Genomic DNA, 288,358 nt, shown 5'->3' with positions numbered 1-288,358 from the left:
AACACCCATAAGCAAATGCAAATGATGGAAGGCAAGGCAGGAACCTGAAGGCAGGAACTGAAGCAGAGACCTCAGAGGATGCTGCTCACTGCCTTTCTTCCTTCCACCTACTCAGCCACCCTTCCTATGTAGCCCAGACCCACCTGCCCAGGATAACACAGTCCACAGTTAGCAATCGAGGGCCAATCTGATGGAGGTACTTCCTCCATCGAGGTCCTCTATGTTCCGGTGTGTTGCTGACAGCTAGAGCTAACTGTAACAACAATACAGAGAAAGGTTTGGGGGAGAATCAGGACAAGTTGTATACATGAATGTATTTTATCTTTATTTGATAATTAAATATTGAAGATAGATAAAAGGAAAGTCTTAGTGGGGAAAAAGGCAGAAGCTAAATAAAAATTAGGTAGACTTTCCTTTATATAAAAAAGGATCATTTTCCCCTAAATCTACCTAGTCACATTGATAGTGACCAGTGAATCTAACCCTTTCTGGGAACGAGAACCATTAGAAAATCTAACGGAAAAAGATGAGATCTCTGGGGAAAGATCTTACCCAACAAATGGCCCCAGCCCTTCCTGGTCCCCATACCCAGGCTAGAAAATCCTGACTCCAGGGCAGGTGACTCCACACAGGTAGCAAGCTTTACCATCTAGTTTGATCCCCCCAAACCCACATTAAAAAGCCAGAGCAAGTGATGTAACAACTGTATTCCCAACAACCCTATAAGGAAATGAAAGGCAAGGACAGGAGAATTGGCCAAAGCTCACAGGCCAGCTAGCTGGAGTGGCCAGTCCATTCACAGGAGGAGTGAGAGAAACCCTACCCAGATACAAAGTAAAAGGAGAGAATGGACTCCTTCAAGCTGTTATCCACATGTGCACCAGGGCAACACATGCATACACACACACACATACACACACACACACACACACACACACACACGCACACGCACACGCACATGCACACACACAGGTGCGAGGGAGAGGAAAAGAGAGAGGGGAATTATTTAATTAATTGATTAATTAAAAAATAGAAATTCTCCTTACAGGTGGTGCCCTGTTTGGCAGTAAAAGGTACAAATAGGAACACAGCATGGTTCTGAGAGATTTTCAGGCCCCCAATCAAAGAAAATACAATGTGAGATAGGCCTGAGCTAGCTCCTTCAATTACATCTGCACACACAAATTCCATTCTCATTTGAGAATGTTTTAAATTCACAGTTACTCTTAAAAATACTTTCACTGATATAGCATCATACAATTCTGGGTTGATAGTTTTCTCATTTATCACTTTAAGGATATTTTTCTCTTGTTTCCATGGTTTCTGATGAGAAGTCCACAGTTATTCAAATCATCCTCTTAGTATGTGATGTCATTTTCGCAGCTGTCTCAAACTATTTTCATTATTCTTAACTTATAATGACATTTAAGTACAGTTTTCTAAGAGTTTATCCTACTTGATAATCTCTCAGATTCTTGATTCAACTTTGAAAAGTTCTTGCTCATTTTTTTCAACATTTCTTTTTTGTGATATACATGTTGACCAATATTAATAGATTATAGAGACTGAATGATCATCCATCAAATAAATTTAGTTTATAGTTTAAGCGTGTCTTTGAAAAAAATCAGGTTCATGTGACTTGAGTAAATTCTATTAAGTATTTGAGAAATAAATAAGAATAACCTCACACAAACTATTCCAGAATGCAGAAGAAGAAGGTAAACCAATTTCCTGGCACTAAAATAAAAAATGTTACAAGAAATTAAAGCTATAGACCAAGATCTTTCATGAGACCAAACTATAAACATGTTAAATCCAGAAAAACATAGCACAGCCATTGTAACATGATCAAGCTTCAACCAAGAATGCAAAGTCAACTTCAAACTAAAAAATAATCATCATCATCAGGGATAGATTGCTGTGGGATGATCCTTCTGCATGCTGTGAATACGTATTGCTCCCATTGGTTAATCACAAAGCTGTTTGACCCATAGCCAGGCAGGATGAGTTTAGACAGAACAATCAAACTGAGGGCGCAAATGAAGAAGGGTGGAATCAAGGAGATGTGAGCCAGCCACCCAAGAAGCAAGATGCCACAGGACTGGTAAAGCCGTGGACCACACGGTAATATATAGATTAATAGAAATGGGTTAATTTAAATATAACAGCTGGTTATTAATAAGCCTGAGCAATCAGCCAAATGTTTATAATGAATGTAAGCCTCTGTGTGGTGATTTGGGAAGCAGCTGCTGGGTATTTGGGGACAGGTGGGCAAGAGAAAGGCTCACTTTACAGATAGAGAAATAGTATAGTGGGTAAGAGCTCTTGCTGTGAAGGCAAGAGGACCTGAGTTCAAATCCCACGCTTTCACATGAAAGTTGGATGCAGCCAATACCAAACATTTCAGTTTATTCCAGGAATGCAAAGTTGGTATTTTATTTGACAGCCAATGTGGTTCACCATAGGGACACAAAGAAACATAATCATATGATTTCTATTCTCAATAGCTGCAGAAATTTTTCATTTTTATAAGGCTCTTACAAAAATACAAAAAGGAATTTCCCTAATATGAGCAAGGATTGTTAAAAATAGATAAATAATAACCTACAGGAAAACATTCATGATTTTAAATTCAATTCAAATACATTAAATTTCAACACACAATTTTGAAATCTTTCCCTCTGTTGTTGGAAGGAGAAAAGACTGTCTGCTATCAACACTTTTTTCAAAAACTGTATTAGAAATCATGGCCAGTCAATGAGAAGAAGGAGGAGAAGGAGAAAGAGGAGGAGGAGAGGAGAGTGAAAGGAGAGGCTGGGGACTGGGTGGATAGACACAAGGATTGGGAAAGAAAAAATATGCAAAAGTCATAGATGAGTAGTCTAGAAACTCTGAAGGAATATATAGTCAATATTTCATTATTTTTTATTTTGTGCTTTGGGGGATGGAAGCCAGGGCTGCACACACAGTCTGCATATATCCTGCCGGTAAGCTGCACTCTGGGATTCAAAGGGTTGGAGGTGTTCGTTGTTGTTGTATATTTGCAATGCTGGGAACTGAACCCCGAGCCTCTTACATCCTAAGCAAGCACTCCATCACCATTTGCATTTGTGTTTTCTCCTGCTTATTTCTTTTTTGATTATTTTTCTGTCCTGATTGTTTCAAAGACACTGTGTGTTCTGGGTGTGGATCCTTGGTTTGTTGTAGAAACCTGTGGCTTTGGGTCTTTGTGCTCTACTTTTCATGTGTAGAGCATCTAAGAAGCACAGAGATTTGATTGCAGCTGTACAGTCTGTCCTGGGCTTTGCCTCTCATAAGGAATGTGCATGTTATATTCCACATCTGTCATAGCTTGATTTAGACCCATACTCTTGCTGCAATTGATCTCTGATTGTGGTATGACATAAAATAAAGGCAAAGATTATTTTTGCTCCACTGCAAAAAAAACCAAAATGTTGACCAACCAAGTAAATGGAGACTGTTCTTTCCTTTCACAGCTCTGTACTCCATATGCTGTCAATGAAGGATTGTATGTATGTCTAACTCTGTCTCACAGTGCTTTGTACATCTGGCCCAACTGTCTGTTTTCTCCAACAAAACACAAGCATTGTTACTGTAGTATGGGTTTTTAACAACTCTTTTTTCAAGATTCTTCCAGTTCCCTTCCACAGAACTACCTCAGGTTTTCTCAGTGGCTAGTAATTTAAATACATTTTGTAATTTAAATACATTTTGAAGCAATTTGTGAGTTTCCTTACCAAACACTAGCAAAGACTGAATAGGATTGGATTTCATCTAGGGAGCAATTTGGAGGACAGATAATAACCTCATAATTTGTCTTTCCAACCTCTGAAGATCTATCACTCCTTATTAAACCTTCCTTAATTTATGATTGTAGAACCACTTGCCCAACTCATAAACTTTCTTTCTTTTGCTGCCATTCTCTTAACTCACTGGGACATTTTTATTTGCTGTTTAATATCATCCTAAGAAAAAATGAAATTTAATACCTTAGCATGAATTTTCTGGCACATCTTAAGCAATGGCAGAAAATGTGAATGAGAAAACAGGGAAGAAGAAAAAGGAGAAGGGAAGAGATAAAGGAGGTGAGGAAAGAAATATAGACAGAGGGAAGAAGAGGGGACCCACTGGCAACCATGGGCAGCAGCAATTATTCTAACTTCTAAAATTAGTTGTTAAAAGGAAAGTGTAAAGCATTTTCCCTGATTCTTAAAGTGAACCATAATTTACTGCCGGGTGGTTATTGAAACTTTTTTAGCAGAAGAATGTATAAAATGTATAGACAAAATGATGGTCCTGTAGTGTAGTTTTTAAAACAACTTCAGGCAAGGGTCATCAGGGGATTCGAACCCTACCTGATGAAAGGCTAGAAGCAGCTGTCCACATGATGCTTTTCCCACCTTCATTTCTTCAGCCAACCGCACAGAGGAACACCGAACGTTTCAATGGAGTGATCCCATCATTACCTCTCTATGTGAGTGAGTAATGTGTGGATGAGGATGGTGCTTTATCCCCTGGAGAGAAGTAGCAGCTTGTAAAATGGTTGGCAGAAATGACTACTTGAGTCTAACTGGGCCTTTAGACCTAACTACAGTTTACAGGAAATGTAGGGGATAATAAAAAAAAAATTAAAGGATGTCCCACTAAGCAAACAGATAAACTCAAGATGCAGACACCAGGCATGGCCATCAGTCTGATCTCTCTAGTAATTCAATGTCGTAAACAATAAGACGGTATGAGAACTAGTATAGATCAAGGAGATATAACCTCATATTGCTACTCAAAATATATGCAAGTATCAACAGATACTGAGAACTGTGCATGTTATATGTGTGACAGTAGTATATTGCCTAAGAGAGATAATGCCCTTTTATTTGTTTATTTGTATATTTTATTTATTTATTTATTTATTTATTTATTTATTTATTTATTTATTTGCAGATATATACCAAACTGTTTAGGGCTTTGATTTTCCCTGAAATGATTCTGAAAATTGGCTAAAATATTAACCACTATTCTTCTCATTAGAAGGTGTATGGACTGTAACTCTACAATTCTTTCAACTTACAGATCTGTTGGAAAGTGTTTATACCAAAGGTCAAAGTCTTATACTTAAAACAGTTTATGATTTCAACCCCTACTTTCTCTGTAGAGGTTAAAATCTTTCTTCAACCATCTGATCACCAGAGTAGGCCAGTTCAGGTACCCACTCGACTATTGCCAGTAGTCTATGTTGGGGTCATCCTTGCTGACTACTCTAACTGTTATCATAGAGCCTTCATCCAGTGACTGATGGAAGGAGATGCAGAGATCCATGACTGGGTGCCAGGCTGAGCTCCAGGAGTCCAATCGATGAAAGAGAGGAAGGATTCTAGGAGCAAGGGACATCAAGACCATGATGGGGAAAAGTACAGAGACGACTAGCCAAACTAGTGGAAACGCATGAACTGTGAACCAATAGCTGAGGAGCCCCCATGGTACTGGACTAGGCCCTCTGGATAGGTGAGACAGTTGTTTAGCTTGAACTGTTTAGAGGGTCCCTAGGTAGTGGGATCAGGACCCGTCCCTAGTGCACGAGCCAGCTTTTTGGAGCCTAGTGCCTATGGTGAGACACTTTGTGCAGCCTTGGTGCAGGGACTTGCCTCAACTGAATGTACCAGGCTCTGCTGACTCTCCGTGGGAGACCTTGCCTTGGAAGAGGTGGGGATGGTGGGTGGGTTGGGGGAGGAAGGCTGGGGGCGGGAGGAGGGAAGACAGAGGAATCTGTGGTTGATATGTAAAATGAATAGAAAATCTCTTAATAATAATAAAAATTTTTTTAAATCTTTCTTCAAACAAAGCCTTCTGAGGGAGCACAGGAAATCAGACAGCAGCTCATCTGTTGTGGCTGAAGCAATGGTGAGCCAGAGCAGCGTCCCTTACAGCAAACGCCCCCTCCCCACAGTGGAGGAGCCCTGGAGCCTTCAGAGATGCTCAGCTGAACACCAGTCCCCTCCCGGGGCATTCTGGGACACCCGAGCAAATGTTCACCACGTGCCGAAAGAAGCCCAGGCTTAGCTAGGAGGCCTGCAGGCGCCAGGTGGCATCGTTAAGCCAGTGACATTAACCTTCTAGCAATGAGCCAAAGTGCTGTCCACTGTAAGCATGCCATAACCAGGTGTAGAGGGGAGTGTAAGCGCTTCCAGGTGACTTTACAGAAAAACGCTGCGGCTTTGAAATCCTGGTGACCTGCATATTACAAAAAAAGCTCAGGCTCGGTGAAGTTTCTTGGGGAAAACAATGCAAATTAGACAAGTTTTTCTTTTATTTACTTACCATTTGAAACACATTACACTGTAAAAAAAAATAGCCTACTAAATGTATGCATGTTTTAATTATGTACTGTTTACTGCATAATTAGATAGTATGCGTTTTAATTAGGTACTGTGCTTTTATTTTCTTTCTTTTGTATACTGTTGGGTATGTGCGGGTGTTTATGATTTGAAAGACCCGACTTTTCCTTAATTAGTTTCCACCCATTCCGATCTTTCTCTGAAATAATAAGCTGCACCATGTATTGTGTTCATGGAAGTATGTGCTATTTTCCAAGAGACAGATTTTTCTAAGGAAATCATTTTGTAAACTTAATGAAATAGTGGTTTTCCTCAATGTTTTTACCTGTGGGATAAACACTTGGGCGAAGGTTTCATCAGTCTTTGCCATCTTTATAAGTGGCAAAATATTATTTGAATTTTCAAAAAGAGCCAGTGGAGATCCTTGAGAGCATAACAAAGAATTCAGTCTTCTTGATGTTTAATAATAAACATTTCTTAAAGAATTGCATTTTCAGGGCCGGAAAGATGACAGCTCAGTGAGAAGGAACACTGAGGACCCAATTGAGGTTCCCAGAACCCATGAAAGGCCTCTCACAACTACCTGTAACTCCACGGGATTGGATGCCCTCCTCTCCATGGACACATGCACTGAATGCGAGCGCACGCACACACACATTCCCAGGACTGAGGATGTAGCTCAGAGGTAGAGAACATGCCTAGCATGCACAAAGCCTTGGGTTGGATTCCCAGCACCACAATAAAACAAAAATAAGAATGATGATAATTACATTAAATTGAACTATGGGTTTTAGTGCAAATTAGTGAGGGTCTCATTTCTGTAGAGAGTAGAAGGTGTTCTCTCCTCTGACAGAGCCAATCTAAGAGTGTTCCCCTTCCGTCTTTGGGGAAGTGTAGGCGAGGAAACTAGCTATCGAGTCCTTAATGACAAAGTGGGAGTGGTGTGCAGGGTTCTTTTACATCTCTGGTCTCCCTTCATTCTTCTGACAGCCCTACCAGGTAGAAATTATTAGCCATGCTATACAAAGCCTGGAATGAAAATATGCATGAGACTTACCAGGCTGTGATGGCACATGCCTTTAATCCCAGCACTCAAGAAGCAACAGCAGGTGGATTTCTTAAATTCGAGGCCAGCCTAGTCTACAGATCAAGTTCCAGGACAGCCAGGGCTACACAGAAAAACTTTGTCTCAAAAAACAAACAAAAAAAAAGTGTGTGTGTGTGTGTGTGTGTGTGTGTGTGTGTGTGTGTGTGTGTTAGACCTGCCTCATTCAAAACCTTGTGTTCTTGCCAAAATACCAATCATCATTAAAAGCCGGGAAATAAAGAATGTACCACATCTAAAAGGAACTGCTCGCTTGGGTGCATATAATGTGAAGCAAACAGTTATTATTGGTGGGTAAGAAACTAATGAGACAAACTGAAGCATCAGAACAGATGTTTTTCAGTCCGGCTTAAGTTTTGAAGAGACCAGACACTGGGAAGCCACAGGAATGTCATCTCGTTCTCTCGAAATGTAAGGGAGACATCAATGGTGATTATCTTGTTTCATGGCTCTTTCAGAAACAGAAATAATCACGTATCTAAAAAAAACATACTCCTATCTGCCAATCAAAAGTGGAATGCCTGGACTACATCAACAGCTGAAGGACAATTAATTGTGTTATTACCTCCAACACAACTCTTGTTTCCATAGCCCACCCCCCAAAATAACACCCAGTGTAGGTCAGCATCGAGCTCGTCAAGTTGGGTGGGCAAGGGAGAATGGCTCTGAGAGAAGTTAGGGGAGCAGAGGTAAATATGTTCAGAATATAGTGTATGAAATTCTTAAATAAAAAATATTCTCTAAATAAAATTAAAAATCAGGAGTCTATATCTTGAAATCTGTGAAATCTAGATATTATGAGTTCAGCACTAGGGTTTGTCACGGATTTCTTTAACAGAGCTGCTCTGTTTGTGTCTAATGTAAGTGGTTTGAAACCCAGGCATACCACATGGCTTTGGGTCTAAAGCTTGCCTTCCCTTTGTGTTTGGTCATCTGTGGTAAGGAGCTTGTAACATCCTCATCCGGCTCAGGACCACAAAATAGAGAGAAAAAAAAAAACAATAATGATGACAAAGATCAGCATTAAAGACCTATAAGTGAGTGTTTCCATCCACACATTTTTTTCTTTAAAATTAGCCACTCTACAATTGGTGCCAGAATAAATCCCATAGACTTTCTAATGGTTTACTTGTTTTTAAAGTTTTTTTTATTATAAATACTTAAGATCTACAATGTGATATTATTAGATACGTGGGGACAGTGAAACAGTTTATCTAGTGAGACAAATGAACTCTCCCATGATCTTAAACATGCAGTCTGCCAGGCACATCCTCTCTGCCTCCTAACCTCTCATTCCCCCACTCCTCCTGAGTTCCCATCCACCAGGTGCACGTCCTGCTGCCTCTGGACCCCTCACTGGCCCCATGAGCACCTCTTGACTCTCTCGTATCTGGGAGTCATAAACAGCTTCTGTCATTTCATGAGTTCTGTTGTGCTAATGCCTCTGGGTCTCAAACACCTGAGCCTATTGCTCCTCCAATCAGAGTTCTCCTCCAGAGTGACTATATTCTTAGAAATGAACTGGACTTAGGTCAGACAAAACCCCTAAGTCATCTCCTAGTGTAAATACGTTTCCTTGAGAGGTACACCTGGTCTTAGACCTCACACTTAGATAGTAACCCATCTGCTAGATAAGGAAGTCTCCCATGAAGGACGAGGAGCAAAAGTCCACACCCATCCCCCATAGAGTAGGATGGAAGCAAGGTTAGACTCTGGCTGCCATCCAGAGACCTTGATGCTGAATTAGAGGAAAAGTCACAACAAAGCAAGCTTGTAGACAAATGTGTGAAGGCTGTTTTGATTCCTGATACACTGTAGGGTCATGTTATGAGCAGCCCAAAAGATACTTTACGTATTCTGGGGATTTATAAAGTTACCTTATGTGGAAGAGAAAAAAGTTCTTTGCAGATTTAAGTTAAAGATCTTGAGGCAAAGACACACCATCATGAATGATCTGGTTGGGCCCTAAATCCAGTGTCAACTGTCTTCATAGGAACTACTGATAGAAAGAGATGGAATAGAGACAAGTCTTCTAAATGGGGAAAAAAAAAAAAAAACAATAACCAGCTAATATTGGAATCCACTGCCAAACTGATTGCCAGCAACTCTCTCCATGAGATTTTATGTGATATCTAAAACAGAAAGCATGTCAAATTGTCTCTACCTAATGTAGTGTCTAATATATAGTAGTGTGTTTGTTAAATAAACAAATGAGTTTCTGGACTGGAAGATAATTCAACTAGTAAAGTGCTTGCAATTTATCCTAAGGACCTGCGGGGCGGTGGTGGCACATGCCTTTAATTCCAGCACTCGGGAGGCAGAGGCAGGTGGATCTCTGTGAGGTCAAAGCCAGCCTTGTCTACAGAGTGAGTGAGTTCCAGGAAAGGTGCTACACAGAGAATCCTTGTCTCGAGAAAAAAAAAAAAAGCAAGCATGAGGACCTAGAATCCATGTCTAAAGATAAGCAGGATGGAACTTGCTTGAAATCCCAGCACTGAAGAAGCAGAGACAAGCAGATCCCCAGGGCCCACTGGCTATCCCACTGTGCTGAAATGCTGAGCCCCAGGTTCAGTGAGAGTACCTATATCAAAACAAACAGAAGGAAACCTTATACGGTGGAGCCATCCTGAGGAAAAGTATCTAACATGCGTACATACCCATGTCTCATATACCCACATGTTGTTTAACAAGACTTTTCCTGGGGAGATGCAATACACACACACACACACACACACACACACACACACACACATCTACTCACCCCAGATAGGTACCCAACAACAGACCAAAATACACATACCTCCAAAGTCCAACTTGGTGAGCCAATGAGTTTTATTGGGGTTATTTACAGGAATATTGGTGAGGGGTTGCAGGAGCAGAAATGACTCAAAGACAGCTGCACCACCAATGCCTACCCCAGCATGGGTGACACCTCACAAAGCTGGGAAACATGGAGCACACTGCACAGCCTGTGGGCAAGTTCCACAGGTTGGGAAGTGTCCTTTCTAAGTAGCTCTGTTGGTCTCTTCCAGGCAGCTCAGCTGGTTTCTGCTTCTTCCAGACATCAGATCTGACCTCACAGTCTTCTTTGCAGCTTAGCTCATCAGGGAGTCTTCTTTGCAGCGTGGTTTGTCTGAGAGCAGCTCTCAGCAGTACTTATTTTTTACTCTTGAGAGGGAGGGGCCTAGAATCTGGTGGGTTTCAGGGACTTCCTGAAGCCATTTTGAGTTGTTTGCCTACTGTCTCAGGGATCTCCCTTCTAAGATTATCATTTCAATGTGGAGAAGACTGCTACACAATACCACATGTGTGCACACACACATACATATGAGTATAAAATGAATGAGGGGCTAATCTTCTAGCATAGGTTTAGTCAGATATAAATCACAAAGGTAACACAGCACCTTCCCTAAGTAACTCACAACCAAAGTAAGAAGAGGAGGGTAGGTATCGGTGGAAAGGGGGACCTGCAGTTATATCAACTAGAATGACTGAATGATAGAGCTCATGACCCCCAAATACATAACAGTTTCTTGCACACAAAAATAAATACAAGTGGAATTGTATAGTAAACTGGAATTGGTCAATTAATTCTAAAGTAATCAGGGACCTGACATTTCTTCTTTAGGAATGTTTGTACACAGAGTACAAACACAATTTATGTCACATTCCAAAGAGAACAGGCCACGTGTCATCCATCAAGCAAAGATGAAAAGAAACAACCATTCTCCTATAAGTATACTTTTAATGCATATGAAATTTCCACTTGTGTCCCAGTGACCAGAATTTAGTCCTATGATATTCCTATTTGCAAGAAAGACTATTGATGCTGTTTGTGTGAGGACAAAACTGAGAGCTCTATATATTATCCAAGAAAGGAAAGAAGATGTATTTTGAATGGTATAAATTACTAGGTCTTCCATGGTATTACATGTAATCCTACAACAAAAAAGCCATTTGATTTGAGAGTGCCAGGAAAGAAATCACCATTCCAGCTGAAAGCATCAGGGAAGGGTTGAGGAATAGGTACCACTTGGGCAGACCATGAAAGAAAAGCAGAGCACTAAGAGAGGATAAATATATCTAGACAGAGGGGGAAGGCTGTGAACAAGAACAGAGATTGTAATGTACGCAATGTATATTTTTAAAAAGGGGCATCAGATATAGTAAGGGGAGGTGGAGAGGAGAGAGGGGAAGACCATTTTGTTGTGGAAAAAACAAGAGCATTGAACCACAGAGACCAAGTTCGATCATCAGCCTCACAACTCAGTATGTAAGTAATGGGACTGGGAAGCAGAGTTTACAGATAAACAAGTTAAAACATTAACTAAAGATAAAGCAGAACCCTAGTCTCAGGAATGGCAGATGTAGTTTTCATAGCGAGAATTTTGAATTTAGTCTATTAGTAATAGCAAGAAAAGAGGTATAATAAAAATTATATTGTTCTTTTGTTATGGAAAGTCCCTTTGGTAACTTTAATAATCAGAAGAAACTCTTTGGTGCAAAGAGAAAATCCATGTACTTTCCTGAAATTCTTTCACACCACTGGATTCCTCCTTACAGCTTTCAAACCATCTAGCAGATACATGAAGGGGAAAAAATCTATTTGAAAATGACAAGTAAAAGATGTTTTATAAACTCCAGATGGAATTTGGTCTACACTCAGATCAAATATGTAAAGACATACAGACACCAGGGTGGGCATCTAGCAAGGCAATTCTGAATTTGTGGATTGAGACTGACGGCATTTCGCTCACTGAGTTGCACTGGGAAAGTACAGAGGGAAGAAGGGAGGTTAGCATTATTTATGAAGAACAAGGCAGTAGTGCTAGAGGACTCATCCCGGGAATCTTGCTATGAATTCCACTTAGCGCTACAGGTCTTGTGATCATTGTCAAGGTGTTCAGACAAGACACACAGAAAGCAGCAGAGAAAACAGGTGGAGTTTATGACAAAATAATACAAGGCATCCTCCACAGTGAGCATGAGCAATGACCACAGGGACCTGACTTGGTAACTTTTCTATTGCTGTGATAAAATACCCTGACCAAAGCAACTCAAGTAGTGAAAGGTTTACTTCGGTTCACAGTCCCAGGGAAAAGTCCATCATGGCAGCAGGAGCTTGAAGCAGCCAGGCACATTGAATCCAGTCAGGAAGCAAAAGGACATGAGTGTCTGTGGTCAGCTTGCTCTCACTTTTATACAAGTCAGGATCCCAGACTAAGGAATCATACCACCCACATTGGACAGATCTTCTTATCTTAATTAACTCGATCAAGAAAATTTCCCCCAAGCAGGTCCAGAGGGCCATCTGCCAGGTGAGTCTAGCTTTTGCCAAGATGACAACTGCCACAGATTTTCACAGGACCAAGGCAGAGGGAAATCAATGAACAATGGTCAAAAGGACTATTACACCAACCTAAATATTTACATAGGCTTCATGCTATTTCTCAACATTTCTAGACTAGACAACTTTACTGTGTTTATCTGTTCAGGTCACTGACAAGCCCATTTTAATTATCTGTCAAAGAAAGACCGATGGTATGTATTTCTTTAACATGGAAAGCCTCCTGAGATAGCCATCTTATAATCTCTCTAGAAGTTCAGAAAATCATGTATCTGTGGTGGTATTGTGTTCCCCAAAATATTGTGTACCCTAATAAACTTATCTGGGGTCAGAGACAGAACAGCCACTAGATACAAAGGCTAGAAAATGGTGGCACTCACACCTTTAATCCTAGCATTCCAGAGACAGAAATCCCTCTGGATCTCTGTGAGTTCAAGGCCACTTTGGAAACAGCCAGACATGGTGATACATGCCTTTAATTCCAAGAAGTGAGCCTTTAATTCCAGGGAGTGATGGCAGAAAACAGAAAGGTATATAAGGTGTGAGGACCAGAAACTAGAAGCATTTGGCTGGTTAAGCTTCAGGCTTTCAAGCAGTAGTTCAGCTGAGACCCATTGGGATGAGGACACAGAAGCTTCCAGTCTGAGGAAACAAGACCAGCTGAGGATCCGGCAAGGTGAGGTTAGCTGTGGCTTGTTCTGGTTCTCTGATCTTCCAGTTCACCCCAATACCTGGCTCAGGTTTGATTTTATTAATAAGACTCTTTAAGATTACTGCTACATGTATCCACCCAGGACCAAAGATATAACTCAAATCCCATTCTCTTCATGAGTAATCAGAGAACTAGATTATGAAAGCAATGTCTGTCCCCATTGATCTTCAAGCCTGCTGATATCAAACTACCTAACATAATTCATATTCAATATCTCACTTTAACCCAACAATGCATAGAACTGAGGTAAGAGCCTAATCCAAGTTAGAGAAAGACCAGGATTCTAAATCTGAAGCCCATCTAACTCAAACATCGTTCAGGGGCTGGAGAGACGGCCCCTTGGTTGGGTGTGAGTGCTGCCCCTGAAGATGACTTGAGTTGGTTCCCAGAACCCATGTTGGTTGGCTCACAAATGCCTGCTAAGCCCTCAGCACTAGGTGGTCCGGAGCTCTGGCCTCCTTCGGGTGGCACTTGCACTCACATGCATATACAAGTGCACATAATTGAAAAGAGTAATAAAAATCCATCTTTAAATCGGTGCTTCCACACAGGCGATGCACTTTCTTCCTCAACCAATAACAAACTCCTATTTCACTCCATTCTTTAACTTATCCCATCCAACTTTCAACCAAATCTTATCTTCTGTTCACCCAGATGTTTTACATTTCAATATTCACTAATTTTTTCTCCACTCAATTTATCTCATTTTCTGACTTAAAATGCAACCTACAAGCATTTTACACTTCAAGAAAACAATGTGCATGGGCCGCTTAATCGCCCCCTGGAAGTTTCCCCTTCTTTACTGACCCTTACATTAAAAGCTGCTGGTGGAATTTAAATTTCTTTCTCCTTGTTTTTGTACCAGTGACAGATCAAAATGTGTGACAAATCTTTTTGTCCAAGGGGAAATTCATATCAATCTAGGCACTAAGCCAATTGCCTAGCATCTAGTACAGTGTGCATTTGTCCAAAATCATTTATAAAATTATTGAAATCAAGAACATACAGTACCTGTCCCGCATTGTCACTTACATTCTCATGATCCTGGTCCATCCCCTCCCCACCAAAAACAATTGCAATTAATCATAATTGCCCGATTGCCTTTCTCTAAGCATACGCCAGATTGGCCTGCTTATGGACTATTATTTATTCCTTTCTCCTTGCCCAGAAGAATGTCTCATATCTCACTTTACAATAAGCATTGAAGACTGAGAAGATGGCTCAGTGACTAAAATGTTTGCTGTGCAAGCTTGAGGATCAGAGTTCGGATCCCCGGCACCCAGTGGGCAGTCGACTGTAATCCCAGAGATCAAAAAGCAGAGATAGAAGATTCTCGGGGCAAGCTGGACAGCTAGACTGGCTGAATCAGTGAGTTTGGGGTTCAAGTGAGAAACCCTGACTAGATATAGAAGGTGAGGAACTCCTAAGAAAGATACCCAAAGTCAATCTTTGACATCTACATACACAGGTACTCAAATAAAAACAATCATAAACTTGATTGCACCTCCAGGGTAGCCTCCTTCAGATCATATTGATGATCTTATTCAAAGGAGATAGCTTCTTCCTTCTGATTGTTGTGACACTGAATTGCCCAGATACTTTTCATAATATTTACATTGTGCAATTACACACAGATTCAGAAATATCAAATAAATATCTGTCCTCATGGATTATATTAACGTGAACAGTGCTTGGGTTTCAAGGACACCTCTTCCAGTTTTCCTATGCCCACATCGTTTCTCCTACCGAGAGTTAACTTTATTCTGCCTGGATCACTTTCCCCGCCCTCTTTCACATTGCTGCTTTGAATACGTGTGTATATCTCCCTTACTAAGAGCAAAAGGATTACAAAGTCTTCCTCCCTAATGTTCTGTCTGGTTCTACAGCTCTAAGACATTTTAATATTCTGCAAGGTGCTATTAAAGAAATAAATAATGTGATATGACAGAGAGTAGCTACATGGGAGGCATGTGCGGAATAACTGAGTTACTTTAAGAGAGTATTCCAGCAAGATTTCCTAAGGATATTATATTTTGTCTAAATCATGAAAGAACAAAAGAAGGAAGAGGAGGAGGAAAGGCTAGAGGAAAAATGTCACAAGCCACACAAAAAGAGGGGGCTCTGAGGTAGGAAAGAGTATGTCATGTTCAGGTAAGACAAGGGAGGTTACTACTGCCATATTGCAGAACTCAAAAGTCCAATGCTATCTTAGAAGAGGAATGTATTATAAGGGGGAGTTTTCTAGGCATTTAAGTCCTAGTATTCATATGATTTAAGACATACTGTTAAAAACTCTTCATGGAAGTGCTGACCACACTTCTGTAATACCAGCAGCCCAGTCTCCACCAGGCACTGGCTCAACAGCTCCGCCTGCCACGCAGATGTTTCTTCTCAAAGTTCAATCCTTACCTCTGACTGATGAACCAAGAACAAAGTGTCTTTTTCTCAGTGACTGACTCAGCTTCCTCACTTCCATCATCTCCCTGGCTGACCACCTTAGGCATTCTGACACATCCTTTTGTACCCACCAAGTCCAAGCTTGGCTCTGACTCGGGCTTCCTCCCTGTCCCCACTGATGCCAGCCAAGAGCAGTACATTTCACCAAAGTCAGTCCTCAACTATCAAAAGACTAAAAGAGGTCTGTCCCTTTCAGACTTCCCAGCCATCTCCCTCATGCCCCTTAGAATGATTGCATGATGTCATCCCCACTTAATACTCTGAGTGCTCCCAATGTGTTCACATTGTCCAGGCAGCACTAAGAGTCACCTTAATCTTAGGCCTTATTTTTGAATACTCTTCTGGCCAAATCCTCCTCTCAATTAATTTTTTTTTGTAATTTTTCCACCATTAAAAATGTATTCCTCCTTTCATTCTGTTCAACAAAAATCTAGATCAAAACTCTGGTTATATGACAATCCTGTGAAGGTATAACTGACCATCCCAAACCACAATTGGTTCCCCTTCTCTCCATTTACCTCACGGTGATTTTTATCCTCATCAATCAACTGTCACTCATCAGTTCCATCATGCACCATCACTCTGATTCTATGCACATAGATTTTTTTTTCTTCCCAAATAAGAGGAACGAGGGACTCAAGCTTCACTGCCTCTGCTAGTAAGCATAGAAAGACACCCCATATATGGAGAGATGCAATTGATTGTTCATGGAATAAAATTATGGATAAAATACTATTAGTTCACACCTGACAAGATGCAATTTTTAAGATAATAAAGTAATGCACAAATCCAACATGTTTACATCAATTCCTGCAAATGTTTCAGTTAGCATATTTAAGCAATGGTTTCTTCCTTTGCAAAATTTTCCATTTTGTTTACTGAAGGGCTCTTGGTATCAACTGTTCACACTGCCTTTAAAGCTTTATGGAGCCTACATTTTTAATCAAGAGTAATTACTAATCTCCACTCCAGTCTTCAGTGCCCGTCTAAATTCATGAACCAAGATCTGAATTAGCAAATATGTGGCTATCTCAAGCACTCTGTGAAATCAACTCTCAAGAAAAGTGCAAACAAAGGAGACTTGATAAGCAGACCTTGTCCATGCTTCTCCAAAACAAAGTAGGTATAAGGAATCAGGTTCTGGAATGCCTTTCCACTGGAACTGAAAGGGTTCCAAAGTAGAGACTCCAAACACTTGTGGAATGAATGCCATCCGTAGTCCATCTTAACAACAACAACAAAAACTCTCCAAGATTTGGCAATGCACATTTTCCCAGCCCAGACATTGTCTCTAGCATGCACACTCATCCAGCTCCTTTCATTTTTCTGTAGAAGTCCTGCCTGCTTTGGTTGTGACTGAAACTGTCAAGTGTAGTAGGAAGGAAAGAGGAGGGAGATGTCCTCCAAGCCCATCTCTACATAGCACCCGTTATACTAGGCGGGTCATTTTACCCTGAGCTTTTCACAGTCACATTTGAGGTTCTCATCTCCCTGAAGAATCCAGGTTAGATCAAAATCAGTTCTGAAGAAGAAAAGGCCAAATGTTGGCTGCTCTACTGAATAGATGCTGTGGTACTCTATATCATTAGATGCATTAGAAGAGCAACCAGTTTTTGACCATCATTTGAGGAGTGGTTTGCTTTGTAGGATCTTTTATTTCTGATCTCATCTGTGTTGTACATCAACAGCATTTTTTTAAACTTTCTTTATATTTATTCTTTGTGTTTTCCACATCATGCATCCCAATCCCACCCATTTTGTGTTCCCTCGCATCCACCCCTTTCCCTCTGCAACCTCCCTCCTCCTCAAAATAAAAAAAAAAAAAAGTAAAATTTAAGAGGAAAAAAAGGCAGGAAAGGAAGAAAGGAAAAATCTCCTCATGGAAGCTGCAGTGTGACACAGTGAGTCACCCCCTTTCTCCACATATCTTTACATGCACACGTTCATCACAAAGAATAGCTGGTTTGGTTCAAGGCCCCCTGTCTCTGCTACACCATCTACACTGGGCCTTCACTGGGACTCTTCCTGGACAGCCCATTTTGCTGCCCTGTGTCATGGAGATCCTGCAGCCTTGGGTCCGCAGGACTCCACTCTACCCCCATGCCCCCGCAGATCACAGATGGGATGGGTGTTGGGATGAGCCAATGCTTAACCCTGGTACTGGGCCTAGGTAGTTACAGGGTTGGTCAGCCTGCCAGCTCTCCCCTGTTTTCACTACCAGGGTGAGCTCTCCAGCATTGCCCCAACTAGCTCACCTATTATATAATCATGAGCAAGGGGTGAGGCTAGTTCTCCAGCTTTCACATCCTCAGGGTCAGTTCTTTCATACCTACACCTTCAGGGCCAGCTCTACTGTGTTGTCCAGGCAAGGTGCCAGGGCCTGCTCTCCCAACATCAATAGCATTTTTAAAAAAGAAAATCAATCTTGTTTCCTGGTATTCTATTTCTCTTCGTAACATTCATTTTTATTGACCTTTATTGTCTTCAAGTATTTTCTTGTATATGTGCATGTGTACATGCATGCCTACATGCATATGCATGTTGCTGAGGCTTGAACCTATGGTATCACACATAGTAGGCAAATATTCTACCAATGATCTGTCTCCCCTGCCTCTTTTTACTTTGAGACACAGTTTCACTAAGTTACCAAGAGTGACCTTGAGCTCACTCTGTAGTCCAGGCAGGCACTGGATTCGTGATCCTCCTGCCTCAGCTGCCTGAGGCCCATACCACCAGGCCGTTCAGTTTTCAAGGGTTTTTATATTATTGTCAAAAAAACTTCCCAAAAATAAAAGAAATTCAATAGAAAACAATGCAATGGAAAAGTATAATTAAAAATACTTAGATTTAACACAATTTTCAATATTTTTTAGAATTTCATATATGAGTTCACTATATTTACATCATTTCTACTTCTCTCTCTTCTTCTTACAGTTCCTCCCTCCCCAAGTCACATCTTTTTGGATTAATGACCTCTTCTTCTATAATTATTATTGTTCTATATAATATTTATGATATTGTATATAGTAATGCATTTTTATATACATATACTATTTATACATATATGTATAAAACCTACTGGTGGGCCGGGCGGTGGTGGCGCACGCCTTTGATCCCAGCACTCGGGAGGCAGAGCCAGGCGGATCTCTGTGAGTCCGAGGCCAGCCTGGGCTACCAAGTGAGTTCCAGGAAAGGCGCAAAGCTACACAGAGAAACCCTGTCTCGAAAAAACCAAAAAAAAAAAAAAAAAAAAAAAAAAAAAAAAAAAAAAAAAAAAAAACCTACTGGTGTTGTTCATAAATACATTTGATCCATTTGGTGTTCCTCATATGTACACTTGCTTATGGCTGCCCATTAGTGATTAGATAACTTATCAGAAATCTCATCCCTGAAGAAAACTGATTCTCCCTCCTCCAGCAGCCACTGACTGTAGTTCTCTGTTCTCTGTTATTTGTGGAGCCAATTCCTAATCTTCATATTTTTGCATATAACCTGAAGCATATATAAAAGCCAGAAAGGGAACAAGAAGCTTAGCATCATTCTTTAGTGAACAAATAGAAATTAATAAAAAAAATTCTAAAAAGAAAAAATATGATTGGGAAGCAGATTAAAATGAAAACAAATACATGCAGTTTTCAGTTAGTTTATGGAGACTAGACTCTGGAGACAATTTGTACAGACCTTTGGTTTAGTGGACACTAAGTCAATACGTGTGCATCTCCTTCAATAATCAAGCAGATAGCTTTATTACCAGGTGTATGTGGTTCATGCTCAAAAAGAGTCATCTCCCCCAAGAACTCCAAACCAACTCCTGTGTTCCCTTGTCCTTCCAAAATGCAAAATAAGGACATAGTGCCCATGACAAATTCTTGATGGATTTAAAATATTAAAATTTCGTGCAAAACAAATTAAACCATATTATGAGGAACACTGAAAGAGGATTACTAATAAAGAAAAAAATGACAAAAAAAATTGGAAGTAGTTCTGTGCATGAATACAGGAGTCATTTTCATGAGCGGTATTGACTAGGGGCATCCCTGTCTCTTTTCAGCACTTCTATCAAAACTATTGGAACTTGAAGTCAAACTTTATTGTCCATAACTTCATGTAAGCAGCTTTATTGGGTGATATATCTGCATAATCACAACATTCACTCACTCTGAGTTTAAAATCCCATGGATCACAACAATCAACTGAGTTAAAAATGCAATGAATCTTGATAAAAAGCACAACCACAGGTCATTTGTAGATATTTTCACCCCTCTAATCAGATCTCACTGCTTGTTTGGAGTTACAGTCTATCCTCTCCTATCTCAGGCAATCCTTAAGCTACTTTCTGTTCCTATAAATGGAATCATATAATAAATATGGAGTCTTACATCTGGGTGCCTTCACTTTGTTTGCTGTGTGCATGTGTGCATATGTGTGTGTGTGTGTGTGTGTGTGTGTGTGTGTTCCTGTGAGATATATGTCTAATATATGCTCACATGTGTGCACATGTGCTCACAGCTACACATGCAGGCACAAAGGCCAGAAGATGATGTTAGGCCCTGCTCTATAATTTTCTGCCTTATTCTCAAGACAAGATCTCTCTCTGAATTTGGAGGTAGACTGGTCAATGCTCATGATTCTCTTATCCCCACCTCTCACATCACTGGGCTCTAAGCACACTCAAGTAAACCAGGTACTTCTGAGAGTGCCAAGAACCAAACTCCATTTCTTATGCTTGTACAGCAGGTGGTCTTACCAACTGAGGCAGCGCTTCAGTCCCTCATGTTGTTTGTTTTTGAAGCTCAGACATGAGGTGGCCTGTGGGCAATTCATTCCTTTTTGTTGCTGTATATTATTCCACTGTGTGAATACCCTTATTTTGTCTACCGATTTACAAATTGATGGCTACTTAGGTTGTTTAGTTTCTGACTTTGGGACTATTGCTGCTGTGAACATTCACTCACAAGACTGTAGGTCACATGTTCTTATTCTTCTCAAGCCAATACATAAAGTCAAGTGTGGGGTTATGTGCTTTTTATGTTTTACTTTTTGGGAAACTGCCAAACCCTATTCCAAAGAGGCTGCACCATTTTTTCTTCCCACAGTACATTTTCCACCTCTCACAAAACACTCGTTATTCTCTGTCTCGTTTGTCAGGAACATTCCAATGAGTGTGAAATGAGAGCTCATTATGGTTTGCATTTGTGTCTCCCTGACAACTAATGATGTCAGGCAACGCTCACTGTTGTGGAGTTTCAGCTCCTTCCTTTACAACGGAAGGAAGAGAAACAACTAAAGAGTGATTTGAACATTCTCAACATCTAAGGAGACAGCAAAAAAATTGGTCTATAGCAATTCAGAAATTTAATCACAAACATAGAATACATCCGTTGGGTTCTTAGTCAATGCTTCTATTTCTGTAAGAAGCAAAAAAAGTTTAAGGTTACATACCCCTTCCCAGTACATTAAGCCTCCTGTAAGTGGAAATCAACATGTGTATCTGTCACCACACTCTGAATAATTTTCATTTACAATTCTTATTGGATATTGTGAATAATTGGAGGATTAAATAAAACACGGATGAATAAATTAATGTTGAGAGATGTTAAAAACATGACATGTATCTAAGGAAATGATAACAGTGCTGTGAAGACCTTACATAAAATAGCTTGCAGAATTCTACCAAATCTCCTGCATCAATGGGGGAAATGAGTCATTTCCTCTTGTTCTGGGACTGAATGAATGCCCACTCCTGTTTCCCAGGTGACATCTCCTGTCATGCATCTTTCTGTCTCATCCACACTGCCTCCCCTGCCCATTTCCTCTCCCTGCCATCATCCCGTCCTTTACCACCTCCTCTGCCCAGCCTATATTCTTAAGACACATTCTGAGTTGCTTTGCCGGCCTTGGGCTCTGTCACGTACTAAGTGGGTCTTATGGGGCAGGTAAGAATGTACAGAACGATAGCGTGTCCAGCCCCAGAGGAAGGCTTTCTTCTGGGTTCGAATCAATGACTTGTCCAGTTAAATTGCTTCAAACTTCATACATGTGATCCTGGCCTTGCAAGGCCTCTGTCAGTCAAGGGGGAGGTACAGAAAGTAGGTCAGGAGCGACCACATATGAAATTAATTGCCCCTTGCTTGAGTAGCACCCCACAATCAAGTCTCCTCCCTCAGAATCACTCATGCTACTGGGTGTGTCCCAAATCCTCCCCTTTTTTATTTTTATTTTTCCTTTAGAGCCACTACTTGGATGAAAAATACTAAAAACCCTTGACAATGACAGATGTCCAGTCTTTTCTGAGGTTGGTAAACTGAGGTTCCAATGAGAAAGGAATCCAGCCAATCCCTGGAGATAATTCTGTTCTTGAACAAGGCAATCCAGACTCAAGGATGACTCACTCTCCCTGTTCACAGGCACTTTCACAAATATTCACACGGATTAATGCATCACCTCCCACTTGGCATGAGTTTACAGTTTGTTAAGAGCAATTGCAAATTAGATTATGACAGCAGATCTGTCTGTGTGGAATACCATGCACTCTCCAGCTTCTGGAAAGTGTAATGCTTCAGACAGGCCAATGTAAATACTGCACAGAGTCACATTATGCTTCTGGCTTACTCTAACTTGAAGGGCATATTGTAAGTAGTTTAAGAACGACCTCCAAGTCCTTTTGACAGCTCATCTGATAGGTTTTGAATGCCATCAGGTATAATTTCATGCTTGCTATAATCAGTGACCTTTTTTCATTTTAAAATGACCTATGAATTCCGGGAAATAGCAGGAGACGTAAACTTGGTGGGAATTCCATTACCTCCTGTTATGCGGTGCCTCTAGTCATGCCATTATATATGTAGGTATATTTAAGTTCCATGTAAACTTAAGGCACAGTTCTATATTTTTGTAGACATTCCAGATGGCAAAACACCTAAAAAAAAATCTTTAAATAATCTTTTAACCATGGCATAAACAGTTTTTGCCAGTATTCCAGAAACCCACGCATTTTATTAGCATATGCCTCCCTGTCATATTTTAACAGCCCCTAATAATAACCAAAACACATAGCACATAAATAGCATTGATAAACTGAGCCAAAGAATAAAGTGGAGAGAAATTGCGGTGTGGGTGTGTCAACAGGAGCAGTGAAAACACACTTTCCGTGTGAGCCTGACCAATCCCCTCGTCTTCCCAGGCCACTCTTCCCAATCTTTCAAGAGAGGTGTCACGAGAAGGGTTTCCTGACTGCAAATCTGGGGTAAAGGGCCTGTATGCAAAAGGTTTATTTAGAAAATGGTCTCAGCAGGATAGTGGTGGTGCACGCATTTAATCCCAGCATGTGGGAAGCAGAGGCTGGTGGATCTCTGAGTTCAAGGCTAGCCTGGTCTACAGAGCAAATTCCAGGACAGCCAGAGATACACAGAGAAACCCTGTCTTGAGAAAGAAAAAGAAAAAAGACAACAGTCCCAGAGAACAGAAGTGAATGGCCAGGGGAACCATACAGTGGAGAAGAAGCTGCTAGAAGGATATGGATGTCAATGACTTTGCTTTGGATACCCGAGCCTCAGCATCTCCTAAGAGGCCCCACAAGATGTCTCAGAGCAAAGCCACCCAGTGGAGAAGAGAAGGGAGCACTGATGGCCTTCACAGTCAAGCATAGTTCGAGGGGTGCTGAAGCTCCCACACTTAGGTTTGCAATATAATGCGGGTCCACCAGCATCCTTCCTAATATGTCAGTGGAGCCCCAGATCAAGAAGGATGGAGGGAGATCTGAGGCACAGTGCTCCTGGTCATCCTGAAGGGATCTACACAGAACTGTAGTGGTGAATAGAACTAAAGGAAAACCCAGGGAATCTGAATGGGTTCCCAGCAGGATCAGTATACAAGACAGTTGACCAGCATGTTCCCATAACTTGCCCGCTTTAATACTGTTCAGTAATACCCCTGACTGCCATGCAATTACTTTCTTTTGCATGGGTCCACTGCTCAATAATCATGCTAAACTATACCCTTCTGAGTAAATTGTTAACTCTATTCCAGAGATGGAGAAATTAAGGATAGAAAGGTTAAGCAATTTGCCTGAAGTATGGTTGCTTAGCCTTCACAGGTTTGATACTGAGAGGTGGGGATCAGGGTGGGAATGTTTAACTCTGGTCAGAAATGTGGAAAGCTGTCTATGTTTCCTGGGCCTCTTCCCACTATATGCCAACAGCACCAATCCAATTCTAAAAGCCAAATCTATCAGTCAAATGTCCCCTAAGATAGAAAACCACCCTCCAACTAAGAATCACTAACCTAGCTGGGTGGTGGTGTCGCACATCTTTAATCCCAGCACTTGGGAGGCAGGTGGATCTCTGTGAGTTTGAGGCCAGCCTGGTCTACAGAGACCAGAGAGAGTTCCAGAATAGCAGGGGCTACACAGAGAAACCCTGTCTCAAAAAAGCCAAAAATAAATAAATAATAAATAATCACTATTAACCTAAAGCCATGATTGTAACAATTAGGCTGATGCAATCTGAATAAGAGACAAGTGACTGCAAAACTCATCTGAAGTATGTAGGAGTCTTCCTATCTCAGATCAAGCCAGTCATCTGTTTTCTAGGAATCTCAGCTCTATAGAGATCAAACAATGCTCTAAAAAGTCAGTTCCCAAAGAGTAGGCTTGAGTGAATACAGAGGGTTGATCACGGGGAACCAAAGTAAGGCACAGACGTTCCAGCACAGTTGAGAACATAGGGAATATATGAAGTCTGACAGCACATACAGTGCTCAGAGTAGTTCAAAACACTCACAAGAAACCTTAACAACTGACTGTTGTCACCACCCTCGGTGACAGAAAAGGGAAATGGACACAGGTCAGTCTACATGTGCATGTGTGCAGAAAGTTAACTACTATACAGTAAATGTTTGTATTGCGATCTGCTTACTCCATCCTCCACAAGGAAAGCCTTACGCTCTGAAGCATACAGTTCCTAGTCCCTCACCTCTAGCAGAAAGTACAAATCTTGGTTTTATATATATGCAGGTAAGTGTGACTATTTTTGTCTGCTACTTACAGGGCACAAAACTTGTCCTGCTAACTTACTGCTTTTTAGTTGGGTTCTCCATCTCTTCCCACCTTGACTGGTTTTAGTCCCTTTTAGAGAATATACTACCGAATCCAAAAGAAAAAGAGAGGGGTGGGGGAGGTTGACAAGTAGTTTTAGGAGGAAGAAAAAAAGCCAGATCAAGGAGATGAAGGAAAGAAACCGGACCAGCTGATTTTTCCAAATTGAATGCTCACCTCCTCAGAAGAAACCTCATAGCTGAAGGGCTGCATTGAGATGCTTTCAGACTCTGAGCAAAGCAAAGGCCAGAGTCTCTGAATGAGCTTGCAGTCAAAACTGCAGAGATAGCATTCCATGGCAATCAAGGTGAGAAGAGATGGAGAACATAGGTCTGAGATACTTTTAACCCAATTAAAAAGTAGGAAGTTACCATGACAAGTTTTGTACCCTGTAATTAGTAGAGAAAAATTGTCACACTTAACTGCATATATAAAATGTGTTAACATCACATATTTCTAAATAATTACTTGATTATTGTTATAAAGTCTTGATTTAAATATTTTTTTTCAGTCATTGTCAAATCTCTGAATTAGTGGCCTGTCGGGTCTTTCTTACCATGCTAAAAACAAGACTTTGTGACCACAAGAGGTCAAGTGTGGGGTGCAATCCTTTATCTGCTACTATAGCCATGCCAAGTTATTGTTTTCAATCACAGCTGTCAAAACAATCTTGAGCTTCATTTAATTAGCTAATTCAGAAAGCATCAGCATTCATTCATATGCAAAGAGGACCTACTGTGTACCAAGCATAGTGTAGAAGCTAGTCCTTGTGAATAGGAACTGCTGTTCTTGTGAACAAAAACTGACTGATGGACTGGTGCATACCAAGAGGTAATCTCGTAAATATGAAGCTGAGGTATTACAAAGCCAGGACACAGAGTGAGTGAGACTGGAGATAGAGCTATTTTACGTGTTCTCATGCCAGTGAAGTGATATCTGCTTAAAAGCCCCGCGAAGCGATGGGATGGGAAGGAAGAAATTAAAGCAGGAGGCCAGAATGAAGAAGTGAAGCAGTCTCACCAGGGAAGAGGAGGTGTCTATCTCGGAGGGATGAAGAGGGCAACAGAGTAGCAAAAGGCTGAAAGAGTAAGGAAAGAAGGGAGGGCACGGGTTTAAAATCTTGTGATGCCATAGTAAGTCTTAAAACACAAGAAGCCCCTGAAGTGGAGATGGGCAGTGACTTGGTCAAATTCACAACCCAGAAACTGTAGCATACCATGTGGTGCAATGTGTGTGTGTGTGTGTGCGTGTGTGTGTGTGTGTGTGTGTGTGTGTGTGTGTGTGTGTGTACACATGGGACCGGAGTAGGGGAGGCACTTGTGTGCAAGTGTGTTTGCAGGCCAGAGGACAACATCAGGTGTCATTTCTCTGGTACTGTCTTCTTCTTTTTCTTCCTTTCTTTTCTTTTCTTCTTTTGGACAAGGTCTTTCAATGGTCTGGAATTGATAAGCTAGACTGAAATGCCGTCAGCCAGGGGAATCCACCCATGCTTCCATTACAAGCATATGCTGTCATGTGTGTGTGCATGTGTGAGTGTTGCACTGTGTGCAGTTGCATATGAGTGTGCATTCCTATAGCATCAGAAGTCTTCTTCTATCATTATTCATCTTTTATTTTTGAGGCAAAGACCCTCCGTGAACCTCTGGCTAGCTAGCATACTCCAGGGTCCTCCTTCTGATGCCAGCCTTCACATAGGAGATTCACATTGCTGCCTGCACTTGGCTTTATACACAGGCACTAAGGATCACACTCAGGTCCTCGTGTTTACAAGGTAAACACTTTCCAACTGGGCCATCTTCCCACCCCAAACTGCGGTCTTTCCAAGACCAGTGTCATAACTACTAGATTTTTGTTAAATACGCACACACAAACAAATCACTAGAGTCTCCACTAACCTTTATTACTAGAGTCTCTAACTGTGTTTTCAACACTCTTCAATGATTCTTATATGTGCACCTGAGCTTAAAAATGGCTTCTCTCTGGCTGGGCAGTGGTGGCACTCACCTTTAATCCCAGCACTTGGGAGGCAGAGACAGGCGGATCTCTGTAAATTTGAGGCCAGGCTAGGCTACAGAGTGAGTTCCAGGAAAGGCGCAAAGCTACACAGAGAAACCCTGTCTCAAAAAAAAAAGAAAAAGAAAGAAAAAAAATGGCTTCTCTGATGATTTCCAAGGGGTCTGGTACTGTTCAGGCTTAGTAAAAGCTATAACTACTCACAGAATACTGACTCCTTCCATCCATCCAAAAAAAGTTCTTTTTCTCACTAAATAAAAGAAACAATTTAGATGCAAATGTCCTGGTCTCTTTCTCCACTGTTGCCTTCTAAAAATCCAAAGAATAATGTAATAATTTCACTGACAGCTGGAAACTCTCCAGGTAAGCAGTATATTACAAATGAATTCGACTACAAAGCACCGTGGAATATGATTTAACTTCTCTTAAAAATTCCAGCTTTCCTTGTTACTATAATATTGTTTAAACTAAAACAGGACTCACTAGACTTCCTGTGCTCATGTTTCCACCAGCATTGGCTAGGAGGCAGGTTAAAACCATCTATAGCAGCAAAGCGGTTAGGGAAAATTGAAGAAGCGAAAAGCCAGGGTCACATTCGGGGGTGGGGGGGGGCTTTACACATAATAGAGAATGGGTTCTGAGTTAGTGTGACAGAATAAGACCAAATACAAAAAGGATAAAAACTGACTCAACGCGGGCAGCTTGAGGGATGGCTTGGCAGGTAAGATGCTTGCTGCTGAAGCGTGAGGAACTGAGTTTGAATCCCAGCACCCACATAAAAAGCTGGAGACGGCAGCCCATACCTGTAACTCAAGTGCTGGAGAGACAGTGACAGACAGACCCCCGAGCTCAGTGGCCAGCCAGGGTCGTGGAATCGCTAAGCCCTGGTTCAGTGAGACGTGCTTACTGTCTCAAAAAATAAGATAGAGAGCAATTGAGAAAGATAGAACATCAACCCTCGGTCTACACACACACACACACACACACACACACACACACACACACAAACACACACACATGAACATACACATAAAAGAACATCTCAGCTGTTTTTTTTAAGCAGGCACAACTGAAATTTATAAATAAGAGATTTAAGAATTATGAAATAATCTTTCTACTACATTCAGCAATAACCAGGCACTCAAGCATTGGATCAAATTTGAAGTCATAAAATTTAAAACATATGTGACAAACTTAAAAGGATTTAGAAAGCAGAGCCTGAATGTCTACATCAACAACATTTGCTTTTAAATCATCATAATGAGTAAAAAGGAGGCCGATTCTATTTTATAAATCATCATATAGAAGTATACATAGAAAAATTTGTTAGGCATGATATTAATATGTGTTGTCCTCTAAGGACCATATCTGGATTACTATTACTATAAATTCAACAATAATTTGTAGAATGTTTGCTTCACTCAGATATTTACAAAAACTCAAAGTAAGGGTTTAGAGTAAGTTCACATAATGTAATAAAAATTATATGTGATTTATTTGCTGCTTAACATTGGCACAAGACTATTTATGATGTAGAACCAGGGTTAGACAGACCAAAGAAAACTACAATCCAGGAGTATGTGCCATAGTGCTGGGGGAGGGATGGTACCAGCATTCCAAAGCCCACCCCACACCATATTAAGCTACATAGGTCTAGTTCAATCATTCTACTCTGGAGTCCCCAGTGTCAGAGCAGGCAGAATGGTTTCCTCCTAAAAAGTGTCAAGCCCATATTGTTAATTATATAAGTTAGCATGTAAATTAATATAAAAGTATCATGTGTCATGGATATCCAAGGCCTGAATTTCCAAAGCATTCATCAGCAAATACTTGCTTACATGTTAATATTTCTTAGACTTCATGCTATAAGAGTTGACAATAGACACAAATCCCTGCCCCCTAGCGTGCACATTCAAATGAGAAAAGTTAGGTACCCAAGATGATCAGCAAATGAAATACTGTGAATAAAGTAAGTCCTTGGAAAAGCACAAAGAAGGGTCATAAGGTGCCTAGCCTCGTGTGCTTTCCAGTGCTGTGATGAACACCACGACCAAAGGCAACTTGGGAAGAAGGCTTTATTTGGCTTACAGGTTACAGTCCATCATAGAGGGAAGCCAAGGCGGGAACTGAAACAGAGACCATGGAGGAGTGCACCTTCCTGGCTTGCTTCCCTTTGCTTGCTCATACATCTTTCTTATACAGCCAAGGTCCATCTGTCCAGGGATGGCCCCGCCCACAGTGGACATCAATCATTAACCAAGAAAATGACCCCATAGACACCCCCAGAGCAGTCTGAGGGAGGAAGCTTCTCCACCGAAATTCTCTTTCCAGGTCTGTCTAGGTTTGTGTCAAGGTGATAAAAACTGTGGCTGGTGCCACTGCACACCTCCAGGGAGAAGACACTGGCAGTGCAGAGGGTGGGGCTTGGATGGGTGTGTTTGGAAGGCAGGTTTGTTCAGGGCTTTCTAAATGTGGAAGAAGAGCATAAACTAAGACAACGATGATTCCTAGGACTCAGTGTAGGGAAAAGGGGCCAGCTAAAGAAACCCGCCAGAGCTGGTGAAAGAAACACACTCTGGATCTGAGACCCCAGTCAGTGAAAGAGACATTTTAGTCCTGAATCTAGAACCTAAGAAATATGCCCTTCCCTGATCCTGAACCAGTGCCAAAGAAACACACTTTGTCCCTAGAATCGGAGCCAGTGACAGAAATACACCCTGGCCCTAAAATTAGAGCCAAACGGCTAAAACGGAACAGTGAAAGAAACACAGTTCGGCCCTGAAATCAGAGCCATCCCTGCCTCTGATCAAAGAAACTAACCAATCCCTGAGCAGGAAAACTAACCAATCCCTGAGCAGAAAAACACTCTTCTCCCTGGAGAAGCTCCGCCCCTAAGAAGCCTTGTATAAGGCCCTCTATCAGTTCTGCTGGTGGCTATGCTTTCCCACCCTGGCAGAGGCAGCCACTCTCCTGGACTCCTCCTTCCCAAGTAAGTTTCTTTCTCGAAGGAGTCTTGGGTGAAGATCTTCATTCGCTGGCATAGAACCTTGCTGAGATGTCCCTTAAAGGGGACTGAGCAGAAAAAAACCTTCCTGAGGAGACGCTCCCTTAGGTGGGCTTAGCAAGGAGGAACAGAAAAAAAAGTAACAACTTTTCCGAAGGAAAAGGAAGAGACTGTTACATTTCTGCAAGGGTTTCCCCTTTAACAGAGTGAAGCGGAAGAAGCAATATCTTGGGCCAGAGAGGAAAAAGCAGGGTTCTGCAGGGGTGGGGGTGGGGGCCAGAGCAAACCTCAGCTGTAACTACTCTCTCTAGGAGAGGAGCAAGATTGCTATATCCTGCAGGGAAACCATTCCCCACAACACCCCAGCTTCAAGGATCACCTGACTTCCGGACAAGTCAGGATACCTTTCCCTCCAGGGCTGAGCTATATTATTGCAGCTCCAGTCTCCAGAGCTGTCCTATTGAGGCTCTAGGTATAGCCTGGCCTCCCGATAAGTCAGGAAACCTTTCCCTCCAGAGCTGTAACACTCTACTCAGTGTGGGTATCCTCAGGAAGAATCTCACTGGACGAGGATGAGTCCTGTTTCCAGGGCTTGACATCCTGTGTTGGGGTGTCGGAGTGTCAATGCCACCTTGCCAAGAGCCATGTTCAGAAGAGTGCATATTCCCTCCTAACTCAAAATTCATTTCCTTTCATTTTGAGTAGCTCTCCATTGGCCTGGTTTTATACATTGGAATTGATTTTCTGATCACTGGCTTAGCATGTGTCACCCAGAGAGTAGCTAACTTGCTTCAGTTTTGTTAAAGGCTGAGTTAGGCCAAACCACCCTGGACTGAGGTCATTTAAGTGATGAAGAGGCTGAGAAGGTGGACATTGTTCCAGGTTGCCTTCAGGAGGGCCAGCTGCCAGACAGCAGAGGAGAGGGTCAAAGAACTGGCAGGAAGGAGGCCTCCCTGTGAGTTCACACTGATCACAGTCCAAAACCACACTGTCATTGGGGTTTTGTTTGTTTTACTCTTTGGGGGCCCACCACCCAGCTCCCAGATAAATACATAGAGACTTACTCTTACTTATGAATGCCCGGCATTAGCTTGGCTTGTTTCTAGCTAGCTTTTCTAACTTAAATTATCCTGTTTCCTTTTAACTATGTTTTGCCTCTGTGCTTTTTACCTCTCTTTATTCTATGTATCTTTCTTTCCTTTTTACTCTGTGACTGCTGTGGGGCTGGTCCCTGGCATCCTCCTCTCCTCCTTTTCTTGCCCCTCCCTCTTCTTGTTCTTCCTAGATTTCTCCCTCAATTTATTCTTTCTTCCTGGCAGCCCCACCTGTCCTTTCTCCTGCCTAGCTACTGGCCAATCAGCTCTTTATTAGACCATCGGGTGCTTTAGACAGGCACAGTAACACAGCTTCACAGAGTTAAACAAGTGCACCATAAAAGAATGCAACACATCTTTGCATCATGAAAGAAATGTTCCACAGCAGAAACAAAAGTAACACTTCTTAAACTATTTTTCAAAAACACCACACAAGGCTTAGAGTGAGATTTAAAGAGAGAAGAAAGTAAAAAACCAGGAACTTCTTTGTCATGATCTTCAGAAAAGACATTACCAGCATCCAAAGTGCACCCTTGACTGTGTAATCAATCCCTGAAGTATTCTGGGTCTACACTTTTACATTGTAGTCATGGAACAGTTTTAAATCTAGATGGATAGCCTCCTCCTAATTGGCCACTAAAGTGAGTAGGGCCCATGTTGTTATTCACCTCAATTAGTATGTGATTAGTATAAATAAAATTACTTTTAATAATTTTTTATAATTGTATATTATAAAATTATAAATTATATAATGTATAATAACTTCATAATTTACATGTTACTAGAAATCAAATAAATAAAATGGTCAGTGAATTTATTTAACATCATATTTTGAGAGTCTATTTCTGGAAAATAGAGGCAAACCTAATTTTAGGGATAGAAAAACCTCTAGTTTTTAAAAGAAAGAACCTTGGTCAAATTGTAGGCTGTCACTTTGGAAATTAGTATGGTGGTTTCTCAGAAAATTGGGAATCAGTCTACCTTAAGACCCAATGATACCACTCTTGGGCATATACCCAAGGATGCTCAGTCATACCACAAGGACAGTTGCTCAACTATGTTCATAGCAGCATTATTCATAATAGCCAGAACCTAGAAACAACCTAGTTGCCCCTCAACCAAAGAATGGATTAAAAAAAAATGTAGTACATTTACACAATGGTGTACTACTCAACAGTAAAAAACAATGACATCATGAAATTTGCAAGCAAATGGATGGAACTAGAAAAAAAAATCATCTTGAGTGAGGTAACCTAGACCTAGACAAAGACAAAGACAGTATGTACTCACTCATAAGTGGATATTAGATGTAAGCAATTCCAGATAATCCACAGCCCCAGAGAAGCTTGGTAACAAGGAGGACCCTAAAGGGGATGCATGGATCACCCTGGGAAGGGGAAATAGATGATATCTGCTGGATAAACTGGGGGTGAGGGTAGAGGGGAAGGGATGGGGGATGGGAACTGAGGGATCAGGATGGTCAAGTTGAGGGAGGGATGGAGAGGGAGAGCAATGAAAGAGATATCTTGATAGAGGGAGCTATTATGGGGTTAGGAAGAAACCTGATGCCAGGGAAATGCTGGAATCCTAATTTGTCTTATAATAAAAACCTGGAGCCAGATATTGGGGTAAATGCTGAAAGATCAGAGGAAACAAGCCACAGCCACTTCTCAACTCAACAACTCCTCAGCCAAAAGGGGATGATCCTGTCTCCATGAATCCCCAGACTGAATGGCCCTGAGTCTTCAGCCAAAGGGGACCAAACTCCTGTCTCCTCCTGCCTTATTATTCCTTCCTCCACCCAGCCATATCACTTCCTGTCTCAACCTTCCTAGTGTTGGCATTAAAGGCATGTGAATCCCAAGTACTGGGATTAAAGGTGTGAGCCATCACTGCCTGGCTCTGTTTCTCTTTTAGACTGAATTAATATCATGTAATCCAGGGTGGCCTTGAACTCACAGAGCCTCCCAAGTGCTAGGATTAAAGGTGTATGTCACCACTGCCTGGCCTCTATGGCTAACTCTGTGGCTGGCTCTGCCTTCTGATCTTCAGACAAGCTTTATTTGTTAGAGCATATTCAAAATATCACCACAGGGAAACTCCCAGGAATCCACAGAGGTGACCCCAGCTAAGACCCCTAGCAATAGTGGACAGAGGTGACCCCAGCTAAGACCCCTAGCAATAGTGGAGAGGGTGTCTGAACTGGCCTTCCATTGTAATCAGATTGATGACTACCCTAATTGTCATCATAGAACCTCATCTAGAACTGATGGAAGAAGATTCAGAGATCCACAGACAAGCACTGGGCCAAGCTCAGAGAGTCCAGTTGAAGAGAAGGAGAAGGGATTATATAAGTAACGGGGCTCAAGATTATAATGGGGAAACCCACGGAGACAGCTGACCCAAGCTCGTGGGAACTCACAGACTCTAGACCAACAGCTAGGGAGGCTGCATGGGACCGACCTAGGCCCTCCACATGTGGGTGACAGTTGTGTAGCTTGGTCTGCTTGTGGGGCCCCTAGCAGTGGAACCAGATCTGTCGCTGTCACATGAGCTGGCTTTTTGGAACCTATTCCTTACGGTGGGATGCCTCACTCAGCCTTGATACAGAGGGAAGAGGCTTGGTCCTGCCTCAACTTGTTATGCCCTGTGTTGTTGACTCCCATGGGAGGCCCTACCCTTTCTGAGGAGTGGATGGGGGGCAGGTAGAAAGGTTGTGGGGGAGGGAACAGGAGGAGAGGAGGGAGGCGAAACTGTGGTTGGTATGTAAAATAAATTTTAAAATGTAATTAAAAAAGAAAAGAAAAGAATTGTAGGATGTATGTATATGTATGTGTATGTGTATATGTAAATATATGTGTATGTATATCCTACAATTGTATATATATAATTATATACATATATATTAGAACAATTTTAACATAAGAACTCTATGGATGAATTAAAAGTAAAACTGCTTTACACTTCATGTGTAAGCCCACTGGATCACCTTGCTCACTAGCATCTGCCCTGACCCACTTATGATGGCTAATGAAATTTCCAGTTATGTACACACTACACATGGTACTGAAGACAGAGGAACACCAAAAGTGTCTTCCAGACTCCACCAAGACGATAATTTTTAACCACCAAATGAATCAATTATGTATTAAGACTCTTATAATAGGTCAGGAACCCTGTGAGTAAAGTTAATTTATCCTCTATGACAAACTCTCTTTCTATTTCTGGTTTACACACAGGGAACCAGGCCACAGCAAGTCTAATTAACAGAAAACGGGCGCTCAACTGGAGTCCCAATCCAAATGCAGACTAATGGTTTGAGAGACTGTGCTTTTTAAATTTTTTCTTTCTTATTGGGAATTTCATATATACGTACAATTAAATGTGATCATATTTACACCATCCATCTTCTCCCTACAATATAATCATTACACTCTGAGGATGTCCTTTGAGCTCCTATCAATCCAAATTTCTCACAGGAAGTGATATTTAAAAAAAAAAACTATGCAAAAGAGAAGCATACAATCCTAGACTAAAGGAGACAAGGGCTATGTTATCAGGGCAAACTAACTCATTTATTATTGCCTTATAAATGCAGGATATGTCTCAGAATCTGAGAATTGATCAGCCCTCATACTCATATATCAAACTATGTCCATTAGGGTAATTCATAAAAATAAGAGTAGCAGCAATTCTGTATTCAACCACAACAATCACCCTCCACTCCATCATAGCTGTTATGTATAGGTCCTTACATCATTCCTCTCAGTCAGCACACTAGCCCTCAGTTACTTGAATTTATTTGCTATAGTAATAAAATCCCCCACACCAGCCCAGACCCTCCTCCCTGCTGTCAAATTGTAGTAATGGAAAGATCACCATAATTCCAATTTTGTGTATCTCACTGGCTCACCATAATCTCTTATCTTGCCATCTCACTTTGTAAAATCTACTGGACAACTCTAAATGTTACATATAATTCTGACTTTAAAAAAAAACCTGCAAGATAGATCTTACGATCAACAGTTTGCAGATGAAGTCACAGAGAACCTGTGTGACTATTATAGATTGGAGCCAGATCTCACTACCTTCAAAGACCCACATTCTTTCCCTTCCAATACTTGCTCAGCGTCCTTTTTTGGAAATACAGAGTATGATGCAACCAAAAGCCATGGTACATTTATTTTCATCTCTTGTCTCTCTTCTACCACAAAGTCATAAAGCAGTCTGTTGAATTTGCTCCTGTGATGGCTATTCTTAGTTGTCAACTTGACTACTTCTGAAATTAATTCAAACCTGAGTGGTTGGGTACACCTGTGAGGGATTTTTCCAAATTAAAACATTTGAAGTGCGAAGACCCCTTAATCTGGCCCACCCACACCTTCTGCTGACAGCCTACATAAAGGACATGGAAGAAGGAAGCTTACTCTCTTTACAGCTTGCCCTTGCTCTCGCTGGCAAATTCATTCTTTCACTGGCATTAAAGCCCACATCTTTGGGATTCAGGCATCTACTGAAGACCAGCTGAGACGTCCAGCCTCGTGGACTGAACAGCTAGATTCTTGGACTTCCCAAGATAGACAGTCAGTGTCAGACTAGTTGGACCACAGTCTGTAAGCCATCCTAATAACACTCCTCTCTTCATATATAGTCATTCTATCAGTTCTGCTCCTCTAGAGAACTATGACTAATACAGTACCCATATGTCAAAGAAAGAAAAATACACTAGTTAACATTTTACACAGCACTCAAGTCAAAGCAAATAGTTTAAAAACTATTAAGTCAGAAAGATGCACGCTTAACATTCTCCATCATCATGGAAGTTTAGAAGTAACACATCTTTATAAGTGGACGTTTTCCTCCAGATGAGACAGGTATATAATTAAATGAGACAGAAATATTTTGTCACATTCCATAATGCCCAGAATTAAAAGTTCTTTCATGGATGAGGGTCTAGCAATATCAAAAAAATTAAAGACAGCAAATATTGCTAGTCTGTGAAGGTAACTTAGTTGGGAAAGTGGTTACCATACAAAACAGGAGGACCTGAATTTGACATTCAGACTCATGTAAAAACTGCCAGATTGGTGATGCATGCTTGTGATTTTTCCGCTGAAGTGATGGAGACAGCCCCCCTCCGCCCCCACCTCTGGGCCCAAGGCTCACTGGCCGAGTAGCCTAGTATACTTAGTAAGCTTCAAACCAATGAAAGGTCCTACCTCCCAAAGAAAAGCAGACAGGATCTGAGAAATGACTCCTGAGGTTGACTTCTGGCCTCCAAATGATTAAGCACATAGATCCATACACATATCCACATGCACAAACATGCACATAATACACACACAAATATTAGATCTGTATATTAAGCAATCCTGTAAAGGTGTTTAATTCATATCACTAAATACATTTACCATTTATAATCTATATTATAACAACTAAATCATGATAAGCTCCTCTTTAATGATTGCTAATGTTACACAAAATCCTTTCTTTCTTATTTATGAACACTGGCAAGTCTTAATTTATTGTTCTTTTATGTTTAGTAATAATTTGTGAAGGTTATATTTATTAAGTTTGTAATACATTCTATATAAAAAATATATGAACCTTTCACTAGTGTGGCAAACTGGGCTTTTAACTTTTAAACATTAATTACATTATGCACTATTTTTTAAATTTTCTTCCTTTGTCCTTGTTAACTATAAGAGTATGGAAAATGGTCATTACTTTTATATCTAGGAGTAACTTCTCTCTTGTCTACTTTTTACTCATAACCTTAACTCTGAAATCCAGCTAGATACAGAGGATAATAAGGACATGTGGAAACCAAGGAACTGTGGTGAGAATGCAGAGATTATGGGATGTTTAGAGCAGACAGGGTGAAGGATGCTCTCCTGAACTACTGAAGGCACGATCTGGTGGTTAAGATACGCCCTGATCTTATTGCCAGTCCCAAAGTGCTCTGTGGATTGCACTGATGCTCATGCATTCTTTCACCTCCCCAGTGTCTTAGAATTGCTGACAAAAACCTAGGAAGCTTTTGTGTTTTGTCCAGCATTTCCCATGGATATAATACCAGGACCTAGGCTTCAGGATAAAGGTCTCAACATCAAATTTTTTCCATATACAAACTTGCCATTTGTGCACTTATAAAGTACCATTATGGTGTATGAAAACAGCAACTTAGCACATGAATTCTGGAATAACTCAGTGATGGAAAGGAACTCTTATAATTGAATCATTTTGCTCTGGTGCTCAGAACATGGAGCTTCTCTGAACTTTGTCTGCAAATAGCTCAAAAGAAACACAATCCAAAGACTCACCATTGACGATGATGTGCAAAAGCATATGGGGTTGGCCATGGCTGGCAGCAAGCACCTACAGAGAATGGCTGTATTTGCAAAGCCTATACCTAAGTTTTTGATGTATAGCTTTCATGTACATCCACCCAGGATCCCAGGCTCATGAGAGCTGAGAATATATTTTATATTCATTTTATATCCAGGTGTTAACTTGGTGTGATGCACATATCAATGCTCATTATAAAAGGAAGGTAGAAAGGAAAGAAGAAAAGTATGAAGTAGGTAGTGGGTACAAAGCTTAGAGCAGAGTTCTTCATCTCCATTCAACAAATATTTACTCCATGCCAGTTGGTGGGTTAGGATCTAAAGTAATAAAAATTACTTACTTGAGAAACTCACATAACATGAAAACTATTTTCATTATCTGAAAGTAGTAGTAATAATAGATTGATGGAAGAGTTTAATGAAAAAATATAGAATATGTTATAAAACTTTTAAGAAAACTATAGAAGTGTACAGTAGATTGGATAATAAATTAGCAGTAAGTTTGAAAGCAAACGTAATGACATTAGAAATAACTTAAGAAACAAAGTTAGGGCTGGCCAGGTTCTCAGCAGGTAAAGGTATTTTCCATTAAGCCTGAAGATCTGAGTTTGATCCCCAGAGAAGCAACTTGTCCTCTGACCTCTGCATGCACACAATGGCATGCACATACACAGTAAACAAATGTGTAATTTTAAAATATTCTTAAAGTAATATGATTAAATTCTCCTAGTTCTCTAGTTCTTGTAGGGCAGGAAGGTAGAAAATAATAACTTAAAAAGAAATTATTGAAATGAGCATTCATCTTGCATTTGCTAAATAATTATTCAGTGCTGAAAAAGGGAGATAATTCTGAGCCAAAAATCTGAAATGCTTTTCATCTAAGACCTCACAGTTGGCAAAATGGAACAGTACAATGTCCAATGGAGTTGAGAGTAATAAATCTCATGGTACTGTGAAAATATATATCACAACATCTCAGTACTAAGAATTTACATTTCCATGCATAAACACCTTCCATCAGGAACATTATAAAAACTCAGTAAGGAAACATATAATAACTGTATAAAAAGAGTTGTGTTTGGGAAAGGGAGAAGGAGACTGAAAAGCAAAGATAAAACTTGTTAAGGACATGAATGAAGATGGAAAGAAGAGAAGAGATACATGCAAAGAACAAGGAATTTAGAAAAGTGGGGGAGAAAAAGAGGGGCTGGTATGCTAAGCAAAAGGAATTTGTATTCATGCTCCACCAAGTTCCCAACCAGATTGCTAAGATATATAGGAATGTGTTGGCCATAGCTAAGAAATCCACCATAAAACAAGCTTGAAACAAGGAAGGAAAGAGAGTATCGTGCCTTATTTTTTAATATAAACTCTTTTTTGGCTCCTATTTTGATCATATCACCCTCCCATTTCCTCTCCAGCCCTTCTCAGACCCCACTCCCACCTCCCTCTCCAATCCCCTAGCCTCTTTCAATAGCCAACTAAGTCCAATCAGCACTCTCCTTATGTTCATGGGTGCAGGGCAATCCACTAGAACACGAGCCATTTCTCTGAAGAAAACTGGCTCTCCTTACCCCAGCAGCTGTCAGCTGTCACACTCCTCGGGTAGAGGTGGCACTTCATGAGCACCTCCCCCATCTGAATCTCAACTGACTTCATCGTGTCCAGATCTTGTTCATATCTTGCGCAGGCAAGCATGGCCATTGTGCATCTATGAATGCAATGGCCCTGACTTGTCATTACAGATTACAGTTTCACAGCACTCCTCCCCTGTCTCTGGCTCTTACAATCCTGACCCTCTTCTGTGTGAGCCACACAAGGAGAGAGTGTAATACCGATGTCTCCTTTAGGGCCGAGCACTCCACAGTTACTCATCCTCTGCACTCCAACCAGATGTGGGCCTCTGCAAAAAATTGCTATCCACTGCACAAAGAAGCGACCCTGATAAGGGTTGAGAGCTGCACTACTCTGTGAATATACAATATTTAGAAGGTAGTTTGAAAGTATGTCCATTTAGTACAATAATAGTAGCAGTTTTTCCTCTATGCTCTATGACCCACCCACCAAATACTCCTGGTCAGGTTTATAGCAGGTGTGAGCTCCCTTCTGTGGAATAGGCCTTAAAGTCCAATCAAAGGGATAGGTCAATCCCATAATTTGTGTGTCTCTCTTCCATCAATGAGCGTATCTCATCAGAACAGCTGTTGTCGCCGCTCACAATGTTCACAGGTGGAGAAGAACTGATGACTTTTCTCCTTCCACAGCCTAGATAACACCTCCCGGCACTGTGAGAGCTGAGCAAAAGATAGGATGTTTCCAAATCAGCTCTGGATTATCTATGCCCTCCGACTCTTGTGTTCTGTTTTCAAAACTAAGTCCTTGGCATCTAGTTCTGGTGGGTACGCAAGAGCAATGCCTTGCTTTTGTTGTATGCATCAGAATAGGAGGCTCTCGAAAAACCCATGACTGTGAAATGAAAGTGTCCATCATTCTTCACGAGCTCTGTCATGTGTGGAGTACTAAAAACTAACTTGCTCTCTGAGTCCTGACATTTCAGTATACATCGCCCTTCCCAGAAACTTCTTTAAATGTTCTGGCTTACTGAAACAAATTAAGTTCTCAAAATTAAATAGGACATCAAAAGGTTAATTAAGGAATTTTTGCCATGGGAGAAAGTTCATCAATAAATTATGACCTAGAATTCTTCATCATTTTGTTTTAAAAAATGAATATTTGTCCCATTAACAATTTTATAAACTTCCAGTTAAACTGAATTACATATTATTGTGCTACTCTAAGTAGAATTTTCTGCTAGTTTCCTCTGTTCCACAAGCTTAGACCGCCTTTTCAGATGTAACCATATATTTTATATAAATTGCCCCTCTCAATCAGAGTAAATCCTCGCCCCTCCACAGCACCCTGCTTGCTACATTACATGGTAATGTGGTCTACTCTTCGGTTAGATTAAAACTCCACATCTTACCTGCCTTTTTAACCCTCATCATACCTTGTACATACCAAATCTGAAAGAAGCATTGAGGCAGCCTCTCGCTGAATCTGACAGCCACCATTTCACCCAGCTGACTGCTCAGACATCCACCTGTTTCTGTCCCTGGTCCTGCAGCACTGGGGTTACAGAGCTGTGCCACCACCCTCTGCTCTGATATGGGTATTAGGATCTGAACTCGAGTCCTCATGATTGAGCCGGCACTTTATCCACCGAGCAATACCCCAGTCTCTTGCTGGGTGTTTTTTATTCTACCAATAGTCCGCGCTTTCAAATTTGTCAATCTGCAATTTATTTACATGCCTAAATATTTTTTGAAAATTTAATTGCACTCCAAACACAATGTTGATTATTTTCATTTTTTCAATTCCCATTTAAAATTGTTCCTTAATCTACTCTTTGTGAGAGAAAAAAAACTATTAGGCAACAGAACTTTGAATCGAAGTTCTAACACATCACTCAGCAGTTCTCATAGACACACGGAATTGGTTAGCTATAGCTAAGAAGTCCTCCACAGAATCAGGTTTAATAAAAAAAAAATGCAAAATTGAGAATTTTTACCCTTCTGTGTAAGTTATGTTTTCACTCATGATAAAAAAAAAAAAAAAAAAAAAAAAAAAAAAAAAAAGATGTAAAAAGAAAAACTGATACCCGGGCGGTGGTGGCGCACGCCTTTGATCCCAGCACTCGGGAGGCAGAGGCAGGCGGATCTCTGTGAGTTCGAGGCCAGCCTGGGTTACCAAGTGAGTTTCCAGGAAAGGCGCAAAGCTACACAGAGAAACCCTGTCTCAAAAAACCAAAAAAAAGAAAAAAAAGAAAAACTGTATAAGACTTTTTAAATACAGAAGACATCAAAAATTCTATACATAACAATGTGACTATTATTAATGTCTTGCTGTAAGCAGCACTTTAAGTACTTCAAATGGTAAAGCTTGCATATTTCACCATTATGAAAAATGAAATATCATTTTAATAATTAATTTGCTTGTAGTTAAAGGTCTTCCATGAAACTGGACACAGTCCATGACACTTGTCAAAATAAATTGACCCAAACATGTATATGCTTGAAGCCTACATTAATAAAGTAGGTATTCTGAGAAATAAATATTTAAACCATGTGATGGATATTTCTGAGATAAAGGTAAATATTTTCATTCCCACACTTCAGAGATGGGATTTTTAAGTCAGGAGACCTAATGCAAATCTTTTCCATTTATAAACATGCAAGAGATAGGAAAACCTATTTTCTGAAATGTTGACAATGCTAATTACTGGGAAACGATGTACCAGGAATTGTGTTGGACACATCATGTATATAATCTCTTAGTATTAATCCCATGAAATTAACCAGGTAATTTCCTCCTTCACACCACATGTCTCTAATCATCACAAATATCAGAAACATTTTTTGGAAATCCTTTTTTGCCAAATGGAAAAGTGGGTCATTTTTTTCCATTTTTCAAATGGAAAAGATGATTTTCTTCCCAAGATACTTGAAAAAGTGCAGCAGCTATTTATTACAGTGTGTCTTATGCTACCAATATAGACTAGAAATCAGGTTAAGAACAAGGTTCTTATCAGTTCAATAGATCTGAACAATTGGGTGGATAGAGTCCTTTATATGTTATTTTATGGAAGTTTGATCAATATACTATTTGAGTTTTATACATGAGAGAATTTAGAAATAAAGTCTTTTATTCAGTTCCAAATTAACACTACATTCTCAATAAATGTTTATCGAAGCCATAAATAAATGAATTAAGAAAGAGAAGATATTTCCTGTTTAAAACACATGAAAGACAAGTTATAAGGGCTCCCCTAATCTCTCTCTATTCTTTATTTTTAACATCCTTTAGTGGCATTATAAACTTGCTGAAATAACTAACAATATCGTATGTTCTTTATTGTTTATACTTCAAGTTTTTGTTTATATTGTTCCTTTTATTTCCCCTGGAAAACCTCCGTGGGATTTGATCTGCTCAGTAGATAGGCAGAGGTTGTTCTAGTGATTACAGTAACTGGCCAAATGAGGGAACATCTGAAAGCCAGTGAGTCTACAAGACATAGCCAAGGTCATGAAGAGAGTCAGAATGGATGCTGAAGTCTCTTGACTATTCTTTTAGTTTTTAATTAAGGCAGTTTATGTCTTAAATTGTTGTCAACTATAGTTGCTCACATATGCTCTAAAATCAAGAGATGTGCAAATTCGACATGGTACTCGGAAAACTGTGAGGCACATTGGGGTTAAGTTTTTGATGGTCAATATTAGCATCCCTGTGGTCACAGATTTCAAGGACAGTGTGCCAGGTCATATAGCACATCATGGTATTTGTGACACAAGACATCACAAGAGTGACCAACTACAATATCCCTTTACACTGCTTAGCACTTTGGGTTTTTAGTTACTAGAATTTTTTTCAAGCCTAGTATAGATGTTTATTTCAACATCTTAAAGCTGACCATTTTAGTGTGTGTCACATTTCAGCTCCTAAGCACAATTCCTGCTAACAAAATAAAGAGAAAACCCTCTTCTGGGGTCATTTTAAAGGTTTAATGTGTTTTTGAAACATCTCTGTTCACTGGGAAGCTTTTGTCAATGTTGACAGTGTAATTTCCTTAAAACTCAGAATCACGATATGGAAAATCCATAAGGAAGCCATTGAGGGGACACAGCCACAATTTAAAGTGTACGATTGTTTTTCTTTAAAAGATAAAGTCTAAAATGGTCTCCGTGTATGTCTATATTAAGAAAAGATCCGTTGCTAGAAATCCACCATTGTGGGAGCCCAAAGTGCCTATTGGTAAGTGAAAGGAAGCAAGGAAGCAATCTTGGAAAGCTACAAAATACAGTATGCTTCCAGCTCTCTGATGTTCTGGGAAGGCAAGAACCCAGTGGCAATAAAGAGACCAACGGTTGCCAGGGGTTTCAGAGTGTTGCGTAGGGAGAAATAAACAAACGGAATAGAGGAACACTCCAAGCAAGTAAAACTATTTTGTTTGATACTATAATGGTAGATGTATGGAAGCGTGTGCTCAGAAACTCCTATGGAAATATGCAAAACAAGAGGCAAAGCCTACTATAAATAAATAAAAGACTTCAGTTAGCAATAATATATGAACATTTGTTCACCATGTAGCTTCAGTAGACCAGTGCAGGATGTTAATAATAAAGAAACAGGATGCCATATGCAGGAAATGTTTACTTTCTGTTTTATTTTTCTGTAAATCTAAAACTACCCTAATAAATAAAACCCATTAACTTCTTAAAAGTTACAATTATAAAAATGTTAATGGCCTATAAAAACTGTGCTCTCATTTCTTAACAAGAGTTTTGATCTACCAAGCATTTATAGCTCTTAGGCAAATACATCTGTGGTCTATACAACTTTACTGTCCTGTCTATTTAAGAATTACTGGTGTTGTTACATTTTATTTCTTTGTAATCACTTTCAAAATTCTTTGTATGCAGTACCCAAAGTATTCTGTATTCAATTTCACTCTATGATTTTTTTTATTAAATTCAATAAACTTTCATGTTAAAAATAATTTTTAATATTAAAGTTTGAGCTAGGGAGATGGCTTAATGGTTAAGAGCATGTAGTGCTTCTCCAGAGAACCTGAGTTTAATTCCCACCACTGCCTATAACTCTAGCTCCAGGCCAGAGCCTCCGTGGGTACCTATATTTGTGTGCACAAACTTACACATAAGAGGAGAAATATGAAATGGGCAAAGATATTTATTTTGAGAATGCATATTAAAATGTTGGTATAACTTGCTACCAAGATGATTAAAAAATAGTAAGTACCAACTGGAAAACTGACCTAACTAGCTAACTATAAAAGTATCAATTGATTCTACACTTGGTACTTACAAATAAGCAGAATCAAAATGTTAATTATTGATGCCAGTTCTATGAAGCATTTTGCAACTTCTCCTCGTGAGAGCAGGTAGTGGCTGATGGTGAATGACAGGAACAATGAGGGAGTCATTCTATGCATCAAGACCAAGGGCTGTACATGTGTGAAATCGCGTTTTGTAACATACACTCTAAACGATATGGAGAGAAATAACTTTTCCAAAGTATTCATTTTTTCCTAGTGATGAAAATATACAAATATTTTCAAAAAGTTCACTGAAAAGCAATAAAAAAAAGTACCTAACAATTTAAGTATGTTTCAGTCATATGAAAATATAGTTTTACAACACACTGGAGAAAAGGAGAGTTTTGCTTTGAAGCTGGCCAAAATAGTAAAAGAATACAGAGTCAGAAAGAAGAGATAAGATGGTATAGAGGTCCATGCCCATAATCTGAGCATTTGGAAGGCAGAGGTAGGAGGATCAGGAGTTAAAAGTCAGCCTGGGCAACATGAGACTCTTTCTTGGAAAGAAGGCGGGGGAGGAAGAGAGGGAGGGAAGGAGGGAGTGAGGGAGGGTGGGAGGGAGAGAGGGAGGGAGGGAGGGAGAGTAGAAAGGAAAAGAAAAGGGAAGGGAAAGGAAAGGAGAGAAAAGAATAACAACCAGCATGTCCACCAATGACATCATTTGTATTTACTTAGATTTTCTTCTGAAGAGAAATGTTGTAAACTCTTAGACTTATCAATATAAATATAAACCCAAACATAGGAAATCATGAATTAAATGTTAAGTAACACTGGGTACATAATCAGTAAACGTTGTCATTACAATGCACTAGTTGAATGCTTTGGAGACTACCAAGAAGTTTCTAAGACAGTACCCATGCACAAGCTCAGGTAAACAAAGAGGCAGCAGAAGCAAAGTAAATGCCGGGTGAAGGAAATGTGGTAGTAAGTGTGTTCGTCATTCAGTGGACACAGCAGGAAATGTTCAGGAACTTGGAGACAGTGTTATAGAGGTGGATGGATTGAGAACAGGACAAGATTTAAACAGGTAAGAAAGAACAGTTCCCAGGAGAGGAAAAACTGGGCAAATGAGGAAACACTAGTTGGGAGAAAGTAAAACATTCGTAGGCTAGTTTAGCTGTAGGGAAATGTGGTGTGATCAATCTCAAAAGCTACATTAGGTAAGGCCCTATTATAAAAGTCCTGAATGTGAAAGAATGCATGTATTAGAAAATTTATTAGAAGGAAAAGTTCATCAACTTCACAGTGTACAGCACATGTCAAGAATTAGACTGCATGAAGAATGATGATTTTAGGCATACTGAATTCAATCAAGTCAATGATCTATAGCCACAGAACCCATGTAAAAGTAAGAGTCACCAATGCATGTCTGTAATCCCAGAACTCTTATAAAGAGATGGAATGCTGAGATTCTCCCCATTCTTCAGGACTCCCCTGAATCCTCAGAAGCTCACAACTGAGCTAGCCTGGCATGTGCAGCACCAAGAGACCTTGTCTCAAACAAAGTAGAAGATGAGAACTATGCCTAAGATTGTCCTCTGGCCCCTATACATGTCCACATGCCCTCATACACAAACATGTATGCTTGTGCAAACACACACAGATACACACACACACACACACACACACACACACACACACGCAAGCAGCATGCACACAGAATCACTCATGAAGAACTTTTAAAAGGGATACATATGAACCATATATGGTCATATTCACTGAAACATAGATACTTGTTAAAATTAATAATGAAGAATGCTCTTTTTTTGAAGATTTTATGTATTTATTTATTTATTTATTTATTTATTACATATACAGTATTCTGTCTGCATGTATGCTTGCATGTCAGAAGAGGGCACCAAATCACATGGTAGATGGTTGTGAGCCACCATGGGTTGATGGGAATTGAACTCAGGACCTCTGGAAGAGCAGCCAGTGCTCTTAACCTCTGAGCCATCTCTCCAGCCTAAAGAATGCTTTTCTTTTTTTTTTTCTTTTTTTAAAAGATTTATTTATTTATTATGCATACAATGTTCTACCTGCATGTGTCCCTGCAGGCCAGAAGAGGGCACCAGATCTCATTACAGATGGTTGTGAGCCACCATGTGGTTGCTGGGAATTGAACTCAGGACCTCTGGAAGAACAGTCTGTGTTCTTAACCTCTGAGCCATCTCTCCAGCCCCTGGAATGCTTTTCTAAACTCTGTATATATAGAGACTGGATCATTTAATCTTTATGATCCTCATTATGAGATGCAATTACTATCTCCATTTCAGATTATGAGTTAAATGCCTTAAGGCCATAATAAGTTTTTGAAAAAGTAAAATGTTGTTGGAGGGCTTCTCTCCAGGTTCCACCAAACCCCACAGTCCCACAATCCACGTATAAAATAATCACTCAGACGCTTATAATACTTATAAACTGTATAGCCATGGCAGTCTTCTTGCTAACTGTTCTTATATCTTAAATTAACCCATTTCTATAAATCTATACCTTGCTACGTGGCTGGTGGCTTACTGGCGTCTTTACATGCTGCTTGTCCTGGCGGTGGCTGCAGTGTCTCTCCCCCTTCTTCCTGTTTCCCCAATTCTCCTCTCTCCTTGTCCCGCCTATACTTCCTGTCTGGTCACTGGCCATCAGTGTTTTATTTATATAGAATGATATCCACAGCAGTAAAAACTCAGAATTGTTGCTTTAAAAATTAATACAATTTGGACTTGGAACATAGCTTAGTGGTCCAGAGCTTTGTCTAGCACGTGTGAGGCCCTGGGTTCAGTTCCTAGCATCGCAAAAGCAGATTAATTAAATAAATAAAGATGAATGTAATTTTAGTTAAAATGTCAGACTCACTAAATTTTTTTTAACCTTTCAAATTTGTTTCTTTAACAGTGAAAAATAGATAACACTGCTAAAGTGGCCAAGAACTGGGAGTAGATAAATCATGGGCCTAGGGGAAAACTACTACTATCATTCTGTTACAGAAGATAGCAGCAAAATGACTCCTAGTATTGCTATGCTGATGGCCCAAAGTATCACTCAGCCATCATCAGAGAAGCTGCTTCTTGCAGTAGATGGTAATTAACAAAAAGATCCACACCTGGATAGTATGCAGAGAGGGAGAGACTGTGGATCACTTAGTCTTAAGTGAAATGTCTTTCTCAAACCCCTCTCCTCAAGGCTCAGGTGTCTCCACAGGAGAAAAGGGAGAAAGAGTCTGATAGCCAGCAGTGGTGGATGACTTCAAGGAAAACCAGTTAGCCAATGCAGAATAGACTCCTTGGGAGTTTGTGCATGCGTGCTTTTTGTTTTGTTTTGTATGGGTATCTTTTGTCTTATTGGTTTTTTTTTTTTTCTTTTCAGGCTTTTTTCTTTTTTGTTTTTTTTTATTTGTATATTTTGATTTTGATTTTTTTATTTTTTGTGTTTTGTTTTCCTGGTTTGGGAGAAAAAGAAAAAGAACATGAAGTTGAGAGAGGAGAGAGATGGGAGGTTAAAGTTGGAGGAAGGGAAAGAATACAAACAAAATATATTTGTATGAAATGAAGTTTTTTATGCTAAAGGATTTTCTTTCTAGTCTTAAATATTTAAAATACTTAAATGCATGAATTATTGAATCAAGTATACCATAAATAACCAAATCTACTATAGAAAAATATGTATTGAAGGAAAAGGTAAGAACAAGTAAGATGCAACAACAAATATGTGTAGTTTAAGCATCGTATTCCTAAAACTACACTATGTACTTTATAACAATACTACCATTCATAGAAATATGTAGAGGCAGGAAGCTGTTAACCATTTACAGAAAAGGAGCATTTGATTACATTCGCAGGAAAGGGCAGGAAAAGCTATGGTACTAGCTTAACAAGCATCCTAGAAAAACAAGGTAAGTGCAAAGAACCTGAGGCAGCAGCACGCCTACTATTTCAAGAGACAGCAAGGCCAGTTTGTCTTCAGTGGAACATACAAGGCAATAATAGCGAGGCGGTGCTTCGGAATGGGGGGGGGGCCACTTAGGCACCAAAGTAAGAGTTTGGCTCTTAATCATAAGAAGATAAAGGCTAGAAGATTACATTGTGCTGAGTTGAGCTCTCACATGCTGACTTATATTCCAAAGATTCTTTCTGGATACTATGTTCAGAAAAGATAGACATGAGGACTGAGGCAAGAAACTCCATAAATAGGAACTCAATTCTATTGCAGTTAGTCAGGCAAGGGAAGCCACACTGCTAGGTCACTGGGGCTTAGGGGTGGGGAGATGTCAATGATAACTCCCAGTTTTCTGTCCTGAGCGACTTAATGGAGTTCCTCCTTCCTGAAATGAGAAGTATATGAAGGGGGGCCTTTTAGGGAAAACAGCAGGTGCTTCTCCTGGATTGTGACATGTTTGGGGTTCCTGATAGACACCAGAGTAACAAAGAAGGAAGCCTGGAATTCAGGAATACATAGAATTTTGTTTAGATTATCCCCAAATTATAAAGAGCTAATAGCAGGGAGCATAGGCTGTGAGCTTATTCTTTTACCCTGAGACTACGCAGGTGAAAGAGCTCAGTGAGTATTTCTTCCAAATGCTCTTCTACAGCACATGCTGTGCCTTGAAAAAGAACTGGAGTCTGTCTAGCAAAAATAGCTTCAAATGATGGTGTTTCCTAACACAGTGGGTATAGTATAACTTAGTGTCCACCATGTATATGTGTGTATATGTATATTATATATGTATGTATATATATATATACACCACATTATATATGTGTGTGATATATATATAGATATATATATTTCCTCTAATCCAAAACAGGCATTTTAGTAGTGCAAACTGCCTTGAAGTAGTATATGTCTATGTAAATGAAAATATATAATGTCTGCATAATTAGAGAAATTTCTCAGAAGTTGGTCACAGTGGCACACACTGTAATCCCAAAATTTGAGAGACAAAAGCAAATTTGAGGCCAGTCTGGGCTACACAGTAAGATTGTGTCTCAAACACTAAGTAAATAGAGACGAGGCATGAAGGAGGAGCAAGAGAAAAGAGAAACAGGAGGCAAGTATTCTAAACATCCGTTATTGAGTAGTTGTTACTATGTATCAACAAATATTTATGGTTAAGCACTAACTCTGTATCCGAGCTATTCCAAGTCCATAAGCATTAGCAAGCACAATTCTTACAATCATCCAATGGGATATTATTATTCCCTTTTAAGATAGGAGGATTTGCCCAAGGTCAAAACCTTTTAAGAATGCTTAGAGTGAATGTCAATTGTTTTCTCCAGAAAAATAACTGTGTAGTAAAGCATATGCTAATTTAGCTAGATTTAACTCTCCTACAATGTATATATAGTGCTTCAAAGATCACGTCATAGCACCTAAAAATACCAACAACATAACAACATAAAATGCAATCTTCAGTTAACAAAAGAAAAAGAATGTTAAATGACATATATTTTACACAACAAGAGAAGAATTTCATTCATTTACACTCAAATAATAGGAATGTTTACTGGACACAGATACAGTTTTAAGCCCCTTTGATATATTTCAGGGGGTAGGCAATCTTGCTTTCAAATGCTTGCATTCTGGGACTAGTGAGATGACTTGCCAGTTAACAGCACTGGCTGCTTTTCTAGAGGACCCAAGTTAAATTCCTAGCACCTACATGGCAGTTCACAATGGTCTGGAACTCCAGTTCCAGGGGATTTGACTCCCTCTTCTAGTCTTCAAAGGCACTGTATGTACTTGGTGCACAGACAAGACATTCAGACAAAACATAATCCTTTAAAAGACAAAGCTTTTATTTTAGCAAGGCCTAACTCAGGGCGTTAGCTGCTAAATTCTCCAGCAGAGAGGGAGAGGAGGGATTACAGCAGGATGTTGGAGTTGGAAAGTGTTTGGTGGAGGATGGAACTTAATGAGTAGAGCCAAAGTTGAGGCTGGAATTTAGTGGGTCTAAAAAACACTTACTGGTGATCATTTAATGCAGCCATATTTGTATTGTGAATTGGTGCATTTAGGCTTACTTTTGGATGTAATTGCAAAATATACTGAGTGAGGTAACCCTGACCTTCTTTGCTGTTCTTACATTTTCTTGATACTTCTTTCTTTCCTTAATTTTTTCCTAAGTATGTCAATATTATTTATTTGTCTAGTATTTTTAATTATGCTTTATTCTATTGATAATTAGTTTAAAATATGTATATTCTGTATTTCTCTACAAATCTCAAGGACAAAAAGGAAGCTACAGCACAAGGCAAGAGAGTCAACAGTTCAAGGTCAGCAGCAGCAGCTTCATAGGGAATTTGATAACAGCCTGAGCTATAAGATATCCTATCTGAAGGAAGGAAGAAGGGAGGGAGAGAGGGAGGGAGAGAGGGAGGGAGGGAGGAAGGGAGGGAGGGAGGGAGGGAGGGAGGGAGGAAGAGAAGGAGGAAGGCTCTTTAAGGCAAGATCCTATATACCTGACAAAGTGTAGAGCAGTTTAAACCAGTGGCTCATTACCTTTTTATAAGCCACAGAGCTTTTCAAAAAATAGTAGAAGTTATAGATTTTTCTCTATAAAAGTATTGCACACATGTCATGAAAACTAAGAAGTTGAAATGGTTTATAAGATCATGAAAATACTTTAATGTGTATATTGATCATATGACATGAAAACATCAGTGAAAAGTTTTCTTTTAATGGTAATAAAATAATCTATACACAAAAGAACCTCTCTACACTCTATAAAGAAAGCACAAAATCTCCAAGATGAAAGAAAATACTTATACAAAGCAAGAAATAAAGCATTCCTAGACATGCTGAACCATTAAAGTCCAGAAGCTTCTTCTAAGTCCTCACCACCCATTCATTTCAGATAAGGATGGAGTTGTTTCAGCCTAGCTCTTCTGGACAAGCCGACTCTAATTGGGCGGCTGCACGTCTTAAGAGGCTGCACTCTGGAAATGCCATGTGAGAAATGGCTGCCTGCAAAGATGACAATATAATTTACAGAAAGAAGCAAAAATTACCAATATGCTTAAAAGTCCATATTCTAATCATGACACTAACCACATTCGCTAGAGATGTACACACCAACCACTCTAAGTGCATTATAGTACTTAGTCCTATTATATTCAGTTCTAAAGTCTGGAAAGGTAAGTACAGGAAGAGTAGGAAACCTGTCACCTAAGATCAGTATTCCAGTCAGGGACTCTGACATAAGAACAATAAACCAAAAAAAACTAATTAAAAATTAAGCCAACTTGATACTGTACTTTATGCATGTCATTTTTCAACTAGAAGCTAAGCAAGTCTGCCATGTTGTTAATGGTTATATTTGTTTTCTAATAGAGATTATTGTTTAATAGAATACAAGTATAAGCTGGGCAGTGGTGGTACACGCCTTTAATCCCAGCACTCGGGAGGCAGAGGCAGGCGGATCTCTGTGAGTTCGAGGCCAGCCTGGGCTACAAAGTGAGTTCCAGGAAAGGTGCAAAGCTACACAGAGAAACCCTGTCTTGAAAAACCAAAAAAAAAAAAAAAAAAAAAAAAAAAAGAATGCAAGTATAATTACAGCTATGGATTACTCTGACTTTTAGTTTTATTTAACTTCACACTACATCACTTTCCAAGAAATTCGAATATTTCACAGAGCTGTATTTCTCCTTAGATCAGTTAACTTAGACAGGTAGATATGTTGCATTACCCTTAAGATTTTTTTCCCCATAAAAACTATAAAGTACATTTGTAAGACTCAAATATAAATTGGGCTTTAGTGAATTAGTATGACTTTAATACTATAGTATACTAAAAACACTGTCATCAACCCATTGATGACATTTTGTTAAACCCATTTTGTTAAATCTATCAAAAACTAAACACCATGATTTCAAAGTTGAGCAAATCGAATATATCTATGGTAACACTGATGAAACAGATTCCAAATTTAACTACATATCAATAACATTAACCCTCCAAAAGCTGTAAATCCACTTTGATACTTACCATTAAAATTATAAATTTAATGATGATCAAAAATATTATTAGTTTTTTATAAAGCTTTTAAATTTAAGGGAATGCCCAAATCAGACAAAATTATTGGATCATGCTGATATGTTACATTTAGTTATATATTAGACAGTTTTTGGAATTTTTTATAAAATGAAGTTTTTCATTAAAAGATTATTTCAGAACAAAGACAAAATTAGTCATATATTTCTTTTTTAGAATACGCCTTTCCTTTTTTACACTTAATATAACAGTGCCTTATGGTAATTTTACAATGGATAGGAAATTGCTACACTAATTTCTATCAGTAGTAGGTCTTTTGTAAAATAATGACCAATTCATTAAGCTATATTGTTGATAATATATTCCTTTAAAGAAAAAAATGATTTTTTTCTTATTGTTATATGCTTGATTAATTTATTGTTCACATTTTTAAATGAATATAAACATTCCAGCAAACTGTGAGAAATTGTCCTTAAAAGTCAGTATCTAAAAACATGTCATAAAGCTGGGTGGTGGTAGTGCATGCCTTTAATCCCAGCACTCAAGAGGCAGAGGCAGGTGGATCTATGTGTTTCAAGGCTAGCCTGGTCTACAGAGTGAGTTCCAGGGTAGCCAGGGCGACAGAGATAAATCATGTCTTGAACACACACCTCCCCCCCCCCAAAAAAAAAAACATGTCAGGATTAGGGCATGGTGGCACACCCCTTTAATTCCAACACTCAGGAGTCAGAGACTGATGAAACTCTCTCTGAGTTCCAGGACAGCATGGTCTACAGAGTGAGTTCCAGGACAGCCAAGGCTACACAGGGTGTGGTCAGCAGCCTAACAACACCTGCATCTGCGTCTTCTAGGAGACTGTTCAAAATGCAGAATCTCAGAGCTTGACTCCAGTGGAAACAGAATACTATACCAGGATTTCAGAAGATTCATACGCACATTAAGGTCAGAGCAACACTGGCCTAAACAACATATAAAATATCTGCCACATAACGTGCTGACAATGTGGATCTGTGTTCCTCAACTCCTTCTAGTCTACATCAAATTAGATTCCTAAATCCAATTGTTCCCTGTATTTCAAGGAATAAGGAGACTCCATCTGGTCCAGCCTAACTCTTTAGATTCATGGATTATCAGTCCCCCAGTGATCACGTGATTCCAGGGGAGAAGAGACTGCTTTTTACTCCTGATCTTCCAAAGGCATCAGTTAATTTCTAAAGTTAATTCATCAGAGATTGAGGTAAAAGGAAAGACAAAATGAAGGTGCTGGATAGCATCCTTATGGTGATGAAAAGCCATGTAAATATATATGAGAAATGGTGGCTCACTGAAGACACTTGAATAAATATATTTTCCTTGCAATATAGCCTTTTTGGATTTGATATTGTTACACAAATATATCACAAGACTAACTTCACCTTGTTCCCTAATTTCAATCCTATCCTTATCTCTACCCACTGGTACAAGTTAGAAAAAATACTAGACTTATTTTTGCTTTGTTCTGATACTGAAAATTTCTTATGGAAGGGTTATTGGCAATTGTTTAATTTTTCTTTGGTTGTTTTCTTTAAAAGCAATTAAAAATAAATGTATAATAGTCCTACTCAAAAATCATGTTATCACCTAAAAGTAATAAGTAATTGCTAGTGTATTTGGGTTCTGGCCTCAAACCTGTACCAGAGTCTCCTGTCAATGTCTCTCTAGTGCTCAGATCAAGGTATGATCCACCACACCCAGATCAGTATTAGTAAACTGTTTATATTTATAAAATATCCACATTAGAATATCCATAAAGGAATAAAATATGGAGGAGTGGTCCTCAACCTTCCTAATGCTGTAACCCCTCAATACAGTTCCTCATGTTGTGGAGACCTCCAACCACAAAATTATTTTCATTGCTACTTCATAACTGTAATTTTGTTACTGCTATGAATCATAATGTAAATATCTTATATGCAGGATATCTTATATGGAACCCCTGTAAAAGGGTCCATTCAAACCCCAAAGGAGTCGCAACCCACAGGATGGGAATGAATGGTATAAAGCATAAATGGGAGTGACATTTCAAGAATGGGGATCCAACTGGGATGGATTCTCTTTAGTTTGGTATTTTGCCAATTAATAGTACATACATGATAAATCACACATTTAAAACACATGCCTTATCACTTAGATTATTGTCATACCTTACTGAAAATACTTGAGCATATTATGCAGAAGGCATTTCCAGCATTATTCTAATATTTAGCCAGTTTCCACCTATTGAAATTAGTAACATTGGCCGGGCGGTGGTGGCGCACGCCTTTAATCCCAGCACTCGGGAGGCAGAGCCAGGCGGATCCCTGTGAGTTCGAGGCCAGCCTGGGCTACCAAGTTAGCTCCAGGAAAGGTGCAAAACTACACAGAGAAACCCTGTCTCGAAAAAACCAAAAAAAAAAAAAAAAAAAAGAAATTAGTAACATTGGTATTTTTCAAGGTATAAAATTTTGTATTTGTTTTCTACCAACCAAAGTATTTTCATCATGCTAAAACAATGTCAGCCATCTTAAAACTCTAGAAAATAACAGAAGATCTTACCTCCCTTCAATAAATAATTGCACTTTTCTATTTTACATTCATCAGGAAAAAACGCAGGACTTCTAGGGAAGGGTTTCTTATAATCTGAAAATAAACATTAACATATTTGTATAGCCCAAGCTAACTTTTATGTCATTCCAATGACTAGCTGGTTAAAACCCTTCCTAGAGAAAGTAACTTTGGTCTACAAATGTTAACAATATTGACAAAGTGTGTTTTCATAAATACTACCTTTGATTGGCTACTAATATTTAGAAAAATTAAATAAGACTCTGGAGCTTCTCTTAAAATTTAAATAACTTGTTTTCTTCAACTTCAGATTATTATCTAACATTTTAATAGATCTCTGTGGGAAATAGTATACACTCATGAACAGTCTCTTCTATGTTACTTGTTGCCAAAAATTATATATTTTCCTTACACAGGAAAAAAAACACTAATTTTTTATCATGAGTAAGAAATTTAAAAATACATGGCATACCTTCCTCAGAAGTAGAATGGAGGAGTTCTTCCTCTGATCTTGGACAATACGCATTGGGAACTACCTGTCCTCCATGAGTAGGTATTGTTTTCCAATTAAATAAACCTTGGTGCCTTTTATGTTTGTTGGGGTCTGCTTTCAAATCGAGTGGCAAAGAAGATGCATTTCTTTTATTGGTTTCAACCATTTCCAAATCTTTTTCTATCTCCATTCTTGCCTCCTTAATATCATTACTTTCTCCAAAGTAATTTTCTTTCCTAATGTTTGTTTCCGCTGTACTTGGAATTTCATTTTCCTTACTAATTTCATGAAACATACGAAGCTCTTCAAGTACTAAATCAAATTTACTCTTCATCTCGAAATCTTCTGCTGTTGGCAGAGTTTCTGTTGATAAACATTGAGCAGTTAAGCCCTGAAAACATTCATTGTTCTCTCTACTTGAATCACTTTCAAACTGATGATCAGCATATAATGTAGAGTCATTCTCTGGATGAAAATGCTTTGAATTAGCTAACTCGCTTTCTTGCAAAATACCTCCATCCTCTTTTGTTTTAGTTCCATTATTTTGATTAGCAGATTCAGTTTCTTCCACATTTACATTCTTACTCACTCGTGAAGCTAACTGCACTAAAGACACTCTGTCAATTGGAGGAGAGCTATCCTCTTCCTTCTCTATGTCGATAGCTTTATGAGCTTGGCAACTCCTTGAACTTTCTGTGGCCTTTACATCCTTCTTCAGAATAAAACCATATATTTTCCATTCTATTTCACCTAACAAGTTCTCCAAGCTGAGCTCCTGAGTTATCGCCATAGCATTCATCTGGTCACTGTGCATTGTATTTTGGCTTAACAATGTGCCCAATTGCCTAACATTAAAGACATCTTCAAATACGAACTTAAAAATGAAGTGAGGGGTCTGATGGCAGGTTAAAGTATTATTGTCTTTATTTTTGGAAATGTATTTTTGTATAGTATAGTACCTCAGCTGTAGTATATTGGCATTTTTGCCTTCACCATTAAACCAAACAACCTCTATAAAATTGGGGGAATTACCCACAGTTCCTACCATCAGCGTCTTTGAGTGTTGTTCATGTACATCCCTGACTTTTGCATTGTGATAATCTCCCTTGTTTAAAAGGTCAGTCTCTAGCAACTTTGCCAAACTCAAAATTTCTCCAACTTTTTTCATAGTTTCACAGATAATCCTAAAATTGTTCAATATCCAATCATTTCCTCTCTTCCTTTTCAAAACAGATCTGTTATAGTCCCAGCTTTGAAATCCTTCTTGTCTGGTAGGTATGTAAGAGTCTAGAGTCCTTTCTGTTCCCTCCCTATTCACATCTACTGTTAGAGTGAAATTCTTTTCAGAGTCTCTTACATCACACTCAATACTACTGTGGTGATAGTAGTTTAAATCGATCGAGTCTATTTTCCCTTCAACAGTGAGTGACTGGTGGTGACTTTCATAATACTCAGAAAAACAGTTTTCCACACATACATTTTTTTTATCATCCTGTAACTTTTGTTTCTTAGCATCAGGTCTATTTTGGGACCAGCAAATGGTTGTGAAATCCCTAACATATGCCTCAGTTTTGTCATTCTTTTTCTTTGCTATTTCCTTTAAATAGACAAAGGACATGTTGCTATTTAAATCCCTTGGAAACTCGGGGTAAATTATTGTGATGTTATCTCTAAAAGAGCTAGGTTTGGCGCTTTCCAAGCAGGCCTGGTTTTGAAATTTTGGTATTTTTAGCGTAGATGATGAAACGCTGTTTTCTTTTTTCTCTGGGGTTACGACACTGTCCACTTTACGTCTGCCCTTAGTGTCATGTAATGTTGACTTAGTTTCCTCAGAAACTGTAACATCTGGAAGTGGGTTTCCTGGCTGTCTCACAGAATTCTTTTCTTTCAGAAGAGTGTCCTCCCCTCGGACAGGGAGTTCTTCGGGCTCGTGTTTGACACTTTGGACCCGGGGCATGGAGGAGGTGTCGGTCGGAAAGTGACTCGCTTCGGCTCGGCCACCACGAAGCACCCCCAGAGCCTCCCTGCCCTGCAGCCCTGGTCCAGGAGACCTTCCTGGAGCCCTCGAACAAGCTACTCTTCCTGAGCTTCCAGACCGCCAACCGCTCTGCGTCTGGAACGTTCCGTCCTGCCACCCCAGGCCACACCGCCGCCTCCCCCTGGCCGAGCTCCCCGGAGGGTTCTTTGGAACGAGGAACGCCGCGAAGGGTCTGGGCGACCACTCCCAGGCCTTTTCTACCTCAGACAAGCGAGGCACCACCAGCAGCGGCCATCCCGCCTCAGAGACGCCGCCGCCGCCGGCAGCCTCCTCCGGACCGGGCCGCTGGCTGCTGGGGGACGCCGCAGCGGGGTCCTCAGGAGGCCGTTCTGAGGTGACAGGCCGGGCAGGCCCCGCAGGCCACTCGGGGCGCGAGAGAGACATGACGGCCGCCGGCCACCGCGAGCCCCTCTCTGCGGTGGACCCCGCCACGCTCCAGCCCTTTTAAAGGACGGGAGCCGGCTCCGCCCCGCCCCCTGGACCCGCCCCGACCACGCCCCCACCACGCCCCGCCAGGCCAGATTTCGGCCGTCTACCCAGGTCTCGCCCCACCCTGACCCCGCCCCTGACCCGCCCCCTCATAGCTCCGCCCTCACCTGTGTGTCAAAGCCCTGGACCGTTACACCTTCTATTTTTAGCGCATTTTACAAGCCGTTCTACCTGTTCTCCGGCAGAATTGGGGGGCTGAGGGGAGGGGCGATCAGAATCTGTCTGTGTTTTGTGAGAGCAGCCTTACTTTTTTTTTTTTAAGTTCTAAAATCGGTGTTTTCCTCTGAAGCAGTTTCTCCTCAGTTTTTTCTCAGGTGGATTGTCTCCTGAAATCCAGCGACCCCCTCTCTGTATCTGGGATTGAAATCTTTTCTTTTTTTTTTTTATTCTAAACATCCCAGTTATAGTTAAAATCGGCTTTCCCGCTTTATTAAAATAAAAATAAATGTTTGTGGAGAAGGCGCTGGTACTTAGCCATCTGAATATTTAGGGGAAATGGACAGAACTTAGAAGCTAGAAAATTATTTTCTCTTTAGTTAAGGCCAAGACTATATATACTTTTCATGAGTGTTGTAGAGTTTGCTTCCCAAATATTGTGGAAAATTTTACTAAGAAATACAAATTACGTGTTTGAACTTCACTTAGTGTAAATGCAATAATCCGGTAAGCGGCTCATATTTAATAATGAATTTTTAATGCTATTTCATTTTTCCCTTTGCATTAAGAGACATCTTTATGATTTATAGTCAGTGCCAATTTTTGTAAATACTGTAATCATGAAGAATAAAAATGATCTTCAAAACATTTATTTATATACATGTTTATTAAGAAAATGTAATTACTGTTAAGTGAGCATAAACCTCAATCCTCTTGATGATTGTTTCTATGTTAGTATACTGTATTTTCCTTTAAAAAATGTATAAGCACTACAGAAATGTACCACAGGAAACTAATTTCAGAACTCTCAAGGTACATATGGGAATATGTTATCAGTGCAATGTTTTCAGCAATAAGATATTCATCTACCTCAAGTCTTACAAATGCTTGCAGAGATATTATCTTTTTCCCATTCTAGATGTCTGACTTTAATGTATAAATTCTTTCAGAGACATGTTTACTTAAGGTTGTAAAAAGACCTTAAACAGAACCACCTCATCAACACGCTAAGAATGTGACAGTGGTTCAAATCACACGCCAGTGTGTTCTCAATGTACAACTTCTGTATGTCTTATGTTGCCTTTTTATCCCAGATTTCCAAGAATCTGAATTCCAACCTAGTGCAATGTATTCTGTGCTTGTAATCAACCCATAGGGGTGGCTGGCATAGCTAACGCAAAGAGAATGGGTACACAGCTATGCTACTAAGAGCAAGATTTTTTTTACCTGTAAATGCCATATTTTTTGTGATTTCTAAAAGCTGAACTCGGTGTTTTATATTTTTCTTCATCCTGATAAATTTTACAAGAACACACTCTTTTCTAAGCCCTCCATTGCACCATTATTTAACAACTATGCATTTTTAAGGACCAGGAGGCAAAATATAAGTGTGACAAAACCTCACTCAATAAATTGCTTTAGAACTACATTCAAGTCATTATTAAATGTAGAGAAATGTGTAATGCTTTAGCTCCATTTCTTTCCATATACATATATAAATGTATACATATATAACACACATATATATACATATATATTCTGCAGAAATATACAGTAATTGAGACCAAACTAGATGTATTTTGTTGCATTCCCTATTTAAAATTACACTAATGACCACTGTCATTTATAAATAATGCCCAAAGAAGTTACTTACTATTTATATATTTTTTCCTTTAAGTTTAAATGCTAACTCAAAAGGAAACAGGTCATAAGAAGTACAGAAGGCTGTATCTTCAACTCATAGCTGAGGCTTGTTTTAAAGCTCTTCTCAAATGGCACACCTCTGTGTATCATTTTACCTGCCTGTCCTTTGAAAGCATTTGTCTCTTTTAATAACAGTAAACTGAGATTTTCAGGGCAGCCACAGCCTACTTCCTTTCAGCCAGGTGTATTATTGCAGTTCAGATCTAAATTGAACAAGTGAAAGAATGATTGAATTCATGAGATAAGCCCCAAAATGGAGCTTTACCACTGGGTACCTGTCAGAACTGTTAAGAGTTCATTCCACGTGTTGGGATCCCAATGTTTAATGTCAATGTCCCCAGCATGGCTTGTGACATCTACAATGAAGACTTATGTTATCTTCTTCTCCATGATTGTGTGTGTGTGTGTGTGTGTGTGTGTGTGTGTGTGTGTGTGTGTTTATCCACCTGCCCCAGAATACCTGTTTTCTTGTTACTGTGCTAGTTCACGCATGTCCTCAATGACCTTCTCTTTCTCTACTGGGCAAATCCCTAGCATCCTTAAAGGGTCATCCTACTCAAAAGTTACAGGAAAGAATCTCTACATCATCCCAGCTGTTTTCAGTCCCTGGCCAGATGACCTGTATCCCTAGTTCTCTTTTGACAGTGGATGAAGAGCATTAGGTGGGGGAGGGGAAGAGAGGGTGAAGTCTAATACTGTGTATATCTTCACACCCAGGGGCCTTTCAGCTGAGTAATAGTGGTACATCACATATCATTCAAGATGAAACAACGTCCCTGCAAATGATTTAAACCAGAAGCCATCTCCTCCCCTCCCATTTTTAGGACAGTCTATTGCCTATCCACTCTCAAACTAGAAACTCTTAGTGTTACTCCTCTGCCTTTTTACTGTCATGTCCTACCACCCAACAACTTGACTCTACGCAAAATGTGACCCTAAAATTAATCCCCCTGATTTATTCATAATATTTACCTTTATTTCAATCACTCATCACCCCTTTATAAGCCCCTACAGTAAGCTGCCTTTCATTTCTTAGTCTCTCCTCAATTGCTTAACACTACTACAAGCATTTTCTTAATAAAATGTGAATCGTTAGTTATTTCTTTACTTCCGAACTTCACTGGATTCTTGGATGCTTTGAAATAATCCACAAATTGTAATTTGTCATCTATAGAGTTAATCCATTGTAGATGTAATTCTAAACAGTCTTATTAAATAAGAAACACAGAGCCGAATGCAGAGTTAAAAGCCCAAAAAAATCAGAGCACTAGGGAAGCCTTTAGCTTACCAGTCACTGCCGGTCCTTCCCCTCAGAGAGAGAGACCTTCTTCCTGTGTCCTGTCTTTTTATTGCCTATTTGTTCTGCCTTCTTATTGGCTCATAAACCCAACCACATGACTTCCTCATCACTGCCTGTCTATACAGACCTCCAGGTCTCTATGGTTGGTACTGGGATTAAAGGCTTGTGTCACCATTCTGGCTGTGTCCTTGAACACACAGAGACTCTGCCTGCCATGTGATCAGATTGGGCATGTGTCACCACCACCTGACTCCCACTTATGGCTGCTGTGACTTCTGATCTTCAGGCAACTTTATTAACATACAAATAAAATCACATTTCAGCACAAATAAAGTATCACCATAATCCATCATTTAGCTCTATTTTACTTACATTTTTTTGTCAACTTGATACAAAACTGGACATATGTGGGAAGAGGGACTCCCAGTTGAGGAACTGCCTCCATTAGACTGTTCTGTAGGGGGCCAATTTCTGGATGATTAATGTAGGCAGGCTCTGACCACCATGGGTGATGGGCCTGGGTTGTATAAGAAAATAAACTGAAGCCAGGAGGATCAAGCCAGTAAACCAAGGTCCTCCTCAGCCTCTGCTTCAGTTCCTGTCTCCAGGTTCCTGCCTTGGTTTCCCCTGATGATATGCCAAATAAGCCTTTCTTCCCCAAGTTGCTTTTGGTCCTAATGCTTAATCACAGCAATAGAAACTTGACTAAAACAAATTATGTGGTAGTTGATTAAGAATGGCCCCCATAGGCCCATGTATCTGAATGCTTAGTCATCAGGGGGTGGCCCTACTTGAAAGGGATAAGGAGGTGTGGCCTTGCTGGAGTGGGTGTGGCCTTGTGGGAGGAAGTGTGTCACTGTGGGTGGGCTTTGGTGTTTCAGAAGCCTAAGCCAGGCCCATTGGTTCTCTCTCTTCCTGCTGCTTGTAGATCTGGATATAGAACTCTCTGTTTTTTCTCTAGCTCCATATGTGCTTGCATGCCAACACGCTCTCCACCATAAATAATGGCAATGGACTAAACCTTTGAAACTGTAAGCAAGCACCAATTAAACGCTTTCCTTTATAAGAGTTGCCATGGTCATGGTATCTCTTCGCAGCTAACACAACACTGACTGAGACAAATTCCAAAATGATTTTTACCTTCCAAGTCTTCTTATACATTATTCGGGGGAGCTCTAAAGAAACAAAACCCGTAGAATAAATATGTGCTAAAAGGGGTGTATTGGATTGGCCTACAGGATGTGTTCCGGGTTGTCCAGCAATGGCTGACTCAAAGGAGAGGCCACGAGTCTAGTGGTTGCTTGGCTCACAAAGGCTGGATGTCTTAGCCATTCCAATCTGATGCTGGAGGCCTGAAAAATTCTTGGAGATTGGCTAGTCTTCACGTTGGAAGCTGAAGAAGCTTGTTCTGATGCTGCCAAAAGAATGCAGCAGTACAGAGGCAGCAACAGGGTAGATGCACTTGCCCTCAAGCATCAAGGAAAGCAAAACAAGCGAAGATTCACTTCCTGCATGTACCACCCACATTTAGAGTGGGTCTGCTTACTTCAAACAATCCTATCAAGAAAGTTCCTCAAAGATGTGGCACCAGCCTGCCTTTTATTGATTCCAGATCGACTCAAGTTGAGAGCCGAAAGTTGCCATCACACAACATTGCTTGTCTGTGTGCAGGACTGTATGTCTTAGCATTCTTTGAATACACAAGGCAGAGAGTTTCAGCCTTGGACAGAAGGTGGATTATTGGCCTGGAGTGGTGGATTTCATTTACATTTGCAAAGTGATTTCAAATTCTACAACTGTCTTGCATCTTCACACACCCACAGATCTATCTGCTGGCCATCTTTTCCGTCTCTAAATCATACCTAATTTACATACCCTGTATACTTAGCTAGTTACAAATACCCTTTCCCTGAGCCCAACACATTAGAGAATCAGTTGAGAATGTTCAGTATTTACAACATCCATCTGATATCCTAATAAGTTTCAGTATCAATTGAGAGATTATTTGACCACCCACAGTCAACTAAGGGATGGTGAGAAAAGGAAATGTAGTTTTCCTCCACTGAGGAACTCCCTAATTAGTTATTCAACACTAAGTGACCAGCTTTGAAATTATGTACACCCAACACTGAATGGACTCAGCAGGCTGTACTCTATACTTATACATATATGTGTGTAACAATAATGAAGAAGGGTTGCTAGAGGTTTGAGAGGGGATGGGTGTGGGACATGGATGGAGTTGGAGGAAAAGAATGGAATGGAGGGAAATAATGTCGTTGTATTTTAATAAAATGTTAATAAAAAAGAAAATATATCCATCAATGAAATAAAAGGAAGAGTTTGTATTTTATTAGAATTCTTGCAGTTATAAGTAACTTCTCTTTTAGAAAAGAATACTGACCTCTTTTTAGTTAACCTTTTAGAAGAGACTTTTCAAATTTTTAGATGGCAGCATGTCTATCACTTTTTTAATTATCCAAATTTATGCTTTCTCTTTTTGCACAGCTTTGGGTTGTTTTCTTGCTGAGATTAGTCACTTTATGTTGCTTGGTTACATAACAAACATTTAAAAAGACAATGAAAAGTCAAATAACTATCACTCACTTTGTATTTTTATGGAAATATACATATCACATTAAATATAAAATATATATCACATAAAAACAATAGGGAAGGTTTTAATTCAGTAAAGAGTTATATGACTAAGATCTGGAGTCAGCCTAAGCTTGGTTCTACAGTCCACATTTTGGGGATGTAAGAAAATAATTAACCCTTTCTGTTTTACATGTATTTACTTATTATATATATGGTTAAGAGGTGTATTACCACAACATACATGTGGCCGTCAGAGGACAGCTTGCAGGAGTTGGTTCTCTCGTCCCCCACGTAGAATCTGGGTATGGGACTCAGATGGTCAGGATTAGCATGAAGCATCTTTACCTGTTGAGACATCTTACTTGTCCTTATTAAGCCTTTTTATACCAAAGGATTCCTATAGGAAGAAGCTACTGAACACACTGAGCCATCTCCCCAGACCCCATTTGATACTTATTTCTAAGTGGAGGGCCTATATACAAAGAAGTATGTGCATATTTTTGGTTTGCTTGTGGTTCTGCAATTTCGAGATGGAAATAGGTTCAGATGGAGGAAGTCAATGGGCTTAAATAATGGTTCCAATTCTGTTATCTAGGGCACAATATAGCCATGTCTATCAATTAATAACCATTAAATCATACTCTCACCTGATCTGATGTTCTGATCTAACTCTCCTTTGATTTGTTGGGCGGTTATTTTGTGCAAGAGGTGTGTATGGTGTTGAAGTAAACAGTGCAACATATAAATACATATGCATTTATATATGTACGGGTGGAGAGAAAGAAAGAGGGAGGAAGGGATGGAGGGAGGGAGGGAAGGGGGAGGGGGAGATAGAGAGACTGGGGCTGGGGCTGGGGCTGGGGCTGGAAAGGTGGTTTGAGTGTCAATAAGCTTGCTGCACAAGCATGAGAACCTGAGTTCAAATCTCCAGCAAGGACACAAAAAGCAAGGGGTGGTAGCACACGCTGCCGGTAATACCAATTATTGGAGGGGAAGACAAAAAGATAGCTGGGGGCTTCCTAGCCTGGCAGGGTTGCCAATTCAGTGAGTGACTAAGAGACTGTCACTGAATAGGTAGGTAGATAGATTACATACATACATACATACATACATACATGCATACATGCATACATAGATACATAGATAGATAGATAATAGATTGACATACAGACAGATGATAGATAGATACATAGATACATAGATAGATAGGTAGATAGATAGATAGATAGATAGATAGATAGATAGATAGATAGATGGATAGATGGATAGATGGATAGATGCATAGATGGATAGATGCATAGATGCATAGATGGATAGATGCATAGATGCATAGATGGATAGATGGATAGATGGATAGATGGATTGATTAGATAGATAGATAGATAGATAGATAGATAGATAGATAGATAGATAGATGATAGATAGATAGATAGATAGATAGATAGATAGATAGATGATAGATAGATAGATAGATAGATAGATAGATAGATAGATAGATAGATGTAAATAAAAATAAAGTTTCAAAAAATAGGCCAGCAAGTAATAAGTAATAGCACAATCTTCGCTATGGGAAAGACCAAAGTGAAACATCCAGAGAAAGAAACCAAAAGCAAGCTCTCCTAGAGCTTCAAGTGCCATCACTGTGTCTAGATTCTCTGAACATCCCTGAATAAAGCTTTCCCCATTAAAATGACCCTTGAAGTTACCATAGTGGCTGCTAGACATACACTTACCTCTGCGACGAGAACTGGAAGTCCATGGGACAGAGGCAGAGTACGGGCACTGTGTTCTTTCGTCTAGACTAAGGTGACAAACGCTCACACAGCTTTTATGAACAAGTGAATACAAGCAGAAGTCATATCATTAATGACTCATTCTCCTAGACTGATATATTCATTACCTTAAACAACAGGAAAAAAGAGCATCGATCCATTTAGACATCATTAGAAGGGTCTATTTTTAAATATTCATATTGGATGCTTGCAGACCAAGGAATAAACTTAAGCTTTTCTGAATTGTCCTTGATCTATCAGATTCCAATTGCTTTCAGAGTGAACACATGCTCAAGTTCCAATTACTTATTTTTCAAACAGAACAAGATGTGTGAAAATTTTCATGATGTTCCCAGGTATCAAGATTTTAGGAGAATGTGGCTATTATAAATTTGTTCTTAGGCTGTACCTCTTTGTGAATGACCCTAAAGGTTATCATGGTAGATAATAATATGTCATTTTGGTAAAACTCAAATGTGAATGTTCTACAGCCATAAAGTTACCACTTGTAAATGAGTCTCTAAATTTTTAAGTCTAATCAACTGACCATGGTGTGCTTGTGGTCACGATTTGATTGTTTCTGTTGTGTTTTGCTTAGTAGTCTGTTAATGCAGGGCAGTTGTGGCACATGCCTGTAAATGCCAGAATTTGGGAGAGATAGGTGGATCTCTGTGAGTTGAAGGCCAGCCCTGGTCTACAAAGTGAGTACCAAGACAACCAAAGCTACACAGAGAAACCCTGTCTCAAAAAACAAAACAAAAACAACAACAGAAAAAAATTCTGTTAACAGGAAGAAGGTAGCTATTTTTACTGCAAGATGACTTCATCTCGGGGTAGTACTCGTATATTGGAGTCTTGGGAGGTCTTAATAAATATTCTTTGTGTATAACAAAGACATGCAACATGTTCAAGAATTCCTATAATTTAATCTGTTACCTTAGCTTATTTTTTAAATAATTTTAAAAATCCACAATCAGTGAATTTTTGTTAATATGACTATATTTTACACAACCAAATTTCTTTTTGGCAAACTTCAATGATTCTTAAAGTTTCACCCTTCCCCCTCTGCCCCACCCCCACCTCCTCCCCTCTACACTCCTGTGCCACCGACATCCATTCTCATGGCCTCAGCTCTTCATTCACCTCTGGGTAACCATCAATTTTGTGTTCCCGACACAGACCTCTCACCGAAGTCCCATGTCTACTTGATGTCCATTGACTTCTCCATGCAGATGTGACACAGCCTTTTAGATGAGAAACACACATCCAGAAGTGGAGTGCCTTCTTGCTGTGGGATGGTCTATATGTCAAATTGCTCTGATTGGTCAATAAATAAAACACTGGTTGGCCAGTGGCCAGGCAGGAAGTAGGTGGGACAAGGAGAGAGGAGAATTCTGGGAAGCAGAAGGCTGAGGCAGAGAGACACTGCAGTCGCCACCATGACCAGCAGCATGTGAAGATGCCGGTAAGCCACCAGCCACGTGGCAAGGTATAGATTTATGGAAATGGATTAATGTAAGCTATAAGAACAGTTAGCAAGAAGCCTACCATGGCCATACAGTTTGTATGCAATATAAGTCTCTGTGTTTACTTGGTTGGGTCTGAGTGGCTGTGGGACTGGCGGGTGACAAAGATTTGTCCTGACTGTGGGCAAGGCCGGAAAACTCTAGCAACAAATGGCGCCCAAAGAGAGGGCAAGAGTTTCCACCTAAAACCTGAGAAAAGATTCTAAAACGGAGCTAAAAACAGCTTCCTAATTGTCTCTCTCAAATGAGCAGCAGCTGCCGGTTTGAGTTACTGGTGGGTTCCTGGCGTGTATGCTTGACCTGCAGTATGGCGGGAATGAGTCTTCTGCAAGTGGCACATTAAGCTGCATGGTGGATTTAGTCTTTGCTAGTACAAAACAAAAAGAGGTTTCTGGGCTACACACTGCTTGGATAAAAGCATAGACCCAGGATGGCTCCCAGAGCTGGCGGAAAAGGTACCACCGCCATGTTGGGAAGCTGAAGTGTGCTGAGTCAGCAGCCACAGCGCCGTTTCAGGCTTAAAAGGCTGCAGTTTAAAGCAATAGGCTCAAGGTAATATAAAAAATAAGCCACATAGAGATGGCTACTACACAGAGAATCTGGATTATGTTCTCTTTGATATTTGTAACTGAAGAAAAACATTTGATTGCAAAAGCTGTTGAGTTATGCCAAAATGTATATTTTAAAGGTACCTTGACTTCAAAATTTGAATTTAAGGATATGTTGCTTTGGAAAAGAGGCTCTGCTTTTGTTTCTACAGAAAGCCAGAGGCTATGGATTTGTTCCAGATTAAGATACATCAGGTTTGACCAGCCAAGACCCCCTGAAAGGTCTCCGATGACACCATGGCCCAGATGATCCAACATCCAGAATTGTTTCAAGGCAACTGGCTCAGACGATACGGTCTCACGGACTACTCCATGATCCTAAAATTTTCTTTGTGTCCCCATAAGATACAGCGCCCCCCTCCAGCAGGAAGTAGTTAAGAGAAGCTACGCCCAAATTCCCAAATATACCAAGCTGACTTTGGAGATGTGTAAAAGTTAAAACCTTCCTTTTAAAAAAAAGAAAGGGCAAGTGCTGTGGGATGGTCTATATGTCAAATTGCTCTGATTGGTCAATAAATAAAACACTGGTTGGCCAGTGGCCAGGCAGGAAGTAGGTGGGACAAGGAGAGAGGAGAATTCTGGGAAGCAGAAGGCTGAGGCAGAGAGACACTGCAGTCGCCACCATGACCAGCAGCATGTGAAGATGCCGGTAAGCCACCAGCCACGTGGCAAGGTATAGATTTATGGAAATGGATTAATGTAAGCTATAAGAACAGTTAGCAAGAAGCCTACCACGGCCATACAGTTTGTATGCAATATAAGTCTCTGTGTTTACTTGGTTGGGTCTGAGTGGCTGTGGGACTGGCGGGTGACAAAGATTTGTCCTGACTGTGGGCAAGGCCGGAAAACTCTAGCAACACCTTCTCCTGCTCCTTTGTTTATTTATGGTGTGTGTTCGATCTTGAATTTCTATGTGTAAATGTAGCCATGCATGTCCAAGGCAAAGGATGACCTCAGGTATCCTAGCTGTTTTTCTACTGCATATGCCAGGGTAGCTAGTGCAGGAGCCTCTGGGGACTCTTCTGTCTGTCTCCCAGCAAGGGTTCCGGAATACAAACTAATGCCAGGCATCTGGATTCTATGTAAGTTCTAGGATTTGAACTCAGTTCCTCACTCTTGCCTGACAAAATTTTTTACCTACCTGTCCATCTTCCAGTCTCTCTTTTTATTTGAAAAAGTGTTTCTTTTGTTTTCTAAAATCAATATCATGGGATGGGGGAGCCCAATTCCAATTGGATGGTGGCATCTAACTCTACCTTCTCCTTTGCGTATAAACAAGCATCAAATTCTATGGACAGCATCTCAATACTATGTCCACGTACTTTGCAACTTTTCTTTAATATGACTATAATCTGATGTAATTATAAAAATTTTCCTTAACAATTCCCTTCACCTCCAATTAGACCTGCTTTATTACCCTGGCAGTTGAAAAACAAACAACAAAAACAAAGAACAAAAGAAAAATGAAACACAGAAGCATAACTATGCCTTCCAATAAAAATCATACACAATTTTATTTATGTAGGATATACAAATTAGCCATTTTTCTGTTGCTATAAAAAGACACCATGACCAGGGCAATACCTGATAGAAGAAAGAGTGTATTGGAGATTTACAGTTCCAAAGAGTGAGCCCATGATCACCATGGTGGGAGGCATGGCAGCAGGCGGGCATGGCACTAGAACAGTTTTGGAGAGGTTACATCTGACCCACAAGCAGGAGGTAAAAAGTGAGATTTCACGAGGAATGAAATAAGTTTTTGAAACCATCAAAGTCCATCCCCGTGACACACCTTCTCCAACAAGATCAGACCTCCTATTTCTTTCCCAACAGTTCTACCAACTGAGGAACAAGCACTAAAATATAGGAGCCTATGGGGGCCATTCTCCTTCAAACCACCACATCTTAAAAATCTGTCCTTGTTTTAAATGACATATTGTACCAAATTTATTTTAATCTTCTTTCATTAAGATGTAAAATATAACAAGGCAGGCTGAAACGACAGTGTAAATGGCATGATAGACTTCCTCAGAAGTTGTACTTTGAAGAAATTATAGGTGAAATACTTTCCTTTTTTCTATATTTTAAGTGACTTGTATAAAACAATATTCCTACATTCTTCAGAATTCTGAAGCAAAGTGTATAAGTTTTTAAAATCTCTTCAGTAAGTGACTTGCATTTACAGTTCCAAATTTTCCATGGATTTGACAACAAATGCTTAGTGAAATGTTCATCACCTTTTGCCTGTGTATTTTCAGTGTGTTCTTGTAACCTAAAGAAAAAAAATTGAGTGAAATAAATTTTATTTTTTCTTCTGGGAGTGTAGGTTATAGTAATTTGCCTTCTTCCTAAATTTTAATCCATAACTGCATATTCTTACGATTCCAATCAAGAACTCAGACCTGGAAAAGACAGAAACTAGAGGAAGATTCTACAGCCTTAGAAGAGTAACAGAAACTATGACTAGATTACTCAGTTTCATCTACTTCTGTGGTGATATTGTGTCCCTCAATATACTGTGTCTCTCAATAAAATTTGCCTAGAGATCAGAGGGAAAAGCCAGCCACTAGATAGAAGTCAGGCAATGGTAGTACATGCCTTTAATCCCAGCATCAGCCATAGAGGTCTGGAGGTCTGTACAGACAAACAGGAAATGACAAAGCTGGGCAGGAAGAGGAAGTGATGTAGCTGGGCTGAGAGAGCAAATGAGAGGGCAGAATAGAAAGGCATATAGGCGTGGATATATAGGAAAAGGTTGCTTTGGAAGCTGCAGAGTTGGTAAGGTGAGGTTAGCTGTGGATTGCCCTATTTCCCTGATCTCTCAGGTTTTCACCCCTATATCTGTCTTCATGGTTTTTATTTAATAAGATTGTTTAGAAATTCGTCTGCATACTTCAACAAGAGTATAGGTGTACAACCTTTAGAAAGTATTATTGCATGGCCCATCCTTAAAATTATAAAAATGAAGGCACTGATATCTGTTTGGCAATCAAATAGAGGATTGTGAGGTCATGTAAAAGTTATAAAACACAAGATTTTTCTCTTATTGCTTTTAAAATTATTTATCTGTTTTATTTTATATAACTTTAAAATGTAGTATCTGCATAAACAAGATCTGAACAATGGCATTATCAACAGACATGCTAATATGGAGGAGAGGGATCTTGTAGCTTTTTTTCTCTGTTTAAAAAAATAATATAATATTTGTGTTCATTCTTTGAAAATTTCATACAATGTATTTTGATTATATTCACCTTTTTTCTACTCATGAACTCATAGCAACTGCAGCTGCCTGCATAAGACCTGAACAAGATCAAACCAGTCAGCATTTTTCATGGAGCAGGGAGGGGCTCAGCTCAACTGAGGAGCTATTGGTAGTTACGGCTTCTAGGGAGGAACAGTCTATGTTCTTCAAGGGTGTGGACTCTGATAGGTCAACCATGCTCTGGTGGATGACCCTGCACCTATGAGTACATGGCCATCATAATCTGGACTCAGTGGGTTATTAATAAAAAAAAAGAAGAAGACATGAGGTTGGGGGGTTAGGGAGGGCAACTTCTCTATTTTTAAAATTTATTTTGTGGCAATTTCATACACGTATACAATGTGTTTTTGACAACTGAATACACATATGCAATGTACTTTGGACACATTCACCCCCATTATTCTCTTTTCCCCATTCTTCTCTTGTTGAACCCCTTATTATTTCCAATAATTTCCCATCCTACTTTTGTGTCTTACTTTTAAATGCTATCCAGTGAGTTTATGAGGAGAGTGTGAGAGTGGGGGAATATTTACGAGCATTTGGGAAACTTATCATTGGTTACACCATGAAGGAAAATGACTTTCATTCCCTACAGTGACCCATTAGTCCATAGCTGCCCAAGGAAGAGTGGAATTTCTTGAATTCTTTTTCCATCCATGATGGAATGTTGACAGGTCCCATCTTATGTAGGTTTCATGCACATACCTACAGCTTCTGTGTGTATATGATTGCATTATTCATGTCACTTCCAGAACACATCATTTCACAGTGCTTCTCCACAATCTCAGGCCCTTACATTCTTCCTTTCCTGTCTTCCATGGTGTTTCTTGGACCTTGAAGAGTGTGATATATGTTTCCTCTAGGGGTGAGCACTCAATAGTTATTCATTCTTAGCACTTGGCCACTTGTAATTCTGCATTAACTACTACCCACTGCAAAACAAGCTTCTCTAACCAAGGCCGAGAGGAGAACTACCTGTGACTATAAACATGAATATTTAGAAAGCATCTCGACAACATGTCCATTTAGCAAAACAACTGTGGTAGATTCTCTCATAAGTCCTGTAGCCTCCTCAGCCATGTGTTTTTGACCAGGCATACAATACCAGGCATGAGTTCCCTTCTATGAAGTAGACCTCATAAGCAAGCAAAAAGTGGTTGGTTGCAGCCAGATACCAGTCGTACCACTATCACACCAGTAGGCCTATCTTGCCTGTCAGGTTGGTATTGTAGTGCACAGTGTCCACAGCTGAATAAGACCATGGATGACTTTTCTTCCTCAGCAGCTTGACTATCATCCCCTGCACCGTGAGTACTAGCCATATGGAAAAGAGCTTCCATCTCAATCCCAGTTTGATTTTTCTGTGCCTAACAACCAAACTATGTGGTGTCAGCAAGAGTCTTACAACCGTAACACTGGTAACTTATTCTTAATGTTTACAAAACAATAATAAAAAAATCAAGAATCTATCTGTCAGTGGATGCTTTTAAATATTTTGAATGTGGATTCTCCACAGGATCCACAGTCAGCTCAAATGAGAGTAATTAAGCCAAGACACTCATGCAATGGCTATAAAGTTTCTTCACATCAGAGTTAAAGATTTTTAAAAATAGTTGAAAGGACAGGTTTATAACAATGCAGCACATTCATTTTACTCTCTGAAGTGAACCGTGGACAACCTAAGCTTTTCCATAACAATTACTAAATGGGTTGTCATTACATGGTAGCCTATCTTTAATCAGAGCTGTACAATTCTGTATTTTCTATATATATTTGGTTGACCTTCAGAGAAGCTTTGTGAAGTGTCTGCTATGTGCTATGAGGAGAAAGATTTTTCTGTTAAGGGATGCTATCTCAGCTGAACTTGAAAGATTAATAGACTGCTTGAAGATCACTCAAAGTAAAAGAGTTTCCCAGAAGAAAGAGCTCTTGCCAAAGGAGATAGAGGTAGCACATTATCATGGGCTTAGAAATCTGTAAGAGCCACATTGTAGCAGGGTACAGGGAACTAAGAAGACACAGCAAGAAGGAGTTTGTATGGGTCAAAGGTCACCTAAAAATGTTCTTGCATCCTGTGTGGAGAAAGCTTTTTTTGTTTTTGTTTTATTTATTTTGTTTTGATTTGATTAAAAGGAGACACTACCTAATGGTTTTAGTCAAGAGTGATGAGTTTTTTGTGTTTGTAATAATCGTGAGAATGAAAACGTCTTTTGACCCAAATGCATGAGTTTGATTCCCCAGCACCCACATCAAAATAGCCAAGTGTGGTGAACTACCTGTCTGTACCCTCAAGGGCTAAAGGACTGGGGACAGAAAGATCCTGGATGCTCACTAGCCAGCCAGTCCAGTCAATTAGTGAATTCCGGTTTCAGTGAGTAACCCCATCTCAAAATAAAGTAAGGTGGAATGAATGAATGAATGAACAAATGAATGAGGTCAATACTGACTAAGAAAGATATCCAAAGCAGACTTCTGACTATATGCACACACACACACACACACACACACACACACACACACACACACACATGTGGATGTGCACACACATGCACACACCCACAAATGTGTATACATACAACTACATACCAAAAGGGGATGGAAAAAACTAATCTAAGATGATAGGAGGCTGAATAACACAGGGATGTGAAGGATGGACGTGAGTCAGAAGATGGAATTCATAGGATTTAAGTAATAATGTGATGAGGAAAGGTGTAGGCATGCTGATTTAAAGGACTGGCTTGGTGTTGGGCACCATCAAAGACCTTCAGAGTAGAACAGGAAGAGCAGGTCCATGGAGCTGGATGAGAGAGACAGAATTATTTGGAGATGTTTGAAGAATCTGTAAGAAATTCCCATGGAGATGTTTTGTAGGAAGTTGTAAAGGAAAAAACTGGAGAGTAAGAGAAAGGCCTGGCTGTAAGGACATCAGTGGTCATTCTTTCTTTTCTTGAACATCTCCTCTGTAGGAATGGCAAAATAACCTGGCAAAAAAAAACACTGCTGAGAACATAAAGGTCAGACTCAAATGTGGAAGCAAAAATAGAATATAGATTTTTTTTTGCTTCTTTTTCAAATATTTTAGACAATATCTCACTATGTAACCTCTCTTGCTCCTTCAGGCATACTTTCTCATGTGCTATGATTACAGACTTGCATTCCCCTCCCACCTGGCTTGCTATATCCATTTCTGAGACTCTTAAGAAATGTCCAAGATTCAGGCACTTTGTGGGGTGTCCAAAGGTCAAGGAGACTGGTTTCCATGCTCTGGAATTGTATTTCAAACAGTTTACATATGGCTACAGCTTGTGGAACTCAATAAGGGTGGACAGGGAGAGGATCAACAAGATCCTTCTTAAGATGAGAATTTCAGGGCTAGAGAGATGGCTCCGTGGTCGAAAGCAAAGGCTACTCTTGCAGAGGACCAGAGTTTGATTCCTAGCATCAGTGTCTGGCAGTGCACAATCCTCTATAACTCCAGCTGCAGGGGATCATGTGCTCTCTCTGACCTGTACATGCATGGGACAAACATACACACATTAATCTTAAAAAATATTAACACTTCAGGGGGATGAGGCTCAGGACCTCCTTCTAACCTCATGGGATTCCATGTATCTACAGTTTCTCATACACTTTACAAAAACACATAGAATACAAATACAGTGTATCAGAAAAACTACTGCATGGTCTTATTTGATGATTAACTTCCTACCTGACTTTAGGAATGTTATTTTGTTGGTTTATTTGTGTATTTTTAAATACACAACTATTTTTGTTTGTTTGTTTTTGTTTTGTTTGTTTGTTTTAGTCTAGAAAGAAATGAGATAGAAGTTCGAGAATCTTCTGTATAGAATATTATTTGTCAAGATGTGGTAGTTCATCCTTCCATCTTCATATTTGGGTTGCTTAAGCAGGAGAATTGCTGCAAGCTCAAGGCAAGCCTGGGCTACATAATCTGTTCCAAGCCCCCCTGGTCTACACAGTAAAATTAAAAGGAAAAAAAAAAAAGAAAAAAATCCTACATATAAATGTCATTGAGAAGTTATGTTTTAGTTAAACAGTAGAAATAAATAGTATGGAGTGATGAAAATGCTAATTAGCTTGAGTCAGTTGTTTTACATTGTGTGTATATACACACATGTAATAGCATCATTTTGTACCTCATAAATACATATTTTTATAATTTGTCACTATGTGGTACAATTTTTAAGACTATAATTTACAGCCAGGAGGTGGTGGCCCATGCCTTTAATCCCAGTACTCGGGAGGCAGAGGCAGGTGGATCTCTGTGAGTTTGAGGCCAGCTTGGTCTACAAAGCAAGTTCCAGGATAGGATCCAAAGCTACACAGAGAAACCCCATCTCAGAAAAACAAAAACAAAAACAGACTATAATTTACAAGGAGAAAAAGAAAAATGACTCCTCGGTTGTTTCTGATCAGTTGAGGGCTCTGGTATCAATGAAGAACAACCTCTTCCTCCCCAAACATCTTCCAGATTAGCCTCCCTTACACTCACCCAGCCCAACACGCCTCCCAAATGCTCAATGTGTAAAAGCTGCCAATTAGTTTTTCGATATTAAGGTGTGTTCTTATGGAAATGGCGTTCCTCTGTCAACGTGACGCTGTATTCAGTCCGATATCCCTATACACATAGCATCTCCAGACTGCATCTCTCTGTTCTGGTTCATGGTCACTAGGCACACCTGTGTTTGCATGAGAAAGAAGAGCAGCTGCGGACTCCCTCACATTGTAGAATACCTGGACATCCCTATCTCAAACATTCTGCGATCTCGAAGAGGGCACGTCTTTCCAACTATTCAGCCTGGTTTTCCAGCCGTAACTCAATAAAAATTATTTAATTTTTAAAGCAACACAACATTTTAGAAGTCTAAGTGAATATACCATTGTAAGTGAAGACTAAATTAAGATGCCGTACTCGGGACGCCACACAACGCTGTGGAATAAATGGAAATGTTTCTGGAAAAATAAAACCAGCTGCCTGCCTTCTTGGAACAAGCTACTGAAGTCGAATCTACCGAGTAACAGCTCCGTTTAAAGTACACCTGTGCATTCTTTTCCCCCTAAACACAGGAGCAAAGTGAGTTATCTAAAACTGAATATTGTCACCAGTGGGTCCTCAATAAGCAGGTTGGTTGGGTTGAAGCAGAGAAATAGCATCGTGAAGCCTTCGGTTAATACACACTGCAGTGCATTGGCTGTGCTCCAGGGAGACACCAGACGGCCTCAGTGGGGAAAACCGACAAAAGATGGGGGATTACTTTGAATACCCTCAGGGGCGATCTCTCCGGCTACCAAAAGCAACTTATCCAGACCTGGACTTTTAGCCCCTGGTTCATCCCGAGAAACTGAAAGAAATCCGCCTAGCCCGTGGGGATGCCCTGCAGCGCAGTGCGCACTGCGGCCTGGGAGCGCGGGGAGGGCGCCCGGCAGCCCGGCTTAGTGCTCGGCTGCCGCAGAGCGCCTGGTCCACGTGGCTTCGGGATCCGGGTTTCCACTGTCACCCACACCTGGAGGGGGGGCTGGGGGGAGAAAGAGCTGCCAGCGTTGTCCTGGGAGTCCCGAAGGTGCGATGTCTTCCTGTGGAGCCTTTCTGGGGAGTCTGGCGTGGAAAGAGCATTCGTGAACTCTGAATCGGCGAGGTTAGCTTTGAACCTGCATAGTGTTGTGGCCTGAGACCCTCACCCGGCATGATCCATCACTGGCCGGATTGTCTCCGTTCCGCTTTAGTTGCTTCAAATGCGTTCCAAGTCCGTCTCCCAATTTGGAGCCAGCTGCCTCCTGGCAACCAGTTTAGAGCCAGTTGGCCACCAGGGGCGCTCTAGGTATCGCAGTTTCCTCAAACGTACCAAGGTATGGAAAGACCCTGGGCAAAATGCACAGCTCCCGGATAAAGGGGAACACTGAGTTCCATCAGGCTCCCGGGACTTCTTTCCCTTGAAAATGAAGTTCCCGCCGAAATGAAACTCCAGAGGGATTTTTGTAAACGCCATCAACCCCAGAAACACAGGGCAGTGCCTGCTAGTGGGTGCTTCAAAGGAAAATCAGAGAGGGCGTGAAACAGGAAATGGGAAAAGCCATCCGTTGGGAGCATTTGAGAATTCTTCCTTGCTTTCCAGGTCGGGAAGCCACCAGCACTAAAAGAGCGCTACTCTTTGCCAAGTTTTCTAGGCTTTGGCAGACCAATGGGCAGCGGGGCAGAGCTGGCAAACGTAAGCCATTCAGGGAGGGCCTTATGGAGGAGGAAGGTGAAAACCCCGAACCTTCAACCTGGATCTGAAGGATCATCATTGGCTACTTTCCCTCCACCTAACCCTTGCCCGATGCAAAGAATATTCAATACATGTTTACTTTGTGTATACAGATGGCACTTTTCAGCATTCGCTGATAGTCAACCAAGGTTCAGAAAGAAGCCTTTTAACACAACATTGCTCCTACAAGGCCCGGCCACCAGGCACTCTGGTCCCCTTCTCCTAGCACTAGACCCTCCGGGAAAAAACGCCCACAGGACAAAATGAAAACTGCAGCCATTCTCTCCGTGGTGCAGGGACAGGGGCTGAGGGTCCAGCTGGAACCCTTCTCCTGGAGGTTTCTGCAGTTTTCTTCACAAGGGCTGGACTAAAACTGAGAGCGGCGGGAAAACCCATGCCCACGTGTTCTTGTCTCCTCTGACAAAGCTTTCAGGCACTTGGCCCGGGCAATCTCAGGGCGTGGTGAATGAATCCCTTCTCATGCCAGTCCAGGTACAGAGGCTGGGGTTAGCTGGGCTCCTTCTCCCAATCTCTGCTAAAATCCGGAGTGTCTGCTAGAATCCGGAGCCTCGGAATCCACCCGCAAAAAACTCCGAGCCCTGCATCTGAGCATGCGCTGTCGCCAAGCGGCTTTTGGTCACAACTCTCCAGGCTGGGCTGCGGAGCGGCGGGAGGAGGGAGGAGAGAGAAAGGAGGGGGCGGGGCAGAGAGCAGCGAGGTGGAGGCTCGCGCGCTTGCGCACGCAGCTCCAGGGTCCCTAGGTTTTTCTATGGGATTCCCAATCTGCAGCAGAGATTCACCCGAGCTTGTTGCAGCGACCGCTGGCTTTGCAAGGCGCGATCCGAGAGGGATATAAGCAGCCCGGAGCTCCTAGAAAAGGAGCGAGAGAGAACCACTCACAGAGACGGCTTAGCCGTTAGCCCGAATTAAACACATATATATTTTTTGAAAGAACTGTTGAGTTTTATCATTTTCGTTAAGTGACGGTGCACAGCGCTATAAACTGTAAGTGGAAAATACAATCTTCGTTGCATTTTTATTTTTGCATGTGTAGCGCAGCCAATTGTCAGGCGATGCTTTGGCTATTGTCACGTATTTTGCTTTGCATAGATACGTCTAAATGCATGGTGACAATTGCCTTGGTTAGCGTTAGCGGTCGGAATGTGCTGCTGGTTCATGGGGGGACCTTTTGGGATAATGCGGTGGAGGAAGGAGGAGTGTTTATATGCGGCGCGTTTGGGGGACTTAGGCTAGATTTAAGACAGGTGAGACTGGGTGCTTTTTTAGTGCAGGACTGGTGGGTTTCCTTAGTCATATTTAAGTAGCTTATTAAACGATTGTGAAGTTTTCCCAGTTGCTGATAAAACTATTGAGCGGTTGCAGTTAAGTACCAACCTGTCATATGTGGGATTGGTGCCCCATTTTTTTTTTTTCCACCGTGGAGGAACACAAAAAGGTGTTTGCTAAGTAAAACTGAGTGGACGAGGCTAGTGTGGGCATCACCGTTGGTTGCTATGCAGGATGCTAGTGTTTAAAATCCCGAGGAGTTGGGCGCACAAGTATATTGCTTAGTACTTAGGAAATGCTATTTTCTTTTGGTTTGTGGTTTTGGTTTGGTTTGTTTTTTTTCCCGTCGCAATGATGAATTGTTCAGAAAAGGAAAGGTATTCTACAGTATCTTTGATTTTGAGCAGAGTCAAGAGTGTCTGTATGGGGACTTTCAAACCCTAACTAGCTACCTGACTCTGCATTCCGCATTCGGCTTCCGGAATGCAGGGCTGAGAACTGCACCCCCTGGCACCTTGCATTTGGTAACATTGCCTTAAAGGAGAAAAGGTCGTTCTGTGTTTTGACTTAAATTGGGTTGTTCCCAGCCAGGAAAGTGGGAGAGGGGTCTTCACAAGGTCAAAGCCTGTTTGGGGAAAACAGATTACCTAAGAATACCCTCCAGGGTGTGAGAATGTGTATGGGGTGGGGGTAGAGAGGCAGGGGATGCTTTTCACAGGCGAGGAGCGGGAGAGAGCTCATCTCGGCACGGATTGGTGCCCAGCGAGGTGCCAGAGTGGGAATCCATTTTTCCAGAGTTGCCCTCCTGTCCATATTTTGGAGACTAAAATGAGATGGAATTGCTGGTGGGTGTGGAAAACACAAAGTATACACTGTCCGTGTGCCACCTCCCACTTGAAGGCACGAGAAGGCAGGGAGTTTTATTTCTATGTATTTCCTTCTTAATTGAAAGGAATTTTAGGCTGAGACAAATTTAAAATGAAACTTGTGCAAACTCATTTTTTTCCCTCATCGTCCTTTAAACTGTCTCCGGTTGTGTGTGGCATGGGGGTGGGGTCTGCATCACGGCAGACCTTACTCAACAGTGCACTCCCACCTAGACACAGAGCTAAACAACCCCCAGGAAATGCTGCATTGAAGCGGTTTGGCAGAGTGGTACAAGGCAGACAAGCCAAGAGGGGCTGGCGTGTACTGGATCCCCACAGAAAAGTCAATCCGATCTCTGGGATGAAAAGAAATAAAATCCCCCCTAAAAAACGGGAGGGAGGATCATTTTAGGCGTCTTTTTGATGGTTTGATCAAGTCCAGCTATTTTCAACCCCTCAAAGGAATATGTAATTTACTTCAGTGCATAAATTTTGGGATAGAATATTCTAGAATAGATTCCCCTTGGAAATTCAAAGTAGAGATCATACGGCTTGGCTTCTTCTCTTCCTTCCTTCCTTCAAGGCAGAAAGACCAATCAGCCTCACATTTGAGCCATCATACCCCTTGCCATCATTGAGAGTTGGCGTCAGCTCAGTGACCTGTGCGTGTGCTGTTCTGCATTGATAACTAGGTGGCAGAGGAAATGGGGGAGTCACATATGAAAGATCATTGATGTTGGGTCTCAGATCCCCTGGCTCCCAGGTTGACAGGCATGGAGGCTCACATCAGGCTTTCAACAGTGTCTCTATCAAACCCCTGGTTTTACAGAAGAGGAAATGAGGCCCAGAGCCACGCAACTAGATAAAGCCAATTAACTCCCAGTCTGTGGGACAATTAGAAAGTCAAGTTGAGTGCAAATATCTCTTCTCCTCTGCGGTGTACAGCATCCTCAGTGACACCTCTGCAGTCCTCTGGTATATGTGCCTTGTTCTTCTCCTAAGGTGTGAGGTGGTCTTGCAGGGTGAAGAGGGGGTGTTTACACTCTTTCTCCTCTGCATCTTTCCCATTGCCTCTCACCTCATTGGGTTTTCTTTTTTTTATCATTTTATATTTTCATCTGCTCTCTCTAGTGTCCTGTGCCTCTTGGTCAGTTTATTTAAGACCTTTGGTGTTTTGGGGGAAGCATCAGCAAACAGAGGCAGGGGCAGCTCCTGTATGAGACCTGCCTGGGGTGGATCCATTTCTCCTGGCTCCGCTCCCAGAATCCTCAGGGGCTCCAGACTTCAGAGATACTGCAGGTGCCATCCCCACCCCTCTGCCAGTCTAGCCTCATCCCAAACTGCTGCAGCTGCGGGGATGGGGATGGCGTGGAGCATAGAAACTGCAGGATAAACACACAATGGACTCTGCCAACTCCCCCGGCTCCTAGAAGGCAGAAGCCAAATCAGAGAGGTGCATCTCCAGACTATATGGAGATCCTCCTCTAGAGGAAGTCATCTGCGGGGGTGGGGGGCGGGAGGTAGGAGGGTTGCTGTTGGGAGAATGCTCAGGGCTTTAGAGAAGAGGGTAGTAAGGCTTCTTAACCCCTTTGGAGCTTTTCAAGAATGCACACATACAGCTTTTTTTTGGGGGGGGGGCGGGTGAGGGTTGGTACTTTCTTCCTTCCTCTTGGGCAGCTTTCTGGGCTTATTAGCTGAACTACAGCTACAAAGCACATTTACAGCCACAGCACTGCTTCGCCTTCCCCCCTCCCCCCTTTTCTCTTCTTTTCCCTATCCCTCGCTTTCTCCATTTTTCTCCCCATTTTTCCCATTTTCTCCTTTTCTTCCATAAAAAAAAATTTTCCTGAGTGCCTACCCACAGCTCCATGCCTTTTAAAGATAATCTTGGCCCTCCTGTTCTTTCTCCAAAAATATAATCTTCCAGACACTTGGGAAGACAGCTACAACCAGCACAAATGTCCCCAGGAGGCAATGCCAGCTTTTCCTAGGCCCCGAGAATGATGAAGCTTGCAGGCAGGGATGTGACAGGTGGAGGCAGGCCTCGTTGGTGGTGCTTTTCCATTCACAAAAGGAGCTAAAGAGTCTTAGATGTTGTTAAACCTGAGGTAGGAAGGGTTTCCAACATATGAACCAATTAACAACGTAATGTCACTCCCTCCCTTCCCGGTAAATGTTTTCTAAAAAGGGGTGAGCTCTGTCTTAGATATGTTTTGTTCATTTAAAAAAAAAAAAGTTCTTGATTGATTAGATGTTAGGTTGGAATTCTGTCCCAGGCTGTTCTGAATACCAGGTAGCCTTTGTGGAGGCCCAGAGGCTTGCGGCTGCTAAGGGTCTTGCTTTGGTTGACTATATATGAAGTATGTTCTGTAATTGAAAAACATGTCTGGGAATGCTAATTGCCTTTCCATTTCAGGAGCTTCTGTATAGAATAGCATGGTCAGGAGGGTTGTGTTTAGTTGAATTGCATACAGATATGGATTCTGAACATTTCAGAGGGACTCCCAAAGGAGTTCTGCAGAATGGCACATAGCATCAATATCAGTAACAAATGTGTGATTTCTTATTACTAAACCCACTATATTAATGTCATTCCAAAAGGTCATCTTCATTGTACTGAGTGGTTTCTGTGCACATCAAATTTGTGATTATCCGGGAATGCAAGACAATTGCTTTTATAGAAGGAATCAGGTTTATGGGGGCTTGGGAGATGGTTCAGTTGGTGAGATAATTGCATACCAACATGAGGACCTCCATTCAAATCCCCAGCACCCACATGAAAAGCTGAGTATAATGGTGCATGCTTTTAACCCCAGCACTGGACTGGCAGAAAGAGGCCGATCTTTAGGGCTCACTGACTAGGCCTCCTGGCCTAATCAGGAAGCTCCAGGTCCCAGTAAGAGACTGTCTCAAAAACAACAACAAAAAAAAAAAAGAAAGAAAGAAAAAAAATCACCAACAACAACAAGGAAAAACTAAGGTGGACTGAGCTTGATTATTGACTTCCCTACACGTGAGCACAGACATGTACACTCACACATACACATGCATGCACACAAGGAAGGGAATATATTCAACAAATATGAGGTTGAAATAGACACTGTCTATCTCAGTTATATGTGATAGGTATAAACATTAATTCTCCTAAAGAACCAAAAATGTGTAGCAATAAAGAATGCTATCTCTATCTCCCATATAGCTATCTAGCCCATTCCTTCAACATAAATAATGCAGATGGTAGTTAAGGAAAATTATAACTGTGAAGACTTTATGAGTAGCATGAAGTCACAGATCTTTAGTATTTCCTAGTACAGTATCTACATCTATTTCCAAGCAAAAACTAATGTTTATCTGTTAAATATTTGCATGTAACATTCAACTACAGCAAGTAAATCATTTCTGTGATGACCCCGTGCACAATTAACTTCGTTTCAAATATCTTTTGGGAAACTGAGGAAATGACTCGGTTGGTAAAGTGCCTGCTGCAGATGCATCGGACCCGAGCTGAGTCCCTAGCGCCCCTATAAAAGCTAGGTTCGGTGGTGCACAGCTGAACCACTAACACTGATGAGGGCAGACAGAGGCAGATCTCTGGAGCTGACTGAACAGCAAGCTTAGTCAGGCAGCTCTGGAATCAGTGAAAGATCTTGTCTCAAAAAGCAAGATGGAGAGCAACAGAGGAAGACTGTCAGCCCCTGACAGCCATACAAGTACACACAAACAGTGCACACACACACACACACACACACACACAAACATGTGCACACATGCAAACAATGTGCACACACACACAGACACAAGCATCACACACACATACTCACTCACCAAATTTAACATTTTTTTTACTAAAATTAAATGCTATATACTAAAGAATATTTTACAATTACTTCTAGTAAATATATAAAAGCATTACATCAGTTATTTTAATAGTAGAATGCTGGATTACAGTGATTGCTCAGCCATTAAAAGCTAGGCTATCACAACCTGAAAGACAAGAATGTCATTTTTAATCCACTCTTTTATTTCATTTTGTTTCCCTTTTATTGAAAATGAATTTTTTCCCTCACACATCATATCCTGATTACTGTTTCCCATCCCTCTGCCCCTCCAATTCCCCTCCCCTGTTCTTCCCATCTAGATCCATCCCCTTTCTGTCTATCATTAGAAAGCAAACAGATTTCTAAGGGATAATAATAAAACATAATAGATAAAATAAAACTGATTATTTGTTAGTAAGCAGAAAAATGAATTATATTGTCTACATACAAGAGTTGATATTGACAAAGTCACAAAAGAAATCTAAATCTAGTCTATGACACCTATGCACTATATTTATTTAGATCATGGTCTTTGCAGTTATGGAATTATGTTATTGTGTTCCCATTGTGAAGGGACCATCACATTGCATTTCCCATTTATGGTTTGCTCCTAACAATGGCTTTCCTAAGTGAATCAAAATCTGAGCTGCTCCTGGCATGACTCATTAAGGAGCTTTACTAGGTGAAGGATCTTGGGGATGCATTGGGAACTACTTAATGAATGAAATAAAAAATGGAACAGCGAATTACTGAAGAATCCTCAAGGAGATTGGATGCTTATAATAAGGTGCCTGTGAGTACGTTACGCAGATGCTTTATACGCACGGGCTACCTTAGAGCCCACAAGCCAAGCCAGGTAAGTTTCTTTTCCTGGATGTCTTTGTCACCCTTGCTGCAGTGCTGGCCTCTCGTAGATGACCTGATACGTAAGCACCAATTGTTTACTTTCGATGAAAAATACAATCCTGGCCATTATTTCCAATGACTTGTTGAGTAATGTCTGGGTGAACATTTCCTACCCTTTTGTACCAATTCCAATTAAGATCTGGAGTGCTCTCACCCACCAAGTGGCTCTCGATCTCTCAAGATGGATAATAACAATAATCGCTGGTAGGTTTGTGTGTGTGTGTGTTTGTTTTTTTTTTAAGAAATTGGGTCTCTTTTAATTAAAACTATTTCATTTTTAAATATTACCCATAAAATACAGCGCTAACTGATCAATTGACTGTATTACCAATTATTATAGACCCAGAGATAGAATCTTATTTTTCTCCCCTATTGCTCATAGAGGTACCTTTCTAAAAATAGAAACTATATATTCTTCTTTCCTATCTTTTTTGTATTAACTTACTATCTCTTAGGACCTGGAAGACCCAAAACTTTTGAAAAAACTGTGGATAAATAGATTTTTATTTTAAATTGTTAACATGCTGAATATATTTCAAAGTGTAGTTAAACTTTCATTAAGGTAAATAAGAAGACCCTAATGTTTTATTGCTTTGTATTTTAGAATGATTGTTGAAGTTGATGGTTTCTTGAACAGTAGACTCTGAACTACAGGATTCTCTGGTGTTTTATATGTTTGCATTGGTTGTATTAGTTTGTTGCATTCACATGTTTGCTGCTGATTTCTTGAGAGCCAGTATTTAAATTTTAAGTCAAACGTCTCACTGGAGACTCATCAAGCATTATCAATCATGTTGAAATGGTTATTAATGTAATATTTTATTTTCAAGTGTCAGCTGCTGTTGTTCCCATTTGACTCTCATGTAGGAACTCCTGCTTGTTCAAAACCTTTGATTAGGTTTTTTGAGTTGATGAAAAACTCTTAATCATGTTCGTTCCAAAATTTCAAATGTTCTTGTAATTTTTACATAAAGTGTTTGGTGTTTTTTTTTCTCACATAGGAAGTTTTATAAAATGTAAAAATGTGAAATAAATTTTATTTGCAGATACCAAATTGTTAGTTTTCCTTTAAATGATTGTAAAAGTATTCATTTCTCCAAGCGAGAGGAAAAACATCCTTTACATCATCTGTCAGTTTAGGTAATGTTGGGGAAACTCATCACTAAGATTTCACTTGGCTTAAAGAAAATGACAGGAAATAGAATCAAGAGTATTCAGATGGGCACAGTAGCCCAGGGTGTAATTTCAACAACTTGAGAAAATAAGGAAGAGAGGTTGCAACTTCACGGTCTGGAGCTGGCTCAGGAAAGTGCTTGTTGATAAGCGTGAGGACCTGGACTCTATTCCCAGCACCCTGAAAAAAAAGCTGGGCCTGGTGAGGGGAGGATCCCTGGCGCTTGCTAGCCGGTCAGTCCAGCTGCACAGGTGACCTCTAAGGTCAGTGAACTGGAAAAAAAAATAAGACAGAGGACGATACCAACATCAACCTCTGAATTACACATACACACACACACACACACACACACACACACACACGGTCACAGAGACACAAGTAGATACACATATCAACATACATACATCAACACACTCAAATATCTAAATACACAAACATACACAAAGGATCACAGGGACCTACATAAAGATACATGTTTTAACATACATACATCAACACATTCAAATACATAAATGCACATACACACACAGGATCACAGAGACACACATGTAGATACATGTATCAGCACACATGCATCAATGTATTCAATGCATTAAATACACACACAATCACACAGATACACATGTAGATACATGTATCAGCACACATACATCAACACCCAAATACATAAACACACACACACACACACACACACACACACACACACACACACACGCCTGATATGGCTACAGAGTGCAATCAGAGCCAGCCTAAGCAATTTAATAAGATTTTGCCTCAAAATAAAATAAAGAAGGGGAGGTTCAGGTAGAGCATAAGCTCCCAGATTCAATGCTCAGAACTGGGGGGAAATGAAAACCTTCAAGCCAGGCTCAATCAGATTAAATGTTAATATTTTATTGGTTCTATGACCTTCTATAAATTAGTTCATCCCTCACACTCATTTTCTGTAGTAATTCACAGCCCTCTTGAATACAAAAAATAAACTATATATATATATATATATATATACATATATATATATATATATATATATATATATATATATATATATATCCGTAATGAGCCTCATTACTGAAAATATGTAATGAATGATAGATATCCTTGCCATCATCCTTTTCCTCAGGAATCAATACCATTTTGGTCAGTGAGTTGTTGCATCATTTAGTCACTGTAGAGCAACCTCAAGTCAGATATTGTGACAACCCTCAAGAAACTACGCTTAACAGAGAAGACCAAGACAATTCCGTAAGTCAAGTGAAAGACCAAGATGACATTTCATGGCCCAGGAATAGCAGAATATACCTGTAACCCCAACACGTGAAAGATGGAGGCAAGAGACTCAGCAACTCAAGGCCTGCCTGGGTTATATGACATCCTGTATTTAAAAGAACTCTTTATTGTCTCCTCCTCACACTCCACTGTGTGATACCGACATTTAATTGAGAACTGCAAAGGCTGCCTCAAGTCTGCTTCCTAACTGAACACATTTGAAGCTTACCTATGGATTATTGTTTGGTGTAGGCAAATAATATGGTCCTTGTCCTCCATCACCGCCCTACAGCTGAGCACTGAACAGTAAAAACAGCTCAAGAGCCCCGCCTTTGTTCATGGGCTAAATGTTATACTTTGACACTGCTCTCCTGCACTCCCTTCCAAAACACACCCTCCTCCTAGCTCTTCTATTACTCTAGCTCACCCCATGACTAATCTTTGAGCCTGTGTCTGGGGGAGGAGTCTCGTAAAATCTACTCTTTCATTCTTTTCTCTCAGGGCTTTTACAGTTAAAAAAAAAAATTCCAACAGCTTTTTCCTACTAAGCCAAAAACTTGTCTGCATTTTTTTCTATACACACACACACACACACACACACACACACACACACACACACACACACACGATTGTACTGTTTTTAACAGTTCTAAGGGCCATTTTCCCCTTCTTCCCATTCTTTCTCCACTCTTTAAGGACCTCTCTAGTCTTCAGGTATAAAGAACATCTTTTTGTCCCTTTGAAGTTAACAAATTTGGTTGGTCCTACACTTTGGGGCTTCCATACATAATAAGAGGAGTCCCAGGTCAGTCCCAGGATAGAGTAGGAATTTTGGTTCCAATCTTCCGTGCTGATTTTCTTAGTTGCAAAAAGGGGATGATACCTTACCTTATAGAAGTGCTGAGGCCATCATACATGTACATGTAGCAACTGGAATGGTGTGGCACTCAGTAAAGAATCCCTTCCCATGCAGACTTCCTCCTTTTCTGGTGCCCATCCCTCACCCCCTGCCTGTCTTCTCAGTCTGCATTTCACTCTTTCTCCCTCGCCAGCATAGATGTGTTCTGCTGCATTTTTTCAAGTATGTTTGTCCCGGTGAACCAGGCTTGTAGGGAAATTATAGTTCATTCCCATGTATGCCAGGGAGTGTTGTGAGTGCAACCTTAGGAAAACTGTGCCAACTGTATTAGTGCCCTAGCTTAGAGCTTTATTTCTGCATCTATTTGAAAAAAAAAAAAAAAAAAAAAAAAAAGATCTCTTTCGGGGCTGGAGGGATGGCTCAGCAGTGAAGAGCACTGACTATTCTTCCAGAGGACCTAGGTTCAATTCCATGTGGCAGTTCCTAACTGTCTGCAGCTCCAGTTTGAGGACTTCTGACACCCTCACACAGACATACATGCAGATAAAACACCAGTGAACACAAAGTAAGAATAAATGAATTTTTTTAATCTCTTTCATTAAGATATACTTCCTACTAAAGAATTCCCAGTGTCCAGTGGCTAATGTCCAACTGATGGCCAGCCCTCTTCCATTCCAGGGACTCGATGGTGTGTTTCACAGTGTCAAGGGACATCTCCTAAAACTTAGTCACCCTTTCCCTTTTTTCTTTTTTTTCCCTTCACGTTTTCTTCCAGGGAGTCTCTCCCATCTGTAACGCACTCCAGGAAGTACCACACTTGACCTCTGTACCAGCATTGTGGCTTGCACGTGCTCTGTCCATCAAGGAAATGTCTATCAAAGAACACCAAGAAAATGGCAGAAATGGAGGCTGTAAATGCGGCATTGCAGAATGTGTGTACAACAGGGTTAGACTCCAATGCCTTCTGTTATTGTGGGTTTTAGAAGTGTGTTCAATTGCAAATAGGCCACGAGCAAAGGGGAGTCCTCCAACAGAGGTGAAGGAGAAACATTCGTACATACATACAACCTACACACACATGCATGATACAGTCTCCATTTCTTCAGTGTACTGTAATAGATTATTTATTAAATTTTTAAGCAAAATGTTTTAGAGAATGGATTGTAGAGATGACTCAGCCATTAAGACAACTTACTGCCCTTGCAGAAGACTCAGGTTTAGTTCACAGGGTGGCTCATCATTGTCCACAGCAACTCCATCTCCGAGGGAACTGATGCCCTCTTCTGACCCCAGTGGGTACTAGGCATGTCCATGGTGCACATACATACATGCTAGGCCAATACTTACACACATAAAATTTAAAAAAAACAATAAATATTACTGACTATTATAGAGAAGCTTGTTTATAACCAATCAGTGCCCACGGCACTAGCATTAAGATAGCATCTACTGAAAGTTTCCTTTTAGCATAGTTGGAAGAAGTGATAAAAAATTGGTAGTGGGGACATGATAGACTTTATTTCTTCAAGATACTTTCCCAAAACTCAATAGTTTTCCCCAAAGACATCTGTAGAAACGTTTCTGGAGGGGAAATGATCTGCTGCATCCCATCCTCACCCACAGTTCAAATTTTCATATTAATAATAAGTATATCTGGTCCTGGGGCCAAGGCTACTGTGACTATTTAAGCTGGAGTTGGCTATATTTCTAAGGCTGTTTGCAAAGGGACCTTGTGTGAGCATGTGCTCATTAGCATTTTGTTTTGTTTCTGAAGAACTCAGTCAGGAAACATGCTTTAACGAGACCAGAAGGTGAACTATGGGGTGAGGATTGCATGGAGGTCGGGACTAATTACAGGACTAATTAGATATGTGTTTCAGATGTCAGAGCTATACTCCCGGCACTCGTGGAGTGCAGCCTTGGAGAAGGAACTTCACTCCTCGGAGGTATAATATTCTCCATTGAAGCTCTGACCTGGTCTGTTTCATTAGGGGTTAGGGGGCGACTGACGCCTTTGTGAGCAGACTGTATGTGAGGGGAAGGAAGGAGATCGTTATTATTACTTAGCTTTAGAATTTTAGTTTAACTTCAGTTTTTAAAAAGGTAACTCAAGAATCAAGTCACTGATCCCGTGGAAAATTTTACATGAAGACTGCTTCTTAAAGTCTGTCCTTCTGTCCTTTCCCACCCCAACTGCAGGCCCATAGGTAGAATGACAAATGTCACATTGCTTCAGTTAGGCCTTCCTGTTTTTTGTTTGTTTGTTTGTTTTTTTAATGCCTTTGAATAAAACAATCTGGAGAACAGGCCTGGTGGTGCACACCTTTAATCCTAGCACTCAGAAGCAGAGGCAAGTGGATCTCTGAGTTCAAGGCCAGCCAGGCCCACAGAGGGAGTTCCAGGACAGCCAGGGCTATGAAGAGAAACCTTGTCTTAAGAAAGAAAGAGAGGTGAGGGGAAGGGAGGGAGGAAAGAAGGAAGGAAGGAAGGAAGAAAGAAAGAAAGGAGTAAATAAATAAAAAAGAAAGAAATCTGCTCCGAGAATCTGATGCCCTCTTCTGACCTCCACGGGGACCAGGTACCCACATGACAAACAGACATGCATGAAGACAAAATGTTCATACAATTAGAAAAAAAGATATAAATTTTAAAAATAATAATAATTTGAAGAGGAAAGAGGAACTCACTGAAAGTTGACAGGAAAGCCTAACTCATCCAACGTTTGAGAAACATCTACACCATCTCTGTGAAAATTCCTATATGGTTAAAGAACCTGAGCCCACAATCATTTTCCAGTAGAACGAGTCTCTACTTACAGAGAAGTCTTCATGGGAAGAAAGGCCCATAGGCTGGTTCTAGCAGGGACCATATGGAAATAGGATTTTCAGCCCATCAGGGTATATAAAGGCTTATAAACGTAACTGGTCTTCATAACTGGTCTTTCGTCTCTTGAATTCAACCTGTGTATATAAACCTAAACCAAACGTGAACAGCACAGCTTGTAAGAGAAGCAAAAGCCCCATAGATGCCCTGCCCACAGAGACTCTGCCTTAGTCCGGCTCTGAGCCTCCTCATACAGACAAGTCAGGACAAGTTTCCTGTGGGGACAACGGAAATGGCTGCTCCTGAGCTGCCTACAGCACCGATACTCAAATTCTGATCCTTTCTTAGGAACCCTAATCTAGGCTTCCTAACCAAAAACATCCCTGTCCACTCTTGGTGGATCTGGGAACACATTATAATCCCTGTGTTCACAGCTAATCTCCTGAAAAATTGGAAACACTAGAGAAAAGAAGCCATGTCTGACAAGCACCTGGCTTGTTTAGGTGGCGTGTCAGAAGAGACCTGTAGAATAGGAATAATTAGTGAGTTGATTGTGCATCGCCCATCATTCAGGTGTGTGTCATTCCTCAAACATCTCAGAACAGTGAGAAAGAGCCTGGATCTGACTCACAGGATACTGCTGTCCAGGATGCTATGGCTCTGCTCACAGAAGATCTTGCCTATTTCTTGTGTCATCCTCTCCCCTCACCGTCTGACCAGAGCAGATGAAAGAAGAAAGCAAGACCCATCACTATTTCTTCGTTATGACTACATCAAAATAGGCTGAGAAGCAGGACATGGTGGTGCAGGCTTATAAAGTCAGCAATCAGAATTCAGAGTCAGGAAGACTGTTGAAAGCCAACCTCATCCACATAGTGAGTCCCAGGCCACCTGAGACTACAGAATGAGACCTTGACTCAGAAAACCAAAAACAAATAAAAATGTGCTAAGGAAAAAAAAAAAGGAGAAAGAAAGAAAGAAACGAAAAGAAAAGAAAATGAAAGAAACCAAACTGGATACAAAGTAAAGTACAAATTTTTGTGTAAAGGATGCTAAGGCTTTTAATTTCTAAAACAATCATTTTTTTTGATAATGAAAAGTAACCTGAAAATATGTAGGAGATGGCTAGTGGATAAAAACATTCAGTGCCTAGCCTGGCAACCTGAGTTCGATCCTCAGGACCTCACCCCCACCCCCCACCAACGCATATATCAAAATTAATTATAATAAAAATATTTTAATATAAATATAGACCAGTTCAAGATACGACTCCAGGATAGGAAAGGGAAACATGATAGGACATGTTTGAAACAATAATGAGAGAATAAAACTATGTAGCAAACCCATTCAGTAAAACTGGTTTTTGGCATTGAAGAACAAGACAAAATGGTATGATTCTTAAAACAAGAGGACATGGCCAGAAGTGCTATGTGGATATTAGAAAAACTGTGATGTGAACTGAGAGAAGGAAATCACTTGGGGGAAAGAGACCTGGACTGAGGTCACCCAGAATGTAGGGGAAACTGGGAAAATTGACTGACTCTCTTCCAAAGAGGTGTTGGTAGAAAACAGTGTGCATAGACAGTATCTATCATTCATGTTGGCTGCGGGCCACAACAGGATTCATGTGACTATTGGTAGCTTTCCTTGGGCCATATTTGGAGAGAAATGAAATCAGAAGTCATTGGTGCCTTGTGATAATAACAGTCAGCTATTCTGTAAAGATCTTAGAGTATGCAAGGAACTGTGCTGGCTATTTCTGCCCATGGCTTCCTTGATCTCACATCATGGGTCTATTGGGTAAGCCCTTTAAGTAAGTCAGTCTATGGCTGAGAAAGTGGGTCTCAGAGAGGAAAAAAGTTGCCCAAGTTCACAAAACTACTCAGTGGGAAGTCTTATTCAAACCCAAGCCTCTCCCCCTGTCAATCCCCAACCACACTACAGGGATGTTTATTTTTTAATTATGTGGAAAGTCTACATAGTAGAGAGAATATTAGCAATTTCCATGTGCCCATCAACTGGCTTTAAGGGCCATTATCAAAGACTCTTGGTTTAACTTCTAGTACTAACCATCCTCTCCAATGGATTAGTTTTAATACATTAAGACATGCTATCATTTCACATGTGGATATTTAAATGTATATCTTTATGGTCTCTTTAAAACGTATCAAAAGCACTATTAACACAGCAAAAAAAAAAATACCTAATATTTCAAATATCCATTCACTGCTTGAATCTTGTGATGATGAGTCTTCATAATCAAGTTGACCCTGTGTGAAATCATGTAGGAGACACACCTCTGGGCATGTCTGTGAAGGCGCTCCAGAGAAATTAACCTAAGAAGAGAAGACCCACAAAGAATGTAGACAGTACCATCCCAAGAAAGCAGGCCTCACACTCAACACAAAGAGAATAGGGACAAGAAATCTTGATGAGCACCAGCCTTATCTCTCCCCATTTCCCAGCTGTGGCCCAGTGTGGCCAACTACCTCACAATTCTACCACCGGGTCTTCCCTGCCATGATGCGCTGCATGTACATTCATGAAATTGTTTTCATGATGTACTTTGTCACTGAGAGAGAGAAAGAGAGAGAGAGAGAGAGAGAGAGAGAGAGAGAGAGAGAGAGAGAGAGAGAAAGCGACTAATACAAACCTCAAAACTACCCAAATGGTTTATTTGAATCAGAATCCAGAATCCAAATAAAGACTCCACATGCCAGGTAGTGAACCATCAGCAGCCTATTTTATCCAAAGCAGAATTGCTTCTCCACAGACAAAAATGCAGCGTAGGTGAGAGAGTTGTGCCTGTATATAAGGCCCGGTCACTCTAAACAAGCTCTGTAAACTTTGGATTACAAAGATTACACACTGAAATTAATATCAAGGACTCCTGCCATGTATTTGGAAGTACTTAGAACAAACTCTGGCGTGTGAAAGGTTTTCATTGAATTCTGATTTCCTTTCTGAAAAGGAAAAGGGAAAAAAATGTAAGAGTAGTCCAAGAAGCTTGAAGAAACTTCTTGGAGAGCTTTGGCTACTGATCCTTGGAGAGCATTCCGATTTTGTTTCTGGACCACAGTTGTGCCAAAGTGGCTAATGACTAATGGCTTTCAGTCTTCCCCACCATTGTGTTTCAATCTCTACATCATTCCTTACACACACACAAAAAGAAGCCTGTGGCTTTAAAATGATCTCAAATTCAGAAAGATTGCAATATTTCAAACACACTTAACTTTGTACCAGTTAAATAACTAAAATTAGCATGTGCTATTATACATTGTGATCAGAGGCCACAATTATGTCTAGAGGTAAATAGAAAATAAACTAATAGAGCTGTATTAGTTCCTTTCATGTTGTAATAGAACACTGTGACCAAAGGCAACTTTAAGAAGAGAGAGTTTATTTGGTCTTACGGTTACAGAGGTAGAGTTCATAACAGCAAAGAGGAGGGTTGTTATCAGAAGCAGGAAGCTGAGGGGTCACAACTTTAACCACGAGCACCAAGCAGAGAGGGAACAGAAAATGGGAGAAGGCTTTAAACTCTCAGTTTAAAGTGACATACTTCCTCCAGCAAGGCTGCACCTCCCCATAACCTCTCCAGACAGTGCCACCAACTGGGGACCAATAATTCAAATGCCTAAGCCTATAGTGAGCACTTCTCATTCAAATGACAAGAGCCAATCTGATTCACGTCTGAGTTGGCTTTTTATTTTACAAATGTGGGCCAAGCCCTTTATTCCTCAATGGTTCAGTTTAAGGTATAAACTAGAAGTTCTGAGTAAGGAAATCTTGATCATCAGATATCAGGACATTGAGGGAAGAAAATTTAAGTATATGTTAGAATCAAGTTTAAGTTGACTCTATCACTTAGTGTGTATGTGGCCTTGTGCAAAATAATTTAGTCTTTCTTCACATTCGGTAAATGCAACTTATCTCACAAGATTGTTATCAAGATAGAAATAATAGAAACAATATTCATTCTGTGGAGAGGCCTAATCTTTCATGACTACTTAATAATGGTTATTCTATCATTGGTTGTTTTTAGTAAAATTAGTATTGGGTACTTGCAATTTTTAAGACATTTTTACTTATTCTTTGAGAATTTTATGCAACACATTTTGGTTATATTCTTTCCCCTCTCCCTCCCAGGTCCTCCCCTAATTCCCTATGTGCCCAGCTTTGTGTCCTTTCTCTCTTAAAAAAACAAAGCACAGCAAACACAAACAACAACAGATATACCGAAACAATACAATTACAATCATGGGGTCCAATTAGTGTTGGCCAGAGACTCCTGGGGCCTGCACTGGAGCACAGTTGATATAATAGTGTCACTCCTCTGTAGAAAATGGAGTTTCCTCTTCTAGGAGCTACCACTTTCAAATAGCTTCTTCTTTCCTCCAGGCTGAAATTGTCTTACTGAAGCGTAGGCAGGTCTTGCGCATGCTGTCACAGTCTCTGTGAGCTTGTAGATTGTCTGACATGTTGGGTCTGGAAAACACTGTTTCCTTGAAGTCCTTGACTCTGAAAATCTTCCCACTCCCTCTTCTGCATAGATCCCGGAGGCCTAAGGAGAAGGGTGAGATAGAGACATCTCCTTTAGAGTGGGTCACTCCCCAGGTCTCTTCTTTGGTACACTTTGCCCAGTGTGGGGCTCTGTGATAATTACCATCTACTACAAGAAGAAAGTTCTCTGATGAGGGCTGAGCTTCACGAGCAGTCTTTGTGTTAGAGTAGACCCAGGCTTCCTTTAACCTCTGGCTCTCTCAGGGATTTGTATCTATACAGTCATCGGGGGGATTGCCCATTTGATTTAAGACAGATTCCTCTCCTATATGGTTTGATTTAAATAAATTTCTGGCATGTTTCCTTAGAAATAAGCTTTGTTACAAATAAACCACCAACAACAGAAACCAAAGTGGAAATCTTGCCCAATACAGTGGGTAACAAATGTCATTGCATCTCACGCCAGCCCCACTCAGCTTTGGTAACCCCAAGAGGCTGTTCCCGGATGGGAACTTTTCACACTCATACAGTAAATGTCTTGAGCTTTTACTGTGTGCCAGGAATTGAGTTGAGCCCCAGACATACAAATATACTCAGGGTAAATCTATGAGTCCAACATGATGGCACATACATGCCCATAACCTTGTGAGATGAGGGCAAAAGGATAAGCAGTTCAAGGCCAGTCTTGGCTACATGAGACCCTTTCTTAATAATAAGTAAAGTGACAAACGTCTATTTTCAAGGAGCCAAATGAAGTAGATCTAATATTACATTAGCCTTAAAGTGGTGGTGTTCTTACCGAACAGAAAACTTTTCTAGTTTCTTTCCATTTGAAAACATACATCAACCAGGTATAATAGCACATACCCATAATCCCCAAACAGGACAGGCTGGGGCAGAAGGATGACCATGAGTTCTAGGGTAGCCTGGACTACACAGAGAGTTCCAGTGTTACATAGCAAGACCCTATATATAAATAAGTAAACAAACAAACAAGCAATGCATCTTGATTTTTAAGTGGCTCCAGGTCAAGGAGCTTAATACCCTGAAGAAAAACTCCTGGACATTGACTTAGTTTCCATTTTAATATATTTTGGTTATTTCATTTTTATTTACTTACTTATACAAAAATGTATTTATTTGAGACAGGATCCTAGTCTACTGCCTAAATTGGCCTCCATTGCACAGTTCTGTCCCAATGTCCCCAGTGTTGGCATTATAGGTTTTTGTCAACATAACTTGCTTTCAATTGCAGTTTCAGATCATCTTTTTTCTTTTCAGTATTTTTATTAATTTTGAGAATTTTATACCGGATATTTTTAAAATATATTCATATCCCATCCACGGTGATGGGGGGGGGCTGAGTCAGTAAAAATCCAGCTTTTATGATCTCCTATTTTTACCATGTCTATAATTTATAGGTATGATATAATAAAAGAAAACAAATTATAAAATGTCAGTGAACCACTCCAGAAATCAATTCAACCTTTAGAAGTGGTTGACTTCCAGACTTCACAGGAGAAAGCAAATTCTGGCTGTGAAGGATAAGACGGAACTTCAGACTCCAGCGTCACCATCCCTCGGTTGCTCAGCATCTGCTTCTTCACCTGTAAAATAGGAATAACTAAGTCTACCTTTTAACATCCCTGTAAATATCAAGTGAGGTTCTGCCTGTGGTGAACCTACCACAGAGCTATCATTGTGATTGTTTACAGGGATGTGTGAATAAATAATCCCCCTAGGTCCTTCTAGGACTGATATATGTGAACAAAGTTCTGAGACTTAACACTTACCTAATTCAGTGTGGTATGCTCACTCAGGACCTTATTCAGTGTCTAACCGACTGTGGATGCTTAATAAATACACATTGAATGAATCATAGATGCCAGATGGTCTCAAACCCTTGTCTAGAGGATGGAATAGGATGGTGGGCATTTCTGGCCATACGCAGAAGATATTTCAGGACAAGGAAAAAAGTATGCACCTACGGTGTTTGTCAGCCGAGGTCATCGTGCTTCTCACAAATGCTTTCACCTTTGAGCCTTCAGGTGTTCAAAACACCCACAGCTAATGCCTCAGAGGAGGAAACGGATGGTGTCATGAAGCATGCCGAGTCCGTAAACACTCTCGGTACATGTTGTCTTTTTTGCCGGCAACCCCAGCAAGTGCATTAAAGACATCACTCATGCTGCACGGCAATCCCACGAAATATCTGTCGTTCCTCCCCTGGGTGAAGAAATTGATAGAGACACCAAGCAATTTTTGCCTAAAGATCCTGAATCTTGCAAGGGATAGCTCTAAATTCAAATCAAATGGGATCTCTTTCAACTCACTCCCCTTTGCTTTTATTCTTATATTCACCGTGTGGCTTTTGTATGAAGAGCTGGTTCTACGCTCCAGTTCTGTCAACGTTTATTGAGCATTCCTCATCTGCATGAGACTATCCCTCATAGAAAGCAGTCTAATAAGTAGACAGTAACAAAAAAGGGCATCCAATTACAAATAAGATTAAGTGCCATGGAGGAAAATATGTGACGTTATAAGGAAATACAGCAAAGAGACCTATTTGTGAGCAGCTGAAGTAAGAGATTCCAGATTCCTGGGAAATCCGCTGAGATTTGGGTTTCCAACTCTACCCGCCTGGGATTGTCTAAGGCTTGTTTACAGTCTCCGGGCCTTAGGAGGAGGATTCATGCAGCCTTCTCTCATTTCTCTCCGGGGACTCTGGGTTTCCTTTGCAGGATTTAGTATCTCCCACATTATTCCTCTCTCTGGAGGCCCCAGTGACAGAGGACCGCAGAGTCTTTGATGTTGGTCCAGCTACCAAATAAGAAAATCTACAAGCACCTTTGTGAGGTGTGCACCTCCTAATAGGCCCCTCCCCTTTTTTGTTTGATGTGGCCCTCTGGACTGTTAAATATGGCTAAACACTTCTGTAATTTTGTTTTTGTTTTTGTTTTTTGTTTTTTGAGACAGGGTTTCTCTGTGTAGCTTTGTGCCTTTCCTGGAACTCGCTTTGGAGACCAGGCTGGCCTCGAACTCACAGAGAACTGCCTGGCTCTGCCTCCTGAGTGCTGGGATTAAAGGCATGTGCCACCACTGCCTGGCTAATATTCTGTGAGAAACATAGAGTGGTGAAGGAGCAAAGAATGTAAGGGCACATAGAACTAAACTCCTAAATATAAACACACACACACACACACACACACACACACACACACACACATACACACACACACGAGAGAGAGAGAGAGAGAGAGAGAGAGAGAGAGAGAGAGAGAGAGAGAGAGAGAGAGAGAGCTCTAACCCTAGCATGAGAATTAAAGATGGGATAATTTTCCATTTTTAGTGATGTCAAGGACCAGGCATTAGCTTCACAACAAAGAGAGCAGGGATACCATTATCCAAAGAGGGAGCTGAAGCAAACCATGTACAATAGCAGTAGGAAAAATCCTTCAGACCCATGGACTCCTACATAATGTTTTAAAACGCTAGATAGCTTCTTGAGCCAATACCGTGAGCAGGGTGCCACAGAAAGACACAAGAACTCTGCAGCCAGACCCGTGTTCAAATCCAGCGTTGCTGCAAAATATCCTGAATTATATGAGTCGCTTTACCTGTGAAATTCAGTGATCCTTATATGACAGTATGGTTGTTATTAATATAACTATTGGCACACAGGGATCATCCGGTTCCTTAGCTTTAGAGATGGTAGTAACGATGGCTTTAATGGTAAGATCAATAATACCGGAAAAGGCTAATTGATACTATCCTGGTTGCAGGTGATGGCAGCTTGGTCTTGGGCAGCTCTCAGAGCTGTTTAGGAGGTCAATGCTGGTGGAATACTTGTGGGGAGAAAAAAGAAAGAGGAAGGTTATGTTCATGGCCATGGTGGCGGTGTGGCTTTAGGTAGAGTCCTTGTCAGGTATCCGCCTTTCTGGTGACTCTCAAAACTACACGCCAGAAGTTAATCCAGAAGATTAACACTTTTACACTGCCCTAAAGGGTTTTCTTTGGAACACACAATGTGACTCACATAGAACTTTCTCACCCAGTTGGCAGGGTCAGTGATACCCCAGCCTACTCAATTGCTGTTCAGTTCTGCTGGGCTTCGATTCCAACCTCCCAAGGTTCTTCTCCAGCCTGCCATTCACGGCTGGTGTCCGCAGTTTCTCCAGCTTTAGTTATACTTCCCGGGCTTCTCTGTGATGTCAACTTTGACAGATTCTCCATGTTGATGGCTGATCGGGAGGATACATAGTGACAAGCAGCAGGCATAAAACCAGTGACATGCAAAATTAACTCCTGTTTCGGCCAAGCATGGTGGTCACACCTGTAATTCCAACACTCAGGAGGCTGGGGCAGGAAAATAATGTGAATCCAGCACTAACCTGAACAACAGAGTGAGACGCTGTCTCAGGAAAAAAAAAAAAAAAAACACATACACACATTTAATAATCTCAATGGTATTTATATGTGTTTGGAAAACTATGCCACATGAAAGCTATACTACTCTATTTTCCAAAGCCCAGGACTTTCACACATTCACAAATCCTTGGGAATAATTCAATAGATTTCCCCACCCCACCCCCAGACTTCACCCCAAAACTAAATTGTATCTTTCAGATGACCATCAACACTTTTGTTTGAAAAAAAGAACAGAGTTAATGTTAAGGCTGCATCACTCTTTAGAAATCAAAGCTATGAATGTTGGCTTCCTGGTGATGGCCTTTAAGATAATAAGCTTATAATAAGCAGGTGTCCTTTTTAACCTCCTCCATATAAGTATAGAACCAAATCCTATCCCAAGAAAGTGAGCGCATTGCAGTAATGTGGTTACATCTGCCTCTCGGCATTACTCTGCGAAAAGGACCAGCAAAGACGCTGGAAACACATGGAATGCTGGGTATTTTTTGTGTGTGGGATCCAAGAAGGGTCTTTATCTGAGCATTCCATTTCAACTTTTCTCCTCAAGAATTGGGCTCTGCGTCCACTTATATTTTTTTTAAAGGGCATGCTCTCATGAGGCTGGCCTCAAGCTCGTTATGTAGGTGAGGATGACCTTGAACTTCTGATCCTTCTATCTTTATCTTCCCAACGCTGGGATTAGAAGCCTGCACCATGTATGATTTGTGTGGTGTGGGAGAATGGAGCTGGGGCTTCACGCAGGCTACTCCATCATTTGACCAACTGAGCCCATGTATCCACTGTTGATGAATGATTCCATTTCATCTGATGTTCGTTCCAAATCCTTAAAAGAGCACATCTATTTTTATCTCTCTTTGGAGAGTCCTTCCTACTCTCTAAGCTCTCCCGTCTCATCAGTTGGCCTGTGATGGGCCATACAGGTCAGGGACCCAACCTTGATCAAATTTAAGGACATCTCGGTGTAAAAACCATTCACCACTGCTTCCCCTGGACATGAAATATTGATAGGGCCATTTTCGTGAAAGAAGAGATGAGACATATTAATAACTGATATGTTTGGGGAGAGGAACAGTCGGGAAGGTGAGATGAAGGAGGAAGAGAAGTAACTGCTTCCTGGCCAAGAATAGCTGAGACATCACAGCCTTGTATTGCACGATGGGGAACCTAGAGTTAAGCCCAGCAGATTGGCACTGTCATCTCCATCTAAGGCAGTGGTTCTCAACCTTCCTAATGCTTCAACCCCTCAATACAGTTCCTCATGTTGGGATGATCTCCCCTAACCATAAAATTACTTCCTAACTGTAATTTTGCTATGATTGTGAATCATACTATAAATATCTAATATGCAGAATATCCAATATGCAACCCCTGTGAGAAGGTTGTTCAAGTCTCAAAGGGGTCATGACCCATAGGTTGTTAGTGGCTGGTAGATTGTAACAGAAGAAGCCAGTGAGGCTTTGAGGGTTCTTCTAATGTGCTTGGTCATCCAGCAGCAGAGGAAGAGCTTGAACTGTTTTGCAAGTTCATTGAAACTGAGTAGGAAGCTATGCCCAGCAGCACTCAATACTAAATGCCTAATGGTGGGAGGAGAGATCATTGGTCAATCAATCAATCACCTTTAAGACTAGGGCAACCAAGACAGCTCTTAAAATCTGAAGGAAATAAGCAATTGCCGAACACTTGAGAATTGCCTGTTTGCAGTCTGAGTTTGCAGTCTTAAGAAGCAACAGTTTCATTATAAAAGTATTATCTGACAATAAAAGAGAATGTGCAAAAAAAGCATTATAAGGAAAAGAGTAAAAATCATAATCCTAATATTCAAGCTTACTGTAATTATTTGACCTGTTTCTATCTGGTCCCTAATCCATGTACCTAATTTTTCACTAGCATAGTAGTGATAAACCTGTGCATAGTGGCTCACTTCTGTAATTCAAGTTCTCAGGAGACTGAGGCTGGAGGATCTCCCTAAGTTAAGGCCGGCCTGGGCTACAGCGTGAGACCATCTCAAAAAACAAAAACAAAATCCATAGTGGTGTTATAGATAAAATGTATATTCCTTGTTTAAAACTGGTTTTGCTGGGCACGGTGTTATATAACAGCTGTCATATCAGCACTTGGAAGGCTGAGACAGAAAGGTCATGATTCAAGGTCAAAGGTCAGCCTGAGCTACACAGAATGAACTTGTCAAAATAGGAAGCTCTAGAGGTACAACTTTTAGTAGAGGACTTTACAACATGTATAAGACCCTGAGTTTGATCCTTAACTCTGCTAATATATAAATAAATATAGTGTGTTTTCCTGGATCACTTTTATCTACCTTTTATTTACCAAGTGTGCTTAATTCAGGAAGAATCTCAGGTTTAGAAAGCTTATTTAGGTAATGTAAAATAAAATTTAAAAAGACAAAATGAATTTTGTAGTTGCAAATGCTTGTAATCCAGAACTTGGTGGGTGGAGGCAAGGGGACTCCAGAAATCAAAGTCATCCTTAACTACACAGCAAGTTCAAGGCCAACCTGAGCTACAAGAGACACTGTCTCAAAACAAAACAGACCAGAATAAAAGAAATTTTCAATAACAACAAAAAAAAAGACAGCAAAGCTTTCTTCTGCTTTGCTCTAGCCTAAGTTTCTGATTGCTAAATTGAAGTTTCCCTTTATGGCCCAGCAACCTCCTGGGTTGTGTGTTTTCTCTCAGTCTTTCCAATCTAAAAGGCACTTTCAGAGTTACAAGGCATGAAGAAAAAAAAAATCAGTGACTAGACAGCTGGCTAAAGATTGTGAGCCCTTTGGCAACAAAATGAATATTTGCCAGTAAGAAGGTCTTTATCACACCATCCTATGAGATTATTCAGAGCACCCTCTAAGAAATTATTCCATCACTTATGGGTAGAATGTTTTAAGAACAACTACAGATGATCACATGCCCATTTTATGTGTTCAAGTCAAAGGAAGGAAGCCAGGAGGCTGAAGGGGGTACACACTCCTCAACTTTATTACTTCTATCTCAGAGCTTCAAGACACCCACATTTCTGACTTGGTCATTTCCTTAAGCCAGGCAGAATGTCCACATAGTGTAAAGTACGGATGCAGACAAGAGTCTCCATCTTGAAGTGCTCCAATAGTCTACTCAAGTCGAGCAAGCGAGCAATTATTACAATGAACGAAGACTAGCTTGAGAATACTAACTCCAGATGCAGTTGTGATACCAAGGAGGCAGCTCTAACAGTGTGAAAAATTAATTTGAATTTCCATCTTGATTTGCTAGATCAAATTTAAATATCACAAGAATGAAACGAGGAAGAAGGGACCGTGAGAGTGGTGGGGAGGGTGTAGAGATGGGCAAGAAGTAGGGATGGTGGATTAAAAACAAAAGAATGAAATGTGTTTCAGAAGTGCAACAGCGAAATCCATGTCTTTGTATGCTAACTTAGAAATTAATCCAAAATTACATAAAGCGGCAGGGAGACTGATTAGTCACAGGGCACAAGTGTTAGGACCTGAGTTCAGATTCTCAGCAACCAAATTTTCAACCTGACATCTCTAATCCCAGTGCAGGAGAAATGAAGACAGGAGAATTCTTGAGGCTTATGGGTCAGACAGTCTAGCCAATCAGGTCTCTTGAGAGATCTTGTCTCAAAAAAAACAGAGCTCAACTGAGGAATGCATTCAGCGTTGACCTTCGGCCCCCACAAGCACATGTACTGATGTGTATAGATGCACACACATTATATGCAATATACACAAAAAACATAAAATAAAGTGAATAAAATCACCCTAGAATTCCCAATAGAATGCGAGGGGTGGGAACGTCTTCTAAATTTAAAATTAGCATGCTTTTAGTTAGTAAAATCTCAGGCTTAGGGCATAGTGTTTCTTTAGTAATCTGCTCCTTCAAAATGAGTAATTGCTTTCTATGACAAGAGCGGGAAGATGATTATCCAGAATCAAAGATGGCCTTTTGATTCATGAATTTTCAACACTATGAAGCAACCAGAAAAGTCAGTCTGGATTTTAAAGAAGTCTACATTACAAACATGTGACAAAATACTTACACTTCAATTGTGAAGTCATTAACAAATATCCATTGATCTACTCACCAGAAATTAAAGTTATTGCCTTTAAATTAATGTTAGTGCCTCCTCATGTTTAGGGGTTATTTTCCTTTTTCCTCTCCACCCTACCCACTAGCCCTCATGAAGAAACAATCATTGCTTTGAACCGGTTTACATTTCTTCATGACATTTCTGCTTTTTACTAAAGGTGTATATCTGTGTAGAATCATTTGATTTTTTTTGTCTTTGTATTTATTTATTTTATTCTGTGTATGAGTGTTTTGCCTACATGTATGTAAGTGTACAGCATGTGTGCCTTCTACCCAAGGAGATCAGAAAAAGGTTTAGATCTCTAGAACTGGGGTGAAGGGGTGTTGTGATCCACCATGTGGGTGATGGACATCAAACACAAGCTCTCTACAAGAGCAGCAGGTGCCCTTAACCACTGAGCTATTTCTCCTGCCTTTTATGTTTATATTAAAGTGATTAGAACATCACTTTAATATAAGAGGGTGATAGGCATCATTTTCCAACTTGCTTCTCTCAAAATAATTCTAGATCCATCTTTTTATTCCTATAACATTAGTCATTCACGGTAACTCCTAAACGCTCTGTTGTTTGGTTCCAGGTCAGAATGAGTGTAAATCTTGCTCACATAATCCCATTGTGTATACGTGAGGTATTTATGATGAAGTAGAGTGTCCTATGGGTATCTCTTCCTAAGTTAGATGCAGGAGCTCCTCAATTTATGATGGGGCTAAATCCCAATGAAACCTATCATAAGATGAAAATATCATAAGTCAAATTGGAATTCCATACCCCTAGCCTAACTTCATCTCACCTACTATAAATATTCAGAATCCTTATATTAGCCTATATAGTAGGACAAAGTCAAACTTATATGAAGCCTACTTCATAATAAATACGAATATAATGTCTATCTAAAACCTGTAGTAGCCCAGTCGACTGCAAAATAATTCTTTATCCCTGTCACCCCAGGTCTTACTGGGAGCTGTGGCCCTCCACCACTGGCTAGGATCTACAGACAGTATCTGGAGTATTTTGCTAGCCCAGAAAAAGCTCAGAATTGAAATTTTCAGTTGTGTGGCTTGTGTTCCACTTTCTCACCAGTATAGAAGCGAAAACTTGGCAAACCACACCACTGAGAGCCGGGGACAGTCCTATTGCCAAACTGTTCTATAAAAAAAAAAGATACAGCAGTTTTTATTTCCCCTAGTAGCACATTAGACAAATAAAACATTTTTTTCTGCATTTTTGCAAACACTTGGTGTCTATGTGTTTGAAATAAGTTTGCCAAACTGATACATACATATATATGTGTATATAATGTATGTGTGTGTGTGTGTGTGTGTGTGTGTGTGTGTGTGTGTGTGTATAAACTCTCTTGTGCTTTGTCCTTTTTTTACTTTCTATTGGCCATTTAAGCTTTCTCCTGTGCAAATGGTCAACTCATAGGACTTATCTATTTTTCATTAGGACTCTGTATTTTCTCATCCACTGTTTGGAATATTTAACACGTTCTGAACACAACCCTTGTGTGGAAATCACGGCAGAAACATTTTCTTTGCCTTTGCATCTGTTCACCCTCCTTCGTGCCTGCTTTTGTCTTAGGGACAAAGCTTTTAACTTTTAACAGTCTCTTATTACAATGTGTGCATGTTATATGAGTGCTCATACGTGTTTTGTGATCGTTGTGAAATAAAAACCCAATTTTGGTTCTCTGGACAATCAGATATCAAACACAATTTGATGGAATACGTTTTCCTTCTAGGCACCCCCGTCCCACAGACTCTGGAAACCATCAGTTCCTTTTGCGTTGTTTCATTCCTCTACTTTTTAAAGGTAGAGACTTATTAGAATAGATGAAATTTTAAATGTGGAAACCATTAATACCAAGGATTGACTGTGCCTGGCATCAGAATTTCTATGAGAATGAGTGCCTATTGTTTCATAGACTCTTAGAGCTGTCTTACAGGTGCAAATGAAACACACAGATATACGGTCTACTGAGAGGAGACAGGAAAGGTCATGAGCATCTTCTATATCAACCACTATGCTTTGCTTTGTTACTTATGTTACCTCTAATTTTACGAAATTCCTCTGAGGCAATATGAACACAACTTCACGGATGATCAAAACTAAGTCTCAGAAAGACTAATTAATTGTCCAAAATGGTAAAACTAAATTACTCAAAATGAGCCAGTGATTTTTCCATTATTCAAAATTGGATGATTAAAAATTCTATCCCAAACCAGTCTGATGTAATTGAGAAAGAATTGATTCATAATCTAAAAATATCCAGAGCACCAAGAGCCTTTGTTTTAGCAATGGATTGGGTCAAAATAGCCACTCCATTTTGTTATCTGAGCCAGTGTTTTCTCTAGTCTTAAGACAATAAATAATAATTATCTAAACACCACCTTAGCTTCTAAAGCTTGGCTAAGACTTTGTATTTCAGTTCTCCTTGAATTTGGTAGTAACAGAGACACCAAATGCACACCCCTCTTGAGTCATGAGCAAGCAAAGCATCTATGAGGACTTGAAGCTGATCTGTCAACCAGTATGAAACAACCTACTTGTTTTGATACACGAAATGAGCACATGCTATAGCAGCTACCAAACGCTGCTATCAAGATAAGGAGCTTGTATTTTTAAATTACTGAAAGATAAGCCATTCATTTAATCTGTTTGGTAGCAAGAACTGATCTAGATACAAACAGAAGTGACCAAAGCAGACTAGGGCCTCAACCTCCTGGAGTTTACAGTCTAGCAAAAACAAAGTAAGGATAGTCACATAAACGAATAAACATATTAGGTAAGCTGAGATAGTTTTGTATACTATAAATAATATAAGCCAGGCGGAGTGGTGAATCCCAGCACTCAGGAGGCAGACACAGGCAGATCCCTGAGTTCGAGGCCAGCCTGGTCTACAGAGTGAGTTCCAGGACAGCTAGGGCTACACAGAGAAACCCTGTCTCGAAAAACCATTAAAAAAAAAAAAAAGATTATAAAAAAATGTAATTCAATGGTACCTTGAGTGTGAGAGGATTCGAGTGGTCAGAGAGACCCAAGAAGTGACAAACAAGTGTGGCCCTGAATGGTGAGAAGCCACCCACATGTGCTGACAGAAAAAGCAAAGGCCCATGGGAGAATGATGTCTCTATGCCAGAGACTGTCACAGGTCAGCACGGCTAAGGCATCGTCATCAAGGGACAGTATGACTATCCCTTGAGGGAAGGGTAAGGCGAGTGAATGAACACTCACAGATTTTCCTTAGAACAGTCCTGAGAAAATCCCACTATACTGGTGTAAGTGGTTTCACTTCTTGCACACTCTCAAAATGTGCTTTTGGAATAATGTTATAAGATGCCACTATGGAAATGAAGGGGCCGGCTCACTTGGATATAGATGTAAATGAGTAAAAACTTTAGATGGTAAGCAAATTGATAAAAACCATAGAGGGTGTGCGGGCTAGTCTTATGTCAAGTTGACACACAAACTAGAGTCATTGGAGAGCAGGGAACCTCAGTTGAGAAAACACTTCCATAATACACGGTGGTAGGCAAACATTATGGCATTTTCTTTATTAGCAATGAATGAGGGAGGTCCCAGCCCATGGTGAGTGGTGCCATCTTGGGCTGGTGGTCCTGGGTTCTATAAGAAAGCAGGCTGAGGAAGCCAGTAAGCAGCAGCCATCCCTGGCCTCTGCATCAGCTCCTGCCTCCAGGTTCCTGCCCTGTTTGAGTTCCTGTCCAGACTTCCTTTGGTGATGAACAGTGATGCAGAAGTGTCAGCCACACTTTCCTCCCCAACTTGCTTTTTGTCCACGGTGTTTCATCACAGTGATAGAAACCCTAACTAAGACGGAGAGTAAGTAGCAAGTCGGTTCCTCTCACTCCATAGCCAATTCCCATTTTAGTCTGAACTGGAACCAATTTGCTCCTGGCACACGCTACAGGATAGATGAGATACGTGGATAAGAGCTTAGAGTCTGTGGAGAACATTCGGGAGAAGGGTCTGGGCATTTATCTAGTTGTTGGAACAGCTCAGGATACTTGCACTAACTAAAACAATGGACACTAAGGCAGAGAGCAAAGGAGGTACTCTAGTTGTGAGAGGATGCTTGTCCTATGCCATTCGTTATTCGGGATTCATCTGCCTTACTGTGTGTTTCTTCTTCACAGTTCCTCTTAGCCAGAGGAAGTGAAAGCTAAGAATGACTCCCCAGATTAATTGAAGTCACACAGATGGTGGACCTTAATGCTATTTTAACTCTAATTAACCCTTCCATTAGGTTATTGTGCCCACCTGAAGATTTCCAGTTGCATGTAGATGAATTGCTAAATGGTCTTATTAAATAAAAAACATGGAGCCAGAAATTGGAGTTAAAGCCAGAGAGATCAGAGGAATAGGAGAAGCCACAGCTGGCCTCACCTCACTGACACCTCAGTCTCCAAAGCAAGCTACTTCCTGTCTACCCATGCCTATATGCCTTTCTGTTATATCCTCTCATTGGTCCCTCAGCCCAGCTACATCACTTCCTCTTCCTACCCAGCTCTATCACTTCCTGTCTGTCTGTACACACCTCCAGATCTCTATGGTTAGTGCTGGGATTAAAGGCATGTGTCACCATGCTTGGCTCTGTTCCCCAGTGTGGCCTTGAACTCACAAAGATCCAGACAGATTCCTGCCTCCCAAGTGATAGGAATAAAGGTGTGTATTGCCATTGTCTGACTTCTATATAGTGACTGGCTTTTTCCTCCGATCCTCAGATAAATTTTATTGGGGGACACAGTATATTGGGGGACACAATACTTCACCACAGTTGTATTTTCTTTCTCTCTGATCGTACTTCAGCATGCCACAATATACTTCACTGTAGTGGTACTCTCCACCCGATAGCCCCTATTCATCCATCACAAAGATGTTTCTTGTGTGAAGCCTTTGTGAATTCCCACAAATTTGGTTGGTGGATTTCTCTGCCTGGCTGTAGCGAATACATATCTCTGTTGCAATGGTCTATCTACCCATCAGTATATCTACTCAGCTGTTAAAAGCTGCTCATACAGAACTGAACAAGATAGACATAATGCTCGTCCTGGGGGTGAGCAGAGGTAGAGAGGAACTAGTGAAATATCTAGAAAATGAAGAAAAGTTGACTCCAGGCAGGGAAGCAGATCAGTGCCTTGCTCGGCCATCATCCAAGAGGCTTCCTTCTGCAGAAGATGCGAACAAATACAGAGACCCATAGCCAGGCATTATGCAAAAAAAGAGAGACTTTGGAATACTCAGCCCCCCCCCCCAAAAAAAAGTGCCACCATCAAATCTCTCACCTCAGAGCTCAGGGAACCCTGTGGAAGAGGAGGCAGAAAGAGTCTAAGAACCAGAGGGGATGGAGGACGCCAAGGAAACAAGGCCTTCTAAACACAGCAGGACCAACACACGTATGAACTCTCAGAGACTGAGGCAGCAGGCACAGGCTTGCCCAGGGCTGTACCAAATGGGGTCCTAGAGCTGAGAGGAAAAAGAAACACATGCCCCCATCCCTAACCTGGACGCAATCTCCAGCTGATAACCACTTGTAAATGAAAATTTAGTGTACTCCCAGGGAACCTCACTGGGGAAGCAAACCGTTCTTAAGGGTGGCCGCACGCACAGCAGTAGATGGAAACAGGAAAATAAATCAATGGCATCTCCAGTTCCTTGTCTCACAATGTCATGTCAGGGACTTTTATTTTGTTTCATTTTCTCTCTCTTTTTACCCAATGGGTCCTTGGCATATATTACAGCTTCCAGTTTAGCACTTCTGTGGGATTCCTGAGTGTGCAAAGAACTGGGTCTCTGAATCTATATCTGCTTTTAGTGCCTTCTCTGAGGCTCTTTTCCTTTTGTTTGTTTGTTTGTTCTATTCTGTATTGGGCTTTGTTTTGTCATATTATCTTATATATTATTATATTATCTCTTAGAAGCCAAGAAGCGTATTCATTTTCTTTTCTTTCTTTCTTTCTTTTTTTTTTTTTGTTTTGTTTTGTTTTGTTTTGTTTTGTTTTGTTTTGTTTTGTTTTGTTTTGTTTTGTTTTTCGAGACAGGGTTTCTCTGTGTAGCCCTGCCTGTTCTGGATCTTGCTCTGTAGACCAGGCTGGCCTCGAACTCACAGAGATCTGCCTGCCTCTGCCTCCCAAGTGCTGGGATTATAGGCGTGCGCCACCGCCGCCATCACCCAGGTGCCTGTTTATTTTCTAATGAAAAACAGAAAGGGAATAGGTCCAGATGGAAGTGGGTGGGGAGGAGTAGAGGAAGGGAAACTATAATCGGTATGTATTATATGAGGGGAAAAATCTATATTCAATAAAAGGAAAAAATAAAATTAGCTGCAGATTAAAAAAAAAAGAAATGTCTTTATCCTTATTTTGACCTATTTGTCTATTCAACAAGTACCTACTATGCTAATAGGGGCCTAATCAAAAATTAATATAATTTACAAAATGCCAAGACAAGTGTGACCAGGAGTCTGGGCGTAGGACTTTGGGGTAGTAAGAGATGAAGCTAGAAGAAAATACATGGGCATCATAGCAGCTCCTGTGGCTCTCCCAAAGGAGCCATCAAATGCCTGAAATGGTTGAATGTTCATTCTAGCAAGGTCTCCATGGTGGCAAGGTCAAGACCAACTCTGAGGAAGAAAGAAGACTAATTAGGTAGCAGTCACAAAAGAAAGTATCTGAAATGAGGTAGATAGAGTCGAAGGGAGAGAGGGTGGCTTCATTTCCAACTAATTAGGGCATGAAGGATGAGTGACTCTTGAATTCCCAACTAAGGTTGCAAACTCATGACTCTCCCCCGTTTTTAGGACATACTGTGTCCTGTCTACTACACCTTCCTTGCCTGATATGACTCTGCAAGATATGACTCTCTTCTGGTGCCTACATGTTTGGTTGATGGGCTGAAATAAAAAGCTGCATGTGACTGGACCCCGAGATTGGGAGCCAAGATTTGCCACAGATATTTTCTGGATGCTTAAAAAGCCCTTGCTTCCTCTCTAGCCTGTTTTCTCTTGTGGAAAAGGAAAGAACTGACCTCCAGCAGGATCTCTAGATCTCCTCTCAGCTCAGCACTCCTAAGATTCTGCTTTGAACTGCTAGGTGTCCGAACATAGTTCTCAAAAGGCAAGCATGCCATCTTGAACCGCAGCTGAGCATAAACACCAATGAACCTGCCTCCTCGGGTTTGACTTGGTGTTTATTTTGTCTTCTTATTCCTCACATACCAGATAGTTCTACCTGACTTTTGGAATTCGTCCTGCCCCATAGTCCATTCCCACAGAGAGTTAGTTAACCCTACCCTATTCCTCTTCTTGTTCAGTAGACAATGAGTAGATGATGGATAGATAGATGATAGATAGGTAGATAGGTAGTAGTAGATAGAAAGATAGATATGATAGATAGATAGATAGATAGATGATAGATAGATGATTGAGAGATGATAGATGATAGAAGATAGATGATAGATAGATAGATGATAGATAGATAATTGAGAGATGATAGATAAAGACAGATCAATAGGTATAAATGATAGATACATGATCCATAGATTTCTGTGGAAAAGTCAGCAGAATTCAGTTAACAAAATTTCCCTCCGCCCCAATGAAGAATTGTACAAAACCCAGAACTTTCGGGCCTTCCAGCCATGTGAAGACCTCTTTTGAACCACCACGTTCTTCCATGAAGCACAGCGTCCTGAACCAGGGCTTCAGAGGAGACTGCCACCTCATTCTTAACGCTCTGCTTTCTTACACGAATCACACATTTTATTCTTGTCTTCATTTCCCTTGTTCAAATTTAAACCAATTTTCTCTCTGAAAACTTCTTTGGACACATTAACATTAGTCCTTTCAAAAGAGCAACCAAATATAGACCATAAAATTTTATGAGCATAATCATCCGTCATTTATCGACAGGAATACAACCTGAGAAATGCATCCCTAGGCAATTTCATCTTTGGGCAAGGATCCTAGAGTGAAGTTACACAAGCAGACATGATGCAGGTCAATGACTCAACTTGACCTCCTGGTACAATTAAGAAATACAGTAAATATGAGCTAGATGAGGCTGTAGCACCCTACTATGACACGCTTATTACTGTCATAACTATTATGTCACATTTTCATGCATGAATTTAGTGTATTTGGCTCATTCTCAAACCATTACCCTCTCTCATCCCTCTGCCAATCCTACTGATCTTTTTATTCTTTCCAACATACTCCCTCCAAACTTCATGCTTTCTTTTTTTACACTCACTCAGTCCAGTTAGTACAGCCCATATGTTCATGGAGGAGATGGGAGGTTGGGTATCCACCAGAGCACAAGAAAACTATCATTGAAGAAAAATGGTTCTCCCTTTCCCAACCCCTAACCATTGCCTATAAGGGGTAGGGGCTGGAGATCATCTATCCCATCTATGCCAAAACAAAACTGTGGCTGGTTTGATCTTGACAGACAGTCACAGCAGCTGTGAGTTTATGAATGAGATAGCTATGTCATATTCAGACGACAGCACAGCACACATCCTTTGGCTCTTATATTATTTTTGTCATCTTCTGTGATGTCCCCTGATCCTTAGTGATGGTGAGGTTAATATATATATATCCTTTAGGGCTGAGCATCAGTCTATTATTATCAGACTTTGACTACTCACGCACCTCTCCACTGACTGCAGAAAGAAACATCGCTGTCCAAGACCAAGAGCACCCAAGTCTATGAGTATGAGCATACTATTTAGAAGACAATTTGACAGCATGACCATTTAGCCAAAGTGGTTTTATTCTTTCAGTTTGTTGAGACAGGATTTCATGTAACCAAGGTGATCTCAAACTTGCCTTGTAGCAGAGGATACCTTTGTACTCCTAGTCCTCCTTCATCTACCTCCCAAGTTGCCAGGACTGCAAATGTACACCACCACGCCTGGTATGTGCATGATGTTTGAGCTACACTGTGACAGTAGATGGCTGTAATGTCACTGGACCACTGGAAAAGTTCAACTCCATTATAATCATATGAGACCATCATTACTGTCCAAAAATATGGTTATATCATACACAACTGTCTTTTCCTAAAGGTATTCGCTAGGCAGAACAAGGCGATGCTGGGCCCAGGGTCCCTTGTCAGTCACCAGTCCCAGGAGAGCGTCCAGGTGTCCCCCTTTCATTTCTTTCCTCACATCCATTCATTTCTCCTGTTGCAACAGTTGATCCTTGTGCTGAATGTGGAAAAGAAGGTTCTTAACCCTCTACTATTTCATTCAATGAAGCTATCAGCTTTTTGGGGAAAAAAACGGGGAGGGGGCATGCTAAAAGCAAAGAAGCTCAATTTGGTCAATGAAAGGCTGAGAAGGATGAAAAAGAACTCACAGTCCTGAAACCTTGAGGAAACAAACAATAACTAAGTGGGACCCCCTATGTCTGGTCCTCTCAAGATTCAGTCACTATAGGCATTCTAGAAAGTTCTGGAAAGAATCTGGGATGAAAACAGCTGGCTGAGTTCTATGTGCAGCTCTGTTTCTAATTTGAAAATTTGCTTACTCCTTCTACAGCCCGAGCCTCTCAGTTTTCTAACAGAGACCATCCATTCGATTTTACAGAGAGCCTTTCAGGTTCTCTTGTTCAAATGTAAGTTAATAAGGCAGCCTATAGCAGGCTTTACAAGATGTAGCACTCCTCTGGTAGCCCAGAGCCTTCTGGGTTATGAGAATGCATTTGTCTCTCCTTGTTCCTTCTTGGAACTTGCAATGAATTGCCTTGCATATGACATCTCTCTCCCTTGTTGAGTCATTGGCTTGCACTGGAAATAAGCCCTTTATTCTCCTTCTCACACATAGCATGGTTTCTGCACATCACTTCTTACCCATCAAGAGAAAGGAAAAGAGGAAAACAATTGACTTTGCTTTGTAGTAAACGTGGTAATTATGGAGCACTTTAATCTCGTGTTTATCTTTTCCCACTTAGCATATCGTGAGCAATTTGCTGTGTTTCGACATTGCATTCATATTTCTGCTCCGTGGAGATAACATTCTATAATTTACTACCCATTTCCCTAATGGGGAACACTTAAAGTTCTAGCACTCTTACTATTATCAAATGAAGTTGAAATAAATATACCCCTGTCTATAACTTTTTCTCCCTGGATTGTTTTCTTAAGATAACCTCCTCTAGAGCCTGAAGAGATGGCCCCATAGATAAAGTGCTTATGTAAAGATGAGAATCTGAGTTCAGATCCCTGGCACTCACATCAAAGCATCACATACCTATTACCCGGTGCACAGAAAGGGTGGGGTGGACAGAAACAGGCAGATGCCTAGCCAAAGTGTCTAGCTCTAGGTTCAGTGAGAGATCCCCATCTCAAGAAACAAGAAAGAGAGTGATATAGGAAGATACTCAGAGTCAACCTCTGGCCTCCATCTGCACATGTAAGAGCAAACATACCTACACAGATGTGTATACATATACATGCATATACAACTCTCTCTCTCTCTCTCTCTCTCTCTCTCTCTCTCTCTCTCTCTCTCTCTCTCTCTCTCACACACACACACACACACACACACACACACACACACACACACACCTGGGATCAAAAGAACTTGATGTTTTATGACTTCTAGTATTTTCTAGGGAGCTGGAACATATATTTTTAACTACATTTCTTTATCTGTAGGAGAAAATTTTGCCATTGATATTTCATCTTTTATTTACCTTCTGCTCACGTGCTTCACCCAGGTTGTCCACTTTTTGTTTCTTTTTAAACTTCTTTGGTCCTTAGAAGACATTTGTATGGCATGTATTTCTCTACACTGCTATTTACACTCCCCCTTCTCAGACTCATGAAACTTAGAGGTTTTATGTACTTATGTCTATTGGTCTTAGCCTTGGTAGGTGCTACCATTGCATTTACATTGAGAAAATAAGACTTTATTTTCTTGACCTTAAGAAATAAGTCAAGCATGCTTCTCACAGTTTGTTTACTATTTGAGTGTACTCTTCTGATTTATCCATACACATTTACTCATTCATTTTTTTCAGACTTTGGTGGTTCCCTTAATAATTTGTGTGTAATAATAATCTACAAGTGTGTAAATACAAAACTGTGGGTATTTTCTTAATATTTTCAGTTTCTAATAGTTTCTCTTGACTTACCCTCATATTAAAATTTAATACTCTAACTTGTAAGATTTTTAATGCCAAATGTTAATGATTTTTAAATATAGAACATATAATGTGGTTCACTTACTTTTTTCATCAAATTTGCTCTCAAGGGATGATGAGGTCACTTAGAAAAATCTGTTTCCTTTCCCCCTCATTCTGAGAAGCTTCCTTGATCTTATATTAAGTGATTATGCATAGCTGCATCTATTTCTAGTCTCCATCCTGTTATGCTGATCTATATGGCTATTTTTGTGCCAGTAAGTCCTGCCTTTATTCGAGGGGAGCTCATATTCCCTCGGCAGAGTCTTTGCTTCTGTAGGCTGAACACTCCTTGCCCTTTGAATTGCTGTTTTCGTATTTAGCAGCCAAACCCCTCCCCTGCCTATTAAAGACTAGAGCCAGGCAAGGAGAGATAAGGGTCTGAGTCTCTCTGGGTGCCTTTGAAGCCATGTTACATGGAGAAAAATGTCCATAGAAAGGGTAGCACCTGGGGGGAAAGAACTGTGAGGTATTCTATTCTAGAATGTGCTGTCTTGTTTCTTGCCTCCTTTAAACAGGCAACATATCTAACAGTGTCTGCTGTTACCTGTCAGGTTCAAATTCCAGGCTATGTGACCTTGGACAGGTGAACTTTCTCAGCTATTTTTTTTTAAAATGTTAACTGTGAAAGAAAGACACAGTGGTATCTATGTCATCAAACTATTGGAAGGGGGGACCAAAGAGGCAGCTCAATTGATAGAGTGCTTGGCAGACAAGTGCGAGGATCTTCAGCATCCATACAAAAAGCCAAGCATGGTTCATCTGCCTGTAGTCCCAGAGCTGAGGCAGCAGAAACAGATGGATCCGCGGGGCCCACAGGCCAGCCAGCCTGGCAGCAGTGGTGAGCTCCAGGCTAAATGAGAGAGCCCTTCTCCCACAGTAAGGCAGGGAGTGATTAAAGAAGACAGCCATCTTCATCCTCAGCCACTACATGCACATGCACACATATACCTATATACCTGCTGTCTCAGTTAGAGTTACTACAGCTGTGATAAAACACCAGGACCAAAGAAGCTGAAAGACAAGCATATCACTGTTCCATATCACTGTTGATCATTGAAGCAAGTCAGGACAGGAACTCAAACAGAGCAGGAACCTGGAGGCAGGAGCTGATGCAGAGGCCATGAAAGGGTGCTGCTTACTGGCTTGCTCCCCATGGCTTGCTCAGCCTGCTTTCTTATAGAACCCAGGACCACCAGCTCAGGGATGGCACCACTCACAGTGGGCTGGGCCCTCCCGCATCAATCACCAACTAAGAAAATGCTCTACAGGCCTGCCTATAGCTGGATCTTATGGAGGCATTTTCTTATTTGGAGTTCCTGCCTCTCAAATGATTCTAGCCTGTGTCAACTTCACATAAAACTAGCCAGGACACCTGCCCACACATATGTGCACACACAAACATACAAATACACTTAAACCACATACACATGTTATCGACAAGCAATCCATGAACACACAGGAAGAACCCTGTAAACTGCTGACATTACTGCTGACAACCGCATCAGGCATATAGATCTAGTGTTTCATTCTGTAGCTCAAGGTGGTTATTCATATACTTAACGTTGAATAAATACCATGAGAAAGACTTGGGAGCTTTTTCCTGAAGCACCAGCTGACAACTGTGCCTTCTCGGTGTGACATGAGCCCCGGCTCCTCTCTGAAAAATACACCACAGCACAGCATGATGTAAGGTCGAGATAACGGAGTCCCTGGATTCTGCAGAGGTTACACGTTCTCCGATAAACACCTGCGAGGTTCAAAGATACTCCGTGGTTGTCTTGAGGCTCCCTTGTGGGTTCAGCATGGAAGGACATTAGATTGACGAGACAAAACAATAGAGTTTGTTTTTTTTTATCTTAATCTGTAAATTACCTTTGGGGGGAAAATAACAAAACCTAAATATTGCTCAACATTCTGATCCAAGCGACAGCGACATGGGCCCAGAAGCATTTGTCATCCCCACAGGGTACCAAAGGAAACAGCACTTCATCCTCTTCCACACCTGTTACCTGTGCTCTTGGGAGGCCGAAGGCTGGGAGGGAGGGTGCCATATTCGCAGCCTGCACCGAAGACTGCCAAGTCCAACACCACCGGAAGGTCTAATTTTAACCCTCCCAGCCTTGGCCTTGTCCCTTCCAGCCAAGACACTTTTGATGTGCCATAATCTAGTGCTTTGTTCCAGCCTGGCTGGATACTTCACAAAGACCCATCAAGGACAAGGTGGGCCTGATTCAGAGCTGGCCACACATCAAAGAGGATCAGCACCCCTCGGACAACCTTTGGGAAACTGGCCTGTGTGTCCATCTCCTGAAGCTCCAAGAGGGGGCATTTGGGCCTGTCGTTTCTACCATGTGACATCCTTCTTTGGGGTTCCCTCACTGAACCCTCGATTGACTACTCAGCAACAGATATCTTACTCCATCATGCTAAGGATCTGAAATTCACTCCCGTTCTTTGTCCCTGCCTAAAAACGCTCATATTTTTCTATATATCTCACACATCGTGGAAAATATACCCAGTTAGGAGCTAGAAACAGTTGTCCCATTTATAAACGGCATCCACAGATGGTTTCTTACAATGACCTGGCTCATTAGGGAAGGCAGAAGTTTTTTTTTTATATAACTATGTACACGAGGAGCCTGAAGTTCAGTGAGGACTCAGGCTTTTGTAAAAGTTGCTCAAGAAAACAAACAGAAAACTGTCAAGGTTAGGACTAAGCGCTGGTTAGAGGGTTTTGTCAAGTTGACATAAGCTAGGGTCATCTGGGAAGAAGGAACCTCAACTGAGGAAATACCTCCACCAGACTGGCCTGTGGGAAAGTCAGTAAGAGCATTTTCTTTACTAATGCTTGATGTGGGAGGACCCAGCCCATTGTGAACAGTGCCACATCTGCTGGTCCTGGGTTCCGTAAGAAAGCAGGCTGAGCAAGCCATGGGGAGCAAGCCAGTAAAGCAACACCCCTCCATGGCCTCTCCCTCAGTTTCTGTCTCCAGGTTCCTTCTTGAGTTCCTGCCCTGATTACCTTCATGATGGACTGTAACACAGAATTGTCAGCCAGATAAACCATCATCAGCTCTTTCCTCCCAGGGTTAGGTTCAGTCTTTGTGACGTCATGGTAATAGAGAAGCAAACTAAGAGAGTAAAACTTGGCTCTGATGCCTCTGAGGAGGATGAGCCCCACAATGCTATCAGATCACAAAGGATCCATGTACACAGTTAGATGGGGCTCTAGAAAAACACGCATCCTTAGAGCGGTGGTTCTCAACCTTGCTAATGCTGCAGCCCTTTAATACAGTTCCTCATGTTGTGGAAGTCTGTCTCCAACCATAAAATTATTTTCATTGCTACTTTATAACTAATTTTGCTACTGTTGTGAATTGTAATGTAAATATCTGATATGCAGGATATCCAATTCAAGACACCCCCCCCCAAAGGGGTTGAGAACCACTGCTTTATAGTATTTACAGGTTTTGTAGCTAACAGTTGCAGGTCAAGTTCCCCAAATGCTGGGCTTCACTTTCAGGCAAATCATCACTCCTTCTTTCCTGGAACAAGAGCAGATAATATTGCCCCTGAGAAGTTACAGTGTCCAGGGCCTTTTTGGTTCTTCCACTTGTCCTGCAAACAGATGCTTTTCAGTCTTGAACAGGCAACCATAGATCTAGCCTTAGGCACCCAGATGCAGTCTGTCCCTGCCTTTGGATTTTCTATCTTAGAATTCCAATTGCTATGAACAGCATCCGACGGTACATTAGCCTTTACTGTGGCGTTTGCCAACTCTTCTTTCCTCACTTATTTCTTGCAAATGTGTAAAACGTTAAACCTGGGGCTAATATACCAGCCTGATAGCACTATCAGTCAGAGATGACAAAGTAAAGTCTCAGAGGTTACTCACCTGGAAGTCCCTGACCCAGTCAGGCAAGACCCTGACTCCAACATGGTTCCTCTGTATTACGTCTATCTAGACTGTTGAGAAGCTTGCTCGGGTTCTCCTAAGCATCACCATGCGTATTCATTTCACTCAACTAACCAAGGGTGTCAGAACTGAAGATCTGTGGCTACCAGTGAAACCTGAAGTAATGTCGTGAATTGTTTAAAAATGGCAAGTACTGAGGAAAATCCACTGAGTGGCTCTTACCTCAAGGTTGCCCAAACTGCTGTTTGTTTGGTGAAGTAGAAGTTGTATATTTTTCTTTTCTAAATATTAATGTTATAGGCACCCAGAGAGATACAGGAGAGAGTGATATACCAGCATTTTATGGTCATCAGTCACAGAACCACTGTTAAGATTATAATGTAAATTAGAAAGTGCCCAAACTTCCTGTGCATGCAAGTGTGTATACAAAGTAAAGCCAGGTGGTCCTCCACAGGCTGCTGCTTGGTGACCTGCTTTCCCAGTGTGCTGGGTTGTTGTGATGTCTTCTCGCCTTTGATCTCCTGTTGGGGACATCGGACATGCACATAATGTCAATCTTGATCGTGTGACTCATGATGCATTCTCATGAGCCTGGGTTCCATCCTCAGCGCCGCATAAACGAGACAAGGTGGTACATGCCTGAAATCCTAGCACTTAGGAAATGGATGCAGGAGGATTCAAGTAGTTCAAGGTTATCCTCAGTGAGGTAGCAAGTTCAAAGCCAGCTTGGGCTACCTAACACCCTGCCTCAAAAACAAATGAAGAAAAGAAAGAGAGAAAAAGAAAGAAAGAAGCAGAGATAGATTGGTTTACTTCAGAATCCAATTTCTTCCCACTATAACATTTTACTTACAAAAAGTCTTCTTTATATGAGAATTTGAAAATTCTCTGTATTTAAGATCCAGACAGCCAGATGTGCTGGCTTATGCCTCCAATGCCAGCACTTAGGGACTAGAGACTGAAGGATCACCCAGAAGTTCAAGGGCAGCCTAGCCTACAGAGTGTAGTGTTTCATAGCCAAACAGATGACTCAGAGGTAAAGGTGCTTGTCACCAAGCTTGACAACTCAAGTTTGATCCCAAGAACCCACATAGTAGAAAAAAAAAAGACCCAACTTCCTTGAGAGCACACACACACACACACACACACACACACACACACACACACACACACACACTAATAAATGTAAAGGAAAACTAAAACAAATGACTGGGCTATATGATTTAATGTACAATTTTAGAACTACTATAGAGATAACATCTCAAAAGCATGGTGAGCACAGACCTCTCTCAGAAGAGCATATACGGAGGCTTCAGATTTGGACTGTGAGGGGGATTGAGACGCGCGGCTACTGTCAAGGCATATGAATATGTCACTGGCCCCTCCCATAGGACCAGGCTCATTCGGAAAGCAATGGGAGGGCAGCCACTTCTTCAGTGCTCAAGGCCCAACACCATGACGAGGATGTGCTGGTGTCAGGGGACAGTCTAGTGGTCTACTTACTCCTCTCTCTCAGCGGCTCCCTGCTGCTCTGAGATAAGGGCCATGGTCCCTTCCCACTGGGTCTTGGCAGCACAGCCCAGAACACAATCTGTTGGGCAGAAGGCTGTGATTATTAATGAAAGCATTTCCTCTGCTACCTCCCAGAACCAAGCGAGGCTCTGGCCATGCCAAGGAAGGCCCCATTTCCTTTCACAGAAGCCGTGCCTCAGGAATACATAGAATGGTTGGATGCACAGGGAAATGAAAACAAGGTGCAGGCTGCAGAAAAGTGGGTGGCTGCTTGAATCGGTCCCAGAGGAAAGGTCACCAGCTATTAATCAACGCACACGTCTGTTCAGTGGCTGAGCCAAAAACTGGGTGGAAATCTCCTTCGCTCAACAGTTGACGCTTCGCCTGGGCTGTGGGATCCTCAAGTGACTTTCTTCTGCCCAGTCATATATTAAATACTTTTATTTGAAGGATGTAAACATTATTTACATCTATGTCCCTGTCTTGGTTTCATTTATATTGTTACCAACACCCTAACAAAAAAGCAGCTTAGGGAAGAGGGGGTTTGTTTGACTTAAGTCCAGGTTACAGTCCATTATTTCAGGGAAGTCAGGGTACAACGTAAAGTGTCACACTCACAGGCAAGAGCAGATTGAGAATAAACATGTGTATCCTTGCTTACTTGTTTACGTTCAGCTAACTTTCTCCTCTCATACTGTTCGAAAGCCCAGGCCTAGGGAATGGTACCACACACAATAGGCTGGATCTTCTCATATCACTTAACAATCAAAATGGTACACACACACACACACACACACACACACACACACACACACACACACACACCACCCTGAGCTAGAAAATTCCTCATTGAGATTTTCTTCCCAGGTGATTATAAGTTTTGGCAAGATGGCAATGAAAACTAACCAGAACATTACATTCACTGGGACAGAAACCCTGACAGAAGCCACGTAAGGGAGGAAGGTTATACTTTGGCTCACAGCTCAGAGAGTGTGGCTAGTCCATCATGGTAAGGAAGGCATGATGGCAGGAGTCCCCGGAATGGCTTGTCACCTATGAGCAGATCAGGAAGCAGCTTGGGCCTGAACCATATCACCTTCAACACTTGTTCCCAGCAACCCGTTTCTGCTGACTAGGCCGTAGTTGCTAAGATTCCGCCACCTCACAAAACAGTGCGGCAGAGTACGTGCTCAAAGGCATCGGCCTGTGGGGGATGTTTTGTATTTGAACCATGGTGCAGAGTCAACAGAGGCACCTTAGAATTCCCCTGCCCCCTGAGATTTGTGTACTTCTTCTCATGCCAACCAGGAGAGGCCATCTAGAGGGATTCCCAGATGTCGCTTCTCTTCTACAAAGCTTTGAAGCATCCAAGTCTCCATATTCCAGATCAGCCTGGTTGCTGGGCCTGTGGTGGGGTTGATACCAGGTATTGTGGCTGAACACCTGCTTCTCCTTAAAAGGTGCTGTTGGAAGGAACTGAATGTGCCATTTCATTGACCCTGTAACAGCCCCATGAGGAGATACCATCATTTCCGCTTGAGGAAGGAGGGCTCTCAGGCTCCGTGGACTGAATTAACTCTTCAAAATACACCTGTTTATGTTTATCAGAAGCTAACCCGAGCCTGACTCTAGCACATCCTCCTTCCCCCAGACTCAGTCCAGCTGACTGTGAGGGACACTTTGAGCCCTGGTAGGAAGGAAGAGAAACCCGCAGAAAGGTGGTAAAAATGGAGAAGAAACATTTCCACATTTGATCTTAGCTGAAAGGCCGAGAAGTGATGAGAAGAAACATTTCCAAAGTTATGGACAAACACTGAGGTACCAAGTACGGCTTCGGACTAAGGTATGCTTTTCTCAGCTCATTGAGAAGCATTCGTGGAAGAAGATGATACGGAAGTGGCTGATCTGTAATTCAGGCCCTTTGAAGAGACATTAGGAGTTCTTTTGAGAACCAGGAAGTCTACTGGCCGCTCCCAGCTTGGAGTCAGGGGCAGGCCATCCTTCCAAAGTCCCAGAGCCCCTGCGGGTTCTCAGGCTGTATCCTATGCAGGGACAGCTCAGTCAGGAAGTTGGTAGAGAATGGGTAAGGCAGTCCTCATGGGGAAGGCTTCTCTTCATACCCTGAGCTCTTGCAGACTCTTTGCAATTCTGTAGGGGCCTGCCGTCTACCTCTGTGCCCCCCCCTCCCCGGATCATAGGCATGGGCACAGCAGCCATGTACAAGCCTCTTGCTGAGGGCACCACTGGGCTCTGTTACTAACTCCCTACGTCCTCTAGCATAAGTGCCCTGACCTCCCCAGGTCTCCTGCTGGAAAACAAAGCAGTTGGATGATTGATCCCCGGGGCCCATGTCTGCTTTCACCTTCATGTATTCATTACAGTTTCCTGAACACACAGACCTCTTGTCGCTTGCCCTAACAGCACCACGGCCACTGCCATCAAAGTATTTTTTTTTCCTCATTTATTATAGATCAAATAATGTACTTTTGCTTTTTATCTTGAATCCCCGAGGATGGAGCCTGAGCCCCACTGCCTATTTCAAGCTTGTGGGCCAGAACCTCAGCTGTACTCCCACGGGGTTCAGGCTTGAGGCGATGGCATCAGAGAATACTGTGAGGAAGGACTTCTCTTCCCTGGAGCTGCTTTGGTTCCCAGACAGCACTGAGATGCCAGCCTGCCGTCAACACCCCGACTGTCCCCTGAGACATACTCCTGGGGCCTTGTGAGTACTTGGCTCTTGGAAGAAAGGGGGAAAAATGGAGCAGAAATTATCCAGCTCTCAAGTCACTGTCTTTATTCAAAAGGGAACCACTATTCAATGTCCTGGGCAACTATGATCCTTAGTTTTCGAGGTTAACAGGCTTCAGAAACTAGCAATCCAGAATGGTTTGTTTACAGGATCCTAGGGGGATGGGGAAGGGGGGTGGGAGGGAGTGCATTTGAACCTCCTTGTACAGAGATAAACATGCTTGCCTACTACAGCCTTTGAGCCTTTGGCTTAGGGACAGCACACTGTAAGGGCCAGGGGTGGGTCACCAGCTGGCTCAGTCTCCCAGGCCTCTCAGCACACAGTTCAGCCACCAGCTGCCTCTGTGATCTTAGAGTCCTGTCACTTTCCTGAGTGTCAAATCCTCTAGCCGAAAAACCAGAAGACTTGGACTGGAAGAGCCCAGAGGCAGCTCTCCCAGGCTCCAGTCTCCCCCACACATATGGTTTCTGAATTCTTCAAGCCAGTCTCCACTGCAAGAATCTAGAACCATGTCAGAGATACCAGGAAGGAGAGTGAGGATTCAGGGGGAACCTCTATGCTGCCCTGGGATGCTCTCATCCCTTCATGGCAGGCAGTGGCACACCACAGTTAACTAATCATTGTACTCATCTGGCTCGTAGGTTACAAGCTTCCCTCTAAGGAGAAAGAGTCCCCCAAAGGTAGCCAGGGGTGATTCATGTGTTCCAGCAGGTTTAGAGGAGTTTTCACCTGGGAATTAGTCACAGATAAAGTTGACTGACTTACGGGATTTCATCTCTTTGTCTGTCCCCTGGCACTACAGTTTTCTGCTATGAACATCATTTCATCGTTCTTTGTATTTAAGATGGATGGATGTCTTGTGAGCCCTTCAAGGCTGGAACTGAGTTTTCCACTTATATCCCACCATACCTAAGGCAGCCTCTTTCCCCCACAGAATGTGCTTAGGAATCCCTGCCAAACTGAGTTGCTCTGGAGGTCCCTGTCTGCTCCTGCTTATAATGCCTCTCATCATCATAGCCAGGAAACTGATATTAAACACCAGACTGGAGGACCGAAAGCCACACGTGGTGTGTCACGGCAGAGGCAGGAATGAACAGAACCCTGCAGGAGCGGGGTAAGGTTTAGTCAGGTGACAAAGGAGCCAAAGGCCACGCCAGCATGCAACTGATGCGTGAACAAGACCAGCTTCTTCCGGTTATCTCCGTGTACAGACAAGAAGCCAAGGGCTGGAGCTAAGAGCTAATTTGTCGGGCGCTGACCCGGTAATTCCACACTAGAACCCGCCTGGCTCCCATCCAAGCCGGCTTCCCCCCTAGTGAGTGTTGCGTGCATTCCGGAGGTTTGAAGCCTGTGCCCCGAAGTCCTTTCTTCTGCTGGGCTGGGCTTCTGTCCAAGCCTGCTTCCCATTGTACTTATGCCGCTGTGTGTCGGCGCATGTGGCTTGACTCCTCCATCTCAGCCACCCCGTCTATAGATGAATCCTGTTAAGAGTCAACCAGGCCAATGGCCAGATTACCTGGGAGGAGCTGCCTGTGCAGTTCTGTATGACTATTGGAACTCAGCGGGCCCTGGAATGTACTGGGAAGCATGTCAAACACACACACACACACACACACACACACACACACACACACACACACACACACACACACACACACGAAATTACCCTGAAGGGACTGTGGAGAAAAGATGTACATAGGGGCTTCCTGGGTATGGGGAAAAGGCTTTCTTTCCTATAGGAGCTCCCTAGCTGTCCCCAATGACCTATGACCTATTCTGTTTATTCTGCTCTGGAACCTGCTACTGGATAGGTAGGCTGTGGACAGGAAATAAACAACCCTTGTGGCAGGACCACCAATGATAGGTGAAGCCTCCAGGCAGGAGAAGATGGTGGCCTGTATCACTAAGCAAAGGGGTATGAGATGTCTATGATCAGACCTTACCAAACTTTTCCTTGCTAGCTAGTGGCGCTGGGGCAAATCATTTACTCTCTCTGATGTGCAAAGTACTAGCAAGAAAAAGGAAGTTAAGGTGATCTCCTTCTGATAACATTGTTACATGGTGAATGCTGTTACACAAAAGCCTTCTGTACAGCATGATAGTATACCAGTCCTCCATCTTGGAGTACCGTTTGCAATGAAGTGATCCGGGCTTTCTGTTCAAGGGCTCCATCCTCTCTGAGATCTTGTGCCCACTGAGGACCTCCACGTGATCCTTTTGCACTTGGTCCTGAGTTTCCCTCTTCTGCATCGCAGGCGCCAACGAGTTCATGTGGTCATGGGCGGGTCTGGGTTTTCCCTTATTGCCTGGAACACCAGCTTAAAAATAAAACACGGTTTCTGTCCCCTCCCTTCTTGGGTAACAAAAATGCTCAAGCGCTGACGGAGTCTCAGGTAAAAATACAGAATGGACGTGTGCCGACACAAGCCGGTCTGAAGCCTGTGATTCATGCTTTCAGAGGTAGAAAAATGTGCGCAGCCAATCAGACAGCGGTGAAGCTAGGGGAACCTCAAAGATCACTTGACCCAACTTGTTCTCTTTCTAAGTGGAAAGAGTGAGGGAGAGGGGAGGTGAACGCTCCCGAGATCACAGAGTAAGCTGGAGACACTGTATGTCATGGGAACTCTGCTAGGGAATAGTGTAAGTCTCGTCTTTTTTTTTCTTTTTCTGCCATTCTGGTTCCATAACAAGAAAGATTACTTGGCTCATATCACTATATATTACTTGGCTATTTCATTCTCATAGCCCAGAATGAAAAGTCCACGAGTTGGAAGCATTAAGTCATGCACACCCATTCGTTTGAAAAACCTTGCTACTCACCATCTTTCTATCGGCCCCCAGGGATGCTGAGGTAAAAGATGTAGACTCTGCCTTTAAGGTATTCAGAAGTAGCAGATGAGAACAGACAGGGAACCCATCTTGAGCAAGGCAGGCTAATTTCCACGGAGTTAAGCAAAACATTTCTGCCACCTGTGGGCTGTATCTCAGACTTATGAGTCCATCAACTCTCTTCAAATCGAGATGAGACTCGCTTCTCTGGGAAAATGCAGATCAGATATGTGAGTCTGCCTTACTACTGATTCCCTCAAAATCTGTTTGTGGAACATCTAATAGGAATTACCAAGGATGCAAAGACAGTCATCCTTCACCTCTGCATCTCTGTCTGTGTGTTTCTCTCTCTCTCTCTCTCTCTCTCTCTCTCTCTCTCTCTCTCTCTCTCTCTCTCTCTCTCAAAACAAAAAACAAAAAAAAGAAAAGAAAATCCAGTAGGAAAATAAGGATCATGGAAGCTATACCAAGAGAAGAGAGAGACCTGGGATAGAGGGCCACTGCACCATGAAGGTCTTACGGAAGAGGTGAGATGTGAGCTGAAGTTCCTTAAAGGAAAAGGAAGAAATTGGCTAAGATGACAAAGGGGGATGTCATTCTAGGGAACCTGGAAGTCTGCAATGTACGAGCTCTGAAACCTGTAACTGCTCATTATTGTTACCCTACGGGCGTGAAACAACAGACCAGAAGAAAGTGAGGCTACTTGGCAAGCGGCGGCAGAGCATGTGCCGTGCTCAGGAGATGGGGCTGTGGGCTGGGGACACGGGGGCGTGCTGAGGTTTGAGGTCAGTGACTCAAAACTTTACTCAAGCAGCTATGCACTGTGGGAGGTTAGGATAGAACCTGGGGAGGGAGGAGGGAGGAGAACCTGATGAGGCCCGGGTTGGGGGTTGGGGGGACAGGGCCAGTAAGTAGCACAGTGACTGGAGCAGGCCGTAACAGGACTTTGTGCATGATCCACCCACTCTGGGCACACCTGGGCAATAACATTGACCGTGACTGTAACCAAAAGGCATGAAGTTATGCACTTGGTTCTCCAGAATTATGACTCACGGCCCTGACAATGCCCCTTGTATGTGAAAGAGATAGTCATCCCCTCCCAGCCAGTGGGAACAGCTTAAGGCATCGCAAATGATCCATGGAGAATCCATTTTCTCTTAACCTGATACACTGCTGAGTTTCTACAGGTATTTGGAGTGTGGTTTCTCATAACTTTTAACCTATTTCTCATAATTAATTAATACATATCTACCAAGTGTGATTTCGGTAAATCTTTCTCTAACAGGCCAGCCAATCCAGCAACACGACCTATCTCTCTTTTTTCCCTTCTTTAAAGTGATTCAGATCTCTCTGACCCTACTACTTCTGCTCCTCCTCTTCCATTCCAGAGACACTTCCATCCCCTTGTGTATCTCTGCTGATGCCCTCTAGTCTCGTAAATCCAGATTCATACCCCAGCTCTGCATTTCCTTGGTTGTGTGATCTTGTAGAAGTTACCACAGTGTTCTGAGTCTTGGGGAGATGTCCTGGTCCTTGTTGAAGTATGTGAAGTGCTCCATAGGCCAGTGATTCTCAGCCTTCCTAATGCTGTGACCCTTTAATACAGTTCCTCATGTTGTGGTGACCCCCCCATCATAAAATTATTTTCATTGCTATTTTATAACTGTAATTTTGCTACTGTTATGAATCATAATGTAAATATCTGTGTTTTCTGATGGTCCTAGGCAACTCCTGTGAAAGGGTCATTCAGCCCCCAAGGGGGTCGTGACCCACAAGTTGATTTAGGGCCTTCTCCAAGCCGACATTATATATTCAGTAGTTATTATTGTGAGGTTGGATTCTAATCAATAATGAAAGTTGATATCTTTCAAAAAAAAAAAAAAGAACAAAGTAACAGTCTGAGAGTTTTGGCAGTCCATCTTTTGATTCTGAGGCTAACGGTAAATTACAGTTTTCTTACCCAGATTAATTAAATCTCACACCTGAGTACCCACTTGATTTCCACATCCAGCTGTGGAATGCCACAGCAACTTATAATTAAGAGACAGTTGCTAATAAAAGACTTAGAAGTGAAATTCAAAGCAACACTAAATAGAAAGGCTCCCTGATAAGGGGCAGGGTTGCTGATCCCAGAGCCCCTCTGTCAAACAGAGGAGATTGGAAAATAACTGGCCCTCCAAAAGTGTCCTCTGAGTGGCTCTGTTCTGCTGGGATGATGCCAAGGTGGAAACTTTCCTGGAAGTAAGGCAGCCTGGTTTGGTTTCATTACAGTGGAAGACCTGTTCAATGTCAGGGCGGGTTACTGATGAAGGGTGCAGGATCTGCTTTTGGAGCAGCTTAAAATAATTACAATAGTAAAGTATGAGATGACATTTTTCCCTCAGGGCTGTTACAAGTACAAACCTGCTTAGAGCACATGGAATAACTGGTCCACCTGAATACATTCTTTCAAACTTAAATCACCCTGCTGCTGGATCTTAAACATCTTCTGGTACTTGCCTCTTTCTGATGTGTCCTCAGATTTTCATGAATTTTTCTTTAGCCACTCTGTGGCCAATTGGCCACAGTTTAGTTATCTTATTATAATAAAACAACAACATTAAAGATATTGAGAGCTGTTGGTTTCAAAAGACTGTTGGAGTATACAGCAGGTGACAACTAGTGTTCAGAAGGTCAACCTATCAGAACCAAGGGTTCTGTTAGAGAAAACCATCATCCAAGGCATTATGGAATTGCTGCCTTTTGAACAAATGGGGTATTTCTTGTTGTATACTCAAATGGTCTTTGGCTACCAGCAGCTCTCAATATAAAAGGATTTAAAATATTAATTATCCAGCAACAATACAACTCTTTTAGTTTCAAGTTATTCTTTTTAATATTTGCCTATTTGCTTCTTAATTAGCCATCACAGTAAAGCTGGATTCTGCTGCATCTGCTAATTTATTTTATGAAGAAATTGAAAGAGGATGGTAATTAATATTTCTGTTAACTACAAATCAAGGTGACAATCTGAAGATTCTGAACCTGACATGTCCTCCTACTTTCCGCTCTGTTGTTGACCATGCAAACTTGCAGTTCATGTAGGGGACATGGCTTCAGGCACTGGCATTTGAACTTCGAAAGATTCAAAACGACAGGATGAAATCTAGTTGATAAAAATTCACTAACCAATTTGTAGAAAAAGTCAACACCAAAGATGGTTTTGTAGGGAATATCTAACATTGAGAAGAATAAGAATTACTGTAATAGTCAAAATGGGCTGCTTTCATTAGAAAAAGAAAAAAGAAAAAGAAAAAAACAGGACTTGGGAACTAGACGAACCAAGAAGACACTACTATAGATGATCAGGTTTTCCAAATCGATTTTTAAACTTTTGGTTATAAAGTCCTTCCACGGTTCTTGTCCATCTCTCTCCCAATACCTCTGCAAGTTAAATGTAGAATTAGATGCTTAGCTATTAAGCACTAGTGAACTGTAACTCACGGCAGTAACCCGCAAGCTTCCATATACCTGACATCATGGACGACGGCTGTCTGGTTTCCACTGGGGAGTCAATGCCTTGTGACAGGTGACATGATGATGGGAAGGATGAGCTGCCCAGACCTCAGGCTTGTCCAAAGGGGTTTTCCTGTCCCTGTCTATGCTCGAACACCAAGTGGAAGGAGGCAGACCCGGGGAGTCTGTGATCCAACGGGCAGAAGTGAGTTCTGGCCACTGCGGCAACCTGCATTGATGTGGTTTGTGGTTCTCCGCAGGCACAATGGGGAAACAGAATAGCAAACTGGCCCCCGAAGTCATGGAGGACCTGGTGAAGAGCACCGAGTTCAACGAGCATGAGCTCAAGCAGTGGTACAAGGGGTTCCTGAAGGACTGTCCGAGCGGGAGGCTGAACCTGGAGGAGTTCCAGCAGCTGTACGTGAAGGTACGCAGTTCCAATGGCTTCTCCTTCCACAGGAGATCTAGCTGGTTAACTTCAACTCTGGAGGCTTTCCATTCTAACCTTTACTCCGCTGTTTTGATGCAGAGGTGTGTGTGTGGGGGGGGGGTTTCTACAGATAAGTGAGGCAAGTTCTGAACAAGAAAACAGTAGTTGTTAAAACACTGAATATGGTTTTAGATGGTGACAGCCCCTGCTGAAAGTGCCATAAAAACCCCCGAGACAGCGTCTGCTCATGATCATACATACATAGACAGATATGTAGATGGACACATATTTTTTTCCTTAAAGAGAATGTACCTGTGAGCAATTTTTCACCATGAAAGGTTCTGTCTGCAGGTAAGGATTCAAAGTCCCAACACAGCTCATTGAGAAGAAGGTAGTACATGTATTGAATCATCAATGTTTACCCAGGGACTAAGTACTTTCTACTGCTTAGACGCTAATCTTTCCATGGATAGCGGCTATCTTCAAAGTACAGTCTCTGCTGCAGGGGTGTTGTTTGGGTTTGCTTGAGTTTGTGAATCACAGTGCCCGTGGCATAATCTAGGGCATTCCATCTTGTGGACAGACACTTACATAATGTTACACTGGCGGGAGAGATGCCGGGTTTTTTTTGTTTTAACCTTTTCTGGCTGAAATACCAAGTAGAAAAATGTCGCTTTTTATTATTTTATTATAACAAATGTCAGTGTGAGCTATGTGAACTATCCAGGTGTGTATCCATGCGTGGGAGGTTTATGTAGCGCTTCGAGCACCTTTATCTCCAGGGCTGAGCATTTATCACCCCACCGCCTCTGAGCCAGCACCTCCACTCATACACGTGCTCAAGAAGGGGCATGTTCATAGCTGCTCTGCTCACAATGATGAAACTGGGAAGCAACCCAAAGGTCCATCCATCCTCGGGAACATGGAAGACAGAGCTACGACATGTTTACCATTGAGACGGTCGAACTCCAGCAATGCTAAAAACATGCGTACAAAAGTAAGTTCAGAGATCCTAAATTAGACAGGAATAAGATTTCTTTGTAGGACAACACGTTGAGTACAATGAGGGGATAGGAAAAAGGGAAATGAAGGAGTGGGGAAGGAAGAGAGGAAGAAGCGAGAAAGGAGGTAGGGCTATGGCGGTGTGGTGAGGTACAGATTGTATTAAAGTCTCAGCATGCTTCAGGACGGTGAGTTTGTGGCTGCATATTGAATTAAAAGCTGACCAGCTAGCTAACTAAACTAATAGTCAGATATTGCATGGGCTACTGGTGATTGCCAGGCACCCCAAGTGGTGACTGATCAGTTCTGTTCATGTAAAAACCGTAAGGGTATATGAAACATCATATCATCAAGTGTATGTAGAAAGGAACATATGTTGTGCAATGCACATAGACATGGTAGATCACAATGGGAGGTCTCTGAGATGACTCGGATGGCGAAGGCACTTGCCACCAAGCTCAGCTACCTGGGTGTGATCCCCAAACACCACGTGATAGAATGTCAGAAAGAGAAGCAAGTCCCACAAACTATCCTCTTATCTCTACACATGTGCTATGGTGTACACGTGCTATGGTGTACACACACACACACACACAGAGAGAGAGAGAGAGAGAGAGAGAGAGAGAGAGAGAGAGAGAGAGAGAGAGAGAAAGTTATGGTTGCTCTTTCCATTGCTATGATAAAAGCCCTGAGTAAAGAGTTTATTTGGTTTACACGTCCAAGTCACCACGTATCACTGAGGGGAGCCAGGGCAGGAGCTGAAACAGAAACCACAGAGGAACACTGTTCCAGGCTTGCTCCTTCTGGCTCCTGCTCGCCCAGCTTTCTAGAACCTAGAACTACTGGTCAGGAGTGGGACCACCCACAGTGAGCTGGGCCTCCCTATATCAGTGAACGATCAAGATAGGTCCCCACAGATATTGCCACAGGCCAGTCTGACCTGGGAAATCCCTCCATTGGGACTCCCTCTCCCCGGGTGACTCTTGGTTGTCTCAAGTTGACAATAAAAACCAGGACATAAAAACACACATATGTATATAGACATATATATGTATATGTATGTATATATACATGCATGTGTGTATATGAGTATGTATATTATATATAATGCATACATTTTATGTATGTGTATATATATATACACACACACGTACAAATTTAAGATCACTCTGGCATTCTTAAGAAGATCTGAGTAACTAATTGTTAGCATTTTGTGTAGGAATTATGAGCAGAAGTAGAACAGATATGCTTCTACCCCCACCCCACCTGAGCTTGTTTTTTCCAAGCTCAGGACCTCTTACCGGCTACACTGTAACCCCTCTAAATTGGTATGTTGACATCTTATCCCTTAGTATATATGAATGTGGCTGTGTTCCGGTGTAGGGTCCTTAAAGAGCATCTTGAAGCAAAGTCAACACAGTGGGTGCCCACCCACTGTGAATTCTATCCTTATAGAAATAAAAAAAAAACCCTCTGGACACAGGACATATGGAAAGAAGACCATTAAAAAAACATCTGGAAGTCACAGAGACCTCCCTCAGGAGAAATCAACCTTGTCAATGCCTTGTCTAGGATTTGCAGCCTCCAGAACCATATACCATAGCATCTCACTCTTACGTAATCCATCAGTATCTGGTACTTCATCTTGGCAGCCCTAGAAAATTAGTAGAGTGCGGGTTCCTTTGCCACCAGCACATGTAAACTCTGAGCCTTCTCCAACTGATAGAAGGGCCCCCCTGTCAGGAGTGCCTGGCTTCCTGTGTGCCCAGGAATTTCTGTGTCTCTGGTCAGATGTCCTAGCAGAGGCTGCATTATTCTCCCTGCCCCCCCCCCCAGCACTGCTGTGGCTAGGCTGACAAGAACTGCATTTTACCAACAGGAACCACTCACCTGATCTTCTAACCATAAGCGCTTCCACTTTCCAGCAATCATTTTGATTGCCAAACCAAGATCACAAGATTAAGACTGTTTGCCATTTTAATCCATTTTCAGAGAAGCCGTGGCAATCTTCAAAAATAATCCAACTCTGGAGATGAACAAGCAACCCCACCTGAGGGAGGAAGTGCCCTCTCCTGGGGTCTTCCTCCTGGGTGGATTAAGGTATTCCTAGCTTGCTTTGCCAGTGTGATATCAAAACCAAGCACAAGCCTAGCAGAGTATGGAGAGCGGATGAAGTCCTGAGTGAGTACGCGATGTTGGCATGAGCAGTCATGTCAAAGATCCTACTGACTCAGCCATGGGAATGGCAAAGCCTTACCCTGGTCTGAATGCAAATATTAACAATATTTAAGAGTATCAATCACAGCTTCCTCTTCCTGGATGACTGTGGCCTGAGAGTGTCCCCCTACAGAGACGAGATCCACTACTAAGATTATCCTACCAGCCTCCTCCTTCAGCTGTCTATAACATCTGTATATAATAAATTTTCTAAGTTTCCACACTGCGGCTGGTGCATCTCCATCAGAGCACATGGCCCACCTGACCCCAGCTTTTCTACATGTGCCTATCATTTCTGCATTCACCCATCTCCCCAGTCAGGTCAATCCCAAAACCACAATGACCACTGCAGCAGCATCCTGCAAAGAGCCCTAAATAGATGTTAATACATATTGGAAATTTGACTTTCAAGATTATTATTCTCAGGAGTTGTTTGGGTTGCCTCTGGGTGAGTTACACAAGTCGTCACAGGGTTAGTTAAAATATTCTTGGCATTTAGAGACTAACAGATGTGCAATTCAATCTCAGCTGGGCTACATTTGCCGATTCCCCACCTCTCCGGATCTGTTTCCTTATTTATAGGTGAAAATAATAAGTCTTGTCTTGCCACCTCACTTGGTGGAGTCCCAAAGAAAAGGGAAATGAAATTGATTTACAGCCCATAATAGGCTATGTTTGCATCATGAGTGATCTACTCCTCTTCTCAGAGAACCGAGACTAGAGTGGGTTTTATTTCATGTGCCAAGTTTGATGGCAGAACAGGAAGATACACAAGAGGCAGACCCAGGGCTCTATGAAGGTTCAGCAGACAATCAAGCTTTAGTCATATCATGACACCCACTATACGTTCCAGAATTGGGGAGCAGGCTCTCAGGACACAGACTAAGACTGTGCCATCTCCACTTCCATCATGGATTCTCACACACTGAGCACTGGGTCCCCCCAAGAACAAAGCCTCCCCCGATGCCAAAGGCTAAAGGGAATGGGGATTGACCTTCAAGGCATTTTTAGTGTGTGTGTGTGTGTGTGTGTGTGTGTGTGTATGTGTATGTATGTGTGTGTGTGTGTGTGATGTTCACGTATGGATGTTCACCCCTTTATGTGGGTTCAGGGGATCAAACTCACGTCTTCAGACTTGCATGGCAAGCGCCTTTACTTACCAAGCCATCTCTGAGGCCACAGGACATTTTTTAAACCTGTTACCCACCAACCACTCAGTATCCCGATTCTTATACCGCCCTCTCCAGAAAGGAGATGCTCATTTCCCAGAGATGCCCACAAAGCTAGCTAGATGTTGTTTGGCTAGACTCCAGCCCAAGTGACCCGAGCCTCAGCTTAGTTCGCTGTCCCAAGTTTTCTTCTCAAAAGAGTGGTAGATGTCGGTGAGGCAAAGGATGGCAGCACCTGGAGTCCAGTTTGATCATCGCCTACCTGTTTGATGGTTTGAATTTTAAATAAAAATTATTCACATGCAACAGAAGAGTTCCTGCCAAATCATCCCATGCCCCTCCAAGTGGCCATTTCTTGAAGAGCATCTGTAATTTGGTGTTAGAAAACATCCTGGCTGCTCTTCCATCTATGAGCAGTTAGTTTCACTGCCTGGCTCATTTACTCATTCGTGGACTGTTTTCTGTGTGCTTTCTGTGGAGTAGATACCATGTAGGCATGCATTATCTGCAGGAAGCTCCAAGCCTGGGAGAGCTGGAAAGTTGACTTATTTTCACTTTGCAAAACCATCTTAATTTGGAGGAAAAGATATCCGTAAAACTTCTCTAGACCAGGCATATCCAACCTGTAGCCCATGGGCTGCATGAATCCTGGGATAGCTATGAATGAATTTGGCTCAATATGTTTGTAGTTGACGACATCAAATTCCAGTGTCAAATGTTTAAACAACCCTCTGGGCTAAACACATTGGAAAATAAAGTCTACTCCTGAAAATCCTATTGGCAGAATTGCCCAGGGTCATATAGGCAAACAAAAGTCAATGTTACAGGGCCTGGGAAGATGCCTCAGTGGGTATAAGCATGTGCTGCACAGGTATGCGGGCCTGATACTAAAACTACAAAATCACCTGAAAAGCAAGGAGCATTTGATCATGTGCCTGGAACCCTAGCACTATAGAGCTTCCTGGCTGTCAGCCTGGATCCAGATTCAGTGAAAGACCCTGTCTCAAGGGAATAAAGTAGAGAGGAATAGGGTAGGATATCTAACATCCTCCTTTGGTCTCCAAGTATGTACCATTTTAGAAAAAGACACACCCACCCACCCATATACATCCACCACCCATCCATACACTACATGCCCATACACATATATAAATAATTAAAATTATTAAATTCAGAGTACCTGAATATTTGGTAATAAATATATTTAATAAAACAACAAATTATATTTGATAATGTATTCAGAATTCTTTCAGTCTTTGCTCATGCTTTTAAAGCCTACTATCTGGAATGCAAGGCATTCTTTCTGAAAGTTATACATAATATATAGTAAGTATAGGATTGTAGGTATAAACCTTTGTTTTATAGAATTGGTCTTGTTTAATTGCTGCATAACTTTGGACAAGTGCCTTCAGTTTTGGACAAGTGTCACAGCATCGGAACAAACCTAAAAGTTGATCTATATCAATAGCTCTTAAATGTCCGCACTGGTCACTTGGGCTGACTGTCCTGTTGACAGGTGGATGGGTGTGCTCCTCAGGGTTGCTAGCCGCCAGGTAGATACAGTGGAGAAAATACACAGGTAACAAATTGAGAACATTTCTAGATATTAACCAGGGGTTATCCTTCTGTAGACTGCAGGACTTCTATTACCACTAATGAACAGTATATGTATGTGGGCGTGTGTGTGTGTGTGTGTGTGTGTGTGTGTGTGTGTGTGTGTGTACTGCATTCATTAGATTTACAGAAATGTGAGTAGACCCAAGAAATGACAAGAGTTGCAAAAGATGCTTCTACCCATTGACTGACAGGATGTTCTAGGTCCCATTGACACTAGTTACTGACTATCAGTAAGACAGAAAAGAAAACTCCTTTTCTAAACTTGACTTTCAAATTAACTTCAATGGCATACAAATAAAAATAGAAGTTTCTGGGTGGAGGATGTGGCTCAGCAAGTGATAGCACTTGTGAGAAAGCTTGAAGACTTCAATTCAAATCTCCAAAACTTGTGTTTAAAAGCCAGTTATGATTGTATGTGTGCCTGTAACCCCAGGAGAGAGTTAGAAGGAGCAGACATGAGACCCTTCCGAAGGCTTGTCCACTAGTCTAATTCCAGGTTTAATGAAAGAGAATAGGGCTGAGAGTAATAAAGCTGAACACATTCATCACCCTCTTCTAGTCTGCTTGGGCACTGCATATGGGTGTATACAACAGAGAGAGAGAGAGAGAGAGAGAGAGAGAGAGTAAATAAACTGTCCCCAGTTTATTCAAGACCTAGACTGAGCTGTTTCCTTAAGATCTAGCTCTATGCTGATACAAATTGGGAAGCAATCAAGACCTTGCTTCTCCAGAAGACATTTTATTAAAAGAAGTAAAAGATGACATTGGGGCGGGGTTTGTATGTGTGTGTGTATGTATGTGTGGGTGGTGTTTGAATGTGTTCATGTGGGTGTGTGCACGTGTGCGTGCCACACAAACACATGCATGTGGAACCTAAAAGTCAATGTCAGACATCTTCCTCTGATGCTCCCCACCTTATTTTGTCGAGGCAGGGTCTCTCACTGAACCTGGAGCATTTGAATTCAGAGAGGCTAACTGGAAAATGAGCTTCAGGGGTCTACCTGTCTCTACCCCTGCCAGCACTGGAGTTATGTACATACACTACCATGTCCAGCTTTTATGTATGTGCTGAGGATTCAAACTCAGACCTTCATGCTTGCCCAACAGACATGTTCCTGTTTCCAACTGATCCAGCCTTCCAGTCTGAACCACTGTCTTTCAAATCAATTTTGAAAATAGAATTGTGAGCTCAAAAAAAAAAAAAAATAGGGGGATGGTCAGTTTTCAAGGAGTGAGATTCCACTTGTTAATCCAAGATAACTGAGAATAGTGCTTATTTTAAAAAGTTGTTGGTCAAACGTACACAGAGATGCATTTTATTCCCTTGGGGAAACCGTTGTTACATAAGACGTAATGTCATTTCAACTGGGCTGGTAAGGATACTGTAAGTCTCAGTGAGAAGCTTGGGATTTTTTTACCTGTGGGATGTCTGCCAACGTGACTGAGGCTGCATTTCAACTTGAATTAGTGTGGAAAGCAAGAATGATTCAATCTCATAAAGAAAAGACAATAAGGACAGAGCCTGGGAAAAACAAGGATTTATGTGGGGTTCCAATCGCATTTCAGAGAGTAATGAGCTGCCAGTGTGGCTTGAGTTAAGAGATAGCTCTTGCCCCCAGAGAGGTCCATGTGATAACCTTCTCCTGTCTCAGAGGTGTGAAATCACTTTCGATGGCTTTCCCACCTTGGGATTTGGCTTTCCCACGATAAGGTTGGTGTATTTAGAGGGCCATCGATAGTCTTCCCACCATCACATCCTAAAGGAATGCTTTTACATGATGCCTCAACTTCTCTGTCTTCAGCATGACTGGGAAGAGCATCTGCAAATCCCCAAGTTCACCCTTTCCTCCATTTTGCAAATAGGGAGCCAGATGTGTGTGAATGGCACAGGGATATCCAGGGTAGATCCACTACACTAGTTAATATCCAAAAGGATATATCAGATAGTGAAAGTGTGAAGCCAGATAGAGCTGCTCCCTGTTTAGTTACCTGCAGCCCATTGGCCAAGGGCAGCTTATTTTTAGTTGAAAATAGAGCTGGAGAAGGAGAAACAGGCTGATTCTCGTAAGGGATTGTATTTGAACATGCAAACTCATATATCAATCTCTCAGTGTAAGGCAGCTTTGCTTTACTAGATTTTCTGACCCTTTGAAGTTATGGTATTGGTATCCACGGGCATCAGAGACACAGTGGGCCTTTGAATCAATGGATTCACCCACATGAGAACCTGTACCCACCCACTGAGCTCCTGATAGAAGAAAGTACTTGATATCACTGGTGATTCTCTCTCTCTCTCTCTCTCTCTCTCTCTCTCTCTCTCTCTCTCTCTCTCTCTCTCTCTCTCCCTCTCTCTCCTCTCTCTCTCTCCCTTGTCTCCACTTGAAATGGTTCTTGGCCTTTGACCTTTTTTCTCTGAGGGTCACTGTAGAATTCGTGGGAGTCATCTTTTGCCCATGTTGATGTTACTATGACTTGGACCCTGCCCTGGGTGCACACAGATCAAACTCGGGCCTAATATCAATGGGGACTGAAGGGGGAGAAGTCAGCTCTAAAATAAGCCTAAATTGTTCATTAGCTCTAACGTATGGGAAATCCTCTTGAGGTCAGTAACACAGAGATGCATCAACTGTCATTCATCTTCAGAAAGCCGTCACCAGTGATAGCGATAGCAAACCCGTAACTTCTGGAGAGCACTGGGGCAGGAAAGACATTGGGTCAGGCATCCATAGTTCTCGAAGTTTCTGAGCCTAGAGACACATACTGCAAGCAATCTGTATAACAAGCTAAAACAGAGGTAGGAACCATATTTACACAAGGGAAGCACCAACTGTCTAGTCTAAGAAGTTTCTAGATAAAGAGTTGGATCCCATTTGATTATAGCTTGAAATCTAAGTAGAGTTTGCTGTTTCATTCCTCACAGGCAGGTACAACCTAAAAAGTCCACAAGGCAGCTTCTTGGTCCATGGGAACTGCTCTAACAAAATACTACTAGCTGAGTAGCCTATGAACAATAAAAGTTGATTTTCATGGTTCTTGAGGCTGGAAAACTGAGAGACTGAGGATTTTCTGATTCATAAAATGGTGCTTCCATTCTTTGTCTTTATAAGGTAGGAGAAACCAAGGTGCTCTTGTGTGTGTGTGTGTGTGTGTGTGTGTGTGTGTGTGTGTGTGTGTGTGTGTGTGTGATGTGATGTGAACATGCACATGCCACAGCGCATGTGTAGAGGTCAGAGGTCAACTTCAATCTCAGTCCTTGTCCTTTCCTGTATTTGAGATGTGGTTTCCTACTGCTTACCACTACATATACCAGATTGGTTGGGCCTACAAACTTCTGGGGATTCTCCTGTATCCATCTCCCATCTCCCATTATGGTCTGGGATTTTAGAGACATGCTATCACATCCAACTTTATGCGGGTTCTGGGGATTCAAACTCAAGTACTCATATTTGTATGATACTTTACCTACTGAGCTCTTTCCCTAAACCCTCTCTTGGGCATCTTGTGTAAGAGTATAAAGCCCATTTATGAGAACCTCATTCCCATGACCTAATCATCCCCTATTACCATCACCTGGAAGTTCAGGACTTCAACATAAGACTTGGGGAACATAAACACTAAGCGCATATCAAATATGAAGACATGGGATTAATGAGGGAAGAAACAAGATGGTGTTTTAATGGTTGGCTGAAGTGCCAGATAACCAAAGAGGTCTTGGGGCAAAAGTAGGGTGGGAAATATGATAACTGTGACTGGGTGGAAGGAGTTTTCAGTCTCCTGCTTTGTTCTAGAGAGGTGGAAAGGAATACAACTCCTAGAAGCACAGGTATGAACGAAGCTAATGCTGAAAGTTCAGAGAGAGAAGCTGAGCACAGCTGAAGAGAGTGGATGGGGAGAGTGGTGGGAGGTGAGAAGAGGGAGGTGATCCTTTGTTTCTTCCCGTGTGAATGTCCCTTCCATGTCAGGATTCTAGAACTGCTTAGATCTCTGCTAGACAAACAATTCCCGCAGCACGGATCACTTGATATTATGGCTCTTTCCCTGTCCAATTACCCAGGAGGGCAGAGTCCGCATTTTACTCATCTCTGATTCTCTAGTGTCCGATAAAAAAGTTAATTAGCTGAGAGGATGAATTGATAAATGAGTAAATGACAGCTTGTAACTTAACTAAAATTCAATTCAAAGACTAAACAGAGGGAAAGAAAACATCTCAAAGCATGCAGTTCAGAGCAGTGAGCTTCGGAGGCTCAAAGTGGTCTTTTCCATATCGAATGCCGGGCAAGAAGACAGGAAAATGTAATGTCCCATTCTCTCAGGCAAGTGGCGAGCTAATTTTCTTATGAATACATTAGGCAATTTCACATCCAGGAGCGTTCTTAAATACTATTTTCATTTTCCCAAGATGGAAATGAAAGGATGAAATGTCACACTAAAGATCCTCGATATGAAATGGATGGCTGATGAAAAGGAGACTGCTTATATTTGAGTTGGTAATGAGATTTTCAGGGAAAAATGCAAAAATTGAAAGGATTTTTTTCTTGTAGAAGAAAGGCAAAGGAAACCATAGAAGACATAGACGGACTCCCAAAATAGATAGCTTTGCCTGCTTTCTGAGTAAATTCCACCACATAGTCAGGGCAGGGCTTATTTTTATCCGTGTTCTTTTAAACAATGTGACATGTCTACCAGGAGCCCAATCAATGATGACATCGTGTTGTAGTTAATATGTTGTGGCTTTCACGACTCAGGCCCAGTCAAGTCTCCAGCAGATTCAGAAGCCAGTGCCTGGAGACATCTTTCAAGATGACACAGCTGGGTTGCCAGGGCAACTGGCTGGATGAAGCTTTAGCTGGCTTTGGGAGAGATTACATAAGACCAGACCAACTGGGAAGAGTTAAGTCATGTCCTGGGGGTGAAGCACACTGGGGCTATTGTCTGTTCAGCTTCCGAGATAAGGACATAGTAGTGACATTGAAAAGGGGATGTCATGGGACACCCACATCCATCTTCTCCATCCAGAAGTCATCAGAGCCAGGTTGACACAGTCTCTCTGTCACAAGACTCTGGTTACCAGAATTGTCACGGTGTATTGGGCAAGCATGACCACTTTCCTAAGCATTGTTCTCATCATTCATTTTTGAGATTTCAAAGATGTTATACATCCCCTATTATTCTATATTATGAATACATATTGACATGTGTTTATTATCAAATGGGTTAATAAGTCTTAGGAAGAACCCAATCATAACTGAATTTATGGAGGAGATACAAATAATTTGCTGACAGTGTGTAAAGGATTTTATAGGTGTGCATTACACACATGCATATATATGCACATTTACATACATATAAATTCAGTTCCTTTATGTGGGTGCCTAACTTAGGACCAACAGAGATTCCTGTGGCTTCGACATGACTAGAGATTTGGGTTTTTTCTCTCATGGAGAAGCCTAAACTGGTTAGGCAGCTCTGGTCTCCAGTCATTGGGGCCTCCAGCTCCCGTTCCCCACTCTTCTGCTCCCACACATACACACACTCCAACTTGCTCTGGTTCATCGGACCTCAGTGGCTTACTAGTGTCACAGTGTAAATAGGTAGAAGGAAAACCACTGACGTGGGAAGAGAAGGAAGCTATTTAGTTATTTGAGCTCCCTGGTAGATGGGGTAGAGTTCCCGATAGACAGGAATAGACCTCGTGTGTGTGTGTGTGTGTGTGTGTGTGTGTGTGTGTGTGTGTGTGTGTTTTGTGTGTGTGTGTTGTGTGTGTGTGTGTGAGTGTGTGTGTGTGTGTGTGTGTGTGTGTGTGTGTGTCTCGGATTCACCTTGCTCTGTTGTGCAGGCAGGACATGATATCTTCCTTGGCTTTGCTGCGGACTGAGGGGAGAGGCAGGCACATAAAGTATAGCACAACACATGGCCAGAAGCTCCCATTTACTGTCCACTCTGCATGCTGCAGGAAGTACAGTCTACTCTACAAACAGGAGAAACTACTATTCTCTAATATGACCAGGACGGTGTCCTATCACCTGTGTCCTTTCCTGTCACCTGCTCCTAACGTTGTTCTCTCTTTGGGAGTCCTACATGGTGTGCTGCCTAGACTGCTGTCTCCTCAATTTGGTGTCTAGGGAATTTGTGTATCTGTACGACTTGAATATCACATATATGGAAGGGTGGCACAGCACTGGACGAGTGAAGCATGGGATAAGACGCAAATGCCAGTCCATGGGTGAGAGGAGCTGAGACACGGGTGCTTGGACATGTACTCTCGCTGGTAGTAAGATTTACTGATAGGCCGGGAGGTGGTAGCTCACGCATTTAATCCGGGAGGCAGAGACAGGTAGATCTCTGTGAATTCAAGGCCAGCCTGGTTTACAGAGAGAGTTCCAGGACAGGTTTCAAAACTATACAGAAACCCTGCCTCAAAAAAAAAATTACTGATACAAAGTAACTACTGATACAGAGTAAGTACTGATTCAGAGTAACTACTGATACAGAGTAACTATTGATACAAAGTAACAGTTTGGTTTTTTTATTCCCTATATGCATTTATCCCTTCAACCACTTTTGTATCCATTCCATCATTAGACATTGTTGAGCATCTGCTCAAGAAAAGCCCCAAATTAAAAACTGGGGATCCTGAAAATAGTCAGCAATTATGACCTCAAAAGCTCATTTAATTTGAAAGAAGCCAAGAACAGAGAAGATAGCTCAACTGTTAACATGCTTGACACTCAAGCATGAGGACCTAAGTTCAACCCCCAGAATCCACATAACAAAGCTGAGCATTACCATCTGTCCTAATTAGAGTTTCTACTGCTGTGAAGAAAAACCATGACCAAAAAGCAAGCTGGGCAGAAAAGGGTTTATTTGGCTTACACTTCCACATTGCTGTTCATCACTGAAGAAAGTCAGGACAGGAACTCAAACAGGGCAGGAGCCTGGAGACAGACAGAGGCCATGGAGGGGTGCTGCTTACTGGCTTGTTTCCCATGGCTTGCTCAGTCTGCTTTCTTCCAGAACCCAGGACCACCAGGACAGGGATGGCCCCACCCACCATGGGCTGGGCCCTCCCCCAATGAACACTAATTGAGAAAATGCCTTACAGCTGGATCTCATGGAGGTATTTCTTCAACTGAGATGTCTTCCTCTCTGATGACTCTAGCTTGTGTCAAATTGACACAAAATAAACCAGCCAGTGCATCATCCATGCATCAATAAATAGCCCTACACATGTGTATACAGACAACACTAAGTAGACTCAATGAATTATTAAATTTAAAAAGAAGACATAAATTTATGAAGTTTTAGAGAGCGAATTCTGGAAAATATAGGATGGTATAAAGGTGAAGATGATCAAGACATACAGGACATTCTCAAAGAATAAATAAAATTTTTTAGAGTGGGCATGGTGACATAAGCTTTTAATCTCAGCGCCATAGAGGCAGAAACAGAAGGGTCCCTGGGATACACTGACCAGCCAGCCTACTCTACTTGGTGAGCTCCAGGCCCATGAAAGACCCCATCTTAAAAAAATAAAGGGGGTACCTCCTGAGGAAGGACATACAAGTTGACATCTAGACTCCACCTGCTCAAGCATGCATATGTACACTCATAGGAACAGAGAGAGGGGGAGAGAGAGAGAGACAGAGAGACAGACAGACAGACAGACAGACAGACCATGGAGCAAATTGCCATGCGTTAGCAATAGTGTGGTGGGTGCAGCTCATGGTGCTGTAAAAATGGATAATGCTTGGACAAGGTCCTGGGAAGGCTCTTAAGGGGAAAAATATTTAGCAGCAGGTATCAATTAAAAAAAAAAAAGATTTTGGACTGCAAGGAGAATTTGTGCTCTTTGTTGTTGTTTTTTGTTTGTTTGTTTGTTTGTTTGTTGTTTTACTTAAGATTTCTTTCTTCCTAGGCCCAGCACACAAAATCATCTTGCAAGGCGAGATCCTAGCTATTTCTCAGGCCCTCTAAAAATACAACTGTAATCTAATGGAAACAAGCACATTGGCAAGCCATCCCCTTCCTGCCCATTAGTCAGCCCTTTATCATAACAGCCCTGTGGAGGACAGAGAAGGTGATGCTGGATGGGGATGTGTGAGTGACATGGGGTTGGAAGCATGTAGTGCTGCATCCCACTGCATGTTTCCAAGGAACCACCTCTGAACTCTAGCCAGGCAGAGGCCATGCTTGGTGGCCCTGAACTCTGCTGGCTTTGATCCTGGGGTGCCAGAGTTGGTTTGTCTTCTCAAGGCTGCTGAAAGTTTTGCTCCATAAAGCACTGTAAAATTATTTCAGGACGGCAAAAGATGCAAAAAAAAAAAAAAGATGCTTCATTTGTCACCAAACTGGGCAGCCTGACTGTCTATAGCCCCTTTACCCAGCTTCGCTGTTCACCCTCTTGCCCATAAACCAAGTATACACCCCCTCCAATCCCCGGTGACTCATTTATTCATTCAACAAAAATGAGTGACTTCTGCAATGTAAATGGTTATGGGCAGGTCAATTGAGAATTAGACACTAAAGCTAGGGGGTACATCTGAGAGGCAGAGGCAGGAGGATAAGGAATTTGAGGTAAGCTCCAGTTATATAAATTCAGGAGCAGCTTGGAGTAAATAAAATCCCATCAAAAAGATGGAAAAAGGTGGGAGGAGGTTGAGGAAGGAAGGGGGAGGGAAAGGAGGAGGGAAAAGAAGAAGGGATGGGAGTAGAGATGAGGGAAGAGGAGGGAAGGGGAAGGGAGGGATAGGGGAGGGGAAAGGAGGGGGAGGGGAGGGGAAGAGAAGGGAAGGGAAGGGGAGGGGAGGGGAGGGAAGGGAAGGGAAGGGAAGGGAAGGGAAGGGAAGGGAAGGGAAGGGAAGGGAAGGGAAGGGAAGGGAAGGGAAGGGAAGGGAAGGGGGAAGAAAAAATAGACATCAATATTCAAGCCTGGGGAGGGAGAGAGCAGAGAAGAGGAGAGGAGGGGAGGGGAAGGGAGGGGAGGGGAGAAAAGACAAGAGAAGAGAAAACTAAATATTAATCTCCAAGCCTTCACCACCACTATCCCCAAAAGAAACCACTCCTGAGTTCAGGGGAAGAGGTATAAACACTCAACTCTGAGGGAATGTATTCAGATCACTTGAAAAGAAAAGTCCTACAAAGTTGGTGCGTGGGGTGGGGGCTGGAAATGTTCTTGGAAAGTAGCTGGTTAGAATGTTATACTCCATCTGGGCTTTGGCCTGGAGTGGAATTCCATAGAGAAACCCCATGTGACTGTCATTGAGGGCATGAGATGAGCTGGTAGCCTCTCCCACCGCCATCCCCTAATGATGTCAACGCAGTCCTGGCACCTCTTAGGCGAGGCATTGACAGAAGTCACGCTGTCCTGTTGTCAGACTTCCTGGTTGTGGAAAACATTGGCTTAGCCATGTTCAGCAAATTGCATATTTAAGATGAATCCTGTTGGCAGATCCCCCTGGTCCTTAGCACCAGGAAGTGCCTATGATGGTATAATTATGACTCCATGTGAGCTTGGCCAGTTATCATTTTTCCAAAAGCTTTGGAGGCGTTCTTGCCATTGCCTAGCAGGTGGCAGAAAAGCCAGCCCAAGGAGCTCCACGTGACCATGATGGGCCATTATCTCTGATTCTGTGCCTCTCTTTTCCTTCAAACTCAGGCCAGTTCATCCCTGCCTCAGCACTCCACTTTGACCAGCCCCAGAGGGACCATTTATTCCCCCAGGATCACAGCCAGGGCATGATTCCCCTTAGCAGGGCACCAGGAAACAGCTGGAGGCTCTCATTTTGCAGAGTGTCTTGCCCAAGGGGATTCAGATATTTGCACTTAACAGCATGGAGGGAAAAAAAAAGATGGTGATGACTGAGCAGCCATGCAAAATGCAAACCCCGTTTGGGTGAAACAGACTAGACCTTTCGATCAGATCAAACATAGTCCTCATTTTGAGTGAGTCTCTATCCCTGTTTGTAAAATGAAAATAATATCATGGAGGGTTTGGAACTGAATTAGAGAGATGGCAAAGTACCTGTACTAAAGAAATCACCAATAACTCTATTTCCTCTGTTATTTTTCAATGCAAAGAGAAGTTTTGGTTAGCTCATCATCTGCTTATAGATCTGTGAATAAATGGCAGCCTGATCATCCTTAAATACAACTCCCATGATATGATCTTACACCCCCGCCACACCCCACCCCTGTTTCCTGTTGGGCTCTCATATTTAAGAAATGAGTCTCAGCTAGTGACTCTGTGAGGGGCATGTTGTGGCCCCATGCCATCACCCCCACCACCTCCCGGGCCCTCTCTCTATCAAGGTACTTTTCCAAATACCCTGCTGTGGACTGGCAGTCAATAGCAATGTGAGCTGATTGGGTGGAGGGAATGTGAACCCAGTTTCTATACAGACAAACATGGTCACCACAGTTCAGTGTAGATCCCATACTACAGTGACTTGTGTGTGTGTGTGTGTGTGTGTGTGTGTGTGTGTGTGTGTGTGTGTGTGTGTGTGGTGTATGTGTGGTGTGTGTGTGTGTGTGTGTCAACTCCCATTTCCCATAGCTCCTGAAAGAGGGCTAACTGAGCACTCTTAGGAAAGTTAACCTGTTCATAGATAGCTTGAGGAATTCCTTCTGCTTTGTGCTAATGGAGCTCCAGAGTCCCTGCTAGCCAGTGGTAGAGTTTCAGAGCTGTGGCGTGGCCCCTGAAGGCCCTGGGAGTGGAACAACCTTGAGACCTCCATTGGACAGGCGTCTGGAGTGGGCTCATCACCCATTCTAACAACTCATTCTCCTCGGTATGGACGTGCTTCTGCCAAAGACAGGGCCCTCCTTTGACACCAGCTGTCCCTTGGGACTTGATCTGGAGTGAAAAGAACATAAAAAGGAGATACCAAACTCCTGCCCTTTTGCTGAGTGTATTTCCTGGGTTTTGCCATCCATGCAGTTCATTTAGAAAGAACTTAAATAGCAAGATTCATCATCCTTTAGTGTACTGGACCCTGCCATGCTGTGCTGCCAAATGCTGGGTGATGAGTGCATGGCATGCACAGCAGTGAGCTGCACAGAGCAGGTAGCAAACAGGATCAGAGATGCTGTTGCTACGGCAACCACCATTTATCCTGAGCTTGGCAGGTTGGGCATTCTGGAGTTGAGCATGGCTGAATTATTGCCCCCATTTGTGGCATTTTTTTTTTTTACATCAGATGCCTTTATCTACATATACACATGCAAGCACACACACACACACACACACACACACACTTTTAGCATCTCTTTGCCCAAGCAGAGGTAAGCAAGGTTCACAGCAACACATTTCAGGCATGTGTTCAACGCCTTTCCAGATTCAGAGAGTAACTCTGACCCACACAAGGAATATGGGGGTACCGATGAGGAAAGTGTAAGGGGACCAGCTGTCCTCATGGTACCCAGTGACCAGAAAAGGAGTTCGGTAGTCATTCCTGCCTTGACCAAGGATGTGATCACCTGAGTGTCACTGTCGTCCTGATGCTGTAACAAGTGATTACACTCTGAGTGACGTAAGACCGCACAATGTTATTTTAATTCTGGGGGGCCAGAAGTCCGAACTGATTTCCCTGAGCTAAACTAAGGCTGGCAACAGGGGTGTGGCCATTCTGATCATCCAGACCTTGGTCCACTTCTGTGTCTTTTCTACTTTCCTGACTTCACAGCCCCACCTCACCTCACCCCATGCACCCTGAAAATCTAGCAGCGTGGCTTCATCAGATCTCTGTGTGGTTTTGCTTCCTGGACTCAGCTAATGACCCCTGATAGTATCTTGGCTCCATCTGGACCATCCAGAAATCAGTTTCCCATGTCTGACTGCCTTGTTTACTGTCTCTTGAGTGCCCCTTTCGCAGCATATAAAGTAGCCGCATCACTGATTGCAGGGATTAAGACATTTACACCTTCATGGGGAGAGCCTTATTCTGCATATTACACCCAGGTTCTGTGAATGGGATCCCTGGACAACCTGCTATTGTAAGAGGAACTACAGTCTTTCCTACTCACTGAATACCTAGTAGGAAATAAGCACTCTACAAGGTCTCTGTGTCTATTGTTGATCTGATGTAATCCTTTCTCAAGCGCTATTAGGATGGTATAATTTGCATATGAAGGCGTTGACCACAACACCGTCAAGTGAATTGGTCCGGTGAGCTTAGTTAAGGAAGGTGGAGGCAGGAGTAACTTTGTATATATGTAAATGTTTTTTAACTGTGTCACCCCAAATGCTCCCAGCACTTTAAAGCAACAACAGACCATGAAGAAAAAAAAAAGAAAAAAGAAAAAAGGTAGGTGTGAGTCCAGTAGGTCAGAAACGTCAGAGAATTCATCTGCACCCAGCCAAATTTACTGGGTAATGAATCTGCAAGTTACATCAGTTTTGGTTGGCTGCAAAAGTTCCCAAGCCATCTGCATCTCACTTCCCAGGGTGGCTATTGGCAGCTGCAAATTGCTACATTCCAATCTTAGGAACTACCGTGAGCTCTCGGATCGTCCAGTACACTTCGCACGGGTATGAGGGATGACTGGAGAGGGAGTCCCAGCTGGCTGCGGAGTTCAAGAAAGCAGAGGCTGATAGCAGATCCAGAGAGAAGCCAAGAGAGTTACCGTAGATGTTTAGATAATAATAATAATAATAATAATAATAATAATAAACGGCCAGATAACTGCTGGAGGCAAGCAGAGTCCTCTGGTTCAAGCCAGAGTCACTTGAGGCCAAACTGATGGCAATCCAGTGGGCCATGCTGGGGGCCAACTGTGCTGACAATCGGGAGCACCTCATCTGTCAATCCTGTGACACATGTGCCTGATTGGATCAGGTCAGTGGGTGTCATGCGGATCCAACATTAGGTGCTCAGTCTTTCATGTGATCAAGGTTAGCGCTGTCGGCCTACTGTACTCAGTCAATCACAGGCCTGGTTCTTCTGAACTGCTTCTGATTTGTTCATGGCCCATGTCTTCCAAACCCACTTCAGGAACATCGTGAGTGTTGCTGCTGGCTTGCATGGATAAGTCCTTCATCATTCTGTGCCTCATATTGATGCCGGTGGTTGTCCACTTCCACAAGCAGAATGAAAGGTCATTATGCATCCTCATTGGCACCCAACGTGGGACAAACTGTCGCTCCATAAAAATGCCATCACCTAGAGCAGGACATGGCCTGAATGAACAGGATTTTCCCATGCAGTGTGGTGTAACTTAGAACAGGGCACAGCCAGATCTACACAAATAGTGCTGAATATCTACCATAAACACACTCACTATTGTCTTTCAACCTAATGACCCATGTCCTGGTTAGGGTTTCTATGATGAAACACCATGACCAAAAAGCAACTTGGGAAGGAAAGGGTTTATGTGGCTTACACTTTCGAAGCACTGTTCATCACTGAAGGAAGCCAGGACAGGAACTCAAACAGGGCAGGAACCTGGAGACAGGAGCTGTTGCAGAGGCCATGGAGGCGTGCTGCTTACTGGCTTGTTCCCCATGGCTTGCTCAGCCTGCTTTCTTACAGAACCCAAGACCACCAGCTCAGGGATGGCCCCACCCACAATGGGCTGGGCCCTCCCCATTGATCAATCACGAATTAAGAAAATGCCTTACATTTTTATGGATCATATAAAAGTATTTTGTCAATTGAGGTTCCCTCCTTTCAGACAACTCTAGCTAGTGTTGAGTTGACATAAAGCTAGCCAGGATAACTTACAAATAGATTTGTAGCCTCAGAAATGAAATATAAATATATATTAATCTATATATAATAAATGCCCATCTGTTTGTATTCAAAAATAATACAGAGGAACTACTAACAAATTCAAGGGAAAAGTAGAAAGAAACCTCTGGATTAAACTCACCAGGGAAAGATAATTTAAATGGTGCATTGTTTTTGAAGGAGAGCAATTTCAAACCTACCATATTTAAGCGTGATAAAACCTTAAGAGAATATCTGTGTAATCAAGTACTAATGAGTAGAATAAGCTAGTAGGAAAATTGTAATAGACTTGTGTTATATAATGATGGGCCAGAAGCAATTTGGTCATTGTTTTGGACAAAGTGAAGAATAACATCTTAAAACAATATCCACGTGTATGCACACACCATACACACACCACACACACACACACACACACACACACACACACACACACACACACAAGTCAGCATCTCTCATCTAACCAGGCAGTAAAGACAGCAGTGTCTAGGGAAGCTCCTGGTTCCATTTCAATTCTTCTGGGCAGCTGAGAAGACCCTAAAACACCATGACAGGAAATGCTTCTGAACAGTGAACTTCCCCGAGGCCTTGTACCCCACCCCACTTAGTTCTTCTGCATCCTGTTGCTTGGCTCCCTCCTCCTGTCATAGATATCAATCCTAGAGACATCCCAAAGCAGTCAGCCTTCTCCAGGCCTTCTGTCGAGTCTCCACTCTAACACATAGAGATAAAAATTAATTAATCAGGCCCATAAATGTTTCATGTGGATTAAAATAATCACTCACCACAATCAAGTGAGCTATATTGTCAGGAATCCAAAGACAGAGTTAGCACTAGAAAAATTATACTTTCTAATATAAATTGTATCGATATATTAAAATAAACAGTTATTTGAATAGGTTCATATAAAAAGCACAGTTATCATCTTAAAAAGAAAAATTAATAACCAAAGGGAAGTCTGTAATTTCAGGAAGGCTTGCTGCCTCAGACCTCCATGGCGATCATTTTCCTTAGACCTAAGCCTCTATTAAACCCAGTCTGAAGAAGGGACACTCACAGCCTTTGATTACTTTCATTTAATTTTGTCATGGAAATTTTCCTGGGGCATTATGATAGGAAAACAACACTGGTAATAGAAATTAAGAAGTACGTTTTCATGCTCAAGAGAACATTCATGAGAAAATTCATGAGAAATAACAGGAAAAACAGAGATTGGCCATGCTTCATTTTACATGTCTAGAGTTAGTCACTGAGAATATCTAAGACCTTTGTCTCTCCTATATACTATAAATAATCAGAAAACACTAGAGACTGTAATACCTAAAACAGGAATAAAATGTCAGGATGAAAGCCTTGAGAAATAAGAGTGGGGTTATATGGAGAAAGCGTTATTGAAGACATAAAGAGGAGTTGAGTACATGGAGAGAAAAGATGTTCCTAGAAATCAAGGGTAGATCTTCTAAAGATGTCAACTGTGTTCTAGTTTGAAAGTCAAGTGTCAAGAAAGAACTGTGCCCACCACTTCTGGCTTTCAAGATGGAAGGGGAAAAGCCATGAGGCACGGAATGGTAGCAAGCCTCCAGAATAAGAAAAAGCAGCAAAATGGATTCTCTTAGAGCCACCAGGAATGTGACGTTGCCACACTATGACGGACACCCAAGAGAACATGTCACTCCTCTGACCCTGAGGAGCATAAGACTGAAAGGATGTTGGTTTAAGTCAAATCTGAGATTGTCGCAGCAGCAGAGAAGTAATACACTCAACATTCCTCCAACGTATCATGGTTAAATGAGATCGCCTGAGTGAAATGCCCGCTAAGGGGTCCGAGTGACTGTTCTTCCTTATAACTCCACACAGCAACCATATGACAGTGAACTTCTCCACCCTGAATCTTAACCTCCCTGGCAGCAGCTTGATAAGACTCCCCACACCCACAGCTACTCTTAGTTATTGGTTATTAGTCCTACTCATTCAAAAAAGATCCCGCTATACCATGATTCAGAGTATGTCTTCTCTCCCCAGCACAGTTTGATCGTCTGCTGGGAGGAGGCAGGGAGTGGGCGTGGGACCCATCACTGATCCACTTTGCTCCCAGCTCCTTCCTTTACTACTACCAAGCTCTTTCACACACTGGGACCGAACAGATTAAAAGGGCAACCCAAGGAGCTCATCACAGGAAGGAAACACGTCTCTTCCATGGCTCTTCTTCCAGTTCTCTCAGCTCCTATGGGCTGGCTACATCTCCCATGGGCTCCACCAGTGAAAGGCAGGCTTATGCTGGGACGGTACCTCAAAATCATGGATGCTTCTTGGGAGCTCTGGGCTCACTAATATATCCCCTACCCCTTAGCTACCGTATAGGCCACCTTGCAGATCAGCGTGTACAAACAGAATTTACCAACCGGTCCTTTAGGGCCTAGAAACATGAGAGGATGGCTGAAATGGGGAGCTGCCTCCTCAGCACCCTTCATTGTTCCAGGTCTCTGTATCTCTTCACCTATTCAGAAGCCCAGCAGCCACTAAGCATCCTCCAATTAGGAAGCAAAAGAGCCCATTCTCCTTTTGAGTAGGGGGCTACCATTCTCACGCAGCCACACTTGGGCCCACCGGGGGAATACTCACCCCATCCCCACTCAACACACCTTGCCTGCTAGAAAATAGAGAGAAGACTTCCTCTACGGACCAGGAAAAGGATGGCTGGATACAGAACTGAGCGTACAAGCGGAGCTAGCATTTTTCCATGGATTCCGTCAGCACATGGTTGACCCCAATTGCTAGTGACTCTTTGCAGCTAAAAATGCAAGGACTTAGCATTTTATCAACTTTCAGCCTTGACCAAAGCTTCAGGACAGAGGAGGTGTCTCCCTGTCGTCACTGGGCTAGAACCCTCACTAGGAGAATCAGAAGAGTCACTGAGATTCCTGTGTTCATCCACAAGATGAAGAATCGTGACAGTTAATGTCAGTTTTACCTCCAACTTGGTCTGACCATTGGCCAGAGCCTCCTGCAGAGACCCCAGAAAGAGTCGGGCCTGAGAAGATTTTTAGTAGCAATAAAAACTATTTTATCCAAGACCCCACTGTTCCTGGATCATCCCGGCAGCCTAGATTCGTTTCAACATTGCATCTCAATGGCTTTAGGGCCACAGCACAAATCCAGGCCCTGAGAGTCCAAATGCTCACAAGTGCCACCTGTTTCCACATCACTGATGGGAGTGAGGAGACACTGGACAGGAGTACCTCAAATCGTCATGATACATTTAGATGAAGAGAAGCCTCAAGCTTACTCTCAGTCCATCTGTCAATCAAGCACACATCCTCTGTCCTGTTCTGAGCTTTGAGGTATAGTTTCTTTTCCTTAATTATTTTATCCCAATATAACAAGGCTGACATGGACATTTAACCTTAAAATAAGAAAGGACAGGGTAAGTGTTACAGGAAGAATGCAAATAGAAGGCTAAGAAAGCCCCAGTGCTAGAGAGAGTTCACCTGTGTGAACAAAAGCATAATGGTGAGTTATTAAGGGCGGTGGCTGTATCTTGCACTCTTTTTTTTTTTTTTTTTTTGGTTTTTCGAGACAGGGTTTCTCTGTGTAGCTTTGTGTCTTTCCTGGATTGCACTCTATAGACCAGGCTAGCCTCGAACTCACAGAGATCCACCTGCCTCTGCCTCCCAAGTGCTGGGATTAAAGGCGTGCGCCGCCACCGCCAGCCGGCTGTATCTTGCACTCTTTAGATTCATCCAGCACATACTGGTTCACCAACATGCCCTAAGTTGACCTAGTATGAAAGGCATGAGAATATAGAGAATTATATGAAAGCAAATCATCAGTAAGGCTGTGTACAGCACTTGGAAGAGGGCACATAATAGATTGGTACCCTATGTTGAAAGCCCATCGGTGTCATTCTAAAGCACTGTCTTCCAATCTATGTTGTTTTGTCTAGGTAAGAAAGGGCAAGGGAGTTAGCTATCAAAGGCAAAGAGTAGCACAGTGATGTAGCTGGCTCTTTTGCTCTTTTGGGGGGGTCTGCCATCCAGCTCCTAAATAAATCACACATTCTTAATTATAAATGCCCTGCCTTAGCTTGGCTTGTTTCTACCCAGATTTTCTTAACTATAAATTATCCCTGTCCACCTTTTGCCTCTGGACTTTTAACTTTCTCTTACTTCTGTATATCTTATTTTCACTCTTACTCCATGGCTTGATGTGTAGCTGGGTGGCTGGCCCCTAGCATCCTCCTCTCCTTGTTCTCTTATTCTTTCTTCTTTCTCTCCCAGATTTCTCCTTCTATTTATTCTCTGACTGCCAGCCCCATCTATCCTTTCTCCTGCTTCCCTATTGGCCATTCAGACTTTATTAGACCATCAGGTGTTCTGGACAGGCACAATAACACAGCTTCACAGAGTTAAACAAATGCAACATAAACAAATGCAACACATCTTTGCATCATCAAACAAATGTTCCACAGCATAAACAAGTGTAACACACCTTAAAATAATATTCTACAACCCAGCGAGAGCTATGTTTCTGGGAAGTCTGGGCCCTGAGTGACATTAAATAAGGCAGGGCTGTGTAGCTCTATCTTAGGAAGAAGGGATCTCCGTGAGAACTGTGGTAGTCTGGGTGCTCCTACTTAGATTGTAATGTGCTGGCATGTCTACCTCCTCCATCTAAAATGGCAGTAGAAGAGTTTGAAGTCCCCCCTTCCTCTGGCCGGCAGCTGCTTCCAAGCTGTCAGAGGTCTAACTGCTCATCTACCATCATGGCGTTTAGAGGCAAACACTTAGACAGGCAAGAAAATCAATCAAGACAAATCTTAATAAGTAAAGTATATAACACGCATGCACAGCGATATTAGGCACCAGAAAGAAAATCGCATATTGGGAACCCGTGACACGAAGACTTAACATGTCAGGCAACGAGACAATGTAATCATGAATTGTAAATGTGCATGTGGGCAGGTTGCTGTGAACTGGGAGAGGCACGCACGTCCACACACAAATGATGACTGGAATAAGCGTATGGCTTTATTTTCTTTTTTCTTGGTGTGCTTCACGGCTCAGTCCCTGGGACCTGAAACTTTATCAGTGTTCAATAAATACTGATCAAGTCAATGGACGAGCATCTAGGAAAATGCACACCGTGAATGGTGGTTCTCGGTAAGCAGTAGAAGTTTGGATGATTATTCCTCCGTTGCTGTGTTTCAAATTTTGTTTCCATTAACGCGTTTTGTCCTTATAGTCAGGAGGGAAATACTAGCGGCATTGAAGGAAGCTGTGTTTTTAAAAGCATACGCCACACATGTCCTTCAGCAATGCATCAAATAAACCATCCTTTGAAAAGAGCTATGAAAGAAGGAAATGCTGAAACTGTCCTTAAAAATACCTCTTGGTTTAATTTAATAGTGGAACTAAGAAAAGAACTGTGTGTGCCAGAGCTGGGGAAAGGCCACCTTCAGCTATTGAACCAGTCAGGAAATGGTAATTCAGGACTCTCTGCTCTTAAAGCCCTGATGATACATAAGTAAATCGGGTCTGAGTGCTCTCTGAAGGGCATCACAGCAGAGCTGAGGGGGAGGGGCCCATGACTGAGGTGGACACCGGGTGCTGTCCTCACTCAAAGGGGACACCACAGGTACAGCACAGGGTGAGACTGAAAGGAAAAGGTCTGGGAGGGGGATAAAAAGCTCAGAAGTGCCGGGCGGTGGTGGCGCACGCCTTTAATCCCAGCACTCGGGAGGCAGAGCCAGGCGGATCTCTGTGAGTTCGAGGCCAGCCTGGGCTACCAAGTGAGTCCCAGGAAAGGCACAAAGCTACACAGAGAAACCCTGTCTTGAAAAAAAAAAAAAAAAAAAAAAAAAAAAAAAGCTCAGAAGTTCCCATGGAGGAGAGATACAAAGGGCTAGGGAGAACCATCAAGGGGTGGGGGTAGCGAGACACCCAGCGGGATCAATGTGGACGGACCCCAGAAGGACTCCTTGCAATTGTAAATAGTATAGGATTAGAGTGCCGAGCCTGGGTACAAGCTGAAACAGGAAAGGTTCTCAAGGCCCAAGCTCCGAAGGCCTTGTGGAGTTGGAATTGCAGAGTGGCTTTCCTTCTATATGGTATGGGTAATGAGGGCACCCAAGGGCTAGCAGGAAATGAGTTCAAATTTGCATGCATTCTAGCTCATGCTGAGGACACAGGTCTGATGCAGGCAAGACTCTGGGATGGCTTCCCAGGCCTGTGCAAGAGACCAGGAGTCTAGGCAGCCGCTACTCAGGACTCCGCGCTCCAAACTCCACGCGACTTCCATTTGGACTAGAATTCTGCTATTACCATCTTGACATTCTTCAGAATGTTTGCACAGAAGAGGCTCCCCATTTTCATTTTGTGCGGAGCCCCACAAATCAGGTGTAGGGGTCTTGGTCAGAGCAGAGGCAGACTACAGACTACAGACTACACTGCAGTCCTCAGAGAGAGAAATAGGGATGTGTCTCCTCCCTCTCCAGCCTGTTCATTTAGAGGTCCTCTCAACACATCATTCAGAAGTAAGGCAGCAAAGCAAACACTGCATGCACATGGGTCTCATCAGTGAGGATGTCAGGTCATGCGTCATAGGCGTAAGCAGAGCTAAGGCAAAGACTCACTGTGTTCACCTCCTGACACCACCTGTTCTCTGGGTCAACAAAGCCAGAACATTCTCAGGTAGGAGCAGAGAAAGGTGTAAGATGACTATGGAGACTGGCTACCTCAAGGGCATGGCCTACAGCTCAACCTCATGTCCTCTATACCCAGGGCTGTCCATCACCTTTCCTTGTAGACTTGCTCCAACCTGCATTAGCCTCCTGCCCTCTCCTTAAGGGTCCTGCTTCAAGAATTTCTTATGACTTCTTCTTGATGCTGCCCCCTAGTGGTTAGCTCTGACAGCTGGGCTGGGTCTAAGTGGGAGGAAGCTCAGAATCCAGCCCAGCTCCACACCACACACACACACACACACACACACACACACACACACACACACACCACATACATATCATATACACAACACACACACAATCAGACACACGCACACACACACCCCACACACAAAACCATACATACTTGGCTCTGGTCCCAGGAGGTACTTGGGCTGCAGGATAGGAATGTATGGCCCTCAAAAAAAAAAAAACATTCAAACATAGTAGAGTCTGAGCTCTGGTGCTGTGCCAGAAATGTCAGAAGCATGCTGGGAATGTCGTGCCAGAATGTAGCATTCCCACCAGAAGAAAGCTCTGGGCAGCAAAGGCAGCCAAAATCAGGACCGATAACAGGTAGTGGGGGACATGGAAAGCTGTAAATATCCACGATGGGATTCTGCTTGGCGAGATCTGGGTTTGGGTCACCGTCTAGTGGCCCTCTAGCCCATCTTGGTTTTCAGGGCAGGATCTCAGAGATTGAGGTCAGAGTTCCCCTTGTCTGCACCATCAGGGTCTCTCCATCTGGTCTTCTCACACTTGCCTCTCAGCCCTGCCATTTGCTGTGTGACCTTAAGAAGTAACTTTGCCTCTCTGTGCTGTGTCCTCATCTACAAGCTCTACCTTTTAGGTCTGTTGTGGGAACTAAATTAAAGCAGACAAAAGGATTTAAAATGTCGGGTGTCAGTCAGCAGGAAGTCAATTGTGTCCTTTTCTAGGCTAAGCACATCCCGTCTTCAGAGACATCACGAATTATGAGGTAGACTTTACAACCAGTGTTCACATGCTAAAGGCAGACAGACTAGGAATGGGTGGCTTTTTTTAGCCTCTTCTTTGTGTTTGGCATCTTACAAACGCTTTACATAAGCTATTGCATCAACTCTCCCAGCCACCCTAGGGAAGAGACTTCTTCACACACCCCGAAACCGAGGCTCGGAAGCACAGAGCCCTGCTCAGATAAAGGCACCCAGAGTTTGGCATGACCCCTAGAGCTCAGCCATTGCCCTAAAGCCATTGGCCTTGATGCTCCTTGGAGCAAGAAAAAAAGCACTGCTGCATCTCGGGGGAGCAGGAGTCAGGCTTTACTAGAGTAATATTTCAGGAAAGTTACATAAAACCCGGGTAATTTCTGCGCTCTCCCTGATACACAGTAACCGGGGATGAGGAAACAGGAAGCAACGTTTTCAGGAAATGAAAAGGTGTTACTCTGGGACAAAGGCACCACGTGGCATAGCTTTTAGAGTGGGACCATGGATCCCACCGAGCCCCACACAAGCAGAAAATCCTGACTACCTCTTCCTCTTTGACCTAGGAGTTCTAGGCACTCCTGCCATGGAAGGCAGGGGGCCTCAGCCTGCTTCCCATGAAAAGCCCAAATGCCTGTGCTGTGACAGGTACATGTTCCTGTTCGTGTATGTTATCATAGCCTGTGTTCCTGGGCATTGTTAGTGTTGGTGGGAAGCTAAATAGTAGCTGATAGCCATAAGTTTCATGAGGCTATTGAGCACTTGGAATGTCCAAAGACACCCTCTCCCCAACCCCCCCAAAAAATCTCATTAATAGTTATTATGTTGATTCGGTGTTGAAATGGTACTGGTATGATGGCTTTTGAATATAATGGGTTAAATCAAATACATTTTTTCAAAATAATTCACTTGTACTTTTCCAGAGATGTTCGTGGTCTACCTTGCATTTGGAGAGTGTTTTCAGAGTTAGAAAAAAAAATGTCCCTTCCTTTCTGGATGAATCACTGAAAGGCTACACCTGGGAGGGGGCCCCCTCAGGCATTCTGTTCCAGCTTCTGGTTTGTAGGCAGAGAAACTGAGGCATCGAGTGAAGAAATGATTCTGGCGTCATTCCCACTACCCCCCTAACACCAGGCTCATCCCTTCACCACCCTTGGGCTTGCCTGAGTCTTGCTCTCAAGTACCACTGGCCCTGCCCTCCCCTGGGGGAAGGCCTGGAGATCTCTCCTAGGAGAGGCATCTTTATTCATGAGCCTGCTGGAGGGAGCCCTGGGAGGCTGTGGGAGGCTGCTCTTTGCTTTCCCTGCAGACTCGGAGATAAATATGGAACTGTGAGAGGAGAGCTTCCCCACCGGGAGTCAGGAGAGCCAACAATAAACAAGGATGGGTGGCAGGGAGACTCCTCAGGTCTAGCCCAGCCCCCAGCCCTCAGTCTCCAGCCTGTTCCCCTTCAAGCAGGCTCAGCTGAGTCGCTGGGCAGCTCTAGGCTGGGTTTCAGGTCCAACGCTGCCTGCTTTGTATACCCCGTTAGGCACCTGCCAGCCTCAGCCGCCTCCACCACCTGCCCCTGCCAGGATGCCTCCCTGACTGTCCGGTGTGTCTAAGTTTCCCGCTTCAGATCCTGAAGAGCCCGGAGAAATCCTCAGACCTCCCGTGGGATCAGAGGCTGCAGCTACTGTGACGTCTTCAATATGCAGAACCCAGATCCTTGAGACTTTGCATTGTCCCGAGACTCCAAGAGATGAACCTGTCCAGGGTAGTTTTAAAAGTCCAGTTCTGCTCAGGCCAGTTAGAGCCAGTCATGGTGCGGGGTTTAGACTGTGCCCATTGCAATAGGTGTCCGGCATAGTGTGTGGTCCACACTCTAAACCACAGGCAGAGACCTTTGTGGCTTCCTTAGATTGATGCAGCTCTTTCCTAGGTGTGCATACGTATGCACACACACATATGCACACATTCAATATAGGTACACACATACACACATGCACACACACATTCTCACCCAGTAAATACATACATATACACACATTCTCAACGGATAAACACATACATATACACACACGTACATACATGCACACACATTCACAATAAACACATGCACTCACACATACGCACGCACATTCAGGCACATATGCACACACATACACAAATATACATACAAACAAGCACATGCACACACATGTATACACATATACATACATATATACATAAGCATGTACACACACACACACGCACACACACACCTGGATCTTCTTGAACAAGTAAGCCAAGAGCCTGGTTTTTTGCACTAAGCAATGTCTGGGCATTTTGAGTCATCTGAGATTTCTCAACACTGCTGGGTCCCTGGCTCTCTAGGTCTCACTATAACGGATGCAGACGGCCCCTCATGACAGAATGGAGGAGAATCTTCACTTGTTCACATCTGTGTTTCCATTTTAGTTTGATGAGAAATGTGGAATGTCTAACCCTAGGTCTAAATTGCCCCAGTTCAGATCCTGCCACTAACTAGGTATGTGACCACTGGCAAGGTACTTAACAGCCTATTGCCTCTACTTATCCATGTAATAGGATGGCGGTGGGCCCTAGCTCACATCACCAGGTCGAAAGAGGATCATATGCATAAGGAAATATTGGGAATGTGCTTCAACAATGCCTGGCACGTAGTGCTATGAAGTACAATGAAATCAGTGCTTTTTTGTCAAATACAGTATCAAAATTTATCATTGACAATTATCATTTCTTATAAGGATACAGATTTATCATTCAGGGGCTGGTGGGAGCACTAAGACTCACAGAGAGTAAACTCCCTTTTCTATGTAAGAAACACAGACAGACAGACAGCTGAGCTCTTTGCTCAACATCATTCAGTCAATACATGACTCAGTGGGAACCAGGACTCTGCCTCCTGTCCACTGGGCCTGTTTCTCATCACCACACTCTGCAGGATGTTTGAAAGTGGAGAAAGTTCCCGATCTGGCACCAGAATCCACCTGCCCACCAGAATGAACACCTGCCAGGGGTGTGAGCCTTGTCATGATACCCTTGGCACAGACTCCAGAGAATCCCCATGCACCAATAGCTAACCCCTGGCTTGGTACCCCTGTACCACTGAGTTGAGAATTGATAGGATGCTTCTAACATTATTCCCCAGGAAGAGATGGGGCAAAGATCAAGGTGTTATATTGGGAAGAAAAGTGCTACGCAAGGAAGGCCCTTCCTACAACATAGCCTGTGGGAACTCAGATCTCTGTTAGATTTGTCTACGTCATGACAAGCAGGTAGCAAGGTCTCCAAAGTCCTGATATGGCCACCCTATTTGCTAGCCTCAACTTCCTTGTGTTTGTGCACATAAATTCTAAAGGTTGTATGCATTATTTTTTTGGCTTTTCCAGAAGCTGTTGTCCCATCCCCCACCTTCCCTTAATTCCACTAAAGATCTGATTGTTTTAAACTGACTTCCCCCTAAACCTAGCCTCTGGATCTAGCATCACATAAAAAGAAAGCTGGGAGGTTCCCCAGTAATCCCCCAGGAGTATCTGGACCTGCCAGCCTCCTAGAGACCAGTAGTAAGAAGAAGTATGTTGTTCAAGCCATCCTAAAGAAGAGAACTTGAACTCCTCAGAATTTTTCCTGTTGCCATATCCCTTGTCTCAGCTGGATCACTGATGTTGACCAGATCTGGCTGACCTGGGTCTGCATGGGTTTGACTGTACTAGATTTAGACACAGATGGCCCAACATACATCCTCCACATGCTGCCAGGGAATACCTGTAGTCCTGGTACTGGCCAGCTGAGTTCACCTTTGCCCTTCCTTGTGATACTAAGTAAGTTTGTGATTCTACATGTACCTTCCCAGCCACATGACACCTGGACCTGGACTTTTTGTTGTGTTTTATTTTGTTTTGTTTTTCTGCATATATTTAGTACCTAGCCAAAACCTAATCCAGGGGATTCTTCACCTTCCTAATACTATGACCCTTTAATACTGTTCCTCATGTTATGGTGACCCCCCGCAAGCATAAAACTATTTTCTTTTTTTGTTTGTTTGTTTAAAGATTTATTTATTTATTATGTATACAGCATATATGCCTGCAGGCCAGAAGAGGGCACCAGATCTCATTACAGATGGTTGTGAGCCACCATGTGGTTGCTAGGAATTGAACTCAGGACCTCTGAAAGGGCAGTCAGTGCTCTTAACCGCTGAGCCATGTCTCTAGCCCATAAAACTATTTTCATTTCTATTTCATGACAGTAATCTTGCTACTGCTATGAATCATAATGTAAATACCTGATATGCAGATAATCTTAGGCGACCCCTGTGAAAGGGTCATTTGACCCCAAAGGAGTCAAAACCCACAGGTTGAGAACCACTGACCTAGTATCTAGTGGGCATCCATGGGATGATGATCACTGGTTCTTCACTCATATCTTTTCTCCATAAAAGAATGAAACAGGGCTGGGGTGTGGCTAAGTTCATTATCCAGTACCACATAAATGGGACTTGGAAGCCCACATCTATAATCAGGACTGGGGAACTAAAGGTAAAAAGATTGGAAGTTCAAGGTCATCTTCAGCTCCATGTCACATTGGAAGCCAGCATGGGACACATGGGATCCAGTCTTTAAAAAAAAAAGAAAGAAAGAAAGACAGCCAGGCAGCAGTAGCACACATCTTTAATCCCAGCGCTTGGGAGGCAGAGTCAGGCAGATCTCTGAGTTTGAGGCCAGCCTGGTCTACAGAACAAGTTCCAGGACAGGCTCCAAAGCTATAAAGAGAAACTCTGTCTTGAAAAAAAAGAAAAAGAAATGAAAGAACAAAGGAGGGGGAGGGAGAAAGGAAGGAAGGAAGGAAGGAAGGAAGGAAGGAAGGAAGGAAGGAAGGAAGGAAGGAAGGAAGGAAGGAAGGAAGGAAATTGAATGAATGAAACATCACTATCTTCTTCATATTCTTGGCACATATATGAAGTACAGGCTACCACAGACATAAAGTAATAATAGTAATAATAATAACTATCTTTCATTTGCTGACTTTTCATCAAATAAACACTATGCAGGACTCAGCACATCATCATCTGATCAATCCACCAGCTCTTCACAAACTGGAGGACTGATACCAATCCCAGGCATTCTGACTCATTAGTGTATCCCTGCATCAACGTAGACTTACAGTCAGCTCACCCTCAACCCACCCCCTTGTTCCTATGAAGAAACTAAGGCTTTGAAAGAGATTCCAAGCCTTTTGATCAAAGTCCTACATTTAATAAACTGCATAAGTGAGATCCAATCTCAAATCCCTGGTCCCCAAAGCTTGTACCAGCTACCGCAACATCCCACCCTGTGTGTACATGTGTGTCTGTGCCTTTGTCTGTGTGTATGTATGTGTGTATGTGTGTGAGTATGTATGCATCTCTCTGTGTGTGTATATCTGTGTCTATGTGTATGCGTGTACATGTGCATCTGTGTGTCTGTGTGTGTCTGTGTCTGTGTGTGTACGTGTGTATCTGTGTGTATGCATATGTACATGTGTGGAAATGCATGTATATGCAGAGTTCCTGTGAATACACACATGGAGAGACCAGAGATCAACCTCCAGTGTCATCCCTCAGGTCTTTTCCTCGATTTGTTTGTTTGTTTATTTGGTTGGTTGGGGATCTGTAGAGTGTTTGTTTTCTGAGACAAATTCTCTAACTTAGCCTGGAACTCACCAACTAGTCTAAGCTCGCCAGCCAGTGAGCCCCAGGGATCCAGCTGCCTTCACATACACAGGGCTTTGAGTAACACATGACACAAGGCCTGGCTTTTGTTTACATCAGCCCTGAAGTTCAAACTCAGGTCCTCACATTTGCGTGGCAATCACTGGAACTGTCTCCCCAGCCATTCTGTACATGATGGGGTCTCTTTATCTCTCATTCTGTTATCAAACCTCATCCCACATCTGTATTAGCAGAGATGAGACTATGTAGAACTTATATAAACTCAAAGTTGAAGACAGGGTAATAATAATGGTGGGCAGACTCTAGAGGGGTGTGCTAGAGTGGGTAAGATGATTCCTTCCCCCCAGAAAACAGAGGGCATATGTATGTTCTTGCAACAGGACTGAACACAATCATTCAAATTTTATGACTGGAACTTTCTTACCATGGGCTGTCATCACTATCATCCTGTAGAACAGCTCTGTCCTGCTTGGATCACGAAGTTGGTGACCTCGTGTGTAGGGTTCTGAGAGGAGCGCAGGCTGGGCAGTCTCCTCAGTGTCCCTGTGATGCTGTGAAATGAGTTGAGTATGGGATAAAATGAGAATCGATCTTAAGCAGAACGCTTTGTTCGGGAGAGGTCAGGGAGAAAACAAATAATCAGGTGAAATCTACCATGTCACCCACTTGAGAACAATGAAAGAGAAAACCAGGCGAGTAGTCTCATTCCAGCTTTCCCTGTGACAGCCACACTTCCACTGGTACCTTCAAGGATGCTCACCTACTGCCTAGTTCCAAAAATCAATTAGCTTTAAGAGCAACAAAAAAGACTCCTTTCGAATACACCAGATTGGCTCTAAATGGAAATGCATGACAATTCCAGGCTGTGATTTACTATTGACCTCCTATTTTGGTTTCAAATGAGAACAAGTTGGTGGCTCACGATTATCAGCGAGCGAAGTACTGGAGGAATCCCCTGTCCCTAATCAAGATGCCATTGACCCAATTTACACTGATAATTGTCTATTGGATAGGAGGAAAGAGAACTGATTTGGTCCAGATAGCCAAGAGTACACTTCAGGATCCCTAACACTTCCAAAAGGGACACAGACAGAGATAAGATAGCAACAGAAAGAGATAGAGATACAGAGACAGAGATTTACATTGGAATATAGGGATATGATATAGATTTATGGATACATAGACTTAGATATGAGCACTGGGATAGATAGATGGATGGATAGATAGACAGATAGACAGATAGACAGATAGACAGATAGACAGATAGACAGATAGACAGATAGACAGATAGACAGATAGACAGATAGATAGATAGATAGATAGATAGATAGATAGATAGATAGATAGATAGATATTCATTTTCAAAGTTTGATCATTGGGTATTAAGTGCTATTTATTTATTTATTTATTTATTTATTTATTTATTTATGGGCTTGTTCAGAAGGGACTGTTGTCTGTTTAAGACACTATCTCACAGCTCAGGTTGGCCTTAGATTTTCAACCATCCTGCCTCAGTTTCTAGAGTTCTGCCATTACAGGCCCACACCACTACATGTACTACCTGTCCATCTGTCTGTTTCGCTATCTACCTATTTATTTTATATTTAACTCAGAATCAGAAAAATAAATAAAACATCACAACTCAAAGGAATCCTGGAGCTTCTTTGATGTAGCCTTCACTTTCCAGCCAAGGTAACGGAAGTCTTAGAGAGGGGAGAGCCCCACCCTGATACTCCGTCACTTCAATTCTGCATCCTTTCTTCCACGACGGGTTACAGCCTTCACCCCCTCCTAGTACGACAGGCATTGTATACGGCACCCACACAATGTCCCAGATCCTTTTCTGAGAGGAAGCGAAGACACAATGAAGAATAAAATACCAGATTTTCCTTACTGTTAAGGTGATTTTGCCTTTCCCAATGTAGGGATTCTAAAGGTGGGGGATGGGGACCTGGAAATGAACCTGTCTGGGTTTCTAGACCATCAGCCTCCCTGGAGCTCCTAACCATCCCGTTTAGGCCATGAAATATTGTGTACTCTAACCCAAGAGCCAAAGGCCTCCTCTCTAGAAACTTAGTTCAACGTTGGTTTTTTTTTTTTTCTCAAAGCTCAATGCCATTTGCAAGAGCCATAACAAGCATTAATACTTTGCAATAACACCACAATGCCGATTATGAAAAATGGGTGTTGTTACAGAGAGGAAAGAGGTGCGGCAGCTCTGAGTCCTGAGTGACCTGTTAGGGTGGAGAGGAAGGGTGAGTGTCCCCCCCCCCCCCAGTCACCCTCCTGAAAGTTCAGGTGTTTGGGATGTGCCTGTGACTACATGTACCCCCCTACCTCCCACCCCCCCTACCCTACCCCCCACCCCCGCACTGAGTTGCCTCGGCAGGAAGGCAGACAGCAGATCTCTCCTTCCGGCCCCTGCAGGGCTCCTCATTGAACCTGGCACCAACAGGCTCCTGCGAGTATCTATTCAATGAACACTTAACAGGAAACTGGTTTGGCATTTGCCATCTCTAATTAAAGAGAACTGCCACTCTCTCCTCTTCCCGGCCACGTGATAAGGGTGCTCCGTGCTGTGCTGAGATGATTCATTCCCCCATGAATCATCAACTCCAGGAGTAACGACAGTGAGGTCTGAGGCCAAATGGTGAGCCTTCCTCAGCGCACTGGACTGCGGGAGCCTTCAGAAGGCACTTCTCCCCTTGTATTGACCACTGGGTGGAGTTGCGAGAGCCGCCAACTGTCAGAACAGACTTGCTATGATGCTGTCTCCGCATTCAACGGACGTTTATTGAACACCTACTGTGTGCCCGGCCTGGTAAAACCAAGCCCCAGAGATTAAAGTGGTGGCAAAATCAGGTCATTCACTGTTCTGTTTAGCTCACAGATGACATAAGCCAGCAGTCCTGTGGGCCCTTCATGGCTGTCAGAACTGTCGTCAAAGACTAGACTGGGTGATGTGAATGCAGCAGGTTGACCTGACCCAAGAGCCGGAAAAATGAACATGGGGTGGGTGGACAGAGGGTAAAAGGGGAGCTTTTCAAACAATGGCAACAGCAGGACAACGCTCCACACACACAGTAGGGCTGCAGCCAGAGGGCGCAGCAAGAGCCTGGAGGAGCTAACAGAAGCGCCCAGGAACAGAGGCCCTGAAACTGGACACAGAGGTGCAGACAGCAGATGGAGGCCTGGGAGAACCCTTGCTTCCTCTGGAGTTATGGGGGGAATGGACTGGAGCCTGGGAGTAGATGGACAGGAGGGAGTTGAGAGCGAGCAACGTACCATGTCAGTGGAATTAACAGGGCAGCCAAGGCATTGCGGTCACGTCCTGGGTTAGACCTCAGGGGGTTGAAAAGCCGGTGGGCAAAACCAAGTGCCAGGTTTACCTGAAGGGCACTTGTCATTCAGAAGCCTAGCACACATACACTGCAGTCTGTTATGACATGGCTTCTCCCTCCAGGTATCACGTGATCATCCTATTGTTTTCTTCAGGTAAAGATGCCCTGGGCCTGGCAGTCATGGAAGGAACCAGAATAGTACATGATGGCTAGATCTCTGGTAGTGGTAATGAAGTTGCATAAAGTCCACAGTAGAAGACAGGGAGAGGGTCACATGACCCTCAGCTGGGCGTCCAGCCATCCAGCCATCGCTCATCCATGTCCTCTATCCCTAAGCTGCAAGGGGTCTTGGAACATATTAGGATATATACAGGAAATAAAAAGTTAGCTGCAAGTGAGACTCCACACTGTAGCCTCTCTGAGGTCATCATCCACGGTGGGGTGGGACTTTTTGGTGATGCTGTTGTTTAGGGGCGGTCCATACACTGTGAGTAACTCCTTTCCTTTGCTTTGTAAGTAAGCTGGATAGACGCATAGGTTTGGCAAGTCCAGCTTTGGTTTGTTATGGGTTCCCTATCTGGGATATATATACATATATACATATAAACATATGTACATATACATATATATGTTTGTTTACATCTCCTCAGGAAATGTTGCTCACCTAGCAAGAGGGTTGCCGAATACTCCAGCGCTAGCCACTGCTTATACAGTTACAGGAACAATACTAGAGAGCCTATCATTGACACCCCCTCACAAGGGCCACAGGAGAAGCTGGCCAGCCGGACACAAGAGCCACAGCTCCCCGGGCAGGCATTAGTGCTGAGCACAGCTTCAAAGCCGCTAACCTCTGGGGGCTCCCATAGGAGGTGGGCAACACCCCAACAGGCTAAGTGAGAAACAGACCAGCTGAGCGCAAGAGCCCATGAGGACACCTTGGATGTGCAACACAGTCAAGGAGATAAAGATCCCTAAAGAGAGAGTCCAGGTCCTGTCTGTGGGGCTGGTAAAGGAGAGAGAGGCTCCAGTTGGTAGGTTTTGAAGCTGGGAAGAACCAGAGCTTTGAGGAAGACAGTAATATGTCCTGTCACACCTCCTCACACACCTTAGCAGTGTTATCTTATGCTAATCACTCAACCTCTTAAATTGTATTCTGTTGGGGGCAGAGGTTGCAAGGGCAGAGGGCAAATACAAAGGGACAGGAAAATGAATAGGATCCAGATGCATCATGGGAAAGACACAAAGAATAAATAAAAAGAAAATTAAAAGGAAAAAAACCATAAATAGTTTTAAAAGTACCACAGTCTTTAAAAAATCAAACACATTAAAAAGTTCAGCTCCTGTACCCTGTTGGAGGAGGGGATGATAGGTGGGTTGGGGGCGGGGGAAGGGTAGAGGGAGCAAAAGGGGGATGAGAGGAGGATCTGTGGTTGGTATGTAAAATGAATAAAAAAAAAACTTTTAAGTTCAGTTCCTTTAAAATACCTCGTCTCTTTAAAAATCAGAATCTTTTAAAAATTCAAAATATCTCAACTGTGAGCTCCTGTAAATATCAAAATTAAGTTAAATACTTTCTTACTTTAAGAGGGAAGAGGGGGGGGGTGAGAACAAGGGAATCCATGGCTGATATGTAGAACTGAAATGTATTATAAAATAAAATAAAATAAAATTTAAAAAAAAAAAAAGAGGGAAGAGCCAGGGCACAGCCACGCTCTGAACAAAGCAAAACCAAACTCCAAAAGTATGAATAACTAAATGTCCAATTATCTGTTATTCACTCACCATCTTCTGGGTGCCTCCAAAGGGCTTGGGTCACTTCTCTGGCTCCGCCCTCTGCAGCACACACAGCTTGTCTTCTAGGCTCCAGCTGGCTCCACTCCACCACGGCTACCATTCTTGGTGATCCTACCCATGGTATTGGCACCTCCAAAATGCTGGGGTCCCTTGCTGCGCCTGGGCTCACTTTCACCAATAGCCTCTCCTGGGCTCTCTTCAGGGACTCCAACACTGCCACACAGTGCCAAGCCTCAGCTGCTCTCCATGACCCCCTTCACGCCTTCAAAACCAGTACCACCTGGGTGACTCTTACCCTACCAAGTTCAGCTGCCAGCACGAGGTACTACAGCCTTGACCATGTCTGGAACACAGCCTGTGCGCTGACCCTGAGGAAACACTTCCCAGAAGAAGCCTTTGCCTCAGTGACACTGGTCTCTTCTTAATCACTGAGAATTTCTCAGCTCCAGCCAACCAGCCTCGAGTATCCCGGCAAAGCGAAGGTTTCACTTTAGTAGTTCTGATATCTTGATAATCACAACCGATTCTTTAGCCCCAGCTCACCAGAACTATGGAATCATAATTCAAAATAACAAACGGCCCCGATAGTCTTTAAACTTCTCTTTGAAACGTCACAAGCCCGGCCTCCATCCTGTGCACTGCTCTCAACATTCTTATCTTCCAAGCTCTTACCAAATAGCCCACTTGAGATCACAACACTGAAATGGTTTTTCTAGCCCAAAGTTCCACAATCCTCCCCAAAACAACATGGTTAGGTCTACCACAGCAATCCCCCACTACCCTGGTACCAACTCATTTTAGCTAAGGTCACTATTGCTGTGATGAAACACCATGACCAAAGCAACTTGGGAAGGAAAGAGCTTATTTGGCTTAGACTCTCCACATCCATAGTCCATCACCAAAGGAAGTCAGGATAGGAACTCAAACAGGGTAGGAACCTCCAATCAGGAGGAACTGATGCCAAGACCATGGAAAGGTACTTGCTCCCCATGGCTTGCTCAGCCTGCTTTCTTATAGAACCCAGGACCACCAGCCCAGGGATGGCACCACCCCCCGCCATGGGCTGGGCCCTCACCCTTCAATCACTAAGTAAGAAAATGCCCTCCAGGCTTGACCACAGCCCTATCTAATAGAGGTATTTCTTTTCAGTGAGGTTCCCTCCTTTCAGGTGACTTTAGCTGTGTCACGTTGACATAAAAGTGCCCATCACAGGCAGTTACTGTGCCTGTGTTCATAGGTGTGTAGATGTGCAAGAACAAAAAGAGGCTGAGATTAGCCCAGGGGTATTGGTGAAATTATTAAGGCCACTCCACATAGTTAAAAGAAAGATTTATTTAGTGGGTAACTTACAAATGAAGGGATAGGTAGGTGGCCGGTTCTGGAAAAGATGCAGCACAGTCCGGCGGTGTTCTCTGGAGCTTTGCTTGGTCACCCTCCACTGTCCAGGGTCCAGGAACAGAGAGAGAGCTGGCCCATCCAGATCTCGGGTCTCTAGAGTCCTCCCTTGGCCCCGCCTTGTAGGCATGGCAGTTGCCAAAGCCTCAATGGGGGTTGGAACTTCCAGATCCAGCTGGAATGGCTACCCACTACACAGGGGCAGACTGCTTAGCCTTTCCTACTAAGAACCTGAGTTCGCCAGTCGCTGGTGGTGCACACCTTTAATCCTAGCACTCGGGAGGCAGAGCCAGGCAAATCTTTGTGAGTTCGAGGCCAGCCTGGTCTACAGAGCGAGATCCAGGACAGGCACCAAAAATTCACTATTCACTATCTCGGGGAAACAAAAAAAGAAGAAGAACCTGAGTTCAATCCCCAGCATGGCAAACAGGAACAGAACAGAATGGACAGTAGGAGGTTATCTCAATGACAATTGTGCCCTTGTGAAGTATAGGTCTCCCCATGGCCATGTCATCCAGCAGTCCTCTTCACTTGGGCTCCGTCTCGACTTCTACTCCATTCTGTGAGCTGAGGACTGTATGGTCTTCAGCTGGGCAGCTGGCAGAGCCCTGCAGAGCCCTTCCTCCACAGTGCCCTTGATGTCACACCCTCCTGCCACAACCCATCAGCCATCCCAGTAGGACGGGACAGGGCCTCGCTAAGGTCTGCCTCCCGCACAGCCCCGCCCATTGCAGGTCAACTGAGGGATTCAAGGGGAAGTGGCATCTTTCATTACAGAGAGGCAAGAGGAGCGGCAGGACATCTTGCCCAAACCGGGAGATTCTCATGAGATGCTCACCCCTGCCCCCATCCCCAACCCCCTACCCTCACACATGCACCATGCTCTCTAAGCATCACACTGGTCACACTTCTAGACCAGTGACACATATTCCATCAGCAACTAGGGGCAGAGGAGAGGGGAGTCAGGGACAGTGAAAGACAGTCCCCATATGGAAGGACGGCTTAGTGCTCTGAGACCATCTCTGTGCCCACACTGGGTGGTCTGGAGGAAGAGGGGATGGCTGACAGCATGACTTAGGAATGGAAAGGCTGGATAGGCCTCAGCACCCCTTAGAGGAAATGAACGTTGCAATCCTCACCACTCGATACACGCGGTAAAGAAACACGGGAACAGCCCCCAGTCACAGGAAATGCTTCTGCGGTAGCGCTAACTGATCCTGTGTCTACCTGAGGGAGAGGCAAAGACCACAGGCATGTCACAGGGTCGTCTTTCTTCTCCCGAGTGCTAGTCTCGGTAGTAGAATATTATTTTAAACCGTGTTGCTTTTGTTTCTGTTGCGTTTGTTTAACTCTGTGAAGCTGTGATGCTTTGCCTGTCTAGAACACCTGATGGTCTAATAAAGAGCTGAACAGTCAATAGCAAGGCAGGAGAGAGGATAGGTGGGGCTGGCAGGCAGAGAGAATAGATAGAAGGAGAAATGGGGGGGGGAGATATGGAGGAGTGGGAAAAAAAAAAGAAGTAGCCAGAGAAGGAGGAGGACCCAGGGACCAGGCACCCAGCTACACAGCAAGCCATGGAGTAAGAGTAAGATCTACAGAAGTAAGAAACAGGAAAAGCCCAGAAGCAAAAGATAGATAGGATAATTTAAGTTAAGGAAAGCTGGCAAGAGACAAGCCAAGTTAAGGCCAGGTGTTTATAAAAATAAGCCCTCCGTGTGTGATTTATTTGGGAGCTGGGTAGCAGACCCCCCCCCAAAAAAGAGCAGAAAACAACCAACAAGTCTCCTCAGGGTATGGGTGTGGGGTTCCGTCAGGGATGGGGAGATTTGTGTGATGCTGAAACTCTAGGCAATGCAGAAGACCAAAGGGTCATTAGCAGCCTAGTAATAAGAGGGGAGGAAGTGACTGCCCATTCTCCTAAAGTTTAAAACTCATAGCCGGGCAGTGGTGGCACATGCCTTTAATCCCAGCACTCGGGAGGCAGAGCCAGGCGGATCTCTGTGAGTTTGAAGCCAGCCTGGTCTACAGAGCGAGATCCAGGACAGGCACCAAAACTACACAAGAGAAACCCTGTCTCAAAAAACCAAAAAAAAAAAAAAAAAAAGAAAAAAAAACTCATGACATCATGGTTCCTACTCTTGTCTGTGAATTTACGTACCATTTGTTATAGATGATTTTTAGACTTATTTATGAAGTGCTTTATTTAAATTTATCTTGTCTCAGTTCCTTTTCGATTGCTGTGGTGAGACACCACGGCCAAGGCAACCTACGGAAAAGTTTAGTGAGGTGTAGAGGGTTTAGTGAGGTTCAGAGGGTGAGTCTGTGACAATTATGGGGGGGGGCCTGGCAGCGGGCAGATAGGCATGGCGCTGGAGCAGTAGCTGAGAGCTCACATCTAGATGCACAAGCGCCAGGCAGAGAGAGCAACCGGAAATAGCGTGGGCTTTTGAAATCTCAAGTGACACACATCTGCCAACAAGGCCACACACACCCCCTGTTCCTTCCACCAAAACAGTTCCACCAACTAGGGACCCAGCATTGAAATACGTTAGCCTATCGGGGCTGTTCTCATTCAGACCACCATCAATTCTTTCACTGCCGTTAATGCTTTCTGTGTTTTGTTTTGTTCTTTTCTATCTGTGTTACCAACACTTAATACAAGGCTGGCTGACACATAGTAGCTGCTCATGAATTTTTTTGTTTTTAATTAAAGAATGAACCAGTCTTTAAAATAGCCCCTGGCTGCATTTCAACCATTTCTCCGAGGCACATAGATACTACCATGAGGTGGCTTGGACACAGAACGGAAGTGCAGGCTTTGGGGATGATGGAATCTAGGAATTATGTAACACTTCGACAAATGTGGATTTCTGTTTATTTCCTCAGCCAACTCCTGACAAAGAGAATCAAAGGCTGTGGCAGAAATGGCTGCATGGATCTCGATTCAAATCCTGCTCCTTACAGCCTAGATTTTTTTTTTTTTTTTTTTTTTTTTGGTTTTTTGAAACAGGGTTTCTCTGTGTAGTTTTGGTGCCTGTCCTGGACCTTGCTCTGTAGACCAGGCTGGCCTCAAACTCAAAGAGATCCACCTGGCTCTGCCTCTCGAGTGCTGGGAGTAAAGGTGTGTGCCACCACTGCCCGGCTTACAGCTTAGATCTTGTACAAACTCCCTGATCTTTTAAGCTTTGGCTACTTATCCGTTGTAATATGAAAAAAAAAAAAAAAAAAAAAAAAAGGGGGAAGGGGGAGTTTCAAGACAGGATTCCTCTGTGTAACTCAGGCTGTCCTAGAACTTGCTCTGTAGACCAGGCTGGCCTTGAACTCACAGATAGCTGCCTGCTTCTGCCTCACAAGTGCTGGGATAAAAGGTGTATGACACCACTGCCCAGCTTTAAAATGGAATGTATAATAACAGGTTTTGTCATAAGGATTAGATGAAATAAGACTAGTATCTTATAGAGACATATAGGTATAATCTCAATGCTCATTTTAAAAGTCAGTGTGGGGACACATGCCTGCCTATATTCATAGCACTTTGGAGAAGGAAGCAGATGGATTAAGTGTCCAAGGCCAGCCTAAATTGCAGGGGAACCCTATCTTAAAATAGTAACAAAAAAATTCACTGTCAACAAAAATGACTTCCATATCAATATTTAATACAGGAGCTGAAGCAAAATAGATGGAGCTGGGAAAAAAGTCAAGAAGAATATGGGGGGTGGGAATGCTGTATGCTCAGGCTCTGTTCCTCTCTGAGAGAAAGAGGTTTGAGTTCAAGACCCTGACTTCCTTCTTGAAGAGACTGAAGACAGCGTGACTTCATTTTTCCGTGATGACCCATCCAAGGTTAGACCAAGCCATCAAAAGCGGAGAGATTCTCCAATCAGAGAAACTCAGAACTCAACAGAAGGACTTTTCAGAGGAAACGATCACTCCAGATCTGTGACAGCTCTCAGGTACACACTCACTTCTTCCACAGTAAAAAACGAGGGCTGCTAGAGTCAGTAAATAAACCTTTTGCAAGGCACATGTAACTTTCATCGTCCAAAATCCGTGATCGATTTTTCTCTCAAGAATTTCCAGTTCTAAATTAATTTTTAATATACTGACCTACAGTGCCCAGCTATTTTTAGATAGAGCTGTCAGCGATCCCTTCACTTAAAAGTATGCTAAGAGAGATAGAAAGAGGAGATACCACACTTCCAAAAGACAATGGAAAAAGGAAATGCGCCCAGTGCTCTCTGGTGAGGGGACACCAGGGGATCTTTGAAGGGTTGGCTCTGCCCCATCCCAGCTCCAGATCTCACGCACCAGCCCTACCTACAGGCAGATGGGCACATCAACAATTCCTGCCTAGAAAGGGACAACCTCCACGGTGCTCGTGACCTGCAAAGAGCAAGCATGTGCATTGGGATGTGTCAGGTGTGAATTTGGTCCTTTCCACCTTCAGAACCTGGCTTCCAGTGCTCATGTTCAAGCCCCTCAGTAGCAGGGGGGTGGGGCACGAGTGAGAAAGAGAATCCTGCTGATCAGGTCAAGAGGAAGACAGCACTTCTCTGCAGAACCCCCTCCTAAGGTCCCCTGAGCTCTGTTCAGCCCCATGTTCTGGCTCTTCGAAGTTAAAAAGACCATGGCAGACTCCGAATGATTCCCGCAATGACTATGTAGTCCAGCAGTACAAGGACACCAAGATGTTGGTCTCTGCATCCCCAGCACTCAGGATGGCACACAAAGAAAACCTTGGCATTTTGATTAAGTCCTGAAAAGGGGACATTGGGAGAAATGGGGTATGGTTAGGGATTAAGGAAATAAAGGGCGATGCTGGTCTTCAGGACCATATAAAGATAAGCTTGATGGCCAGGTGTAGTGTTACGTGTTTGTAAACCCAACACTTGAGAGGCAGGAGCAGGTGGGTTCAAGGCCAGCCTGGTCAACATAGTACCAGGCCAGCCAGGTTCACAGAGTGAGAACTTGTCTCAAAAAAAGAGGAAAAAAAAAGGTGTATGTAGTGGGAAGAAACGGATGGTGAAAAAATAAGTAGCTATGAAGTTTTTATAGTCTGAGATAATGAAAACAATGAAACAATTGCCCTTGTTTTAAGTTTCTGAATGTTGGGGTGATTTTTGCTACACAGTGAGAGAAGTGGGAACCCGCTTTGGTGTGGAGTAGTAACATCTCTAGACCAGTGGTTCTCAACATTCCTGATGCTGCGACCCTCATGTGGTGGTGACCCCAACCATAAAAAATTTTTCTCGTTGCTACTTCATAACTGGAATTTTGCTACAGTGATGTAGCGATGTAATGTAAATATCTGCTACTTCCGATGGCCTTAGGTAACCCCTGCTGAAGGCTCACTGGAACCCCAAAGGGGTCGTGACCCACAGGCTGAGAACCACGGCACTAGGGACAGCTTGCAGTGACCTCTCTGGCCCCCTGCTATTCTGTGTCTTTTCTAGGCCACACATGTCAAGTCCTGATATGGAAAGGCCTATTTTATTTCTTTGGAAAATTTTCTTTTTCCTGTTTATTAAAAAAAAAAAATCACTCTATTATTGGTCTATATGTGCTGTGTGTGATGTATGATATGTGTATGTGTGTCTGAGTGTGGGCAGACAGGTGCCATAGCTTATAGGTGGAGGTCAGAGGACAATTCGGGGGAATCTGTTCTCTCTGGCGACTGGCGATCAAACTCAGGTCAAACAGCAAATAACTTTCCCTGCCGAGCCATCTCGATGGACCTGGAGGAAATTCATCTGCTTCCCAGGGGGCTTCTGGGTGCAGGAGGAGGTGGGTGGGCAGACATGGACAACGCTGGACCCATGGCCCCAGTAACTAGCACTCCGAGGGCACACCAGTGGCCATCTGAGTAGCGGTTGCCCATATGGTCCCTCCACTCAGGCAAAACTCCGGGCAGGAACCACAGAGACCAACCTTGGTCCTCGGCCAATGACCCCTACTTAGAACAGATTTATCCAGCAAAGCAAACATACCTTCCCCGTGCACGCTTTGGACAAAGCAGTTTGTTTGTGTTTCTGCTTGGGGTCTTGAGATCTCTGTGTGTTGCCTGTGCTCAGAACTGCCTGCCGTTTGTAGGAGGCCTGGGATCCTGTCTGAGGGGCACCCAGGACCACTCGGAACTAACTCTAGAGGTCTCAGCCCTCCCACAGAAAGTCTCTCCTCATGTCCAGTCTCTCTCACCCACACAGCCTGTTGCCTGCTGGCCCTGTGAAAAGAGCTCTTTATGTCTCTCACAATAGACCCTAGTCATGTTCTATTTTTAATAGATTTTTTTAATGTCTGCTCTGCAAAGGAAAAGTCCCTGTTTTTTTTTTTTTTAAGTTACAAAAAAAAAAAAAAAAGAAAGAAAGAAAGAAAAAAGAAAAGAAAAAAAGGCTGGAATCTCACCTAGGGAGAGGACACAAGGTATCTTGGCACCAGAGACCAGAGGCAGGCAGAAAACTGGTCCCTGCAGGTCCCTGCATCCTGTGGCGTGGTGAACTTAGTGGAACCTGGAAGTTTATGTTGCACCGCCCCGGGTGGCCTGCCACCTGCCTCTGTCCTGTCCCTGGAGGTGAGTGACTAAAGAGACTACAAAAAGGAGGGTCCTGAGTGGACCTCACCCAGATGGAAGCCACGTGCACCACAGGAAAGGGTCTGTGCCTGTGCATAAGGACAAGCGGAGAGAAGGCCTCCTCTTCTGCCTCCCTTCCCTTGATCGTCATGGCCCCGATGCCTTCTGCTGAAAGATGAGGTCAACCCAGCCTCCAGCCATGCTCATTAGTCAGGCTGTATGTACTGCGGTGGGGGCATGGTGTGAGCCTCTGCCCTCCCGCGCCCCTGCCTCTGTGTTGGGGAACCTCCCTGCACCTGCACGTCCTCCCGCTCCTGACCCCCTGACCTGTGTGTCCTTTGCAGTTCTTCCCCTATGGAGATGCCTCCAAGTTCGCGCAGCACGCTTTCCGCACCTTCGACAAGAACGGTGACGGCACCATCGACTTCCGAGAGTTCATCTGTGCCCTGTCCATCACCTCCAGAGGCAGCTTTGAGCAGAAACTGAACTGGGCTTTCAACATGTACGACCTGGATGGGGACGGCAAGATCACCCGGGTGGAGATGCTGGAGATCATTGAGGTGGGTCTTTGAGAAGGTAGCGGGTAGGGAAGACCCCAGAGCCGTCTGGGACAGGTGCCCCTAGAGCTGTTTTCCTCGCACTCTGGGAGCCCTGCTAGTTACACTCCAGGCTTTGGTTTCTCCCGCACGGTCAGTCCGCGCTGTAGCGCAAGGAGGTCAGTCATAGAACCAGAGCCAGACCCCTCCTTGACACCTAAAACTGGTGCTTTAGCCAGCCACTCACTCAGTACAAGGTCTGCAACCCAAAATACGTTTTCCTTTTGGGAAGCAAAAGGTGTTTATGACCAGGGTCAGTTTCTCCAGTTTTTATTCTAGCTGGGTCCTGCTGAACACGGGAACCCCTTCCTTTTACCAGCTTGAAAGGGGGCAGGAGACCAGTGCAGTGAACAGCTGTTGGGGGTCCCCTCCAGATTCCATGGAATCCAGAGATATTGTTCCAGTTGTGTTGGCAAGAACCCACGATTCCTCTGCCCACTGTTCTAGTTTGATCGGCACCTTTTCTCCTTGGGTGCTGCCACCTGGATGTGCCAGTCTCCTTGGATTTCCCATAGTGTTCGGTCTCTCTTGCTTCTTTCCTCTTTGGGCTGAGGATGCATCCTTCCCCTAGGCCCCTCCCTCACATCCCTTAACTCTATTTACATCTTACCTCCCAGCAAGCCTTCCTTCCAGTAATCCTACCCAAATGTGCCTACTGCATCCCAAAGCAGTCTAATGTGGTCAAGAAGGGGCCTTTTGTAGCATTTATCATTGCCTCAGATGACCCTTTGTATAGACTATATAACAAAACACAAATCCTTTACAGAGAAGAACTACATACTCATGGCTGTATCCCAGAACCTGCAACTGTGCCTCGAACCGGACAGGCACTCAGAGTTGATGGATGCATTGGTGCCTTAGTTAAATTAGAAGGTCTCAGTGTGCTGGCCCATCCCTGCACCAGCCACTATGGTCCAGGGAGAGAATATGCTACTTATCATGGGCAAGATGGAGCCACAAAGAACGTAGAAGTCAGCATCCCAAACCCAAGAAACCCTTCCAATTCCACCACTCTCAGTCACTCCCCTCCCTAGACAGAGTCAGGAGTCCCAGCCTGCCCACCTGTGAAGTCAGGTCCTTCTATCATTTGCCCTGTTTCACGGCCTTTGTGGTTACTTACCCTCCTCTGGCCTTTCCTACTCTATCTCCAGTGTGTATAGGCTCTCTCTAAGATGCTTACCAAATAGTACCTCAATTCCCTATTTGTGGCCACTCATTTATGAGACCAGCTACAGCTTAAGTTTTCTAAGCATGTGGCCTTGTCTTTTCATCTCCCTTACAGTTCCATCCTTTGTTCCTTTTTGTATACAACCTGGCTCTCTCTCCAAGCTCCCGTGACCTTCCTTCTCAGTGGGTTTTTTTTTTTTTTTTTTTACATTTCTTCTTTTTAACCTCTTTGCCACATTTCCCCCACTAATGACCAATCCCATTATCCCCTAAACTGGTTCTCAAATCATTGTTCATGCCCTTTAGCCAAAGACCACCAACAACATACCTGCTGTTGCACAAGTCATACTTATTAATCGAGGCCAATTCAGGAAGGAGGTACACGAGCTACTGTCCTAGTTAGGGTTACCATCGCTGTGATGAAACACCATGACCGAAGCACCTGGGGAAGGAAAGGGTTAATATGGCTGACACTTCCACATCATAGTCCATCATCAAAGGAAGTCAGGACAGGAACTCAAGCCAGGCAGGAACCTGGAGGCAGGAGCTGATGCAGAGGCCATGGAGGGGTGCTGCTTACTGGCTTGCTCAACCTAAATTGCTCAGTTCGCTTTCTTATAGCACACAGGACCACCAGCCCAGGGATGGTGGGTTGTGCCCTCCCCCATTCATGACTAATTCAGAAAAGGCTCACCAGTTTTGCCTACAGCTGCATCTCACGGAGGCATTTTCTCAACTGAGGTTCCCTCCTCTCAGATGCCTCTAGCTTGTGTCAAGTTGACTTAAGACCAGTCAGCACAGCCACTTTTCTCACTGCTGTGACTAAATACCTGAGGAGGAGGGGTTCGTTTTGGTGCATGGTTTAAGGTTACATACAGTCCTTCAGAGGAGGGAAGGTCTGGAGCCTGGAGCCTAAAGCAGCCGGTCACGTGGCATCTAGTTCTGAAGCAAAGAGATGGGCGCTGGATCTCAACTTGCTTTCTCTTTTGATTTGGCACGGAACCCCATACTATGGAAAGGGGCCACCCACAGTTAAGGTGGACCTTTGCACCTCGGTTAATCTCATCTAGAAATTCCTTTATGGATACACCAGAGATTTATCTTCTAGATGATTCTAGATCCCACCAAATTGGCAATGAATACTAACCATCACTTTAGCTTGTCAGTACTCATAGGATGGGAGTTTTGGTTGGGTGGCCCAAGGGAGCAGGGGTCACTCAGGACTGGGTACTGTCACACAAGGGAGAAGGGAGAAGCCTCTGTGGTGTACTACCCCCACAAATCCCATCTTTGAAAAAGATTAACAGTACGAAGGCTAAAGTTTTGTTTACTAAAGAAGTGGCAGTCATTCGTCTTATAAGGTGACAGGGATGCGTGGCTTTCTGTGGCTTGGACAATGTGTGGTCTTGTTCAGGCACGGTTGACAGAATGTCTTGTACATGATCTGCCACAGCCATGGGTGTTCTATGGAACAGATCATGGTTGACTGGAGAGTATCAGGTCTGGCGATGAGATCCAGATGAGCCACATTATCACTAAGTTTCTTGGGATCACACCAGGCAGCTCCCTAGACACTGGAAGCATCTTCTCTTTCTCAGCCATGGGCTATTTCTCTTTCTCTTCCTTCCTAGCTATTCCTTCTTCCTTTGAACCCTGCAACTTTTCTTATCTTTTTGGTTGTGAGTCTAGCTTTTAACAGCTGAGCCACCGCTCCAACCTGACCCTGTGCAGTTTCACACAAGGTTTTGTGGATGGATTTCTCATCTGGTTGGGGCAGGGTGTGTGTGTGACTTTTTTCCCTCTCCTTTGCTACAATGAATGTCATATGATATTACCTACATGGTTCTGTTTTTGTTCAGAGTATCAAGGGTTGTTTTGAAAAGTGGATAAATTGCATGTGTGTAGCCAGAAGTTTTCTCTGGTCCCGCCCAGCCCCCATGATCCCATAGCTGCTTATAGAATAATCACTCAGAAGCTTATATTAATTATAACTGCTTGGCCATTAGCTCAGGCTTATTACTAACTAGCTCTTACACTTAAATGAACCCATAATTTTTTTTTTTTTTTTTTTTGGTTTTTTGAGACAGGGTTTCTCTGTGTAGCTTTGCGCCTTTCCTGGAATTCACTTGGTAGCCCAGGCTGGCCTCGAACTCACAGAGATCTGCCTGGCTCTGCCTCCCGAGTGCTGGGATTAAAGGCATGCACCACCACTGCCTGACGGACCCATAATTCTTAATCTATGTTTTGCCATGTGTTCCGTGGCTTACCAGTGTGCTGGCATGTTGTTGTTCCTTCATCAGCAGCTGGTATCTCCTCTCTCTCTCTCTCTCTCTCTCTCTCTCTCTCTCTCTCTCTCTCTCTCTTTGCCTTTCTTCTTCTTCTCTCTCTAGTTGGAATGTACCACCCAACCTTATTCTGCCTCACCATTGGCCAAACAGCTTTATTTATCAGTCAGTCAGAGCAACACATATTCACAGCATACAGAAAGACATCCCACAGCACGTGTGGATTAGTGGTCTCTCTAAGGTTTGTTTAGGATAGTTCAAGAGGGAGCTTTCTTTAGAGTTCTTTTTTCCTACAGCCCACTGGGCCCATTCTAAGGTCTCTATGAATGACCTCATGAATCCACTGAGGTCCTTCCCCTCAGGGTGGAGAGAATTTTCCCTGTGTAGGATGGGACTTTGTCTGTGCATTTAAGTGAACAAAGGCTTATGACCAATGTGAGCACAAGTAGAAAAGGGGGCTTTTCAGAAGACGGAGCCCGGAGGTATGAAAATGTTTAGAAGAGAACATGAAGAGCTGTCAGGAAAGCAGAGGATGATTGACAGGGCTGGGGAGTCCAAAGTGCTTGCCTCACAAGCATGAGGATCTGAGTTCCGTGCCCAGCATCCATGTCAAAACGCCAAGCATGCTGCTACCCAAGTATCCCAGTGCTACGCAGATGGAGATAGGAGGATGCCTGGGGCTTGCTGGCCAGCCAGCCTAGCCTAAGTGATGAGCACAGGGCCAACTAGAGACAGACTCCTGTCTCAACGGCGATGAATGAATGGTGTTCCTGAGGATGGCACCAAAAGTTTTCTTCAAAACACACATGTGCATGTGCACTTGTACACACACACACAAGCACATTAATAATAATAATAATAATAATAATAATAATAATAATAATAATAATAAATGACCAAATGAATCAAGGTTAAAAAAAGACTAGAAAGTGCAGAAACTTTCAAGGGAGAAGGAACATGCAGTACAGAAAAAAATATAGAAAAACCTATCGGTGTTCTTCAGCCAAAGACTGCCGAGAACATGGGCCCATTTTTGAGAACCGATGAGATCTGGAAAGCTAGAAGCTGTTAGTGAATTGGCCACAGGGTTGGATGGGAGATGCAGAGATTGCTAGCACAGAAGAGTCTTACAATAAGATTTGCTTTCCAAGAAAGAAGGAAATCGCCCTGTTCCCGGGCGTTCCAGGTACTCTGCAAGCTCTCTCTACTCCGGCTGGTTGGAATTAGGATGTTCTCCAGCCTTGTCAGCACGGTTGCTCAGGAACGTCTCCTTTAATTTCATTCTCTATGTGCATCCTAGCAGAGCCCTAAACAGATTTCTGGAGCTCTCTGCCTATCTCCTCCTCTTGGTCTTCTTTTCCATAATTCTGGCTAACTCTGCTCCCCACTCAGACTGCTGCATCCTCCAGTTGCTGGAAAGGGAAGAGGGCTGTGCTGCCTGAGGCCTCATCCCTCTGCTACCACCTGGAGAGACTCGTCTCTGGTCCTCCCATCCTAAGAGGCCCAGTCATGCATGGCCATTGTAAAGTCTGGAAACACCACCCAGTTCCTTGGTTTATGGTAGAATGCAAGTCGGTATACACTGTACATGGTAGCTGGGGGTGATTGACAGGGAAGGCTGCTGTAACACAATACTGTAGACTCCATGGCTTATGAACAACAGAAATGTAACCTTCCTAGGCTCAGCGGCCGAACATCTGAGATCAAGTCCCCGGCAGATTCTGTGTCTAGTGAGGGCTCATGTCCCGATCTGTTCAGAGTCTTCTTACTATGGTGCTCAAATGACGGAAGTGGAAAGTACCTGACTGGTCCTTTTTCCTAAGGACCTTGATCCCATTCATTAAGGTACTGCCCTTGTGACCCAGTTTCTTCCTGTCTTAGTTACATTTCTATTGCCAGGATGAGACACCATGACCAAGGCAACTTACAGAAGGAAGAATTTAACTTGTGGCTCGTGGTTCTGGAGCAACAGTTTCAGAAGGTTAGAGTCTGTAACCGCCATGGCAGAGAGCATGGCAGCAGCTAGGGATGATGTTACAGCAGTAGCTGAGAGTTGACATCTTGGTGGGAAAGCACCAGGCAGAGAGAGCAACTGGGAATGGTGTGGGCTTTCAAAACATCGAAGCCTGCCCCCAAGTGACAAACCTCCTCCAAGGAGGCCACACCACGTCATCCTTCCTAAACAGTTCCACCAACTAGGAACCAAATATTCAAACATGAGCCTATGGAAGGCCATTCTCATTCAAACCACCACATTCTACTCCCTGGCTCCCCCCATAGGCTTGTAGTCATATCATAATGCAAAATGCATTGAATCCAACTTCAAATGTCCTCATAGTCTATCACAGTCTCAGCACAGTCTAAAGCCCAAAGTCTAAGACTCAAGGCAGTCTGTGAAGTGTACTTCCAACATACAGTGGCACAGAATATAATTATTATTTTCCAAAAGAGAGGAAAAGGGGTATAACAAGGAAATACTAGACCAAAACAAGACACAAACCCAGCAGAACAAACTCCAAATCCTGTAGCTTCATGTCTGATTTCAAAGGGTTTATATGGCTCCACCCTTCCCAGCTTGCTTCCCGCAACATAATCCTTTCTCTCAGGGCCAGTTCCACTTTCTGTATGTGGCTCTCCCTGGCAGATGTGGGGCCATGCTCATTCAAACCGCCACACTTCCCAAAGGTCCCATCGACCTCTTAAAATTGTCATGTTGAGTGTGAAGATTCCCATGTGTGATTTTTGAGGAGACATTCATCCATAGGGGTAGGTTCAAAAGTCCAACCCCAGCCCTGCTTCAGTGTTCCTAGAATCATAAGAATAAACAATAGCCTCCAAGTACGTAGGAATGACCAAGACTGTGGAGCACCTCCATGCTTCCTGTCTTGTGGCACGTGCTCTTTAAATCCCACTGATTCCTCAGCCTTGCCTTTTGACTTCCAGTTTGTTGTCTCCCTAGGTGTTTTCTCCTGAAAAATTTTGGGCCTCAGACATCTCCACCTAACCAGTCGTATCCCCAAACCCATCACCATCTCTACGACTGTGCCGGATCTGGGTCCTTACCACCTTCACCGGTGTCTGCATTTTTATCTCTAGCCACTTTGCTCATAGCCAACGGACTGCTGCTCTTACAGTGTGTAATATTCCCATCATGACAATCCTGTCTTTCATCAGCTTCTCGAGAAGTTCAGTCCACCTGGAACCTTTCCAGAGAAGGTGTCATGTGCCTCTAGGCTCAGATCTGTAGATCTCTGCAGAGAATCCTACTGTTTACATTCCTGGCTTCAGTCTATCTAATCCTCTCTAACTCCTCACCTTTGCACATCAGTGGGCTGGGGGCATTCTCACTTAGGGTTCCCCACTCGAAGAAGCCACCATGGACAAAATTTCAGGACAAGCCAATATGAAACTAAGTTGGGTTTCTTTTTTTTATTAAGAAAATTTTCATTCATTTTACATACCAGAGATCCCCCTCTTTCCCCCTTCTGCCCCTCCAGCCTTCCCCTCCCAACCCACCCCCATTCCCCCCCACAAGAAGGCAAGGTCTCTCACAAGCCCTTCCCCCTGCCTCAAGGCTGCACAAGGTGTCCCATCATAGGTACTGGGCTCCAAAAAGCCCACTCATGCACCAGGGATGGATTCTGATCCTACCACCAGGGGTCCCCCCAAGCAGATCAAGCTACACAACTGTCTTGCCATGCAGAGGGCCTAGTCCAGTCCCATGCAGGTTCCACAGCCATTGATGCACAAAGTTGAGTTTCTTAAGTAAAGACAAAGAGGTAGTGCATACTTTAAATGTTGAGCATGGTTCTTGAAAGGGAGATGCACTTAGTATCTTAGTAATAGCTTTGTTTAGGATTGTGTGCTTTTTGAAGTTTTACTGCCTGGAGAGTGTAATTTATAAGCAGATTCAAGGATAGCAAAGTTTAAAATGCAGGTAAAACTTGAGAATTAAACAAGGGGACTGGAGAGGTTGTTCTGTTATTAAGAGCACTGGCTGCTCTTGCAGAGGACCTGGGTTCAATTCCCAGCACCCATATGGCAAAAACCAACTGCCTATTACTCCAGTCCCAGGGGATCTAATGCCCTCTTCTGGCATCCATGGGTACTAGGAACACATGTGGTACACAGACACACATGCATACACATAAAACAAGTAATTTTTTAAAAAAGCAAAAGAAAAGAAAAATATAAGCAAAAAAAAAAATACAGAAGTTAGTTTAGTAATTTCCCTTAACTTAAAGCTTTTCCTTTTAAAAATGAAGGTGCAGGGTAGTTTATGAAATTAATTGTTCAGGTTTAAAAATGAGAGAGGGGTGGTGACAAGGTTAAACTCAGGGGTCATGTACACTTTGGACTTGAGCATGGTTCACTAGTTGTTTTCATATTCATTTGCAGTCTCTCTCAGAAAAGGACGTGGGGTGGTGGCTGCCTATAATCCCCATATTCAGGGGACTGAGGCAGGAGGGTCATAAGTTCAAGGCCAGCCTGGGATGCAGGGGAGCTCAAGGCAAGCATAGAATACATTAGTCAGGCCCTGTCTCAAGAACAAAATAAAAAGGGCATATTCTAACTTTAGACAATATTCCCAGTGCTTTGCATTTTTATGTTGGTTTGGTTTGATTTTTGAGATGCTCTTTTTTTTTTTTTTCAATTATGTTGACATTTTAGACCTTCAGTATGCAAGAAATGCAACCCAGATCCCAAGGTTATCTGTTTCGTCTTCCTCCTGTGCCCCCTTAATTTTCTGCCTTTACATCCTATCTCAATTGCATTCCTTCTGCCTGGCATGTGTCTCAAGGCTGTGTACCCTGCCACACCCTCTCAAACTTAGGTCTAGCCCAACCGCACACTCTCACACTCAGGTCTAGTCTAACCACAGCCCCTCACACTCAGGTTTAGCCCAACCACACCTTCTCACACTCAGGTCTAGCCCAACCACACCCCCTCACACTCAGGTCTAGCCCAACCACACCCCCTCACACTCAGGTCTAGCCCAACCACACCCCTCACACTCAGGTCTAGCCCAACCACACCCCCTCACACTCAGGTTTAGCCCAACCACACCTTCTCACACTCAGGTCTAGCCCAACCACACCCCCTCACACTCAGGTCTAGCCCAACCACACCTTCTCACACTCAGGTCTAGCCCAACCACACACTCTCACACTCAGGTCTAGCCCAACCACACCCCCTCACACTCAGGTCTAGCCCAAATACACCCTCTCACACTCAGGTCTAGCCCAACCACATCCCCTCACACTCAGGTCTAGCCCAACCACACCCCCTCACACTCAGGTCTAGCCCAACCACACCCCCTCACACTCAGGTCTAGCCCAACCACACCCCCTCACACTCAGGTCTAGCCCAACCACACCCCCTCACACTCAGGTCTAGCCCAACCACACACTCTCACACTCAGGTCTAGTCTAACCACAGCCCCTAACACTCAGGTCTAGCCCAACCACACCCCCTCACACTCAGGTCTAGCCCAACCACACCCCCTCACACTCAGGTCTAGCCCAACCACACCCCCTCACACTCAGGTCTAGCCCAACCACACCCCCTCACACTCAGGTCTAGCCCAACCACACCCCCTCACACTCAGGTCTAGCCCAACCACACCTTCTCACACTCAGGTCTAGCCCAACCACACACTCTCACACTCAGGTCTAGCCCAACCACACCCCCTCACACTCAGGTCTAGCCCAACCACACCCCCTCACACTCAGGTCTAGCCCAACCACACCCCCTCACACTCAGGTCTAGCCCAACCACACCCCCTCACACTCAGGTCTAGCCCAACCACACCCCCTCACACTCAGGTTTAGCCCAAATACACCCCCTCACACTCAGGTCTAGCCCAACCACACCCCTCACACTCAGGTCTAGCCCAACCACACCTTCTCACACTCAGGTCTAGCCCAACCACACACTCTCACACTCAGGTCTAGCCCAACCACACCCCCTCACACTCAGGTCTAGCCCAAATACACCCTCTCACACTCAGGTCTAGCCCAACCACACCCCCTCACACTCAGGTCTAGCCCAACCACACCCCCTCACACTCAGGTCTAGCCCAACCACACCCCCTCACACTCAGGTCTAGCCCAACCACACCCCCTCACACTCAGGTCTAGCCCAACCACACTCCCTCACACTCAGGTCTAGCCCAACCACACCTTCTCACACTCAGGTCTAGCCCAACCACACACTCTCACACTCAGGTCTAGCCCAACCACACCCCCTCACACTCAGGTCTAGCCCAACCACACCCCCTCACACTCAGGTCTAGCCCAACCACACCCCCTCACACTCAGGTCTAGCCCAACCACACCCCCTCACACTCAGGTCTAGCCCAACCACACCTTCTCACACTCAGGTCTAGCCCAACCACACCCCCTCACACTCAGGTCTAGCCCAACCACACCTTCTCACACTCAGGTCTAGCCCAACCACACACTCTCACACTCAGGTCTAGCCCAACCACACCCCCTCACACTCAGGTCTAGCCCAACCACACCCCCTCACACTCAGGTCTAGCCCAACCACACCCCCTCACACTCAGGTCTAGCCCAACCACACCCCCTCACACTCAGGTCTAGATTGTCTCACCTTGGTCGGGTTGATCTCTTGCTCTACTTCTCCTGACTTCCCACCTTGCTCTGAACTCAGGTAGCCCGCAGCGGACTAGTCAGTAAGGGCTAAAGTCTTAGTTTGGGTCAATATTGCCATGAGGAGATACCGTTACCAAGGCAACTTCTAGAAGAAGCATTTAATCGAGGGCTTGATTACAGTTTCCAAGGGTGAATCCATGAGCATCAAGGCTGGAAGCAAGGCAGTCAGCAGGTAGGCATGGTGCTGAAGCAGGAGCTGGGAGCTTACATTTGATCCACAGACAAGGCAGGGGGGCTGATTTGAAACCTCAAAGCCTGTCCCCAGTGACACACCTCTTTCAGCATGGTCACACATCCTAATCCTTCCCAAACAGTCCCACCACAGGGGACCAAACATTCAAATACATGAGCCTATGGGGGCCATTCTCATTCAGACTGCCAACTTCCCTGCAAAGTAGCAGCAGGGAGGCTGATAGGGAAAGGACAGGGCAAGTGAATGAGATGGGTGCAATAATGATGAGGGAGGGATCTGCAGGAGGAAAGAGGAAGGTGCAGAGGGCCTCAAAAGCCCATTAAGGAGCAGCCTTAGAACGACAGGGATGTGACTGACAGGTCCACACAGGGAGACAGACTTATATATTTCTTCCTGGTAGAACACACTTTGTCCACATAGAGGTTCATGGGCACTTGCTGATGTATGCTGGGAATGCTCGTTGGACACATGATGTACAGGGATCCTGCAGGTTATCCTGTGGCATGTTAGGATTTAATCTGAGGTTTGGCATACCCTCTCTGATCTGTACTGACACAGAGTGTAGGACTTAATTGGAACTTTCCTTTCTTGGGTGTCGTATTCTCAGATACCATTAGTGAGCCCTGCCATATCGGACTTCCTGCTGAGGTCCCCAGATACGTCTCTTGTGTTTATATTTTTTTGTTATAACCCTGACTCTATTAAAATGACACTTGTCTTTCTGGCTGCTTCATGTCTTTTGCCTGATGAGAAACATCTTGATTTCATCTTTTAAAGAACAGAGGGACGTTGCAGCTACAAGCGTGAATGGTCCTTTTGTCTCTTTTTAAACTTGCAGGCACAAAGAACAGACTCTGTCTTTCCTTTGAGCACACTCAGGCTACTGGGCTAACCTGGACCTGGTCTGCAAATGTAATGGAACTTAGGTAGCTTTTCAAGGCCTAGAATCCTCAGCTTTGTCTGTTTGGTTTTCATCAAGATCAGTACAATCTAGCTGCAAAACTGAACACGACAAAAGATTTTTATCTCAATGAACATTTTAACTTGATAAGTTAAAATAAAAACACACTCTCTAGTGGGTTACCCTCCCCGATAGGCATGTATAAAAAAAATCTGCATTGAGTTGCAATTTGCAGGCTGTAAATTCACCTGTTGAAACTATATAATATGATGAAATATATAATAAAAATATAATGAAACTATATAATGTGGGATGGCGAGGGTGAATTTTACAGACGAATATAGCACTCACTATAATGCAATTCTGAAGCATTTTTATCCCTTAATAAGATCCCGCCTACCCCTGTTGCTCCTGTCAACTGAGACTCAGACAACTGCCACCCTTTGTCTCCCACCCTTTGTCTCTATGGGTGTGACATTGCCCATACAGGGAATCGCGTGCATCTGGCAGTGGTGGCCCACGTTTCTGCTTCCTGAGGTTGACCCAGCTCAAACGTTTTGCGGTAGCCTCTTCCTTTCCATTGCCAGCCTGATGTCCCACTGCCCAGATCTGTCACCCTGCTTTACTAATTTGAGAGCAACAAGGGTTGTTCCCCCTTGGAGGCTATACATGTTCATACACACATTCTTGTGAAAAGTGTTCACAGCAATGAGCGTTTGCCATTCTCAGGTCCTATTCACAAGAGAAGACTGCATCTACCCAGGAAACACGTGTTGAGAATTAACTGTGGATAATTAGCTGACCTGGGAGACTCTTCTCACTCTGCTCTTCTGTTCATGTTAATCTACAGGTCTTTCTGAACTAACTTCTTTGCAAGCTCAGTTGTTTTTGTTGTTGTTGTTGTTTGTTTGTTTTTTCAAGATATGGTTTCTCTGTGTAGTTTTGGTGCCTGCCCTGGATCTTGCTCTGTAGCCCAGGCTAGCCTCGAACTCACAGAGATCCTCCTGGCTCTGCCTCCCGAGTGCTGGGGTTGAAGGTGTGCACCAGCACCGCCCCAACCTCAAGCTCAGTTTTAATGCTCTCCCTGTCTTAACACATTGTGAGTCCCTTGTCAATTGGGATCATTTCATTTTTTTTCTCAATTCCCAAACCTAGTGTGTATTGACTGTCATCCCCACTCAAAACTCAGAATATCTGAAATGAGATACATCCTTTTCTTTCCTGATCCTCTCCCTAACCCATGGCCCTTCATCTTACCACTGACCTGTGCACTTCCTCCGCTCTGAAGCCTGATAATCACCCCCAAATCTCCATCGAGTTGGCCTCGAGATTGACACATATCTGCTTATACTATTCTCATTGGAAAACCATTTAAGAATTCCACTGGAGTAAATTTAAATCTCTTATCCCTTCTAAAAGAGAATTTCATGGTCTGCCTTTTGCATCCCTCTCTAGAGTTTCCTTCTTCACCAGCACCCTTCTTGGCTCTTCCTCCTCTGCCTTCTCACTCCATGTCCCTAACCCCGGCAAGTTAAAGGGATTTATTTCATTCAACTAATATGTGTTGAAGCCTCATTATGTGACAAACAGTGTGCCAAGTCCTGAAGAAGTGAGAAAAACATGGCATTTCTAGATTGATGGAATGTACCCTCGGGTGAGGAAGACAAAGCGATGTTGGTAATTGTCTTAATTAGGGTTTCTATGGCTGTGATAAAACGCCATGACCAAAATCAGCTTGGGGAGGAAAGGGTTTATTTCATCTTACACATCCAGGTAATAGGAAAGTTGGAGCAGAAACATGGGGATAGAAACCGACCAGAAGCCACAGAGGAATGCTGTTTCCTGCCTTGTTCCTCATGGCTTACTCATCCTGCTTTCTTATACCGCCCGGGAACCACCTGCCCAGGGTTGACACTGACCCCTGTGTGCTAGGTCCATCTCATCAATCATTAATCAAGAAAACGACATACAGGTAATCTGATGGCGGTATTTCCTCTAACGATGTTCCTCTTTTCAAGCCACTGTAGCTTATGTCAAGTTGACAGGAAAGTAGCTAGCACAATAATAAAGTGTGTATTATATTCCAGGGAAAGAGGTTCAGGTTGCCATGGGAACATAAAGCATGGGACGTGAACCTCTTATGCAAAAGGGAAACTAAGTTTGGAGGGATAAACAGGATCTAATTAGAGGAAGGGAGACAGGCAGAGGGAGCCCTCTGGCTTCCTGGTTTCCTGTCATGTCGTCATCTACCATGTCCTTTTCCCCCCCAAGGCTATCTACAAGATGGTGGGCACTGTGATCATGATGAAAATGAACGAGGATGGCCTCACGCCTGAACAGCGGGTGGACAAGATTTTCAGCAAGATGGATAAGAACAAAGATGACCAGATCACATTGGATGAATTCAAAGAGGCTGCAAAGAGCGACCCTTCCATTGTATTACTCCTGCAGTGCGACATTCAGAAGTGAGCTGGCGTCGATGCTATGGACTGCACAGAAGTCTTGATGTTCCATTCAGTCTGCAGCTATTCACACACACACACACACACACACACACACACACACACAATTGCTTGGACTACCTATAAATGGACTTGCTTCTTGTGTTTGAAACACTTGTGTGCATGAGAATGTCATTTGCTAATGAATTTTAAAAGCATATATTATAAAACAAAAACCGACAACCTGCCACAATGTGATTCGTGTAACATCATTTCATTAAAATACATCTTCCTCCAAAGCCTGGGCAGAAGCGTGCCGCCAAGTGTTCTATGGTTTCCTGTACACGTTTTGCTAATGCTTGTGTCTCCTTGATTATATAATGTTAGTAGCACTGAGACCCATCCCCCCCCCTCCGCCATGGTAATGTAACTTAATTATGGGCTGTGTCATCATTCTCCTGTAAAATAGTACTGGACAGACACACAGGAGGGGCCCTTGGCTCCCTGTCTGGCCCACAACACAGCTTGTATTATCAGTGAATATAAATGTACTACATTTGCATGCCTTTTGGGTTTGCCTTAATTCTTACCTCATTTGTACCCTCTCAACCTGGAAAGAGCTCTTTTGGATGAATGCAGTATAACACTTAAAAAATCCTGCTAAATGATAAATTCATTAAGTATATCTATCTATATATCTATAGACACAAAGGTATTATTTATTGAAAGTTAAAAACATAATGATGGGAATGTACTGATTTCTGCTTGACGTTTCAAAGGCTTCCAGAAGGTGGCAATAGATGTCCCAAATAAATTTATAATGTTTGATTTATTTCCCTAATTCTTAATTTATCATTTTCAGCTTGATGTTCGTAATAGTCAGGGTCAGCTAGCAATGGCTTACTCAGTCTCCCCTTAAGCATACGTCTTTGGAATTTGAAGAATGAATGAAAGGGGACTGAGTCATTTTCCAACTTCTCATCCAGCCCCTCCCCCCCCAAAGAGGACTATTAATATGGCATGTAATATTTAAAGAAAACAGAAAATTTGTTCATTCTGGAAAAAAAAAATGTTCACTATATTACAATAAACTTTATCTCAGTGTGACTTTGGTGCCGAGAACATATTATGTGCAACTCCGGAGGCACATTTAGTGGGCGACCGGGGAGAGGTTCCAAGGTTAGTCAGAAGTAGAAAGCGTGCTACTTTTTAGTTTTCATGATGGAACACAACTGATCCTTCTGACCCTGGGGAGAAGAAATCTCATCTCCAACTCTAAATCAGGTTGGCATTTTCAGACCATGCCTGGAGTTGGGTTTCTTCACACAGTGCCGTCCCCTTGTGTTTCCTGGGAAGGGAATCTCCAGACTGGCACTGCACAGTAGCGACCAAGCCTTTCAGGGACAGCCCTTGTGACCAGAAAACAAAACAAACCCCACACACTTTGTTTTAATTGAATTTTATTTTAACTTCTGGAGAACCAGCCCCTGCTTTTATCAGACACTGCAACCCTCTTTCCTTGACTCAAAGTGCTTTTTATCAAGTGCCTCTTTTCTCCCGACCCCTTTGCCTTTGCCTTAGGACCACTGAACAGCACTAGAGTCCAGGATATAATGAGTCCATCCGTCTCCTTCATTTCCCAGGTAATTGTGACCAAGCAATGCTTACTATTTACTCAGGGCACCGGGGGACCTAAATTCTGCTCCAAGAAAGGACACGTCCGTGAGTGAAGAGAAGCCCTTGCACCCTTATGCATGGGTGCACAACCCCTGTGCATGGTGAGGGTGAGGGAGCATGGGCAGGGAGGTCTGTGGGATTCTGCACCTCCCACTACTCTTTCCCCTCACTTAGTGAGGGTAGCATGGGTAAACTGGGGGTGCCCCCTAGTTACACTATGCTCTGGCCAACCATTCACAGCAAACCTTTGCTGTCGAACTGCCTGTGATGCACCCAACACCATTCTCATGTACGCGTGTGTGGAGACAGCCCATACACGCTCATGAATGCTCAACCCCAAGGTACTGAATCACAACCCAGCAAGAGAAGAGCAAGGGAGAGGGGTGGCATATGGTGGTGGCTCTTTCCACGAGGGTGGTGAGGTGACATTTGAATTAAGGCCATCCAGAAGGACCACAGTGGAGGGAAATGAGGGACAGATATCAGTAACTTATGGAAATTAAATTCTTCAGCGGGCTCACTAGTTTTTGTTTTGTTTGTTTGTTTTATGTAAGTAAAATGTAGAAGCTGAGTGAACAAATACAAATCCTATTTGCCTGTTTAGTCCTCATTGTTATGATTGATTAGTGTAGACGGACTAGCACAGGTGACCCTGAAGAAAAGGCATGTGCTCATTGGGTTAGCATTTCTATTCCTGGTCATATTTTCCTCCCTGCCAAACAACAACAAAAATACACTCATAGAAGGACCTATGAGGACATGTCCCAGGACACCCTAGATGGCTGTTTGTGGCATAGGTAGTGGAGTCAATGTACTAGCTTATCATTAGAGGATCAGGTAAGTAGAATATGGACGATGCCTCAGGTTGGCATCCTATACACCTGCCGGAGAGGAGACTGGGTATGCACAGCATGGACAAACGTCTCAAATGCTGAGTGGGAGAAAAAGAACAAAACCCGCTACACAGTATAGTATATATACAAATGGAAGGCAAGCCACACAATGACTAGAGTTACATTAGGTGAACAGTGGGTGGTAGTGGAGGTGGTTTCATTACTACTACTCCATAATAAGCCCTGAATCTAGTAACTTGAAACAGAAGCATACTATCACCTCATGTGTTGACTGTTGAACTGGCTTGGGGTCTATGGTACGCTTGCACTTATTTAATGGCTGGGGAGGAAATGGGCCCTGGGGACAGGGATGGCTGAACCTAAAGAATTCTCTTCCCAGGCTGGTCTGTGCTTCTTTACACTATGGGAGCCTGGCAGCAGCTCATACTACTGGCACAATGATCTCAGCTCCAGCACAAAACACGTCTTTTCTGTGTCACCTCCACTGGAGTTACTGGTTCCAAGAGAGCCACAAGCTCTCTCCTGTTAGGTGAAGCAAAGTTCTTGAAGAACACACATCACAAGGGATTTCATCATCTTTAGAATACAACATGCCAGTCTAACCTGTGGCCATAGTTCACATCCCAGATACTGTGTGAAACGTGCTTCCCAAGATTCTGTAAGAGCTTCATGTCATAATGACTTTGGGTTCAGGCTTGAGGCCAGGTATCTCATGACCTAACGGCTCTTTAGGTACAACACTGAGTACCATCTTAGTTATGATTTTATTGCTGTGAAGAGACACCATGACTATGGCAACTTTTACAAAGGAAAACATTTAATTGGAGTGGCTTACAGTTCAGAGGTTTAGTTCATTATCATGGTGGGGGCAAGGCAGCTGGAAGTATGGTATCATGCAGGTAGACATGGTGCTGGAGAAGGAGCTGAGAATTCTACATCTTGATCCAAAGGCAACAGAAAGTGAACTGAAATACCGGGCTTGATCATATATGAAACCTCAAAGCCCACCTCCACAGTGACACACTTCCTCCAACAAGGCCACACCTATTCCAATAAAGCCACACCTTTCAATATTGCCATTCCCTATGAACTTATGGGGCCAGTTACATTCCAACTACAAGTACCATTGTTTTTTTTGGTTTTTTTTTTTTTTTTTCTCCCTGAGACTGGATCTCTATATGTAGCTCTGGCTATTCTGGAAATCACTCTGTAGACCAGACTGGCCTCGAACTCAGAGATCTACCTGCCTCTGCTTCTCAAGTGCTAGGATTAAGTCCCTTGTACCAATGGGATAATTATCTCCCCTCACACACAATGTAAAATGGTGATCTAGGCTTAGAATCATTGCAATAAACACATAGACTGAAGAAGGAAGAGCACACAGCTGTTCTAATCAAGGGTAACTCTAAAGTGCAGCTAGGTGTATCTTGTAAGCTTCTTGATGGGGCTCCAGCCTATTGTCTACATGTGAAATCTTAGAACTACCAAGACTTTAAGTAGATACAATTCTTTTCAAAACCCTTTTATATTGTTTTTCTGTGTATGATATATCTATATATATCTCTATATCTCTATCTCTTTATCTATCATATATAGATAGATATAGATATATATATATATACTCTGTGTGTGCCCACATAGGCCAGGTGTTGAGTCCCCTGGAACTGGAGTTACAGGCAGTTGTGAGCTGTTATGAGGGAGCCAGGAATTGAACTCAGGTCCTCTTAACTATGGAGCCACCTCTCCTGCCCCACTGTGTTTACTAACAACTTACAAACTCCATTGTCTTGGAAGAGGTTCACTCTGACACTGGTATGGGATGAAACCTTAACAGTATTAAAAGTCCTACCATTTAAGGGTAAAGATCCAGGGAACAGTTAGAAGAAAGCTTTTATTTGGGAGAAGGGGTGGTCAAGACAGGGTTTCTTTGTGTAGCTCTGGCTGTCCTGGAACTAACTCTGGTGTCAAACTCACAGAGATCCTAAAGGCATGCACCATCACTGCCCGGACAGAAGGAAACATTTTGTAGGCCAAAGTCTTAACACCCACCTTCAATCTTCCTGACGCTGATGCCCTAACAAGAGGATTGAATTGTCTGACCTTGTGTTTTTTTCTTTTCCAAGTTGAAAGCAAGGTGCCATTTGATTAATAGCTAACTTTCAGTACAGGGCTTAGGCCTTTGGGGGCCCTGAGGCCAGTTTTTGTTCCTTTTGAGGCCTGACAATGAGGGATTCGTTTTTTTTTTTTTTTTTTTTTTTTTTAACACTGAAGCCTTTTTCTGAATTTGAAAAGCAGTCAGCATCAGGCATATAGGAAGGAGATGCGAGCTTGCTTCCTTAGGTGTGGTTGGCTAGTCCTTGTTACTCTCCCATTTTATTACAGGCACCAGGGTGTGGCCTGAAGGTACTTTTCATACTTCAATTCTTGTTTATTGTGTGCCATCTCTTGTTCCCCAGGTTACCCTGCATCGTTTTAGTTCAATTCCCACTAGATGGATCCTAATCTCGGTACTTCTGACTCAGTGTTCCTCACCAAAGGTATCTGTAAAGACTAGGTGGGTTTCTGCTGCTTTCCCAAGGCCATTTAGATTTGTGACATTCCATACCCGGTACTATATGGATTAACTTTAGTTCTACTTTGTAACATTCACCTTCAAGCATGAAGATCTGTCCCTTTAGCTATAAACCACCACTACAAACTCCAATGTCCCTTCATTCCACAACTCATTTGGCTTATTCTGGCTTGGAATCTCTCCTACTGTTGGGAGACACAGGAGGCTTTGAACAGCTGTAGGGGAAAAGCACCATACCTCTTCCAGCAGTCCAGAGGCCTCTCACACAAGCAATCCCAGCTTCCTCCCCTAGCAACCTTGAGGAAGAAAGTAGCTCGCTCCTGTTGAGCATTGGGGATCCATTTAGGAGCCCTTGAGCCTTTAGAGATCAAGGCACGAGTTTCACCTCTTCTCATTGTCTGTTCAGATCTAGCCTGGGAAACGACAGGATTCTACCAGATTCCATTTGTTGCGGGTTACACTCTATCAAGAGCAAGGAGTTTCCACAAAGCAAGGTCCTGGAACATGGGAAGGATTTACTGTGGTGGCCATCTGTGGAAGGTAGAATCTGCTACAGGGGGTGAAGGGGAAATGGAGCAGTGTACAAATAATAGTGAAAGCAAGCCCAGCAGCTGAGATGTGGACTTAGCCCTCTGCAATTGAGTCCCACTAAGGTGGTCACATCTCATCAACCAGGATCCTCACTGACTTCCTTCACATCACAACGGTTACTTCAGAAAGGGCCAAATTGGCAGCTTCAAGGATACAACTCCCATCCCCCAACCCCTAACTTCCTCCCAGTAGGCTCCACCTCCTGATGTTCCACCACTAGCCAGCAGCACCACAGGCTGGAAACCAAGTATTTAAGACATGGGACTTCAGGGAACACTGCGGCAAAAGCTGTGGAAATGCATTAACAAGTTATGAATATGACTGGAACACTGCCTCGGGGCATTATAAACATTTAATCTTTATTTCTACATCTAATGTGTATCCAAAAAAAAAAAATTTGTTGGGGGTAGACACGGTCTTGCTTCGTAGCTATTCTTGGAACTCATGATCCTTAACTCCCAGGCATTTTGGGACATTTCCTTTTCCTCACAGCACTTCCTGGTACAATACATGTGCCAGTACCCAATTTCTTACACAGAATTGAAGCAGTTGTCTCCATATACAAATACTCTGAACATCATAAAGTCAGTCCTCCCATACATGAAAAGGGAATGGGTGAAATGAAAACTTGGAAAATATTTAAAATAAGCTGCTTATTAATTTTAATAACCATACTCATACTTTGGCTAAAACTCACTTGTTTTGTGAATGATTCTGACATTTCCTGAGGAAGAACACGAGTGTGTAATCCAAAGCTGTCTTAGGACTTCTAGAGACTTTCGATCTACCAGAATGACATGTATAAAGAAATCACTATTTATGAAGAGGTCCAAGTTAGCCAATTATTCTTTGTTCAGTTCACAAAAACATGACTTTAATACATATAAATTTTAAGTTTTATTTTTGGAAATTACACATACTTTAAAAGAACAATAGCTTCTTAAATTTTCCAATGGGTGTTATTACTACTTAGAACACTGGATGTCTTCACTTATGATTGAAACTAAAACTTTTGCACTGTCTTCAGCAGGGGATGCTCAGGATCTGAGGGCTGCATATCCCATAATGCACTGCCTTCAGCAGATGCTCAGGATCCGAGGGCTGTATTTCTAATAATGCACGGTCTTCAGCAAGATGGTCAGGATCTGAGGGTTGCATTTTTCATTCTGTAGAAGCACATTTAAAACTACCACAAAAACTCAAAACACTGAAACTCTTTAGCTAATTAAAATTAACATACTGATAAATTCCACTTCGGTTTTTATTTTAAAAAAAAAAGGTATGTTAAAATAGTTCTGATACAAATGAGTTATACTGCTTATGGTTGGTGAGGAAAGTTCAGAACACGCAGCAGCTTCCTTTCTATATTCTTAGACTAGAAATGTTTTTGGATTTTTGGCAACTATTCTAAGAATACATTCTCTTCCCCACCAAAACAAAACTCAGTTTTTCTCAATAACTATAGAAGTATGCTTGCTTTTAAAAATAATACTTTTCTCAAAATACTTCCTTTTCAAGTTCATAAATATGTATTCTAATTCTTATTGCTGGTAATATAGGGACTGCTTCTTGCTGCTATTCAATACCTGTTTAAAGGTTAGCCCTAACCTTAGTAGCTAACAGAACACAGGCACTAATACGCTCATGTTTCTTTAAAAAAAAGTCATAAATACCAATTTTTACAGTAAACTGATCACTGTAGAAACACTCTGTCTCTAAAATCAGGATGTGTTTCATGTCATCTCACCATCAAGTGTAGACTTTGACTCACATAACCACTAGCTACTCTGACAATAGGCACTCACCTCCCAGTCCTTCTAATCCTGCTCTATTATTAAGTCATATTCTCAGCCCTCAATTTCACTTTCATTTTAAGACAGGTTAAGCTGCCCAGGTTGGCCTTGAACTCACTCTATAACCCAGGCAAACCTAGAACTTGTGATCCTCTTGTATCTGCTTCCCTAGTGGCTGCACCAGCAAAAACTGAGGGCTTTTACACTAGGCCACCATGCTCTAGCACACAGTCCTGGCACATTCTTCCTTGGGGAGAGGGCAGTTAAAGGACAAAGGAGAAAGCATCATGGGGTTGGCAGTGCTTCAGTGCTGCATAAAGTATCTAATAAAAACCATCTTAAAATTGATGAAATGCAGTGATTTCAGAATTGTATCCCAAATCTATAGTTGTACCCTAGGGTTAAAAATCAATGGCAAGCACAGGTTTTGCCCAGTATATCAAGTCTTAAGTAGGTCTCTAATACTTAAACATCAGTATGTCCCGTGTAACTAGTCTTGTCCACTGCATTCCCCCATTCCACACCAAGAAATCCTTCTTTCCACAGACATTTGTTAATTTTTAAAATTAGACTGTAACAACCTGGAAAAGCAAAACTAAACATCGGGTGCTCAAACTTTTATTTTAATTCTTACAAAATACTATAGAAATGAACCCAAACTGAACAGATATGTACATGTGCATATGTACAAAATTTTACTCCTGAAAAAATTTATAAAAGTAGATGATAAAAACAAACAAAATACAGAAACTCCAAAGCAAACCAACTTAAAAGATTTAAAACCAGTATTATGAAATTGGTTTTCACAAAGAAAGCAGTAGTAATTTTAACTGTTGGCAGCGGCTGGTTTTCTAGGCTGCACACAATCGATGGGTCAGATTAAAGGAGCCTCTTCTATTCCAGAATCTCTCTAGTCTCATTCTATTCCATCCGACAGTCCAGATCCCCTCACAACCTTTCAGCATGAGGGCAAGGCACTAAGTTGTCAGCTTGTATTGTCATCTTCCTCTTGAGTCACAGGTCGGAAAGGCAATGTGGTTTGCCCTCTTTCAGGATCAGACATTCGAAGAATTCTAATCAGTTTACTTGAAGGAAGTGAGCTAAAGGAAGCAAAATTTCCAATGAAGTTTTTATTCATTAAATACTTGCACCCACCCTAGGTTCAATCCCCAACAATATGAGCAATCAATGAATAAAAAACTTCCCACTAGATACCAGTATTTTCAATTTGGATGAACAGAAAATAAAAAAATTTATGTTAGCTATTTTACACTCTTGTTCTTTTCTAGAGTTGCCTGGATATTCCAAATCAAACTGCCCCACAATCATGGGACTATTTAGAACAGATGATCAAGAAAACCACAAAGGAGCAAATTCAAAACATAAGCAGTCAAAATTACCTTTGAGTCCATTCATTTCTTAAAGGGGTAGGGGTAGGGCATGAATAAAAGTATGCATCTAGGAAAGCAGATGACATCTTAAGTCTGCCTAGCAAGCAAAGGGATTAATGTCCCCTCACCCTGGTCATTTCTGCATTTAAAACCATGCCAGCTCCATCCTGCTTTCACTCAGGGCTGCTTTGGCGGCCTGGGATTTTTTTGTGTGTGTATGTGTGAGGTTCCATATAGATTTCTCTCCCCTTTGTCAGATGGTACAGGTATTTAGAAAAGAAGGATGCTTTGAGAGGATTGAGTCTCAGACACACTGAGCTCAGAATGCTGGCTGTTTGCTGGGTAACATACTGGATATCAGGGCACACAGGTCTAGACCTACAGAATGAGATACCTCCATCTGGTAGGTGTGACTTTGGAGCCTTGTATATATAGGAGGGATGCAAGTTATGTACGTCACTTCTACATGTGATCAGAAAAACATACACACACACACACACACACACACACACACACACACACACGTGTATGTGTGTTCACAGAAAGTTTTAAGAAGTTACCTCATGCTTTGAGGGGTAAGCAAGATAAATTGTCTAAAACGCTGGGAGTCTGCCATCTTAAGTATCATATCCATCGCAATTCTCCTATTAACCATATCCTGAAGAAGAAACGATAAAAAGTTAGGATTGGTTTTGCATTAGCTATTTCTATAAAAGCAGCATTCTTTTGGCTGAAACAAACTTCTAGAGTTTGATCTATTACTTTATGTACAATGCCAAGTTCATCTATGGAAAAATAGTATCAGAAACTCTAAGGGGAAAGTAACTGAATAGATATATTATGGCCTCCTCTCTCAACACAAGTAAACACAACTAAAGTAGTAAGAAAATATACCAGTAACACAACTATTACAGAATGAATTTATAAGAACAGCAGTAGTTAATTACCCAAGGTAAAGATAAAACACGTTTACTTTCAAATTTATCAAGTTTTATCAAGAATTTAAAAAGTATGGCCCTCACAAGGCATCATTAAAGTCATCATCATCGGAAGATAAGCAGACTTGAATACACAATTCATGAAAACACTAGATGAGGCAGTGTGCTTGGGAAATTATAAACAGCTTAATACAGCTAAAATTGTAAAATGGCAGAGACTACACCATTAAGGGTCTCAATGTTACCTTACAAAATTAAATACTTTAGATATATCCACCTAGGGGCTTTAAAAAGGTGACCACAATCTGATCAATTTTTACAAATCAATTCCCCTAAAATGTGGAGAATGGGCTGCCGAAGCAGCAAGATATAGTCTGAAAGCCTAGCAAGTGATTATCACAGCAGCTGGAGGTAAAGGACAAGAGGTAGCAGAGCCACATGAGGAAGGAGAAAAGGGTAGAACCTTCAAAAGAGGAGCAAACAAGGCCCAGCAGCATGTAAGTAAAAGGGAACAGTTCATCAGATTACATGGGTTTTGAAGCTAGGTGACGAGGGTAGTGATGAAAATTTGTCATGAATAAGGCAAAAAATGGGAGAAAAGAAAGATGCTTTGAGAGAAAGACCCACTCCAGTCTCAGACACACTGAGCTCGGAATGCTGGCAGTTTACTGGATGGTGGGAAGGGCAGCAGGCACACAAGTCTAGACTGCAAATGAGATATCAGGATGGGGAACATCCATCAGGTAGGTCTATAAGCAGAGAGTGGCTTTGGGGCCTGTGTTACATCACATCTACACACGTGACAAGAAAAATAGCAAAACTGTAAAAAGCAAACAAAAAACTTCAAACACTCAACAACATTAAAATTGGGAGGCAGAAAGACTAAAAAGAAGACACAGAAAATACAAATCCAGAAAGAGTGTAGACCTGTAAGAAAACACATCCCAATGGAGGGAAGAGAGGTGCCAAGTACTCCAAGGAAGACCAAGCTCACAGGTGACATCTGATAAACGGATGCTCCTGGAAAGTCTGAACCCAGACTACAATGCATGAGTAGGAAGGATGTCTGTTAGACACAGAATCTCAGCTGAGCCTCAATAGTAGCCCAATGAAGTAGCAAACTACAGAACTAAATCAGCCTATATACTTTAAGGATGTGCTGACTTCAGAATGGAAACCAGGATATGTATTATGTTAGGGACAAGGTTTTGCTTTTGTTTCTATAGGAGAAGAAAAGCTATGGATACCATCAAAATTGATAAAGGTTCGATTTGAAGAGAGACCTCTCAATTAGAAGAGGTGATAGTTCATCAACCAACATGATCAGATAAATTAACTTATATAACTAACAAATGCTTTTCATTTAATCAGATATAACTTGCCAAGTGCTGTGGGATGTTGTTCTGTATGTTGTGAATATGTGTTGCTCTGATTGGTTGATAAATAAAACGCAGATTGGCCAGTAGCCAGGCAGAAGTATAGGTGGGATAAGCCTGTGTGTTTACTTGGGGGACACGAGTGGGAGAGATTTGTCATGACTGCAGGCCAGCTGGGACACAGGAAAACTTCCAGCTACATCTATTACATGGAGAACTGAGTGGGACCCTTGGGGATAAATCTAAGCCATTTGAAAAACTGTAGCAGACCTAGGTTTCAAAACCTTTATTTTTTTTTTTTTAAACCTTTAAGGTCAAATGCTCTTGTATCTTTGTTACCTTTTTTGCCCTCATGTTATTCTTTTGAAAAGCTTGGCCAAAACCAAAGGAGCCATTCTACAAAAGCCCTGTGTTAAGAAGCAAAAGCTTTATGCTGTCTTTAGGTTGACGGAAATAAGCTAGGGAAAAGGTTGAATGAGAGAGAGGTAAGAGAAAGGCTTGAGTGTGGCAGGGTCTCTAGAGAACCACACAGTAGCCATGGAGAGAACTCAACTATAGGGTCTTCCCAACCACTAACATCACAAACTAATGTGGCAAGGCATACCTTCACTACTGTGGAGAAACAAAAGACTCTTCCTTTCAAAACATTCAAACCAAATAAAAATTAGAGAACTTAAAATTCAACAATACCATGTAGACATCAAACTCATCCAGGCATCTGAAAGGTGATTCGGCAATGGACCACAGGGAAAGAATGAAGCACACTGTGGAGAAAGACCGTTCACCGCCGGACAAAGCACGCATGTCATTGAAGGAAGCTTTATTTCCCTCTCCAGGCTGAACCTTTAAGGGTGATCACAAGGAAAAGGTTTATAGTTTAAAAAAAAAAGAAAGAGAGAGAAGTAAAGCTAAGGTCATTTAGAAGTTGAAAGAATCTACTCCATTCAAAATATTTTATACTGTAACAGCAAGCTATCCAATTTTTGTTTCACTTTAAAAGAATTAAATTGAGGGGCTGGAGAGATGTCAAGACGCTCTTACAGAGGACCCAGATTTATGTCCCAGCAACCAAAATGCAGCTCATGCCCATGTATGAGTCCAGTTTGAGGGATCTGAGGCCTTCTTCTGGCCTCCTCAGGCACCTGGCATGCACTGGGTGCACAGACATACAAGCATACCAAAAGTCCATATACAGAAAATAAATAAGTTGAAAAAAAAAACAAAAACAAAGTGAGCACTTTTTGTCACTTTAACGAAACCTAACATACCAAAATTCCAAAGCTATGACAACAAATCCAATATTTAACCAAACATTATTTATTAAAATAAACAATTTAAACTAGTTCTTCTATAACTGTTACCACATTAAACATTTAAACCACTGAGATAATTTTTCATTACTAGAATTATAGTGACATCTAGTGGCTACACAGTTTTAACAATTAAAATCATCAAAACAGACCCACTTGAAGAGGTTTACGCAAGAAAATGGTGGGAATGGATTTAAAGACATTTAAAACAATACTTTTTAAAATTCTCTATGGTAACAACAACAACAAAAAAAATCAATAAATAATATTTACAGCATTCCTTTTGCATAATTTCCTGAGAAAATACAAAGTAGTATAAAGAAGCAGTCTATTTTATTTTGGCAAAACTGCAGACTTACTATGTATAAGTGAAAAGGTCAGTTTTACGTAAGTGTCAGACATATGCTGCTCTCAAATGACCATACATTCATTTTTTTTACTTTCTAAAAGGTTTAAAAGTCTGAAAATTTAAATGTATATTGTGTATCATTTTTGGAAGACACAATGCCCCTAGGAGACATAAGCATTCATTTCCCTTGAATTCACATCCAAAAGTAGATGGGTTTTCAAATTAAGGCCCCCTTCCTCCCAATGGCAATGCAGTAGCTCTGATTCCGTTTCCTTACCAACCAAGTTTGCAGTCTTGCTCATTTCAGTCTTTCTCATTAGGGGAGGACAGTGGCTAGTGAGACATACATCTGTATTTCTCTGATGCCTAACAATCCTGAGCACTGTCCATGTGCTTATCCTCCATTTGGGTAACTCCCATTTACTCATTTAAGTCTTTGGTGATTTTAAAATGGGCTCAAGTCTTTTTTCTTTTATTATTCTTTTATTAGGTACCAAAAAATATCTTTCCCCAGGCAATAGCCTTCTTTATTGCTGGGGCTTTTTAAAATGGCCTTTTGTGTCCTGTTTTTCAAATCTTCATGAAAGTACTTTATTTTTTGTTTACAGGAAAGGGTGGCACATGTTAGTGGAGCATATGTGCTTACTTCCACACATATGAAGTATACACCAGTCAAGTCAGAATAATTAGCATTTCTATCCCCTTACTTGTGATTGGAGCCTTTGAGCATCTCTCTTCTTTGGTTTTTCTATCTCTCTCTTCTTTGGTTTTTGAAATGGTTTCTCTATGTAGCCTTGGCTGTCCTGGAACTTGCTCTGTAGACCAGGCTGGCCTTGACCTCAGAGATCCAGCTGCCTCTGCCTCCTGAGTGCTGGGTTTAAAGGCGTGTGACACACCACCCGGCCAGCATTCTAGTTTTCCTTATATACCTAACGTTCCTGTGAACTGCAGTGAATGTGCTGCTGGGGAGCACCACCAGGACTTACTCCCACCGAACAGTGTTTTGGTACTTACTATTCAACTTCTCCCTCCCCGCCCCCCCAACTTGCACTAATCATTATTCTGTGTTCAGACTAACTCCTCAATTTCCCATGAGAATATGTGCGTTTTTGTTCTCTGTGCCTGGCTTATTTCATTTCAGATCACATCCTCTAATTTTATCCACTTTGATGCAAACCACAGGATTTCATTCTTCTTAAAGGTTGAGTATCATTCCATTATGTATATCTACCATATTTTCTTTATCTGTTCATCCACTGATAGGTACCCTAAATTGATTCCCTCATCCAAAAGTTTTATTGTCCTACATTTTACATTTATCAATTTTTATACTAAATGTGAGATAAATGGCCAAAGTCTATTTTGTTTTGTTTTACCAAAGGGCACCCAATAATTTGAATCCAGTGTAATTCATGAAGTGATAACCCTTTACTCATAGGCTTATAGTAGTGTCTCTGTCTAGATGAGCGAGCCATGTGTTCAGTGTGCTTTGCACTGTTTGGACACTTGCTTTCTCCTCTCATCTTCTGCTCTCACAGTTTTATGAGATCTCTGTGTCTGAATTCCTAATTGTCTTCTAGCTTCCTGAAATAGACCACTAATGTTGGATCTATCTTTCCTCCTTAAATACATATAGAGTGATAAAAGTTCCTTTCTGAAAAGTGTTATACTGTCTCCTTCATGTTTTGCTGTTTTACTTTTTGATTGTTGCTGGAAATTATCTTCTAGTTTCCATGTAATTTATTATGAATCCTTAATCCTTTAGAAATTTGCTATGTAATTTTATAAATTAGGGAATTTTTAGGTATTTAATTTCATTTAATTTTGAAATATATTCTGTGTAACTTTAATTCTTTGAAACTTACTGAGATTTTTAACTGAGGACAAGAAAATGGTTTATGCTGGTAAATGTTCCATAGACAATTCACAGAAATTATAATCCACCACAGGGTTCTACATTTATGCTACTGGGTCAATTTGGTAAATACAGTAAGGCTTGTATAACTTTACTGACTTTTAATCTGACTTTTTCATTAATTACTGAGAGTTCAAAAATTTCTACCTATATTTAACTCTTATTTTGCCTTTTAGTTCTCTCAATTTTCCTGAATATACAAATTCAAATATTTTTAAAGTTAACTTTCTAGTACTATGAAGCACTACTTTTGGCCTTGAGCCTGTGTAAATCTAATTTTGTTGTTAGCAGCCATGTGTAAGCTTTCTTGTCTATCTGCATGACATACCTTTGCTCCATGATTTCACTGAGGATCCTCCTTGTCCTTATGTTAGTATTTAAAGTCTCCCTCTACCAGAACTGACTCACAATCTATACATACAAGGCCATCTTTACTTTTAACACACCTTCTTGGTCCACAAAGGCTAATGTAATTACTGGTAACTAAGTTTTATCTCTCACTAATTTGTGCCCCCCCCCCCACCCATGTTCTTTGTTGTCCTCTCTCTGGATTATTTTGGGTCTCACTCTGTAGCCTGGAATGGCCTCTAATTGTGTTAATCCTCCTGCCAACGCATTCCAAGGGTGATTAGACACACCTGGCTTCTCACTAAGTAGTTGCTTTTTCTAGTGTTTTACTTGGGCTTTAGTGTGCATTCACTTGACATTCTTTGCAGTGATTGTTCTAGCGATCTCAGTATAGCCCTGATGTCTTCTTGGTTTATCAGAATTAAGAGCACTTCCCGAAATGTGAGAGAACAGGTTAAGTTTGATGCTCTTGACTCTTTAAGTATTTTGGTCCTGAACATTATTCTGTCCTTTGCTCCTTCTGTTCTTAGTGGAACTCCAATTCTGTCCTCACTAAAACCAGCTAATTGTATCCTTCCTGTCTCTTCAGCTCTGTTCAGGGTTTTCTGTCTTGTTTTTATGTTACTCACACAAGATATTTCTTTCTGACTTAACATGAACTCAATTAAATTTATCTTTAGCTACATTCAGCTGGCTATTAAGCTAAGCCAATCAATGATTTCTTCGTATCAAGTACTAACTACATTTTCCAAGTCTTAGAGTCATGTTTTGTGTGGATTACAAATCTGTACCAAAACTGTACTTTGCTATAACTAACTTTTATTTCATGACATATATCACTTGTGGTAAGACACTAGTCTACTATCTCTTGTAGCTATCATCATGAGTTTGGTTCTATTCTTGCTTTTCCTTTTAATATCAGTCACATTTCCAAGCCTTATTTCTCTGGTAGTTTTTACTGCTTTTTGAGGTAAAAAGAAAAACAAAAAACAAAAACCAACAGGGCCAGCAGGGTGGTTTATCAGGTTAGGGTGCTTGGGGCCACACTTGAGCATCTGAGTTTTAGTCTTAGGAACTTGTACAGTAGAAGGAGAATAAACACCTTCAAGTTGTCCTTGGGCCTCCATACTGACACTGTAGCATGAAATCTCAAATAAATGTAACAAAACCTTTTTACTTTTAATAAGATCCAGCAAATTGTACGTATTTAAAGTGCACAATTTAATTAAGCTTTAGCAAATAAGGAGCAAATGTATGAAACTGAAATTCAGAATAAAGAACATATCCATCATTCTGTAAGTCCCTCATGCTCCTTGTAATCTCCACTTGGTTTCCATGTTATCTGGATGGTTCTGTATCTCAATCAGTGGGTTGCAACTCCTAGGGAGACCTCAAATGACCCTTTCACAGGGGTCGTGTAAGACCACTGGAAAACAGAGATTTACATTACTATTCACAACAGTAGCAAAATTAGAGTTATGAAGTAGCAATGAAAAGAATTTTATGGTTGGGGGTCACCACAACATGAGGTATTAAAGGGTCACAGCATCAGGAAGGTTAAGAGCCACTGATGTAACAGAACCTTACTGTTTTATTACTTTAGCCTTCAGTTAATGGAAATTTTCAAATATTATTCTTTCTTTTCAAAGTTACAACTATTTTAGATCTTTTTCAATTTCCATATACATTTTAGAACCAGCTTATCAATTTCTACAAAAAAGCCTGTGGCTATTTTGATACAAATGGTGTTGAGTGTATAGGTCAATTTAGGAACTAAAATTTTGACATGCTGAATTGTATGTATGTGTTGTACATATACATGCTTATATATGCACAAGTATATGCAGTATGTGTGTGCATATGTGTTTTCCTCAATCACTGTCACCTTTATTTTCTGGGAGACAGGCTCTCTTATTGAACTTGAAGCTCACTGATTCAGCTAGACTAGTTGGCCAGGAGCCTATGAATTGGTTTGTCTCCACCTATCGAGCTCTGGGATTAGTGTGTGGAGTTTTATGCAATGTTGGAGATCCAAACTTAAGTTTGCATAATAAACACTTTACTGAATGGGACATCTCCCCAGACCCTGCTGAGTCTCTTGAGCCTTGACAACAACAGATTTCTCATTTAGTTCTTCATTAATTTCTCACTACTTCTTTTAGCTTTTCAGAGTATAGGTCTTAGGCACTTTGTGTCAGATTTCTAAGTATTTTATATCTTAATGCTATTATAAATGATATTTTAAATTTTCAGGTTTTGATCATGTTGCTAATACATAAAAATACAATTCTTTTTTAATGTGGTTATGTAACTCTGCTAGTTGTATTTAACTTCTTAGGTGTTTTGTAGATTTCATCAGATTTTCTGCACAGATGACCCTGTTAATTATAAATATAAGGAATTTGACTTCCTTTATCATCTCTATCTTTTATTCCTTGATTTGTGGCTAGAGTCACTGGTATACTGATGAGTAAATAGTGAGCATGGACAACCTGCTTAGCTCCTAACTGTAGGGTAGAGACCCAAATCTTTTTACGTTATGTTTGATGCTTTGTGTAAGAACAGATATTCTAGTCAACACAACAGCCCACCAAGTTGGAGCAAGTTTCCATTTGACTAGGACGTATATATGCTAAGGCTGAGTGACAGTTCAGTTCATCTGGGAGAAAGCTGGCCTGGAATGGATTTGCAGTCTTAGAAATTGGTGCCTTTAGATAGCCATGCACAACTCCAGCCCTCAAGAATGAACTGAAGTACTAGTCATGTGCCTAGTATTTCACAAGCCCTGCTGTCCTGTCAGTAGCCCTCATAACCACCAAAATTCTGAGATCAGCAAATGCCTCCAGGAAAGAAAATATCCAGCAATGTTAGCTTACTTTGGACAGGCTCTCCCACTTCTTGGAATTTCAATTCATCTAGTCGCTGTTGCTTCCACAGCTTTCCAATGTCTTTAAAAATAGAATTTTTGTAATTTCCTTGGATTTCTTGTACTTTTGCAGTAAAAACAATGGGTTATCATGACATACTACCCTCCCGACCACAGGCCTAATTCCTCCCAGTAATTTTAAATCTGTATCTGTAAATAACTGGATCTCAAAAATAAATGGTGGGTAGAGATGGTGAACATAATTTACCAGTGGAAATTTAAACAAACAAACAAAAAAAAAACCAAAAGGCAAAACTAACTTCCTAATTCGGTTAAAATGCAGGAGTTCTAAATGATGAGGGCATCCAAAATATCAAATATTTTTCTGTGAATATTAGGATAGAAGGATAAAATTATGATAAGAGCAGCAGTTACTATTTAAAGTGGGTAGTTGTTTTTTATCTTCCTATATAGCTGTTAATACATATTCCCACACCACACGATTTGTGCACATTTCCACAACCATAGAATCTACAAAGGTGAATATAACAGATACTTCTTGGTTTCCCACAGTGAGACTACCGACAATGGATTTTCTATAATGTCCTACATGGTGCTGTGCAAAAACTTAAAACATGAGTGGACAAACAAGATGAACAGTTGTTAAGACTGAAAATAAAACCGTACTTAGCATCCTAAGAAAACAATGTGACTGGAGGAAAAAAAAAACCTAAGCTACTAACTTTATATTAAGATCAACTTAATGTTAAACACACTAGCAAAGATGACCTTTCACTTAGAAGTTCCTGTTTTCTAAAGGTAACAGGACAGGTTGATCAACAGTCCATCAAAAGAAAAGAAACAACTACGACAAAGATGCCGTCAAGATACTCACTGAAATACTCAGAGTTTCATTCTTGTGGTCGAAATTCATTTTTCCACAGTAAGCCCGCTGAGATAGTAAGTTGTCAAAGTATAATTTGCATCGCAATGTCAAACACCTTTAAATAAAATAAGTTGGCACGTTGTACTATAGAACTGCATGTTCAACACGGTTTAAGCACAGACAACTATACCAATGCTTGGACAGCAGCTTGGACACCTCTATTAACAGGTGGATTTAAGAGGATTTTCCCCATGTTTCTAATATTTATTTGTATCCTGGATTTTAAGTTCATTACTTTTATAATACCAATATTTATAAAATGCATAAAGGTATCACTCCACATTTAATATACTCCATTATGACAGCCAGTCCATATGAATGTATTAGTTACCCAAATAAATTTATTCAAGGCATTATTACTCTCAGGCATAAGACAAATCTCGTCCTTAAAAAAATTAAGCTTTAGAGACACCAAGGTAAATATTCATCTCATTTATCTGCCTGTTTCCCCAACTTCCTAACGGACAAAAGGTAAGGGTAATAATGCTTTGTCCCTTGCTGGTACAATGCAGGGCAATCACTTCTTCTCTACTGTCAGATGACAGTGGACTATACTCTAAGGAAACTTCTGCCGCCTTAATCCCCTTTTCCCATGTTTGTGTGTACGCGAATGTCTGTGTACCAGAGAACCACCTCACCCGTCGTCCTTTGGTGCTATCCACCTTGGTTTTCTTGTATGCATATGTTTTGAGGGTTTTGTGTTTGTGTGTTTGCCTGCATGTTTGTCTGTGCACGACATACATGCAGTATCCACAGAGGCCAGAAAGCAATGGATACCCCATGACAGGAGTTGGAGATGGTTATAAGCTGCTATGTGGGTGTTGGAACTTGAACCCCAGAAGAGGAACCAGTACTCTTAGCTGCTGAGCCATCTCTCCAGCTCTGTCCACCTTATTTCTGAGAGTTTCTCGTTGCTCTGGGGCTTGCCTATTTAGCTAGCTGTTTTACTAGTGAGTCCCAGAGATCCTCCTATTTCCACCTCTCCAGTAACACAATTATAACCATGTACTACTGTGCCTGACTCCTCTGTGCCCAGCTTTTCTGTGGGGCACAAAGCAGGGGTTCAAACTCAGGTCCTCATGCTCGCACAGCAAGCACTGTACTGGGTGCGCTGTGGCCAGCCGTCAATTCTTTACTTATCTACCTTGCTCTGTATCGGGAGGGAGTGGCTGTGATTGTCAGAGTGCCCCAGATCCTGGCAATGAAAGTCCTTTAAGCTGTCTCCTAAGTCTTTCTGTCATCCCTTTGAGGGGTAGCTAGGGATGGGGTGTGAGCCCTAACAAGAGACTTACACAGATTTGCTATCAGCTCTTTCTTTCCATGAGACCCTGGTTACTTTTAATGAGAGCACAGTATTTAGAAAATAAGGTCTGGGTAAAAGAAAAATGGCAATTTTTCTTATCATCTCTACTCCTTGATTAGTTGAAGCTTTACTTTCTCAACACAACCATGACTTCTTCCTCAGTTTCCTGTCCTAAATTACATTAACTCTCCATACTAAAAGACAAAGAAACCTGGGTTTTCCTAGCTTCTTTTGCTGCCTCAGCACTGGTAATTAGATTCCAGAACTCTCTCTTAACACCCTTCAATACTCCAATGCATTGGCTGCTTCCATTCACAGGACTTCTATCATAAACTGTCTGAAAATAAGAAGGTTAGAGAGTAGAGAGAAAATGATTCTAACAAGTTGGTCATTTCTGTTCTCATCCCACAACTGAGTAAACATAGAAAAACACGTCAGTGTTCAAGTCTCTATTAAGGTAATACACTACGATGGTTATTGTTGTCAAGGTGACAATCCAGAATAATGTGGGCAATGGGCCTGAGCATACCTGTGATGGATTATCTTTATTGGGCCAATTAAGGCCAGCCTAAAAGCAGGTAGGACCATTCCTTGGGCACAGGATCCTGAACTATGTAAAAGGGAGCAGAACAGCACACATTCACACTTCACTCCCTGCTTCCCTTTCGAATGCCTCCTACTGCCTTGACGAACTCTGCCTTGAACTGTGAGAAACAAACCCCTCCTCTCTTGAAGCTGCTTTTCTCAAAGTACTTATCACGCAACAGGAAAATGAATTCAGACATACACCAAGAAAGCAGTACTTTACAGACTATTTAAATGCTAGTTTCCATTTAACAACAGAGAAACAAACTACACTACATCTGGAGAACATGTACATAACAGAAAGTTAAATTCATTTTAATTTAAAAATCTAGAAAATAAATAAATAGATAAATAAATAAATAGGTAGTATTTTGTTTTTCTTAAACTCTTCAAAACCCAGGCAAAATACATGAAATAAGTGTTTTCAGTCTGGATACCAAATAGCAAAGGAAGGTCCAGTCAAAGTGGTCTCTGAAAAATGGGAAACAAATGAACTGATGAGTCCTACAAATAACCCCCAAATTACTACTCAAAGACTAGAGCAAGTGTACACTTAACATGCAACCTAGCATTTGAGGGTGGAAAAAGGTCTGGAGGGCAGAGGGCTGCACAAAAGAAAAACTGCAGAGGATGTACCAGGGCTGTGCCAATTACCCTGATTTGATCTTGGCATACTATCTATCTATGGACATGTACTGAAATGTCACACTACACCCCACAAATGTGCACAATTAAACTGTCCATTATAAACACCTTATTTTAAAAATTCAACAACTACAAACATGCATTTCAAAGTTTACTATAGTTCAAGACTATGATGGAACATTTTACCTTTAAAATCTTACCTACTGGCCAGCAACATGGGTAAACCTGACTCCTGAGTTCAATCCTGACAAGTGGTGAAAGGAAAAGACTTGACTCTTGCAAACTGTCCTGATCTCCACATGCTAGGCTACAGCATACAATCCAAATAAATAAACATAAAAACCTTAAGACCACCTCTGAATTTCTCATCTATAAAATAGCTAGGTATATCTTCATTTCTTTCTATTGCCTTAAATTAGAGAACTTCGGGGCTAGGAAGACGATGGCTCCGTTGCTGAAGTGCCCACTGTAATGTTAAGATCTCTAGAAGCCATATAAAAAGCCCCTCATAGCCTCATGCTCCTGTAACCCCAGCACTGGGGGTGAGGCAGAGTCCCTGAAGCTCATTAACTAGGAGACCTAGCCAAACCGAGGAGGTGCTTCAGGTTCAGCAAGAGATGCTGTCTGGAAATTTAAAAAACTTGGGTGGGTGGCGGGGTGGTTTAGGAAAACACATGTGTTATCAACCTTAGGCCGGCCACACACACACACACACACACACACACACACACACACACACACACACACAGAGACACACAGACAGACAGACAGACAGACACACACACACACACACCGTACACATACTATACACAAACAACAATTGTAGAAGCTGGGATATAAAGACAAGTAAAAAGCATTACTGAGGGAGTGCATGGGGAAAAGAGGTAAACAGAAGAACTACAGCTGCTCAGGAATAAGGATATTAAGAGCTATATCCCCTATCATTGTCTTCCAGTTTTTTTTTCTGCTTCTTGTAGGGTAAGTGAGGGATCTATCTATCAAAGACCATGCATCTTTGAGTATTGTCTTAGTGAGGGTTTCTATTGCTGTGAAGAGACACCATGACCATGGCATCTCTTATAAAGGAAAACACTGAATTGTGGTGGCTTGCTTATACTTCAGAGGTTCAGTCCATTATCATCATGTCAGGGAAGCAAGGCAGCATACAAGCAGACACAGTGCTAGAGAAGGTGCTGAGAATTCTTAACATCTTGACTCACAGACAAGAAGAAGTGGTCTGAGCACTAGGTGTAGCTTGAGCATAGAGACCTCAAAGCCCACAGTAACACACTTCCATAGTGACACACTCCTCCAACAAGGCCATACCTATTCCAACAAAGCCACACATCTAATAGTGCCACTTCCTCTGAGAGGCATTTTCTTTCAAAACACCACAGGTATGTTATTAATAGCTTGTCTCCTTGATTATTTATTCAACCAATGTACATCAAGCACCAGCTACATTTCAAGCACACTTATAAACACTGGATAGTGCAGTAAATAAAACAAAGTTTGTAATCATGGAGCTATATCATGGTGAAGTAATTGAGATACTGTCTTAAGAGGCCCTTCTAATCACTCTCCCTTAGTAACATGCAATGTCCAAGAGTAAAATCAATTGCTTCAGTACCACTAAGTTCCCACTCAAGTGACCTACTAAACAATAAACAGTGTCTGAGAGCTATCTAGTAAAGGCTACTTAACAGTGGAAAAGCTAGGTGAGTTTGCTGTTCAGGTCCTTTCAAATCAGCATTCTGATTCAACTACAGATTCTAAATGTGGATCATGTACCCACAGGATTTCATACAGCTGGACTGAAGAAAGATCTAAGGATTTTATTATTCATATAGAATAATGTGAAAGCATACAAAAAGAGATATATGTTTAAAATGCACTTACCTTCTAAACTGTTGATATGTTTTGTACCTATGAGTCATTATTTCTTCTAGTAACTTAATGAACCTTCTTAAAGTCCTTACTTTATTATCCAGATCAAGATAGGTTTCTCTCGCTTCCTGGTACTGCCTATTTTGTGAATAAAATGTTCAGTGAATAAATACAAACATACAAGTCAAGGCTCAAATACATTTTCCTGGAGAGGGAGGGGAAAGTAGTGTTGAGAGGGCCTAAGAACAGTTGACTTCATGAATTTCTATCCAAGTACATCCCCACAAAGAATGAATGCTTCAGAAGAGAGACAGTACAACCGTTAAGGGAAGAATAAAACCCAAGTCTTAGAAAATGCAGTGACATGGAAAAAGAATGTGCCTACGTAGCCAGGTAAGGCTCAGGGGTGACCCATTTCAGAAAACACTAGTAAACTGACACTTTTTCAAACTAAAAAGGTTCACACCAGAAGGTTTTCTTAGTAACAGATGTCAACAGGGGAACAAAGGGCTACAAGCTCAGTACTGGAACACCTCCACCCTAAACAAGAGAGATCTGGGAAGGAAGGAGGGAGGGAGGGAGGGAGGGAGGGAGGGAGGGAGGGAGGGAGGGAGGGAGGGAGGGCTCTCAAAAAAGCCCACGATGGAGGAGAAACCAATAGCCTGATCCTCTCACTAAATCTGAAGCTTACCTATCTGTCTAGATGGCTGGCCCACTGGAGACCCACCTGGCCGAGGTGCTGGGTTACAGACAGCCACCCCCTACCAAACTCAAGACACTGTGACTGCACATCCAGAATGTCATGCCGAGTCACTCTCCCTCATCAACTTACTCACACAAACACATATACCTAACTGCAGTACAGACCCAAACCCTGAGCCTTGGCTATGACAGGCAAGTATACTACTACTGAGTGGTATCTACAGCCAAATCATGGAGTTTATAAACTTTTTAAAGTGTGATGTACTGCCTCCAGAAACTTCTTAATAGTCTGATCCCTGCTCCCCATTGTTTTGAAAATGAAGCCGAGATCACTTACTTTCTCAATCTTGCTTTTTAAATTAATTACTTATTGTGTGTATCTGCATGTACACCACAGCACATGTGGAGATTAGTGGATAATCTATGTTTTCAGTTCCCTCCTTACATGATATAAGTCCCAGGGATTGAACTCATGCCACCAGGCTTGGCAGCAGGTGCCTTTACTTGTTGAGATATCTTACTGAACCCGTTCTCAGCCTTTTGTAACATAGAAAAGGGTTTTGTAGAAAAGCTATAATTTCACTATTCCTTAACCATTCTTCTGAACTGCGTACTATTGTTAACATTACATTAAAAAAAGTACCTATATAAGGGGCTTGGTATAGTATTTTCTCACTTTAGACTATGTTACAATATAATAGTGACTCATTTAAAATTGCAACAAATATTCCTTAAACCATTTTGATTCATACTGATGAAGGCTTTTCAAGAGTTTTAACAACTATAAGCTAGGTTTCCTCCAGATTCTGTTTACTATAGAGTCTTTCATTTGATGTTCCTAACAAACCCTAAGTTATCCTAATTGTACTCTATGTAAAGGGAGAAATGAAGGCTAAAGAAGATTCCATGATTGGCCGGCCAGTCTTGGTAGTAGACAACAGCCAAACCATAAGGTCCTCTAATTCTCATAGAGCCTTCCTTCTCTTCAGTAATGTAAGACCACCCTTTTCACCAAGACCTCAACGACCTAGACTGTCAGTGACTAACCTCACTGCATCTGTTTTCATGCATACGGAAAAGCTTCTTCTGACTATCCTGACTGTGGTTCTTGACCACTAATGAAGCTCAGTATTCTCCTGTCCATAAGATCCTAGTAACACAGACTGCATTTATGTTAAAATGTCCTTCCATAATTTAGTAATGAGGAATTGTTAATAATGCCCATCTAACAGACTACTTAGCACAATTACATACTGATAGTAAACCCCCTTCATCCAAATTCAATTTACATATAACATGATTCTGTCTTAGTAACAGCTATGGATAATACACTAAAGTAGAAAATTAATGACCACTTACTTCATTATTTCTTCCCGATCTCCATGACTAGCATGTTCTGCCTGAATTTTTTGTCTTAATCGATTAATTTCTTTGTCTAGAATTGATGCAGATTTTTTTACTTCTATCCGTTCTGGGCAGATCTGTCTTGCTTGTGACATTTTCTCCTAAGAAAGATATTTAGATCTTAAAAATCTTCTTTGTTATAATTCATTATATTAATTCTGCCAAAATATGCAAAATAAAAATGAACTTAAATTTACAACATGTGTTTACTATCAGTGTTTTTTTAAGATTTATTATATTTAATTATGTATGTATCTATATACATGTAAGTATAGATGTCTGTGGAGGCCACAGATGTTTGATCCCCTGGGGCTGGAGTTACAAGCAGCTGTGAACACTGACACTCAGGTCCTGCAGAAGAATCGTATGTATGCTCTTAGCTGCTCAACCAGCTCTCCAACCCACACCAATCACGTTTTTATCCATGTTTTACGTTGAAGAAATAAACTTAAGTGTCCTTAGAAATGTACTCTTTAGGATGTACTCTGAAGAACAGAGGGATGGAAAACACAAAGAGACCACCTTATTTATATGCAATGAAAAAATGCTAAGTATTTTCTCATGTAATATCTATTTTATACCATAATGTGCTGTACTATGCTTGGAACATATATGGAAACAGATTAAGAGTTCCACTCACTCACTTTCCTTATGACATAAAGCAAAGATGGAGTCCACCTCTTCTGGCTACAAGACTGTCTTCAATTTACTCCCTCCAACAGTGGCTGCTCAGCTGTGAACAGGCACAGCCAGCACACCCACCCGCAGTGACGCAGAGGCACAGTCCTGACATTAAGTGGCAGCATGCCCTCAACTGAGAGCCACTTTCTCAACTGCTGAGACACAACGGCAGACAACCCGGTCTAGTTAAGTCCTCACATTCTGAGGGACACTAAGTCTCCCCTGCCAATTCACAGAAGCACCTGTTTCTCTGTAGGAAACAAAAACTCAAGACAATTTCTTTTTTCTAGAAACGTGACACTGAAGAAAAGGGCTCTTAGGAAGGGGGAAAGACAACCCAGCAAAGTGGGAGGAAGGACAGAAGCAGAGTACGGTAAGTAAAGGAGAGCAGGGGTGAGGGAGAAGAAGGGAACGAGAACCAACCAGAAGGAAACATGATGGGAACTTCACAGTTCATCCAGACACTCCTTAAAATATATACAGATGGGAAAGACCTACATGGAACCACTAAGTAACAGGGAGACAAGCCCCAGCCAGACAGTGCCTGCCATCAAATGAAGCCTCCAATTCCAGCAATGGGTTACATCTAACCAAACTGCTGGCCAAAGGAGCCCCTTGGAAACCTCCAAACCCAGGCTACTGCCAAGGCTACTGGCTGCGCTCCACAAAGTGATGCTAAGGACCTACTGCTGAAGACAGTACCTTAAAAAAAAAATCACCGAACCTAGAAAGTCTGACCCAGAGTCTTCATCTTCACCACAACTATCTAGTGTTCATGGTACTGGAAGACACTCTGCACACTATCAGAGGAGAAAGGTAAGCACCGACGTAAACACTACAGACCCTTCAATTTACAATAGTGACCTTCATGAAAGATACACCAGTAAAATGGCAGCACAAAAGTGGAACTTAACTAATCAGTATCTGAATGGAATTTAGGCCCACTCCATGAGAAGGAACCCACACTCTGCACTGCCAGCGGCCAAGCACCTCAGACTAGATAGGACACGGTCCTAGGGAGGAAATCAAATACTACTGTTATGCTAAAGGAATACAGCAATAAAATGACTCCTAACAACATTCTGCTCTATTCATAGATCAGTGCCTTGCTCAGCCATCATCAGAGAAGCTTCCTCCTACAGCAGCAAATGGGAACAAATAGAGACCCACAACTGGACAATGTGCAGAGAGAGAGAGAGAGAGAGAGAGAGAGAGAGAGAGAGAGAGACCTTCAAACACTCCATTCTAAATGGGATGTCTTTATCAAACCCCTCCCTTCAGGGTTCAGGAACTCTGCAGAAGAGGCATAAAGATTCTAAGAGCCACAGGGGCTAGAGAACACCAAAAAAGCAAGGCCTTCCAGACACAAAAGAATTCACACATACATGAACTCAAGAAGAGACTTGGTAACATGCACAGGGCCTGCAAAGGTCTAAGCTGGATGGGATCCAGTGCTGAGACATAAACCCCCATCCCTAACCCAGAAGCTATCTCCAAATGATAACCAACCACAAATGAAAATCTCCAATGGACTTTCACTTGGTAATAAACCACACTTAAGAGCAGGCCTCATGCCCAGCAGCAGATGGTCAACACCAAACAGATCATTATGGTTTCTGAATTTATCTTTATGGGTTTTCTGTGTGTGAGAATGTATGTCTCAGCATCTGTACCTGTTTCTTGTGTTTTTTTTTTTTCTATTTTTTTGTTTTGTCCTATTCTGATTCGTTTGTTTTTATTTTTAGATGTCTGTTTTCTAATGATTAAAAAAAAAAATGTGTAGATCTGGGTGGGAGAAGTAGGGACCTGGGAGGAGTTGGCGAAGGGGAAACCATAATCAAAGTATATTGTATGAAAAAAAAAAAAGCTATTTTCAGTGAAAAAGTAAAAATAGTAATAAAAGCTAAAAAAACATTACAAAAATTTTTTTTTTTTTTTTTTTTTTTTTTTTGGTTTTTCGAGACAGGGTTTCTCTGTGTAGCTTTGCGCCTTTCCTGGAGCTCACTTGGTAGCCCAGGCTGGCCTCGAACTCACAGAGATCCGCCTGGCTCTGCCTCCCGAGTGCTGGGATTAAAGGCGTGCGCCACCACGCCCGGCCCAAAAATTTTAATGATTAAAGCTGCAGATAAAATAATTTGAAAGGGAAAAGCAAACCAAACCACTGGGTAACCTGTAGCTCCTTTTCCTTCATGTCAAGTTCTCTTCTCTTTTTATTTAAGGTATCCAAATGTTCTTTCTGTTTATCTTCATAATGCTGCTTTCCTCGTTTTTGGCTATCCACTTCAGAGTCAGCAAGATTTAATTCATCCTGTTTCAATAAAGATAATATAATCTATAAAGAAAGGATCACTAACAGTGGGGTGGATGCTCTGGGGCTTTTTGGGCCCAGTGCACTTTTTATCGAGGGAAAAGAATCTATCTGCCAAGATCTCCATGACTATACCCACAATCCCCCCCACCACACCTCCAACACCGAATATACTCCCAAGTACACTTATTTGGCAACTCCTAACATATTACAGTGGTAACCTTAGGAATTCAATTACTTCATTTAAAAATCATCTTGGTTTTGTTACTGATAGCTAGGGTTAACATTCTGAGGAGGAAGAAAAACTTCCGGCTAGTACTTGATTACAAGCAGGTTTACCAAAGAACTCAGCTCCTACCTTTCAATGATTTGAAGGCAAGGCAAAGAGCTAAGATAAAAAAATTCTTATTGCCTTTTATTGAGCTTGCTTAAGAACTCCCAAGTCTTGGGCTCCCTTGATCTTAACTATTAAGCACCAAGAACTCAAAACAGAACTCAGAGCACAAGAGAGTACGATGGAAGCAGAGTGAAAGCTCGGGGTACAGTGCTTGTACAGCCAGCACACAGCAAGCCTGCACCACAGACAAAGCACAACAAGAACAGACAACAGGCCTCAAACACAGCTTGCTCTCCGTGCTCTCCTAATTTTAGTCTCCCGGGTAAATAATGCATCTGTTAACTTTTCTTCTTTACTCTGCTTTAGCACGTCACGATTAATATTTTAAGGGACACTGTTCAATTCTTTATGTGTGTAAGATTTTAAATGTTTCCTTACTTTTACTGCAGTTTCACTGTTGCAATTCTTAAGACCAAAATTTTATTTTACCTATTCTTCAAATTTTGACATTTACAAGTTTCATTTCTTTTCTCATTTTAAAACAAAATATTAACTGTCTTATTTTTCTTTTCCTTTTCTGTTTGTTTGTTTATGTTTTTGAGACAGGGTTTCTCTGTGTAGTTTTGGTACCTGTCCTAGATCTCACGCTGTAGCCCAGGCTGGCCTCGAACTCTGAGATCTACCTGGCTCTGCCTCCCAAGTGCTGGGATTAAAGGCGTGTGCCACCACTGCCTGGCAACTGTCTTATTTTTCATTCTTGGGTTTTTTGTATGTATTCTGTAGGACCTATTTTTTCATTTATCTTAGTCAATATTATTTTTTGTTTTTCTTCTACCTTAATGTTTAAATTGTACATCCCTAATAATCAGTTCATTCACCAATGAACCATGCTTTATCAATAAAATTTCAAATTCTGGAAACAGAAATTATTCATTCAAATGGCATTGACAGTAAGATACAGGATAACACAACTACCAAACAAAGCCTGAAATTCAGTTTATTAATTTCTTTATAAATAGTTAATTTAATTCAGTTCATTTTATTTCCCTAAATCTAGTCACAAACCGTATATGCTAAAAATAAAAGTTAAGGACATCAGCCCAGAGCCATTTATGGTGGCACATGTCTTTAATCCCACCACTCAGCAGGCAGAGGAGGACTAGACTGTTAGTACAAGACCATCCAGCGTTACACAGTGAGACCCTGTTTCATACCACATCAAAGAAACCAGCCTCAAATCTAACTGCTGACCAATAGATTGAGTCACAGCTTTCACAGCTGCTAATCCATGAGCAACTACAGGAAAGATGGGCCAGAAACAGGTATCCAAAGACACCCCTACATCTGCTGCTTCTGTGGACAAAGAGGTTCTGACCCAATTGTTTATTGTTCTAAAGACAAGAGCAGAATATTTTGTATAAACTGACCTAATTCAACAATTTACATGGTTTTTTACAACTAATCAGTGAGGCTCTTTAAGGCAAGATTCAATGAGTTTGCTGGATACTAAGCTGTAACACAAAGACTAACAATTGCATACATACCTTAAGTGGATCTGCCAGCTCTGACAGCTGATTAATTTTCTGTTTAATTGTGTCGTACTTGTTTTCGGCTTCCAGTTTTAGACTCCTGAGATTCTCCATGTTCTCTTTCTGCTGCTCCATGTTTCTCTCAACCGTCTGCATTTTGACCTTGTTTTCTTCAGCTTCATCCTCCTGGTGACATTTAAAGAACACAGTGAAATACAAGTTACCCAACAACGAACAGAAAGGAGCAATTCTGAGGAGGAAAGTACAACAGGAAAAATCAGAGCTCAGATAAAAACAAACAAACAATGAAATGCTTTCATACTTAAATGGGAATGTATAAAGTAGGGCAAAAAGATTCAAAAGAAGGAATGGTATCTAGCAGTCAAGTAAAACAGTATTTGGTTTGAAACTATATAAAAGGTAGTTTATCATATATATAAAAGGTAGTTTATCAATCAATCAGTCAATAAAAAGCAGAAAACAAGACTACTACTAAAACTCAACAGCCCTCATTAGGCAGCTCTGCAGCGCAGGAACCGCTCCTGTTTTGTTCAGTGCTTACTGTACAGAACACGCTGCCACTCATCACGCAGGACATGAATGACGTTGATTTGATTTACTCCAGAAAAAGTTATCAAACAGATAGCTAAAAAAATCTAAATACAGAAAAACATGCAAAAAATGAGATGGAAGCCGGGTGGTGGTGATGTGCACCTTTAATCCCAGCACTTAGGAGGCAGACCAGATGGATCTCTGTGAGTTCAAGGCCAGCCTGGACTACAGAGTGATTTCCAGGACAGGTACCAAAACTACACAGAGAAACCCTGTCTCGAGAGCGAGAGCGAGAGCGAGAGCGAGAGCGAGAGCGAGAGAGAGAGAGAGAGAGAGAGAGCGAGAGAGAGCGAGAGAGAGCGAGAGAGAGCGAGAGAGAGCGAGAGAGAGCGAGAGAGAGCGAGAGAGAGAGAGAGAGAGAGAGAGAGAGAGAGAGAGAGAGAGAGAGAGAGATGGAACCTAGAGAAAGAAATCCAAGGTTAACCTTGAAGGAAAGGTAGTCCTGACCTTTGGCCCCAAAGTCAGGGAACGCCAGGTGCTTTCGGTAAGCTGTTGAGATGCACACTTTGCTAATGTTTGCCAGTATGAGGTAGAAGAAAACTCTACTGTGCATGCAGTCACATACACAGAACACTGAAAACTCTAAGGCCACAGTCCAGGTAGAATATTCTATGAGTGGTGAGGGTGATCACTAATAATAATTTCAATTAAAAGATCTTTGAAAAAGTGAGACCTGCGAGCCAATAAGCTAACACTACAGTTTTACCCTTTAACATTTAAATTGAAGAAAAGTACTTTACCAAGGTTGCAATATCTACAGATTGGTGTTCTTCTATATTCTCAAGTTCCCGAATTTCAGAAATATTTTTTCTTATTTTCATCTGAAAAGGAAGTATATAAAATTTAATAAAAACCAAAGTCCTTGGAAGAAGATATTAAACCACAAAGCTCTATTATGCTTATAATGTAGCAGGATCTAATATCATCCAAGGGGATATATTGGTATAAAATGAACCAAAGGGGTGAGTGTGCACATACATTCCACCATGATCACGCTCACTACTAATCCATGTCTATGTAAAGAAGATACCAGAAATCCACTTTAGCATTCAAAATAACCACACTATTGAGTCGATAAGAGAAAATACTTCTCTAAAGTATTGAATGTTTCAAATTATTGAAAGATTAAAAGTCCAGTGTTTCCCAAAAGCCCAAATAATTCCTTGGGAGGTGTAAAAGTCCATGTAGTCAAAACTATTTTCTGAAAAATCACTGTAATATTATCCACCATTTTTACTAATGCTTTCTTTCAAATTTATAGGTAGCTTACAACTGTACCTAACATCAAAACAACAAAATTTTATTTTCATTTCTAAAAACTCTAAGTATTGCCAGGCAGTGATGGCACAGGCCTTCAATCCAGGCACTTGGGCAACAGAGGGAGGTGGATCTCTGTAAATTTGAGGCCAGCCAGGTCTACAGAGTGAGTTCCATGGCAGCCAGGGTTAATACAGAGAAATCCTGTCTCAAAAAAAACAAAACAAACCAAAAAAACCCAAAAGCCAAAATAAAACAAAACAGAAAGAAAACCCAACAGCAAACTTTAAGTACTGATAAGATACAACACACTTGTGCTGGCTAGTTTTACGTCAACTTGACACAAGCTAGGACCATCTGGAACGAATGTTAATTAAGAAACTTCCCCCACCAGACTGGCCTGTAGGCTAGTCTGTAGTGCAGTTTCTTGATTGGTCACTGATGTAAAGGGACCTGGCTCACCACAGGCAGTGCTACATTGGGCTGGGGTCCTGGGTGCTCTAGGAAAGCAGTCTGAGCAAGTCATGAGGAGAGACAGTAAACAGTACTCCTCCATGACTGCTGCATCAGCTCCTGCTTCTACGCTCTTGCCTCGTGTTCCTTCTGACTCCTTCAATGATGGACTGTGATGTGAAACTTCAAGCTGGAAACAAAACCTTTCCTTCCCAAGTTGCTTTTGGTCATGATATTTTATCACAGCAAAAGAAATGCTAATTAATATAACATATAATATAGTAATTCCTAAGGAAAAAAAGGGGATTGAGGCCAAAATATTGAAGAACATGAATAACAAAATTATACAACTAACTTTGAAATGGTTAAGTTAGGAAAACCAAAGGCTATTAATTATTTTTACCTTTATTTCTTTATAATGTAGCTGGCACCTTTTAAGAAGTTCTTCATTTCGTTTAATAGACTTCTCAAGGGCAGAGAGATGGTGCTGAAGATTTATTATGTGGGCCTTTCTATTTTCAATCTCAGTCTCCAAATCGCTTGATAGAGAAGAAAAAACAATAAACTAACTCTTATATTAGCTATCTTGCTCCCTTACAAGAAAAGTTTATTTGTAGTAACTTATTTACAAAACCCTATTCCATCAAACCAGTTCTATAATCCTATTAAATTATTAAGTTACCAAGTTATTAGTGAATACTAGTAGAAATGTCAAAAGATCATCTAAACTTAAGTTTTACTTTTTTGATTAGCAAATATTATAATATGAATTCTATTCTCCAGGAATTATGCACATACATAAATGGAGCCAGAAACAGGACGAAGACTCAAGCCCTCAAAAAGAAGACAACCAGACTACATACAACATTAAATATGAACAGGACAAGATACTTTATGTCCTCACAACTACAGGAATGCAAATGTGGTTCTGGAAGGATGTTTTTACCAGCTAGGTCAACTGGGTGATGCATGGGTGCATGTGCGCACACACATGGTGGGAACAGAAGATTTCAAGACTAGCTTAACAATTCTTGTTTAAGAAAAAATGCTGAGAGTGTGCAGAGACTGGAGGGAAAAGAGAACCAAGAGATGGAAAACAAGGATGGCAGATGCCCAAATCATTAAGTCTCTGCAGCAATGTAGCAAAAGCTACTGTTTCAGTCTTCTGCTTACACATGAAAAAGTTTACACACAAAAAAGACCATTTGTTACCTAATAAGAGACACCAAGCATGAGCTAAGGCTACAAGTTGCTTGTGGGAGATGAGTGTATTCCAAACTAGTCATCAATCCCTAGTTCTGGACTGCAGTTTGTTGGTTTCCACAGCACCGTTCCTGTATAAATACCCATCCCTTCTGAGCATCTTTGGCAAACACTAAGTATTTGTTGTCTGAAGGAACAAATGAAAGCATACACTCTGAAGTAGACTTCAGCGGTCTATCAAACTGTTTCACCATGCAGTTCCACACCACACAGGTGATCACCCTGAGAGCCTGCTCAACCATCATGCATGTTTTCCTAACAGGACTGTTTTGGGATAAAAAACTAAACCAAGTGCCACAATATTCATTTGGTGGGTTTTTTCCCAACCTTTTTCTACTGCTAATCAAGAAATTTTATTTAACCAAAACCTTGTAGTAACTTCATGCTACTTTAATAATCACATGAAAACTATTCAACATCTGAAAATGAGAAACATCAACAACCCTCCTTTCCTTAAACATTTAAGTCACTTAGAATCCTTTTATTTTGGCTCAACTTTCTTAGACGCCCTTTCTTTCTCCTGTCAAGAGCTTGCTTTCTTTTGTAGTGGTACTGGAGGATGAATCTAAGACCTCACACATAATAGGCAGGACTCTACTAATGAGCCTTCTGTCACAGTCTCCCAAGCAGCAAGGACGGCACCAGCACTAGATATTTATCTGAAGATAATTTATTTTATACATACTCTAAGTCATTAACTCAAGCCTAAGCCATCACTTCACCAATCAGAATTAGTTTAGTTGAGAACTCAAGATACTAATGGTACCAAAACTTCTTTTTCGCAAACCTCTCTATGTAATTAAGGACATGAATCTTTTTTTTAACCTTCTCAATTTTTTTTGTTGTTGTTTTTCTGTTTGGATAGAGGGTTTCTCTGTGTAGTCCTGGCTGTCCTGGAACTAGCTCTGTAGACCAGGCTGGCCTTTAATTCACAGAAATCCACCTGCCTCTGCCCCACCCCACCATTTCCTGGGCTAAAGGTATGCGCTACCAACTCCTGATGTAAGTTCTTAATTTATCTTCTCTACCAGCCCTATTTTCCTAGGCCTATGGTTTGTTTGTTTGTTTTTTATTTTGTTTTTTTTTTTTTCAAGACAGGGTTTCTCTGTGTAGCTTTGTGCCTTTCCTGGAACTCACTCTGTAGTCCAGGCTGGCCTCGAACTCACAGATATCCGCCTGCCTCTGCCCCCCGAGTGGTGGGGTGCTCCACCACCGCCTGGCTGTAGGCCTATGTTTTAATTGTGTTAACCAACTTTCTTTTTTGCTCTCTCAAACAACGTAACTCTATATATGAGACAAATAAGGAAGGCTATGTCTGAACGTAGCTTAGCATGCTGGACTCTTGATAAGGAAAAACAATCATTGTGACTCAATAGTGAGTAATGATACAGCTCTATTTCTTCAACATAAAATGCTTCAAATCTGCCATCCATCCTTTAACAGGAACCACACTAGTCTTCTCCGTACTGTTCCAATTTCAGTACATGTGCTACCCAAGCAAGCACTAGTTACGCTCTCAGTACAGTGTCCTTACAGCTTGTGGTCAGGTGACACTATGTAGATCAGCTCTTGAGGACATTCTGTGTATTTAGTCCTCAATACTGTTGTCAAATGAATGCTAAATTCTACATCTAGATAAATAAACTTTTAAGACCAAACACTGAAATAAATCTCAATTCTTCTGTGAAGTAACCCCTAAGGGAACACTACTAAAGAAAATGGAATCCAAAGGAGACAGTGGGAATAATACAGTGAAGCTAACTTAATTCAAACCTGATTTCAGAATCCACATCTCTGCTTAGAAACTTGGGTCTTGTGTTTTCCGATGAATAATAACGTCCTGCAAAAACCTGATCACCATCAGCAGTAAAAGCTTCTCTACAGTTTTTGGGTGGCTTTTGGGACTGCATGACTGCACGAGCTACAGAATTATTCTAGAATACAAAAGAAAATACATTTCTAAAACACTGCCAAAGTATTTCTGATGTATATACTTAAAAATTTCATCTACTGGTAAGAAAATTCAAGTATTTTTATTTAAACATTGCAATAATTCTCAAAACAATAATGTTATTTATGAAATACTTTATAAAAAGCCAAAAGTGACAGGTCCCTTGGGGAACAAATTGCACAAATCAACCAACTCTATATCACCTCATAGATTTTCCCATGAGATAACAGTAAGACAAACAAAACTGATTCTGAAGACTTTTAGACGGCAGAAAGACTATGAACCACTGCCCTTACTTTAATCAGCAGCACGGTCTCTATGCTCCGCATGTCAATCAGGCTATTTGCAACAACAGCATTGTCTATTTCTAAAGCTGTCAGAACAGTCGGAAACTCTGGATGGTAAGCAGCTCTAGAAGACAGAGGGAGAGGGCAACTTAACAAACTTTAAACACACAAAAAAAGAAAAACTATGTAATTTAATTTAATTTAAGTAGACTATAGAGAATATGAAATATCTGAAGATGTCTATAAGAGATTCATTTATTCACTGAACAATTACACTAAACAGTGTGTGAAGACACTGTTCTGAGCACATAAAAAAATACGAGCTCATCTAATCTCATAACAACAACTATAACATATCCTCTCTATTTTTTCTGATGAGGACACTCCAGAGAGCTTAACAAGTTCCCCAACATCCTAAAGATAGTTAAGTGGCCAGGTTAGAATTTAAAGTAGGCAATACAGATTTGGAACCCAGACTCACAGCCATCATACTAAAAATTGATTATAACAGGTATAATTCCTACTAGAACTGTATACAAAGATAAAAATTAGTTCACAAAAACAGATCTTACAGAGATGGCTCATCAAGAATGCCTGATTTGCAAGCAGGAGGACCTGAGTTCAAACCCTCAGAAATCCACATAAAAAGCTGGACACGGATGCAAGCCCATCACTGAGGCAAGCAGGTCCTGAGAACTCACTAACCAATAATCCTTTCACAAATGAATAAAATGCATCCTAAGTATCTGATATAGTCGACATTCTAATAATTGCTTTTTTACATTAAAATGTATGTTATATTTAATTTTCAACCAAAATTCTTCAACACACATATGCACACATCCCCTTCAGAATGTTTCAGTAGGCTAAAGATTACTAAATCTACTCCTATCATATCAAACCTGCTCTTAATCAACAGCCGGTCAACAATAAAAAATACTAAAATTAAAATCTTTCCACAACTTCAGCAACCCTGTACTTTAGCACATTGGAGCTGATGCCAACTAAGACACTACTTTGTCATCACCCTGACCTTTTTGATTAAGCTACAACTTCTGTACTTCTCAGTCTTACCAAAACTGTTCCTCCCAGGCTACACCTGTTAAGCCTGAATATTTCACAAAGCCAGGCAGGTCTGCATTTTCCTCCCAGGCTCCATTTTCTTTGAAATAATTTCTCAGCAGTATCCTCAACTGCTTCTCTCCTCATCACACCCACACATTCTACTTCAGTCTTAATAAAAATAAAGACATTCTTACTGACATCTATAGAGAAGTATTACTAACAAAAAACCCCTGCAGCTACCAAAGTTTCATATCTTAAGTGGAGTATCATTCAACTTCCTCAGAGATTCTCAGCAGCTGGTTTAGACTTTTCAACAGCATAATTTCCATGCCTCCTACAACTCCAGTTCGATGTCCTCATTCTTAGCACATGAACTCATTTTATCCAAGAAAATTAGCAGTATACTGCACAAACTTAGCTTACCTTCATACCCTTCCACAGTATACTGTAAGTCAGAGTTGTTATATATTGCTAAGTCTTTGGAAACACATAGGCTGGAAAACAACATGCCAGCTGGGCAGTGATAAGCATTCCCCTTCACCAGGCCCCATGGCAGATCACAGAGCAGTCCATGTAACTGTTCAGGACTAATGGGGGACTGGAGAGATGGTTCAGTGCTTGCTGTTCTTAGAGAGGACCCCAGCACCAACATCAAATGGCTCACAACTACCTTTTAACTCCAGCACCAGGAAATCAAACGCCCTTTTTCGGTTCTATGGGAACTCTTCTGTACAAACCACAAGACACTCTACACCATTATAGTTAAAAATGAAGTAAATCCTTAATTAAAACAAACAACAAAACAGGTTCAAGGATCCGCTCTCCCTCACACAACTTTATAGAACAGCTTCCAACTTCCCCATATGGCACCCACTGAGCAGGCAGGTCACCAGTTCAGGTGTGGGAGTCCACTGGGTCATTTTCAACATAAGCAACTAAGCGTTTCTATCCTTAGACAAATTCATTAAAGGACTGGTCATTTATCATCTCCTCTGTCTCACATAACAAATGACTTAATGAATGCCTCATTTGAACTATTTTGTGTTCTGACAAATAAAGCTTGCCTGGAGATCAGAGTGTGGAGCTAATCACTAGTTAACCATAGAGGGTAGGCAGTGGTGGCACACACCTTTAATCCTAGCACTTGGGAGGAGGAAGCAGGAAGATCAGGAAGGAGTTCAAGGCTACCAGTCTAAAGGAGAAACAGGTAATGGTGCACACCTTTACTCCCTGCACTAGGGAAGTAGAGACAACAATACAAGGAAGTGGAGACGCCCATTCGGTCGGAGGATTCGAAGAGGTAAGTAAGAAGTGACTATGGCTGCTCCTTTGCTTCTCTGGTTTTTCAGCTTTTAACCCAATATCTGATTCCTGGTTTTATTTGGTACGAGTAATTAGGATCAAGCTTCAGAAATATACCTATATTTTATGATCTAATTTTAGTAATGCTTAGAAAAACCAAAGGCAATTATGTGTTTGTATATAAATTTACTCAAAAATCAATCATGTAGCATTAGACTTACAAAACAATCAGAAATGGGATTTATGATGAAAGTGAAGATGGAAAAGAAATTTCAAAATTCAATCTTGGAATTCAATACATTTATTTTGTTTCACTTTTTTTAAAATTTTGCAGTGAGTTTCTAGATCCTAGGTTCAAAATATCTCTTGAATAATTGGAACTACAAGTGTACACCACTGTGCCAAGCTCAACTTCCTCTATTATTGAGTGGAATGATTAGCCAGAAGATAGTAAAAGAATTCTGGCTACTGTCCCCTTGAGAAGAAAACACAGTTCTTTAAGCATCCTATGAAGTATCTTTTTAGTTGTGCACATAATTAAGCAAACCAGAGACAGTGTAGTTATCTGATTACCTGAGTCTCACATCATATACCTCATTCCGAAATTCAGAAACGATTATCTGGGGCCGAGAGGTCCCTGGTGGATAAAATTTTTTCATCAATGACTGAAGCACTCTCTCATCTGCATGGTTATGGCAACAATAGGCTTGCAGAAGTCCTTTCAAGCAAGATTCAATGGCCAAAGCAAGCTCTGGGTCCCGCAGATGAATGCAAGCACCTAAAAGTTACACACACACACACACACACACACACACACACACAAAGAAAAAAGAAAAAAAAATTGTAAGATTCATAAACATTTAAGCAATATAGTTCTACAGAGATCTATAAAAGAACGTGATTAAAATGTTTCTGAAGCCCTAAGTAGAAACAAATGAGCATTAGCACAGACTTTGAAATCACACTGTTTAAATGAAGTAACAAATGAAGAGAAGGACACTTTATAAGGAGCATACGGATCTGAGAGGAATGCCGCTTCTGTTTTGTCTCTGTATTACGTTGTCATGTCAACAGACTGGCTAATCAATTAACATTCTTACCCTCAATTCTCTTTCTCTTCTCAGTTTGTTTTAAAAGAACAAAAGGAAAGGTAGATATTTAAAGGATTTTCTCATTATGTTGAAGAATGTGAGCCAGGGGTGGTGGCACATGCCTGTAATTCCAGGACTCAGGAGGCAGAGACAGGAAGAGCAGGATTAAGAGCTCAGGACAAGATACATAAAACTGTCTGTCCCACACCACTGCCCAAACCTCTTAGTGTGAATCAAGTTTATACATAACTAGATAGCTAGTTTAAATAGACTACTTCCTCGAACTAAGAACTCAAGTTAATGATGTTCTCAATAACAGTGGCAAATACCTAAAGGGCCGATAGGTTTATGAGTAAACTGTCTCCGTCTGTAAGCATCATCTATTGCTTCCAGAAGAGCTGGAACATGAGGACCAAATCTTTTTAGTCGATCAGTTTTACTATCTTTCAGTTCTTTCAATTGTCTCTGATTATAGTTCAGTGTATGCCTCACATCTAAATCTTCTCTCCTAAAATACAAAAGCAGAGAAAGGAAACACATTATGTGCTAAGTTATACAGAAATATTAGGGCTTTTTCCACATATTTCCATGTTAACCAATAACCCTACTATGCTAAAAATGTGATTTTTTAAAATTTACAAATAACTGAGTTACCAGACAAAAATAGTCAGCAGTCCTCAAAACACACATTAAAAATGATTCAACAGGAATGGAATGAGAATCCCACAGATTGTCAAAATGTACGAGTAAAGTGTTAGAAAAAGAAGTTTAATACATCTTCCATCAGTTCACAATGGTGGCACAGGTCTTCAATTCCAGCACTCAGGAGGCAGTCGATCTGTGAGAAGAGATCAAGCTGGGCTATGCTGAGCTTTCCAGGCCATTCAGAATTACTTAGTGAGACCCCAACTCAAAAAAGATGACGTCAAAGGCTCTTTACTCCTATCATAGAAAAAGCTATTTTCTCTTCACACTAACAGCAAAACTACATAATATTCGAGTAAGTGGAAGGTGTGAACTCACTTAATTCGGACATGTTCTTGTTTGTCCTTCTCTATAGCTTGCTCAAACTGTGCAGCCTCCTGATTGACGGCACTTTCCTGGTCCTGTAAGGCCTGGACTTTCTCTTTCAACCAACATATCCTTCTCTGCCTTTCCAAGCGCTCTGGTTCCAAAGACTGATCAGTGCTAAGGAGCGTAATAAAACAAAAGTAGGAAAATAGGTTAAATAAAATCTAATATTTAAAAGGCATGAGCCACTGTAATAAACATTCATTAACACCAACATAGAAGATGCACCACTCCCAGTGCGTAATCATTACACAGTGAGGTGACTATGAAATGCCATGTTACTGGACTACCTTTTCTTCAGCTCTTCAATTCTTTTACAAAGCTGTTCGTCATCTTTCTTTAATGCTTTATATTCATTTAAGGAGCGGTTATACAAAACCTAACAAAAAATTAAATATATTTTAGTAACATGTAGAAATACATACACATTCCATCAAAGCACACCCATGACCATTTTAAACATTGTTTTGTTTTTTGAGACAGGGTTTCTCTGTGTAGCCCTGGCTGTCCTGGAACTCGCTCTGTAGACCAGGCTGGCCTCAAATTCAGAGATCCACCTGCCTCTGCCTCCAGAGTGCTGGCATTAAAGGCATACACCATCACCGCCCAGTTGAAACACCATTTTTTAATGAGTGAACACAACACTTTTATTTTGATCCAGATAGGAAAACGTTACTTTAAAAAATAGTTAACAGACAAGAAAAACAGTCATTATGCTCGGTAGAGTTTTTTGATATTCTAAGTTAAGAAATTCCCCCACCTCAGCATCATTAAAGGCTCTTGTCCTTGCGATGACATCTGTCTTCAATGCCATACATTCTGGTGCTCGTGCGTTTGTCTCTTCACTAATTTTTTCTAGTTTATCTTGAATATCTTTGTACTTTTTTTCTGCATCATTAAGTCTGACCTTTAAGAAAAAAACATCACTCTAGTTATTTTTCTTCAATAACAAGAAAAACATAAAAATATGGACTGGTCACATTCCAACAAAATTAATTTTAAGACATCAGGTAAGGACTAAGTGAGATGGCGCAACAGGTAGGGCACCCACTGCCAATCCTGACAACCGAAGTTCAACCTGAGAACCAGTATGCTGAAGAGAACTGACTCCCCCCCACCCCCTTTAGTTTTTCAAGACAGGGTTTATCAGTGTATTTTGGTGCCTGTCCTGGATCTTGCTCTATAGACCAGGCTGGCCTTGAACTCAACAGAGATCTACCTGGCTCTGCCTCCCAAGTGTTGGGATTAAAGGCGTGTGCCACCGCCGTCCAGCAAGAACTGACTCTTAAGCTGTTTGACCTTTTGGCACGACCCAAGGCATCTATGGATGCCAGGCTTACATGTACGCATGCACGTGCAGACACATGCACACACAAACACAAAACAAGTAACTAAATGAGATGAAGCCTTTAAAGTTAAAAGGAAAGATATTAGGCAATCAAACAGTTACATAAAAATACTAACTTTGACCCATTTAATTACCCAATAGATGCTATCCTCTGAGTATACAAACAATGTCTTTAAATGAAAAAGACCATGTAACAGAGAATACACACAAACTGGATACTAGGTAGAATATATCTAGGTATAATTATGAAAACATAGAAAAAGAAACTATAGGTATGCCAGGAAACATCAGGATGGTTCAAAGAGAAAGAAGCATTTGTGCTGGCAACAGAAAAGGTAATTAATTAAAGTGTGCCTGGACATAGGCATGTACCACCATTGCCTGGCTAAAAATGGTTTTCAAGCTAACAAAAATTTAAAGTTTGTATAATATACTATTTCTTCAGAAACCTTCTATTCAAATGTCAGGCTACAAACAATAATAAAGTCATGTCAAAAGTGCTGCATAAAAAATGGTAGGAATGGGGATTGGACAGATGGCTCAGCAGTTTAAAAACACTTGCTGCTCTCACACAGGGCCCAGGTCTAATTTCCAACAGAAACATGGTGGCTCAAAACCTTCTGTAACTTCAGTTCAAGGGGATCCAACAACTTCTTCAGGCATCTACAGGCACCAAGCATGTATGTAGGAAAAACACTCATGCAAATAAATTTAAAAATTAAAAAGATAAATGGTAGGAAGAACATAACTATAACTGTAAGATAGTCCTTACCCTCCAAAAGTTTATAATTTACTATAAAAATATCAAAATGCTTATACAGAAGAAAGCCCTACAGCTTTCTTCATAACAACTAGTTTTTGAAAAAGAGGTGAGCATCTATTACTCAAATCGGGTTTCATATTAGACTGGGAAATATCTCTGAAGGAAAGTTCTTAAAAATTTCCTCTACAACAAGCTGGGAAATAAGGCTAAGAGGATAAACATATTTGAAGAAAAAAAATTAGACTATTATGTCAGAAACAAAATTTGAGTTCAGAGTGGTTGCTGCGAAATAATCCTTTTGTACACTGAGAAAATCTGTTACTCGGATTGTTTAATAAAAAGCTGATTGGCCACTAGCCAGGCAGGAAGTATAGGCAGGACAACCAAACTAAGGATGCTGGGGTGAAGAAGGCAGAGTCAAAGGGTCACTAGCCAAAGAATGAGCCGGACACACAAAATGGAACAGAGGTAAAAGCTTCAGGGGCAGCACATAGAACAGAAATGGGTTAAGTTGTAAGAGCTAGTTAGTAATAAGGCTGAGCTATTGGCCAAGCATTTGTAATTAATATAAGCCTCTGTGTGGGTACTTGGAACTGGTGACCAGGAAAGAAAACTCCACCTACAAGTGGTGGCAAGGGTTGAATTTCCATTTACTACCTGAAGAGGGAGTGAGAAACCTTGCCCAGAGATCACAAAGCAAATACGCTATTTGCTTCCATAGATGGATTAACAACAGAAGACTTAAAAGTAAAGACATCTGTTGTCTTAAAGACAGACAAGAAGCAGTAAGCTGGGGAAGATCACATCCTAAACTATCACCATGCTTGGGGGCAGAAATTCCTTAAGCAAAGGAGAATAAACTACTAAGACATTAGTAATCCACAAGGACATACACAGTAGGATGAGGAAGGCCATCTTATAAAGCACTGCTTCTTAAATTGAACTGTACCCATGTGACAGCATGCAATGGAATGACCAAAAATGAAAAGAAAATCAAATCCATAATGAATTCAAGGTGTTCCTGCAGTACTTGCCCATGCTGTATCATGCACCTTCACTGCATGCAGCCTTGGTTGTGAACACAGTATGAGTATGAGCACTCTGCACTATATACACCATTATGTCACATAACAGTAACAAACCTGCCCAAAACACACCTCTGCTCAGGTCTCAGAGTTTTATGTTATGAACTGCACTTTTTATTATATATATAAAGTTAGAGTAACATAATGGCTTAATTAAGGAGAACAAGGACTTTTAATATTTTCCTACCATCATTCTATAGCTTGTATCAAATTATTCTATCTGGATTATTACTGTGTTAGGATGTTTGCTTTTAAAAACTGCTGAGTTTCTAACTCCAGTTTCATAAACACAAAAAAACATCAAAACATTACTTTCCTAGCACTCAGGAGACAGAGGTAGGAGGATTTCTGAGGGCAGCCTGGTCTACAGAGCGAGTTCCAGGATAGCCAGGGGTACACAGAGAAATCCTGTTTCCAAAAGCAAAATAATGCTTAAAAAATTCCTCCTTGAGATTAAAATAGAATTTCCAACAATTTCTGAAATGAGCCTAAAAGCCTTCTGTTACTTGGTACTCATAGTGTACTTTGTACTACATATTTATATAAAGTGGCATTCTCAGCACTGACGATTATAAAACTAAGACATCAGCTCTGAAAAAGACATTAAAGACACTGTATGTCGCACAGTATCAAATACTGAGCTAAAGATTTAATTCTTTATATTAAAAAAAATGTACACCCATCTTATTAGTATATAAATTTGCATTAGTCTTTAAAGTAAAATTATATGTTCACCAAAGAATTATGTTAAAATAAATTCCTTTGTCAGGTAGTGATGGTGCATACCTTTAATCCTAGCCCTCAGGAGGCAGAGACAAGAGGATCTCTGAGTGTAAAGCCAGTCTGGTCTAGTTCTAGGACAGAGAGAAACCCTGTCTAAAAAAAAAACCAAACTGAAATTTCTTTATGATTTAGTATCAGTAAATGTTTGATTTACAAACATATTTATGTACCTACATGCAGGTGATAAAGGGGTGGGAGTGGAGCGGTTTTAAGAAGTTCTACCTATAAAGATCAAAGGAGCTGAATTCCACCTTGAGCATGACAACATAGGAAGCTCTATGGAGCAGCTGCACAGCCTGTGAATATACTAAAACCACAGAACTACACTTGACCAGGCCTAACAAATTATCTAATACAAACGCTACCAATAGGAAATCTAGACCCTAAAAGTTTCTCTTGGCAGTTCTCGTTTCTAATTCCTTCAGTTTACTAATACTTAACTTGAAGGTGGATCAACTTGACAGTTATTTCGGGACCTCCCTATTTCTCAAGGGTTCTATGTTTCAATTCCTTAACAAGGTCCTATTGTCCACATGCATGAGAAGTCAGGAGCCAAGTCTCAGACAGGATTATTACAGACAAATACAGTTCTGTTTCAAACAGTTGCAGCTGCTACACAGTCTTTGGAAAAGTACAGACCTGGTTCAAGTTTAACAGATTTAAGTACGGATAACACACAGGTGGTTTGTGGGTCAAAACCAGTACCAGCAATCTCATGACCTAACTACATCCTTGTAAGAAGAGCCCCTAAGTACCTGCTGTTCTTCCATCTTCCTGTCAAGTTTGGCAGCACGTTCTTCACCAATTTTGATGTTATCTCGAATAGCATTCAATTGTTTTTCAATTTCATTGACCTGAAATACAATCATATACAAAATTATTACAAAGAACAGTTACAAAGTCTGTGAAAGTGACAAATGAATATAGATGAATAAAGTGAAAATTACCACTGCCCAAGCCATTTCATGTTTCAAATACTCTAAATTAGTCTTCATTGTACTTAAACCAGCAATATTTTGAAAACGTTCCTCTTTCTCCAAACACTGGCGCTTTAGTTCAGTAAGTCGCTTAAAAGAAAAACAGATATTTTTACAAACAGAAGGAAACATTTTGTGAATATGTTATTTAAAACAAGGCCTAAAATGGTACTACACAAAAGCTTGTTAGAAAATGACTTCATTAAAGTAAAAGACTTTAGTGAAGGGTTATTCTAATTATTCTTTTTTTTCTTTCTCGAAGCTGAGGACTGAACCCAGAGCCTTGCGCTTGCTAGGCAAGAGCTCTACCACTGAGCTAAATCCCTAATTATTCTTATCAATAAAAATTCAGGGGTCAGGTATCGAAGTAAGAGCACAAAAGATCAGAAGCAGAGAAGCCACCAGTCCTCTCTACCCTGCTCCATTCCTTCCTCCAAAAAGGCCAAGATCTTAATTCGCCCTGCCTTACTACTACTTCCTGTCCTATCTAGCTGGTCCTCCAAAAACCTCTGTGGTCAATTTTGGTCAGTTAGTGGATGGCAACACCCTCTGACTCCAAGCAAGTTTTATTTGTCAGAACATGATCAAAATATCACACAATACTTTAGTCTTTTGGTACGGTGGTGCTAAGTACAATAATTTTGCTAATCTCTGCACTATAAAAAAGATCAAATAGGCCGGGCGGTGGTGGCGCACGCCTTTAATCCCAGCACTCGGGAGGCAGAGCCAGGCGGATCTCTGTGAGTTCGAGGCCAGCCTGGGCTACCAAGTGAGTTCCAGGAAAGGCACAAAGCTACACAGAGAAACCCTGTCTCGAAAAAACCAAAAAAAAAAAAAAAAAACCAAAAAAAAAAAAAGATCAAATATTACAAGCAAAGGATTATAGGTTCAAGACCACACAAGTCTTCAAGCTTCCTTTTCATTTCCCGCTTCAGTCCCTATCTAAACATCCCTATCTCTTAATTCTCCTAATCTTCAGATAAAGCATAACAAGTACCCAAAAACTATTCAAGATACCAGAAAGAGAAGGAATTGATTCCCCCAAATCAAACAAGTCCTAATTCTCTTTTAATAATAAATGAAACAAATAACAAAGGATCATGTCATTAGAATAAGTTATTCCAGGGCTCCCAGACCTCATGTTCTTTACACCTGTGTGGACAGTCCCCTTCAGTCATTTTCTGTATTCAACCAAGCCCCGCTGTAATCTTACTTTGATTCCCTATCTAATCCAATTTACCTTCCCTTTGCTAAAATTCCTTCAATCTATTACCAAACCCTTCCAACTTACTACTTTCCCTGCCTCCTCGTTTTTCCTCCCTGCCTTTGCCCTCAGAGCTTGTACCAGTCAGCAGATGGAAACACTCAACAATTCTCAACATTCTTACTACAAACCTAAAGTAGCTATCTGCAGGGACTGCTGAAGAACAGAGGTGGCCTGGTTATCTAAAAGGTCGTCCCCAACCCTACAGTTTCATTTCTCCTTTCTCACCAAGTTTCATGAAAACTATCTCTATCTGCTCCATTTCCTAACCCCTGTTTTTCTCACTACTGAAACCTGCCCCTGCCATAAACACCCGAGAAGACTCTGCAACTTAACAGAGAGAGAAGTTCTGTCAACTTTTACATCGCTCAGCCATGACCACTTCCTTCTCAAATCTCTCTTCCTTTGTCTTACATGGCTCCCATGACCCCTTCTCATAGTTCAGGCTTGGGTCTGCCTTTCCTCCTCTCCTAGTGATCTACATAAAATATTTTACATATTTGGACTCAAAATGTTATCAAGATCTGATTTTACTCCTATATTTCTAATTCATATAACCAACTTCCTATTTGATAATCCCATTAAGACAACATAAAAGCCACTCAAAATTTTAAAACAGAATGAAACAGGGCATGATTGGTAGAAGTTATTTAAAAATTAAAGACTCAAGTAATTTGCCAGGTCACCAAAATGCTAACATATGATTTGACAGCAGCTAACAAGCCACTGGCTACTTTAAAAAAATGTTAATATCTTGCTGATATGATGAGACATCTACTATAAATGCATACTATGTTTACAACACCTTGCAGTTTGTACCCAACAAAATAAATGTTATATTAACATTTTAAACTACTTATAGTGAGAATTGATGATACCTTGTACAACCAATTAGTTATACAAGGGATATGAAATATAAGACACAGCCTTATCTTCTCGTTTAGTCTAACAGAGGAAAAACATACATATCCATTATTACAAAACAAAATTACAGCTATTCAATGCCTAACTATAGAAATTTAATTTAGTGGGTAGCTGTTCCAGCTTTGACCTTGAAGCACCGCCTCAGTGAGGCAGCCAGTAACTGCCAAGCCTGCCACCTATGACCTGCCCCTGGGGCATGGCTGAGATGGGAGCCCTTAAGACCTGAGATTCATTCCTGCTGACCCTCATGGTTCCTCATGATCCTGGATACTGGATGGCAGACCAAGTCAGGGTTCTTCAGAGAACCCTGCTGGACTGCACCTCACCTGTTCTGGATCCTATAACCAACACCTTTACTGGCTGTAAGTTACCCCAAAATAAACCTCCTTTTAACTACGTGGAGTTGCCTTGTTAAATCACCACATTAATTAAATGTCATATAATTCAGTGTGCTAGAAAAAAAAATGCCATTTGTTTAAAGAAGACAGATTAATTATACACAGGAATGTAATTTTGATACTTTTACCTTAAGCAATCTAGGAGCTGAGCTCATCTCAAAAAGATTTACAGTATTTACAAACCTCTTCTCCTTGATTTATCTGCTCCTTTGTTCTTTCTTTTGTTTCCATAATATATGAATAATCTTCCTTCATCTGCTCAAGCTGGGTTGCTTTCATAAAGAACTACATCAACAAAAAGAAAAATACACTTAGGACTTTGTAGGCTTTTCTGTGCAAAAAAAAAGGGGGGGAGCAATTTTAGCTCCCAAAACTTTTAAACCAATTATATAAAAGGCATTAAAAATGTAAGCACATATATATAAACACAGGGAACAAACTTTATTTTACATTAAAATTACTGAACACGCTATATCCATATCTACACAGTAAAAGCTCTTAATACCCCATGAAAGAAATACCTCTAAGCATGAAAATAATACAACTTGGAAATTTAAAAAAATTCCTTCATTTTTCACAAATTCTATTTTCAAAGTAAAAATGGCATTGTATTCCTATCTTTGATTTTAATGCATCTAAAATTTCTAAACTAGGAGGAATCAACACTCATTCAGAAGACTACATACTAAGTTTTAGAAGTAATGAATTAATTCCTTAGCTTTAAAGTTTTAAATGGTTTAAAGTTTGTATTAGGATATATGTGGCCAATTTTTCATTCCACTGTATTTTCTTAAAGGTTATTTGAAAAAATAATGTATTCTCTTAAAATGAAAAAAATGAACTACCAAAAATTATACTTACATCTTACTTGGCAATGTTTAAATCTACTTTACAATATTACTTTAAGTGGGTGATTCTGAAGGGAAAAAGAAAATCTCAGTACACATTATCTGAGTAAGTTTCTATGTATCTGAAAGCATGACCTTAGGTTTATATTTAGTTTATTCTCTTACTTTGTATTTGTCACCCTCATTTTTGGACTGTAAGAACTGCTTGCTCATCTCTTGTGTTAAAACAGAAACTGGATTGTCCACCTGAAACAAATTTTTTTAAAGGGTATTAAAAAGTATTTTATTTTAATGCTTTAAACTAAACTATACATTATAAATGACCAGTGGTCAACCAAGAAAGTTAAGCTTTAGTCAAAGCTTATAGCATTAGGACTAAAATACAAAAAGCAATATTACATATTTACACAAGATAATGCTTCATAATAGAACAATACCAAAATACATTGTAGCCATATTTAGCATTCTCCTACAGAAGGTACTCAAGAAGCCTCGCATGTGCTTTTACTGGGGTTTTCAGGAGCTAGGGAAATGGCTACGTGGGTAAAACACTTGCTATGCACGCATGAGAACTCAAGTTCAGACCCCTAGTCAGGAATGGCAGTCAATTTTAGCCCTAGAATTTAGGGGACAGAGACAAAGGATCCCCAGGATGAGCTGGCTAGCTAGACTAGCAAGAATTGGTGAGCTCCAGGCACAGTGAGAGAATCTGATTCAATAAAGTGACAAACAACTGAAGATACCCAATGTCAACTTTGGTCCCCCACATAAGCACTCACACATGTGTACATGCATACCACAAACGCACGCACACACTCAAAGGAAAAAAAATAGGCTTTTCACTTTCATAGATTACTACCTAATGTCACCAACATCAAAGGACAATATAGGTAAATACATAGCATGTGAGTCAGCTTTCCTACATTCTTACTTGAACTCTGTCCTTACACGATTATGCAGCCTTGGACAAGTCACTGAGCTTTTTCAGTACACAAAGTTCAGCCCAGTTACCTGTTTTCAGAACCATGACAGCAAGTACTGTTTTTTCACACCAGCGCTTTAAGATTTCTCATGTCTTTATAACTTTGTGAAGACAATATAAAAACCAATGGAAACATAATCTTGTTTAACATTTGGAGCACAAGTCATTTTAAATAAGCTATAGCTTAAACAAAAGAACAACTGGCAACCAGAATGTATAAGGTGAAAAGGTTTTAAATACATATTCTTCTTTAAAAGATTCAGGGTGCTTATTATTTAATAACAACTATGGTACTACAAACAAAGCAATTTATGATGCTAAAAATACTCACAGGTTAATTACACATGACTAGTATAACAAAGAAACTGAAACTTTTCATTTTTAACATTAAAACGACAACTATTGAATTTTTAAGTAAAACAATGATTTTAAAAACACCTCCTTTAAGTAAATGCTGGTGCTTTTTATTGCTTTAAAAAGTGCTTAAAGTTCAGTGTAGTGATGTTCATCTTTAACTCCAGCACTTGGGAGGGGAGGCAGACAAGGATCTCAGACAGCCTGATCTACATAGCGAGTTCCAGGTCAGCCAGAGCTACACAGTGAGTCCTTATTTCAAAGGGAAAGAAGAAAAAGAGGAAGGGAGCAGAAATATGTTTCACAATGCTTCCCTAGACCTTAATTATATCTGTCTTCTTAAAAATAAGACCTGGTACTACTGTCAGACACCTGGCCACCAACCTCGGATTAGGAGCACCACCAAAGTTCGTATTGTTGATCTTATCAATTTACCATGAAGCCATCTTATTTACTTATACACATGCCACAGGCAAAAAAAAAAAAAAAAAAAAAAAAAAAAAAAAAAAAAAAAAATCACACCAATAAAATGATACTTTCATTAATTAATCTGAAAAATAAATTTAGCAATTACCTGGATGTTAAAATGATCAAGAATTGCAATCAGTTCTTCTTTCTTAGTAGAAACCACGGTGCCTGGTTATAAAAATACAAAGACCAGACTCCTCATGAAATACAGGGGAAATTTACAATTATCTATAAAATGCAAATATTAAGCAGCTATTGTCAGGCCAACAACAACAACAAAATACCAGCAAATTCTTGTAGTTTCAGGGTAACACATAAGTCATTACACAAACAGAGAGTAGGAAAAACTCCACAAGCAGTAACAGTGCATGTGTCTTCCTATGGGTCCCAGTCAATATGTTCTCCATAACTCAACACTTAGCTCCTCCTTCACATCCTTTCCTACCTTCCGCTAGCTCTAAGCTGTAGAAATAGGGGAAGAAAGGAAACCTACAGCTGAAAACAAAATGACACAGCCGACTTCAAATTAATTCTGTTGAACATGGTGTTGACTCTACGTTCTTCTGCAACAACTATACTGCAACAACTAAGTGTAATACACACACGTACCTATATGTGCGTATGTGCGTGTGTGTGTGTGTGTGTGTGTGTGTGTGTGTGCGCGCATGTGAGCACGCATGTGCGTGTGTCTCTACCTGCACAACCAAGCAGGTTACAAAGTGAGGCTTCAAGAGACTAGGAGGATAGCACAGGGACAATCATAAGAACTTTCAAGCATTGACTAATATTTTATAAGAAATGATAAAAAAAAAAAAATCAACAAACCTTTTTCACTTTTTAGTTTGTAAGATCGACTTCCGTCCACACTAATGTGCTGCTGTACAACTATCGAGTCACCGTACACATTTGCCCTGAAGGCATCATCTCCTCTGTTCCTTAATGTTATTGAGATGTCTGCTGAGCTGAAACAATGAGGTTAACCTGAGTTACATGATGGCACAATGCAATACGTTAGATTACAGCAATTTTCAAATCCCCTAAGCAATCTGCTTAACATGTTAGAAGATTAGCTAAGGGTCATAGTCTATCACATAATGTTAAAGATATTCACTGTGTCAGACGGAAAAATAAACCTGAGAAGCTTCCTCAAAAATTGACTATTGTATGCTTAACACTAATAACGTTATTTGGAGATAACATTAAAGTTTTATTTCAAGTTACATTTTATAGTTTAGCACAAGAATCATATATAATTGACATTATACTTCCTGACAACTGTGAATTACATACTCAGAGATCACACTAACAAAAGGGTTTTTTTCCCATCTGAGACAAGGTCTCAGCATGTAAACCCTGGCTGGCCTGCAGCCTGCTATAAAGGCTGGTATTGCTATTCCCTTCTGAAACCTCTGTAAGATCCAGCTGTACAGCACTTTCTTAATTGATTAGCGACTGATGGGAAAGGGCCCAGGAAATTGGGGATGGTACCATTCCTAAACTGGTAGTAATGGGTTCTGTAAGAAAGCAGGCTGATTAAGTTATGATTAAGTACTTCCACAATGTAGTCCTTCGTTGAAGAAGTCAGGGCAGGAACTCAAACAGGACAGGGACCTAGAGACAAGAGCTGATGCAGAGGCCATGCAGGGGTGCTGCTTACCAGCTTGCTCCTCATTTTTAAGTTGCACTAAATGTGTTCTGCACTGGTATGGCTATGAGCCTATAGGAGCCAGAGAGTAGAATTCGGTGTTCTGAATGAGAACGACCCCCAAACTCATGTCTGAATACTTGGTCTGAATACTTGGTCCCCAGTCTGAGAAACTGTCTGGGAAGGATTACACAGTATGGCCTTGTTGGAGGAAGTGTGTCACTGAAGAAGGCACTGAGGAGTTAAATGATTTGTGTGGTTCCTGGTGCTATCTCAGCCTCCTATCTGGGGATCAAGATGTGAGGAGCTCTAAGCTCTTGCTGCCACCATGCCTTTGCTCGACCATTAGGATCCACCCTCTGAAACCACAGCCACTAAATGCTTTCTTTTATAAGTTGCCTTGGTCATGGTGGGTTTTTTGTTTGTTTGGTTTTTTGGTTTTTTTTTTTTTCTGGTTTTTCAAGACAGGGTTTCTCTGTGTAGATTTGCACCTTTCCTGGAACTCACTTGGTAGCCCAGGCTGACCTCAAACTCACAGAGATCCACCTGGCTCTGCCTCCTGAGTGCTGGGATTAAAGGCGTGCGCCACCAATGCCTGGCTTGATTTTTGGTTTTTTTGAGACAGGATTTCTCTGTGTAGCTCTGGCTGTCCTGGAACTCACTTTGTAGACCAGGTCTTGACCTCACAGAGATTCGCCTGTGTCTGTGATTTGCCTGTATCTGTCTCCTCAGGGCTGGGATTAAAGACATGTACCACCACCTGACAGTCATGGTGTTTTATCACAGCAATAAATAACTAAGATGTGTATGTGCATGTGTGTATAAAAAGATATATATTAAAAATCAATCTTATTTGCCATTAAAATAAAAGTTGGCAGAAAAACATGTTGGTAAAAAGACATTATATTTGTCACTGTCTGACACATAAAAGCAGGCAGTGTTTCCTGATTCATGTGAGCATCTGATAAAATACTAATGCCATCTCATATAAAACTTTTTTAATAAAATGAAATTATTGCCAAATCCGTAAGACATTTACAGGAAATGCAGGAAAATAGTCAAGATGAGCTTCTCTGTGCACCACAGATGTGACAGGAGATACACCTCAGCATTTGCTGTATGTATTTACTCCCCATTCTCCTCTTCGCAAGATGGATTTAGCCACCTATCAGTCTACATCTCCATCTCCAAAAATTAGGCTAAATATATACAAGTCTGCATGGAACCACCAGACTCTTACAATTCAAGTTCAGGAAAATAAGCCTACACTTGAGTTAAGACTCCACAAATGTGAATTACATAGTTTAGTTAAAGACATCTTAGTGACCCCTAATCAACAGTAAGGGAAGCTGGGTGAGAAATAGAGAAAAAACACTGTATCATCTTTGCTACACTTCTGCAAATCTCAAAGTTTTCTTAATTCCAATTTCAACATGACCAAGTCAAGAAATGATGGTTCATTAGAGCTATGGTTTGGAGGTCTCAACAGCGAAACCAATCTGTGAGATGAGGAGGCCTGCAGAGAGAAGCAGGAGCTCTAGGCAAATGAGCCTAACTGATGACAAAAGGCCACAGACCCCCCAGTCACTGAGTGAATCAGAGAGACAAAGCTCACTTCTTCACACACACACACACACACACACACACACACACACACACACACACTCACACACTCACATACTCACACACACACACACAAGTATTAGTAACTCTGCACACATGGAGTCTGAGTGGCCAAGACTCTAAAACAAGGAATAAGAAACAGAACACAAATTCCACAGGTGAAAGTCACATACTCCGTTACCACAAAGAAACAGGGAAAGAAGCTCACACACAGTGAAACAGAACCAACCAAGAGAAGGGACTGGCAGACTGGCGGTGGTGGCGCACCTTTAATCCTGGCACTCAGGAGGCAGAGACAGGCAGATCTGTGAGTTCGAGGCCAACCTGGTCAACAAATCCAGTTCCAGGAGAGCCAGAGCTACCCGGAGAAGCCCTGTCTCAAAAACAAACAAGGACAGGAGAGGTGACAGAGGAAAACCAAAGAAGGAACTACAAAGACACACACAAAGAAACAGCTAGACAAAAAGGAACCTACGTCTGAAATAACAATGAGTACTTCTAAATTAATGGCCCAACTGTTTTATTACTCTTAGCTATCTACTTCTCAAGGACTGCTCTACCTGCCTGCCCAGGTAATACACCAGTATCTTCTAACAGAGCAGTGGTTCTCAACCTTCCTAACACTGGGACTCTTTAATACCATACAATTATTTTCATTGCTACTTCCTAACTGTAATTTTGCTACTGTCACGAATTGTAAAGATCTATGTTTTCCAGTGGTCTTAGGTAACCTCTGTGAAAGGGTTGTTCAACCCCCAAAGTGGTCTCAACCCACAGGTTAAGAACGGATATAATAAAAGTTCAATTAAAATTTCTAATGTACCATGCTCTTACACTTTCAGTATCAATTACATTTTTTTCACTTACCCACCACTACAAAAGGAAAAAAGCAAAACTGAAACTAGAAAAAAAAGTTAAGTTTTATTAGTTAAAGTACAAACCCTAAGCAGAACTCCAATGCTTTAGAGCAGCTATTCTACCTACATAGTCATAAAACTGTACAGAATGTGTGACTGAGGGTTTGACTGGCTTCCTTCAACTAGCCAAGAAACGTTTTATTAAATACTCCAACCGATCCCCCCCATTTGGGAAGTCCTGCGATCCAAGCATAAATTTCTGAGACAACTACAGTTGAAAAACTACTCGCTTACACAATAGCTGATTTTCAAGGATAATTGCCTTAAAAGGGAATATGTATCTATCTTAAAGCACCAAAGCGGAGGTAATAACAGCAAATGATAATTTGTTTTGAGAAACCAAGTCTTAACTACATATAGCCCTAGCTGGCCTGGAATCACCACCAGTCCAGGCTGGCTTGGAAATACAGCAAACATCACCTCTCTTGTCTCCCCAGTGCCAAGATCACAGGTATGGGCCACAATGTAGCTTTAGTAACCTTTCTTTAAATAGAGCTAGAAGAAGAGCCTCTAAAACCAAGTTGCTAGGCAGAACTGTTGGTACATGGTCTCTGTGAATTTGAGGCTTGCCTGGTCCACACAACAAGTTCCAGCCAGCCAGGGCTACACAGTGAGAGCCTGTCTCAAAAACAAACAACCTCACCAAGAGTTCTCCTCTTGTCTTCCACCCCCTCTGAAACATTTAGTATCCACCAAACTGTCTTTGCTTTTTAGTGACTCTTATTTCTGCGGAATGGGCTGCTCCACTGAGGATTTCAAGTCTACCTTACTATACCTATAGCTGAAATCTATACACTTGTCCCATAGTAGCCTGGTCTGTCAAACTGGCATGATCTTGAGGTTTTCCGAAAGATAATATGTTTAGAGAAGAAGGCCAAGTGAAATATTTGTTGGGACAGAATTCCAGTAAGTAAAAACAAGAACTATACTAGAAAACTGTCTTCAAATACTTTTTTTCTAAGCCAAGTGTAAGAAATGACTTCCTGTGTAACCTTCCTTCTCATGTATCAACTGGGAATCCTGGATTAAGATTTCTAAGTTCCTCAGCAATATGCAAGGAACTAGCATTCTTCATTTGTATCATATTCCTACTCTACTTTCAAGTATTAAAATAAAGAGAAAAATGGAGAGAAAACCAAACAGAAAAAAATCTGTCTCATGTTCTGTCATGTATTAGCATCAACTATCAAAGTTTCCAACAGATAGAATCAACATCTACACACTGTAAGAGAATGTAACAAAAGCTGGGCATTATTATGAGAAACTAAGACCCCTGTAGAGGGTATCTTGGATAGTGTCAAAAACAAGAGGAACTGGAGTGCTGCTCAGCGGACAGTCCGTGTCTAACAGAAGGTAAGCAAAGGAAGGAAGAGCAGGAAGAGGGAGGATAGCCCCATCCTGACTCCCCCAAAAAAGGGCTGTTAGCGGGCAAAGGGCTCCAACAGCAGTCATCTAAAATTAGACAACTGATACAGTTATTTATATGAAAGCATCTGACAGAAATATGAATGTAGCCAGACACAACTCAACATAACTACAATTCCAGCACTGGGATAGCAGAGGTAAAAGGATAGAAGTTCAAGACCAGCCTCTGCTATATAACAAGTCAAAGGACAGCCTATGCTACAAAGTATCCTGTTTCAATAAAAATATTTAAAAAGAGAAGAATGAATGTTAAACCGCCAGGCAGTACTATGACTGCTCCTCAAGAGTCCAGACAGTAGACTTGTGACTGTGGTCCTAAAATCACATCACTGAGGAAGAGAAACAGAGCCAGAGATAGGATACTTTTCTAGAAGTCACAGAAAGCCTAAAGAAATTCTCAGTGGAACAAGTTGGCCATCACTGACTTTGCTCTCATCCCTACCACAGTAGTATGACTGCTGATACCAAGTTTAGGCCAAAACCCACAAAGGTATAATATTTATAAATAATTATTTAAAAAATATATAAATTTGCCACTGCCATTTTCCATAAAAGTAACAGGTATAATTAAGCGGGCAGTGCACAGTACCCGTAACACAGGCTATCTGCCTAGACGATAACAGAAGCGGAAGGCCATGTTGGCAACAAGGCAGGACAAAGGCCTACCGGATGACACCTCTCCCTGGAGAGGCCGCTCTCCAGGCTCTAAAGCATGCTTCTTACTAGAGAGCAAGAGCTCAGCGCACGACACTTACTTCTGTCCAGCTTTCACAAAACCTTTCAAAGAGGATCCTCTGTTAGTAGCAACTGCTTTTCCACCAAGACCAACTATGAGAGCGGTGAGTACAGCACTCTTTCCACCTAAAGAAACACAGTGAAAACTCATGAAGAGGAAATGCTGACTTGATAACGTTATTCAAAAAGATGCTGAATTTGTCCCAACCTGAAGTGAACTGTTACAAATTCAATTATCATTTTCTTCCAATGCTAAGGTGGTAAATCAAGAAAAGTTTCACATCAAGGACTACCTCACTATCACCAGTTGGAAAAAACTCAACAACTCAGTTACCAAATTTGTACCCACAATAAGGAAGGAGGAAATGGTCACTACCATATCAACTGGAAACTCAGTCTATCATCTTGGTGCATCAAACTGCCAATTGCATTTACATATGTAATTAATTTTCATAATTTGCCATTACATTCTCATTTAATTATGGATACTCCTTTCATCGTAAATTTTTAGGCACAGAAACTTTAAAATAGCTCTCAAATGACAGAAATTCCACATGGGAAGGCATATTAAATAGAAAAAAAAATCACATATTTGTAATTTAATATTTTGACAATTTTAAATTTAATATTCTTAAATTTTATTATTTGACCATTAATTTTAATATTCATTTTTCTAGCTCTTTTATGTTTAATTTTTGAAGTATAATTCTTTTTATTCTAAAAGATATAAAACATCAAAAACTCCACTTTGAAAATCTCTTAGCAATTCACAGATACAGTAACCATTTTCTGAATTTCACCATCTACCAATCAATTAACGACAACAGTTTGTTATCTTCTACAACATACCCACCAAATTAGCCAACAGAAATTAATGATTATCCTGATTTAGTTCCTGGAATGCCTTTCAAGTTCTTACTCTTTTTTTCTTTACTACGAGGTATAATGCTTTAGTTAATTCACCTTTTTTAAGTTTATTAAAAGAAACCATTCAAATTTCTCACATCTTGAGAATCCATGAGTCTTTCCTTAATTCTTATTCTTTGGACCCTCCCTGTACAATGATCCTTTTCTCCGTTCATTCTCCTGCTTCCCTGAATGACAGACAGAGGCAGCAACAATAAAGAAAGGGACTATGGAGCTACACAGATCTAACTTCCTTGCCTAGTACTGTCACTAGGTGGTAGACTGTACACTATCTCAGTCACCCAACACCTGGCTTGTCTACCATCAACTGCCACAATGGAGCTAGTCTGTCACAACAATCTTGCTGCCCATGTTAACCCATCACTCAAAATTTTTTAACTACCCATTGTCAACTGAATAAAACTCTAAAGTCTTTATCAAGCCTTTAAGACCCTCAACAGTACTATATACAATATAACTCTCCACCACATTCTGCCCTCTCCCACCATGTTCCATAAGATACAACATGAAGTTAAACCCCATTCTCCATATATATCCTCTAGCCTCTGAACATCTGAGAATGAGCCAACTGTGCCTAGAACATCTCAGCTTCTTGCCAAAATGAGTCTTAAGAAATCTCTAAATTTCATCCAAGTACCAGCAAAAATACAATCTCATAAAAACTACTGATCACAACAATGGATTGTCAGTTCCATTTTTTGGATTTCTAAGGCACTTCATCTGTGCCCTATCTAGTGTTTACACCAGGTTGCTGTGGTGCCTTTATACTGAGGAGATAGGAGGCTCCTTGGGCCCAGCAGTTTGAGGCAAGCCTGAGCAAAATAACTGAGATTCTATCTTAAGAAGAATGAAGGAGGAAAAAAAGGAAGCAGAAAGGAATGATGTATGAACCTATGGAAGAAGAAAGAGATGGTATAGTGGTTAAGAGCACTTGCTCTTAGCTAGGACCTAGGTTCAGTTCCCAACACCTGGCTCACAACCATCTGTAACTTCAGTTCCAGGGGCTTCAAAGCCATCTTCTGACCTCAGAGGGCAATGCATGTATATGGTCCACATACATGCATGCAGGCAAATATTCATACACATAAAAATAAATAAATCTAAAAGACAACAGAAAAGGAAGGAAATGTTTATACCTACTAAATATCATATCTGAAATTAATGCAGTATTTCCTTGAAGTGTAAACTGAAAAAATACTGGGAAGCCACAAAGTTTAGACCCAAATATTTATCAGCATTAACAGTCAGCTATTTGAAAAAGCTCATACACTGTCATCACAAAGTAGAGTATAAAGAGGGCAAAGGCACTTACTTCCATTATTGCCAACAACGAAGTTGACATTAGAACCAAATTTAAAAGGTCCAAGCATTGAATGGCACATGAAGTTTCTTAGCTGAATGCTCTCAATTATTCCAACTTCTGCTGCAGTCTATTAACAACAAAGAAATTGAGGATAACAAAAAATTTCAATCTCTCTAATCCACTAATTACAAATACCCAAGCATCTGACAGATTAGCAGTATTTATCAATGAAAAGCTGTACCAAGTGAGCAACAATAACTTTAATGAGCATCAGTAAATAAAATAGAATTTTTTTTTTTGGTTATCAGTAATTCCACACACTATCTGCCCAAGGTTTGACCATGGAATTCATTCTCTGCCATGGCACTCCATTTTCATAATAAAGAATTCAAAGAGCACTGTACAGATGCCTTTCTTCTGACAGTCTGTCTCAGGTGCTTACAAGAGTCAAAATGACTTTTAGAAATGTAAAAAGAATATAGGATTTGCTCAGGAGTGGTGCTGCACAACTTTAATCCTAGCACTGAGGAGGCAGAGGCAGTCAATCTCTGTGAGTTCTAGGCCAGCCTGGTCTACAGAGCAAGTTCCAGGACAGCCAGGTCTATATAAAGAAACCCTGACTCTAGAGGAAAAAGGATTCCCAAATCTGTAAGCAGAAAAAGCTCCCAAATTATAAATAAATGTCAGGATTAATATTATTAAATGGTTTGATCAGTATTTGGCCAATAGTACTCACCTGCACCCCATAGATATTAAGTACCAGAATAAACCAACCAGAATTTTGTCAGTCCTAATATTTTAGAGACCATTTTAATGTGATCAGCAATTTTAATGGGTTCTTTAGAAACTCCATCTCAATTCTAGCCATACACCTTATTAAAAAGCAGAAAATATTTACATCATTGCACAAGTAGATTATCAGGTATTACGATTCAAGAATTTCTACAAATTTTTACTTTGTGGTAACTGAAGAGTCACATGCAATTATTAAGAAATGAGACCCTATGTACTCTTCATGCAACTCCTGACAACTCAAAAATTTTAAGAAGGCATGCTATCTCAGGTAAGACACGACACTGACAGTCTAGATACGTGTCACCCTCACAGGCTATCCCTTACGTTGTAAGGATCACAATCACCATCACATTCCTTTCAACCCACATCAACCATTTGTAAACTAATCTGTTCTTTATTTCTGTAAATGTTATTCCAAGAATGTCAAATAAATGGATGTAGGCAAAACATAATCTTTGGAGACTGGCTTTTTAACTCAGCTTAATTGTCACAGCTAAGCAGTATTTCATGGAATGGATGTACCACAGGATACTCAGCAAATCACATGTGGACTTATTTTGAATTTAACTTCTTGTGAATAAAGCTAGTAAAAATATACTATGCTTTGTACTAAAATAAATCTTCATTTCTTGGGAACAAATGCTAGGTTATATTGCAATTTTATATTGTTTTTCACAGAAACAAACTTTCCATAATGGTGGTAACAACTTAACATTCCCATCAGCAACATATAAATGATTCAATGTATTCTTTTTTTTTGGTTTTTTGAGACAGGGCTTCTCTGTGTAGCTTCTGCGCCTTTCCTAGAGCTCACTCCGTAGCCCAGGCTGACCTCGAACTCACAGAGATCTGCCTGCCTCTGCCTCCCGAGTGCTGGGATTAAGGGCGTGTGCCACCACCGCCCGGCCAATTCAATGCATTCTTGCCATCTGGTGATATCACTATTTTATACTTTATCATTCTGATGAGTATGCAGTGATATCTCAGATATAAATGTGAAGGACAATTATATCTCCTTATTCTTTTAAAGTGCCTAGGGGGTCAAGTCAGTAACTGTGGCCTCTATTCTATTCATGACATTGGCAATTTATGTCTTCTTGTTTCCCTATTGGTCTTACTACAGGTTTGTTAATTTTATTTAAAGATTTAGTTATTTGACCTGTTATTTTCTTTAAGTTTTCTAATTATTAACAACTTCAAAATCTGAAGCTATTTTTGCCCAGCTCTTTAAAATGCTTATGCTTTCTCAAGGCTACAAATTATGACCAGGCTATAAATTATCATTAAATACGATATACAAAATGGCCATGAGAAACACACCATTTGAAATGCATTATTTTGGAATTCGGTGCTTACCAAAGTAGAGGTTCCATTAGTGAAAGAAATTGTACATTCATCCTCATCTCCGTCTTTATCAAAATCTTCCAGTTCTTCTTGTCTTGGCCTTTTAGCATTTTCAGGAGAGCAGAAATTTTCTTCCTTTCTTTTGGCCATCAGATCTGAACAAATTTTTACAGTAACATAATATAAGCCAATGATAGCATATAAAGACTATTCAATAAACAATGAACAAAATAAATCACAGAAGCCGGGCGGTGGTGGCGCACGCCTTTAATCCCAGCACTTGGGAGGCAGAGGCAGGTGGATCTCTGTGAGTTGGAGGCCAGCCTGGGCTACCAAGTGAGTTCCAGGAAAGGCGCAAAGCTACATAGAGAAACCCTGTCTCGAAAAACCAAAAAATAAATAAATAAATAAATAAATAAATCACAGAAAACTCCTTTAATTTTAAGGAAAAAGAACCTTCAAAAAGAAAGGCACCTCTACTGATGCTGTTAGTCCCTCAAGGCCTGAGCTAGACCTCTAGTTTCCAGACAGGTGAGAAAGTCATTTCACAGTGTCTTAAAAGAACAAAGCCCCCATCACCAGGATCCTACGTATCGGCTGATTTTTACCTCATAATTATTCATGGCTATAAATCGGTAAGAGCCTAGCTGAATATCTTCTTCCCAAACACACTAAAGAGAAAAATATTTTATTGGTAAAATGGTGTCTTCTAGTTTCCAATTAGTAGTCAGGACACACTCCCTCCTGAAACTATTACAACATTGAACTTTTATAACTTATAAAGTAATATTAATCAAATAAGCTAATTTTTACATTATTTCCCAAAGGAACACATTTTGAAGCAGTGATACCTCACACTATTAGTTTCCCTGTTCCCTGGATAGTGCATTTCAATCGTCATAAACCAAGTATTAAAAAATACACTAGACACTGCCCTTGCTAGTCATGAACTGTAAAAAACAAAGTTAGAGCAGTGGGGACATACATAAGATGATTTGTAAACTTGATGTTCAGAACGCAATCCAAAGATCAGAAAGCGGTGTCTGTGTACCTTGGGAACTGCACAAATACCCCCAGTCCTGGGCTGCATGTCAGAGCATGTGAGTAGGACCCTTAGTAAGATTTCAAGCGACACAAAAGCAGTTTTACACAATTTGAGAACTGGTAAATCACACTTCCTAAAGAACTCGGACTTTGTGCAACTCTGACATCAAGTATCTTTAATAAAAGATACATTAGCATCCAAAGGACATTTAACCCAAACTAATACCTTTCCAGGGAATATTATCATTAATCACAACTGTATCATATTAGCATCTTTATCTGAAATAGTTTAATTTTGGGGTTTTTTGTTTTGTTTTTTCGAGATAGGGTTTCTCTGCCTAACAGTTTTAGTTGTCCTGCAACTCTCTTGGTAGCCCAGGCTGGCCTTGAACTCACTGAGATCCGCCTGCCTCTGCCCCTTAAGTGCTGGAATTAAAGGCGTGAGCCACCACTGCCTGGCACAAATAGTTTAATATTTATCTCAAATCTCTTACAGAAGCCAGCACTTCAAAACCAAATACCTTTTTTTTCTAATCACTTAATCACAAGAATCAATTTATGTTAGTTTTAGTCTGTGGCTAATTTAAATTCCCCAAATACCACCAGTTCATTATTTTCTGGCAACACCTTCTGTCTCCTCCACTCTCTATTCCTTTACCAATTCTTTAGTAATAATTTATAAATTACTAAAGAGACATTGTTTTTATTAATGATTAATAGACGATCTGACAGAAAGCACTCAGAAATAGTATGGTTGACTTTAGTACTCATCATTAGAAAGCAGTCTGGCAAATAAAACTGGGGTGAGGCAGGTACACGAGGCTAAGTGTGATGAGCTCACAATGTATACTAGTCTATACTACACAAAAGATACTACACTCAAATACTTCATAATGAAGCTGCTTTTTATTTGCTGGGTATAGCCTGGGATTTGGAGTCTGCTAGGTTGCCAAGGCAACTTACATCTGAGAGATAAAGAAGGATCCTCCTAACTTTTAAATAGGAATCATTTTGAGATTTAAAGATGACTGACTTTCAAAAAACATGTATGAATGTCCTGAGTGTGAGATATAGGCAATAAATAGTAAAACCATTATTACTAACAAGATAAAAGATACAACAGATACAAGAAAGGGAAAGGTTCCTCTGAGAGCTTGAGTATACTGAAAGAGCAGTATCATTTTACTTCATTATCTACAATTTTTAAAATTTTGGTTGTTTTGGTTTGTTTGTGTGTTTGTTTAAAACAAGGCCTAGCTATATAGCCCAGGCTGTCCTGGAACTTGGGTAGTGGGATTATAGGTGTGTGCCACAGCCTTTAAAATAAGTAAATAAATAAATTCAGAATAGTATCACCTCTTCTCTTTTACGAAGTAAAATTTCAAAGCAGGAACAATGAAGAACATCCAAAAGAAAGTTAGTTTAAAAGAAAAATCAGTAACTAAGGGCTTAATGCAGCATTTAGATACATATGAAATTTTACTGGGATCCTACAAGTTTTAGCAGGATTATAAAATTTTGACTCTTGAGCTTTTATATATAACTCATACTTCCAATTAATGGTAAAGTAGAGATTAAAAGCAGTGTCCAGCATAATTCTAGAACTATTAGAACTAAACATTTTTATGTAAACATAAATACCACTACTCTGAGGCATTAGTGATGGATTCAGATATCTGCTCTGAACTGTGTTTACCACATCCCTAATTGTACTCTTCCCATCTACAAGACACATTCACTCTACATTAAACCATCTTAATGTATTGAATTTATTGAGCAGTGTTTGGAATATACTACAAAATCAAATGAGGCTAACTAGATAATACAGTAAAACATTTTAAGTCCAAACACCAACAAATCCAAGGCCAGCAGAAACTGGGAAGCCCTCTACTTTTGGTATTGTATTGGTATAATACAATTTGAAAACTCAAATTTGAGTTGAAACCATATCATAATCTGGGATACACTAATAATAATGCCAAAGCAGACAGTTTCTAATAAAATTCTAAACAAAAACTAGAGCAGGATCAGGGATGAATAGGGGGTGGTCAAACCAAACAGTTAAAAAGACTTAAGTCCAACTGAGTAGAATTAACATTTATAGAGTAACCTATGGTTAGTCCTGGATTAAACTATACACTTTGATCTCTTTATATAAATCATGCCCTTATTTTGCAAAATGGGAAACTGAGGCTCAAATGTAAGACTTCAACTTATGTAGCGCCAACTTAGTCACTAGATGCAGACAGACGCTGGCAGTGCAGATTCAAATCCAGGTTTCCCAAATGAAAGTCAAACCGCTTACGTCCAGGTTCCTACTGGCATAAACTGAGTTTAGCCAACACGTGAGTCACACAGTGACTGACAATCCGTTGTCTTCTTGTGCGCCTCTCAAAAAAACGAGAAAAAGAATTCTATCCTAAAGTGTTCTTCTAAATGTTCCTAAGGGCTTGCTTCATGAAGACTCCTTTTCTCACTTAATGCTATCCAACACCATAAACAGACAGTAGATCTGTCAAGAGGAAAGGATGATAAATTTGTTTGGTTTGCAAACACTTGAATTTGAAGGGCTCCAAGAGAAGACTCTGAGATACTCTGCAATAGAAATCAATCTACAAGTGGAGGAAAGAAAATTACATCAAGTAGTTTGAATTTGGAGACCAAGAAAAGCATGCAGATTGGGAAAGGATATTGCTAATTTAACTTGCAAATTTAAAGACACACACACACACACACACACACACACACACACAGAGTACAACTGACCACACTAGGCCCCCAGTCACCTGGACTTGCTGGTGACATTTAAGTATGTAAAATGGGCTGGAAAGGTGGCTCAGAGGTGAAGAGCACTGACTCTTCTCCCAGCACCTACATGGAAGCTTCCAACTGTCTGTAACCCCAATACTAGGGGATCTAACACCTCGGTGGGCACCAGGCATGTATGTGGTGCGCAGACATACATGCCAGCAAAACATCCATACATATGAATAATAAAAATTTTTAAAGTATTTCTAATATAATGCATATACTATTACAGTAAACTTTTTAGTTATTTATTATTTCTTGAAAGTAGTCAACTACTTTTGGGGGAGTCACTGAAGATTGGATCCAGAGTCCCTCCATGTTAAAGTAGCAATCGACCACTGAACGGTACTCCTAGACTATCAACTACATCTTGGATTGACTGTCCTAACAAAATGGCAGTCAAGATTCAGGCAAGTTTTACATAAAATTCTAGTTTTGGCACTTAGTAAAACAAAACTTTGGGGAATAAAACTCCTTTTACACTAGCATTCAATATGATGTTTATACTGGCTTTTTATTGAGCTCAATAATGAACACTTTTTACTGAATTAATCTCTCAGGAATCCTGTGACTTAGAACTGAGAGGTAAAGAGGTGGAATTACTCTTCAAAAAGTCTTATTACCTGCCTTGTGTGGAACAAAAACATGTTTTTAAGCAATTACAAGTGGTCCCTAAACTTACTACACACACTCAGAAAATGATTTTTGTTTTTGGACAGTCTTCCTCTGTAGCCTGAGCTAGCCTGGAACTCACTATACATACCAAATTTTCCTCTAACTGTCCAACTCACCTCAGCTCCTACTAAGAACTGAGACAGGCCTGAGCCCCCATCCCCAGCTCAGAAAAATAATTTTTCTTTGAGACAGGGCCTCGTGTAACCCAAGCTGGCTTCAAGCTTGCAATGTAGCAGAGGACCTTTCCATGCTCCTGCTTCCACCTCCTGGATGCTAGGATCACATGCCTGCACCACCACAGAATTTTATGTGTTGCTGAGGACTGAACTCGGGGGTTCTGGGCTTGCTAGGCAAGCAAGCTACCATCAGCACTACCTGCCTCAGTTCCCAGGAAAATAATTACGAGCATAGATTTCGACACTAAGAAAAAGATCATTTTCACATGCTAACTGGATGAGTCTAAGAGTTCATCATCCACACCTCCCCTAAAACTAGCTGCTGGCCACTGCAGATTTTATTAGACATTTTTAAAGAATCCAGCAGCCTTCTAAGTGTCAGGGAATATGGACTTTTCTAACTTGGAACAGACATCTCGGAAGAGCTCGAAACGCAAGCTTGGTCTTCCTTTTTACCCATTAACTATAAAGTTAATAAGTAAAGCAAGTATAAGGTAAGCGCTCACGTAACTTGTCTTCAGGCTTTTAAATGTCAATTCGCTGTTCTTTCTAGGGATCAGGAGTCTTACCTCACGCCCTATTCTCCTGGAGTCCTTTCTCTACCCTCAGGTCCTGTTTTCTAGCGCTGCCGATCGAGATTTCCCTCCAATTCCACAGTCACCAAGGGCAAGAAACGCCACCCAAACCTTTCAAGCGCCGATGATCTCCTCTTCGCCTGGACCACCCCCGCGGCGTTTAGGGGGAAACGGGATTTAACGACCAGTTCAGATTTCGGCGGCATCTCCAGTCGCCCCCCACCCCACACCACCCCACCCCCCAGCACGGTGGTGCCTGCGCATGGAGTCCCCTGCTCCGACCGCCGGCCCCTGCTCAGCCCGGACCCGACCTCTGCGGCTGCCCGCCAACGCCCGGGCCGCCTGGGGACGCGCGAGGGCGGGCCGGCGCCCACGGCCAAGTTTCCCGATGCGGGGAGCGGGTGTCCCCCCCACCCCACCCCGGCCGAGGGCGCGAAGGTTCCCCGCCGCGGCCCGCGCGCAGGCCCGACCCCCCCTCGGCACCCGCAGCCCGCAGCTCCCAGGAGGGCCGAGGGCGGCGGGCGGCCGCGGCACGGGGGCTGCCGGGGCGTGGAGAGAGAGGAAGCGCGCGCCCTCGCTCTACCTCCAACAAGTCGCGGTCGCCCCGGGGGAAAAGGAGTCGGCGCGGCTGTCACGACGCGAAGGCCAACCTCAGGGCGTCCGACCTCGGCTCCCGCTCGCCGGTCCCCCCTACCGCCAAGCTGGGCGCACCCCGGTGCGCCCGAGAAGCAGGAGGCGGGAGCCCCGCAGCCAGGCGCCCGCCGCGGGACGGTCCGCGCCTGCGCCCCGCCCCTCCCCGCCCCCTCGGACTCCGCCCGCGCCTGCGCGCTCCGGGCCTCTCGAGGCCGCTCGGGTGGGCCAGAGGGGAACCGAAGTGCGCTCAGCAGGCGGGAGTTGGGGCGGGCGGCGCGGGCGTGGGGGGTAAAGCGAAGAGCAGAGGAAGCGGGGAGGCACGCGCCCCGCAGCGGCGGAGCGGGACGGAGCTGGGGGGGAGGAGGGGGGTGGGAAGATCCCCGGCGCCCTGGCAACAGGTCTACGCATGCGTCCGCCGGGCGCTGCGGGGAGGGGGGGGGAGAAACCGCGAGAAAGGGAGGGGCGGGGGGGGGGGTTCGATGGGAGGAAAGGAAACGGTTTCCCGGAAGGGGCCGGACTCATGTCAAGGGCGCCGGATTCGAAATTGAGGCCCGTGGCTTAGCGCTTGGGAAGGCCGCGAGAGGCTGTGTTTTGTTTTGTTTTGTTTTCTTCGTGTTCACATTGATTCGAGGGGATCGGGGACTCGAGGGCGGCGGCAGTTAGTGGACTCCGGGCCAGACTGGTCCGTGACCGGGAGTGTCCCCTCCACAGCCGCGAGGAGGGGCTGTCCGGGTAAGTCCCGCGCGGGACAGGCGTCTAGAACAGGGGCGGGAGGGCGAGCTCGTCCCCCAGCCGCCCTGCGGGCTCCCCCGCGGCCCTACCCGAGGACGCCCCCACGCCTCCTTCAGCGCTGTCCCGGTGACCTTCCCCGGCGCCCTTTTGCACACCGCTCGCTCTCTGCATTAGTGGTTGCAAACTGGAAAAAGTTTTCTTGCCGCAGGTACTTCCGTGTGCCTCGGGGGGGGGGGGAGTGTGATCCTCTCTCTCCCCCTACCCCTCGCCGCTCCACCCTAGAGGGTGGACGTCGCCTTAAATCAATGGCAGCAGTTGGAGTTGTTCTTGGGCCTTCTCCATTCACGTCTCCAACGCGATGCTGGCCATCCGTTCCGTCTTTACACAACTTCACATCAGCATGCCGACCTGGCCAAGGAAACTCGCTGTGCCACAGTTTTCCCTCCTGTGTCCGGCGGGCGGGGGAAATGGCATTGACTGTCACCCCAGCCTCGGTTTGCCCATCCCCAGCCTTGGTGGACAACCTCAGGTCTCTCGTTGATGAAGTAAATTCCTTGGTTCAAAGTCACCGTTCACTTCATCGTCATATGTTGCGTCCTTTATCACGGACTAGTGAAGTGTGACATAGCCAGAGACTGAAATGTGGGACCCAGTCATCCCCGTTAGTAACTGAGAAACATCCTCTGGCAGTACTATCGTCCTATGAAAATGCTGACTTTGTCCCTCTGCAACCTCACTCTACCAAGATATTTAAATCCACAACCTGATCGTTATCGTGCCTACAGCACCCAGGCACATTCCTAATATATGCTAGTAGGTAAATTAAATATGGGTCTTAAACTCATCAAATTAAATTCATATGACAAGGTAACCGATAGAAATTTCAAACCTCACGACTTGGTGAAATTATGTTACATCCCATGCAGTTACAATCCCACACGATGAAAGTTTGTACTGTTTGCCAATCTTTATACGAAAACTTAGGTGACTAAATGGGAATTTGGAAATTTAACCACTTCCTGTCCCTTCTTTAAGCTTTGACAGAGCAGAAATTTTGTCTTAATGCAACGTGTTTTTGCATAAATCAAGCTATTGACTTCTTTTTTATGTTCTTTACATTTGATTCATTAGTGGAATTAGCAAGGGTCTGTGTTTTTCTCACCTCGTTCAGTTTTATAATTAACCAATAGAAACTTAATAGCTTTTAAGGAAGTTTTAGGAGCATAAATGGATTTATGGGCGCCATATGGTTACTTCAAAGGATCTGTTTTTTTGTTTTAACTTTAAGTAGATTCTTCAGCCCTTTGTTAATGAAGAAACTTCTACCAAGACATAATCTGAATATTCCTGCTACCAAAACTGATCTTGAGAGTCAAAGGATGTTAGAATCTCATCATTTATCTGGTTTAATATGTTTCATTTTCTAGAAAGGCTCATTGTCTCTCTGAGGCTATACAGTTGATCACTAGTATATCCAAACCAGAATCCTAACCTTATGAATTCCAAATTCAGTGCTCTTTCCACCAAACAAGATAAATTGAAGCTATTATAAGTTATAAAACTATTTGCTATTTATTCTGACTTTGTTGACTCTTTCCTTGTTACACAACTAACTCTTAAAAATTAGAAATATGTTAAGAGACACATTTATGTTGACTGCATCATGAGAGGACAGCAGTAGTTATTACATTATAAGAGGTTTGAATAGAGACTCACAAATTTACGTAGTTTTGGAGGATTTAATAGCTGTAGTATTTTTAAGTTTTACTTAATGCTAATCTTTCTTCAAGGATGAAATATGACCTAATCAAGTCTTTACTGTCTTTTAGTGTAGTTATACGTCTTGAACACTGTTCCATTTGGTCTCTTTTTGGAGTTTCACAAGCCTTTAGAATCTTTAACTATTGCCATGTAATATCACCTGGTACTGGTACTAAGAGCACATAGAGTGAGAGCACAATGCATGGTGGCTTAATTTAACGATTCTGAATTAACTACTTTCTTAAAACAGGTTGTGCCTACTTTTTAATACACTGTAACGGGCGTTCTTCATAGACAATATGGATTTTTGAACTTAGATTGTAGAATTAGAGAAAATCCTAAAATAGTATTTTTAAAATATAGCCAATAATAGCACATGCCTTTAATCCCAGCACTCCGGAGGCAGAGCCAAGCAGATCTCTGTGAGTTCAAGGCCAGCCTGGTCTACATAGTGAATTAAGGACAACTAGAGCTACATAGTGAGACCCTGTCTCAAAATAAAAAAAAAATATGTATATGTATATATGTGTATAGTAGATATAAACATATTGTAAATGTAATTGTGCATATAAATGTTACACTTGCAATACATAATTTTGCAATAACTCAATGTTTATATTTCCTTAAAAGATAGCCACCATAAGTGGATGAAAACAATATTTTAATGATTCCTTTTTTTCAACATGATTACTCAGGCTGTAATGGAGAGAAAAGCTGTATACAAATGGGAAGAAATAAAAAGCTGGAAATCTTATTACAGACTTAAAACTGTACATAGCAGAATTAGTGAAGTGTTGTTAGAAATGGGGGATTAAAAAGGCATTCTGTAGACACAAAATGTACTGATCACTTGACTGTTGGAGAACAAAGCTTAAGCAAGCATACTTGGGAAACACTAAGACTGAGACAGTTTTAAGGAGAGGTTTAAAGATTAAAGATAGGATTAAAGACTTTGGTAAAAAACCAGACAATTCCAATACCTGGGAGCTGAGCTAAAAGAACAAGTTGCAGACCAGTGTCCCCAGCCAGACCCTGTCTCAGAAACAAATGAGAACACAGGTGGGTACCACACATCCAGCAAGAATGAAATAAGTAGGCTGAGTAGTCACTTCAAAGAATATAGCTAATGATAGGGGTTAGTAATGCTAGAGGTCAGGCTAGCAAATAAAAGTTTTAATTCTTGTGGCTGCTTCTAGTTCTTTTAATATTATCCCTTAGTGTAGTTCTGATCTATACTTTTTGTAGTTTTGTTTTATCTAGTGAATGGTTGGTGGCTTTATTGGAAATTCAAGAAGCTCTAGTAGAAATTCACTGTAAGTTTCTAAGAGGCACCAAGGGTGACAGTTATAGTCTATATTGTTTTGGGGACCTCTTGGACTCTCCTTACCAACAAGGTCTGGCAGTAGGATTTTTGTGAGCCTGTTTTATGGGGGGAACACTCACTCCAACTGGTGTGACTTCAATTAATACATATATATATATATATATATATATATATAAACATGCATTACATTTCATATGTAATTTTAAGTAGCCACAAAATGATTCCTTATCATTATTTAAGACATCTTTAGTGTTTTTTATCCCTCCTTTTAAAATGAGTCTTTTCAGGTATCCAGTACAAATAAAAGCAAAAATATAGAGAATTTTTTCCTCAAATTATTATTTGTGTTAATGTGTTCTAATGGCTAATACTTTACAAATCTCATTTACCTTCATAATAATGTATTAGGAAATATATGTGCCTCTAGTCTTTCTAGGGTTAGCTACAACTTTTCACATTAACTCAAGTCTGTTGCCACAGTGTTACAGCCAGTAGAATTTGTTGAGGTAGAATAAAATTAGCACTGGCCTCCAATTAACTTCTTAATATTTTGTGTTCACTCTGTGTGTTTATCTTTGTAAAGTAATATAACCGTGTATATTTATGCACTTCACAAAAATGAGTGCACAAAATAACACTCGTGGTAGGACTGGCCACATTATAAAACCAAGATTCAGAAAACTGAGAAAATTATATACAACAGCCTTTCCAGTGATGGTTTTCTTTGCCTCTGTGTGAAATTTGATGGAGTAGACTTTCTGAATATACTTTTAGAAGAAAAGACTGGAATTTTTATTCTTAAGGTTTCTGCATATAAATAATGGCCTTTGGTTTAATATATTTTTGCCTTCTGCCTTGGGTTTTTAGGCTGGATTAAGGTCATTATTCAGAAAATAATAATCTGGATTAAATTTATGTAGTCAGATTTAGTCTTCATTGCAAACACATATCTGTATCAATTAACAATGAAGGGAAAGAAAAACAGGTGTAGGTGTTTAATAAAGAAAAACCAACAAAATACCCAGGCAGGACAATGGAGTTTAAGGTGGATGGTTCCTAAATTGTCCCATACTATATAAGGAAACATTATTCCTTTGGATGGTAGAACCACAGGTGACTTAAAATATGTTGCTTTAAACTTTATTTTTCCACACTGAACTCCTTATGTGGCCATACAATTAAAAACAGTACCTTTTATGAAAATGTAATTCCATATTTGTCCAGTATTTCCTACTTTATTTCTGCCCTCCCTATTTGTCCACCAATGTTTCTGTGAACTAACCCTGGATTTTGAGGGGTTTTGTTTTGTTTGTTTCTTTAGCTGTTTGCCTGCTCCCATGTTCCTTAAGTGTGCTTCAGATAACAGCAGATAATCACCAGGATGGGAGTGAATGACTTGTGGCAGATTTTGGAGCCTGTAAAGCAGCATATCCACTTGCAGGACCTCAGTGGGAAAACCATTGCCGTTGACTTGAGTCTCTGGGTGTGCGAGGCACAGACAGTGAAGAAAATGATGGGAACTGTCATGAAGCCCCACCTCAGGTATAGTAAAGGGTCTGTCACTGTAGATGAGTGATTGATTGTGTAGCCAGTCTTGGCATCCTGGCTTTGTTTCCACTTTTGTTTAATTGTCTATGAATATGTATTACTCTCATTGGTTAATAAAAAGATGACAGACTGGTGGCTGGACAGGAAGTTATGTGGGAAAGCCAAACAAAGAATGATGGGAAGAAGCTGGATGGAGTCCAAGGAGACACCAGCCAGCCAGCCAGCCAGCTAGCCAGCCACCAAGCAAGTGAGACATGTAAAAAATGAGGTAACATGCCATGAGCCACATGACAAAGCATAAACAGAAATATGGGTTAAGTGTAAGAGTTAGCTGGTAACAAGCCTGAGCTATCAGCTGAGCATTTATAATTCACATTTAACCTCTGAGTTAGTTATTTGGGATCAGGCAGTTGGTACAGGAAACATCCATTTACAATCTACCATTTTATAGCAATAACCTAAATATGCATTTCCTACTCCAAGCTTCAAACTCACATAAGTATCTTCACTACATGCTTCAGGTACTAAAAGCCAGAAGCTGAGAGGCCATTATCTCCCTCTTTTATCTCTCATCTCCAGTCCATCAGTAATTCTTGTCCATTCGGCTTCCAAAATACCTATGTGTTCACAAATTTCTCTTGATGTCCAGGGACACCATATCAGTCTGTGCCAACCTGATGTCTTATCTGTATCTGCGGCTGGAATGGCATTTTTATACCCTTTGCCTGATCATAGCCTTTCCCATCCAAACCAGTTGGCAATATGGATAGTGAGAAATCACCCATGCTCAAAAATGTCAAGTACTTGCCCATTTTCCTTAAAATAAGATCTTAATATGGCGGGTGAAATGGTTCAGTAAGTAAATACACTTGCTACCAGGCCTGACAGCCTTAGTGTGATCCTTAGAACCCACATGGTGGAACAATAGGACCACTTCCTGCAAGTTGTCCTTTAACCTCCATGCAAGTATAGAGGTGTGCTCGTGCCCACACAAATATACCACTCATGAATGTGTGTGCACACACATGCATGTGTTTGAAAATGTTATTGTACATAACATTTTTTGTATTAGCCTAGTGTTCAAACCTTTTTTCATACTGCTATTTGGACTTGTTATCAATATGATGATTAATACATTACTCATTTGTATATTTCAGAAACCTGTTTTTTCGTATTTCATATTTAACTCAAATGAATGTCAAACTGGTGTTTGTAATGGAAGGGGAGCCACCAAAGCTCAAAGCTGATGTCATGAGCAAGAGGACTCAGACTCGTTATGGGCCTGCTGGAAAAACATGCCCTCAGAAAACAGGGAGACCACATTTTAAGTCAGTCTTACGAGAGGTGAGCTTTTGGATTCGATGAGTAATTCTTATTTGAATTAAAGAGTACATTTTATAAACTTACACTCGTTAACCATGTTAATGGTTTCAGGGACAGAGTTTATGTTAGAGTGAAACAGACCTGAAACCAAGTTCTAGCACGGACATTTAGAAATTATGAGAGAACTTAATTTGCATTTTAATTCTTAGTGAAATGGGGGTAGTAATACTCTGCAGTGATTTTATAAATGCTTTAAAAATGTGTCGACAGTAAATAATCCATGGTAGGAACTGAACTATCTTTCCTTTTAACTCCAGTGGTTTTAGAATGCATGAGAGCCATAAGTCATTTGCTGCTTTGATCAAGGTTATGGGTATAAACATAAATAGGAGGCAGTTTGATAACGTGTCCATTTAATAAAGCAACAGTAGTAGGTTCTATGCCAATGACCTCTCTAGTTATGGGCCTCTACCAAAACTACAGTACCAGAAACTTCTATGGAAAGGACCTCAGATTCATCAGAAATCATTGTCCCCTTAGCGTCACGATACTATTGTACCAGTAAGTACCTCTTGCCTACAAGTTGGTATTGTAGCATGCAAAGTCTAAGGAAGACTGTAGGTGGGCCTTTATCCCCCAGCTGTATGCATAGGCGTTCCTGGCACTTGAAGGCTACCCAGCAGGACTTAGGGGATTTCGTTTTATATATATATATTTCATTATATATATAGATATAGATATTTGCTGTATAGCCCAAGCTGCCCTAGAACTATCTAGATAGCTTAGAGTGGTCCTAAATTCATAATCCTCCCTCATCACATTAGATTTTTTTTTATTTTAATTAAAATGTAATTACATCACTTTCTCCCTCCAAGTCCTCTCTCTCCAACTCCTTCCATACACCCTTCTCAAATTGATAGCCTCTTTTTCTTTATTGGTGTGTGTGTGTGTGTGTGTGTGTGTGTGTGTGTGTGTGTGTGTGTACACGAACACGCAGCTTTAGGGCTGACTACTTTGTTATGAGATAGCCAACTAGAGAACTCATCTCTGGAAGAGGCTAATTCTCCCTCTCTGGTCAGTCATTAGTTGCCTGTAGTTCTTTGCCTAGGCGTGGGACCCATGAGGTTTCCCCCTTTTGAGTTAACATGTCTATTGATAGTGTCAATGTTCAAGTCTGGTTTATGCTGCCATTTCTAGGAGGTACTTTTATAGCCAACTTCCTGGTATATTTTTAAGGAGTTGTAGTGTATAAATAATTTTATTGTTGACATTTCACTTAACACATCACAGACATGGTTCCCTGTTGTTGCTTTCTGTTCAAAATTATAACTTAAAGTGTTTATGTAACATGTATGGGGCTGTGAATTATTCTTATGAGTGTATATCATCACATTTTAACTTTCCTTCATTATACATGAAATTATGAACTTTCTGTGTAACTTTTTCTTACCATTTGAGATTTTAAATAAAATTATTCAAAATAGAATTGACAAATTAAAGTTCTAGAATGATTTTTTTTTTTTTAACTCTTGGAAATGCTTTCCTACCATTATAGGTGTGAGAGCAATTTTGATGCTCACAAAAGAACTCTGGATGTTTTCTTACACAGAAGCAAAATATAATCCAATCATGGTTAATCCTAGCACTTGGGAGGCAGGAGGATGTCTACAAGTTTAAGGCCAACCAGGGCTACATAGTGAAAACCTTGTGTTTAAAAATCATGAAAGTTGGGTATTTGATATGATGATATTTTTTCGAAGACAGTGCATAATATAATGATTCTTGAACTGCCATTTGGGGATCTTAGTGTTTTAAATAATTTTCAATTTCTGAGTAGTCAAATTTAATGACTTAGTAGTTGAAGTAAACACCTATACTGGGGTCTAACAATTTCCTGTAAAATTAGTTCCTGGAAATATGTATGAGTCTCATCCTTAGAACATTAAAAAGGCTCTATCTTTATCTAGGCCTTTTTAAGGGACTTGCTCTATTCCTGCTTCTGTATCACAATCACTATGGTGCCTATAGGCATTTTGTGTCCATTCAGTGTTGCTTACCTATCACCCATTTTCCTATTTCTGCACTCCCAGTAGGTCAAAAAATACAAATTAATCCTCCTTCAACATCAAACCCATCCAATAGAAGTAGAAGAAAATTGCAACCAGCCATATCATAACTTGTGTGCTGCTGCTACAAAAGGAGTTGTGAATGTAAATGGCACACAAAGCTGAAATAACTTTGCCTAGTGTGAAAAGATAATCCCAACTAGGGTAAAAAGAGAAGACATGCTTGTTGCAAAAATGTTTTCCCCTAGTCACTGCACCAGAGTCTTGCGACTGTTGGCCTCAGGCTACATCTGGCAGCAAATGATTCAAGATTAAAGATTCTGGGTAAGAGGTGTTCTTTCTGTCAGTCTGTCGAAAGTGCATTGCAGAGCCTCTTGTCTCCATATTCAGCATTCCTCAATTCGGAAAGAACCATAAATGGCAAGGAACGTGAACTACTGTAGTTCGTGTGGATAAACTGTAAGCTGTTCATGAGATCAAAGCTATAACCCAAAGAAAACTCACAGTGGGTTATCTATGCATCCTGAAAGGATAAAATCACCTTGCACAGGTATCTGATTTCCTAGGAGAGACCAACACTGTAGCCTTGAGAGTTTCATACTCTTGTATGACACTCTTCCTTGGGAAATGCTACCAAGTAGAGACTATGACAGCCTAAGCATACCATCAAAACCCAGCTTGTGAGCCAGACTTTTATTGGGTGGGATTGCTTGCAGGAACATGGGTACGGGGGCAATAAGAGGAGCAGGCACAACTGTGTCACCAAAACTCCATCCCACATAGGCGACAGCTCGTTAAAGCTGGAACCCAGAGTGCACTGCACAACCTGCTGCAGTTCAGGAGGTGTGAGAGTGTCCTCTCCAGGTGGCTCAGTTTCTGAGTGTCCTTGAGGTGGTTCAGTGGGGTCTGCTTCCAGGTAGCCCAGCAGTCTGTCTGTGTGTGTGTCTGTTTCCCATCTCTCTGTGTGTGTCTCTGTCACTTTTGAGTGTCTTTGCTGATCTAAGAAGGTTGCTCAGTAGTCCTTACTACTTGCATATGCTTGGAAGGGAGGGCCTAGTGTCTGTGGTCAGGTGAGGGAGGGACTTCCTGAACCCTCAGAGGTATTTATTTGCTGATCTGAGCTTGTTGAACTTCCCTGCAAGAAGGAATGTTTTCACTCCCTCTTAGAACATACTGTGTAAATCCCAACCATAATACTGGAAGTCTCAATATTTTAGTGTTGCTTTCTGCAAGATAACACTTTAAAACTGAAATAGGTATAACCAAATTGTTATTTTAATTATCTTACCTAAAAGGTGAACAATCCTTTCTTAATGCCATCAATTACTCAGTGTCCAAATTTCCAAGTGTTTCTTCAATACCATATATTTTTTAAATACCCAAAAGACTACTAATATTTTGAATGTAGAAGTAATGTAAAAACTAGAAAATTCAATGTCTTGCACCTACTCTTTGTTTCAGTGCCTAGAAATGCTAGAGTGCCTAGGAATTCCCTGGGTCCAGGCTGCTGGGGAAGCCGAAGCCATGTGTGCTTACCTTAATGCCAGTGGCCATGTGGATGGCTGCCTCACCAACGATGGTGATGCTTTTCTGTATGGAGCCAAGACTGTTTACAGGAATTTCACTATGAACGCAAAGGTACTTCTTCTCTTTCTCTCTTGGTCTCTGTTTATACAGTACATTTTTAAAGAGCAAGACTGAAATAATATGTGAAAAATGCTCCCATGATGCCTGGCAAATGGTTACTGCTACATAAAATGTTTACTAATTAAAAATATCATTGCTATATATTTAAAGGAGCTAGAAAACATTTTGAACGTTTTCACCATAAATGTGTGTGTGTGTGTATTTAGATTTAAATTTTTTAATGATTTGTATGTGTGGGGTAGGGAGTATGTGCACTTAGGAGTGTAAGTGTTGAATCCACCTGAAGCTGGAGTTACAGGCCTCTGTGAGCTGCCTGACATGGGTACGTGGAATGAAACTCAGATGCCCTTCAAGAGTAGTATGAGTCACCGCTAAGCCATCTCTCTGACCCTGTAAATAGGGATTTAGAGGTGATGGCGAGAAAAAAGCTGATTATCTATTAAAAAGTAAATTAAAAAACAGTTTTAAAAAGCATCGTGATCCAGCAAAGTGGCTCAATGGATAAAGGCTTTTCACCGGAGTTTGAGTCCCAGAACCCACATCGTGGGAGAAGAGACTTCCACAAGTTGTTCTTTGCGTTCCACTCACACACCACGGCATACACATACCCGTACCAATGAATGAGGTAATTCATTTTTTTAATTAAAGCATTGCCAAATAGTTTATTCTCTTCAAAATGTGAATTTTTCACTAACGTAGCACAGAATTACGTGTGAATGCATTGTTTTGTCCCAGAACTTCTAGTTTTGGTATTTAATCCTCAAAATGCCTCCAAGTGTACGAGGAAAGGGGTAGAAGACAGGAAATTCTTTGTTATGGTATTAGTAACTATGAAAATTAGCAAACCAAACGCTTGTAGGGGAATGTCTAAATGTTTCCCAGTTATGTTCCTAGTTGGGGATTCTTGCCAATTAGCATTTTTATTGCAGCAATCAGGGGGAGGGAGACTAGGTAGTCTCCACCTCAGCATTTGGTATATTAGGACCAGCAAGGCTAAGCTTCATGCCATTTCTCTCCAAACACTAGGAGGTTCCTACAAGAAGGGCTGTCACAGAGTAGGTGTGGTGCAATACTAAGCAGTCGTGTGAAAGTGTGTCTTAGAGCTGATGGTGCACACCTTTAATCCCAGCACAGTGGATGCAGGGCAGGAGGATCTGTGAGCTCCAGGTCAGCCTGGCTTACAGAGCGAGTTCAGTGAGAGCCTGTTGGGAGAGATGTGCTACTGATATAGAAAGATACCCAGGCACATTGCTGGGGACGTTGCCGAACGGTATTTTTATGTATCTCTACCTTTATTAAAAATAAAGGTGATAACCAGGTGGTGGTGCCCACCTTTAGTCCCAACACTCAGGAGAGAGGGGCAGGTAGATCTCAGTGAGTTCGAGACCAGCCTGGTCTACAGAGTGAGGTCCAGGGCAGCCAGGGCTGTTACATAGATAAACTCTGTCTCAAAAAAAAAATTGTTAATAGTAAATATTAATAATGTCAGAGAAAAGGATTATTTTTAGAAGAATGTATACTAAGGTACTAATAATTAACTTTAATACAATTATAGTGAATATTTATTTTCTATAGTATATACCATACATTGTACTTTTTAGACACCAAAAACAATAGAGAGAAAAAGAAATTGCCCACCATGAAGGTTTTTTCTAATTTAAATGTAGTATTTTTGGCAATTTTTGAGAACTTTATACATGAGTTCAATGTATTTCCATCATATTTCCCACGTACTCCTTGCAGACCTAATTCCCACCCCCACCCAGTGTGTTTTCTGTTGCTATGATAAACAACACAACCGAAAGCGACTGGGGAGGAAAGGGTTGATTGACTTACACTTCCAGGTCACCGTCATCACTGAAGGAAGGCAATACAGAAATCTGGAGGCAAGAGCTGATGCGGAGGCCATGGAGGAGTGCTGTTTTCTGGCTTGCTCAGCTTGCTTTTTTGTACAAACCAGGAAAACTTGCACAGGGATGGCACTACCCACAGTGGGCTGGGTCCTCCAACATCAGTCATTAATCAAGAAAATGCCCCCAATGACTTGCCTACATACCAATCTTAGGAAAATATTTTCTCAATTGAAAACCCCTCTTTCTAGATGCCTCTAGCTTGTGTCGTTGACAAAAAACAAAAACAAAACAACAAAAATCCAGCACACCCTCCCAAATTCACATTCTTTATTTTATTTTATTATTTTTTTTTTATAGTCTATGGTTCCAATTTGTAACGCCCATACACTATTGGGTATGAGGCTATCCGCTTACAGCATGGGCAACCCACTAGAGTTAACCCCCTTAAAGAAAATTGACTCTCCACCCATAGAAGCCATCAACTGTCAACAGTTCCTCAGCTAGGGGTGGGGGGCTCGTAAACCTCTTCCTGCTCAGTGCTGAAATCTTAACTGCCTTGATCTTTGGCAGGCACACACAGCTGCTATGAGTTCATGAATGCAGTGGTTCTGTCATGTCCAGAAGTCACACTTTGGTTCCTGTCCTCCCAGCCTCTAGCTTTACAATCTTTCTGCCCACTCTTTCACCATGATCCCTGAGCCCTGGGGAAAGGAAATGTGATGTGCACGTCTGAACACTGTTCACATACTTACTCTGCACGTAACACCCACTGCTTCTCTAAAGACATCTGAGAACTGTAATCTATGGGTATAGAGATGCAAATTTAGAGGGCAGTTTGATGCTATGTCCATTTAGCAAAATAATAGTAGTAGGTTCACCCCTGGGGCCTATGAGCTCCCCAAGCATGGGTTCTTGGCCAGATATCCAGTACTAGGCATGCACTGCCTCTTGTAGAGTGGTCCTTAAATCCAATCATAGAGCAGTTTTTTACACTCATAACCTATGACAGTCATTCTTCTATTGAACCCAGGGCAAATCTTGCCATGCTGGTCCTTATTTTAGTTCACAAGGTTCACAGCTGAGTTAGATTGTTGATGACTTTTCCTTCCCCACAGCAGCCGGCACAGCACCTTCTGGTACTTTGAAACACAGCCAATAAGGAAGAAATTTCAGTATCACTTTATTCATCCATTGAAATGTCACGTTCTGTAGATATTGTTGTGATCAGGATGATTTTCTTGTTCCAAGTTTTTAGAAAAAGACTTTAAATGACAGCTCATTCTTTCTACTGTTTAACATAAAACACTTTGAAACCTCTGTGCTCTTTTTAGGATCCACATGTTGACTGTTACACAGTATCATCTATCAAGAGTAAGCTGGGCTTGGATCGGGATGCCCTGGTTGGACTGGCGGTGCTTCTTGGGTGTGATTATCTTCCAAAGGCAAGCTGAGCTCATCATGTCTTACTCAGTATCTTGGATGCTTCACATGGTTTCTGAGTGTGCGTGTGTGTACATTGTATGGGTATATAACTATGAATTCACTTGAAGTATAGTCCATTCACTAACATAGATAATCAGCAGGACTGATGAGGTGATTGACTGGGGAAAGTACGGCCATGCAGGCCTGACATCCTGAGGTCCGTGCCTGGGATGCACGTAACGATGAAAGTAAGAAAACCAAGTCCACAGAATTGTCCTCTGACCTTCCACAAGTTCCATGGCTCATGTGCTCACACACATGCACTCACACATGAAATAATGAGCAAATAAATCTAAAGACAATCAGCTTCTCATAATCCTAAAAAGCTACCTTGTGACAACAAATATACAAAAGTGAATTCTGTAAGTGGTCCCACAGCCTCAGTCAGCCTCAGGAGATTGACTCGCGTGCTTGACCGACCAGCCTATCAGAGAAGTTTCAGGATTCGCCTGTTTTATACCGATGCTAGTTTCTATTATGGCCTCATCTATGTTTTAGCTCTTTGTGCTCATCGGAGCTGTCCAGCTGCACACATGTGCAATGCTCTTGTCGCTGCTGCTGAGCAGCGTCATTACTGAGGTAGCCGTCCAGACCTCCCTGCCTCTCAGCATTGGATTAGATTTTCTTCATAGAGTGACAAGAATTATGAGGACAACCTTTTCTTAAATACGTTGTGTAAAAATGCACATGATCACTATTATAACTCTTTATATGTGTCCCCATCATTCCAGATTAACATTTGTTTTTCCACTTTATGAAAGGGAGTGCCTGGCATTGGAAAAGAACAAGCATTAAAACTTGTGCGGATTTTAAAAGGTCAAAGTTTGCTTCAGAGGTAACTAAGTGTTGCTTTTTCCTCCATGCTGGATACACTCTTGCTGGACTCTGAACTACTCTGTGTTTTCATTTTCAGTAATTAATTCTTGCTTATCTTGAACTCTTCCCAAAAAAAAGGAAATGAATACATGTTCAAAGCATACTATGAAGTATGTATTTTTGTTTCAATACACATAGTACAATGTCAAATGTAGCCATGGACATTTTCCCATAGACTGTGTTAGATTGTTAGTATCAGTTAAGATGAATATAACATTGAAATAAGTTTGTATTTGATGCTTTGGTATTATATTTCTATAAATGAAGTACTTTATAATGTGTTGAAAATATTTAATAAGTAACATTGGATAAAGGACTTTTAATTTGGGCCAGCTACATGGCTCAGCATGTAACAGGACTCACAGTACAAGCCTGACCACCTGAGTTCATTTGATTGCTAGAAACCATGATGGAAGGAGAGAACTGGCACATAAAAATTGTCCTCTGACTGCCACATGCGCCTAAACTCACATGCATACATACCCACACACTGTATAGACATGTGTACACACAATACAATAAGTTAAAACTTAATATCAAAAAACTTTGACTTTGTTCTTTGTCTTGCTGTTATATATTTAGTAATATATTAATTCTAATTTGAGCTGTACAACTTGAGGATCCAATTAAGATACAGATTATATTGAAATTTACAAATTACTTATTCTCTTAAAAGTTTGTGAATTATATGTGCTTGATGTAAGCAATAGTTTATAAAAATTAAGATTAATAACACTAAGATACAAAATAAGAAAGAAAAGAGAGCTGAGAGGCTAAACATAGTCTTGACCAACCCTCAGTATGTCTGAGATGGTATGTGCCTCAAAAGAAGCTCTAAGGGTGACAGAAATAAGAAGTGACTGAAAAATCTTGCAAATCACTCTACCCTTTCAACAATGCTTCTCTTTAGCTGGAAAGCTGTTGGTAGACCTAAGTCTTCAGTAAGTTCCTGGTGGACCTCTGTGATTATTGTGCCAAAACGGGAGAAATGGTTTAATTTGGCATGGGAATGAATAAAGGAACTGTCTCAGAATTGTATTTACAATAAAGTAAAGAATGAAACACAAGTAATTATGGTACTTCTAAGCTACTCTCATCGAAATAGTGTCAGCAAATATGTATTTTTTGGCAGCATTTAAACATGGTCTGTAAACTTGAAAATGATCAGATTTCTTAAAATAATTATCAATTCTATTTTTAATAATTTATATTATTTTTCCCTATTTTTTAATCTTTGAAGCTCTGTGATTTATCCAAAAGCTATTAATATGGATTTTTAGTATACTTTACAGTTATTCTTGACAGTAAATGAATCAAAATTTTCAACAGTTGGTTAATTACCTTAGTACTACACATTCCCCTGTGAACTCAAAGTTTGATGAGTAATATCTAGGTGTTCTTGATGGTATTATGTGAACCTGAAACTTTAGGCAAAAACACATTTTATTACTCAAAATCTTAACGGTTACATACATGTTTCTTAAAACCTTGCATTATACAAAGAATGTTTTGCCATTTGCATACAACAGATTAAGAAAAAATAAAACAATTAACATTTTAAATTGTCCACATTTTTTTTAAATTTTATCTAAAAACTTAACATTTTATTTGAATACACACATTACTCATTACCCTTATTTCTGATTAAAAATAATGATCCTGCATATAATTCTGCTTGTTTTATCCTCTGGCACACAGAAAAGATATGGGAAAAGGCATACACAAATTATTCTCCCCATATATTGCTCCCTAAGCAAACTCATCAAAAAGAAAAAGAGGGCTGAATGGCTGTGGTTAGATATACATCTGTACAGACGGACACATATGCACACTGTGCCCCCTTGCAATTCTTCTCCACCTGGGACCACATGTAAAGCTTATAGAAAACTAAGCATTTTTCCAGGCCAGGCAACTGGCTTTATAACCAGAAAAGAGAAAATAATTTGACAGATTAAAGGGAATAGGATAAACTGACATTTAAGAATGTATTTTTATGACCTCAATTTTTTCTGTTTTTTTAAAAACAATTTTCTAATAAAGGTTTAACCAGTGGATTGAAGAACCTTGCTCCTCTATTCCACAACCAGCAGCTAAAAAAGTGGCTCACTGCTCTGTGTGTTCCCATCCAGGTAAGCAGGCATAGGAAACTCCCACAGAGTATTGGAGCCTGAGCGCACATTTACAGTCCTGCTCCTCTGCTCCTCATACGTTCTTATCCTTTATCAAGACCCTGCTTGGAAATGCCTTAGATTCAGAGGCTGAGTTACACAGACATCATGAGCATGCAATAAGCAATATGGAATGAGTAAAATTTCATACTCTGTTACCAAATTATCTAGATTTTAGTATTGTCATGTTTTGATATATGAATCTATTTTTATAACAAAATATAAGTCTTAAAGGAAAATGGAACTAAAACCATTCATTTTTTAATCAATGTTTTATGTTTATATGCTTAATTATCAACCTAATTTACTGGCTCTATAAATAATGACTTAAAACTAGTTTCTAATACAAGTTCATTCTTGTTGAAAATAGGTTGAGTCTTCATTAGTCTTAGTTGAAAAAGATAACACTGAACATGAGCTGAGTGTGGTACACACTTGTAATTCAGTACTTGGGAGATAGAGACAGTAGGATCGAGAGTTCAAGGTCATCTTCAATTACATAAGGCATTTGAGGCCACCCTGGGCTCCATGAGACCCTGACTCAAACAACAACAACCACAAAAAACAACCACACACAACCAGAAAAGTATCACGGAGTGTGTTTCCTTTCAAAGGAACGAGGCCCAGCCACACCTGTGCTGCAGTGATGACCTTCCTCTTCTAAGCATAGTCTAAGACAGCTCTCGGGCAAATGGGAAGTGCACACTGCCAGAGGACTCATGCGCTCAGTGACGAAACCATTTCATGAATTAGAATTTTAAGAAATCTTACTAATAATTACATTTTACTTTCCTATCTTGTAGCTACTATATAAACCAAAAAGGTTTTCCATTCTTGGACATAAATTAATCAATACTTCAAATAAATGAGTACTTTGTGAGCAGTGTCATGATAGTAAGTTATAATTTGTCCTAACCACTTTGGTGTACATTATTCTTTCAACCTAAGTGTACTGAAACCAACTGTACTAGACAATATTAATTCTGGAATCTTTGATAATGAGAGAAAAGGTGCATATTGAAGCTAATTCTGCAAAGCAATAAAATCATACATCTTTGTGTCTCCACAAAGGTTCACCTAAGGATCATGAGCGTAATGGATGCACATTATGTAAAAGTGATAGATACTGTGAACCGCATGATTATGAATACCACTGTCCTTGTGAATGGCACCAGACAGACCATAATAGGCAACTAAATGAAGTAGAAAACATCATTAAAAAGTAAGTTCTTTTTAGTCACTTAATGTTTTTTTCTATGACCTATATAGAAACCTGAGGTTGATTTACTTCCCCAATAATAACCTTCCCCCACATGCCTCGCATACTGTGTTTTGTTTCTGTTAAAGCAAATTTCATCCATCTGGTCCAGTCATAGTGGCACACGCCTTTAATCCCAGCACTTGAGAGGCAGAGAAGCCAGCCTGGTCTACATAGCAAGCTCCAGGCCAGCCAGAGTTACATAGTGAGACTCTCTCAAGAAAACCAAAAGAAGAAAGAAAAAAAAAAAAAGCATCCCTCTAAGGAGCTGACAAAGTGGTTTAGCAGGTAAAGGTGCTTGCTGCCAAGCCTAGTAACCCGAGTGTAGTCAGGAGAACACACGTGTAGAGCAGAGAACCTACTTCAACAAGCTATCCTCTGACCTCACACGTGTGCTGTTTGAAGAGGCCTAACTTAACATTAGTGCAGCCGTGACAGGCTGCATACTAACAATACTGGGACTAGGCCTCACCATTACAATAACCAGGGAAAGCCACAAACTGTACCCTGCAGGGAACCAATCAGAACTGAGACAAACAAGTACTAAATGCTCTAGAACATAAAGGATCGCTTACATAATCTGTGTATAGATTCCCAATTTCCTTGCAGCAATGCCAGAACAATCCCTGTTTAAGAAGACTTCTGTTACCTCACTCCTGCCCAATCAGGAGTTCAACCTTCATCTGAATCTGGAATTTCCCTACCCGCCACCCCCCACCCCATCCTTTACTCCTTAAAAATTCTGCTATACTCAGCTCAATGCTCTCCCTGATTCAACCACTGTGTGGGAATGGACAGGAAGCCCAAGCTTAAGCTTGCAATAAAGGCTCTTTGCTTTTGCATGCAAACTCAGACTCCTAGTGATCTCTAGGGGGCTCATGACTTAGGCATAACACTGTTCATATGTGCCCGCACAAATTCACCCACACATAAATAAATATTACAAAAAAGTCAAAATAAAATTTTATCTGAGAAGATAGCAGTTTAATAGTTTTTCAGAAAAAGGCTTGAAAGATACTGTATGTAGATATTTGTTATAAAATGAAACTGGATGGGATTTTGGTCTGACTAATCTGATTGTAATGATTATATGTATAACTTATCTCTAGGAAAGCTTGCAGTTGCAAAGGATTTCCATTCCACGAGGTAATAATAATCCAATCATCTATTTTTTAAAATTGTTAAGAGTTTTAAAGACCTGATTCCTGTTTTTGTTTTTGTTTTTTATACTTAGGTCATCCAAGAATTCCTTTTGAATAAGGATAAAATTTTGAAACCCATCAGGTACCAAAGACCTGATTTATTATTGTTTCAGGTATCTGAAAATAAATTCTTACTTAATAGTAACAGTAGATAGGAGGAAGATCAGAAGGATATTAGCTTCAGTATATGAGAGGAGACTTCAAAACTAAGACAGATAACTATTGACTATCCCTATGTTATTTGGCATTCATTTATAAACTTTACCCCTTGACTATGCAAGATCCATACTCTTCAGACCAGAAGGCAAAGACAGGCTGCTTCTCAGTCACCATGTGTAGGCACATTGAATCCAGGACTATGTCTGGAAAGAAGGGCTTGGGACAAGGGGTGCTATGGTCATATATACTATGACCCTGAATATGAAATATCCTTAAAATAGAAATAATGTTACCACTTCATAAAGTCACCATGAGTATTAAATGAGATTATTTTAAACCCTGATGTTGTAATTAGGAAGAAAGGATGGCTGAGTAAATCTAGTTACACTCTGCCTTGTTAACAGCTAGCTATTATACGGAATGAATTAGATGTCTTCCCACTTAATCTACATAACCTGTCAACAGGGTTACATTCTCAGAGTTAAAGATGGAGAAAAGGCCTAAGAGAGGTCAAGGCACTTAGCCCACCATCTCAGACATAAGCTGGCAATCCGAACAGAGAACCCTCCCAACCACATCGCTCTTTAGCACTTTATCCTTAGGGAGCTCATTTTTGCACAGAATAGTCTCATTAGTATTACTTTAGCATTACTATTAAAGAAAAGATAATGTCTGAGAGCATTTCTTGTCTGAAAAGTTTTAATATTTATCTTTACTGTATTTATAGAGATTTACCATTCAAAAAATGGAGTGGCCCAATCACTATGCCTGTGAGAAATTGTTGATGCTATTGACCCGCTATGACATGACAGAAAGAAAACTTGGGAGAAAGAACTCTAGTCAACTACAGCCAATTAGGTAATGTAGTTTAAGGAATTGTGTGGTTGGGGCTAGAGAGATGGCTGGGCAGTTAAGAACAGTTGTTGCGCTAGCAGGGGACCTGGGTTCACGTCCCAGCAGCCATCTGGTCACTCACAGCCATCTGTAACTTCAGTTCTGGGAATTTTTTTTTTTTTTTGGCTGTGTACATAGGGTGCTTTATTCTCCACAGAGTGATACATGCTGAGGTGGGTTGGGCTTGGGCCAATGTCCCCATATATGCAGAACTGAATAAAGTGGGTCTCTGAGAGGTCTGATTTGCCTTGATGTGAAAAGGGACACGGGAAGGTGGATGGTAAAACCAGACTTGTGTTAGTCCTGTGCTGGTCCTGGCTTGGAGCGTAGGGAGACGGGCAGCTCTGTGGTTACTTCCAGGCAGGAGATGCCTGCCGGCCTTGGAGGGCTTTCTGAACCACATCTTCCCACTGAGCATCCGATATCTCCCGAGCCCAGGCGGGCACCCCCGATGCAGGCAGGCTCACTCCTGCCATGGTCCTTTCCACCAGCTCCACGTGTTCTGGATCCATGGGGATGGAGCTGTGGCTGCTCAGTGCTGCAGCTCCCTCCTCATCTTCATCCTCACTCTCTAACGGTGGATCTGGCAAATGAAGCCCCAGGGCCTGGACCCGATCTTGGATGTCAGCAGCTCCACCTTCTCCCTCACCCACTGGTGCCAGTTCCACCTCTTGTTCAGGATCTTGACTGAGGGGCTGGTAGGAGTAGCCTGCTAGGCCTGCTCCTGTTTCCCCCTGCTCTTCCTCGGGTTCTTCACTGCTCCACTCCCCAGTTCCTTCTGTAGGACCCTGATGTGGCCCTAAGTCCTCAGTTTGATTGGGGAAGATACGCTCAGGGCCATGGTGTCTCCCCCTAGAACTACTGCTGCCATCCGGGCAGGGGCCTCTCAGAGCCCACAGCCGGACCCGCACCTTCACTTCCGGCGGGGCAGGACGTCCAGTTCTGGGAATTTGATGCCTTCTTCTGACTTCTGTAAGGCACCGTGCATGCTTGTGGTACACACACATACATGTGGGCAAAACACTCATACGTGTAAGTTAAATAAATCTAAAATATAATTTTTTAAAACTATTAGAAAAAAGTATTTTGTGATGAAGACTGTTTCCACCTCAATATTTGCTGACTGGAAGTGTTAGTCTTTCTCCCGTGTGTATAACAGCTGTTTTCCAAAGATGGAGGAAAGAAAGCCTAGAAATTAAAATCATATTCAGGCCTCACACTCAAGACAACATAGTAAATTCAGGTTAGTGACATACTTTCAACTTTTCTGCTTAAAAAGTACAAAAATAAACAGAAAATATAAAAAGAACCAAGCTTAACAAAGAACTATTTCAGTGAACCAGAAGAAAAATAGAAAGTGATGGAGTAGTATTTTAAAGTAAAAATGACTGGCAACATTGAAGAGTAGACATTGTTCACACAAAAGGTTCTTTCATACACTTGAAAACTAAGAGATTTTACCACACAAGTCTCACATTAAAAACACTATTAAGCCGAGCATAGTAGCACAGTCCTTTAATTCCAGCACTGAAAGCTGAAGCAAGCAGATCTCTGAGGTAAGGCCTACCAGGGCTATATAGTGAGACCTTGTCTCCAAATAAGCAAACACACATACCCGCGAAGAACTATTAAGAAGAACAACACATCAAGAAGCAAAGTGAAGCCGGAGGAAGATGTGGACTAAACATTGTCAATAATTTAATGAACTGGGTGAAATTATTCACCTGAGTAATTATACTCACATAATTTTCATGATTAATAAATGATAAACTAAAGCTTCATTTTGGATTGTATTCCAAGTGTTGGTCTTAAATCTTTAGATACATATTTTGAGAGTATTATTTATATCTGTTAATTGGTGTGTTTTTCTACCAGAAATACAATATCTGTAGTGCTGCACTCAACCTTCCTCAGAGAAGCTGAATTCTGCAGCAGATGGAAATTAGCATAGACCTGCAGCTACAGAGTGCAGAAAATGAGTGATGTTGGGTTGGAGTACACATTCCTAAATAAGATATTTATATCATCTCTCTCTCACACACACACACACACATACATAGCTCAGGGAACATTGTGAAGGAGAAGACAGAAAGATAAGAGATGGGTTTAGGAAGGTTGACTTCTGGACAGGTAAGAGCCATTACACTCGGTGGATAGGGTTAGCCACACAAGACCTACACAAGATCAAGCAGTGAAAATTCCAGTGCAGGTGAGAGAAGGGCCCATGATTTCCGCTCCTAGCTAGGGAGCTCTGGCAGTTGATAGTTTCCGAGATAGAGGAGTCAGTTCTCTTCAGAGAAGTGCCCCCTCTTAGACTGTCCATGCTTCAATGGATGGTCCACACATGCACATAGAGAGGGCAGTGGCCAGACGCTCTGAAAAGAAGCTGTGAAGTTGGGAGGAGCATATGGTGGAGGATATAGAAGGAGCTTAAAGTGGAATAGGGAATGGGGGGTTAATATGACCTAAACACATTGTATACATGTATGATAAAATTATCAAAGAGTGAATACGAATTTATGTTAGAAGAAAAATAAATAGCACTGTAAACAACAACAAAAAGAAATACAATGTCTGGCATCAAATAATTATAGTTAAAATAAGAAATAAAACTATCAGCTGGGCAGTGGTGGCACAGCCTTTAACCCCAGCAGCACTCAGGAGGCAGAGCCAGGTGGAACTCTGAGTTCAAAGCCAGCCTGGTCTGCAGAGTAAGATCCAGGATAGGCACCAAAACTACACAGAGAAACCCTGTCTCAAAAAAAGAGGAAGGAAGGAAGGAAAGAAAGAAAGAAAGGAAGAAAGAAAGAAAACAAACTATCAAACCAAGGGTATATAGGAAGGAGAAAGTGAGTACAAAGGAAAAATTGCTAACAAAACATAGTATTTATGAATTAGTCCAACTCTCACTAGTCATAATAAATGTAAGTGGGTTAAATTCATTTATTAAAATGCATATTGAATTGGGTAAATGGAGATAAAAATTTTCGTAAGAAAATACAAAGTAGTATATAAAATTCAGAAACAACGATTTAAGATTTAATAGGCAAGTACCAAAGTAGTTTAACAAGAGAAATCATAGAAAAAGCAATACTACATAATAATGAAAAGATATTGAGGGGCTAGCAAGAAGGATTAGAGGTTAAGAGTACTTGTTACTCTTGCAGAGGACCTGAGCTCAATTCCCAGAACCCACATGGTGGTTCACAGCCACCAGTCAGTCCAGTTCCAGAGCATCTCAGTCCCTCTTCTGACCTCTGTGGGCATCAGTCATGCAGCTGGTGCATCTTCATACATGTAGATAAAACACTCACAAATAAAATAAAATGAATAAATATGAAAACGTGTGTATGTGTGTATTGAGTAAATCCAACAATTTTCAACTCTACCTCACAATGAAATTATTCAACTGAGTGCAAGGTATATCTAGGCAGTAATTCCTTATATCTTTACTTAGAATAAATATCAATGGAAATTGAAGTGCATAAATTAAAATTTTACGAATAACTTGCACAGTTAGACTTCAGCATATGAATTTATTTTTCAGAATTGTTAAGCCTCGAATCAGAAATGGAGTTCGTTGTCTTGAAATAGAATGGGAAAAGCCTGGTATGTATTCATTATACACAGTCCTCACCAAAACAAGATGGTCAGATCTATCAAAGCAATACCCCATCCTCTTTATATGTCTTTTTTTTTTTCTTTCAACTAACATACAAACTAATGTTTCCTCATGGCATTTTCATACATACTTTGTTTTCAGGTTCACACAAACACACACAAGGATAGTCTCTCCTCTCCAACTCCCAGTTTATACTATTCCACCTCCAGTACTACCCTTTCCGCTTTCATATCACGTGTTCAGTTGCTCTCCCCAACCCACTTCCTTAAAGTCCCCTTCTGCCATAGGCCCCTTGACATTAAAAATTAGAACCACTTTAAGATTCCATGTAATCCCAGTCAGAAGGGTTACCTTCAAGCAAGCACATAACAACAAATGCTGGTGAGAATGTGGGAAAAGAGAAACCTTGACTCTTGGTAGGAGTGTAAATTAGTACAGCCACGTGTAAATCAGTGTAGAGGTTTCTCAAAAAAGACCCAGCTATATCAACCTTAGGCAGATCCTCAAAAGACTATCCTTCCAGAGAGATACTTGCACATACATATTTATTGATGCTGTGTTCACATTAGAAAGGAAACAGACTAGACATCTGTAAGTAAATGAATGGATAATGAAAAAAAAAAGTACATATACACTGTAGCATTTTATTCAGCATTAAGGAAACATAAAGTTATGAAATTTTCAAGAAAATGGATGGAAGAAGACAGTAGTGAGGCAACCCAGGCTCAGAAAGACAAAACACATGTTCTCTCAGACGCAAATACCAGCTTTTAGCCTTCCTGTGTATATTTTGCTGTAAACCTCCATAGAGACATTCTCATTTCAGCAGTTTGTGGATCCTCTAATGCTGCGAGTAGCTTCAAGAAGTTGATAACCAGGGCTAAGAGCTTGGAGGTGTGGCTTCCCTAATGCACAGGAAGCCCTTTGTCTTACGGAATTGTTTATTCTGTTCCTTATCTGTAATTTTAACATTTTATCTAAAGAAAGCTTTCTGTTCTCAACTGATGCTACTATTTCTGAAACGAGATTTGAAAGTTCTAACATAAAAAGAAATCTCCCTTTCAGCTCTTCTAGGAAAAGAAAGGAAAGTCAGTTTAAAAACAGCAACAAAAACAAAATGTATGAGCTGGCAGGAGGGAGAAAAGAGCCAGACCCCAGGAGTGATGAGGTGGTAATAGTGACCAGGAGACATTCTATGCATGTATGTGATTATCAGAAATCAACAATAGAGATATGACAGTTGTAGCACAGACTTGTGGTGAATTATCTGCCCATTTTGGACAGTGTAGTTTTCCTGGTAACTATGTGGAAAACTGAGTTGTTAAACCTTGAGTTGTCTGCTTTGCTGTATTTTCCATCTTCTAGAACATTTTGCTGTGGAAGACACAGAGGCTGGGGCACTGGATCTCCTTACCATCGAAGAGGCATCCCTGTTTGAAGCAGCCTATCCTGAGGTGGTTGCTGTCTACCAGAAACAACAGTTAGAAACTCAGGGGAAGAAACACAAGAGTAAGTGTTGAGTGGTTGTGCTGTGTACAAGTGTTGTGTGAATCAAGTGTAAGAACGGGGCTGTTTCTGTGTCTTCATCTGCTCTATCTTCCAATGCTGCGGGGCTAGGATCACACCTTAGGGCCTTGCAGATGCCAGCCAGCTGTTCTACCACTGCACTGCATACCAAGCCCCACACACTTCCTTCTAAACCTGAAGTGCTGGGACTCCACCATTCTGCTGTGTTTACTAACTTGACTAAGTTAAGTGCAGAGTAGTAGTGTGCTGTAGCACTAACGCTTACAGACTTTAGAGCAGCTACTGTGAAGAAAGATACCTTGTGTTATAAGTGCATTTTCTTTATCCTTCAGAATTCAGTTCAGAAAGTAACTCAATAATGACATTTCCCAGAGGAAAATACTTTATAGTGTTTCTAGGAATGTCCTAGGTAGTGGGTAGAGATGGGGTGTGTGGGGGGGGGGGCGGAATCTTACATAAATTAATGGTTTAAGTCTTTGGTTTAGAGTACTGTTTTTATTTTTGCTTGAGTTTTTTTTTTTTTTAAACCAAAGTTATTATATGTTTTTCTTTCTTTTCAGGTGTGAAAGTTAAGCCTAAAGGAAACAGTTTACCAGAATCAGATAATACAGTCAGTTATCAATCACTTATGACTTTAAAACCTACATGTGAAGTTTTCCCCAAGCATAATCCCAAAATTAGTTTGGAAATTTCTCCAGATCTTATTTTACCACAGGAATCTGCTTCTCCCTCATTGAGTAGTTTTGTTTTCTCAGAAAATGCTCCCTGTTTGAATTTGCAAGAACATTTCATGCCTTCTCCGAGACCTTTAGCTGGAAAGCAAACTAAAGATGTCAGTGATTTTATAGGTTCAGAATGTAGTCAGCCCAGCTCTTTATCCCCTACTAGTTCTGTGATTGCTAATCTTCAGTTGAGTACCATTGACTGGAAAGAGACTTCTTTTAGTAATTCTCCAGCTGTTCAAGAACACCCTTTGTCTCAAGATTTACAACCAGAACTTGAATCATCAGCCATCCTTCCTGGCTTTGAAAATTCTCCAGAACAATTGTCATACAAATCAGAACAATGCACCACAAACAATGAAATGTTGGGTAGAGATCTTCAAAAGATTATTCCTGAAGAACATCTGCTTCCTGGAGTCACTGGTTTATGTCTTCATGATTTGCCTCTAAAGGAACGAATACATATAAAATCCTCACGCCCTCAGCATAATGTCCAAGCAAATGCTAACCTGGAAAGTGTGCCCCTAAAAGTAAAAGGCTCTTGTATTACTGACAGTAATTCTGTTTGTTTATCAAATTTCTCAAAGGAATTTCCAGGAACAAATCTATACAAAGAGTCCAAAAGCTTGAAAGTACTAGACAACCAACTCCTTCTAGACAATTCGACAGTAAATACTTCCATACCTTATTCGTTTGATGACAAAGTGGTAAAGGCGTACTCACTTCACATTGGGCCCCCAAATACTGCTCTACCTCATAATCTAAAAGTTGATGAGAGGACTACTAAGAAACTTGTGAAGAATAGTGTTTGCCTCAAGAGAGATTCCTCAGATGAAGAAAGTGCTCCAGTGTCCTGGAAAGCTCAGTATGCTGCTCCAAAAATGAAACACAGTTCTCAGAAGCATAGCCTAGCCCAGGTCAGAGACAGTAGTCACAGCAAACTCAGCAATCCCAAAATAGACACCAAAGAAACCAAACTGTGCACAAAGTCTTCTACAACAGCTGGAGGTGAAGAAAACTGGTTCTCAGACCCAGCAAAAAGGACCCAGAGTTTTATACAAGATCGTAAAAAGGATGAAGACTCCACTGCCTGCTTGGAAAGTCCTCTCCCTTTAAGCCAGAGGTTAAAACTCAGATTCCAGAACACTGGAAGTAGATTTGAAAATACTTAAGTTTAATTTATTTGGGTGTTGTCAGCATTAGCAGAAGCCAGGCAGTGCTGTCTAGTTCATGTTTGGTAGAAAATTTACATGACTGTGCCATTTTAATCAAAATTGTAACTTATGATGGTAGCAGCCATGTATGGCTCATTCCTATAATCACAGCACTTAGGAGGTGGATAGAGTCTGGAGGATCAGGAGTTCAAGGTTATCCTCTGGTATATGGAGAGTTTCAGGCTAATCTAATTTATCTAAGGAAGAAAAAAAATTAAAACTTTGATTACAAAATATGACAGCTTCAAATAATGTATTTTTAGGAACTATTTTACCATTCTTGAAATGTCTTTACTGAGTATCTAGCATTGATGTATTAGTGTATCCTTTGATAGAGTAAATGTGTTACCAGTTTTTAGTTCTTATATAAGCCTCTGAAGCATTTGTTACAGTCTAGCTTATTCTCAAGAGGGTAACACTTTGTAATTGTATCCAGTGCCTTTTATTGGCCCTTCCTAATGGCTCTATTTCTCTTCATGTTAAAGTACCATTAACATGCTCTTTAGTGTTGTCATGTTTAAGAAATGAAAATGGAAGAAGAGGGTGATGTGGAGTAAAGTGTGTTTGTAAAGTCTGGATAAGGAAAGTTATTCCTTATGTGCATTCAGAAGTTCACAGGCACTACAAGTGGGGAATGTTCTTCAAATCAGGTGTAAAACCAAAGGGAACTGAAGCTTACCCAGGATCACACAGTTAGTAATAGCAAGGGTGTGAGTACCACCTTTGCTTTCTAGTTTGGACCTTATGGTTTTTTTTTTCTCTTTTGTTTTTAATTTATGAAACTGTTCCCTTTTGTTTTAAAAATTAGTTTTTAATTCCTATAAACATTAAGTCTTGCATAAATTGTATTCAAAAATTCTGGAGGCATCCGGATTCTGAAAGAAACAGTGCAACTGTTTGTAAATGACTGGAGCCTGAAAGTAGAAAATCCTAATGAATCCATCAAATCCATTAAAAGCAAGCTGGATGTGATGACACATGCCTTTATCCCAGAACTTGGAAGGCAGAGGTAGGTGGATCTCTGAGTTCAGGGCTAGCCTGGTAGGCAGAGCTAGTTCCAGAGTAGCCAGTGCTACATAGAAACCCTGTTAGTAAAAAAAAATCCGTAAACCAAAAGAAAAACCTATTAAAAGTGAAGTGTGGGCCGGGCGGTGTGGCGCACGCCTTTAATCCCAGCACTCGGGAGGCAGAGCCAGGTGGATCTCTGTGAGTTCGAGGCCAGCCTGGACTACCAAGTGAGTCCCAGGAAAGGCGCAAAAGCTACACAGAGAAACCCTGTCTCGAAAAATGGGAAAAAAAAAAAGTGAAGTGTGAGTTCAGCAATGTTGTAAAATACTAACTATACAGCTGTATGAACATGTATGAATTATACTCTGTATGAACATGAAATTTCACCAAGTGAAGATTAAAATTATGCCATTTACAACATCAAGAAAATGAACACAATAAAGATGGCAAAACTTAGAGTTAACCGTGGAAAACAGTGGATAAATGAAAGAAAGTATAAATAAAAAGACATCTCAGATTCATGGATCAGAAGATGTAGCATGGAGACACTGTTTAAACTGTTTGGTTTTGCCAAGTGGTGCCGCACATGCCTTTAATCCCAGTGCTCAGGCAGCAAAAGCAGGCGAATCCCTGAGTTCCAGGACAGCCAGTGCTACACAGAGAAACCCTGTGTGGAAAAACAAATAAATACATAAACTGTGGTTTCAATCCGATCCCATCAATTTCATGTTTTTTACTTTGTTTTGTTTTTCCCCCAGAGCATGGCAAGCTGATTTCATTATTTAGATAGAAATTTAACAAAATAGCACATCTTGGGAAAATTGGAGAATTCATCCTTCCTGATGTCATAATTTACTACAAAGCTGTATGAATGAAATATGTTGTACTAATATAAGGGTAGCTGTGTGGATAAATGTTAAGTCAGTTGGATAGAATCAAGAATCTAGAAATGTGCCCTCACATTTACTGTCCATTGCTCTTTAGCCAGTATGAAGACAATTTAGTGGGGGGGAACATCTCAATTAATGCTGCTGGAACTTTTGACTGTTCACATAAGAATGACATTTAATCCCTACCTCACCTTTTTTTCTTTAATCTCTCTCTCTCTCTCTCTCTCTCTCTCTCTCTCTCTCTTCTCTCTCTCTCTTCTCTCTCTCTCTCTCTCTCTCTCTCTCACCCAGTAGCAAGAGTGCTCATAGTAAATAAATTCTTGAAGTCTCCACTGACCTATTGGTAACCAGCAACATTTCAGATCTAGGCTTGATGCATACATGGATTGCCAATTATGGGGAAATGGTGACAGTGATACTTGTAACCTGCTAGACCCTAATATAATACACACAACTAGGCCTGCAAGATCCTCAAGTCACAAGCCAGATCATTACCAAATAGCCATGCAACTGGTGGACCAAAGAGGTAAGAAGAGGTTTCAGGTTCCTGGTTCATTCAGTCTGCCCCATTTTGCTCTCATAACCAAGAAGGGTACAGAAACTATGGGGTTTAGAACAGGTGGACTCTTGAGCAATAGATGTCTTCAATAGTGAGGAAGTAGTTGTAAGACCTTAGACAAGAGCAATATTTGCATGTTAGTAATGCAAGATAATGAGAGAACATGCAAGTTAGGTTTTCTTTCCTGTCCATTACTATATCAGCTAGAAAAAGACTAAGACCAAAGGCTTGAAGCTCCATATGTTTTCCTCAGATGGAAACATGATCCCTTTTGTAGCAGACTGGGTAGAGTAGTTAACTCTAGAATTTAGGTTCACAGAGACATTCTAGATGGATGCTACAGAGGTCCACATCAGAGATACAGCAGGAGCAAGCTCAGGTATGAGGGACCTCAAGAGAGGAGAGGAAGTTATGAAAAACATGATAATTAGTTGAGGGGTGCAGGTGTTCTAGAGGTAGAACCCTATTAACCATTCCTCTGTAGGAGGACAGCATGCCTCTACTCTAGGCAATACTCACCTCTGTCCCAAGGGGAGACTGGAACACTTGGTTGTCTAAATAGTGCTGGCCTTATCTCACCTGCCAATTGGCCAGGTCTGACAAACTCCAGTGAATACAAGTCAACAGAGAAGAGCAAGGCAAACTCTTGATGGCTTGTGTTAGAGGACAGAGCAGTTCTTCCAATTCTTCCACAGGACAAACTTGGCCGTAAGGTCACTGGGCTCCTTCACTCTGCTTGTAGGACACCACAGTCCGCTGGGCAGACAGGCCTGTGTCAAAGGGACCTTAGGGAGTTAGCACACTGGCAAATGCACACTGAGTAGCATGATTATTATGCTTGAAGTATATACAACTAGAGTGAAGTACCCTGGAACTAGGGCCTTTTGAGGATCCACAAGAGTAGTCCTACGGAGGCATGGTTGTCCTTATACCATATTTTTTAAAATGCAAACTGGATCAATGACTTGAGATCTAAAACTGTAAGAGCAAATAGGCTGAAGGCTAGAGAGATGGCTGAGCCAGTGAGAGTACTTGGTCATGCAAAGGACTGGAGTCCAGTTCCAAGCACCCATGTAGGGTGGCTTGCAAGCCCTTATAACTCCAGGCCTACGGGATAACAAACTGACATTCTCAAATACCTACACACGTGTGTGGTGGTATTGTGTTCTCCAAAATATTGTGTACTCTAATAAATTTA

General features: G+C 41.5%; 4 protein-coding genes and 1 pseudogene across 11 annotated transcripts; 2 read left to right on the top strand and 3 right to left on the bottom strand.

Annotated features, from left to right (window-relative positions):
* Positions 1–51,025: 51,025 nt before the first annotated feature.
* Positions 51,026–57,915, bottom strand: Rad51ap2 (RAD51 associated protein 2). Its single transcript, XM_028867612.2, has 3 exons — positions 55,454–57,915; positions 54,973–55,056; positions 51,026–51,372 (listed from the first exon to the last, which is right to left on the bottom strand). The coding sequence occupies exons 1-3, from the start codon at positions 57,894–57,896 to the stop codon at positions 51,254–51,256; spliced, it is 2,646 nt and encodes an 881-aa protein (XP_028723445.1). The 5' UTR covers positions 57,897–57,915; the 3' UTR covers positions 51,026–51,253.
* Positions 57,916–77,905: 19,990 nt separating this feature from the next.
* Vsnl1 (visinin like 1) lies at positions 77,906–190,954 on the top strand. Its single transcript, XM_028867616.2, has 4 exons — positions 77,906–78,198; positions 129,195–129,361; positions 175,932–176,147; positions 189,678–190,954. Exons 2-4 carry the CDS (start codon positions 129,200–129,202, stop codon positions 189,873–189,875), a joined length of 576 nt encoding a protein of 191 aa, XP_028723449.1. The 5' UTR covers positions 77,906–78,198; positions 129,195–129,199; the 3' UTR covers positions 189,876–190,954.
* Positions 190,955–196,425: 5,471 nt separating this feature from the next.
* On the bottom strand, positions 196,426–257,740 carry Smc6 (structural maintenance of chromosomes 6). 5 transcript variants are annotated; one of them, XM_028867613.1, is made up of 27 exons: positions 257,276–257,740; positions 251,427–251,569; positions 249,285–249,402; positions 247,066–247,171; positions 241,526–241,662; positions 240,807–240,868; positions 239,062–239,142; positions 238,232–238,333; positions 235,433–235,552; positions 235,241–235,339; positions 231,267–231,413; positions 230,797–230,885; positions 230,459–230,623; positions 229,765–229,943; positions 228,918–229,122; positions 225,987–226,101; positions 225,513–225,673; positions 222,880–223,015; positions 221,507–221,587; positions 220,170–220,340; positions 218,151–218,288; positions 215,255–215,400; positions 213,206–213,331; positions 208,723–208,828; positions 201,730–201,882; positions 199,286–199,383; positions 196,426–198,434 (listed from the first exon to the last, which is right to left on the bottom strand). In XM_028867613.1, the coding sequence occupies exons 2-27, from the start codon at positions 251,562–251,564 to the stop codon at positions 198,320–198,322; spliced, it is 3,294 nt and encodes a 1,097-aa protein (XP_028723446.1). In that variant the 5' UTR covers positions 251,565–251,569; positions 257,276–257,740; the 3' UTR covers positions 196,426–198,319. The 5 variants fall into 5 exon arrangements, with proteins under 5 accessions (XP_028723446.1, XP_028723447.1, XP_037054044.1 ...); XM_028867614.2 differs by having other exon boundaries at positions 257,343–257,476; XM_037198149.1 differs by lacking the exon at positions 257,276–257,740 and adding an exon at positions 256,804–256,892.
* A 74-nt stretch (positions 257,741–257,814) lies between these two features.
* On the top strand, positions 257,815–285,747 carry Gen1 (GEN1 Holliday junction 5' flap endonuclease). 4 transcript variants are annotated; one of them, XM_028867617.2, is made up of 14 exons: positions 257,815–258,057; positions 262,464–262,684; positions 263,848–264,034; positions 267,541–267,717; positions 270,911–271,021; positions 271,823–271,896; positions 273,978–274,066; positions 275,177–275,327; positions 276,473–276,509; positions 276,598–276,678; positions 277,452–277,582; positions 281,166–281,227; positions 282,606–282,749; positions 283,328–285,747. In XM_028867617.2, the coding sequence occupies exons 2-14, from the start codon at positions 262,524–262,526 to the stop codon at positions 284,659–284,661; spliced, it is 2,739 nt and encodes a 912-aa protein (XP_028723450.1). In that variant the 5' UTR covers positions 257,815–258,057; positions 262,464–262,523; the 3' UTR covers positions 284,662–285,747. The 4 variants fall into 4 exon arrangements, with proteins under 4 accessions (XP_028723450.1, XP_028723453.1, XP_028723456.1 ...); XM_028867620.2 differs by lacking the exon at positions 257,815–258,057 and adding an exon at positions 260,336–260,877; XM_028867623.2 differs by lacking the exons at positions 257,815–258,057; positions 262,464–262,684 and adding an exon at positions 266,107–266,403 and having other exon boundaries at positions 263,951–264,034.
* LOC114692009 lies at positions 277,728–278,504 on the bottom strand (annotated as a pseudogene).
* Positions 285,748–288,358: the final 2,611 nt, after the last annotated feature.

Source organism: Peromyscus leucopus, chromosome 22 (assembly GCF_004664715.2).
Source record: "Peromyscus leucopus breed LL Stock chromosome 22, UCI_PerLeu_2.1, whole genome shotgun sequence".
In the NCBI taxonomy this organism is placed as follows: domain Eukaryota; kingdom Metazoa; phylum Chordata; class Mammalia; order Rodentia; family Cricetidae; genus Peromyscus; species Peromyscus leucopus.
The sequence above is the reverse complement of the archived record's forward strand: the minus strand, read 5'-3'. Positions and strand labels throughout refer to the sequence as shown.

Excerpts from the sequence above, each read along its gene's own strand:
- Rad51ap2 (XM_028867612.2), bottom strand. The coding sequence starts at position 57,896 with ATGTCTCTCTCGCGCCCCGAGTGGCCTGCGGGGCCTGCCCGGCCTGTC. Across the intron at positions 55,057-55,453 it reads CCATTCTACTTCTGAGGAAG|ATTATAAGAAACCCTTCCCT; the intron begins GTATGCCATGTA and ends GTTTATTTTCAG. Across the intron at positions 51,373-54,972 it reads CAATTATTTATTGAAGGGAG|GCAGCCATTTCTCACATGGC; the intron begins GTAAGATCTTCT and ends TCATCTTTGCAG.
- Vsnl1 (XM_028867616.2), top strand. The coding sequence starts at position 129,200 with ATGGGGAAACAGAATAGCAAACTGGCCCCCGAAGTCATGGAGGACCTG. Across the intron at positions 129,362-175,931 it reads TCCAGCAGCTGTACGTGAAG|TTCTTCCCCTATGGAGATGC; the intron begins GTACGCAGTTCC and ends TGTCCTTTGCAG. Across the intron at positions 176,148-189,677 it reads AGATGCTGGAGATCATTGAG|GCTATCTACAAGATGGTGGG; the intron begins GTGGGTCTTTGA and ends TTCCCCCCCAAG.
- Smc6 (XM_028867613.1), bottom strand. The coding sequence starts at position 251,564 with ATGGCCAAAAGAAAGGAAGAAAATTTCTGCTCTCCTGAAAATGCTAAA. Across the intron at positions 231,414-235,240 it reads GGAAGATGGAAGAACAGCAG|GTCAGACTTAATGATGCAGA; the intron begins GTACTTAGGGGC and ends TTTTTCTTAAAG. Across the intron at positions 225,674-225,986 it reads AGACCGTGCTGCTGATTAAA|AATAATTCTGTAGCTCGTGC; the intron begins GTAAGGGCAGTG and ends TTTGTATTCTAG.
- Gen1 (XM_028867617.2), top strand. The coding sequence starts at position 262,524 with ATGGGAGTGAATGACTTGTGGCAGATTTTGGAGCCTGTAAAGCAGCAT. Across the intron at positions 264,035-267,540 it reads TTAAGTCAGTCTTACGAGAG|TGCCTAGAAATGCTAGAGTG; the intron begins GTGAGCTTTTGG and ends TCTTTGTTTCAG. Across the intron at positions 274,067-275,176 it reads CTCTGTGTGTTCCCATCCAG|GTTCACCTAAGGATCATGAG; the intron begins GTAAGCAGGCAT and ends GTCTCCACAAAG.